This window comes from Malus sylvestris, chromosome 10 (genome assembly GCF_916048215.2).
Source record: "Malus sylvestris chromosome 10, drMalSylv7.2, whole genome shotgun sequence".
NCBI lineage: Eukaryota > Viridiplantae > Streptophyta > Magnoliopsida > Rosales > Rosaceae > Malus > Malus sylvestris.
Window position 1 is genome coordinate 37,670,337 of NC_062269.1, and position 274,601 is coordinate 37,944,937.

Sequence of the window (274,601 nt, forward strand, 5' to 3'; positions counted from 1 at the left end):
AGGGCAACCTATATCATAAAACCCTACTCATACATATCCATCCACGCATGGTAAATCTCGGGTGTGATTTCGGCTTTCTTTATCGGTACGTTGGATGCGATCCTAGTGTGAACAGTACAGTCGAAAACAAATGGAAAAATTAAACCCTAAGAGACTTTGGTAAAAAACTGGTACGATATATAGCCTTTTCTTGACATTGCGAAAAGGAACACTAGCTGAACATCTTGTAATTCAATTCCCCAATTCAGTTGATAGGACTCCAGGGAATTTTCTAACGGTTCACACATATTCTTACTATTCGTTGTATATATACTTGTAATGTTTCACGAAAACATGATCAACCCTTTGTAAATCCAGAAACAAGGCAGCTTTGAACTGTTTAGCTAAGAAGGGAAAAGAAAGTAGTTTAGTTCACAGATGATAATTAACCTCTGTAAAATACCACTTAAATATATATGTTTATTAACGTACTAATTAAGTTAATTTGCCGTATACATATCTAAACACATTTGAAATATTGATAAGTAAATCCAAGTCCAAGTCCAAGTCTAATGAAACTAATTATATTCTCTCCAAAGGCAAAGGGACCACAAAAGCAACAATACATTTGTTCCAAATGATGTTGAGAGGTTCATGTCTTCAATGCAAGACCTAATACCATAAATGCAGTTCACCATCGTTTTCACTGCTTTGAAGGGTTCTATTTTTTCGTAGTTTTTATTATTATTTTTCCGTAGTTTTTATTAATTTGTGAACTAATTATCATGATTCTAAAAGGTACTAGCCTCTAGTGGGCCGGTGGGCAGGGCTTTAGCGTCTAGTAGCTCGTTTGAATGTGCTTTTAAAATGATTAAAAGCGATTTTGGTGAAATTGATTTTGAGTTCCAAAAGCACTTTAAGTGCTTTTTGGAAGAAGCACCAGATATATGTTTATTGCAAGAAGCACTTAAAGTGCTTTTTCATGGTACACTTGGATTTTTACTAAGGATTTTTTTGAAAAATATGTTCACCAAAAGTGCTTTCAGTCATTTTGAAAACACATCCAAACGAGCCCTAGGTGCTTTTTTTTTTTATTTTAGTTAAATTTATCATATAACATATGAATAAATGTCTACTTACACTTAAAAGATACATAATTAATTGTATTGAGAAGTATAAATTGCAAATTGAGTGAAGTATTGGAACATATTAAAAACATGGGGAACAAACATATAATAAGTGTTTATCAAGGTATTCAACAAGTCACTTACAATGTAATGAAAAAAATAAATACAAAATGAAATTAAGTTATCTATTTTTTATCTAAGTGAGAGTCGCGACCTAAGCGAGTGCCTAGGTGGGCTAGATGAGCGACTAGGCAGATTTGGGCACTCTTTCTTAATGTCAACGTTTATGTATTAATTGGGACGGCGGCGCTAGAATGAGATTTTTAGAACATTGCCAAGGGTCTTGTACAAGATGGTTATAACTTAAGTGATTCACCCGCCCCCCCCCCCCTCAAAAAAAAACATTTTGAATTTTGTTATTATTATTTTTTAAAATGTTAGTGGTATTTTTCTTTACTTGCAAATAAAATGGCTTAATTCCAATCTCGTGAATGGTTAGTTCAAAACAAATTTTCCCTCACCCTTTAGTGTGTATATAAACAAAATAAACATAAACATATAAAAAAAATTAATATTTGTCCAATGAATATCCACCTAATACAGTTGCCATGGCCCAACTTTAAGTGATGCATTCAGTAACCAATGGGTCACTCTTTCAATAGCTTACCAAGTTTAGCTAAAGGATCTGCCGACGTTTAAGCCTTGCGACAAGGTTTAAGCGTTGCTACAAGGCAGCTAGCAATGATATATGTACAATGTATTATGAACTATAGACTTATCATTAGGGATGGGCAACGGTTATGGCGGGCGGGTAACCGCGGTTAATACCCATAACCGTCCATTTAAATTTCATGGGTAAACGGTTATACCCATAACCGTTTATTTATCTAAGCGGTTACCCATAACCGTAACCGTTTAATTTAAATGGGCAGATAACCGCGGTTGCCCATAACAATGGGTATTTGCCCATCCCTACTTATCATTAATCTTTTTATGCTTCTTTTCTTAGTTTAGTGTCGCAAGCCTTGTAGAATGATTTTAAAATTATTATCCACCATATTCTTGATAAATTGTATATACACTTGGCTTTATTCACATCCTTGTGAATCGTGACACATTAAGTTATTAAATTTAATTATTGATGTTCTACAAAACTACCTTATTAGAGGTTAGCTCTCATGTTAGGGATTTGATTTTAGCTTGGCTGCTATGTGATCGTGGTGCCCTGCTTGCGGTGGTGATCTCTGCCTCCATGGCCGGCGGTGTTTAATTACCCCGTAATCGACAACGGTGGCATGCAGCTCCTCATGACAGCGAGTGAGCTCTTGATCTTATGCCCAGGGATTTTGTTTCAGCGAGATTAGTAGGTTGTAAATGGGTTTTTAAGATCAAGAAGAATGCTGATGGTTCAATTGGGAGGTATAAGGCAAGATTGGTGGCTAACAAGAAGAAGGTATTGACTATGGAGAGACTTTTAGCCCAGTTGCTACAACAATGAGATTAGTTCTAACTTTATTTGTACATTTTGACTGGACATTGAGACAATTGGATGTGAAAAATACCTTTCTACATGGCATCTTGCAAGAAGAGGTGTACATGACACAACCACCTGGATTTGTTGATACCAAACATGGAGACTATGTTTGTAGATTATATAAATCCTTATATGGATTGAAACAGGCACCAAGGGCCTGGAATGAGAAATTCACTAGTTTTCTGCCATCTTAGTGTTCAAATCCACATATACGAATTCATAATTGTTTGTGAAAATTGTCAGCAGTTATGTGACATATATGCATGCCCAAGTAGAAATAGCCATGCAGAAGATGAAGCTTTCACATTAAAAATTTTCCAGATTGGGTAATTAAAATTTAATTTTAAAAACCTTGGCCAGCAGGATTATATTGTAATCCTCTCAGTGAGATTGCAAACATGACAGTAACCCTGTTCTAACGAAGGAGACGTGTAATCAGTATTTGATATTTTTGCTTTATGAATCCAGAGTCCAAAGGACAATCATGATTGCATTTTCTTTCTTTTTTTTCTTTTGGGTGGTTTGGTAATCTTTCAATTTCCAACCGTGGAAGTTTCTAGTACCCACGATGCACACTAAAGAAAGTCAAAAATTACAAACAAGTTTTTTCTTGTCAAATTTTAAGACGTTCCGTTTGATGTTGCCACGTTGTTTAATTTCTTTTAAAATAGGGGTGTGCTATCCACACATCCCTTTTTACTTCTCACACACCCCTTGTTAATTTTTGTCCTTTAATATTCTTTAATTCATCTGATCCAACGGCCGAAAATTAAAAAAGTGTGAGAGAAGTAAAAAATGATGTGTGGATATCACATCCCTTAAAATAAAATCCAATTTTACCTTAAAAGAAAATTTGCAGCTAGAATTGTTAGCTTGATATAAATCGTTGCTATATTTTTGAAAAGAAACTTCAGTTTTTAGGGTCATGTACTGTCTAATTGTATGATAATGTTCAACGTGTGTGTGTGTGTAAGGTATATAAGGTAATTTAACCAAAAGTCAATAAAAACTTTACTATTAAGTCATATATCAATGATATATTTTTATTAATTAGGCATATGTCAATGATGAATGCCACATAGGCTTTAAGTCATTATAACTAGTTAGAATTTAACTATTCTATCATTCTCTTTCTTTCTCTCTCTATAAATGTCATATAAGTTTAAGCTATTATAAATACGGATTTAGATTCTCTCCGGATCAATGTTGTGGAGATCCTCTGGGCCGATGTGTCTCATTCATTGATACAAATCCAACGGCCAAAATCTCTTATCTTTCCTATTTTCCCCTCAACTCTTCTCTTTCTACCTCATTTTGAAGCTCTCAACCTAGAACCACCAACTCCCCAAATTCCAAATTAAATTCAACCTCACCTCAAAATCAACCGCAACACTGCCACAACCCACCCAACCCACAACCACCATTTGCTCCCTCACCTTAACCTCTAAAAAATCAGCCCCAACATTGCCACATCCTTCAATTGCAAATCCCTTAACCTTACAACCTCATAACAACAAAAAGAGGGGTTGTGCAAACCAATGTCTTTTCATTGCAGATATCTTTTTCATAACTATGGAAGAATTTGGGGTTTGTTAACAACAAAAAGCTAAAAAACAAATCAGACTTAGAACAGATGACCTGCAATTGAATTTGGGGTTTGTTAACAACAGTGGGGTGTGGGGGTGCGAGGGAGAAAGAGGAGTTGAGGGGAAGAGAGGTGGAGGAAGAGGCTTTGGCCGTTGAATTTCTATTCTTATGGAACTGATCTTGAGGATAAATAGTTACAACATGTATATTTTATCATTCTCTTTCTCTCTTGCCCTTCGTTTACATGAAGGAGTCTACTCAACTCAAAAAAAAAAAAAAAGGAACCAGGAAATGGACACAACATTGCTGTGTCCAAATCTAAGTATAAAAAAAAACAGAACCAGGAAACAGACACTACATTATAGTGTCTGATTCTAAATGTAAAAGACAGAGTTAGGAAATGGACACTACATAATAATGTCTGAATCTAAATGTAAAAATCAAGAATCGCGTAAGGTATGAAGTGTAGGAGACGTGTGAGTGATGGAAAAAATAGAACAAAAAAACGGACACTGCAACGCAACATCTACATCTAAAAGTGAAAAACAAAATAGGAAACGAACAATGAATTGCAGTGTCTGAATCCAAATGTACAAAGGAACATGTAGGAGGCGTGTGAGTGATGGAAAAAACGAAACCAATAAATAGACACTGCAACGCAATGTCTGAATCCAAATGTAAAAACAAAATTAGGAAACAGACACTGCATTGCAATGTTTGATCCATATTGACTTATTCCAAATATGAAACTATGAGAAAGGTGTAAACAAAATCAGGAAACAGACACTACATTGCAATGTTTGATCCGTATTGACTTATTCCAAATATGAAACTATGAGAAAGGTGTGTTAGTTGAAGTGGATGCTAGTTGTAGTTGTAAATTTTGTAATTTTTATTTATTTTAGATGCATTTAAGTATCACAATACATGATTGACCTATTATAATTAACAAAAATATTATTGATCTATTGTTAATATTGTAAATTGATTTTTCAGAAAATCACCCATATATATATTTGTGTGTGTGTGTGTGTGTGCACGCGCGCGTGTGTGCATTTGTAGACTAAGTTTTTCCATGATTTACCACTTGTTTGGTTGCATGGTCGCGGATGCATGCGGCCAGCCAGCACCAAAACTATCGGGAGAATTCAGCAGAGGTCTGCACAATTCAACAGGCAGACATCGAAAAATAAACGGAATTAGTTGGTCTGCTGCCTTCACTTCTGTTTTTAGAATTTAATGGTTTCCAACAAGAACATGGTGTTAGGAATCTAGGTTGCTTGAAAACGAGGTCAAATAAGAAAAGAAAAAAAGCAATTGGACAATTTAGGGCCTCAATTTTTCTTCCAAAAGAGCATGTGGTCTAATATCTTAGTGTTGAGTTTTTATCCTCGCATCCCGGGTTTGAAGTTTCATTTCTCCTAAATTATCGTTAAAAAGAGAAAAAAAAAAAAAAAAAAAAAAAACCCTTCCAAAAGATCTTGTATAAGTAATTTGGTTGGTCCAACTAGTGAGTTATTTGGAAATACAAATAGGGAATATTTTTGCTCACTACTCTCAAGTGATGGTGATGATTATTATCCTACATATCATTGTTGGACGAGTTTAAATTTTGAAATTTGTCTATCCACTACACACATCTCAAAATTTAAATTCATTCAATGATAATAAATGGAATAGTGAGCATCACAATCACTTGAGAGTAGTGAGCAAAAATACACCCTATACAAAATATGAGCTCATTTCATTATGTTGGTCAATTGGTCCAACTATCTCTTTTTGCCTAATTGAGCCATGAAATAATCAGGTGCAATGGCTAGTTTGACCCATGATGTGAGAATAAGCTCTTCTCAATGGATTTCGCTTACACAAAGTTACATTACCAAACCACGAAATTAAGAGATTTTGTTGTATAAGCTAACCAATTTGTGACCACAATACATGCAAATCCAAAAGAGGCACCAAACTTATGTTGGGGTATCGGGGGAACAAAGCTCCAATCTGCAAGTGGCTCTTGTCCCTCAAACGTCTCTCTCACACTATGCAAAATTAGTTATTTAGTCTAGATACTTTTAGTAGAGTTGACCAAGATAATATGCCCGCTTCGTCACTGACCAGGATAATATGCCCGCTTCGTCGCATCAAAATTTGATTTTCCTTCCTTGTAGATTAGAGTAATTTAGAACCAGACGTTGTAAGAATATAAAAACATTCTAGAAAAAATTCCCATCGGTGAAAAGAAATAAGGATGGTAACAACCATTAGTTGATTCGTTGATTCATGTTCACAATGTCTTGAATATAAACAGAGTAAAACTTGGACAAAATCAAATTCAAAACAATACCATTCATCATCCAAAGTTTACTTACAAAGTTACAAGCAACCTTTATCTATCTTACAAATTCAAAAGCTCGGCATGAGCACAAAGTTGACCGTATTACCGGTGTCGCAACTCAAGAACAAATTGTAGTTTCATGCGAAACAAGTTTCAGTCTCAGCCCAGAATATATATCAGGATATCAAGGGGAGAGTGAAAAAAATTAGGAAGCAATGTCACAAAAAAATAAATTTTGTCACTGAGCGGGGAATGAGTAACTTCGGTTGGCTGGCTGTTAAGACAAATGAAGAAACAATTCCCATTTTATATGCTGCTGGTAGAACGTGATGAACGACTTCTGCCGCTTCGACGAGAATTATCCTTCCTTAACATGGCTTCAAGGTTTTGAAAGCATTTCAACGGTCTAACCTGTACATGTTATGTGGTGTTGGGGTGGGGAAGAGAGAAGGAAATATTCAGCTATGCAAGTAACTAGTCATGCAGGGACGTGTAAGTTAACAAAGCAATAGCAAACCACCAGAGAGAGAGGTCACCTTCCAACGCCTTTTATAACCAAGAGTGTTATACATAGATTCCAGCCTCAATATTATTTGCCTAAATGCTGGTCTTCTAGCTGGATTCTCGTTCCAGCACTGCTCAATCAACCTGTGAGCAGGCATCACATTAACAAGATTAGCTAAGTTTTTATGACCCTAATATACACAGGTTAAAATATAAGTTTTTCTGAAGAAAAGTGAATTCTGATTTGCATCCCAAAATCACTGGCTAAGAATTTGACAAATAAGCGGCAGTTGGTTACATTCCCAAGAGAAAGCACCAAAAGTCATGACAAAATCCCACAAGCATTCAACGTTTCCCAGGAAAGAAACTCAGAAATTGAAATTAATATACGATAAGTTGAAGAAGGTTGTTCTTAGAACCATATAGCACTTACTCTCTCAGACCATGTCTATAAAGCTTTTCTGGAGCTCTAAAAGGTGGGCGCTCTTTTGCAACATATGCTTCCGGAACCTCATTATCTTGCTTGGCAGCAAATGGTGGGCAGCCTTCTATCATCTACAATACAGCTCTTACAAAGTCACTAATAAACCAAATCAGGTGGTAATAACTTAGTATATCCATGATGCATTTGATATTATGCTCTTCCACAATAACTTACTACTAAAGACAAACATTTACTTAGACGAGGGGGTATGCACTATGATGGCATACAAACAACTTTATAAACACTGTTGGTCCAGATTTAAAAATGAATCATATTTACCTCTTGTAGAATTAGCGCAAAAGAGAATACATCCACTTTGGTATCATATTCTTCATTCTTGAAAACCTCAGGAGCTATGTATCGACCTTTCAATGACAATTAACACATTCCACTCAAAAACTATGTAAGCAAAGGAAACCCATGTATGAACTCAAAAATATAAAATCTTTTTTCAAGGAAACTACACGAACTATGAACATTTTTTGGCTAGGATCTATGCAACATATTAACCACAATGGTGTATTCCCAGAAAAACAATACTCACATGAAGCATCTTGACAAATCAAAGGCCTATCCTCTTTAACTGTCAGCAACTTGCTAACTCCAAAATCCGCAACTTTCAGGTGCCCGGAATCATCCCGCAATATATTCCTGTAATCTTACTCGTGAGCAACATAAAGTTAAAACGCCAAATTTTCCATGCTATTATGGGTAACAATGATTCATCTCTTTGGAATTTCAATGATAATATGAGCATATGCTTCAAGCAAAATGAGGACATGGGGGAGAGGAAGAGCACTTGGCATTTAAATTTAAATCACTTAAGTGCTCAGTGGAATGGGATTATTAGATTGTCATAGGTTTAATTCTTGCCAAGAAAAAGAGAAGGCCATTGAAGAAGAACAAGAAACATACGAAGGCTCAAGATCACGATGAATTATTGGTTCTGGCTTATTCTCATGCAAATAACTCATTCCTCTGCAAGATATCAAAAGATAAGTAGTGAGGAAATATCGAAGTACAATACATGATTTTGCTTTCACAACACGAATCAAGCAACCAACTTTTCAACATCGTAGCTTCTAATAATCGAGCATTCATTTAGTATATAGTCTCTCTTCATTTGTTAGCAAAGGAAATACAGAACGAGATAATAAAGCCAATTCAAACTAGTACCACACCTTGCAATATCAAGTGCAAATTTTACAGCTATGGTTGGTTTTAGTGCTCCTCTTCTTTTCAAAAATGCACGAAGGTCTCCCTGCAATAAAAAGACAGAAATAAAGATCTAAAGAAAACTCTAAATTTGCATTTGTTTTAATCTATAATTTGACTGTTCCCCTCTCCAATTTTTCTCTCCTCGCACCTCGGAGGAGGAATGCGAACTGAACAGAGTAAAAAGTTCTATGAGTACTATTATTTCACACAACTATGCCACTAACACTGTCATGCCTATTTGATTCTGCAATTTTCAATGGAAGCCTAAAACCAAATTTGAGGACTAACATATGCAAAAGAGGATAGCATTCTAACAGTAACAAATTCAACTTCACACTATAAGATTGGAACCTTAACTCTTACTAGTAAAGATTCTGAAATATACTCTTCGTACTATTTCGAAATACAGAAAAATAAGAACTCAGGAAATAACCGAAACTTATATAAACCATGGCATTAATATTCCACGTTAAAAAGACCAATGGAATGGGGAAATACCTTAGGCAAATATTCTGTTACAATCATCATTGGACTGCTTTGTGTCACTGCACCCAGAAATTGGACTACATTTGGATGTCGTATCCTTTGAAGCAATTCAAGCTCGTCCCTGAATGCCTTCCTGAAGAAAGACCAAATTGATTTATAATTTAAAAGACCATAAAGCTAGAAAGAATGAAGTGGAAAAACCATGAATAGTTTACGATCAACCCACACTTTATGCTCGTCAACAAGCACTTCCTCCGCAAGCATTTTCACAGCAACCTGTATTCCCCGCCAGGATGCGATACAGTATGTTCCCTGTGAAACAACGTACGAATGAACAGAACCAAATAAGGCGAGTAACAATACTGAGTAACAGCACTAAAAGAGGCACAACATCCAATTATACAACTAATCGAAAAATGCTTATGAAACACCCAAATTCATACAAAGATAAGGTGGTTCCAACTCCAAGAGGGGTAATTGATAACAGGGGAAACAAGAAATGGCAAATCCGTATACCGAAGTTATCGAAAAATGAAAATTTTACCTTGGTAATGTCAACACTGTTGGTAAAGTCCAGTTCTTTGGGATCAATTTCATACTCTGGGACTTCCCTGGCATGGTTAACGCGCATGGGAGCCATCTGAATGTTACATTCATACAAATTAGAATATAAAACAAGCATAATATGCAAAATTAAAACAAACCCAAATCATAAAACACATTGAGCTGAATTGGGTTTGTTTAATTTTCCAATATTAAAAGTTCAAATCAGCTAAATTAATCAAAAAAGTACCAGAGGCTTTGCCCCACGCTTCTCCAGAAGCCTGATCACATCATGGTTCTTATAGTAAATAGCATCTGCAAGAGGCTGTTTAATCAACGTTAGATTATTACTAATCCCTAATTAACACACACTAATTCTCCATTTTTCAATTTCACATTGGTAATCGGGGTTTTTTTTTTAATTATATAAAATTTTCACTTACGGTGCTCCCCCATCGGTCTTTTGGGTCAACGTCAGCTCCGCGGTCGAGCAGCAGCGAAACGACGTCGGTGAGCCCCTGACACGCGGCGACATGGAGAGCCGTCCGATCGTCGATGTCCCTGAAATTCACATCCACTCCGGAATCCAGAAGCTCCTTAATCCCATCCAAGTCAGCTTCATTGGCCAAATACATGAGCTTCACTCTGGGATCGATCCCCTCCGGATCATCCTCCTGCCCCTCCCCCACGCGCTCCTCCCGCTCAAGCTCCGGCGCCAGCGACGACTGCCTCCCCAGTGTGAATCTCAACGGCGTCGCCTTCAAGTCCATTGCCAGCTTCTCAGACAAGCTGGAATTTTGCTTTTGCTGTAGTAGCAGCAGAAGTGCTTTTCTGTACCGCAATTTGCTATATACGCGACGGATTTGTAGGAAAAGTGCTTTTGGTTCTAACGCTCGCGATTTTCTTTCATGCTTACATTTTCTGGTGGTGGGTTTCACGTGGGGCGAGCGCGTGGAGGGAAACTTCGACGTCACGACGAAGACGGTGCATGTTAAGAAGGGTTATTTAAAGTGAGCTGGGGTGTTAGATGCGCCTCACCAACGAACTAGTCCATGGGACCGTTGGGGTTGGGGTTGGGATTGGCGATGCAGTGTGAACTGTCGAGTGTGCCGCACGGGAATACGAGGGTTTTTTGCCCTTTTTCTGGGGGAGATCGTGAGGGAATATTAGGTTATTGAGGAGAGAGATTATTCAGCATGTCTATAACACCATTTGATATATTAAAATTTTTAACATATTATATTATTATATTTGATGTACCAAACCGTCTTTCTAGTTCCTCGCATGTTTAAAAAAATTTCGTTATTACTTATCCACCCATAACACGGTTCTGAAGATTCGTTTAATAAATGTAAAACCACCACCCAAGCCCCTGTCTTGTGACCCCGACTAGTATAAATTTGTCTTTGGACCTGTTGTATAACGCAACCATTCAATTTGATAGGGATCTAAGCTGAAAGTCTCATAAAAAAACACATAAAAAGGAACATATTAAAACCATAGTGGATTAGTGATCACCAAACCAAGCGTTTACTTAAAAAGCCCCATCCTCTGTGACAGCTTTAAGCCTTTGACAATTGACATTACAACAAAACCTCCAACTTGTTAATGTTTTTGATCAAGAGATGACAGGAACACTGAAACAGAACCTGATTACAAGCTTGATCATAAGCACGCAGTAAGAGAACTAATTCGATTCGAGGGTGCACTCAGCAATCTTCTCCCAGGACTTGAGAGTTATATCTTTGGGGTCGGTTTTGAACAACGCAAGGCGAGTAACGGGGAAGCTCAGGCCGGCAATGCTCTCGTCGAGAGTGTTAGCTTTTTCTTGCGCCTTCTTCTTCTCTTCGTCGGTCAGATCACCGTAGAGGATGCTCAAATGTGGCATATAAGCTGCAGGACAAATATAATACCAACCAGGAATCATCAATCCTAAACCAAGAACAGTACTTTCAGTTGATAAAAATAAGGCTTTTTAGCCTAGTCCTCGAGATTGACTCGTCACCATGGTTTTGAGATTTTAAATCGATAGAACTTTGTCCATCATCAATCATTTTGGTCATTCCGTAAAAAATCTCCGTTAAATAAGGAGTTATGACAACTTCAGTGACAAAGTGAAGAGTTATGCTAATAACAGAGACCATTTTGGACTAATACAATATCGGAGACCATTTTGGGCTTTTTTGAAAGATGCAAACTATCTTCTTTTAACAACCTGAAAGTTTGATAACTATTCTGTTTTTAGTTTTCACAGATAATACTGAGTAGCCACATTTATGCATCAATCGTTGTCTCGCCAATTGAAGGAGAACACCTACTATTGATCAAAAGCATAAAGATATCAAACTTAATCTTTAGAAACTTTAATTAACAGAAAAATAAAAATTAGCAGGAACCCACATCTACTTTCTCCTCCTCTCTCACTTGCTCCCAATCCAAATGAACAAATATAAAAATAAATCTTTTTCACAAGAAAAATAAATTAGTGCATTAGAACTTACGGGTTGAGCGTTTGAAACCGAAATGGCCAGAGCAGTGAGCACTAGCTTCCACCACCTGAGAAAATCAAACCCCAGAAACTAATTTTATTAATAACTCGTATTAAATTCCAATCAAATCCCACAAAAAAAGGAAGAAATTGGAAAAAAATAAATAAATAATAATTACCTGAGGGGTCGGATTTATAAGGAGGGAAACACACTGGTAAAAGAAGGTGCCGGTGCCGGTGGCCACGCGATCAACCTTGGCGTCGTAGGCCTTGAGGCCCTCAGAAGCCGATCGGAACTTCGCGAGGGCGTCGTCCAGGGTCAGGCTGATAGCCCCCACCACAGTGATGTGGGGCTCGAACTGTGGACCACCGAACTCGGCACGGAGGCCCTGCATCAGCTTCTTCAGCCTGGGGGCCACGTCATCCGGCGGGAGGGCCCACACCGAGTAGACGTTCTTTACTTCCGCCGCAGTAGATGTGGTTTGTGGGTTTGCCATGGAAACTGAGGGGTGGATGAAGAGGAAGAGAGAAAAGCCAAGGAGTACCAACACTTGTTAGGATTTTGGGGATGAATTTTATTCAATTTTTCATTTAATTTTTGTTTTTGGGTATTGATTGATCTTATTAACAAAATAAATAGGGTAAATTACATAGTAGCCCTTCAGGTTTGAGGTCTATTACAACCCCATACAACATCTTTAAAACATTTCACTTTCATACCTCAAGTATTATTTTATTTCAAAATAATACCTCCGTTACATTTTCCATCCATTGATCTGTTAAGTGCTGACGTGGCTGCTAAATGTGTGTCACGTGGCTGCCAAATGTATGCCACGTGGCATAATAATAATTTTTTAATTTTTTTTTTGAAAAATCTGAATCTTCTTAAAAAAAAAAACAAAAGCAAAATCAAAAGCTGAAACCCAGAGAAAAAACCCAGAAACTTACACACCCCTTCTCCCAGACGACCCACCTCACCCCACCTCGCAGAGGCCCTTCCCGTCGCCCCCTCCACCCCCCTCTCATCTCCCCCATCTTCATCTTCTTCCCCCGACCCCCGTACCTGCAACCCAGAGAAAAAAAAAACCTCAATCCCGTCTAAACTTCGATTCTTCTCGCTCCTTTGACCTCTCGCGCTTCGCTTCCCGATGCTTGGACCTCTCTCTGCTCCATTCCCTCTCGTCCCTCGGCTCGTAGGATAGTTCACGGTGGTCGCGTGAGACTTCCCGACCGTCGTCGCTCGGCTCGCTTGACTGTTCGCGGCGAGATTTGTGGTCGCAGGGGTCGAGAGAGATCTCGCGCTTGGAATCGCGGTCCAATCGATGGTGGTGGCAGTGGTAATCGGAGTCTTTTGACGATTGCTTTTCGTCGGCATCACGACTGTGATGTTTGTCGTAGTCTCTGTCGTCCTCACTCCAGAGCTTTAAGGAATGGTGGTTGCTGTCCCTAAGGTCAAACTCTTGGATATCTGTGTATGAATTGAGAAAATTGTTGTTTAATTTCATGATTTGAATATATTGGAATGTTGTGGGTGAGGTTACAGATGAGAGAAGGGAGAAAAGGGGTGGGGGTGGGGTGGGTTTTTGGATGGGAAGGGAGGTGAAGAGAGTGGAGGAGAGGGAGGTGGTTGGGAGGGAGAAGAGGGGTAGGGAGAGGTTGCGGGGGTGGTTCTGCATTTTCTAAGTTTTGGTTTTTTTTTTTTTTTTTTTTTTTTTTTAAAGAAGATTCAGATTTTTCAGAAAAAAAAATTAAAAAATTATTATTATGCCATGTGGCATACATTTGGCAGCCACGTGGCACACATTTAGCAGCCACGTCAGCACTTAACGGATCAATGGATGGAAAATGTAACGGAGGTATTATTTTGAAATAAAATAGTACTTGAGGTATGAAAGTGAAATGTTTTAAAGATGTTATATGAGGTTGTAATAGACCTCAAACTTGAGGGGCTACTATGTAATTTACCCAAATAAATAGAATATTCTGGGCACATATTCGATGTATAAATAATGGTTTAGAATAAAGTTTTTATGATAGACATTGGATTCGGTTCAAAAAAATAAATAAAAAAGACTTAAACTTTTGGATCAGCTGCTTAATCTAGGGATTTTTTTTTACTTGTAAATATAATATTTTAAATTTAAATTTCTTAAATAACGAATTCGTAATCAATTTATTTTTTACACAATGTATCGTTGAACCAAAAACTTACACGAGGTAAGTCAATAGACAAAATATATTATCAAGATTCAAAATCTTCTAATGTAATAAAAGAGAAAACTTATAAAATTGCATTTTTAGTTTATACTAGCAGGAATAATGTTGTAGTATCTTTATGCAGAGTGATTTTTAAATTGGTACATTATAGTTGAGGTTTTAAAACAATATCAATTTGTGCATTTCATCTAACGAATATTTGCATCTTTATTAAACTTATGACATGATAAAATTCGTATTGGATTGACATTTAAGCCATAATTGTACCAAATTAACTAAAAAAAATTAATAATTTAATGAGATTTTATTTTGTTGAAAAAAAGTACGATATTTCAATTAATTTTTTTTAAAATGTTATCCCTTCAATGAAAATTGTCATTAAAAATAAGAAAACACTCCAAAAATCTTATTCTACACTTCTCACAAGTGTATTTTACTTTCTAATTAAAAGTTTGAAGTGTAAAATGAGATTATTAGAATATCAATAATGCACAAAAACTCTAATATACAGATAAGAACAGTACATGAGGCTACACGCAACCCAAAAGAGCCAGCCAAAACACCGATGCCACAGTTTGTACACACAAAACCATAGCCAGCGTACTAGAGATTTTTTAGTATGACCGGAACACGGGTTGGTACATCACGTGTCCCTATACAAATAGTGGAAAATATTAAAACCATAGTGGATTAGTGATCACCAAACCAAGCGTTTACTTAAAAAGCCCCATCCTCTGTGACAGCTTTAAGCCTTTGACAATTGACATTACAACAAAACCTCCAACTTGTTAATGTTCTTGATCAAGAGATGACAGGGACACTGAAACAGAACCTGATTACAAGCTTGATCATAAGCACGCTGTAAGAGAACTAATTCGATTCGAGGGTGCACTCAGCAATCTTCTCCCAGGACTTGAGAGTTATATCTTTGGGGTCGGTTTTGTACAACGCAAGGCGAGTAACGGGGAAGCTCAGGCCGGCAATGCTCCCGTCGAGAGTGTTAGCTTTTTCTTGCGCCTTCTTCTTCTCTTCGTCGGTCAGATCACCGTAGAGGATGCTCAAATGTGGCATATAAGCTGCAGGACAAATATAATACCAACCAGGAATCATCAATCCTAAACCAAGAACAATACTTTCGGTTGATAAAAATAAGGTTTTTTAGCCTGGTTCTCGAGATTGACTCGTCACCTTGGTTTTGAGATTTAAAATCGATAGAACTTTGTCCATCTTCAATCATTTTGGTCATTCCGTAAAAAATCTCTGTTAAATAAGGAGTTATGACAACTTCAATGACAAAGTGAAGAGTTATGCTAATATCAGAGACCATTTTGGACTAATACAATATCGGAGACCATTTTGGGCTTTTTTGAAAGATGCAAACTATCTTCTTTTAACAACCTGAAAGTTTGATAACTATTCCGATTTTAGTTTTCACAGATAATACTGAGTAGCCACATTTATGCATCAATCGTTGTCTCGCCAATTGAAGGAGAACACCTACTATTGATCAAAAGCATAAAGATATCAAACTTAATCTTTAGCAACTTTAATTAACAGAAAAATAAAAATTAGCAGGAACCCACATCTACTTTCTCCTCCTCTCTCACTTGCTCCCAATCCAAATGAACAAATATAAAAATAAATCTTTTTCACAAGAAAAATAAATTAGTGCATTAGAACTTACGGGTTGAGCGTTTGAAACCGAAATGGCCAGAGCAGTGAGCACTAGCTTCCACCACCTGAGAAAATCAAACCCCAGAAACTAATTTTATTAATAACTCGTATTAAATTCCAATCAAATCCCACAAAAAAGGAAGAAATTGGAAAAAAATAAATAAATAATAATTACCTGAGGGGTCAGATTTATAAGGAGGGAAACACACTGGTAAAAGAAGGTGCCGGTGCCGGTGGCCACGCGATCAACCTTGGCGTCGTAGGCCTTGAGGCCCTCAGAAGCCGATCGGAACTTCGCGAGGGCGTCGTCCAGGGTCAGGCTGATAGCCCCCACCACAGTGATGTGGGGCTCGAACTGTGGACCACCGAACTCGGCACGGAGGCCCTGCATCAGCTTCTTCAGCCTGGGGGCCACGTCATCCGGCGGGAGGGCCCACACCGAGTAGACGTTCTTTACTTCCGCCGCAGTTGATGTGGTTTGTGGGTTTGCCATGGAAACTGAGGGGTGGATGAAGAGGAAGAGAGAAAAGCCAAGGAGTACCAACACTTGTTAGGATTTTGGGGATGAATTTTATTCAATTTTTCATTTAATTTTTGTTTTTGGGTATTGATTGATCTTATTAACAAAATAAATAGGATAAATTACATAGTAGCCCTTCAGGTTTGAGGTCTATTACAACCCCATACAACATCTTTAAAACATTTCACTTTCATACCTCAAGTATTATTTTATTTCAAAATAATACCTCCGTTACATTTTCCATCCATTGATCCGTTAAGTGCTGACGTGGCTGCTAAATGTGTGTCACGTGGCTGCCAAATGTATGCCACGTGGCATAATAATAATTTTTTATTTTTTTTTTGAAAAATCTGAATCTTCTTAAAAAAAAAACAAAAGCAAAATCAAAAGCTGAAACCCAGAGAAAAAACCCAGAAACTTACACACCCCTTCTCCCAGACGACCCACCTCACCCCACCTCGCAGAGGCCCTTCCCGTCGCCCCCTCCACCCCCCTCTCATCTCCCCCATCTTCATCTTCTTCCCCCGACCCCCGTACCTGCAACCCAGAGAAAAAAAAAACCTCAATCCCGTCTAAACTTCGATTCTTCTCGCTCCTTTGACCTCTCACGCTTCGCTTCCCGATGCTTGGACCTCTCTCTGCTCCATTCCCTCTCGTCCCTCGGCTCGTAGGACAGTTCACGGTGGTCGCGTGAGACTTCCCGACCGTCGTCGCTCGGCTCGCTTGACTGTTCGCGGCGAGATTTGTGGTCACAGGGGTCGAGAGAGATCTCGCGCTTGGAATCGCGGTCCAATCGATGGTGGTGGCAGTGGTAATCGGAGTCTTTTGACGATTGCTTTTCGTCGGCATCACGACTGTGATGTTTGTCGTAGTCTCTGTCGTCCTCACTCCAGAGCTTTAAGGAATGGTGGTTGCTGTCCCTAAGGTCAAACTCTTGGATATCTGTGTATGAATTGAGACAATTGTTGTTTAATTTCATGATTTGAATATATTGGAATGTTGTGGGTGAGGTTACAGATGAGAGAAGGGAGAAAAGGGGTGGGGGTGGGGTGGGTTTTTGGATGGGAAGGGAGGTGAAGAGAGTGGAGGAGAGGGAGGTGGTTGGGAGGGAGAAGAGGGGTAGGGAGAGGTTGCAGGGGTGGTTCTGCATTTTCTAAGTTTTGGTTTTTTTTTTTTTTTTTTTTTTTTAAAGAAGATTCAGATTTTTCAGAAAAAAAAATTAAAAAATTATTATTATGCCATGTGGCATACATTTGGCAGCCACGTGGCACACATTTAGCAGCCACGTCAGCACTTAACGGATCAATGGATGGAAAATGTAACGGAGGTATTATTTTGAAATAAAATAATACTTGAGGTATGAAAGTGAAATGTTTTAAAGATGTTATATGAGGTTGTAATAGACCTCAAACTTGAGGGGCTACTATGTAATTTACCCAAATAAATAGAATATTCTGGGCACATATTCGATGTATAAATAATGGTTTAGAATAAAGTTTTTATGATAGACATTGGATTCGGTTCAAAAAAATAAATAAAAAAGACTTAAACTTTTGGATCAGCTGCTTAATCTAGGGATTTTTTTTTACTTGTAGATATAATATTTTAAATTTAAATTTCTTAAATAACGAATTCGTAATCAATTTATTTTTTACACAATGTATCGTTGAACCAAAAACTTACACGAGGTAAGCCAATAGACAAAATATATTATCAAGATTCAAAATCTTCTAATGTAATAAAAGAGAAAACTTATAAAATTGCATTTTTAGTTTATACTAGCAGGAATAATGTTGTAGTATCTTTATGCAGAGTGACTTTTAAATTGGTACATTATAGTTGAGGTTTTAAAACAATATCAATTTGTGCATTTCATCTTACGAATATTTGCATCTTTATTAAACTTATGACATGATAAAATTCGTATTGGATTGACATTTAAGCCATAATTGTACCAAATTAACTAAAAAATAATAATAATTTAATGAGATTTTATTTTGTTGAAAAAAAGTACGATATTTCAATTCATTTTTTTTAAATGTTATCCCTTCAATGAAAATTGTCATTAAAAATAAAAGAACACTCCAAAAATCTTATTCTACACTTCTCATAAGTGTATTTTACTTTCTAATTGAAAGTTTGAAGTGTAAAATGAGATTATTAGAATACCAATAATGCACAAAAACTCTAATATATAGATAAGAACAGTACATGAGGCTACACACAACCCAAAAGAGCCAGCCAAAACACCGATGCCACAGTTTGTACACACAAAACCATAGCCAGCATACTAGAGATTTTTTTAGTATGACCAGAACACGGGTTGGTACATCACGTGTCCCTATACAAATAGTGGAACATATTAAAACCATAGTGGATTAGTGATCACCAAACCAAGCGTTTACTTAAAAACCCCATCCTCTGTGACAGCTTTAAGCCTTTGACAATTGACATTACAACAAAACCTCCAACTTGTTAATGTTTTTGATCAAGAGATGACAGGGACACTGAAACAGAACCTGATTACAAGCTTGATCATAAGCACGCAGTAAGAGAACTAATTCGATTCGAGGGTGCACTCAGCAATCTTCTCCCAGGACTTGAGAGTTATATCTTCGGTGTCGGTTTTGTACAACGCAAGGCGAGTAACGGGGAAGCTCAGGCTGGCAATGCTGTCGTCGAGAGTGCTAGCTTTTTCTTGCGCCTTCTTCTTCTCTTCGTCGGTCAGATCACCGTAAAGGATGCTCAAATGTGGCATATAAGCTGCAGGACAAATAAAATGCCATCCAGGAATCATCAATCCTAAACCAAGAACAATACTTTTGGTTGATAAAAATAAGGCATTTTAGCCTGGTCCTCGAGATTGACTCGTCACTTTGGTCCTGAGATTTAAAATCGATAGAACTAGCCTTTGAGGTTGTCCATCGTCAATCATTTTGGTCATTCCATGAAAAATCTCCGTTAAATAAGAAATTATGACAACTTCAGTGACCAAAGTGAAGACTAATGCCAATATCAGGGCCCATTTTGGACTAATACAATATCGGAGACCATTTTGGGCTATTACTTGCAAACATATAGCTTTTGAAAGATGCAAACTATCTTCTTTTAACAACCTGAAAGTTTGATAACTATTCCGTTTTTAGTTTTCACAGATAATATTGAGTAGCCACATTTATGCATCAATCGTTGTCTCGCCAATTGAAGGAGAACACCAACTATTGATCAAAAGCATGAAGATATCAAACTTAATCTTAAGCAACTTTAATTAACAGAAAAATAAAAATTAGCAGCAACCCACTTCTACTTTCTCCTCTCTCGCTTGCTCCCAATCCAAATGAACAAATATAAAAATAAATCTGTGTAACTTTTTTTTCACAAGAAAAATAAATTAGTGCATTAGAACTTACGGTTTGAGCTTTTGAAACCGAAATGGCCAGAGCAGTGAGCACTAGCTTCCACCACCTGAGAAAATCAAACCCCAGAAACTAATTTTATTAATAACTCGTATTAGATTCCAATCAAATCCCACAAAAAAGGAAGAAATTGGAAAAAAATAAATAAATAATAATTACCTGAGGGGTCGGATTTATGAGGAGGAAAACACACTGGTAAAAGAAGGTGCCGGTGGCCACGCGATCAACCTTGGCGTCGTAGGCCTTGAGGCCCTCAGAAGCCGATCGGAACTTCGCGAGGGCGTCGTCCAGGGTCAGGCTGATGGCCCCCACCACGGTGATGTGGGGCTCGAACTGTGGACCACCGAACTCGGCACGGAGGCCCTGCATCAGCTTCTTCAGCCTGGGGGCCACGTCATCCGGCGGGAGGGCCCACACCGAGTAGACGTTCTTTACTTCCGCCGCAGTAGATGTGGTTTGTGGGTTTGCCATGGAAACTGAGGAGCGGATGGAGAGGAAGAGAGAAAAGCCCAAGAGTCCAACACTTGTTAGGATTTTGGGGATGAATTTTATTCAATTTTTCATTTAATTTTTGTTTTTGGGCATTGATTGATCTTATTAACCAAATAAATAGAATATTCTGGGCACATATTCGATGTATAAATAATGGTTTAGAATAAAGTTTTTATGATAGACATTGGATTCGGTTCAAAAATTAAAAATAAGACTTAGACTTTTGGATCAGCGGTTTTGTTTTGTTTTGTTTTTTTTATTTATTTATTTAACAAATTGGATCACCGGTTTTAGTTTATCTAAACTTTGATGAGGTAGTTATTTATTACTTAATCTAGGGATATTTTTTAGAGAGTTTTAACGAAAAATCGGCGATATTGTTCACTTTAACAAAAAATCACATTTTTACACTAAAAAGTCAAGCATGGTACTATTCGTTTTACACTTTATTTTGTCCTTATCGTTAAAATTCAAAGTTTTCAAGCCATTTTCATTAGTTTTCCTTATTTTTTTTACTTGTAAATATAATATTTTAAATTTAAATCTCTTAAATAGCAAATTCGTAATCAATTTATTTTTTACACAATATATCGTTGAACCAAAAACTTACATGAGGTAAGCCAATAGACAAAATATATTATCAAGGTTCAAAATCTTCTAATGTAATATGTCACATCCCGGCCCGGGCCCCCACCACATTTCGGGCTCGATTTCTCCGTAGCACGATATTGTCTGCTTTGGACCCCAACCATGCCCTCACGGTTTTGTTTCTGGGAACTCACGCAAGCAGAACTTCCCAGTTGGTCACCCATCATGTGAATGCTCTGGCCCATTCTCGCTTAACTTCGGAGTTCCTACGAAACCCGAAGCCAGTGAGCTCCCAAAAAACCTCATGCTAGGTAGAGATGAGAATATACATATAAGGTTTACAGAATCTACTCTCTTAGGCCATGTGGGATCTTACATAATAAAAGAGAAAACTTATAAAATTGCATTTTTAGTTTATACTAGCAGGAATAATGTTGTAGTATCATTATGCAGAGTGATTTTTAAATTGGTACATTATACTTGAGGTTTTAAAACAATATCAATTTGTGCATTTCATCTAACGAATATTTGCATCTTTATTAAACTTATGACATGATAAAATTCGTATTGGATTGACATTTAAGCCATATTTGTACCAAATTAACTAAAAAAATTAATAATTTAATGAGATTTTATTTTGTTGAAAAAAAGTACGATATTTCAATTTTTTTTTTAAATGTTATCCCTTCAATGAAAATTGTCATTAAAAATAAGAGAACACTCCAAAAATATTATTCTACACTTCTCACAAGTGCATTTTACTTTCTAATTGAAAGCTTGAAGTGCAAAATGAGATTATTAGAATATCAATAATGCACAAAAACTCTAATATATAGATAAGAACAGTACATGAGGCTACACACAACCCAAAAGAGCCAGCCAAAACATCGATGCCACAATTTGTACACACAAAACCATAGCCAGCATACTAGAGATTTTTTAGTATGACCAGAACACGGGTTGGTACATCACGTGTCCCTATACAAATAGTAGAATATGTGTGTTAAAAAGTTAATAACCTAAAAAGTAAATCCCACCACTTATATAAAAATACGTAATATACCACCCATGTTTGGGTCACAACAAGGACGAAGCCAGAGATTTGTATGAGCGGGGCATTCTCAAACAATAAAGTCACAAATAATTCATTGAACAAAACACTAATATATTAATTCATAAAGTTTTTCATACAACATATTACATTATTCTTCGAATCGTTTTCATGTTTTGAAAACGTTGCATAACAATATCATTACCAATACCATTAATGTCACATCTCGGCCCGGGCCCCCACCACATCCCGGGCTCAACTCCGTCGTAGCACGATATTGTCCGCTTTGGGCCCCGACCACGCTCTCATGGTTTTGTTTCTGGGAACTCACACGAGAACTTTTCAGTGGGTCACCTATCATGGGATCGCTCTCGCACGAACTTGCTTAACTTCAGAGTTCTGATGGAACCCGAAGCAGTGAGCTCCCAAAATGCCTCGTGCTAGGTAGAGATGAGAATATACATATGGAGGTAGATTGTCTGCCCTCCTGTTTGGGTGCCATTCCCATCCCTTTCTATTTGTGTGGTCATGGTTAAGCCACGTCAACTTTTTATATTTTTATTGTTTTTTGTCTTATTATCTCTATAAAAAAAAATATAAAATGTTGATGTGGCTTAACCGTGACCGCACAAAATAGGAGGGGATGAGAATGACACCCAAACAGGAGGGCAGACAATCTGCCTCCTATACATATAAGGCATAGAGGATCCACTATCCTGGACGATGTGGCGTGTTACAAAGTAGCCACATTTATGCTTCAATCGTTGTCTTGCCAATTGAAAGAGAATACCAACTATTGATCAAAAGCATAAAGATTTCAAACTTAATCTTTGACAACTTTAATTAACAGAAAAAGAAAAATTAGCAGGAACCCACATCTATTTTCTCCTCCTTTCACATTTGCTCTCAAATCTCAATCCAAATTAACAAATAATAAAATAAATTTGTGTATTTTATTTTTACAAGAAAAATAAATTAGTGCATTAGAACTTACGAGTTGAGCTTTTGAAACCGAAATGGCCAGAGCACCCAGAAACAAATTTTATTAACACGTATTAAATTTCAATTAATCCCAGAAAAAAGGGCAGAAATTGGAAAAGTAAAATAAATAAATAAACAAATACCTGAGGGGTCGGATTTATGAGGAGGAACATACACTGGTAAAAGAAAGTGCCGGTGGCCACGTGATCAACTTTGGTTTCGTAGGCCTTGAGATCCTCAGAAGCCGATCGGAACTTCGTGAGGGCGTCTTCCAGGGTCAGGCTGATGGGCCCCACCACGGTGATGTGGGGCTCGAACTGGGGACCACCGAACTCGGCACTGAGGCCCTGCATCAGCTTCTTCATGGTCTGGGGGTCACGTCATCCGGCGGGAGGGCCACCATCGCGTAGACGTTCTTTACTTCCACTGCAGTAGATGTGGTTTGTGGGTTTGCCATGGAAAGGAGTGGATGAAGAGGAAGAGAGAAAACACTTGTTATGATTTTTATTTATTTTTCATTTCATTTTTTTTCGGTGTTGATTGCTTGGATCAAGGTTCTAAAAGGCGCTAGGCGCTAGTCGGACAGCAGGCTAGGGCCTAGCGCCTAGACGGTTAGGCGGGGCCTAGCGAATCTAAGTAAATCTATTATATTTCGTATAAATAAGTGTCTTTTTATACTTAAAATATATATAATTACATTATAAACTACAAAATAAAATGACATATAAATTATGAAATATTGGAAAAAATGAAAACATGGGGAACAAGCATATAATGTCTGTTTGTTTAAGTATTCAACAAGTCTTTTACAATTTATTGAAAAAAATAAAATGCAAAATGAAAGTTATTTATTTTCTGTCTAAGTGAGTCGCAACCTAGGCGGGTCTAGGCGGTCTAGGCGAACGCCTCAGCAGGTCTAAGTGTCATTTCTTAATTTTCAAACGTCCAAACATTAATAATGGTTTAGAGTAAAGCGTTTTGGTAGACATTAGATTTAAAAATATAAAGAAAGACTTTGAGGTGTATCCACTTAGTATTGTTAATACTAATGATATTTTTCTTTTACCTGTACGAGAGATTTTAATTTCAAATGGCGAGTTCGTAGTCGATTTATTTTTCTTATTCTTTAGTGCAAGTGTAATGTCACATCCCAGTTTCGACTCTGCCGTAGCACAATATTGTCCACTTTGGGTCCCGGCCACATACTCACGATTTTGTTTCTAGGAACTCAGACGAGAACTTCCCAGTGGGTCACCCATCCTAGGAATGCTCTCACCCAAACTCGCTTAACTTCGGAGTTCCGATGGAATCCGAAGCCAGTGAGTTCTCAAAAAGCCTCGTGCTATAGGAGGTGAGCATGTACATATAAGGCACATCACCCCATTTCCATTGGTCAATGTGGGATGTTACAATCCACCCTCTTAGAGGCCCGACGTCCTCGTCGACACACTCGCACCACACGGTAGAGTGGCTGACACGCCCCGACCCTAATATTCCCCGAATACCAGGATAGACACGTGCTGACCGACACTCGAGGGTGACGAAAGCCATTAATTGATACAAAAGCTAAGAATAAGAAATAAATACGGGTTATGAATTTAAATACAATGAATTAACAATTTAGGAACGAGTTCAGAGCATACAACTAAACATAATCACTAAAAAGAATTAAGATAAAATTGAATGAATAAAGAAGTGAGTCCTACATCGAGAGGATCCGAAGATGCTGCTGCGGAAGTGTCTTGACGCCGGGACTATGTGCCTTGATTCTAAGTCCTGAATGGGGGCGCAAAACAAAGGTGAGTGGACCAATTTCAATACATAAATAATACTAAAACAATTATGAACATACTAACCCCCACAGTTTATATATATAATGAAAACTACTAACATAATAAGTGATAGCTTTTAAGAAACTCTAGCATGCCATAGAACATCTCAAGAGGTATAACGTGGAAAACACCATATAAATCATCGCATGTATCGTCTCGTAGATCGTCTCGTAAACGCGGTGTGCTACTAGTAAGATCACTAAATAATAATACTCCCGGCCCAATGCCTGCACCTAAGTCTTTGTGCCCGTAGCCAGAGATAACTCCCTCCCAGCCCAATGCATGTCTCCGTGTCCCTCAGACTTTCGCTGGGGATTATTTTTTCCCGGCCTAACTGCCAACACCAGATCCTCGCCCCAGGCGGCATAGTGTCCACTAGTTACGCCTCTCAAAATAACCACTTTATAGTATAAAGTCATCCATCGTCTATACTATAAAGAGGGGTTTCGAAAACATGTTCTAGCATCCTATCATCATCCATCAGATAGTCTACCAGTTCATGGTTTTTATAGAAAATACGATATATCAAAATATAGCTCAATATAGGCTAATAATTAATTCCTCACCAAAAACACGAGACGAAAATCAACATATTCAATAAACATGCTTCTCATAAATCAAATCATAAACTCGTAAGGCATGCTATTCATTTATGCAATTAAACCATAAAATCATGTAATTTTAGAAGGGGTCCACTCACAGATACTTCGTAGCAGTAGAGTTGTGCGGATAAGGATTACCAATTCCCTCACTAGCAATTTCACCTAAGCACAAAAAGGTAATAAATGAATAAAAGGGTTTCCAAAGGATTTGGGCTTGAATAAAATAAAATAAAAGGATTTGGGTTGGATGGGTTAGGCCCTAATAGGTTTTTGGGTTAAAAACGTGATTTGGGCCACACAACCAACACACACATACACTACACAAACACACACACATGCACGGCATGCACATGCATGCACGACATGCATACACACACACACACACACACCACACGTATGCACTCATGCAATTACACACACTAAATATACATACACACACACAACACATGCATACAACACACATACTACACGGACACACACACACACACACTTCCAAAGCACGGCCCGCAGGCCTAATAACCAAAAGGGCTGGGCTTGGTCTACAGCCCAAGGCCCGTGGGTGTCCTAAACGGCCTGAAAGGCCTGGGTGCTAATCGGGGAAGAACACCGGAGCTGCTATAGCTCCGGCCGACAATAAACAGGGGTTTTAGACCTCGATCTAACTACCAAAATGAAGAGCAAGATGAGGGGAAGAGATTGCTACCCTCGAATAGTCGTGACACGGCCGGAGGTGACCGGAAATTCCCTCGAAACTCACGGGTTCGTCGGAAAAATGGGTGAGCTTCCCCCGCGCTGTTCCCGTCTTCAAAACCTTGGGAAAACAATGTAAATCTCATCACACAACGTCCAACATCATCAATGGCGATTTAAAAAAAAAAAGGATCCAACCTTACCTAACCGGAAAAATTAGAAAAACTCGTCGGAGGTCATTTTCTCTGCTTTCACCAATCTCGCTGCTACGGAAGAGAGACCAGAGCAATGCTTGATGATGATGATGATGTTCTCGAGTAGAGTAGTTGCAGGTGTGGGTGCTCTCGGGTGTGGGTCAAAAGGTGAGAGATCGGGTAGTGAGGAAGAGAAGACTTCGAGAGAGAGAAGGGGGAGAACACAAGGAAGGGCAGAGAGGAGAGAGACCGAGGGACAAAATAAAAGGGGTGGGCCCCTTGGCTCACCAATTTAGGTCCAAACAATTATTTTAAAATAAATGGGGTTGAGGTGTTTCAGTGGCTCTGGTACCATTATGTCACATTCCAATCTCAGCTTCGTCATAGTACGATATTGTTCGCTTTGGGCCCCGGCCACGCCCTCACGGTTTTGTTTTTGGGAACTCAGACGAGAACTTCCCAGTGGGTTACCCATCCTAGGAATGATCTCGCCCAAACTCGCTTAACTTCGGAGTTCCGATAGAATCTGAAGCCAGTGAGTTCCCAAAAGGCCTCGTGCTATAGGAGATGGGCATGTACATATAAGGCACATCACCCTCCCTCCGTTGGTCGATGTGAGATGTTACATGTAATGCTAGAGAGACCAACTTTTAAATTAAATTTTGTAACTATCTAACGTGGTTATTGATAATTAGATGATTACTTAAGTATTAATTAACGTATTTATTTTTTATTTATGAGACATTATATGCTTAATTTGTAAATTTAGTCTAAACAGTTGGTTTATCTATCATTACATATTAGTGACACATAAGATGAGAGCACTTCCAGCCCAACAAAGAAACGGTGAAGAAGAGTGAGTAGGAGAGATATAGAAGTGTACCAAAAAAAAAAAACAACACATGAAAAAGAAATGTTTCACTTGCACCACGATGTAAATTCGAATCTTGTTGGTTCCTAATTTAACATCTAATATAACAAATCTATTGTTTGACAAAAAATAAAAAATAAAAAAATAAATCAAGCAGTAAAAACTGAAAATATAAAATCCCACTACTCACCTTCCTCCTCCATTCCCTTTCATATTTCCCATATTTCAACAAAAGAAAAACTACATATAAAAAATCAAATAGTTAGCAAAAGGGCCTAAAGCCCGTTTGGCTTTTGTTTCTACTTTCTTGTTTTCATTTTGTTTGCTAGAAATAAAGAGGAAGTGTACATGGTGGTAGGATGATCGTTGAAGATATATAACATGATCGAACAGTGTAGAGGCCGAAAATATTAATGCACAGGAACTTCAATGTATAGATAAGAACAGCAAGCCAGACACAACCCAAAAGAGCCAAACCACAGATCCACAGTTTGTACATACAAAAGCCAGGCAGCACACACACTTTTTGTTCTTTTATTTATGGCGGTACTCTTTTAACTATCTATACTAAAACCAAAGGAAGCATGTACACATTTTGTTCTTTATTCATGGTGGTACTCTTCTAGTTATCCATACTAAAACCATGCATGCTCGTCTAAGGAAAGGTTATGATTTTCTTCATTTCAGTTTGCTTAATGTCCACCGCAAAACCCTTGCCATGCAGCTTCCAGTAGTCCGCCTGCGGATTGATCCACTCTGGCTCCGCAATCTCCACCCTCGATGTCTTCAAGGCATCCGTTGATATGTTGTATTTGGCATCCCTCGTTTCCAACAGCTCCGGCTTCACCATACCCAAATTCACCGGCTGAGGTGACATCATAAGGGCCGGTGCTCCCAGTGGAAGTCGGTCACCTAATTGTAACAACCCACAATGTCATTAGTAACAAATCAAAGTAACTAATTTAATTTTTAGAAGAAAAAAACCCTCTACCGATTCTTTCTATACATAAAGTTATTCTACCTCAAACGCTTATGAACACAAGTGCCCTAAGTTTTGCACATGTGCCAACCGGCGTTATCTTATGACTTACCTCGGTCAACTTGCCATGTACACCAGAATTTGCCGTAAGTTTTGGCCAAATTCTGGAGCTCAGGTTGGCCAATCATCTCGGGGATCCGAGGATTGACCCAGAGGCCGGCTTTGATCTCGTAAGCATGCGAATGCCAAAGCTTTTGCTCATCCGGAGGCAGCGACTCAAATATCTTATCAGACACAATATATTCTACACCTGCACAAATATGACAAAATTGCAAATTAAGCCTTAGTTAACCCTAATCGACCAAAAGAAAACAAAAGAAGAAATCCGAAAACGAATTGGCTTGGTTTTAATTGGATTGTTACTTGTCAATTATCTTACCGATTAGGCGGCCGTGGGAGTCGTCGGAGTCGTAGACGGCGCACTGGAGGAAGTCCTGGTTGAGGCGAGTGACGTAGTGGTGGGTCTCGATCTGACGAGTCATGTCGTGGCTGTAGAGCGCAAAAGTGCACACGTGCTGGCTCATCTGGTTCACCGGCTTGAGGGACTGCATCATCTCGGCGCCCTTGTCCAGGACGTGCTGTCCCATCGTCATCGGCTTCCCCGGAGGCGTTGGCTGATCTCCCAGCCTGGAGGCGGGGTTAGGAGTCGGTGTCTTGTCACTTGAAGCCATCTCAAAACGACGTTGTGTCTTGCTTCGGATCTCAAATGTACAGTCTAGTCTGTGTGTATGACTGCTAAATAACCAGAGTTCAGAGGTAGGAGGAATAAATAAGTGGATGGGAACATACGTGGGTGTTTTGGGAGGCTTCCACGTGGAACTGCACGTTGCATGGGGAGGAGCGAGGTGGCTGAGGCTTGTGAGTTAAGGCTGCCAAATGTGGAAGATTGAGTACTAGGTTGCTTTGGTGGCTTCTAAGTATATTGAGGTGAGCTTATAGAGTGGAGCAACACTGACATCTGTACAGTTCGTTTGGTACTTGTGTTGGGTCAGAATCTTTGATTCGGTTTGTCCGGTCCGGTCTGGTCTGATGCAATCCAAAAAGATAGGTTGTCTTCGGGTTGAGTCGTGCTAGGCTGACCTTAAACAAGCGTGGGTCGTATTAAAAACGGCCCTACAAGAGCAATTCTACCTCTAAAAAATGAATTTGGCCTAAAGTTCATTTAATTCACTCAAATAAGTTGTAATAACTCCAATGAACAGTAATTGATCAAGTGTATTTCCATTTTTAAAAAATAAGCTGGGCAAGGAGTCTAGTCAATTCGTATTTATATATATATATAATTATTTTAATTTTTTTTGTATTTTTAAACAATTTTTATAATTTTTTATTAAGTTAATTAATCTGGACCATTGGATTTCAAAAAGGATTAAATCCAACAGCCTAAAAGTGAACACATGGCCCACGGTAAGATTCTAACATTTTTTTAATACTGGAATGCGCGCTCACACACGCGTGTATCCCACATGCCAACAACAAAAAAAAGAAATTCACATGGTTGATGTTAGCCTGGTGTCATGTAGGCCGGTCTCTTGCTCAGTTAATTATGTGCTGGGCTCAAAGCTGGCCTCTACTCTGGGCCAACCTATTGGGTGGGGTGGAATGGGTTTTTAGGGAGGGGGAGCTGACCTGAAAAATAGACTTTGAGCTAGCACATTTGTTAGAAGTGAAAGTGCTCTAAGATACCCGTGGAAAGTCACAAACATTATATGTGCTCTTTGATCTAAAAGGGCACGAATGTTCATGCCCCTAACAAATGGCCACGATCCAGGTACATTTAATGGGTCCGTTACCTCTATCGGCCTGGCCTGCGATCCAAGAGCAATTCCATAAGTTTTAGGAGGACAGATGCAAGCAAGGGCACGTAAAATGTCTTTATCATTCACTCGAAATAATATTTGTCTTTGTGCAACTCTGAATAGGCAAGGATTTTTTAATCTTTTGCATCGTCGAATTGTGCATGAATTATCGACAAAGTGTGCATGAATATTCTCCACATTTTTTTTTCCTACATCTCATTTCCCATGACCGGGTCATGAGAAACACACACCCAACACTCAATTTGCCTTTTCACTCTTTTTTTTTTTTTTTTTTTTGTTAAAAAATATGAAGAGTGAAAAATAAAAATAGGAGATTGTAGTAAAAATAGATGTTGAGTTGTGGTATGGTGTGGTGTTGGGAATGAACAAGATGGTTGAGTATTAATGGAATAATAAAAGAATTCCTTTTTTTTTGGGAACTTTAACGAAAAACTCCCGGTACTGTTCACTTTAACGAAAAACCACATTTTTACACTAAAAAGTCAATCTTGGTACTATTCACTTTACCTTTTATTTTGTCCTTATCATTAAAACTCAAAGTTTTCAAGCCATTTTCATTATTTTTTTTTTTTTTTTTTTTTCAATTTTTACCGTAGATTAATTATGACCATTGATTTCCCTCCCATTCAAATCAGATGCAACAGAATGTACCTTGTGTAATTTTTTTCAATCTTAAGAGTCTCCTTAGCATTTCTGATTGAAGATGTATTATCCAATTTTCACACGTTACAATAAACCACATGTATATAATAGCTGCTATTCTTTTTTTTTTCCTTCTTTTTTTGAATCCTCTCAGAACTCGTTAACCTCAATTTCCTTCTTGTTCTTCTTTGAAACTAGCATGGGGCTCCCAGGCCTATACTTGTACCTCTTTGTAACAAACACATAGATGAAGAAGTTGATCAAGCTCATCAATGAAAGCAACCAATAGAAAAGATTCAAATGGTTCAAGTTAATGTTGTTCCCAGCCAACCAGCCCCCACTTTTTGTGTTACCTTTTGTTGCATTGTTCACAATCTTAACCAAAATGGTGCTGAAGAAATACCCTAGTGCCATGGAGCTCCACAAAAAGCAAGTTGAAATTGATTTCAACCCTTTGGGAGCCTCCGAGTAGAAAAACTCAAGAAGCCCCACGTAAGTAAACATGTCGGCGATTCCAAAAATGAAGTACTGGAAAGACAGCCAGAATGTGCTGATTGGCAATGGCTGCAGGACCGGCCTTGCCAACAGCATGTTGTGCTCTCTTGCCACATCTTTTCTTTTCACTTCCATGATTCCAGCCACACCCATGGAAACACATGAGAGAACTAACCCTACTCCTATGCGCTGCAAGTGCGTTATGCCAGAAGGTATACCGGTGAACTTACTTGCAATGGGGACGAAGACACGGTCGTAGACAGGAATTATGATGATGAGAAAGACCAGGGGGATGATGGGGAGTGAGGCTGGTGGGATTTTGAAATGCTTGGTGATGCTCGTGTCCATGGTGAGAGCTTGTTGGATTGAGAAGGTTTGGAGCTGTGCCACGCATAGAGTCATTATAATTGTGCAGCAAAATATTGGGACCAAGCCTAGGAGGATTTTTGCATTTTCCACTTGTGTGACTCTGCAAAGTTTCCATGGGTTTGGAGGCTGCTGTTCATCAACTTCCCCTCTTTGGATGGATGCTTTGTCCAAAAACCTGAATAGAAATTTAATTACGTGTTAGGCAAGGAACAAATAACAAGAAGTTTTCTTATGACGGGAATATAAATTCAATTATGTGTTACCAAACAAGTTGGCATGTAACATGTTTTATTGTGAGACTGAATGAGAATTGTAGATTAGGTTTAAATTTGACTGAATGCTTGGTCCTAATCCAGTTCAACCGATAACATAACATATCAGATATCTGGAAGTTAGTAGTGAAGGTGAAGCTTCACAATTGGTGTCCTTTCAAGGGTGAAGATCTTATATTTTAGTAAAAATTTAAAAGGTACCTGAAAATGGGTCTGTGAGGTAGGAATTCTTGTTCAAGAGAAGCTTCCTTGTCTTTGCTAATCTCATACAATTCTGTGGCGTCTTCTGGAAGGCTAAGATTTCTGTTACGGATGGCTGCAACATACACCTGAAACGGACATGAGCAACAAGTCAGCTAGTTGTGATTAACGTTTGATCTTAACAAACTGAGTATGTTTGGAAGCAGTCGTTAAGAATCTTCCTTTTACCGGCCTCTTACTAATTATAAACACCAATCGGAAAGAGAAGTATATACGTAGTGACTTAGTAAGGTTTTTACACCAAATTTTGTTTTTGATTTCCCCCACCTTAGTATTCGCTTGTATGAAGCCAAAAAAAAAAAACAAAAAAAAAAATTTGAGAAAAGAAAGACAGGCCTGGAACTAGTGTTTAAAGGGTTGACAAAAGAAACAAACCTGTATAATTTCAACTATGGCACTAGTTCCTCTGATAACTTGTATCCGATACACCGGCAATCCTGCAAGAAAGATAACCACGCCCAAGAACATGGCGATGGTACAGAGCCCAAATCCCCAATCCCATCCTTTATTGTCTTGAACCCACACAATTAGGGTTAAACTGACTACACCACCCAAGCACACAGATAGCAACAGAAAGTTGAAGAAGCTAGACATCTGCCCTGTCTCTCTCGGGTCCGATTCGTCAAATTGATCGGCACCGTGTGATGGCAACGTGGCCTTCAGCCCGGCAGCGGCGGCCGCCATCGTGTAGAGAGCAATAAAAAGAAGGGCAGCATTTCCACCTTCAACTTTCTCACATTTAGCAGTTGGATCAAAGACATTGCAGACTGGTGGCCTGAGTTTAGGGTAGTGAGCTTGTACAGTCATTAGTGCTAGTCCCTGAAATGAAAATTTACAACACGTGTATGCATAAAAAAACTATTGAATTGCAAATTATACACAAATAGAACTGTTTACAAATTTTGAATTGAAAAATAAAACCAAGGGTCATTGAACAGACAATAAGTTGTATCCAACACAATTTAGAGCCATTTTATTGTCTATTTAGCATCCATCTGGTTCTATTTCATTAAAGGTTCATAACTCGTTATATTTGTGCATTTTTTGCGATTTATGTGAGTAATTTGAGTATTTTGTGCATACCACAAACTCGAAGCACCCAGAAATAAGAAGAATTTTGAATCTGCCAAAGAAGGTGTCTGCAAGGATGGCCATGAGAATGGACAGAATAAAGCCAGTTCCCATGTAGTTGGTGAGTTCGTTAGCTGCATCTGCTAGCTCAAAGTGCATGACCTCATTGAAGTAGGTAACCAAGTTCACAGCCAGGGCAAGACTTGCCATGCTCTCAAAAGCCAATGTACCTGCAACATGTAAAAACAACACTCAAAATGGTAAATTAGTCAAGGATTAGATATTATGCATTTATGGTGATCATGTAAGCATATGTAGATTATGCTAGTTAGTTAGGACAGGGTGTCCCCCCTCTCACGCCAGAATTCTTCTTATCGTACATTAGACCAGTTTGGAATATGGTTTTCTTAGAAGAAAAAGAAAGTTATTATGTATAGGATATGTGTACTAAAGAGTACCTAGTATGAGCACAGCAGTTTTCATTCCTCCATGTTTATATTTCACAGCTGACCTTCCCTTCCAATCAACCTTCCCTTCAACAAGCTCAAATTTGTCCTGCAGGTTAATAAATCAAAGAGAATATAAATAACAAGATCGAATTCGAAAGAAATATAATTAAGATCATATGTACTCATTAATTTGTTAAATTTACCATAGCTAGCTACGAGGATGCAGTGATTCCCTCTCTGGTACTAAAGAGAAGAGATGATGATATGAATTTTAGAAAATGGATGAGTAGCGCCTAATGGAAACTGAGGTTTGTATATATAAGAACTTGACACAGGTGGACTTGGGGACTTAATGGAAGTTGTGTACGTAACAAACATTTGTGATGCCCATAATGCCCTTTAAAATTAGGGATAAAATTACCTTTTATAATTATAAAATTAAAATTCAAACGAAAATTTGCCAATTATAAAATTCAACGAATAATTGATAAAACTAAAATTCATGATAAAATTTGACCGCTCCTTATAAATTTGAGGAAAATCGACAAATATCTCCTTGCTATAAGCCGACCTTCATGAGTAAGATTCCCAAGACATGTCCAGATTGTCCAAGAGGAAACATATATGAATAAGGTAGCATTTACTGCTAAAAAATAAAATAAGCTAATTTTTGTTTTTTCTTGGTATCATGAAGTGGACAATGAAATTTTTAGCTCAAATGATGACGTATTTATTCACAATAAAGAACATTTAATCCTCGTCCTCTTTTATAAAAGAATAATGATAGAAACATCAAAAATTTAAAACCAAATCATGTGGTTGTAGATAATTAAATTATTAATTAATGTCGATTAACATATTTGTTTCTTATTAGAGACACATCATTTGATTTACAAAATTTAATCTTCCTAATATTATCCTTTATAAAATATTGAGTTTTCAATTTTTGCGTGGATTAAAACATGATAGCCCTAACGGGCATGCAACACTCCAAAAGCCTAAGCAACTTTTGTGCCAGAGTTTTCATTGTTTAAACTAGCATATGGGCATATACAAAGTGTGTGAGAAAATTTATTAATTTTGTTTTTGAAATAGAAGGAGAGAGGAACAGAGTGATAGAGAATGTCGGGGTGGGAAGTTCTTTTTTTTTTTTTTTGTTTAATTAGATATATGTTAGGAGTACATGTATGTGAGACTTTGAAAAAAAACAACAAAATTTGGTTGTGTGAAATTACATTTCTGCCTCATATTTTTTATTAATGTTCTGTTTTAATTAGAGGGTTAAACTTGTAATTTTATAGGGTTTTGGTTGACAATGAGTGTTTTATTAATTAGTAGAGATACTGGTAGTGTCATGGAAAAAGAGTCCGGATCGTCTTTATGAGGATCCCGGAGATCTGTAAATCATGCACGTTCATTGTATATCGTGCAGTCAGAAATTATTTTTAATATTTTTATTTAAAAATAAACATAAACAGTACTTGACAAAAACTGACCGCACGATGTACGATGAACGAACACGATTTACGGATCCCTAGAATTCTCCGGAGAGGATCCTGTTGGATGGAAACAAGAATTATGGCAGTGATTTTCAGACTCTGTTTTCGCCTTTTTCACTTTATTTCTTTTTTGTTTCTAGACTCTCCTCTAATTTGTTCGATTTAAAGACAAGAAAAACATGAAGAGTTGCATAGGAAGAAAATAAGAATGTATAAATCACTACACCCTAAATTTCTATATTGCCGGGTTCGTAATTCCTTGTCAACGAAGAAAGAAAGGTAAAACAAATGAGTAGATGCATATGGAGAAAGTATCCAACAAGGGATTGAGTGCAACCAAAATATTAGGGGTACGTTCAAGTTCTAATTCTAGAAAAAAATTCACAAAAGAAACATTACAGGAAGAAGTATCTTGCATTTCACCCAAGTCCAAAAGCATCTAGACACTTGCTGTTGGAGAATCCTTGTTTTTGGACACTACTATCTGCCTCTTTCTTGCAGCAAATTAATCATCCACATCAAGAGCATCATAGTTTCCACGTAAACATGATTAGTGAAATCTAATTAGAAACCCTTTAATCAGTGCAAATTGTCAGACTATACAAGTGTGGGGCTTAGCATTAAAAAGGACTTGCATGTTCTTATTGGAGAAGGAAAGGGATCCTCTACGGATCCTTCCCCCTAATCCACAAAATCAAGAAATCTGTATCGTTGAAATTTGATCCAACATCTACAAATAAGGGCCCATTTTAAAAATTATAATAACTTCAACCGTTAAATCAAATTTTAACAGTACATATCTTCTGATTTGATGAACTATGAGGAAGAGATCCGGACATGATCCCTTTTCATTGAATAATGGTTAAAACAGACATCTGACAGATAGAACAAACATATCTCAATGGTTCACGTATTATAATAAAAGAGTAGACGTTAAACACTGTTTAATACTTTGATTAACGTATGATGGTGAGGATGATTAAGTCATATGTGGGGCTGCATAATCTCATATAATCTCACGCATAGCAACTTTGCGTGCTCGTCTCCCCAGAGCTAGAATATTTAATGGCTCTGCTCCATTGATTCCTGTGGCGTAGGTCATATGTCAATTTACGTACGTTGTATGAAAAAAACTCTCGATAACATCGCCTGCGGTTAAACCCGCTATCAATTTCGACCACCGCGGTTAAACCAGTTTCATGTCCTAAAAGGACCCTTTCACCCATGCATATGACATACATGGAAAAAAACCTGGACATATTTTAGACGGAAAGATCTATTTGGACTGAGATGAGATTAATAACTCGTTTAATCACGAAGACATTATAAAGTAGTTTTTTCGCCACTGGAGTAACATTGAGGCTTGGTCCACACCACACCAGATAATTTCTGCAATTTCGTTCATTTGGTAAGAAATTTCTGATGCAATTTCTCATACAACTGTTAGATTCATGTCAAAGTCATATGTTGGAGCAGACAATAATTTTCCCATACGGCATAAAAACTGTTATTGAGATTACAAACTAACATCCAATTGTGTTAATAAAATTGTGTTGAAGGACTACTGTTAAGTACAGGTTAGTATAAGTGACTGATTTATTTCTTTTCTCTTTAAGGTGGATTAATTCTGGTTTAGCATCTTTGATGCTTGTACGGTACTGTAAAAGCAGACAAATTTAAAAGTGAAATAAGTAAATGCATGACAGTTTTGTTCACTAAGGCTGAGTCAACTATTGTCTCATGAAGTGCAACAACTTGCATATTTCACAAGTAAAGAAGTTTTCTTAAGTACATAGTTTCAATCACTAGGCTGTGGTTAATGGTTACTATATATTGTCCCATTGCACACAAGCAATCAAAGAACTTCCCTTTCAAGTTTTCTAAAGAGTTATATGAATAGTATTTTTTCCAACATGACGGTCACACTACAATATTATACCTTCAATTCATGAAATATAAACTTTCTCGTCCGACGATATCACAGTAATTGAATTAGTAACACCTGTTAGACTAAAAAAATATTTCCGAGTGGAGATGCTTTATACTAAGAAAGTCAAATGTGTAATATGTATGATAGTGAAACTGTTCATGATGGGATTGAAAAACATATAAATACATGCATGCAAACTTTATAGGCCAAATTGGATTATTCATCCCTGTGGTCATAGGAAACTTGCATGATGACCCCCGTTGTGAAAAAACTAGGAATTAAACCTCTGTGGTCAAGAATGTTAGCAAATTTAGTCCAAAAGTATGATTTTTGTTAAATGACTGTTAAAAGTATAGGTAAAACTATATTTTCAGTTCCAATTGACATTTAAAATAAATATTTTTTTTATAACAATTAACAAAAAAAATAATGCTTAATTTTTTAAATAAAAAAAAAGCGCCAATTCAATGTCAATTGGAACTGAAAATACAATTTTACCCCAACTTTTAACAGTCATTTAACAGAAATCTTACTTTTGGACTAAATTTGCTAACATTCTAGACCACGTAGGTTTAATTCCTAGTTTTTCACCACAGGGGTCATCATGCAAGTGTCCTATGACCACAGGGATGAACAATCCAATTTAGCCAACTTTATAAGCAATCAAAGAACTTAAGTTTTCTAAAGAGATACGAATATTAATTTCGCTATGACGGTTACAATGCAATATTATACTCTCAATTTCTAAAATATTAACTCTCTCGTCCAACGATACATACATGCAAGCTCTCTAGTCAACAATCATATGCAAGGGTTGATGTCACTGAAAATAGTACTTCATATATTACGTAAAAATAGTATATAATTATTCAGAAACATACGTTGTCTTCTCAACCGATTCTAGAAGAAAACCCCCTCAGACAAATAAGGATGTCACTAGAAGATAGCTAAGAAACAAAAAGAAGAAAATGTACAGAACAGGGGTTGCCTGTGCAAAGAATGCTGGACTATCATATTTTAGTGGAAAAGCCTACAATTACTGGGGGGGGGAAGGGCCGAAGATCAGTAGTTCAGCAAGGAATATTTTACGCGCAATACAATCTTTCCCTTGTCGACTCCAAGCTTAGCCCCAGTGACTAACCAATGACCTGGTATATCTTGCGGTCCCTTTGACATTTCCGTCAAGTCCACTAGTTTTGCTAGTTTTTCCTTTTTATCGTCAGAGCTTCTGTTGTTCAAATGCGATGAAGAAGAACCATCCGTCCTCTGTGCAGAAGACGGGGTGGCTGGGCTGTGATCCCAAACAGACCGCCTGATAGTGCAGCCTGGTACTTTGGAGAAGAGAAGTTTGAGGTGCAATACATTTTTGGCACCAAAATCCCAAACACCAAGCTGAGCCCCTGTGACAATGTGAACACCGGAGAGGTCACCAATAGAAGCCTCCACGTGCTCTATCGGTGCGGTGCTTACATGGGAGAAGTTTTTCCACTTGATTGGCTCAAACCAACGGCTGTCTTGCTCCTCCGGACCTTGCCACTTGGGTGCACCTATTGCCATGTGCGCATCCCAATGGGGTTGAAGAATTTTTGGAAGGGACACTAGATGTTGCAAATGTATAGCCAGTCGGTTCTGTTTGATGCCTTCTAGATTTAGTCTAAGCCCTGTGACAGGCTTACGGCCTACTGTTACCTGCAGTGTCAAGAAACTTTTAAGTTAAGGTGAGGTGGAAGTGGAAAACTACGAATACAAGGAAATGAAAGCATCATTTTTTTCCCACACAATAATTTAATAATAATAGTCATCAAAGAACTAATGAGAACCAACAAAAGTACCTGATCCGGACTGATGTAAAGCTTCGGTCCCATCAAGCTGAACTGAAGCGATGAACACACAGGTTCTTTTCTTTGAAGATTATTATGCTCCGGGGCCCAAACTTGAGCAATTTGAAAATCCAAGAAATACTGCAGATCTTCAATTGGTGGCTTGTCTGGTATAAACAATGACAAACATATAATAAATGTTAAAAACACCTCCGAGACCTGAATAGATAGAGAAGCATGCTTCTAACTATATAACAAAGTTTCGGGTTCTAGACACACAATTCAAACCAACCATAATTGCAATGATTTATCTGTCATCAGATTGAAATAAAAGTCACATTTTTAACGAAATGCTTTTTGTATTAGTTCTTACACTCTAAATATAACTCAATCGCGCGACTCAAGTGCTTTATTCCAGGCACTCCTTCAAGCAAAGAGACAATGGGTGTAAATGTCATGTTAATCACATCTGGTGCTAGTTGTACAGTTTCGGCCCACTTGGGATGACTCTGCTCAAGATCATCACCCCCTCTTCTCCTGAATATGACTGTAACATCCTGAAGGAGGACACAAAATTAAGAATATTCACACACAAATCCATTTCCTCAAGAATTATTTCAAGAATGAGCGAAAAGTTTCGTGAGACTTTTAGATGAAACAGTGATAGCCAGATTGAATTCCTTGGCAAAACCACATGCAACAAAAAAGAAAAAATATGCCTATGACACAAACCTTATCCTTGTATTTTAATGGGCCTGGATTTGACTGGCTTTTTGAGTCCACAAACCTATGATCACCAATGTCTTTCACATAATCCTCAATGTCCCCTGCTGACAAAGGAGATGACTGGTGCTGCCTGATATAAACTACATCTCTTCCGCCAATAGTTGCAGATGTGACGATATGGGTACCATAACTCTCAATAAAACTAAAAAATGAACAAGAGGAGAAAGAAGAAGAAGAAAATTCTGTATAAAAAATTCTGGTGTTTTACAGACCAACAGATCTAGTAACCTTAACAAAGAAACACAATGCGGTATGCATCATCAAACAATGCAGTTTGGAGCATTTTGAATTTAAATTTCGATATGAATTGATGGGGTGCCATGTAACTATAAGCACTGCCCAACTTAAGGAAATTTGATTGATTATCCTTCTTGTTAGTGCATATCAAGTTTAGTTTCAATAACAGTTACTAGCATCTTTAAGCACATATCTAGACCATTTTGAATCAAGTATCTCGCCATTAGTTTGTCTTTGAGCATACAAAGGTCTAATAGTTAATCATTCAATTTTTCACCGAGCTCTTTAGTTGTATTTTATAACCCACTGATCAAAGTAGGAAACAGAATATGACAGAAAGTAGCATTAGACTGAGTAATCAGGTACTGCCAAGTTGCCTCCAGAAGATCTATTAGTTTAAGGTATAGACAGGAAATGAGTTGTAGGTATTAGCCTATCAACTTTGTTGATAATTGATTTTTTACTGAGAGGATTATAACTGAAAAACACAAAGATTCATGTTTATAGTATCATATTTAGTTGCTTACCTTGCTAAGGCTGCAGGATCCCATGAGTACGGAACAGCACGCTTAATTTCCTCATGCAAAACTAAATTATCCTTTTCTAGTTTAACTTTGTATAGGGGAATGAAGTATCCAATCATGGCAAGGGATTTGGTTGCTGCTGCATCAACTTGCCAAGAACCAGTGAAATTGAACATGGCATTGAAGCTTCCAAGGGGAACACGCCCTGAAATACCCGATTTCTTGTTGAAGTATTCTGCCATCTGAAATTTCAAGCATCAAAGCCATAGGGTCACAAAAGATGTCGTATAACAACAAGCTAAAATGTTTTTCTGTAATTAGGTGAAGAAAGTGGAAATCCAAATGCTTGCACCAAATCCTGACCAAGTAGCAGGAGATTCCATAACTGGGACGATATATTCCAAAGAGAAAATGTAATTTAAGAAACTGTGGATCTAAAGTTAGCTAGTGTTAGAATATATATTAACAGCTTGCTCACATCCTAACTGCTCAAGCTTTTTGGGGATTATAGTAATCAAATAAACTTTATGTGTAAGCATGTTCTCAGTAAAATTTTATTCTCTAATGCACCGAATAGTTTAGCAAACTCTGCGAACAGTTGAACTCAAACAATTACCTAATGCCAGATTTCTTTATTTAGCCATCTATCTGTTGTCTGATATGCTATATTTTCCCAGTTTTCTTCATGTTTTGCGTGGTAAATTGACTAATTACACTGGCTAGTAACCCACTGTACAATCCAGAACCAAAATATAAAACCAACACTGAAATATCCCATACGATTAATTTGCTGCTTGTGAAGGAAAATAAACATTCACTAGAACGTTAGCGTAACGAGCTCATAGTGCATTGTTCCGTAAGAGATGAGTAATCTATTCTCTGCATATCACAAAACAATTCAAGACAACCTAACCTATAATGCTTACAGAAAATAAGGGTTTATCTTACCTACGAGAATATATCATATATGGAGAAAAACAACTCAAAAGCCCGGAAGAAGAGAAAGACATTATCATTTCGAACTTTCAAACCACGCAACACAAGAGCAATTGAATGACAAACAAAATTGAATAACTTTAAGCAACCAATGTACGGTCATGCAATTTAACCAACTCCCAGAAATCCAACAGAGCACAAAAACATGAATTACGATATCGGAACCAACGATTTCGCAAACAAATCAATCCCAGAACCATAAAAAACCCAGCAAAGCAACATTATCCAACTTAAAATAAACCAAGATTATAACTTTCTGTACTCAGCCAAAACAAACCAAGAAAATTCAAACCCAGCAGGTCCAATACTGAACTGAAGCTTCTGAAAACATTAATACAACAAAATAATCACAGAATCCAAATCCAAACTCACAAAATACAAAAACCCATCAACCAAAATTGGATGAAAAATCACCTCATGGAAGCTGCAGACATGAATTTTGTCAATGGTCCTCTTCCCCGGCGCGAACTCGACGTCGACAGGCACATTTGGCACAACAACCCCATCAGAAAAAACAAGATCTTTCCCCTGATCCTCCTCCAGAATCACGAGCCTCGATCCGGGTGCCCCTTTGCAGTAGAGAAGCCTGATATCGGAAGTGACGTCAAAGCCGCGACCCAAAGCTTGGATTGAGTTGGAGAGAGTGGTGGTCAGAGCGGTGGAGCTGGAGATTCTTTCCTCCGCCGCAGAGGATTCCATAGAGAGAGAAGCGGCTTTGTCCTTCAGTGGCGATGAGAAAGAAGAGAAGAAGAAATCGATGGCGTTGTTGGTGTTTTCTAGCTTGTTGGGGGAATCATTTGCAATACAAAAGTGCTTTTTGTTTTGGGGTTTTTCTCTGGCTGGCTGGCCGGCTAGCTTTTTAGGCTAAAGAGTTGGTGGGGATTGGCCTTCTTCTTCTTCCTCTTTGTACCAAAGAGCCGAAGGAAGGAGGGCAGCTCTTGCTGTTGACTGTAATAATGGGCTCAAAACGCGTATGATGTGGTTAAGTACAAAAACAAATTGGTATATCGTATGGAACTGGACAAACTAAAGAGGATTCTCAGTTGACTGGTCCTCCTTGCAAAAGGATTTTAAGTCAAACCTCCACCCAAATGCCAGATCAAACTAAGGACTGGTTTGGTATTACTCTGCTATGAGATTAAGCTTATTTTTGTTGCTTAACGTTTTCAGTTTTTTTTTCATCTAAAACTGTAAAAATAAGCTGTTTTAAGTGTTTAACTTGTAAATCTTTAAGATTTAATGGTGCGATAAGTAAACTTTGGGTCAGTACACTCTAATGTTTTTCGAGATGAAAGTTTTCTTTACCCTTAAAATTGTAACTTTGAATTCCCTCAAAAAGAAAAATTGTAACTTTGAACAAATGTTAGTTTATAAGTCATACTTGGGTACTTATGTAGTTATATCATTGACAAAAAAAATTTACCGATCTCACATTTCGCAACTATTAAAAATGCTTTAAGATAATCATAAGCATTTTGCAACTATTAAAAATGCTTCAAATAATCATAAGCATTTCAGTGTGTAAAAAATTAGAAACAAAATAAAAGGATACATCTTCCAAATGAATTTAGGAATACAACTATTTAACCATACCAAAAGGTATTTAAAACAAACAAAGAGTTGTCTCCTTTATTTTTCCTTTATTTGGTGGATTGAGCATAGAATTTGAAACAGAGAATTTAGGGAAGGGCCATCAAGTTGGACCTAAGTATTATTGTGTTCATTTTTAGAGTTGTTGGGTGGCCGGCCCTCGAGCCATGTGGTCGAAAGTACTGATCTTTGGCTAAACTCTAGCAGTAGACTCGGATCACAGCCATATTAGCTCAAGATTTGAGTCAGCGTAAAAGTTTTGAAGTCGTTTTTGAGAAGAGATTCTTACAATATCTTAGTCATATCTTATCTTTCTATCTCATGAATAATATGTTTGACAAAAAATTGTTCGGTATTATATCTTATCTCTTATCTCACTCTCATTGTATAACTGTTACATTAATAAAATTATATTTTTTATCTCTCATTCTCATCCATCACATTACCTATATGACCGAAATTTCTTATTACTCTATCTTATTCTTTACGTGACTCATATGATGTACAGTAATTAAAAAAAAACGTAAACGTAATTTTTTACCCAACCAAAAAAAAAAAAAAAAAGAACGAATGAAAGATGAGACCTAGTCATTGTCTGTCAATCATTTAGCCATCAGATACAATTTAGGTAAAAGTTTCTAACAACTCATTGTTGGAAATGTGCCCTAAAGCCAATCATATGATGATACTTTACGGACATTTCACATGTTAAACTAATCTAGTTTAATATAAAGGGCAAAGATTATTGTTTGAGCCGTCTCATATAAATGTTATATGCTTAAACGATAAAGTCCAAGGAATATGTGATTGGGAGAATGCAATCTAATGAAGTTAGATTCATGAGACCATTCTTTCGTAGACACATCCTAAATGTTCCTGATCATAGGATTGTCAATTGGGCATTGACAGTCCGTCAAGATCGGTACGTGCTATGTCTTCTTTCAGGGAGAGTGACTAGTCTCGAGTCATTGGTGTGTGTGACATCAAGACAAGTACGTAGGTGCTCAGTAGAGAATGAGTTCACTGAACGCGATCAACGAAGAGTTCTCATATTCATGTCACATGAGAACTTATGGTTGGGATAATGCAAAGTAGTCCTTTGACCTGAGGCATCACAGTTGTCTTGTGGTTAAGTCCTTGATCTTTGATTATGTCAAACGTCATTCCATTGGAGTGTCCATGGCATCGTTGGGGTTAAGCCACTTAGCCATGGAGGCAAGTGAATGCGCAACAAGGGATCTCTAACCTTCAAACCGTTTGAGGGAGAATACTCTATGATATGATTTAGAACCTCTGGCCAGAGTATGAATGAGATTTAGGAATGCGTTCCAAATCACATTCAAGGTAATCATATAAGCACACGAATCACATTGGATAGTAGACATGAATAAATAAACTATCAAACCAAACAATGTGGTCAAGAGTATTGTATTAGAGAAAGACCGTATTGCATTTGTAATCCCAAACTGAATAGGTTTTCTCTACCTCTTCTGATTAGCTTGGGTAACCATGATATGCTGCAAGGTGTCACTCATGGTTTGTGGAAGCCCTAAACGTGTGTAATCACTAAAGGGAGAATTGAAAGTAAGTTTCAATTCACAATCGATGTAAAATGGTTTTAATCGCCCACTGCCTCGCTAAAAGGAACCTAATGGATCGCACACCGTGTAAGGTGGAGATTGAAGAAACAATGGAGATGAGTAAGAATGATTAAATGGTTTAATCATTTATTTATGGCAATGATTAATTAATATGTTAATTAATCAAACGAATAAGTTCGTTAAAGACCTCGGGATAGTTTTGGACCTTAAGGCCCAATGGGCTTCGAACGTCAAGCCCATTAACTTAAGTTGTATGACAACTTAAAGAATAATGATTCACAAAGCCCCAATTAGTCCAAAATATCCTAATGGCCGGCCATATTGTTTAGGGTAGTGAACTTGAACTTATTTACAAGTTTGCCACTCAAATGAATAAAGGTATAAATATGACTTTATAGCCAAAATTCATTAAGGGTTTGTTTTGGAGAAAATTGGTGAGAACTTGTCTCTCCATTTCTCTCTAAAGAGGTCGGCCACCTTGGGGGTGCATCTTGCAATCCCACTACTCCAAGGTCACTCATTTCTTCTCCAATCTCTCCTTGGTGAAGAGACTTAGAGGTTCTCAATTTTGGGAACTTGGAGAAACCTATTCTTCCATCCAAATCCATAGATTTAATATGCAAGGAATGAAGGCCCTCTCTTTAGGTGATTAGCCTTTGCTTATGCAAAGAGGAATCTACAAAGGTACAATTTCAACTCACTTTGTTTTGAGTTGAGTTTTGGTTCACCAATCTACTAGGCTTTGAATTTCATGGTTAATGTTTTGTTTTTAAGTGCATGCAAGCATGATTCCGCCTTTAATTGTTAATTGCATGCTTATAGATGTTGCTTAAATGAACATGTTTTCACAAAATAATCCTTCACTCATCATGTCCATTACCAAACAGAAACCCTAATTTTAGACATCATTCCAAAAAACATCAGCAAATTGCTGGAACAAACCAAACATGCAGAGAAATTTTTGCACAGCCTCTCATAGAAACCTAACCAAAGTGGCCTCCATCTCAATATAACACTGCCTCCTCCCACTCTCTCCCCCATCTCCTAATAAGTAGCCTTGGGCAAAACCAAGGAGGCAGTGGAAAAATCATGCAGGCCTATGGCTGCTTTCTAGTTAGCTTTTTCCTTTTCTCTTATTTGTCCTCTTTTTCCTCCGCCCTAACCGATGCCGAAGTGTCCTTTATTGCACATCGCCAACTCGTCAGTCTCTTAGAGGGGGTGACATTCCTGACAACTATGAATTTGAGGTTGAGCTTGATTTGAAGTTTCCAAACACCAGGCTTCGACGCGCATACATTGGGCTTCAGGCTTTGAAAAAGGCCGTGTACTCGGACCCTCTGAAAACAACCCAAAACTGGGTTGGCGAGAATGTATGTGCTTACACTGGAGTTTTCTGCGCCCAGGCTCTTGATGATCAGGAAATTGAGGTTGTGGCAGGCATTGATCTCAACCACGCAGACATCGCCGGACACCTTCCTACGGAATTAGGATTGTTGACGGACATGGCTTTGTTCCACATCAACTCCAACAGGTTTTGTGGAATCATCCCTAAGAGCTTTAGAAGGCTAACTCTTCTCCACGAGTTTGATGTTAGCAACAACCGCTTCGTGGGATCATTCCCCGACGTTGTCTTGGAAATTCCCAACCTCAAGTACCTCGACCTCAGGTTCAACGATTTCGAGGGGAAGTTGCCTCCTGAGCTTTTCAACAAGGAACTGGACGCTTTGTTCTTGAATGACAACAGGTTCACATCCACCCTTCCTGAAAATCTCGGCAACTCCCCCATCTCGGTTTTTGTCGTTGCTAACAACCATCTTGAAGGCTGCATCCCCAATAGCATTGGAAAAATGGTGAACACTTTAAATGAGGTAGTATTATCCAACAACAAGTTTACCGGATGTCTGCCTCTTGAAATCGGACAACTTGCAAACATGACGGTTTTCGATATTAGTTCAAACACATTCAGTGGGATTATATTGAAAACTTTCATGGGCTTGGAAAAGGTGGAGGAGTTGGATATCTCACACAACATGCTAACTGGGTTTGTTCCTGAGAGTATATGTATGTTGCCAAACTTAGGGAACTTCACGTTCTCGTACAACTACTTCAATGGAAATACCCAAAAATGCGTGCCAGGTTCTTTGAAAGATGTTGTGTTTAGTGACGCAAACAATTGTTTACTGGACAGGCCAAAACAAAAGTCAACTAAAGAATGTTATGCGGTGGTGAGCAAGCCAGTGGATTGCAATAAGGCAAAGTGTGGCGGTGGACATGGGCCTTCGAAACCTTCTCAGCCTCTGATTGAGAAGCCAAAGACACCAAAGCTTGAACAACCTAAACAAAAACCACCAAAGCCTTCACCTGAACTGGTTCCAACAACTCCTACACCAAATCCGCAACCATCCAAAGAAGAGACCCCCAAGGAACAACCTTCAAAGGATGAGCCACCAAAAGTGTAAGAGCCCAAAGAGGAGCCACCGAAAGTGAAACCTCCCAAAGAGGAGCCACCAAAGGTGCAACCTCCCAAAGAGGAGTTACCAAAGGAGCAACCTTCAAAAGATGAGCCACCCAAAGAACAACCTTCAAAGGAGGAGCCACCAAAGGTGCAAGAGCCCAAAGAGGAGCCACCGAAAGTGAAACCTCCCAAAGAGGAGCCACCAAAGGTGCAACCTCCCAAAGAGGAGTTACCAAATAAGCAACCTTCAAAAGATGAGCCACCCAAAGAACAACCTTCAAAAGAGGAACCACCCAAGGCACAACCGCCTAAAGAAGAAGCACCGGCTCCAGAGTCCGAGGTTCCAATTTTTCCTTCACCAATTGTTGAAGCCCCTCCACCAGAACCCTTTGGGCAAAGTCCCGTCGTTCAAATCCACCTTTAACCACCACTAGTTCATTCCCCTCTACCAGTTGTAGTCTCGCCACCACCTATAGTTCACTTTCCACCACCACCACCACCAATCCATTCACCCCCACTACCAGTTCATTCTCCCCCACCACCAGTTCACTCTCCTCCACCACCACCAGTGCACTCACCTCCACCGCCAGTGCACTCACCTCTACCACCAGTTCACTCATCCCCACCACCGATCCATTCACCACCACCACCAGTCCACTCACTCACACCATCACTAGTCCACTCACATTCACCGCCAGTGCACTCACCTCTACCACCAATTCACTCACCCCCACCACCGGTTCATTCACCTCCACCACCAGTGCATTCGCTCCACCACTAGTCCATTCTCCTTCACCACCAGCGCACTCGCCTCCACCACCCGTTCATTCCCCTCCACCACTAGTGCACTCACCCCTACCACCAGTCCATTTTCCTCCACCACCGCCAGTGCACTCACCTCCACCACCAGTTCACTCACCCTCACCACCGGTCCATTCACCTCCACCACCGGTGCGCTCGCCTCCACTACCAATCCATTCTCTTCCACCGCCAGCGTACTCACCTCCACCACCTGTTCACTCCCCTCCACCACCAGTGCACTCACCCCAACCACCAGTTCATTCTCCTCCACCACCTGTCCATTCTCCTCCACCACCAATGCATTCACCCCCACCACCCGTCCACTCCCCCCCACCACCCGTCCACTCCCCTCCACCACCAGTGCACTCACCTCCACCACCAGTGCACTTACCCCCACCACCAGTCCACTCCCCTCCACCACCAGTGCACTCACCTCCACCACCAGTGCACTTACCCCCACCACCAGTCCATTTTCCTCCACCACCAGTGCACTCACCCCCACCACCAATCTACTCACCTCCACCACCTGTCCATTCTCCTCCGCTACCAGTGCACTCACCCCCACCACCAGCACCAGTTCACTCACCGCCACCTCTAGTCCAATCACCACCACCAGCTTCTCCATCTTTATCACCTCCTGTTCCCATTTTCTCACCACCCCTCCAGACTTCGTCTTGCCATCGACCTTCGGGTTCCAATACTCATCTCCACCTCCGCCAATGTTCCCAGGCTACTAAGCGCACTACGATATCAAACTCATTGCTCGCCCCTGCATGAAACTTTGTTTATAAATATTTACAATCTCACAAAAATACACCCACTTTTGTTAGTTGACCATAGCTTTTAATTCATGACATCAAAGTGTAAATCTTTTCATATGCTATTCAATGCAATAAAAGGACGTTATCGGCAAATTGTATATCCATTTTTTTTTCTTTTGTTTAATTTGAAGAATCTGACGTGTGTGAATGCATACTACTACAAAAGATCAAGCATCACTACATCTAATTCTAGGGTAATTCTAGAGAGATCATAGTCTTCCTTGCAGTTTCCATAATTCTATTATATTACCTTATAACGTTGATTAGTTTTCTAGACCGTCGTAAAATGAGTGTTAGCTCACATTTAAAAAAAAATGTGAGTTTCTTCAAGATCTTTTGTGTTCGTTTTAAAAGAAAAATTTATAAGCTACCATTTAACTCTTAATTAGGGGGTTTTAAGTTTGGAAACAAAATACAATAAAATACTAGCTATCGGGGCCTATATTGATTTTTGACAGCTACAATGGATTTTTGGCGGCCAAAACATCTCTGTAATATCTTACATGAATTTAAAGAAGTTTTATAGTGAAGTGTTAATGCCAGAAAATAGGTTTTATGATGGTGTTTGTGAAACTTTTGCAAAAACAATTGAAACATGATGAGTTACACCTCACAATTCTTGTAAGGCATAATTTGATATATGTCCATTTTTGTAAAGTTCTTATTAGGAGTAGTTCAATTTTGTGTAGGGTGGTGCTCTTCACACATCATTTTTTTTTTATCTTCCACTCACATTCTATAATTTTTGCCTTTTGATCATTTTTAATTCATTTGATCCGACGGTATTGAGACGAGCATGTAGAAGGTAAAAGGGTGTGTGGATAACATTAGGGCCGTCTTTGAGATTCCCTATGCGAAATTTATAAAAGGACTCCTCGTTAAGATAGTTACAAAAAAGTAAGACAATATATTGATGCTAAAAAACAATCACTTAAATCAAAACAAAATTTATCACTCACGGATTGCAAGTTTACAAATGTCATTAATTATAAGTAAAAAAGCTACAAACATAACCTTCATTAAATAATAATAAAAATTCAATCTTAAACAACCAAACATGAAAAAAATGAAAAATAAAAAATAAAAAAATTCAAAACTCTAACTTTAAAGTTTCACTTGAATATTCTCTATAATAAAATTGAAAAAAAAATATCGTTTTCAGGATGTTATTATTAACACTCAAAATATCTCATTGTACTCCAAATTTTTATATTTAAAAAGGAAAAAAATTATTCTTATAAGGGTTCAAATATAGAACATTATTACATAATATTAGATGGCAAAATTTTAGGAGCCCTTCAAATTTGGGGCCTTGTGCCCCCTCTAGACAAGACCACCCTGTTGTCTTATTGTTGAATTATGTCTAATGACAGAGACTCCATGTAAGCATTTTTTTTTGTAACAAATTTATCCCTTAAGTAATTAGTATTATTCTATAATGTTAGTACCAAATTCACGCATCACTATGTGTGGAGAAGATGCACAAACTTGACTGCTTGTAAAAGAGTAAACGCAAGTAAGACAACATTGGCACCATTGGGGTACACCGACCAAAAATTAAGTATCATTTGAGTTTTTGTTACGTTTCATACCTCAGTCATAAATGAAATATATTCATCTACTTATACCACATTTGTTTTTAATCTACCTCTATCACAGGTTCTTTTTGCTAGGTTTTTGTGTTTGCCCTATAACGTTTATAAGTATGTCATACTTTAACCCTAAAATGAAGGTATCATATATGCTTCCATCGTTTTCTCAACCTCTGTGATATTATTATGGTTTTATAGGTATACACAACATATGATTTTTTTTAAAACTATTTTATTTTATTTTATTTAATAAAAAAGTACTTTCGTAGATAATTGTAAGTTTGAATATATATAAATATTTAAAAACTTATGTTACTGGTGCGTTAGTTAAGGATTTTTTTTTTTTGCAGATTAGTTAAGGAATTTAAATATATTCTTTGTTACCTCAAAGAGTGAAATAGGCACAAAAACAAGAAAATATAATTGAACTCACTTAAAATTTAGCATATGATTTTGGACCTCAATCTAAAAACCCATTTTCATAAAATATGTGACAGTTATATTTTTGCAAGATCTTCCCAGTAAGAAAATTAATATAAATTATGTGGAAGCGGTCTTGCAATTTACTGAATCTCATAAGTGTTGTAATTTAAGTTGGAAAACACAAAAAATAAATAAACTAGCAAGGCCTAAAATACATTTCGGAAGCCAGAACGGTTTTTTGGTCGCTAAAATATCTTTGGAATGCCCTGTAAGAATTATAACGGAGCTTATAGTGCAACAAAAATGGCACGGAAATAGATTATATTGTAGAACTTTGCAAAATCATTAAAACTTAGGATTATAACTCACAATATTGTTAAAAATACGATTGTTGAGTACTTGAGTTTTAGCATCGTTTTTGCACGCACATCACAAAAAATGTTAGGTAACGGGCCTACCATTTGGTGACTCTTATAAGTGATTTTTATAGCATTTTATGATGGAGAAATGGAAAAATCTATAATAAAATAGGAATGAGGATCCTCTTTGGATCCTCTTTGTGAGGATCCCGGGGATCTTCCAATTACGTCCATTCATCGTATATTGTATAATTATTTTTCGTCAGGTACTATTTATATTCAATTTTAAATAAAAAAATTTACAATGATTTCTAACTGCACGATGTAAAGAAATGATTGGAGGATCCTCATTCATAAAATAGTGGGATTTAGAGCACATAAATATCCGACATCAATTAAAAAATTTCAACGGCAAATGTGTAATGTTCTGCATACGTTTTATGAAGTTTTGTGCGGCGAAAATGACACAAAAATAGAATTTTCTAGAATTTAGGAAAACCGAGTAAAATGATGGGAGCATTTTTGCTCACCACCATAAACTATGGTGTATACTCACCATACATCCAATTAATTGACACATGTTATTTCACTTAATCTTGGTTAATTTTTTTTCAAAATTGAAAAATTAACATTTAATGTGAAAGTTAACTAGAGTTAAGTGAAATGACACGTGTCAATTGATTAGATGTATGGTAAGCATACACCGTAGTTTTATGGTGGTGAGCAAAAATGCTCCCGTAAAATGATAGCCTACAATCTTTGTGAGCAATGCGTTATTGAGTTTTCATAAGATCTTTTGCCAAATATGCAAAAAAAAAAAAAAAAAAAAAAAAGTTATAGGCCACTTGGAAACAGATCTCCTATATAAATGTGGAATAAATAATGATGTTAAAAAAATAAACTAAGTGAATTTTTATTGACATGTAAGTATTCCTCCATCATTTATTGATTAACACATATAATGACGTTTAGCTCAAAGTGAAGAGCAAAAATATGCACTGAATCATTTTGTAAAGAAAAAGAAAACCAAGAATATGAATGCCTTCGAAGCTGTTTTTGGTATTTGTTGTTCTTGACAGGTACGAATTGCAATGCATTTTTTGCTGCCTTGCTTATGTTCTCTGCATGGTAATAAGTTAATAACCAGTTCATGATATTCTGTTGACTTACATAAAAAGCACGGCCAAAAGTTCAGTGATATATTTGGATGAAAATATTTTGTTTTAAAAAAATGTCTGTCCGGGGCTTGTAACTCCAGCTACTAAGAGTATTTACCTTAAAAATCGAAACAAAGTCGACTTTGAGGGCGTGCAATATGTGCGACTGCATAGGACCCCGACTTTTTAGGGCCCTGAATTTTAATAACCTTTTGTGAAAGTAGTACATGTTTATAAGACGCGGGAATATTAAATACAATAGTGCTTAGCTGAGTTGTCAAGCTTCCATTATTTTCGAATCCCTGCCTTCATGTTTGTTATTTTTGTTTTTATTTTCCAATTGTGGTATTATAGTGTGTTTACATAAGAAGAGTGGAATGAGAGAAATGAGAATTGCACTCATTCCAAGTTATTCAAGTGTTTATTAACACTTGGGGTTTAGGGTTGTTTCTCTGTCTCTATGGGCAACGATCAATATGAAAGAAGAAAATGGAGAAAAGAGATGGGAAAGCTGAAAAGAGTTGGGGGATGGGGTGCAGCGCGGACTTCACGAGAAAGTAAAAAGAATTGGGGGATGGGGAAGAAAAATCAGAAGGGAAGAAGAAGAAGAATCAAGAGTGAAGAATCAGAAGAAGATGGGAAAAAGAGATGGGAAATCTGAAAAGAGTTGGGGGATGGGGTGGGGGCTTTACCAGAAAGAAAAAGGAATTGGGGGATGGGGAAGAAGGCATTACAGGTGAGGATTAGTTTAGGTCTAGTTGTGGTAGATGGATTAGTTAATTCAGTCCAACAAAAACACTAAATATACAGTGCCTAATTTTAAAAAGCCAGAAAGGCAATTACTCAAGTTTGCGAATCCAACAGAGAAATTATTGCACAGCCTCTCAAACAAACCAAACCAAACTGACCCTCCCTCTCAATATAATCTCCCTCGTTCACCAATTTCTCCTCATCAGCCAAAATATGAAGGCTGTCTACTTTCTACTTTCCTTTCTTCTCTTCTCTTCCTTCTCATCATTCTCTTCCGCTCTAACTGATGCCGAAGTGTCCTCCATTACTCGCCGCCAGCTCTTACATTTTCACGAAGGCGATGACCAACGCGATGAAAAAGAATATGAGGTTGAGTTGAACGTAACTTTCCCTCACACCAGGCTTAGACGTGCATACATTGCACTCCAAACTTGGAAAAAGGCAATTTACTCAGACCCTCTTAAAACAACTGAGAATTGGGTTGGTGGTGATGTTTGTGCTTACACCGGAGTGTTTTGTGCCCCTGCACTTGATGACCCGAAAATAGAGGTTGTGGCCGGCATTGATATCAACCATGCAGACATTGCAGGATACCTTCCGGTTGAATTAGGCCTGTTGAGTGACATTGCATTGTTCCACATTAACACTAACAGGTTTTGTGGTGTCATTCCCAAGAGCTTTGCTAGGTTAACTCTTCTCCACGAGCTTGATGTTAGCAACAACCAATTCGTGGGGTCGTTCCCTGAAGTTGTTCTCAAAATTCCCAACCTCAAGTATCTTGACCTCAGGTTTAATGACTTCGAGGGAAAATTGCCTCATGAGCTTTTCAACAAGGAATTGGATGCTTTGTTCTTGAACAACAACAAGTTCACATCCACCATTCCTGACACACTTGGAAACTCCCCCGTCTCGGTTCTTGTGGTCTCCAACAATCGTCTAGAAGGTTGCATTCCTCACACCATAGGAAAGATGGTGAACACCTTGAATGAGGTCATCTTCTCTGAAAACAAGTTTGGTGGGTGTTTGCCTAATGAAATCGGATACCTCTCAAATGTGACGGTGTTTGATGTTAGCTCAAACACATTCAGCGGGATCATGTCGAAAAAATTCGAAGGCCTTCAAAAGGTGGAGGAGTTGAACATTGCACATAACATGTTAACCGGGTTTGTTCCTGAGTGTTTATGCAACTTGCCTAGCTTGGGAAATTTCACATTTTCCTACAACTACTTCAATGGTGAGGCCAAAGAATGTGTGCCGGTTTCTCAGAAGGGCGTTGTGTTTGAAGACACAAACAATTGCTTGCCGGATAGGCCTAAACAGAAGTCAGCAAAACAATGTCAAGTTGCAGTGAGCAAGCCAGTGGATTGTAGTAAGGCAAAGTGTGGAGGTGGATCAGGACCTTCAAAACCTTCCCATCCTACACCAAAACTGCAACCACCTATTCACTATCCACCACCACATGTACAAATGCCGTCATTCCCTGCACCTTCAAGTCAAAGTCCAATTGTTCCAATTCACCCTAAGTCACCACCGGTTCATTCACCACCACCACCACCATTCCATTCTCCTCCACCACCTGTAGCAACACCACCATCACCCGCATCTATAGGGCAAAGTCCCGTTGTTCCAATTCAACCTAAATCACCCATACCACTAAGGCAAACTCCTCCACCACCATTAGTCAACTCACCCCCACCACCAATTTACTCTCCCCCACCACCAGTGCACTCACCCCCACCACCGGTCCACTCACCCCTACCACCAGTCCATTCTCCACCACCACCAGTTCACTCACCCCCACCACTGGTCCAGTTACCTCCACCATCAGTGCACTCGCCTCCACCACCAATCCATTCTCCTCCACCACCAGTCCATTCTCCTCCACCCCTAGTTTACTCTCCTCCACCACCAGTCCACTCTCCACCTCCCCCTGTACAGTCACCTTCACCACAAGTCCACTCTCTTCCACCACCTGTGCACTCACCCTCACCACCAGTCCACTCATTGTCGTCGCCAATCCATTCTCCACCCCCACCAATCCACTATCCACCTCCCCATGTACAGTCACCTTCACCACCAGTCCACTCTCTTCCACCACCTATGCACTCACCCCCACCACTAGTCCACTCACCACCGCCACCAATCCACTCTCCACCACCTGTGCACTCTCCGCCACCGCCAGTCCACTCTCCACCACCACCTGTGCACTCTCCGCCACCGCCATTCCACTATCCACCACCACCTGTGCATTTTCTTCCTCCACCTATGCACTCACCCCCACCACCAGTCCACTCACCACCGCCACCAATCCACTTTCCACCACCTGTGCACTCTCCGCCACCGCCATTCCACTCTCCACCACCACCTGTGCAATCACCGCCACCACCAGTCCACTCTCCTCCCCCACGTGTGCACTCACCCCCACTACCAGTCCACTCACCTCCACCACCTGTGAACTCACCACCACCACCTTCTCCTTCTCCTTCACCTCCTCCCCCGGTTTTCTCACCACCTCCTCCAGAGCTCGGTTTTGTCCTGCCACCTACCTTCGGCTTCCAATACTCCTCTCCACCTCCACCAATGTTCCCAGGATACTAAGCACTCTACATTGTAACTCTTATTTTTATAAATTTTACAATCTCAGAGAAATACACTTTCCACTTTTAGTTAATTATAGCCTGTACTTCATGACATCAAAGTGTATGTAAATCTTCTGCATATGCTTGCTTGTTTCAATAAAAAACATTATTGGCAAACTTTACATTTATTTTTAGTTTGCCTTTTTTATTTCATTTAATTCTTTTCGACGTGGATGAATGAAATTGTCAATCAGATCCAATCACAAATTTAAATATAATTAAAGTTACAAATATTATAATGTAAACGCTATGAACTGTAACTCGCCAATGTTTGGGATTTGTTATAATTTTCATAGTTGCACATAAACATAATGGATTAGAAGAACTTAACACTCGTTAAAAAATGACCTTATGTCTGACGCACTTATGAGTATGAATATGATGATTTGACTATCAAGAATCAAAATTTACCGGATACAAATCTTGGACAGACGAGTGGGAAGAGGGAATTGCTATTGGATCAGATAAATAAATTAAGCTTTCTGTCTCGCATGCACTCCGACTGTTAGATTCGTCTCTAAGGGACTCAAACCTCATTTCATCACCGTAAATACTTGGATTCATGTTCAGTTCATGAACTATAGCTCGACCTTCAAGCATGCTCACTACTGCAGACATTGTAGGTCTTAATGCCGGTGCTGGGTTGGTGCATAGTATAGCGACCTTAATCATTCTCATTGCCTGTTCCTTGTTAAAGTCGGAGCCCAACTTTGGATCGACCAGCTCCATCAGATTTCCAGTCTGTTGTAAAACAAAAGCCTGCAATATACAAAAGACCCTGGAGATGAACAAAAAAATGAAAAAGAACTTCCACAAGAAATGTCTTGATTGTTGTTTTATATGAATTTCAGAACTTTTTCATTTCAGAAATATTTTCCGTATGTCTCCGTCTCCCCCTGCACTCCTTTCATTTTTTTTCCTTCTAGCCGTTGGATTGAAACAATGAAAGGAGAACCAAGGGAAAAACAAGGGGAGATTGCACAAGGGAAAAACGTGAGGGTCGAAATTTTGCCTTTCATGACACCAAATAATAAGTTTCCTACACAATTAAGTTCATTTTCCTGATCAAGTGTAGGATAACACAAAGTTGGATGACAAGTATGTCAAACGGAAAATGACTCCTACCAATTTCATCTGCCAAATGAATGCGATGAATATCTTACCCAATCTAGAAGGCATACATAATTCTCATAGGGCCGAAATTTGATGTTGTTTTTGCCAGATATGAGCTCTAGTGCAACCACCCCAAAACTGTAAACATCGACTTTATCAGTTAAATGTCCCCATAATGCATATTCGGGCGCCATGTATCCTCTGCAACACAAAGGGGAAGTTGTTTTATCATATCCTAATTTAACTGCAGGAGACCAACACTCACTAAAATAACTTTAGACACATATTCTGATCAGCAAATGAAGAAAATCAGTGTGAAAGAGAAGAGTCAAGTACAATTCCCAATGAAATGAATAGATGCTCACATAGTTCCAGCTACTCGGGTGCTAATATGCGTCTTCTCCTCTTCGTCCAGCTTGGCCAGACCAAAGTCGGAGATTTTAGGGTTCAAGTCCTTGTCAAGCAGTATATTGGTAGTTTTGATGTCCCTATGAACAATTTTCAGGGTTGACTCCTCATGCATGAAAGCCAAACCTTTTGCAATGCCAACACATATTTTCTGCCTTGTATTCCAGTCCAATTTCTTTAGGCTTTCCTCTGGACCTGAATTTAACGAAGATAATAACTTAATGACATTCATGAAACGAGTTATAACATACGTATCTATTTTCACTTCTAGATTGTCCAGCTTACCAAATAAACTATGTGCGAGGCTGTTGTTCTCCATATATTCATATACCAACAATAACTCATTTCTCTCAATGCAACATCCATACAATCTAACAAGATTTGGGTGTCGTAAAGCAGAAATCATGCCTACTTCATTCACAAATTCTCGATTTCCTTGCTTTGATTTTGAAGAAAGTTGCTTAACTGCAATAATAGTACCATCTGATAATTCGCCCTGCAAATTGAAATACAACACAATCTGAGGAATTCAGGTCATCCGGAAAACTTTATGTGTCATAGGCAAAAAGAATATAATAAGGAAAAGGAAAGTGCCTACGGGCTTTTTAAGAAAAGAGAGTTATAGAATACCTTGTAAACAGCTCCAAAGCCACCTTCCCCAAGCTTGTTCGCAGCATCGAAGTTGTTAGTGGCAGCTTTGATTTGTTTGAACCCAAAGAAACCAGTTTGCAGATCTAATCCTTTCAGATCTGTCGTTGTGACAAGATTAGCTATTTAGCTCAGTGAACTGATTTTTTTACGGAGAATTTGGGGGACTTTTGGCTTGTAGACAATGTTGGAAAGAATAACCATTGAAAACAAGAAACTACAAGAAGCATATACTCTAGCAAATTTAAATATGGATGTAACTCAAGTTGCTACCTCTTGTTTCCTTTTCTGAACGGTATTTACATTACCTTGTTCCCTAGTAGATGTCCTGCGTTCCTTACAGCATCGTAACCAAAGAATGGCAGCAGTCACAAAAAAAAAGGCACAACGCTGAAACAACTACAACCACAATGTATATCTTCGTTTTGCTATCAGCAGGAGGTTTGAAATCTAGAAGTGAAAGCAGAGAATAGAACAGTGATCAACAAGATTGTAGTCAAAATAATGAGAAAACTTTTAACTTAAATTCTTACCGGACTCCACTGAGATAGCAGATATAAGAGAACCATATATTCCCCTTTCCGGAGCATTACTTGTTCCTTTCCCGGCCCAATAAAAGCGGATCTCTAAAGTCGCAACATTGACAACTGCATTAAATACCTTAATCACTTCCTTATCAACCCCTTGTGCTTCCTTTTCTATATCGAAATCCTTCAATACCAGTTTTTCCTGTAACAATATTACTACAGTAAATCATTCGACTTAAAAGCTAAGAAATAAGGGGAGTGATACATACAAATATTGGGAACATTTGAGGAAGTATATACAGAAATGATTACCTGGATATAGACATCAAAAATTCGTCGTCCAACACTGTAATAAGACCTGTTGTTTCTCATAACTATTTCTGCAAAGTGTAGTTTCACAGTGTAATTTCCGTTTGCTAAGCAACGGGCATAATATGTGAGAGAAAGAGGAGAAATTCGGGCAGTTCTGTACAATTCCGAGTTGTTCATTTTGAGTACAGAGATATTTTTTGCTATATAGTCTTGGTCATAATTTATAAGTCCAAAATCCCCAGTGCTACTAAATCCCCAATTCTCTGTGTCATGAACAAACTTTGCTCCGCCTCCTGAAGCTTCATCGCCATCATACTTGATGTTTCCAACAGTCAATTGTTTTCCACCGCAATTTATATGCACTGAATAATATTCTATACCGGGAAAAACAAAATACAACAGGTAGAATATAGATGGATTTAGAACAATATTTTATATGAAAACAGAACATACACTTCAGATTCTATGACAGGTTTAGTTACCTTTCGAACATGGACTAAGGCAATTGCTAAGAATTCTAAATTGATACATACAAAATAAAGAATCATTAGCTTATAAAGAATGAATGCTGAAAAATGAGTAATCCTGTAAGCCGCATTGAGTTTGAAGCTTACGAGTTGCTCTGTCTGTAAAAACCTTTGAACACGTTACTGATGAAATAAGAAACCAGTCAGTAACGTGTATCAAACAGCAGAATTCATGTCTATCTCAAGCAGGTTAACGAAAAGATGAAGAAATAGAAAAGGCATTTACTCTTACAAGGTTTCTCGACATGTTGTTGGGATAGAGTTCTCCGAAAAATTATTGTACGAAAGATCTACTATGCTGCACATAAACATGAAGTTCGTTCAGCATAATAATCTGTATACCAAGTTTCTAAATTCTTTTAATCATACGCATTCTACTTGTCGAAGCCTTGCAAGCACAGAAACTAAAGTTGCTATGTACGTGATACATATGAACAGAACTTAACCATAATATAAGAAAGATTAAGGATGAAGAAACATACTAGCGACTATCTCTATTTTTTATCCAGTCCGGAAGCCCAGTAAGCAGGTTACTTGTCAGATATCTGATCATTAACAAAAATTATAACATCAAAAGGAAAACTTAAAAAGTTGGATCTTCATGCAATTTGATAGCGAATTTGCACTACTTACATTGTGGCCAATCCCAATAAATTTACAAGATTGGGAATATTGCCTGTCAATCTGTTGAAGCTAAGATCCCTGCAAAACAAAAGGAAGGAGTAAGCAATGAGAACACAGAAGCCATGTACTCATGATATTGATAACACGTAAAAAAAGTTTATCAAATGACAATTCACTAAATCCAAAAAGGAACTGAAAATACTGAGGTCGAATCTTGATTTTCTATCCGTATAGTAATTGAATCTGTTAAAAATAGGTAACATTTTCCCCCTATTTTAACACTATGATGGTTAAACTAGAGAGCAGAAGAAGAACAGAAGTAATACAAAACTTGCAGACTTGTCATATTAGAGATATATTGAGGGATTTCTCCTCTTATATTGCAGCTCCTTAACATCCTGCAATGTGAAGCAACACATATAAGAAAAATTATTCACGCGCACACACACACATACGTGGATTATTCCAATCGAAAACAATACTAAAGCCGTAAAGATAGCTCACAATGTCTGCATGTTTGTCATATTTGATAAGTTCGGAAAATCTGCACTCACACCGCTTAAGTCACTAATGCATCTGCAAAAGATGATCTCAAGTTAGTGATTTGGTGTACAAGTCTCCCCAGCCATGATATTTTAAAAGAAATATGAAAAGAATCCGAAAGTATAATTGGGAACATAGAAGACGGGACTCACAGGTATGTCATATGCTTCAATGCACTAAGGCTAGAAGGGATAGGCCCTTCAAGACCACTCCCTTGCATCTCTCTGTAAACAACACATTCGGAATGGATTAGATTAGCGAAGATAGAGACTTACAATGTGTGCTAGAAAAATCTCTTACAGCATCTGAAGTTCTTTCCAACTGAGAAAATAGTCAGGTATCCTTCCAGTAAAGTTGTTACTGCCAATCCAACTGCAAAAAAAGTGACATGAACCTGATATGTTCCCGAAAATATCTTAGTTATGTACAATACAATAAGGCCACTTACAGTACTTTCAGTTTAGTCAGATTAGTGAGAGCCACAGGCAACTCTCCTGTTAGATTGTTAGCGCGGAGATAGCTGCAGTTAAACCCGTGCCAAGTCAAACCATTGTCAGTTTAATGTTTTACTTGGTTGTGCAAATAAAAAAAAAATCAAATATGAAGTTTCAAAAAAAAAAAAAAAAAAAAAAAAAAAAGAGGATGAAAGAAGAATGCCAGACAGAATCTCCATGTTAACCAATTTCCCCAGCTCCGGAGGAATAATTCCGGAAAATAAGTTGCTTTCCAAAGCCCTGAAAGCATGGTCTCTTCACAGTCACGACTCACAACCAAATGGTACATCAAATTAAATGTAAATGAGATAACATTGGGTATGAAGATTCAAAGCATACAAAGCTTGGAGAGTAATCATGTTTCCCAAATAAGCTGGGATTGGTCCTGATAAGTTGTTCACGCTGAGAACCCTACACCGCGTACATTCAATTCGTTCAATCATTGGCAGGAAAACTTAAAATAAAAGATCTCATTCATGAGTGAAGAAGACACTTACAGAAATTCCAACTTCGTAGAAGTCCATTCGCGCGGTATTGGACCACTAAGGTAATTTTGGCCCAGATTACTGTGAGCAAAGAAGAAATAGGTTTGAGGTTTAAAATCTAAAACCGAAAACAAATAGGGTTAAGCTATTCATACACTTTCTTAAGGTAAGGTAGCTTGGCTAGCGATGGTGGAAGCACACCGTCAAGTTCCTGTGCTGTAAGAAAACTGCAGGACGAGGAAAAACAATTCACAAGTTATAATTTCGTGCTGAGAAGCTAAAATCTGGTGCTAAAAGCTTTTAACAAACCGGATTGAAGGAGAAGTTCTTATACGCTCTTGTATACAATGCAAGAATTGATTACTATCCAAATCGATGCAGAAGTTCAGTTTTATGGTTAAACCCAAATTTTGGTAACCCAAACATTCAGTTTCTCAAATCCACGAATGCCAAAAGGCAATTGAAATTACTGCAGAGTTTCTCCAAGTGAAGGTTACACAAAAAAAAAAATGTTTTTGAGTTTCTATTTATTTTTAACTAGCACTATATTTTAGCAGCATATCAGTGTGCAAGCAGCTGCATGCGGGTTATACTAATCGGCTTCTCTCAACCGAGAGTCAGATAGAAAAGTAAAATTAGGGAGACCGGGTTGATACAGCTGAAAATGTATTTCCTTTTCAGTAGGGATTGGCCGAAGTTTTTCGTTTCTTGTTTACAAATTTTTTTGTTTGGCTGGGTTTTAAGTTGCTTTGATATGTATCATAGATTCATAACCTAATTGCTTTACTTGCTATTGAAGCCTCTGACCCAATTACGAGCAAACATTGTAATCTATATCAGGAAAATGATTTATAGTTCAACAAGATTAAAGGGGCATAGTATATACACGTACATGCTTTCGACGTGGCAGACGTCGACAGAGATGGAGCAGTTGCAGAAGAGAGTATTGTTGTACTGATCCGTATGTGGGGTTGAGAAAGTTGGAATATTGCTGCATGGGTCGCTGAAATTCCAGTCCTTTTTATTCAGTTGCGCAGCTATTTCTCGAAGTGCTTCCACTGCCATTACAAACACCAAATTTGCCATACACCAAAACAAAAATAAAAACTTATGAAAAGGTTAAAAGTTTTTTGACAATCAAAAATGCTTTTGACTTGCAGAAGCACTAACAAAATTTTTGACGTGTTTCTAATAAGAGAAATATATACAATCTCAAAAGCGCTTATGAGTAAAAGCGTTACATACAAAAGCAATCCTAACAAGTTTTAAAGTAGTAGAAAACGGCCTACCCTCATCATCTGGAAGAGTCATGCTCTGCGCCTGTCCTTTTGAGCTGACTGTTCCCATATTGCTCGTTAGCAATGCGAGCACAATAACATGGCTGAGAAAGATCACGTCCATTTTTCTTCACCACCAACTTCACAAGCAAGCTCTATATCAACTGTGTAATCCCTTTTTATAATATTGTCATCCATGGAATCATGAACTATCAAACTTCCGAAACTTCTCTCACTTTTCAAGCGACCCTTCGTTTTTAATTTGTTTGTGATTAGACTTTGATTCATTCTCCTTTGAATTGATTATCCAAATTTCGAGGCCCCAACACGTGCACATAAGAAAGTGCAATTTGCGCATGGTTAGTATTTTTTAAACGTATTGATGACTTGTAACTCAACTCAAGCAGTTGAAAATTAGCGTTTATTCATATGTGCCAAAGGATCCTCTCCGGATCCACTTTGTGGAGATCCTAGGATTCCTACATCTTAGTTGTTCATCATACATCGTACAGTCAATTTTCATCAGGTACTATTTATGTTTAATTTTGAATATAAAAAATCAAATGATTTCTGACCGCACGATACTCAATAAATGAGTAAAATGTGAAAATTTCTAAGATCTCTACAATTTAAATCCGAATAAGATCCAAATCCATTTATGTTCTATTCATTTCGGGTAGGTTCTATTCCCCTCTCCTCAGTGTACGTGTTTAGAAACGCGAGGCTGTACTTGATTGTTTTTACAGGCTGGTTGTGCTTTGGAATGTGTAAGAGACAACAACTGCTAGGCGCATACTACGACTTCTTAATAAACAAAAAATATGAAAGGCCTCAGGTTCGATATTCTGAATTAATGAGTCTGCTTAACTATAATCACAAACAAAGTGAAATTTCTCATAATCCTTTCGGATCCGAAAGAGGTGGATAACCATAAATCAGTTGTCTCCCTTTTAATTAAAAAGGAAGAGACAACGACTGCTGGATTAGTGCTTAGGTTTACTAAGGTCAACCAAATCGTATACAAATCAAGTTGACCTTGATTCTCTCAACATTGCTGAGAAGACTAAAGTCAATATGTTTAATCTCTCCCTCTTATTTTCCTAATAATGACTTATTTATTTCAATTCACATATTATTCAAACTGTGCATTTCCTTTGTAACAGATATACTATTAATGAATTTCTATATATACTAAAATTCCTCAGGAGGAATTTGTAAAACGTGGTGGTGGATGAAGTGGCAGCGGCTGCTGTCTGGGTTTTGGGTGAGCAACAGCGATTTGGATTTTGGGTTTAGAAGGATGTGGAATAAACATGGGTGGTGAAATGGGCATTTTAGTCTTTTTACTGTTCCACCGTAAAATAAAGAAAGGAAAAGAACATTTGAAGAGGGCAAATCCATCCTTTCACCGTGCTTAAGAACAGTAAATCTGTTGAACTGAATTTTAGTATATACTAGATAATAAGCCCGCGCGTTGCAGCGGGAACCAACTGTCATGTATGAACATAGGGACACGTGAATGAATGACGTAGATAAGATAAGCAGCTTGGTTTTTATATACATTTAACTTAGTATGGCTTATTCAGGTACACCAAGAATCGCCACTATATTTAAAATGAATTTGGTGGATTAGAAACACAATAATCTCACGCAACTAAGATCATCTAATACTTTCAACACTATTTGCAACTCAACTACAATACCTATTATTGATTAAGAATTAATTCCTAACCCACTACTCAAAAACCTAAATTCATAAGAAAATGAAGAAAAAAAACATGAGCAAAATTTTTGGTAAAACTCAATAATTGTTTCTAAATATACCTTCTCAGAATTTCAGCACTGCTTTGATGATCTATAAAGAAGGCAGCTTTGGAGAGTTTGGAATCGAAGTAAGGCATCAATTTTGGTCGCGGTGAACTCGTCCCGGAACTTCAGAAACCCAAATAAAAAATGTGATGATTAAGTAGAGCAGCAAATGATTACACATATGTATATATATAGAGATAAACACACAAACACAAATTAATGTTTCAATTTGTATATTTATCAAAAGCTTAAACCTCCAACTAATCATTCTCTCCCAGAGGTCATCAGAAATGTGATTCGTCTGAGAATCGACGTTTAAGGAGAGGATTTGTTCGTCCCCAGGAAACCACAAATACAATCAAATAAGCTGCCAAAAGAACATTAATAAATGAAAATTACAAAACAAAGAAATAATGAGAAACCAAAATATGCATCTCAAAATCTAATCACTTTTTAGCCTGCTGGCCATTTTTAGTTCTTGAATTTAGACAGTTAAACCATGACTCAGCACATGAATGAAGTGAGAGCGTGAAAGATAAGTGGGGCAAACTAAAAGTCATCATCGAGTCATGCATTAACTTTCAAACTGTTCCAAAATAACTAACATCTTTAACAAATGAATAACTTAAATGCTTAAGTTAGCCATAGGAAGCCTGCAGAACAAAGTTAAACATGAAGAATGAATAAAATGACAGACAGATTTAAACAGCATACCAAAAAAGGCGTGCAACGCTGAATTCTTCTCGACTTGCCTATTTAGTGAGTTATTGGACCTATTTAGAGAGTTACTGGACTGAAATGAAGCCAACTCTGTAACAGAGAAACAAATGGAAAAGTCAAAATCCAGAAATCCAACTTTAACTCAATCAAATATAATAACCAATGAAAGTTGCAAGCTCCAAATACTGAGCAACATAGACAAAGAAATTTGTTTTTCAAAGACTTAATTGGTGTTCTATTTTATTAATTATCATTTGGGAAAGGAAATTTGAGACAACACCTTATCAAAGAGATCCATGTATGCATTTAAGTCATGGTACAATGGGCGGCATTCGCTGCTGCAGTGATCTAATGCTTTGGCAATGTTCAGAGCAACTGTTAGTCGTATAGCCCACTCAATGGTCTGATTCTCCCCTGTCAAGGAAGTGTGAGGTGAATTTATACCTGAAGCGCTTTGAAAAGATATAGGCAATAAATTTCAGAGGTCACTTGTTAGGAATATGAGAATGGGAAAAGCAAAATAGCAGTCACAATTTGAAATGAAAATAGCACACGTGTAGATAATAAATCAGCTTTGTGAAAGTGGTTTGAGATCAGAATATTATGCTCAAGCAGATCAAATGCATTCTTCAAAGCGATGAATGACAAAAAAAATCAATATCTTACGTAAAAGAAGAGAAAATTATATATTTGCAGGACTGTGGCCTCATCCAAAAGTCTAGCCAAAACATCTTAAAAGTAGTAGTCGAAAGTAAGAATTGAAACTGAAGAAGTAGGAAAAACAAAATGGTTAAACAGAAAACATGCAACTTTGAAATATCCAACTTTATATGTCAGGTTTATCTTTGACAACACCATGGCATCTTTAATCGGTATGGCCTGTGCAAAATGAAATTGTCAATCCTGATTCACAGAGAAGAAAAGATAAACTCCCATATAAATTAAGATGCTATCCAACATCCCTAGTCCTTGTTAGCTCCCAATCCCAATCGAAAATCCCAACAGCACAAACATTATTAGCCCTAACAACGTATAAATCTATATGCACACATATATTCACACAAAAATATATTTACGCACGTATATTTATATACACGGACAACATTGAGTTCAATCCAAATCTTTAGTCCAAACAATGTACTAAACACATAATAAACATAAATCCAATGTACCTCCAACAGAGACTTGAACCATCTTCCGAGAGTCACCGTAGCCTTCCTTTGCCCTTTTTCTCTTTCTAATCTCTGTAGATTTTATCTGGAAACATAAATAAACTGCAAAATCACAACTCACTTATACTGGATCAATGTTTTGCTCTGAAATCTCTATTTTAGACTTAGTATCGAGAAACGAAGATTCTTATATGCAAAAGATAACTCATTCATCACAAAGCAACAATACATTTGCAGTAACTGTTTAAATCAGAACATATGATTATCATGAACTGCAGCATTAGCATTCTAATTAGAAACTTGTAGCCATAAAATTGAACATTTCACTACCGTGTTTGATCGCATCAAAACAATCCGATTATCGATAATTACCTTAGCATAAGCTTGAATTTCTCTGGCAGTCATATCCAAAGCAAGTGCATAACCTTACACCATCCGATTTTCGCTAATCAGATTTAAACTTAAAACCAAATCATTAACAGCATCATTATATTAAAACTAAATCATTAGCAGCAGCATTATTAACTGATTAATAAAACTAAATCATTAACAGCAACACTATTAACCGATTAATTAACTGACCTTCAAAAAATAAAATAAAAAGTGATTAATTAACAAATAACAGTAACAAAAATTACAAATTTACCCGCAACGTAATCCATGGCGGTGGATTGCGGAACATTGCGAACTTTCTGAGAGATGATCACCGCCACCTCATGGTCCAACGATAACAGAGGGTGAGGGACTTCGATCATGCCGCCGTTTATCAAGTAAGACAACGTCGGTTTGAGGAAAAGCACGGGCTCCTTCACAAATCAGAATTAAGAGAGGAACTGGTTGCTTTGCATTCTTCGCAACCCACAGTTTTCCCTCATATCTGAAAGTTCCCAAGAGAGTTAAAAGAGCGGAAGGAAATAATAACTGAACATTCTCCATGTTCTACATAAAGCTCATAATTAATTTTAGAAAATAACTTACTTGGCACGAATAAATTCCTCTGTCCCACTTCTGTCAAAATTTGGTGGCAATTCTTTTTCCCAATAACTGTTTCCCTTTTCATTACCCATGGCTGCACAAAAGTACATAGAGTTAACTAACATGATAATGAATCAGAACATAGTAGTCAGAAAAGATTAAAAATACACAAAGCAAGAACGTGCACACTGAACTTATGTTTTCTAACAATCAAAGCACCCTAATAACAAAACAATGGAAAATCACAAACCTGGAAGGTCCTCTTGCACTCATCAACCAAGACTCTGAGCTGATTGAGCAGCTGCCAGACCATCTCTCGCCGATTCAAGAGCAAGCACACCATTAAAAATCTCAAAAAAAACCGGAGCTGCTTGTTGGCCAAGCTCAGGTCCTCAAACATGCCCTCCTTGAGTACTCTCTGCTCAGAATAACCTCGTGGAATTACCTCGTGTGCATAAGGAAGAAACTGCAACTCAATGAGACAGACCACTGTAAAGTAACTCATAGTTCACACTCCAAATTATAAAAAAACAAATGCTAATCAATACAATGCAGATAACACACATTTCACCAGAGTTAATCCAATAAAATCACAAATCAATATAGGCATCTATAAAGAATTTAAATAACCAAGAGATGGGTGAACGAATCAAAGAAGTTTGATTTTCACTTATATTCAATTCATCTGACATCAAGAGCCGCTTTACAATCAAAAGGATGAACTTAAAAGTTTTTATTCACAAAAGTTGTAATCTCAAAAAAATAGTCTGTTTGCATGTAAGAAACATAAGCGGCATGCAGTTCACATATGGTCTGTCAAAGCACCAAAAATTACAAAAGAAGACTAAGAGAATCCACACTAAACAAAAAAGAAAAGAAATCCAACGAATCCCGCATTGTTTCATAAATATAATATTTACTCAGTATCACTATTGTGGCAGATTTTTATGACACTACGACACATACTATATGACCAACTTCATTTCTCACTCTTTTTAGACTAAAGTGATTTTAAAATGAAGGCTTACAATTTATTGAACTAACAAATCTAAAGCCACATACATATATGCCGTTGAAACTCATATGGAACGTACCCAAGAGAGTATCTGAGTTTCATGGTAGAAGCCGCTGAAAATAGTTGGATACAAAGGCCTACCAATCGATCTACAAATGAGAACCTCCACAGAACCAGACAGATCAATTCCATCAACTATAGTACACAACAATGATCTCTCAAATAAAGCTAAAGAAAATATTTATAAAAAAAATTAAAAAAGGGAGAATGTTGAGTTATGTTCGACGAATACGTAACAATACATTCGCGTGGGATTTGTAGAGAGACGATCTTCCCAATACGGGAACTCAAAAAGAGGAGAAGCTTAGAAAGTTTAGGACAATAATTTCAGACTCAGGAAAAACTGAAATTGAAGGCACATGAAAAATTGAGCGCGCTAGATTACCTGTAGTTGGACATAATAAAAATCCATCACAAACTTAAGAAAAAAAAAAAAAAAAAATATGGCCCTGAAAATCCCAGAAGAAGTAGATGACTCCTTCGACCCGAAAAATTCAGAAGTGGAGAAAGAAGACAACAACCCAATTAGAGGACGACGTGCCTCTTATTTGCTTCCAACCAATCTGACTCCTCAACTTCAAATTGGGAAACAACAAATCAATTTGGTCTAATTGAGTGAAATCACATTATTCTGGAAATGATAAGTCATAGGTCTTATAAATTTAGTACATGACATCATATTGAATCTATAATTGTGTAATCAAAAGGAAAAAGAATATGAATAGTTAAACAGACTGAAAGAATTGTACATGATCCATTGAATCGGTGACATAGTCTTACTCTAATGAGAACTAATTGTCTCTACTCTTCTCTCTGAAGCACTATACAATAAGTAAAATAATACAGTAGTCCTTGCTTGACAGAGATATGACCTTACTACCAGAATGGAAAGAAGCCGGTAAAACAGCATTGGTACTTACATTGGATATATGCAACCTGCTCTGGGAACCATGTATCCAAAGTGGCAGATCTCATCTACAAAAGCATCCAAATCATCAGAATAATGCAGGGAAAAATAGAACTGAAACTCATTAGCATAATGCATAAAATATGGAATTGAGTACCATACAAATAAAAAAACGAATTTGAAGTTTTTGCATAACCGAAAATTATACCTTTGATATATGTACCCCAAGACTACTGTGGATCCCTGAACATTGCATGCATATGAAGATACCAAGATTCACGTTAGCCAATCGTGGAGCTCTGCACCAAAAAATGGAAACACTACAACAAATTAGAAAAAAAATGTTTGACATATCTGTTTGAGGTTACCCAGATGACATGCAGTATGAAAATATATAGGATGTTGTTTAAATTGAAAATATATGTACTATTGCTGCAATGACATATCTGCAAATCAAAGTAATATTACAATATATATATATATATATATATATATATATATATATTTCACTCATCTACATAAAAATAAAACTCTGTAAAAAAATTTAATTTATAAAAAAAAAAATGAAAGCTAAAATTATATTTAAGACCTAATATCAATTGGCAACTGTTAATTGACTACTCTCTTTGATGACATGCTTCAACTGAAACAAAGGTTCTAGGTAATTACATCTTTTATATGCATGCCTCTGTTTCTCCAAAGATCAATGACGAAAAGCTTTCATCATCCTCTATAGATCTGTAATAGAAACAAACTGTTAAAATGCATGAAATAAACATGTTGGAATAATGGTGTTGGATGACTAGTGAAATTAGGCTAGTCAACTTTCTTGTTCAAAGTTAGGCAAGTTAGGTTAGTCAAGCAAGATAGGTAAGTTAGGCAAAATTAGGTTTTTGATCTTTTTCTTCCCTATATATATGTTTCATCTTGTAATTATTTCATCAAGCAAATATACATCAAAATTCAATATGGTATCAGAGCTGTGATCTGGGAAAAACCACAAAACACAGCTCTAAAGCAGCCACGAGGTCAACCATTCTAGGCATGGCCTCTCATTCAAAATGGGAAAATCCCAACCACCCGCTCTATCTCCACCACTCGGATCAACCTGGTGCAATCCTCGTACCACAACCATTGGTGGAAGACAACTACAACACATGGGTTCAATCCATGAGTATGGCCTTAACGGTCAAGAACAAACTTGGTTTTGTTGATGGAACGATCAACAAACCAAGTGAGGATAATTTTGAGGAGCTGCAGCAATGGAATCGCTGTAACAACTTGGTCAAGACATGGCTACTAGGCTCCATGTCAAAGGAGATTTCAGGGAGTGTCATCAACTACAAGGATGCTCGACAAATGTGGACCGATCTGCAGGAGAGGTTCTCACATGTGAATATAGTTCAGCTGTTCCATGTTGAGAACGAGATCCATGATTGCGTCCAAAGCAATATGAGTGTAAGTTCTTACTTCACTAAACTTAAAAGTTTATGGGATGAACGTGATACTTTGTGTTCCATTCCAGCATGCAGTTGTGGAACAAAGAATGAGATGAACTCATATGTTGAAACTCAGAAAACCATGAAGTTCCTTATGGGACTGAACGAATCGTATGCTACGGTTCGAAGCAATACTCTTCTTCTCGAACCACTGCCTACGGTGAACAAGGCATATGCGTTGGTCCTTCGACATGAACGCCAGGTAGAGGTTTCCAATGGGAAAAGCACACAACTAGAAACTGTTGTCTTTGCAGTGAAGAATCTGTCGCGAGAACCTACACCTGAAGACAAGGAGATGCGATGTGGAAAGTGCAATAAAACCAATCACATCACCAAAAATTGTCGTGCACATCTCAAGTGCACTTTTTGCGGATGGAAAGGCCACACCTTCGATTTCTGTCGAAAACGGAAAGCAGCCACATAGACCGAATCCAATCGTCTCTTTTCTTCAAAGGGGAATCAAGTTTCACAAAGTAACAAGCAAGAGACAGTGCCTAATTTCCCGTTCTCTCAGGAGGACTGCAAGCAAATCCTTCAGATGTTGAACAAGAACAAATCATCATTTGCTAATCAAGTCAGTAATCTTCCTAGTCATGAAGAACTTTCAGGTAAAGCCTTCTCTTTTTCATGTAAAGGAACCAAAAGTATTTGGATCCTGGACAGTGGTGCCACGGATCACATAGTTTGCAGTCCTAGTCTCCTTACACACTCACGAGCTGTTGAAAATCATACAGTTGAACTGCCAAATGGTTCCGTTGCCAAAGTCACTCACATTGGACAAGTTGTTTTCTCTCATAATCTTATCCTTGAAAATGTCCTATGTGTGCCGTTCTTTAGGTTGAATTTAATATCTATCAGTAAACTGGCCTATGATTCCTTATATGTCACCATTTTCTTCACCCAATTTTGTGTCATTCAGGACCTTCGCTCGGGGAAGATGATTGGGACAGGAACTGAAAAGGATGGACTTTACTACCTCGACCCATCAAAGAAAGGAACATGCAACAATATTCAAACCGTCTCACCAAAGCTTTGGCACCAACGCCTAGGACACCCATCTCATAAAGTCACTTCGTTATTACCTTTATTTAACAATAAGGCTTGTGATTTGGAAAAATGTTTAATTTGCCCATTGGCCAAACAAACAAGATCACCTTTTCCTTTGAGCTCTATTTCTACCAAATCATGTTTTGAATTATTGCATATTGATATTTGGGGTGGTTATCAAGTTGCTTCTATTTCAGGTGCCAAGTATTTCCTTACCATCGTAGATGACTACACTAGAAGCACTTGGGTTTATTTGATGAAACATAAATCTGACACAAAAGACATTTTAGTCGGATTCATTCAAATGATTGAGACTCAATTCAATACCAGAGTTCAAATCATACGAAGTGACAATGGCCCTGAGTTTAAGCTTGAGCAATTTTATGCTCTCAAAGGCATCATACATCAATCTAGTTGTGTCAACACACCACAACAAAATGGTGTTGCCGAACATAAACACCGGCATTTGCTCAATGTTGCTCGGGCTTTGCTCTTTCAAGCTTGTTTGCCAAAACGTTTTTGGGGGGATGCAATCTTAACCTCAGCCTACCTCATCAATAGAACACCCACTCCACTTCTCCAAGGTAAAACACCTTACGAAAAACTGTTTCACAAAGCACCTAACTATTCCCATTTAAAGGTTTTCGGTAGTTTATGTTTTGCTTCTACACACGCCCAAAGGCCCTCTAAATTCGACCCCCGTGCAATCCAATGCATTTTTCTTGGGTATCCTTATGGTCAAAAGGGTTATAAATTGTTTGATATAAAACACAATAAGACTTTTGTTTCTAGGGATGTTGTTTTTTTTTAAGATCATTTTCCATTCCAAAATCATACCACTTCCGCTGCCCCGTCTCCATCAAACATTACACCCTCACCCATCACGTTTGACTTGACCTCTCCCATTGAGTCACACTCAAGCCTTGCACCCGAAGAAATAAACATCACCTCTCCCACATTTGCCGACTTCACACCACTCTCATCTCCTTTACCTACTACAACTCCACCACCAGATACCTTATCAACACCTTCACATACCCTACACTCTTCACCACCTCCAACCACTCCATCACCAGACCAACCACCTCCACTCCGTCGTAGCACTCGACCGACCAAAACTTCCACATTTTTGCAGGACTTTCATGTTGAGGTGGCCCTCCCTTCCCGTGTTGCTCCCACATCTTCCACAAGCATGGTCCAGTCATCAGGTACATCTCACCCCATATCTCGTTATTTATCTTATGACCATGTATCCCCCACTCACAAAACCTTTCTCACCACCCTCACCATTATAAAAAAAACCCACCAGTTTTTCGCAAGCTGTTCAGGATCCAAAATGGCGTGATGCCATGCAAAAAGAGATTGTTGCCCTTCATGACAATCGCACTTGGACTCTTGTGCCCTTACCACCTCACAAACATCCCATCGGTTGCAAATGGATCTACAAGGTGAAGCTTAAACCTGACGGCAGTGTTGAACGCTACAAAGCTCGTCTCGTTGCTAAAGGCTACAGTCAAATTGAAGGGCTTGATTATCGGGAAACTTTTGCTCCAGTTGCCAAGCTCACCACCGTCCGCGTCCTCCTGAGTATTGCCTCTATACGAGGCTGGCATCTTCATCAACTTGATGTGAACAAAGCATTTTTGCATGGTGACTTATACGAGGAGGTTTATATGTCCCTGCCTCCTGGGTTCGGACAAAAGGGGGAGACACGAGTATGCAAATTACACAAATCCATTTATGGTTTAAAACAGGCCTCGAGACAATGGTTTATCAAGCTGTCTAGTGCTCTCAAGACTGCTGGTTTTCATCAATCATGGTCAGATTACTCATTGTTCGTCCGAAACCGTCAAGGCAGTTTTATGGCATTACTTGTGTATGTTGATGACGTGATACTTGCAGGTAACAATTTGAGAGAAATTGAAGAGACTAAACTCTTCCTTTCCCAACATTTTAAACTAAAGGATTTGGGAAAACTCAAATACTTTTTGGGGATAGAAGTTGCAAGATCTAAACAAGGGATTGCCTTGTGCCAACGCAAATATGCGTTGGAGATACTAGAAGATGCTGGGTTCCTTGGTGCGAAGCCTTCACGATTACCAATGGAACCAAACCTGTCCCTTACACAAACTGATGGGACGCTCCTACATGATCCTTCTTCATACAGGCGACTCGTAGGGAGGCTGATTTACTTAACCATCACGCGGCCTGACCTGACTTATGTGGTTAATATGTTGAGCCAATTCATGGACAAGCCACGACAACCACACCTTGAAGCGGTGCATAAGGTTCTCAGGTACATCAAACAATCTCCTGGACAGGGAATTCTTTTGCCTTCTACAGGTTCACTACAATTACAAGCCTTTTGTGATGCTGATTGGGCTCGGTGTAAAGACACTAGAAGGTCAATAACCGGTTATTGTATCTTCCTTGGACAAGCACCGATATCTTGGAAAACGAAGAAACAAAGCACAATATCTCGTTCTAGTGCAGAGGCAGAATACCGTTCTATGGCTACTACTTGTTGTGAAGTTATATGGCTAAGAAACATTTTGAAGGACTTGCAAGTAAATCATGCACAACCAGTCACAATGTTTTGTGATAATCAAGCTGCCATGCACATTGCTTCGAACCCAGTGTTTCATGAACGAACGAAGCATATAGAGATAGACTGTCACCTAGTACGTGAGAAGATTCAAATGGGAATGGTGCAAACAGCTTACATACGGACCTCGAATCAACCTGCAGACTTGTTCACCAAACCACTAAGCTCGGCACAATTTGAGGTCTTAATTAGCAAGTTGGGTGTCATCGACATTCACACTCCAACTTGAGGGGGAGTGTTAAAATGCATGAAATAAACATGTTGGAATAATGGTGTTGGATGACTAGTGAAATTAGGCTAGTCAACTTTCTTGTTCAAAGTTAGGCAAGTTAGGTTAGTCAAGCAAGATAGGTAAGTTAGGCAAAATTAGGTTTTTGATCTTTTTCTTCCCTATATATATGTTTCATCTTGTAATTATTTCATCAAGCAAATATACATCAAAATTCAATACAAACAATGAGAAACATGTCATTCAATTCTTGATTGTTACCAAGACACTTAATGAGGATGGAATTAGAAGTATGTCATTGTATTTCTCGATTGTCATTCCAATATGGATGTTAATTGGACTCTATTAATATTGAACCTATCAGATGAGAAATTAAACAGAAGAAAAATCAAAAGTTTCTTAACTGAACGTGCTCATGAAGGGGTAATAGGTTGCTAATACAAAGAAAAAAAAAGACAAATTGTATCTACACATCACCATAAAACGATCACAAAGTACTTTTTTTCTTGGCAACTTCGTGGAACAGAAAGAAGCAGGATACATAAGGGGCAAAACAATCTTCTTACTCGTACATCAAAGCAAAAGAACAACCATTACATTAGTATGCCATTATCATCCGGGGAACAAATCCAATTGGCAGCTTTTGCATACCTACAATTATAAGCAAAGTTTGGAATTCACAAAAAATACTGGGCAAATACTAAGGCTGCCATTTGAAAAAGCTAAACAACAACAAACTTTGACAAATTAACTACAACTAAATTCAGATGACATTCTGAGAAATCAAAGGTTCTGAAATCAATACCATATTTCATGTGCCGTTTACTAATAGTGAACCCAGCAGCAGAACCAGGATAAAAATTTGATTTAGAACCTTGCTATCTTCGTCCTTGTAAATATGATATTTTGGCATCGGCAATATATCACAAAAAAAAAAAAAAAAACACAAATATATCTGAACTCAGAGAAAATATAGAATGAACATAAAAAAGGCAAATTATGAACGTTTAGAAGCTAATTTCATTAGCAATTAAAGCAACCAAGCTCTCTCAACATCACGGTTCAGAACCCCCCAGGAACCCAGAAATTTAATGAAATTTTTTCTAATCATTCAATTGGATTAGACAAAATCATAATTTTTTTTCTAAAGCCCAGTTATATTAAATCACAAATTTGAAGCAGATTTTGACATGCAATAAGCCAATAAGATAGGAATCGCTTCAGACTAACCTCGATGGCAGGTCCTCCGGAATCGCCCGATCGAAACCAAGCTCCTAGGTTATAGGGAGATGTCGTTGATGTGAAATTCAACACGCAAACCTTTGACACAGCTGTGGCGCCTGGTGGTGGCGGGGGTTCCACACTGGGAGGGACTCGAGAAGAGGAATCTAGGTTTCTGGTTCAGAGAAAAGGGAATGAAGGAAAATAGTGGAGAAGAGGGAAAACACTGTTGAAATCTTGCAGGAACAACCCTAGGTAGAGCTTTCGAAACCAACCCCTTTCTCTCCCTCCAATCGTACACCCCCTGTGACTCTGTCTACCTGCAAGCCGCATGCCTTCCTCTCACCAAATCTCTATCTCTCTCCCTCCCTGTCTCTATTCTCTCTCTGCTCGCTCGCTCTCTCTCCCAACGGCATGCTCTCACCGAGTCCCACTGCAGCTCACAAAGAAAGGAAATGAAAGTCTCTTAACCCACCCAACCCGTTCGAAACCCTACAGACTACAATTACCATCGCACCCATGCCTTTCCACGATCATCAACACGCGGCATGAAAATGAGCGGCAGAGAAACTCAGTGGCAGCCTCGTAAATAAAGTGAAATTCGATTCCAAAGACTATTCATTTGTACAGTGCAATTGAAAAGCCTTCTTTAGACTAAAGTAATAGAAATTCAATAATAGTGTATCACTGACTTGTATTGGTGGACCACGTTTTACAAATTCCTCTTGACTGAAGGTAGGCAAAAATTACCCTCTTAATCTCCTCAAGTAAATTTGATTATCTATTAATTTCCCCTTATTTTTTTATTTTTTTTGTTTCAAATTTACATCGATTGCTAGGATTTTGGAAGGGTGTATGTGTTTGGGTAATTTTCGTATTATTTTGGTAGTTTGCCCACTTGAGGTGGAGCTTTTGTAGACAAATATTGGCTCTCTGGGCAAAGTTCTTGTCTTTCCAAAGTGTTGAGAAGGTCATTGAAACTAAACTAATTGATTAAGTTAAAAAAATTATAATAATTTAAAATTTATTTGATAATTTTGTCATTTGAATTTGAATTGGTATTGATTTTTTTTTCACAGATTTTGGAACAACAAGATGGGCCGTGGGTTGGCATATTTTTGTGGTCTTGAATAACTTTTGTTTGGCATATTTACTGTGATTGGAACCTGGTTGCTTTTCATCTAAATATTATTGTATTTTCGATCTATGGGCAAAGTTCTTGTCTTTCCAAAATGTTGAGGAGGTCATTGAAACTAAACTAATTGATTAAGTTAAAAAAAAATTATAATCTTTTAAAACATTATTTGATAATTTTGGCATTTGAATTTGAATTGGTATTGATTTTTTTTTTCCACAGATTTTGGAACGGCGATATGGGCTGTAGGCATATTGCTGTGGTGTTGAATGATATTTTGTAGTGAACCAAAAAGAGGAATGTAATGTGTAAATATGCTTGGTTATTCAAATACGAAGTTTTTTACTTGATGCCCGAATTGGACTTACAATTACAATTAACCAAATGTTGATTGGTCGGTCTGTCCAGATTCAGTTGAAATGAACTCTAACTGTGCTGAACTTGCAGAAAATGGAATTCACATACAACATGCGGGGGCAGATGGAGAAACTCCACCGTGAGATGTCGAATCTACGAAAAGTAATTAAGAGCTGTGTAGACACTAGACGTGCAAATGGTAATGCAGCATTTCATGAAAAAAAAAAAAAAAAAAAAAAAGGTTCGAACTCTCATTCATGTTTTATGGTTCTCCATCAGATGTTTTTTGTCAATTCTAGAGTCTCTCTTTAACACAATGGCACCTCAATACAGTAAGCATGGGTATCAAAATATAATTGTGAGAAGACGTTGTATTTGAAGCTTTCTTTGTCATTCTAATTTCTTTAGTTTAATATAAAGTTATAAATCTATAGCCTTCAAATTCTGAAATAAGTGGAAAATGAATTTAAGGGTGGCAGCAGACATTTCAGTACATTAGATACATATTATATCCATTGTTTATGTTGTTGAATCCAAGATAACTGCAGAAGTGGAACCATATTATGGTCGCATCTTTCTAACTTAGGCCATCTCCAACCGATGGCTGGCCAGATGGCTTGTTTTAGTTCTCTGGCCCTCCAAGAAATTAATATTTTAATGAACAGTACATAGTCGTATTTTCCTTGGTCTCCAACCAAGGGCCAAAGGGCCATAGGGCTCGTTTTAGCCCTGTCACGAAAAACCGTCTCCAACCGAGGGCCATGGGGCCAAACATAATTTTTATGTTCGTTAATGTTATTTAATGTTGTTACATATTGTTTAATGTTGTTTCATGTAACTTAATTTAATTTAATGTTGTATAATGACTTAGGAAGTTATAGGAAAAAAAATAGAATTTCGAAAAAATATGAAACAAATTTTGTAAAATAGAAGTTATAGGAAAAAAATGGAATTTCAAAAAAATATGAAACAAATTTTGTAAAATAGAAGTTATAGGAAAAAAAAAATAGAATGAAGTGAGATTGTATGGAATGGTGAAAATTATGTGAGAAATGGTGTAGCAATGAATTAGGTATTTATAGGAAAAAAAAAGTTTCAATTCATTAAAAAAAAATTGAATACAACGGCTAGTTATTTAGCCGTTGGATTCAAATTTTTGTTTAAGCATTCCTGTCGGTTATAACCGACGGGAATGTATTTATATTATAAATACATTCCTGTCGTTTATAACCTACATGATTGCTCTAATTTTCTGGCTAACCGGGTAGACGCGGTCCATTATAAATACATTCCCGTCGTTTATAACCTACATGATTGCTCTAATTTTCTGGCCAGCCGGATAGACGCGGTCCATTTTGGATTGGATGAATAAGGTAAACTTCGCGTGCTCTGTTCAGTAGAAGTATCAGAGTCCTCCGAGAAGGCCAACCTCAACTCATCACCATAAATACTCGGGTTTATCTTCACCTCCTGAACAAGAGTTTGGCCTTCAAGCATGCTCACTACTGCGGACATAGAAGGTCTTAGTGCTGGTGATGGATTGGCGCATAGTAGAGCTACCTTTATCATTCTCATTGCCTCTTCCTTATTGAACTCAGACCCCAACTTTCGATCCACCAGCTCCATCAGATTTCCATTTTGTTGCAAGACAAGGGCCTGCGGCATTGAGAAGAAATGCAGAAGGAATGATGAAAAATTGTAAATATTTCAAGAACAAAATGAAAAGCCACGTTTCTTAATTCTTCATTCTATTTGACAAATCAGGTGGAGCCAAACAATTTGCTTATGTTGGAAAATCAGTTCTACGGAAAGCACCCTGGTTTCCTATATACTTCATGTACTAACGAATGCAACAAAGATCTTACCCAATCAAGAAGGCATACAAAATTCTCATTTGGACGATATTTGATGTTGTTTTTTCCAGATACGAGTTCCAATGCGACGACCCCAAAACTGTAAACATCTGCTTTGTCACTCAAATAGCCCCATAATGCATACTCTGGAGCCATGTATCCTCTGCACATTAACAACTTCTGTTAGCATCCATGAAGATACCATTTAATGAATTTTATGTACATTCATTATATTAAGTTCAGTGATGTTTTGTAATGCACTTTTGCAATTAATACATCTATTACAAATAAAAGTTTTTCTTTAAAAAGAAGATTGAATAATAATAAAAAGCTGTCTAAACTAAGAGAGTAAAAAAAAGCAAAATAGAAACCACAATGATTGATAGAGCAAAACGAAGGTTACTCACATAGTTCCAGCAACTCTGGTGCTAATATGGGTCTTCTCCTCTTCGTCCAGCTTAGCTAAACCAAAGTCGGATATCTTAGGGTTAAGGTTCCGGTCAAGTAGTATATTGGTTGTTTTGATGTCTCTATGAACAATTTTTAGAGTCGACTCCTCATGCAGGAAAGTCAGACCTCTTGCAATGCCAAGACATATTTTCTGCCTTTTATTCCAGTCCAATTTCTTTAGGCCTTCGTCCGGGCCTGAAATTAACAGAGAACTTAAGAATTTTTATGAAACTAATTATAAGATACGGAAGTATTGCACTTCCAGATTGTCCAACTTACCAAACAAAACATGGGCAAGGCTATTGTTCTCCATATATTCGTATACCAAAAATAACTGATTTCCTTCAATGCAGCATCCATACAATTTCACAAGATTTGGGTGTTGTAAGGCCGAAATCATGCCTATTTCATTCACAAACTCACGATTTCCCTGCTTTGATTTTGAAGAAAGTTGCTTAACTGCAATAAAAGTGCCATCTAGTAATTCTCCCTGCAGTTTGAAATACAGCACATTTGAGGAATATAGGTCAACCATAATAGTCTCTAAGTGTGATACACCATAGCATTCAAAACAAAAGAAAAGTTCTTACAAACATAGGGAAACAAAAGGAGTCATGGAATACCTTGTAAACAGCTCCAAAGCCACCTTCCCCAAGCTTGTTGGCAGTATCGAAGTTGTTAGTTGCAACTTTAAGTTGTGTTTGTACTATACTTGACCAATCCCCGAAACTACCGAGCACCGATCAACGTTATATCGTCAAGGACCCAGAAGAGTTTCCCTCCAACCAGAAGGCCAATCACAGCGCGATACGTGTCGACATCAGAAGCCAATCATAGCGCGACACGTGTCAACATCAAAAGCCAATCACAACACGACACGTGTCAATGTCAGAACAAAGCTAGAAACTCTCTTCTATAAAAGGAGATCATTCTCCCACAATATTTCCTAACGTCATTTGTACTAAATCATTCACTAGTACTCACTAAAGGAGAGCTTGAACCTATGTACTTGTGTAAACCCTTCACAATTAATGAGAACTCCTCTACTCCGTGGACGTAGCCAATTTGGGTGAACCATGTACATCTTGTGTTTGCTTCCCTGTCCTTATCTATTTACATACTTATCCACACTAGTGACCGGAGCAATCTAGCGAAGGTCACAAACTTAACACCTTCTATTGTACCAAAGTCCTCACTGATTTTGTGCATCAACATTTGGCGTCGTCTGTGGGAACGACATTTATTCCCACTTTCTTCAGCTTTGTTAAGCTGGTTTTCACCATTCGTACACTCTCTTTTGACCAGACATCCATCTCCAACATAGGGAGCGAAGGAAGCCACAACACACATAATGACACCCCTCTTGCACCTAGTGCGAAGCAACGAAAGAATGAAGGAAAGAAGGTTGCTCTTCAAGCTAAAGTCAATGAGCTAGAAGCTCAGAACAACAAGATAGCAATGAAGAATGAGGTCCTCTAGGAGCAATATGAGAAGCTCTTCGAGACGCTCCACGAAGCTAGGAATACTCAAACACACGAGCTCGTTGCCCCCGTGGAAGTTAACCATCAACTGGGTACCCCTCAACACGGAGGGTCACCTACCTTCGACATAGATATCCCTGATAGGGAGCGAGCTACCCATCGATGTGATAATCAACATGAGACTTCTCTCAACCTAATTGCTTCAACCCGAAGCAAGAGAAGTGAAGGAAGACACCTCATTGCGGAAGGGGCAGAAGGATAAAAAACTGTTTATCGCGACTGTCGGGACTTCCTGAAACAACGTCGAGAGAACTCCATCCACATAAGCTCAAAGATCAATGACCCAAGGGTTTCTGAGAGACTCGGTCCCTTACCACGGCCCAGGCCGGCTACCAATTTGAGGAAGGGGCAACAAGTCCTAGAGAAATACGAAGGTATAGGGGCCTCAGAGATGTTCAGACAGACATACCTTGGAAGTCAGTACAACGAGTCCAGGGAAAAATCACATGCTCTTGATCAAACCTTCCTACTTCCAAGAAGAGATCGAGATTTATGAAAGAAATCTCTAGTGGTACATGACTTCACTCAGGACCCTCTTGTCCTACAACTCCTTAAGTAAGTAAACAAGTTGAAGGTCGAACGACAAGCTGAGATACCTGATTGGAACCAACCTAGGCCTGGCCCTCTTACAAGGAGGATCCTCGACACCCCCTCCAAGCAAAGACAAAGCAGAAGCTTGACTTGCAACTCTATACTGGAATGGATGACCCGATTGAATCCCTTAACTTCTTTGAGTCCACCATGGCATATCGAATGCACACCGACGAAGAGCGATGTCTTCTCTTCCCTTCTACCCTCTCTGGCGGAGCTCTAAACTGGTATTGTCGTCTTCCACCCAAGACAGTAAACTCATTTGAGGAACCAAGAAAACTGTTTGTTTCTCAACATATCTTCCAGATCAATCGCTTACATTCTGCAGATGACTTGTACATTATTCGCTAGAAGCCGGATGAGTCATTACAAGAGTATGTCGGTTGCTTCAGCCATGAGTATTCTCGCTGCGCTGAGGCAGATGACAAAACCGCCCTCAAAGCCTTCACGGCAGGCATACGTGATTGTTTCTTCAAGTACATGATCAATGCCAACACTTAGAAGACTTACTCTGAGGTGATGACACAAACTTACAACCATGCCTCCGCCGAAGCAAGAACATACCAAGGGAATCCTCATATGGTTAACCCCTATCAACAAGTCGGAAGTGGAAGTCAAGTTCTACCAAGTGAGGAGATCTTGGCCATTCAGACACCCATTGCATCATCTACTGCCTCATTTAGCTACTCGCTAAGTCACCAAACGTATTTGTCTCTTGGTAAGAGGAATGATTTTTACTTTCAACAAGCCCATTACAACAAGAGGGATAAAAGTTTGTATCAAGACAACCAGGGGTGAACGTACCGTAGACTATTATGACCATGGGGTCAAGCCTCACTCTTTCAAAGTGGAGGACTAAGTACAGAAGGAAATGCTATTATAAGAAGGCATACACATTACAAATGTTTTGACCTTCAACCGCTTGAGATCTTTTGCCACACAAGCCATTCGGTAAATATTTAAAGAAGAGGGAATTCAGATAACTTCTTCTAAGTCTTTTGCATTCCTATCACTGGAACACTTGGTCTACGCTGACCTACCCCTATACTCCAACTCAGAGCTTCAACATGCGTACTTTGACACAAAGTATATGATACTAAGTTTTACAACCAACATGGTTCACATATCGAAAGCATGAATCCCTTCATGCATAGCAAAACATTCATAAGCATTACTCATGTCAATCAACATAAACATCATACATTCCAACACATTCATACATAAACATCATACATTTCAACACATCCATACATAAGCCAATTGTGTTTCGAAAGGGTTCAACATACTTTGTGTCATTCGACACTTACTACAATATGCCTCGACACATTGCCTTTATTCTCACCAACTAGGTGATGAAGGAACTCACATTCGTACCACCAACCAGGCGATGAAATGTACAACTCGTACTCTAATATTATTTAGCAACTTGCCACTCTTATCACCAACTAGGTGAAGAAGAAACTCACCTTCGTGCCACCAACCACGTGATGAAATGTACAACCCGTACTCTAATATTATTTGGTAACTTGCCACTCTTATCACCAACCAGGTGAAGAATGAACTCACCTTCGGGCCACAAACCAGGTGATGAAATGTGAAGAAGGAACTCATCTTCATGCCACCAACCAGGTGATGAAATGTACAACTCGTACTCTCCTTCATGCCACCAACCAAGTGATGTAATGTACAACCCGTACTCTAATATCATTTGGCAACTTACCACTCATGCCACCAACTAGGTGAAGAAGGAACTCATCTTCGTGCCACCAACCAGGGGATGAAATGTGATGAAAGGTGATGAAGGAACTCACCTTCGTACCACCAACCAAGTGATGAAAGCAACTCACCATTCATTCCACCAACCAGAAGACGAGAACTTGTACATGTGAACTCCTAGCATTCACAAATAATCAAAAACCCTCAAGCCTTACAACTCAACTAGAGGAGCACTCATGCCTAACAAGAGTTATAGTCACCAACAAAGTCTTATTGCAAGCCAACAACAATTTCAGTGCATGGTATACGAAGATCAAGTTATTCAGCCCTCTTGCATCTGCTTCAGACATTTCTCCTCTGTAACAATGCAAACACTACAACTCGTAGAAAGCTTCACACACTCTCCATCAAGACTGTTCGAAGCAAATTCAATTTATATGGTTCATCCAAACCTTCGACTACTACAAGGTGTGGTTTGTATATGTTGTCTCTCCTACATTTTCAAATTTCCAGTTTTCCCAAAAAAAAAAAATCGAAAAAGGGAAATTGGGAAATTCAACAAAGCTTCATCAATGGAGGACAACTACAAACTCTCAAAAGCTTCACACACTCTTGATCAAGATAGTGTGAAACAAAACCAATTTATGGTGGAAATCAAAAGCTTCATCAATGGATGACAACCACAAATCTCAAAAGCTTCACACACTCTTGATCAAGACAGTGTGAAGCAAAACCAATTTATGGTGTCAACAAGAGCTTCATCAATAGAGGGTAACCACAATTCGCAAAAGCTTCACACACTCTTGATCAAGACAGTATGAAGCAAAACCAATTTATGGTGCCAACAAGAGCTTCATCAATGGAGGGTAACCACAATTTTCAAAAGCTTCACACACTCTTGATTAAGACAGTGTGAAGCAAAACCAATTTATGGTGCCAACAAGAGCTTCATCAAAGGAGTTCAACCACAATTCTCAAAAGCTTCACACACTCTTGATCAAGACAGTATGAAGTAAAACCAATTTATGGTGCCAACAAAAGCTTCATCAATGGAGGGCAACTACAATTCTCAAAAGCTTCACACACTCTTGATCAAGACAATGTGAAGCAAAACCAATTTATGGTGACAACAAAAGCTTCATCAATGGAGGGCAACTACAATTCTCAAAAACTTCACACACTCTTGATCAAGACAGTGTGAAGTAAAACCAATTTATGGTGACAACAAAAGCTTCATTAATGGAGGACAACTACAATTCTCAAAAGCTTCACACTCTTGATCACAAAACCAATTTATGGTGCCAACAAAAGCTTCATCAATGTAGGGCAACTACAATTCTCAAAAGCTTCACACACTCTTGATCAAGACAGTGTGAAGCAAAACCAATTTATGGTGACAACAAAAGGATCATTAATAGAGGGCAACTACAATTCTCAAAAGCTTCACACACTCTTGATCACAAAACCAATTTATGGTGCCAACAAAAGCTTCAACACCAAAGCTTCAACTCCAAAGCTTCACCAACAAAAACTTTGACTCCAAAGCTTCACCTACAAAAGCTTCAACTCCAAAGCTTCACCCAGAAAGCTTCAACATAAAAGCTTCACCTACAAAGCTTCAACTCCAAAGCTTCACCTACAAAAGCTTCAACTCCAAAGATTCACCTACAAAGCTTCAACATAAAAGCTTCACCTACAAAGCTTCAACACAAAAGCTTCACCTACAAAGCTTCAACTACAAATGTCAAAAGTTTCACACACTCTTGATCAAGATAGTGTGAAGCAAAATCAATTCATGGTACCCAACAAAACTTCAACACCAAAGTTTCACCTACAAAGCTTCTCCTATAAAGCTTAATATATATATATATATATATATATATATATATATATATATGTATGTATGTATGTATGTATATATATATATTTGTAAATTCGGAAATTCAGAAATTAGAAAAAAAAAGAAAACAAAGAAAAAGAAAAAATGGTGAAGTTTTGTTACTTAGAAAACTTGGCTACTAGCAAGACACCTCTTTCGTCAACTCCCTCGATCGGAGACTTGGGGGACTCCTACCAGATGCTATTGCACCTTGATACTCGGAAGTCTCACGACCATTCAGTGACTTGGATTTTTCAAGTCTCCAATTGAGAAGTTTTCCTCACTCGGGAAATTAAGGAAGCATTACCTCAACCTACATGCTTCACTCATAAAGCTTCAACATACAAGCTTCAACAAAAGAAAAAAATTCAAAGAACTTTGTGAATGAGGCCTTGGTGTATTTAACACAATACGTTGAAATGAAGCAAAGCTTATTTATTGATATCTCCGATAAGTTACAAATATGTACATATACATGAATCAAAATAAACAAACAAGATGAAGCTTTCACAAAGGTTGTTCAGGATAAGTCTCAGCAGTCGGCAGAGCCTCAGGAAGAGGAGACACCAAAAGGTGATTATTTGGAGCCTCAGTACTGGGCAGAACCCCAGAAGAATGAGGCACCGAAGGTTGCTCATTTGGAGCTTCATTACATGGTACAGCCTTAGAAGACGAAGGCAATAAATGCCTTTGGAACAAACCCGCAAACCTCTGATGATCAAGTAAAATCTGACCATCAGATTCCTGCAGCTGGTCAAGCTTCATCTTCATGTTTGTAGCATAGTCATGTGCGAGCTTGTGCAACTGTTTATTCTCATGCTTGAGCCCTCTGATCTCCTATTTAAGACTTATCACTTCAGCCGCAAATGATTCAACTTGGTGGGTTCGAGAAAATAGGCGTTGGGCCATATTAGACACATAACCTACACATTGAACACTGAGAGCCAGAGAATCCTTAACAGCCAACTCATCAGACCGTTTGGAAAGTAGTCTGTTATCTTTGGAAGTGAGAAGGTTTCTGGCCATCACCGCATCGGTCATATCATTCTTCATCACAGAGTCCCCAACGGTAAGAGGACCAGTAGGGGATAAGAAGGATAGTCGCCATATGTTGTCTTGAGGAGACATAGTTGCCTCTTTACCAAAGTTCAAGTCAAAACGACGGTCAGATGGACCAGACATTTTCAGAAATGATGAAGGAGAAATGAGGTCTAATAAATCTCTGAAGTACAAAAATAAGGGAAAAATTCCTACAAGCAATAACTCTCTGAATGTACTTCTTGCACACAATTGGTGCCCCTATAAAAGAAAGGGCAGCATGGCCGTTTGTTCAAAAATCGAAGATGCGCCACTCTTCGGATTTCGAGAAGCAGATTTTCTTGAGTAAAATATGTCGACAATCTCCACACGCAACATCAGCTCATCAGGTACCACAAATAACTTTGCCGAAGATCTCTGACAAAGTTTAGACACATAAATTTTGAAGGTCCAGCTACCCTACCATTACCCATAAGGGTAAAGAAACAACATCACTGCTTGATAACTAAAAAGTCCCTATGTGTGTCAACCTCCGTGCTCCGTGGCAAGGCAGACTGGCAAAAATGCTCAAGCTTTACTCACATCGAGAAAACACTCCCAACATGATTGCTTTCTCAAAAATCGAAGAGGCACCGCTCTCCGAATCTCGAGAGCCATACTCCTAACATGATTAATTTCTCAAAAATCGAAGAGCCACCGCTCTCCGAATCTTGAAAGCCAGACTCCCAACAGGATTGCTTTCTCAAAAATAAAAAAGGCACCGTTCTCCGAATCTCGAGAGCCAGATCCCCGACATGATTGCTTGTTCGAAAACTGAAGAGGCACCGCTCTTCGAACTTCGAGAGCCAGATTTCCTTGGATAAAAATTGTCTATAATCTTCACATGCAACATCAGTTTTCCAGATACCACAGACCATTTTTTCAAAGCGCTCTGACAAAGTTAAAGCATGTGAATCTTGCAGCTCCCACTACATTGATATGACCGAGAAGGGTAAAGGAACAACGTTACTACTCGCTGTTGAGACAATTTCAATATATGTCGACCTTCATCCTCCACAGCCAGGCATACCTGCAAATAAAAAAAAATGCTCAACTTTTCTTCACATCCGAGAGGGCACTCTCAGCAGAGTCTCTCGAATTACTCAGCTTATTTTCCCCCCGATAATGCCTTTGCAAACAAGCCACACCAGAGCAAGAGTATCTCATATCATCAGGGTTAAAAGCAAGAGTATCCCATATCATGTTTTTCCCCTGTCTTTTCCTTTGCCCTTGCTCTTACTTGCAGGACAAGGAGGAAGAACGCAATCAGTCTGAACCTGAAATCAAACTTCCGATCCGGAACTGATTACCCAGAATCTTTGCATGGTTGCATGCCTAACATTGCTATCGAGTACTCATCCTCAACTGTTGTCAAGGTCACGAATCCCTTCGGCAAATACCTCAGAACAGTTGATACGATACTGGCTCTTACAGAAGGTTCAACGATACTGGCTCTAAAGGACCATTCAAATGCTCAGGTTGCGCACCACTTCTGCGATGCAAAAGATTCAAGCAGAAGGTTCAACGATGAGTTGGAACAAATCATTATAGCACAACGCCCCCTGCAGAACCGCATAATCCAAATTGAGGAGTCTAAGTCAAATCTAAGCTTGACATCGTTGCACTATCCAAATAGCTTGAGAAGCTTCAACAACCTTTCGCTGACATCGTCACCAAAAAGCAAAGCCTCGCCATGCCACATCCACTACTTTGTCAACAGAAAGGTATCCTATATCATCAGGGTCAAACGTACTCTATATTTGATGGACTTTTTTTGACCTTCAAATTCTTAAGTCAGCCTTATATTTTGGAGAAAACCAGAAAACCCTCCAGCCCAGTTCAAGAATAAGCTTGTGGAAAGTTACTTATTCAAAAGAAAAAGTATCTCATATCATCTCTTCTCCCTTTTCTTCTCTTTATCCTTCTTGCTACCTGCAAGTAGGGAGAATGAGAACAATCAGCCGAAACTCGAAATCAAACTTCTGATCTGGGACTGATTGCTTAGAGTTCTAATTGCTTACCTTGTCTGTCATCTCTTTCGGCAGATCTCCTAGCTCGGCGACTTGGGGGACTCCTACTACATGGTTTGTATCGTGCTTGAGCAAGCCTGAAACTACAAGTAAGCTTCAAGTGAAATTGATACATTACCTTGTGCATCTCCACCGGTTAAAGATACCACCCCTGGATGGAGGAAAAGTACTTCCAGAGAAGATGCCACATCTACCTATGAGACAGATAAGGCAAGTGAAAATGATACCACACTTCGGTACTTAGAAGTTTCGTGATTACTCAGCGGCTTGGATCTTGCAAGTCCTCAACCGAGGAGCTTCCCTTACTCGGGAACTTAGGGGAGCATTATTTGTACCATACTTGACCAATCTCGAAACTACCGAGCACCGGTCAACGTTATACCGTCAAGGACCCAGAAGAGTTTCCCCTCCAACCAGGAGACCAATCACAACGCGACACGTGTCGACATCAGAAGCCAATCATAGCACGACACGTGTCAACATCAAAAGCCAATCACAACACGACACGTGTCAATGTCAGAACAAAGCTAGAAACTCTCTTCTATAAAAGGAGATCATTCTCCCACAATATTTCCTAATGTTATTTGTACTAAATCATTCACTAGTACTCACTAAAGGAGAGCTTAAACCTATGTACTTGTGTAAACCCTTCACAATTAATGAGAACTCTTCTACTCCGTGGACGTAGCCAATCTGGGTGAACCACGTACATCTTGTGTTTGCTTTCCTGTCCCTATCCATTTACATACTTATCCACACTAGTGACCAGAGCAATATAGCGAAGGTCACAAACTTAACACCTTCTATTGTACCAAAGTCCTCACTGATTTTGTGCATCAACAAGTTGCTTGAATTTAAAGAAACCAGTTTGCAGATCTAATCCCATGATATCTGTTCATGTTGAAAGGTTAACATATTGAACTATTTATTCACTGAGAATCGAGGGGGCAAATGAACAACTAGAGGTAGGACAAAAGTTGAATTTGCATTTAACAGGTTTACAACAAGGGCCGGCCTTAAACCCCTTTTGAGTTTTAGCATATTGATGAACTGTCAAATTCCATCAGATTCGTGCATGCATGATTTGATGATGAAATTATTTTAGAACTGGGATTAAATTTAAGTTAGAATTGTAAATGGAAACATTAGAGGCTAAGGATTTGAGTGAACTAAATGTAAATTTAGTAATTCTAAGAATATGATTTCCGATCCTCTGCAGTGTTCAACCATGCAGCTGACTTTCGTTGATAAGTTAAATCGTTAATGATTCAGCATACTGATAGGTGCGACCAGTGTACAATCCCTTTTGAAAATTCTTATTGTAGCAAGTAGAAATATGAATAACTTTCGACTTTTCTAAATAAAAAAATGACGTATACGGTATTGTCTGTACCTTGTTCCCTGGTTGTCCTGCTTCCGAAACAGCCTTTCCACCAAAGAATGCCCAAAATCAAGAAAATGAGGAATAATGCTGAAACAACTCCAATCACAATGAATTTCTTCCTTTTGCTGTCATCAGGCGGCTCGAAATCTAGAATAAATGACAAGGACGATGACAATAAGAGAACAATAAATTTCTACAGGATTGTATGTAGAGAAACTTATACGTTACTACTTACCAGACTGCACTGAGATAGCTGATATCAGAGAACCATAGATTCCTCTTTTTGGAACATTTGTTGTCCCTTTCCCCGCCCACTGAAATCGAATTTCTAAAGTCTTAACACTAACAACTGCTTTAAATACCTTAATCACTTCCTTATCAACCCCTTGTGCTTCCTTTTCAATATCAAAATCCTCCAAAACCAGTTGTTCCTTCATTAAATAATTTACTCAGTCAAGTAGAAAAATAATAAAGAGGGGGAGCGGTTAAGAAAAATTGTACAAAAGGTATGAGGAGTTGTGGATCGCTGGTTAAGCTTTGTGTGTGAAAACTGAAAAGACAAGGAAGAGTCAAAACTATCCAAATGGTTATAACCAAAGAGATAAAAAAATGTTTAACTATTTTTCCAGAGCCAAAAAAGCACAGCAAATGACTACCTGGATATAAACGTTAAAAACACGTCTTCCGACACCATATAAGACCTGTTGTCTCTGAGAACTATTTCTGCAAAGTGTAGTTTCACAGTGTAATTTCCATTTGCTAAGCAACGAGCATAGTATGTGAGAGAAAGAGGAGACAGTCGTGCAGTTTTGTACAATTCAGAGTTGTTCATTCTGAGTATTGAAATATTATTTGCTATATAGTCACTGTCAGAGCTCCAAACATCTGCAAAACCACAAGTACTACTAAATCCCCAATTTGCTGAGTTCTGAAAAAACTTTGCCGCACCTCCTGAGGCATTATCTTCCTCATACTTGATGTTTCCAATGGTGGTTTTGTTTCCACCACAATTTATATGCAACGAGTACGGATCTGTACAGAGAAGAGCACAAAGAAAGTATAAGCTTTAAGAACTTAAAACAATGCTTTGTAACGTTTTCACTTCATATGATTACTAGCATATGGGCACACACAAAGTGTGTGAGAAAAAAATTTTATTTTTGTTTTTGAAATAGAAGGAGAGAGGAAGAGAGTGATAGAGAACGTGGGAGTTGGATTTTTTTTTTAATTAGAGATGTTATGATTACATGTAAGTGAGGTTTTGAAAAAAAACAGTAAAATTTGGTTGTGTGAAATTACATTTCTACCTTATATTTCTTATTCATATTTTGTTTTAATTAGATGGTTAAATTGGTAATTTCATAGAATTTTAATTGACAATGAATGTTTTATTAATTAATAAAGATGATGCGCACATGGTTTAACATGGGGAATGTCTTGCTTAGATCGGTTATCGGAGTAGGAAATGTTTTTGTAAGAAATGCTTTTGTAAACAAGCGCTTATGTGTATAAACTTATAAATACACTAATATTTTTACTGAAAATTTATGTACTTTCTGGAAAATTACTTGAAAGTGCATTTAGAAAAGTCATTTAACATATGTTTCTATGTAAAAACAGCTTGACGGCTTGAAAATATTTATTTTCTGTTAAACGTAGTTAGAGCATTTAGCAAGAGATCTTTTGACAAATACGCATAAAAGAACTATTTACAAATATTAAACCACAATTTAGTGCACTTTAATTGTCTGTTTAATTAAGATCCGTAACCAAATTTAAATGTTCATATCTTCCTATACTTCTTGTATGAATCTTCCATATATACAAAAGCAAGAGTTGGCCTCATTTAATAAGAACCAGGACTAACTTTGTAGAGATCAGAAGACACAGTGGTAGCAGAAGAACCAATCCATGTTGTGATGCGACTCTAAGCTATTGGGCTTCCATTAAATCAATTGAACCAGCTATTGTTGTTATTAGGTATTAGGCCCATTACATATGTGATACCATTAGGCACATTTATATCTCAAACCCTAGCTATCTTTGGATGTATTTAAAACCCCCCTTGATGATGTAAAGAGACTATGAATGAAGATATGAATTTCCTTTGATTTCCTTTCCATTTCTGCATTTACTTTCTTGCAGTTTCCCTTTTATCATGTCTGATCCTATTATGTTGAATCAGAAGAACAAAGGAGGCTCTGAGTTCCACTTGAGCTCTCTTGTGCAATCTGATCAAACTGGTTTCTCATGGCCGAACTCATTTCGTCGCCGTATATACTCGGATCCATGATCAATTTATGCACAGCAGTCTCCCCTTCAAGCATTCTCACAACTGCAGACATTGTAGGCCTCAACGCGGGTGCCGGATTGGTGCATAGCAGCGCCACTTTCACCATTCGAATCGCCTCTTCCTTGCTGAATTGGGACCCCAACCTAGGATCCACCAGGTCCATTAAATTTCCTTTTTGTTGCGAGACAAGGGCCTAAAAAAACCAGATGTAGGTTTAGCTAGTTGAGCAAGGTAATGTGCCTATCCACTTATCTGAAAACGTTCTAATTGTATATGCAGAAGCAATTCAAATGAAGATCGATCTTACGGTGTAGCTCACTAAACGTCTCTTTGATTTGTTTCAGTTTTCATGAAAAATAAAATAATAAATGAGGATCCATCTTACCCAATCCACAAGGGATATAAAATTCTGATTTGGTCTATACTTCACGTTGTTCTTTCCTGCAACAATCTCCAACGCAACAACGCCGGAGCTGTAGACATCTGCTTTGTCGGTTAGGTAACCCCATAGTGCATATTCTGGCGCCATGTATCCTCTGCATAACAAATGTTGTTTTTCTCATACTAATGGTTCCTCTAGTACAAGGCATTTCATCTCAAACATACCCAATAGAAAACCGTAAAGATAAAATCTGTTCATGGATCATTACTTCACGTTCACGTTTGGGGTAAAATAAGTTTGGAGGAAAAGTGAGAAGAAATAAATTTAGATCTGAAATGAAGCTAAGTTATGAAAGAAAAAATCCATGGACACAACAGCTTACATAGTTCCGGCCACTCTAGTGCTAATGTGGGTGTTCTCCTCTTCATCGAGCTTGGCCAAACCAAAGTCGGAGATCTTAGGGTTAAGGTCTCGGTCTAGTAAGATATTTGTCGCTTTGATGTCTCTATGCACAATCTTTAGCGTTGATTCCTCGTGCAAAAAGGACAAACCTCTTGCTATGCCTATGCATATTTTCTGCCTTGTAGGCCAATCCATTTTTAATGGACCATCCTCTGGACCTGCAACAAACATGGATTCCCAGCTCATTTTAGTACTTCTTGATACACCATTCCTTTGTTCTATTGATAGATTCAATAAGCTTACCGAACAACGTATGTGCGAGGCTATTGTTTTCCATGTATTCATACACTAACAGTAACTGATTTGATTCGATACAACATCCATACAATCTGACAAGATTTGGATGCTGTAAACCAGAGATCATTCCTATTTCGTTGACAAACTCACGATTTCCTTGCTTTGATTTTGAAGATAGTTGCTTAACCGCAATTATAGTTCCATCCAACAATGTACCCTGCATTAAAAATTAACATAATCTAGGCAAGTAGCAAAAATAGTTAATTGAAGACTTCTATAAAAAGTGGAAATGTATATGGGATTGAATTGTACAGTACCTTGTAGACAGACCCAAAACCGCCTTCCCCAATCTTGGTTTTAGGATCGAAGTTGTTAGTGGCAGCTTTGATTTGTCTAAAGGTGAAAAAACCAGTTTGCAGATCCAGTCCTCTCAAAGCTGTTCAAAGAACGAAGGTTAGGATATCAGTAATATCTTGCGGATTTACAATAGTTCTTCTGAAAGAATGAGAAAAATGTACTACTCGAAACTTTTACAGTAGCTTAGTAGTACCTTTTTCCCTTGACGTCCTGCTATCGAAACAGTATTTCCACCAAAGAAAGCCTAAAATCAAGAAAATGAGGCCCAAAACTGAACCTCCGACTGATGCTCCAACAATAATACCTACTTTGCTTTTGCTTTTGCTTTCTTGAGGAGGCTTGAATTCTACAAAATTTAAAAGTAAGGGAAAAACAAGTCATGAACGATATAAGCATTCATCTATGATATACAACTATATATACAGATTACAGAGAGTATTATCAAATCCAGAACAATATCATTTAGGATCTATATTAAAAGACCAAAATTAGCTAGAAGCCTAGAAAAATTGATAAGGAAAGGATAAATTGGTATCAGCATGTGATTAAGCAAACAAACTTTAGCATGTTTCTGTGCACGTATAAGAGAGAGCTAAAGTTTGCAATTTAGAAGATACCAGAGTCTATGGAGATAGCAGATATAAGAGGACCATAAGTTCCTCTCTTTGGGGAACCTGTTGTCCCTTTCCCAGACCACTTAAACCGGATCAATAAAGTTTTATCCTTAACCTGAACTGCTTTAAGTTCCTTAATGACTACCCTATCAACCCCTTGTGCTTCCTCTTCGATGTTAAAATCCTTCCACACTAGTTTCTCCTGTAACAAACTTAATCGATCAGCAAATTCAAATTCAGAGCATATAGAGTGCAGAAAATAAGGTGTGATTAACTACCTGAATATAGACATCAAATATCCGTCTTCCAAGACTATAAAAAGATCTGTTGTTTCTGATTATTATCTCCGAAAAGTGAAGTCTCACAGTATAATTTCCATTTCCGAAGCAGCGTGCATAATAAGTGAGAGAAAGAGGCGATAGGCGTGCATTTGTGTACAACTCAGAGTTGTCCATTCCAAGTATCGACATGTTATTTGCAATGTAGTCATTAGAGGTGCGGTCAGTATCCCAGAAATGTCCGGTGGTACTGATTCCCCACATAGGTCTCACTGGAACGAACTTTGCTGGACCTCCCAAGTCTGTATCCGCTTCAAAGTCAATTCCTCCAACAGTGGTTGCCTTTCCGCCACAATTTATGTGTAATGAATATTGATCTATTCATTAATAACCGAGTATCAAAATCATATGAATTCGATATTAAAGCAAATGTTTGAGTAGATAAATGAAAATATAACATTGGGTAACAAAAGTACATATCTTATAATCATATTTTGAATCTAAGAGATATATTGTTACCTTTCGGACATGGATAGCTATTCAGACACTCTCCAAATAATCTGGAATGTAGTGAAAATCAATTTATGTAAAACAATTAGGTTTCACAGAATGAAAAAGGAAAGGTAATTTATTCATCATTGAAGACTAAATAAGTTAAAAGCTTACGAGTTGTCTCGTGCTGTAAAGCTTTTGAACAAGTTCCTGATACATGAGAAATCAATTTGGTTCAAACAAAAATTAGAGGTGAGTGAAGAGCACTAACTGTACTGAGTATATCAACTTAAAAGAAAATTTTCCTCTTACAGGGTCTCTCTACACGAAGCAGGCTCAGAATTCTCTGAAAAATTATTGTAAGAAACATCTATATGGCTGCACACAAGTACAATAAAATAAGTAAGCCCGTATAACTCTACTAGAAAAGTAAGTTTTAACGTATCATAAAATTGTTACACGCTTACTGGATGAATTAACGACAGAAATCCTAAACAAGAGGATCAAAAACATACGTACGACTATCTCTGCTCTTGATCCAGTCTGAAATAGACCCGTTGAGCAAGTTACTTGTGAGATACCTATTCAGAAAGAAATTACATAGTCATACTCAAAGTATATCATTACTGTTTCAAAAGGCCGGTTGCATGGACGAAAACATTGACTACATACACAAATAACTAAGAAATTCATGTCGTTCCACATCAAAATCTCTGCTTCCATTAGAGATGTCATTTGATATAGGTAGTTATAAAAAATAAAAAATAAAAATTCAGGGGATTTCCCTGTGAATAATGATGTATGCTCACGACCTGGATGAAGTTTACGTTTCTTACAAGTACTGCAACTTTGTCAGAGTTCCAATATTATCAGGAATGTTCCCTTCCAGCCTGTTGAAGCTCAGATCTCTACAAGAAAATAACTAAAATTATGTTTTACGAATCATATGATAATTACTTAGATGAACAAAAATGAACTCATAAACGAGCAAGAAAATTATCAATTAATTTTGTTGTACACTTGAGCAAGAAAAATCGAAATTATAAATGAAGAATGGTAGATTACAATATTTTCAGTGTTGTCATGGCTGATATATAATCAGGGATACTTCCGGATAAGTTGCAGCTCCTCAACATTCTGCAACACGACTATTTATTAGTACAAGCTAAGCGTGGATTAGTCTAAAAGTATTAGCAACATAAAATTATAATTACAACACCTTCAAGACTTACAAACTACTCATGTTTGTCATACTACTCAAGGGCGGAAATTCTGAACCCCCTCCATCTATATCACTGATCTTTCTGCATTAAAAAGAGGTATGTTCGATAGGGAGTTCTGATAAAATTGTAAAGCCAGATTTAAGTTTTTTTAGCATTTATACAACTTAGGATCGAATGCAGAACTCACAGCTCTGATAAATTACTCAAGACAGAAATGCTAGAAGGAATGGGCCCTTGGAGACCACTAGCTTGGATCTCTCTGTCAACAACACAAGTCGAAGGGGATGGATGTTACACCAGAAAATATATATCCTAACAATTTAGAAAATCGAATGGGAAAATATTGCTCACAGTTTCTGAAGTTGCTTCCAGCTTTGAAAAAAATTCGGTATTCTTCCAGTGAAGTTATTCATGCTAATCCTACTGCATAAACAGAATCATTGAATAGAATAAATCGGAATATTTCTTAACAGAAAAAGGTTATAAAGTAATTATAAGAAACAAACGGTAAGGGTACAAACGCTTACAGTTTTGTTAACTTAGTGAGATTAGTTAGAGCCACCGGCAGCTCTCCTGTGAGATTGTTTGCACTCAGAGCGCTGCAGATACCAATTGTAATTTATCGACTGGTACTTGCTTATTCAAGTTATATAAAAATTAAAAATTAAGCAAGAGCAAACTGAGGGTGAAAGAAAGAAGAATTTGCTTACAGATAATTCAAGTTAACCAATTTCCCAAGCTCAGGGGGAACAGTTCCAGAAAACTGGTTATTCTCTAAGCTCCTGAAAACATATTCTCCTTCATCAGCCATTACAATACACTAAACTGAGCGCCAACTTAAAATTGATGTTTACAAATAACATAAGGTCATAAAGGGTGATCAAGCCAGAGCATACAAATATGTTAGGGTGGTAATGTTTCCCAAGTAGCCAGGGATTGGTCCCGTTAAGTTGTTTACAGTAACGCCCCTGCATTGTACTCATTTTGTTAGCTCTATTAGTATAAGCTATAAACCATTAACCTTGAACATAAAGTTGAGAAATCATTTACAGAAATTCCAACTTTGTAGAAACCCATTCACGTGGTATAGAACCGCTGAGGTAGTTCCGGGTGAAATCACTGTACACAAGAGAAAAGATATTAGTAACTACACCAATATTTGAGGAAATTATGTAAAACACCTTTTCAGCGAATATACAACTGAAAATATTTCCTTACACATTTTTTATGTAGGGTAATTTTGCAACAGATGGTGGAACTACACCAGCAAGATCTTGTCCTGTGAGAAAACTGTATCACGAAAATGTAAAAGGGAAAATTATGTTTTTTTTTTTTTTTTTTTTGAGTAAAGGTAAAATATAGGGTAAATTACATTTTACCCCCTCAGATTTGGGGTCAATTTCAATTCCTTACAACATCTTTAAAACATTTCAGTTTCATACTTATCATTTTATTTCAGTTTTATACATCTGTTAGAAAATCTGTTAAGTAAACTGTTAAGTGATGACATGGCAAATAAGGGATCCTTATTTGTGCTGACGTGGCTGCCACATTTGTGCCACGTGGCTAAACACTTAATAAAAATTTTAAAATTTTAAAATAATTAATTCAAAAAAAAAAGCGCCAAAATTCATCTTCCCAACCCGAGCACAGCCCCAACCCAGAATCTCAATCCCCCACCCTCCTCCACTTTCCTCACTCTCTCTCTCGAACCCCAAACCCCCAAAATCCCGAGATCCTAATCCTCAATCTCACTATATTCCCTAAACACGCCAGTTAGGGTTTCAGCGTTGGTGTCCCATCCGAGACCTTGGACGAAGATCTTGCGATGGATTGGGTCCTCATCCGCAACCTTCCGAATCTGATCTGCCACATCACCGTGATTATCAGCAGCTTCGCGGAGCAGGGCGATAAGCTATTCCTTGGTGAACGGTTCTAGAAGATTCTGGATCGGCTCGTCCTCGTCGTCACCGACACCGGCCTGATCCGAAGCCGCTTAGATGGAGGTCGTGGTTACGTTATAGGTTTCCTTATACTCAGTGCCCGGCTCCTCTTCGTCCTCCTCTTCTTCCTCTTCCTCTTCGTCGGCTCCTTCATCTTCCTTCTCTTATTCCGGCTCTTCCTCCTCCTCATCCTCCTCTTCTTCGGCTTCTTCTTCTTCTTCCTCTTCGACTACTTCCTGTGCTGGTTCGATTTAGGGTTTGGGTTCCTCAACGACCTGTTGTTGCTTTTTGGAGGGTTCGAAGGGCTCAGTGGAGCTAAGCTTTCTCGTTGAAGATTCAAATGGGGTTTCGGCTGGGGGTGACGAGATCTGGGTTTCCTAGGTTTTTTTTTTTTTTTGGTTGAAGATTCAGGTTTTTTTTAAAAAAAAATTAATATTTTTTTGCGCACACATTTGGCAGCCACGTGGCACAAATGTGGCAGCCATGTCAACGCTTAACGGATCCATGGATGGAAAATGTAACGGATGTATTATTTTGAAATAAAATAGTACTTAAGGTATGAAAGTGAAATGTTTTGAAGATATTGTAAGGAATTGAAATATGCTCCAAACCTAAGGTATGAAAGTGTAATTTACCCTAAAATATATTACCAACAAAACATAATTACAAGAAAGGGGCCCAAAATACAATATACAAACAAAAGATAAATGGAGCCCAAAACAAACTGGCAACCAAAAAAACCCTAATAATAGCCTGCAGCCACCGCCGGACGTCGTCGGAAGGATCCCGACCGCTTAGCTCAAACCATTCACCAGAAACGTTGCCAAACAGAGTCCCAGAAGTGGATAAAAAGAAGACGCCAACATCCTTCAAGGAGCACCATGCAGATCTGCAATAGAAACTGAAAGAAGCTCGCAGGAAACAACCTATGAGCAACAGTGCCAACGAGGGCACACAGCGGGAAGGAGGTGGTGGGAACACCCGAACAACGAGAAAACTCAAGGCTCTACGCACCTTCCCAGTAAATTGCGAAAAATGGCGGTGTTGATTAGTTGATGTGGACACAGATGGTATGATCAATGACGGACTGAGGCAAATGGAAAGGATTGCGAACAGAGGATGGGTAATCATGTAGGTGGAGGAAAGGGTAAAGCAGAGTTGGGGCATCTGGGCAGCGAAATCAAAAGGTGGTGAAAATGGTCGAACCAGCAAAAGGGCAGCGGAGAACGCAAGCAGGTTGAGACGGAAAGGAAAGGGAAAAAGGAAGAGGAGAAGTAAGAGTCTGCCACCGATCCTAGCTAGATCTAGGATCGGCGGCTGCGTGATAGACGACGGAGAAAGATGTACACTCACACCCCGGTGAGAAAGCTCTCAAGAAGAGAGAAAGTCTCAAGGGGAAATTATGTTTAGCAACTGAAAATGCAGTCTTAGAATCCGTCGACGAAGAAAAAGATTAAAAAACTACAGTTAGGCGTACATAATGTTACAAAACAAAATCAAATTTTATGCCTGCATTATTATACTGGACTATCCTAAAAAGTAAACGCTACGGAAGATAATTAAATCGATTAAAAACGAACAAAGAATATATACAAATAAGGTTCTGAGTTGACATACATGCTGACAACATGGCAATAACCATCAGGGTAGGAGCAGTTGCAGATGACAGTGTTATTGTAGAGAGGCAAGTTATCAGATTTTGGGGTTGCCCAATTTGTGTCGTTGCTGCACGGGTCTATGCTGAAGTTCCAGTCTTGTTTTCCAAGTTGTGTAGCTATTTCTTTTAGTGCTTCCACTGTGCCCACAAATCAAAGGTAATTAATAATTCTATTCTTCTCTTGTTTGTGTTTTTTTATTCAAGAATCCCTGTACTTTCAGAGGAAAAAGAAACCAAGGGAATTCATATTAAGTTTTTACAGAAAACATGTTTGAGAAAGATTAAAATTTTCTTCTAAAATTCTCAATAAAAAAGGCCAACTTTGAAACTGAGCACTCTGATTTTTACTATTTAACAAAGTGAAAAATCCAGACTTTCATAACATAAAAAATATATTTTTTTTAAGGAAAAAATGAGGATAAGATTTATATCCCTTTAACTTTTTTTTTTTTTTTTCACATGAAAACAATTTCTTAGAGGTCGCACTTGGTGCAATGGCAAGTGTCTTCGTCCATGAGCGGTAGGTCTCGGGTTCGAGACTTGGGAGCAGCCTCTTCATAAATGGGGGTAAGGCTAGCCGACATTCACCTCTCTCAGACCCTGCGTAAAGCGGGAGCCTTGTGCACTGGGTACGACATGAAAACAATTTCTTCATAGACCGAGATTCTCCAAAAAAAAAAAAAAAAAAAGGAAATTTAATTCCATCTTTTAAGCGACACCAATATGAGTAGTCGTGGGATGGGGTCCAATTGAGGCGGCGTTGGTGATGGAACAGTGGCTGCAACGTTGGTAGTGATGGCAAGGGGGTTTAAACTTGTGAGGTAGTACTGGTACATGATTAATTGTTTGTTTCTTCTTTGAAATTCTCACTCTTGAATTTTATGACCTCTGTTGATGCACAAAACCGGGGCGGTCTTGGAACAACGTAAATCCGACCGTGAATCTGCACAAACGCTCAAGAACACGAAGAACACAAAGAACACAAAGAAATCAAAGAACACAAGGATTTTATCGTGGTTCACCCCAATGTTTGGGCTACGTCCACACTGTAGTTGATTCTGTTTCTCTGTAAGTGTATGGATACAAGTGTTTGGGGGAAGTCCCCCAGAGAAAGAAGAGAAGGGAGAGGAGAGCCTCGGTGGTGTGAGGTCTCTCCTGAATGTAATGAGAGCTTCTCTTAGCCTTCTTAGGCTTGGCTCTTTTGCCTTCTTTAGAATGAGGGTAGGAGTCCCCTTTTATAGAATAAGGGGCTCCTCCTCTTTTACAAAGTATGGGCTTTAGTGTGAGGCCTAAATACAAGGCCCAAGGCCCAAATATACGAGGCCCTAAATATGGTATAAACAGTAGTCCCCCAAGTCTTCAGTCAAGAGAGTCTTTTGGCTGGAGACTTGAAATTCAGTCCATGTGTGGGCCGAAGTAACTAAATGTCATCTAGAACTGATGCTCGATATGAGGCGGTGCCCAATCTGAAATGATGTTCAACTAGAAGTAGCACATGTTGTGAGACCGCTTTGCTTGTAGCTTATGTTGCCTTGGTTGGCTTGGCTTGTGGCGTTTGAAGGTGAGGGAGTCCCTTTTATAGAATAAGGGCTCGCTCATCAATACATGAATGATGGGCTAGAGTTGATGCTCTCTAATGATGGTGAGGGAGTCCCTTTTATAGAATAAGGGCTCGCTCATCAATACATGAATAATGGGCTAGAGTTGATGCTCTCTAATGATGGTGAGGGAGTCCCTTTTATAAAATAAGGGCTTGCTCTTCAATACATAAATAATAGGCTAAGTCTCCCAAGTATTTTTCATGAGGCCCAGTTGAGGCCCAATAAATGGTACATAATGTAGTCCCTCAAGTCTTCGGTTAATAGAGTCTGTTGGCCGGAGACTTCAAATTGAATCCATGTATAGGCCGAAGTGACGGTTGTTCAGATGTGGTATTTGTATACCTTGCACTGAAGTTTTGTAGGTGAAGCTTTGCAAGTGAAGCTTTGAAGCTAATTGACATGAGTGATGCTCAAGAATGTTTATGTTGATGGACGATGTTATCATGAGTGATGCTCATGAATGTTAACATGAGTGATGCTCATGAATGTTGACATGAATGATGGTCATGAATGTTTATGTATGATTGTCATGAGTGATGCTCATGAATGTTTATGTATGAATGACATGAGTAGTGCTCATGTATGATTTGAAGTACTAGGCGTACTTTTGATCACCTGGTTGATGTTATTTTGGGCTTATGGGCCTTCGCCCTCCACAACATTCCAGTCCAACCCATTTATTTTGGGCTTGTCGTTGTTTTTTTTTTTTTTTTTTTTTTTTTTTTTTTTTTTTTTTTTACCCTCTGATGGGGTTTATACATATTACCCTCGGATGGGGTTTATACAGATGTGTCAGAAAGATAAGGAAAATAAATTACATCATTCTGGTGGGGTGTTTATTCCATGCTTTTGCAGTGTTTTTCTGCTGCACTCTCTGTCTCTTCATCTGACAGACATAAGAAATCATAATAATAGGAAGATTTTTTGCTTTTCTCTTTTCCTTTTCTACTTTTCCTTTTGCTTTTGTTTCTGTTTCCCACTGCTTTTCTCTTTGCCTTCTTCTTTTCTGCTTTTGATATGTCGCTTGACGACATGATTAAGGGCACAGCTATTTGGACAACCTCTTCGACCCCACCCACCTTCTTTTCTTGGTACCTCCACTGCGTATTGCAGGAAGATTGTTTCTGAAATTAGACGGAATAAGGACTTTGCCACGTTGGTCTGTCGGTGATCAGGAGCCGTCTGCCACCATGACTGCTATGCTCAAAGACCGGAGTGTTGACCAGAGCTTGGACCGGCAAGTGTCTCTGCCGAGAGTGTTGACCAAAGTCGTGAATTAGAAAGCAGACGCATTGTTACCTTTGATCTTGAACCAAGCCTCAGCACACTGCTTGTGGGCAGCAGCCAAATCAGCCTTACAAGAACACCCCAGCTCAATAGGAATCCCAGATTCATGATTCGTTGCATCCAAGCTCAGGTGACAAATCCTGCAGTCCCTCCCCACTTTCGCCATTAACGACGAACTCAGAAACCTCCTTCCTAGTTCGAACCTTGTTAACAGACGCCTCCAGTTGGTGTTCAAGCTCCACCAGATCTTCAAATCAAATGCAACTTAGATCCTCGCTCGTGTAGCGTTGCAAACTTAATTCCAGATGGTGAGTTTCTCTCCTCATTTTTTCCAATTTCAAGAAGCATACTGCGCTGTTTAAATGACAAATAGAACGTAATTCGATAGACGATGGCATGTCAGGTGCAAGGTGTAAAGCAAGCTCGTACTGGGATAATCGTTTGGAGGAAAAGCATTTTCAGATCGGACAAACTCACAGCCGTGAATTTCTCCGTCCAGAAACGGTCCAGATCCTCCATCACGATCAGCGACTTCAGCGTCGTTTGGAGGAGAAGCATTTTCAGATCGGAGTCGTCGGTGACTTTGGACATGTCGACGTCGTACCCGTCGTAGCTCAGGAACCTCGCCATGGCGGCGACGAAGCTGGTTTTTCCGGTGCCAGAGGGGTCGTAGAGCAAAAAGCTCCACTTCCATACGCGGAAATTTTCGAGATCGGACCGAATTTTATTCTTCAGCTCAGCGTTCATCACCACGGTGTCGAAGGTGGCGGGGTGCGTGAACGGAACCAATCGCCACCTTTCATTTTCGCTGGAGAGGTTTATGTAGAGCTTGATCTCTCTGTTCCGCTGCTCGATTTCGTCGGCGACGGTGAGGATGTGCTGGAAGTACTGGCGGAACACACGGCGCTTGTCGGACCGGTTGATTTTCAAGACGAATGAGCGGATTCCGTCTGACTGGGATTTCTGGAGGGAGCGAGGTCGGGATCCCGAGCTTCTCGAAGATGATTTGGGTTTTGATGTTGTTGCCTTTTCTTTTTTGGTGTGCTTTTGCTTTTGGCTTTTGGGATGAGGGTTTTCTGGAAAAGCCCAAGGAGGTTCTGGGTTTCTGCAGATTTTGCAGTATTGATTTTGTAGATTTTGCAGATTCACAGTGGTGAGATTTGATGAAAAAATGAAAGAGAACCGACATAGTTTTTTGTGTCGTTTCCCACAGACGGCGCCAAATGTTGATGCACAAAACCGGGGCGGTCTTGGAACAACGTAAATCCGACCGTGAATCTGCACAAACGCTCAAGAACACGAAGAACACAAAGAACACAAGGATTTTATCGTGGTTCACCCCAATGTTTGGGCTACGTCCACACTGTAGTTGATTCTGTTTCTCTGTAAGTGTATGGATACAAGTGTTTGGGGGAAGTCCCCCAGAGAAAGAAGAGAAGGGAGAGGAGAGCCTCGGTGGTGTGAGGTCTCTCCTGAATGTAATGAGAGCTTCTCTTAGCCTTCTTAGGCTTGGCTCTTTTGCCTCCTTTAGAATGAGGGTAGGAGTCCCCTTTTATAGAATAAGGGGCTCCTCCTCTTTTACAAAGTATGGGCTTTAGTGTGAGGCCTAAATACAAGGCACAAGGCCCAAATATACGAGGCCCTAAATATGGTATAAACAACCTCAAAATTATTTTTTTTCATGCAAAATTTCTAGAACCTTTTGTTTGGGAATCCAAACTAGGATTTGGTGCATGTTGATCTAAATTTTGCTCCAAATTTATTTCAACATAAATTATTTTTAGAGATTTTAAAATTTAGCTTGATTTTGAAATCAATTGCATATTTTGAAAACTGTAAAAATTGAAATTAATTACTAAACAAGTTCTTAAAAAAAAAACTTAGGAGCGTTTTGATATAAACGCTTTGTTTTTTTTATTTCGTTAATTAAACATTTGTTCTTTTTAAGAATTTGATTCAACACTTTTCCCACAATTTTATTAAAGGTACGATTGACTATCTATAATATTGGTACATTTGATGTTATGGTAATTTGAATTTCTGGTACATTTTGTTTCTTGGTATTATTTAGAATCTAAATGTACAAAAAGTTTGCATTTATTTTCAAATGTATCACAAGTTTTAAATACATTTTTATATAACAATACTAAAATTTTAATAAATTAATGAAGTTTCTTATGAAAGTAGTAATGACGTTTTTTTAATGAAGGAAGAGACTAATTAAATATAATAACAGAATAAAAATTTACTCTTTTTTTAGTGATAATGAGAAATTAGTTAAATTAATATTTTTAATAAAGTCACAAATTTAAAATTCAATAAATTGCCGGAAATTAGTTGTTAGCTAGCTTAAGTGGATATATATTAAATAAATTTAAAAAAAAACTGAGTTGGCAATTGATCAGAGATCTTAATCAAATTTTGTAAAGAAATGTTTAGTCTAAATAAGTTAAAAATGTAGGGGATTCTAATTACTCCAAAAAAATATTCGCTTTGCAAAAAAAAAGATGAAAATAAAAACAAGAAAAATAAAGACTTTGACAAAAAAAAAATGAAGACTAAATGATTATCAAACATCTCGTAAAATTAGCTACTTAAGAAAAATTGCTTACCTTCATCATCTGCAAGAGTCCCCACCTGTGCTTGGGATTTGATTGGTTCAGTGCACATAAGCACTGTGAGTACAACAACATGGCTGAAGAGGATGATGGGCTGCTTTGAAATAATATTACGACTTTCCGTCATGTTTCCTCACCACGCACTTTACAGTTTACATTCCATGAGCTCTGCTGGCTGTATATGTCGGCAGACCCCTTATAATATCAACCCTGAACTCGACTTTTATGGTCTTCTTTTATTAATTAAGTAATCTTTAGTTAATCGTACGTCCGTATTAGAAAAATACAAGTTCAGCAGAGCCCTTATAATATCAACCTTGACCTCGATTTTTATGGTCTTCTTTTATTAATTAAGTAATCTTTAGTTAATCGTACGTGCTTATTAGAAAAATACAAGTTGTTGGCTGTAAACTAATTGCCAAGCAGATGAAGATACAGGAATATCTATGTTACTATCTTACATTATTATCAGCTGTTGGTTGTGATTCTTGTGAACTAATTGACAAGCAGAACTGGATTAGTCCAAGTTTGAATAAGACCATTATTATTCAATGTATTCACGCACGCGTCATTCAAACTTCAAAATTAGACGTCTTCTATGTATGTCCAATTAGAATTGATATATACAGGGAATGAGGACAATTTTCTCTTACTACGGGAAAGAGGAAGGTTCCTCTAAAACTGCCTATTATAATTATCTCGTACCAAGTAAAGTCAAGTTATATCGAATGTTTGATGGCCTGGCAATTCCTGACACGACCCGATAACCCGACACGATACGACACGAAATTAACAGGTGTTCGGGTCGACACGATAACGAAACGGGTCGTTATCGGGTAACCCGATAAGCACCTGTTAAGATAACGGGTTTGTTCGGGTATACACGTGGGTAACACGATACACGATAAGCAGAATATTAATTTAATAATTTATAACCCTAAAAAAATACTATAATAATTATATATATATATATATTAATTTAACAATTTTATACCCCTAAAAACTATAATAATTATATATATATATATATATATTAAATTAACTATAATAATTATAATAATTATATATACTATAATAATTATAACCAAAATATTAACTATAATAATTATATATATATATATATTAAATTTTATACCCCTAAAAACTATAATAATTATACATACAAAATAAATAGATTTAAATCTACTTAATAAATAAATATATATATATACACACACACACCATTGAACTTCATGTGATACGAATTATATGAAACTAATTTCAACGATCCAACCATCAAACATGTTTGTATATACTTCGAGATCGCATACGCCAAAAATTGTACAAAAAAAACATTCAGAGAGCAAGTAACGGGACAAAACTTTTTGACGGTTATAAACAAAAAATCACGATTTAACGGTCATTTTAACTCCGATTTTGATGATTTTTTACAACCACACTCCTTGACCCTATATGAATACAATGATTGAATTCGATCTTCAATTTAAAATATTTACACTAGTGGATACCACAAAATCTTATGTTATACTTAATAAAAGTATGAATAAACTCTTAAGTATTAGTGAATCTATTGTTTTGATGGGATACTCATTCTACAAAACTAGTTTCAATGATCCAACCGTCAAACATGTTTGTATATACTTCGAGATCGCATACGCCAAAAATTGCAAAAAACAAACATTCAGAGATCAAGTAATGGGACAAAAGTTTTCGACGGTTATAAATGAAAAATCACGATTTAACGGTTATTTTAACTCCGATTTTGATGATTTTTTACAACTACACTCCTTGACCCTATATGAATACAAGTAATGAATTCGATCTTCAATTTAAAATATTTACACTAGTGGATACCACAAAATCTTATGTTATACTTAATAAAAGTATGAATAAACTATTAAGTATTAGTGAATCTATTGTTTTGATGGGATACTCATTCTACGAAACTAGTTTCAAAGATCCAACCGTCAAACATGTTTTTATATACTTCGAGATCGCATACGTCAAAAATTACAAAAAACAAACATTCAGAGATCAATTAACGGGACAAAACTTTTCGACGGTTATAAAAAGAAAAATCACGATTTAACGGTCATTTTAACTCTGATTTTGATGATTTTTTGCAGCTACACTCGTTGACCTTATATGAATACAATGATTGAATTCGATCTTCAATTTAAAATATTTACACTAGTGGATACCACAAAATCTTATATTATACTTAATAAAAGTATGAATAAACTATTAAGTATTAGTGAATCTATTGTTTTGATGGGATACTCATTCTACGAAACTAATTTCAATGATCCAACCGTCAAACATGTTTATATATACTTCGAGATCGCATACGCCAAAAATTGCAAAAAACAAACATTCAGAGATCAAGTAACGGGACAAAACTTTTCGACGGTTATAAACGAAAAATCACGATTTAACGGTCATTTTAACTCCGATTTTGATGATTTTTTACAACTATACTCCTTGACCCTATATGAATACAATGATTGAATTCGATCTTCAATTTAAAATATTTACACTAGTGGAAACCACAAAATCTTATGTTATACTTAATAAAAGTATGAATAAACTCTTAAGTATTAGTGAATCTATTGTTTTGATGGGATACTCATTCTACGAAACTAGTTTCAATGATCCAACCATCAAACATGTTTGTATATATTTCGAGATCGCATACGCCAAAAATTGCAAAAAACAAACATTCAGAGATCACGTAACGGGACAAAACTTTTCGACGGTTATAAACGAAAAATCACGATTTAACGGTTAATTTAACTCCGATTTTGATGATTTTTTACAACTACACTCCTTGACCTTATATGAATACGATGATTGAATTCGATCTTCAATTTAAAATATTTACACTAGTGGATATCACAAAATCTTATGTTTATACTTAATAAAAGTATGGTATAGTACTATTGTTTTATTTTTTTTCATAATTATTTTGGTAAACTTCTCATAATTTGAATGATTTTTAATGTTTGGTTTTTCTATGCTTAGTTTATGCAGAAGATAGTTATGACGTGGAAAACCTTACTGAAAACATCATCAACATAACTTTCGAAGGCAATAGATCAAGCCAAAGTTCCAATGCAATTTCATGATGATCGATGTAAATCGAGGATTTTGTAAATTGAGGTTTAAACTTTTGAGAAAGATTTCACAACCTTGAAAACAAAAACTGTTTCATTTTGCATATCCTTGCACATTTAAAATTTGTAATAGATTAGTAGTGTATGTATTATTTTTTTATTAGGCTCTTATTTTCGAGTATAGATGTAGTACTTAAACGACAAATGTGTTTTAATGTTTTGAAGTAATATTTATGTGGCAATGTGTGGTATGTGCAAATTTAAGAAAAAAAATATATTTTTCTTAACGGGTCATTACGGGTCATAACGGGTCGGGTCACTTTACCCGTTGGGTAAAGTGACACGACCTGTTAAGGACCCGTTAAGATAACGGGTGTGACACGACACGACCCGTTAAGATAACAGGTGTTACACGAAAACGACACGAACACGACTGACACGACCCGTTTGCCAGGCCTAGATGTACTGCCAATGCGGCGGCTCATCGCCGGGCTATGTTTGCTTTATATATTTAAGGGTTCTTTAGATATAGGGATGTGATATCCATACATCCATTTTTACTTCTCTCATACCTTTTTAATTTTCGGCCGTCGGATCGGATGAATTGAAGAAGATCAAATGATAGAAATTAACAAGGGGTGTGGGAGAAGTTGAAACACCCCAACCCCATTTTATTTAAAAATTGTTTTAAAGCCTTAATTGGTGAGCCCGTGGGGCCCACTTTGTTTTATTTTTATGTTTTCTTATCTCTCTCTCTTCTTCTTCTTCGTCTCCATCCCGTAGCTCTCTCAACTCTCCCGAACCTCTCTCCCTCAACCTCTCGCATCTCTCTCTCTCCCCCTGGACTCACTTGGACCTTAGCACCATCAGGAGAGACTCGCCACGAACCAGGGACCCCTGCTCGCGAGTTCGACGACACGGAGCAAAGCTCCGGCGAGCATTTTCTTTCTTTTCGTTGAGGTAAATCACAAATCTCTCATTCTCGCAGTTACCTTGATGTTTGGTTGTGATTTAGAAGCTTGAACCTTCCATTTTTACGTAGATTTTGCTTCAGAAATCATTGTGGGTGAGCACACCCATTTTCCAGCGAACCGTGGACTTTGGGAGCTTTTTCCGGTCACCTCCGACCGAGTCATGGTTTTTGGAAGGTAGAAACCTCTTTCTCTCTCTTTGTTCTTCATGTTTATACCTAGATCGGGGTCTAGAACCCATGTTTTCCGATGACCGGAGCTGTAGCAGCTCCGGCCTTCTCTCTCTCGGCAAAACCAGGCCAGCCGGTCTTCCCTTTCCTTTCCCCTTGGGCTTTAAGCCCGTTAAACCCCCCAGACCCTTTAGTTTTTTTTTTAAATTTTGTCCTTGTTTTTAAAACCCCCCAAAGGCCTTGGGCCGATTTAATTCAAATGGCTTAAAGCCCTGTTGTTTTTGTGAGGCCTTAAGGCCCTGTCCCGTGTGTGTGTTGTGTGAAGTGTGTGTGTGTGCGTGTGTTTAATTATGGTGGGTGTGTGCGTGTGTATATGTGCATGCACATGCATGCCGTGTGTGTGTGTGTGTGTGTTTAGGCTAAAGCCCAAACCCCAATTCTCACCCTAATACCCTTTTAACCCAAAACCCTAAGTTCCTAAAATCCTTTAAAACCCTAAACCCATCCAATCCCAAATCCCCTATTTTATTTAAACTCTAAACCCTAATCCGGATTCAAGCCTAAAACCCGTTAGACCTAATTTGACCGTTGACCCCCGGTCAACGTTGACTTTAGGGTTGACTTTTCGGGTTTTCGTCCGGGACCCTTCTTAGGGTAATTCGACGTTCTAAATCCGTTTCCAATGTCCGTTTTCCCAAATTCAATTGCTATTATATAATTTTATTTATTGGGCTCTTTATGTGCTTAGGGGCAATTATTGTGACGTTTCCGTCTTCGCTAGTGGCGCAGCTTTTGGCAACTAAGTACTGTGAGTTGACCCCTTCTAAAATTACATGATTTTATAGTAAATGCATAAATGATTAGCATGCCTACAAATTTATGAATTGATTTATGAAATATATTGATTATCGTCTCGTGTTTTGGTGAGGAATTAATTGCTAGCCTATATTGAGCTATATTTTAATATATCGTATTTTCTATAAAAACCATGAACTGGTAGACTATCTGATAGATGACGATAGGATGCTAGAACATGTTTTTGAACCCCTCTTTATAGTGTAGACGATGATCGGTAATCTATGCTATGAAGTGGTTATTTATGAGATGCGTAAATATTTGTGCGTACCTAGTAGACATTATGCCGCCTGGGGCGAGGAACTGGTGTTGGCATTTAGGCCGGGAGAAATAATCCCTAGCTACGGGCTGAGGGACATGGAACAGGTATTGGGCCGGGAGTTGGTAATCTCTGTCTACGGGCGCAGAGACCACGAAGCAGGCATTGGGCCGGGAGTTATATTTATTCGGTGATCTTACTAGCAGCACACCGCGCTTACGAGACGATTTATGATGCGTTTACCGTTTTGATTTCCGCGATGCGTTTTCGCGATGTGACTTTTGATATACTTTGGCATGCTAGGGTTTTTATTAAATCCATCACTTACTATGCTAGTAGTTTTCACTATTAAACTTTGGGGGTTAGTATGTTGATAATTGTTTTATTATTATTATATATACGAACTTGGTCCACTCACCTTTGTTTTGCGCCCCCATTCAGGACTTAGAATCAAGGTACCTAATCCCGGCGTGAAGACACTTCTGCAGCAGCATCTTCGGATCCTCTCGATGTAGGATCCACTTCTTTATTCATTCGATTTTATCTCAATTCTTCTTAGTGATTAGGTTTAGTTGTATGCTCTGATCACGTTCCTAAAACTTTTAACTCATTGTATTTCAAATTTCTAACCCTTATTTATTTCTTATTCTTAGCTTTTGTATCAATTAATGGCTTTCGTCACCCCCGGGTGTCGGCCAGCACGTGTCGGTTCTGGTATTCGGGGAATATTAGGGTCGGGGCGTGTCAGAAGTAAAAAGAGGTATGTGGATAGCACACCCCTAGATATAAGCCCATGTAACACTTATTTCCTTGACAAAAATCCATCTCATTTTAAACATTTAAATAAAACCCAGATTTGAAGTAGACTGTCATGTAAACAAATAAATACCTATTTTTTTCAAACTATTTACAATTGAGCTACAACACTCTAATTATGTTAATGAATTTAATTATCCACTATAATTGTGGGAAATAAGTGCCTTATTATTAAAAAATTATCTACCTTATACTTCTCTTACCATCATGTGTTTCATTTCTTTTATTTGTTTGAGAATCATTGTAGGTAAATTATTTTGTATGTATGTATTGGGCATATTTTGTTAAAATTATATATAAGCATTCAAATAATTTATCTATATTTTTATGTAAAATAATATGTGGTTAATTAATTTTGAATCAATTGGCTAAAAACATTTATTTATTTTGTAGGTAAATTATTTTTCATGTGATATTACATATATACTAGCCACATTTTGTTATTATTATATAGAGTGTGCAATCAATCGACATTCTTTTATTTTGTAGTTAAATTATTTTGCATGTAGGTAATTTACCTATGTTATATTTAAAATATTGATAATTTTGAATAAAATAATTTTTTTTTTATATTTGTAGGATATACCAATTTACTTGTTAGCCTGACACGCCCCGACCTTAATATTCTCCGAATACTAGGATAGACACATGTTGGCCGACACCCGAGGGTGACGAAAGCCATTAATTGATACAAAAGCTTAGAATAAGAAATAAATAAGGGTTATAATTTAAAATACAATGAATTAATAATTTAGGAACGTGTTCAGAGCATACAACTAACTAGAGTTCTAAAAGGATTAATATAAAATTGAATAAATAAGAGGATGTAGGTCCTACACCGAGAGGACTCGAATATGCCAATCCAAAAGCGTTAACGTCGGGATCGTATGTCTCGATTCTAAATCCTGAAAGGGGGCGCAAAACAAGGGTGAGTAGACCAAGTTTATATACATACATAATACAAAAACAGTTATAAATATACTAACCCCTAAAGTTTTAATAATGAAAACTACTAGCATAATAAATGATAGGTTTTTCTAAAACTCTAGCATGCCATAAAACATTTCAACATGTATAGTGCGGAAAAACATCATATAAATCATCGCATGTATCGTCTCGTAAATTGTCTCATAAGCGTGGTGTGCTGTTAGTAAGATCACTGAATAAATATACTCCTGGTCCAATGCCTGCACCTAAGTCTCTGTGCCCGTAGCCAGAGATAACTCCCTCCCGGCCCAATGCCTGTCTCCGTGTCCCTCAGCCTTTCGCTAGGGATTATTTCTCCCGGCCTAACTGCCAACACCAGATCCTCGCCCCAGACGGCATAGTGTCCACTAGGTACGCACAAATAGTTACGCCTCTAAAAAATAATCACTTCATAGTATAAAGTCATCAATTGTCTATACTATAAAGAGGGGTTTCTAAAACATGTTCTAGCATCCTATCGTCATCCATCAGATAGTCTACCAGTTCATGATTTTTATAGAAAATACGATATATTAAAATATAGCTCAATATAGGCCAACAATTAATTCCTCATAAAAAACATGAGACTAAAATCAACATATTCAATAAACATGCTTAACATAAATCAAATCATAAACTCGTAAGGCATGCTATTTGTTGATGCACAAAACCGGAGGTCATGGTACAACGTAAATCCGACCGTGAATCTGCAAGTAATGTAAATGACATAAGATATATCGTGGTTCACCTCAAGGTTTGGGCTACGTCCACACTGATTGTATTTCTCTGACTGTATGTATGGATTACAAGGGTGAGGGGAAGTCCTTCAGAGAAAGAGAGTGTTCTTGTATTTGTGAGGGTATTGCCCTCTGTTGGGTTCACTGAGTCCGATTTGTGAGGGGGGAAGAGTCATCTTTTATAGAATAAGGGGCTCCTCCTTTTACATAATCATATGGGTTAGGTAATCGAGGCCCAATGTATCAAAGTCTAAGGCCCATTATATGTGGTACCAACAGTAGTCCCCCAAGTCTTTAGTCAAGATAGTCTTTTGGCTGGAGACTTCAAATCCAATCCATGTATGGGCTGAAGTGGCTAGATGTCTTGAACCAGTACTCAACCCAAGGCAATGCTCAACATAAAGCAATACTCGGCTAGAGGTATCACACGTTATGAGACTGCTCGGCTGGAGGCGATGCTCGTTGCGAGGCTACTCGGCTAGAGGCTATGCTTGCGGTGAGGCGTTTGCTCGGCTGGAGGCGATGCTCGTTGCGAGGCGGCTCGGCTAAAGGCTATGCTCGCTGCGAGGTGGCTCGGCTCGTGGTATTCCTCATTGAAAGTATGTACTTTATGTCGACATGCACTCGGTATGAGTTGATTCTCGACATGACTCGGGTCTGCTTGTCAGGTTCGCATATTGGGTCTATGTGTCGGATCCGCAGATCAGGTATTTGAGTCGGGGCCATACAGGGTCATCGAGTTAGGACTATCTGTAGGGTCATCGAGTTGGGTCCAGGCACATAGGTGTCCCAATAAGCGAATGTCCCAGCAAGTGGGTGTCCGGTCAGACAAGAGATCACCACGAGCACGTGGCTCATCAGTCTATAAGTTGGTAGACCTCGTTAATCAGCAACAATGTTGATCAGTGGACCTAGTTGCTCAATAATTCCTGACAATAAATGACAGTATAATCATGAGCGTATAATGAATAAATATAGTAAATACGTAAAAGAAATATGGTAACAACAATTATTTAATATGTATATTTCTTATAAGTGTAAAACCTTGCCATGCGTATTATAGCATAGTTTTAGGTTATAAAAGTGGATTAGTTCTTTTGGATTTGAGTTGATAATTTCAACATAATTTAAAATGCATGGGTGTGGCAACCCACATCCACTTTCAGCATCTGTTGTAAACCCACCATCAGTTAGTGGAAAACATTCAAAAAATAAAATAAAGATATCATCATTGTTCCACCATCACACAATAACCAGTACCATTTGATAAATATTAAATAATAAAAACAATTGAATTAGGTGAAGACTTATCTCTTTTTCACGTGTGGATCTGGTGGATCTGACCGACAAGGGCTCTTCCCTTATCTTTTCTTTTTCAAAATTATCATGAGTGTGGAAAAAGACAGATGGGTATGGAAATGATGTTGTTGGAGACTTTCTTCCCCACTGAGTCAAAAGATAAACAGCATGCAAGGTCTGGCTCTTTCGGCCATTTTCTTCAATATCGAAAACATATCCCGTTTTGGGTAAGATTTCGACATGAAATTGAACCAGAAATGCAGCGACGGACCCAAAACCAGCATCCCATATCCAGCCATGCGCACAGTCCTTACAAGATCATAAGATTTTGAAAAGGATGATTCTGCTAATGTCTGGGAGGACAAATCGGCGGCGGTGTAAATAAGCGCCGCGGTGACACTCTTGGTCAAAACGAGGCGGGACTGGATCATACCCAGGTACCATTCCACGAACCCAAGCTTGGAGACCGACGACATTTTGACGGAGGACTTGGCGGAGGAGAAGACAGAGGGGGACAGGTCGTCGTCTCTGGCTTTACGGAAGACTTGAGGGAAACGGAGGTAGGCTTTGGAGTGGGTTTGTGTTTTGGTTTGGAGCAGCTTCGGGTCTCCGATTGGGTTGGTGATGGAGTTCTTCTAACCCATCAGGCGGCGTTCTTGATGATTTTGTCGAAAACATATCCCAGCGGCGCACTATCCATTAACCCATTAAAGACAATACCGAGAACCCATCAAGGAATTTGAATGATCCGACCCGGATCAGATCAGACAGGGCTGAGCAGCTGGGAAAGTTGCGGCTTGGGATCCGAGTTCATGCAGATGATGATGACTAGAGGAATGAAGCCGTAGTGGGTGACGACTTTGGCTTTCTTCATGGTCCACGTGCTCCGCTCCTTCAAGGACTAAGCCACCGAGTACTCCTCCGAGCCCTTGGAGCCCTTCGCCGGAGTCTTGCCCTTGGTTTTCAGAGATATCTTCGACGCCATTGAAAATTTTTTTCTAGAGCTTGTGTGAATCTGCTTTTTGCGAGTCGGTTGTTTTGTTCGTATGAGGATGGATCTGCAGCTTTCCTTCATTTTTTGCTGCTTCTGATTTCAGAAGCTTAGAAATTGAGAGAAATGTTTATGAGTTTTTGGGATTTTGCATATTCATAGTGGATGTGAACAAAATGAAAGAGAACCGACACAACTTTTTGTATCGATTCCCACAGACGGCGCCAAATGTTGATGCACAAAACCGGAGGTCATGGTACAACGTAAATCCGACCGTGAATATGCAAGTAATGTAAATGACACAAGATATATCGTGGTTCACCCCAAGGTTTGGGCTACGTCCACACTGATTGTATTTCTCTGACTGTATGTATGGATTACAAGGGTGAGGGGAAGTCCTTCAGAGAAAGAGAGTGTTCTTGTATTTGTGAGGGTATTGCCCTCTGTTGGGTTCACTGAGTCCGATTTGTGAGGGGGGAAGAGTCCCCTTTTATAGAATAAGGGGCTCCTCTTTTTACATAATCATATGGGTTAGGTAATCGAGGCCCAATGTATCAAAGTCTAAGGCCCATTATATGTGGTACCAACACTATTCATTTATGCAATTAAACTATGAAATCAAGTAAATTTTAGAAGAGGTCAACTCACAGATACTTAGCCGCCGAAGAGCAACGCAAGCTAGCAAAGACGGAATGCCACTAACAATTGCCCTTAAGCACATAAAGGGTCCAATTAATAAAACTCTATTATAACAATTGAATCTAGGAAAACGGACATCGAAAACGGATTCAGGACGTCGAATTACCTTAAGAAGGGTCCCAATTAAATTTTATAAACGTCGATAGAATATTCCTAGAATATTTCCGAACAGAATATTCCCTAATAGAATATTTCCCATAAAGGGTTTGGACCGGTTAGGGTTAAGGGTTTAGGGTAATGGGGTTTAAAAGGTTGGCTTAGGATGCACGGGCCTAAGACCCTTATGTAAAATGGCCTAAAGGCCTTTAGTTTAGTAAATAAAAATAAAAACAACTTAGAGTAAAGAGTTTTTGGGTTTTACGGAGGACGAGCCTAAGGCTCTGATTTAAAATGGCCCAAGGACCTTTTACATTAAAACAATATTTAAAATAAATAATAAAAACTGAAATGGGTTTTGGGTTGGGCTCGGCAGGAAAGCCCCAAGGGGCTTGGGTTTTCTGGGTTGCCGGATTCAAAGGAAGGAGAAGGCCGGATTTCGGCCGGGAAGCTACACCAACTTTAAATGGCCATAACTTTGTCAAAACTCAATCAAATCGAGTGATTCAAAAATGGAAATTGTAGCCCTCAAAGAGACGAAGAGAATGGTACCTCGCACGACGTCTAAATCGCCGTGTTTTTGCCGGAAAACGTCTCGAAAGCCACTGAGGTCGCCGGAAACTGGGTAAGATTCAAATAGATATAACTTCTTCAATACTTAACGAAATTGGGTGAAACAAAAAGGAAAGTTGTAGTACGCAGCGAGACAAAGAGATTGATACCTTACACAGGCCAAATCGCCGTAATTTGGCTGGAAAATTCTTCGAAAGTGGCGGTGCTCGCCGGAAAATTTGGAAAAGCTACTCCAAGCTATTTTCTGCGATTCAAACGTATATACAACTTAAAAAAAGCTTCAATATAACCCTAAAACACAACCCAAGGGCTTCTAGAAGCTTACCAACGTCGGAACGATACGAAACTCGACGGAGAAGATGATGAACAGTACCGGCCGAAAGGAAGAGAAGGGTTTGGGGGTGTTCTTTCTTCGATTCTAAGCTCACTAGGGTGCTAATGGAGATGTTGATGTTGTTGTGGTGATGTTTGTTGGTAAGAAAAGCTCTCGAACGGGCTGAGATAGAGAGAGCCGAGAGAGAGAGATGAGGGAGAGTGAGGGAGAAGAGAGAATGAGGAAGATTTTCAGAAAAATAAAAGAAAAAGGAAAGGGAACGGGGACAAAACAGGGGGTGGGCTCTTTGGACACATCATTTAAGACCTAAAAATCATTTTAAAAGCAAGATAAACTCAAACTTAGTGAAAATATAATTTAAATTAGGGGTGTGTGTAACATAGCATCATGTGAAAACAACTATATAAGGAACATTGGTATCATGTAAATTTTTGTTATTAAATGCATAGGAATCATGACATTTAAATTTTTTTCCAAATCCCCATAAGGTATTTGAAGACATTTAATTGAATGAAATAATGTAAGATAAATGTAGATAATAAGTGAGAGACCCAAAGTAGTGTTATTAGGGGTAATTTAGACATCCAAAAATACAAATTTTGCCAAGTCAAACTTGATTATGAATATTGCTCAGTTGGAGCCTAGTCATCGGGTTTTTGTTAGAGAAATTTATCATGATAGGTTTTAGTTAAAGAAAATTGAATTTCAAGGGGTGTACACCAGCCTCAGATTATCATGTTTCACTTGCTGGTTGTATTCTACCTTAATTTAGCATGAATTTCTATTGTTTTCCATAAATAAATAAAAAATGATGTTCGGGCACCTTCATGCGACCTACTACCACCATTATGTTATACACGTTATATGTAGAAGCTATGATCAATAAAAACCATAATGTAGTTGATGTTACACTCTTCATATTGTACAAGCTTGTATAGCAGTAGTCTCTAGTGAATTTGCGCTTTTATTTTGGTACGAGTACCTGCCTTCAGTGGCAGATTACCCGGCTATACTGAGAATCAGTATCAACTGCATATATATCCTAGACAAACGATGAGGTAGAGGCGGTCCATTTTGCATCGGATGAATAAAGTAAACTTCGCGTGGTCTGTACAGTAGAAGTATCAGAGTCCTCCGAGAAGGCCAACCTCAACTCATCACCATAAATACTCGGGTTTATCTTCACCTCCTGAACAAGAGTTTGGCCTTCAAGCATGCTCACTACTGCGGACATAGAAGGTCTTAGTGCTGGTGATGGATTGGCGCATAGTAGAGCTACCTTTATCATTCTCATTGCCTCTTCCTTATTGAACCCAGACCCCAACTTTCGATCCACCAGCTCCATCAGATTTCCATTTTGTTGCAAGACAAGGGCCTGCGGCATTGAGAAGAAATGCAGAAGGAATGGTGAAAAATTGTAAACATTTCAAAAACAAAATGAAAAGCCACGTTTCTTAGTTCTTCATTCTATTTTACAAATCAGGTGGAGCCAAACAATTTGCTTATGTTGGAAAATCAGTTCTACGGAAAGCACCCTGGTTTCCTACATACTTCATGTACTAAACGAATGCAACAAAGATCTTACCCAATCAAGAAGGCATACAAAATTCTCATTTGGACGATATTTGATGTTGTTTTTTCCAGATACGAGTTCCAATGTGACAACCCCAAAACTGTAAACATCTGCTTTGTCACTCAAATAGCCCCATAACGCGTACTCTGGAGCCATGTATCCTCTGCACATTAACTTCTGTTAGCATACATGAAGATGCCATTTAACAAATTTTATGTACATTCATTATATTAAATTCAGTGATGTTTTGAAATGCACATTTGCAATTAAAACATCTATTACAAATAAAAGTTTTTCTTTAAAATGAAGATTGAATAATAAAAAAAAGGCTGTCAAAACTAAGAGAGTAAAAATAGAAACCAGAATGATTGATAGAGCAAAACGAAGGTCACTCACATAGTTCCAGCAACTCTGGTGCTAATATGGGTCTTCTCCTCTTCGTCCAGCTTAGCTAAACCAAAGTCAGATATCTTAGGGTTAAGGTCCCGGTCAAGTAGTATATTGGTTGTTTTGATGTCTCTATGAACAATTTTTAGAGTCGACTCCTCATGCAGGAAAGCCAGACCTCTTGCAATGCCAAGACATATTTTCTGCCTTTTATTCCAGTCCAATTTCTTTAGGCCTTCGTCCGGGCCTGAAATTAACAGAGAACTTAAGAATATTTATGAAACTAATTATAAGATACGGAAGTATTGCACTTCCAGATTGTCCAACTTACCAAACAAAACATGGGCAAGGCTATTGTTCTCCATATATTCATATACCAAAAATAACTGATTTCCTTCAATGCAGCATCCATACAATTTCACAAGATTTGGGTGTTGTAAGGCAGAAATCATGCCTATTTCATTCACAAACTCATGATTTCCCTGCTTTGATTTTGAAGAAAGTTGCTTAACTGCAATAAAAGTGCCATCTAGTAATTCGCCCTGCAGTTTGAAATATAACACATTTGAGGAATATAGGTCAACCATAATAGTCTCTTAAGTGTGATACACCATAGCATTCAAAACAAAAGAAAAGTTCTTACAAACATAGGGAAACAAAAGGAGTCATGGAATACCTTGTAAACAGCTCCAAAGCCACCTTCCCCAAGCTTGTTGGCAGTATCAAAGTTGTTAGTTGCAGCCTTAAGTTGCTTGAATTTAAAGAAACCAGTATGCAGATCTAATCCCATGAGATCTGTTCATGTTGAAAGGTTAACATATTGAACTATTTATTCACTGAGAATCGAGAGGGCAAGTGAACAACTAGAGGTAGGACAAAAGTTGAGTTTGCATTTATAACAGGTTTACAACAACGGCCGGCCTTAAACCCCTTTTGAGTTTTAGCATATTGATGAACTGTCAAATTCCATCAGATTCGTGCATGCATGATTTGATGATGAAATTATTTTAGAACTGGGATTAAATTTAAGTTAGAATTGTAAATGGAAACATTAGAGGCTAAGGATTTGAGTGAATTAAATGTAAATTTAGTAATTCTAAGAATAAGATTTCCGATCCTCTGCAGTGTTCAACCATGCAGCTGACTTTCGTTGATAAGTTAAATCGTTAATGATTCAGCATACTGATAGGTGCGACCAGTGTACAATCCCTTTTGAAAATTCTTATTGTAGCAAGTAGAAATATGAATAACTTTCGACTTTTCTAAATCAAAAAAATGACCTATACGGTATTGTCTGTACCTTGTTCCCTGGTTGTCCTGCTTCCAAAACAGCCTTTCCACCAAAGAATGCCCAAAATCAAGAAAATGAGGAATAATGCTGAAACAACTCCAATCACAATGAATTTCTTCCTTTTGCTATCATCAGGTGGCTCGAAATCTAGAATAAATGACAAGGACAGTGACAATAAGAGAACAATAAATTTCTACAGGATTGTCTAAAGAGAAACTTATACATTACTACTTACCAGACTGCACTGAGATAGCTGATATCAGAGAACCATAGATTCCTCTTTTTGGAACATTTGTTGTCCCTTTCCCCGCCCACTGAAATCGGATTTCTAAAGTCTTAACACTAACAACTGCTTTAAATACCTTAATCACTTCCTTATCAACCCCTTGTGCTTCCTTTTCAATATCAAAATCCTCCAAAACCAGTTGTTCCTGCATTAAATAATTTACTCAGTCAAGTAGAAAAATAATAAAGAGGGGGAGCGGTTAAGAAAAATTGTAAAAAAGGTATGAGGAGTTGTGGATCGCTGGTTAAGCTTTGTGTGTGAAAACTGAATAGACAAGGAAGAGTCAAAACTATCCAAATGGTTAAAACCAAAATGATAAAAGAAAAGTTTTATTTTTCCAGAGCCATAAAAGCACTGCAAATGACTACCTGGATATAAACGTTAAAAACACGTCTTCCGACACCATAATAAGACCTGTTGTCTCTGAGAACTATTTCTGCAAAGTGTAGTTTCACCGTGTAATTTCCATTTGCTAAGCAACGAGCATAATATGTGAGAGAAAGAGGAGACAGTCGTGCAGTTTTGTACAATTCAGAGTTGTTCATTCTGAGTATTGAAATATTATTTGCTATATAGTCACTGTCAGAGCTCCAAACATCTGCAAAATCACCAGTACTACTAAATCCCCAATTTGCTGAGTTTTGAAAAAACTTTGCTGCACCTCCTGAGGCATCATCTTCCTCATACTTGATGTTTCCAATGGTGGTTTGATTTCCACCACAATTTACATGCAACGAGTACTGATCTGTACAGAGAAGATCACAAAGAAAGTATAAGCTTTAAGAACTTAAAACAATGCTTTGTAACATTTTCACTTCATATGAACACAAATTTACTCCTCGATCTGGATTTAATTCTACAACAAACTTAACTACCTTTTGAACATGGAAGGAGGCAATTGCTAAGTATCCTACAATATGAAAAATAAACATTAGCTTCTTAACTTAATTAGAAGAAATGAAAAGTCTTCGCATGAAGCTCAAGAAGTTAGAAGCGTACGCATTGTTCCGACTGTAAAAACTTCTGAACAAATTGCTGATGCAAAACAGATTATAAAATGTTAGATTCATCTATTTAGAAAGTCAAAAAAAGTAATGCAAGTTTATCTCAAGGACATTAACATAAAGAAGAAATGGAAAAACAGTTATGCTTACAAGGTCTCTCGACAAGAATTTGGGACAGAATTCTGAGAAAAATTATTGTAAGAAAGATCTATATTGCTGCACAAAACACAAAGTTCTCTGTTAACTTGGAATTTCAGTAAAATCAATATCAGAATATTTTGGTGAAACTTGCAAATAATATAATTACTTGTTATAATTCAATAGTCTGCATATCATCGGAGTAATGAAAAAGATAAAGCAGAAGCAGAACATATAAGATTCAGGATGACAAAGTAGAAAAATATGTAAGATTCTGGTATGAAGATACATACTAGCGACTGTCTCTGTTTTTTATCCACTCTGGAAGACCAGTAAGCAAGTTACTTGTCAGATATCTGATAAGTGAGCAATATAGAACAGATGTCAATGAATGTTTATGTGTAAAAATACTGTTTCAAAATACAAAGAAAGACGGGAAACTTAAGTGTTTATTAGGCCTTTCCCTTGGTACAACTATGATTCCTAGCGAGAGTTTGGTTAAAGATAACTTTAAAAGTGCACTCGTTCTCATCTTTCGTTATCTTTTTTCTGGTAAATGAGAAACAGAACTGTACTCGTTCTCATTTGATCAGGATGTGCATTATCCGAAATTAAGCTCCATGATAACATCAAAACGACAACTTTATAAGTTAAATCATGACATATGTAGGAGCCAAGGGAAAGGCCTCCATGCATCATTATGTGTGCTAGCTACCCTTATGAATTACAGTCCTTACATTGTGGCCAATTGCATAATATTTGCAAGATTTGGAATGCTCCCTTCCAATCTGTTGAAGCTAAGATCTCTGCAAATAAATATGTAAACAAATAATGAGAAGACATGGAATGGAGGTGATACTGTGAACACGGAAGCAAGTTTTTGAAATGGAAATTAAGTAAATCTTAAAAAGATAAATTAATCAACCAGCATGAAGACTGTCAGTGTGAAAAATAAACAGATCACTGTCCGTACACCACATTCCAAGTTGGGTTAAGAACAGATTTAGAATGTGATGCTTAGTTAAGAACAGATTTAGAATGTGATGCTTAACTGAAACTTACATGTTTTAAAGCTTGTTACGTGCAAGGCCAAGCAAAAGTTTTAAGTCCATAAATCTGAAATATGACCTAATTTTCGTATGAAATATGTTCAGAATGTTATCGGTTTGTTATACAACATTAGTAATAATCCACAGCTATTGTATAAAACTAATTATTAAGAGCTGCATGTCGTGAAAAAAAATGAAGAATGAATACAGATAGAAGAATTACAAAACAGTCAGACTTGTCATGGTAGAGATATATTCAGGGATTTCTCCTGTTATATTGCAGCTCCTCAACATCCTGCAATTTGAGCAACCGGTATTAGGAAAGTAGTTTTCACCTGCATGTGTTATGCTAATAGAAAAATATATAAAACGTAAAATATGGCTCACAATTTATTCAAGCCCATCATGTTTGATAAGTTTGGAAAAGCTGAACTCTCACCACTTAAGTCGCTAATCCTTCTGCAAAAGGTTAAGCATGACAACGTGTTGGAATACAAGTATATTCATAAATCCAATTCTCTCTCTAAATTAGAAAAGTGACTCAAGGAGATCATGCAAATTAAGATAACTGAGAGCTTAAAAGGGGACTCACAGGTCTGTCATATTATTCAATGCAGAGAGACTAGATGGAAGGGGCCCTTCAAGACCACTCGCTTGCATCTCTCTGTAAACAACGTAGTTGATGGATTTTGGATTACACATGAAAATATTTCAGTTGAGAATTTAAAGTGCACTAGAAAAGATCTCTTACAAGGCCTGTAGGTCTTTCCAACTTTGAAAGTAGTCAGGTATTCTTCCAGTGAAGTTGTTACTGCCAATATCACTGTAAATAATGCCACAAAAAGCAGAAAGATTAAATGACATAAATCTTAAGTATTTCATGGAATGAACCTAAATTATTTAAGGTAGTCATATCACTTACAGTACTCTTAATTTGGTCATATTTTTTAGGGCCAAGGGCAGCTCACCAGTGAGATTGTTAGCACGAAGATAGCTGTAGTTACCCATGGCAAAGCAAGACCAATCCGTTGTCAATTGACATATATACTAGCTTATGAAAATCCAAGAAAATTAAAATATAAACATATAGAGTTACAAAGGAAGATAAAATAGCAAACTGACAGAATCTCCATGTTAACCAAATTGCCCAACTCCGGGGGAACAGTTCCAGAAAATAAGTTGCTCTCCAGGCCCCTGAAAGAAAAGCCTTGTTAAGTTCGTATTCAAAACAAACAAATTGGTGCACCAAACTAACTATTCTGAATGAGGTGATAGAAGTGGAAGAAACATTCGATGCATACAAAGCTCGGAGAGTAGTCATGCTTCCCAAATAGCTAGGAATAGGTCCTGATAAGTTGTTCACACTGAGAACCCTGCACTGGGCATGACATTAGTTCAATAAATGGCATGCGAGTTTATCATCAACCTCAAACAAAAGTCTAGAAGTCACTTACAGAAATTCCAACTTCGTAGAATTCCATTCGTGTGGTATTGAACCGCTAAGGTAATTCTGGCCCAAATTACTAGGATCAAGAAAAAAAGTGCTATTAGGATCTTGGACAGAAGCTTAATAGATTTGTGATTGGAGAAACTAAAAAAAAATAGTGGAAATATCTTCATACACTTGCTTAATGTAAGGTAGCTTCGACAGTGCTGGCGGAAGCACACCATCAAGGTCTTGTCCCATCAGAAAACTGCGTGATAAGGATCCACAACTTATAGGTTATGATTGATGTGATAAAAATCAGAATCTCTTACAACTTGATAGACAAAAACCTTTATACACTAGCAGTTGTAGCATTGGCCAACAACCATCACAAGCAATTTAGAGCAAAAATTATAAACTACGGCTTGTAAAAAGTGCATACATGCTTTGGATGTGGCATACATTGCCAGAGAAAGAGCAGTTGCAGACGAGAGTGTTGTTGTACTGATCCGTATGCGGGATTGAAATAGTCGGAATATTGCTACAAGGATCACTAAAATTCCAATCCTTTTTATTCAATTGCACAGCTATTTCACGAAGTGCTTCCACTGCCACACCCAAATAAACAGAAACACAATCTCAAAATCACTTTTCACAAAAGCAAGTAATGGATAAGATAATGTTTCTTCCTTTCTAGTAAGTCTAATAAAATTGGCCACAGAAAACTGAACTTCATAAAAATTTCAAGCATGAGCTCCGTTCTTTGTCAATTTGCTGTCAAAATTTGTCTAAAAAGCTTATAAATTTAAGTTATTTCCACCATAAATATACACTTTTCAACATTTTTCAGATGAACAATCCAATTCTAGCAACTAAAATTTCAATCACTTCACACATATTAAACATCAAAACTAAAGATTCCAATAGTGAGAGCCTATACCTTCATCATCTGCAAGAGTGCCCACCTGTTCCTGGGATTTGATTGGCTCAAAGCAGATAAGCACTGTGAGTAGAACAACATAGCAGAAGAACAACTTTGAAAGCTTTTGACTTGCTGCCATTTTTATTCACATTCCATGGAGCTCTGCTGCCTCAGCCTACAGGCTCTTATATACGTTATAATTATTGATGCTGAAATGGAATAAATAATAATAGTGGATTATTAAGGGCTATTTTGTATTCTATTTGAAAATTTTTATCATTTCTTAAAATATTAAAACATTTTTTTAAAACAATTTTTTTTAAGACTCAAAAACTTGATTGGTTTGCGATTTAAAATTTTTAAATACTTAGACTAGATAAAAAGATCTAAAATGAAGGGGTCGCATGAGAGGGAGAAAGAGGAGAGATGAGGGAAAGAAAGTAAGAGATAATTAAAAGAAAGAGAAATAAAAGTGATAATCAAACGAGATAGAGAGGAAGAATAGCGAGAGAAAGAACCGAGAAAATGAAGAGAGCAGATTGGAAGAGATACGAAAAAGGTAAAAAATAAAAGGAGAGAAAAAAAAAGAAAAGAAATGAGTGAGTTTAAGTTTAAAAACTCTAAAAACTCTAAAAACTCAATTTTTATGTTTTTAGATAATATACTATATTTTTTTAGTTAGTCTTGAGTTCAGTTTTTGAAAAATATCTTATCAAATAAGTTTTTAAGACCTAAAACTTGAAAATTATTTTTAATTTTAAAAAGTTGAATTCAAATGGATTACCAAACATGTCCTAAACTTCAAGGCCAAACTACCTTTAACTTTTGTAGATTCAAAAACTCCTGCTTAACATGGACCCATCATGTAATATCATTTGTCCAAAAAATAAAAAATAGATTCATGTGTTTATTCCCCGCCCTTTGTGAACTGTTTACTCAAATTAAGGTCACTTTTATTTTAATAGAAACAAGATATCATTAGACGAAAAAGTTGAAGTACAAATAAAGTTGCGAAAAAAAGACATCTGAATTAAATTTAGAGAAATGCTAAGAGAATTTATATAAAGTTGGAATCTTCGTGTATTTTTTATTATCTCATAATTTAATATAAATTTTATGTTAATATTTTTAAATTGTGTAAAAAATATAAGATGATAGAGAGTTTATAAAGAATTTCATTGAGAAATTTTTTTTAACATTTCTCTTGAAATTATTATTTTATGTCTTTTCTTCTTATTAACTTGGGTAGGTTCATGAATAATTAGAACTACTTTGCTCATTATTAGTCTTTTGTATAGATTACTTTACTCATTTATTAGTCTTTTTCTTTGTTAACATCTTTAATTTGTATTAAAATATAAAGTTGTTATTGTAACAGCTGTTGTGTTGAAATATGTAGAACGACTTTTAACTTTTGGACTTTCTGGACACAGATGTCAAACTGGGGCGTACACAAGTGAACACAGTTGACGGATCGCAGACAACTCATATGTGTCAGATAAAGACGTGTTGAATGGGGCTCTAGAAAGACTAGAATATAAAAATGGAATTAGCGATTACATTTTAATAATATTTTTTTTTATTCTAATAATATTTCTCTTTATTGATAAATAAGAAATTTTAAATTCGATTTTAGCGAATTTGAATCATATTATTATCATTATATAGTGAGGCTTAACTCACATCATTTTTCTTTAGTGTAGATAATATCGTTTCTTAAAAAATTATACATATTATGTTTTAAAATCACTGTTCTAAAAATCCCCGCCTAGCGCCGCCTAGGCCCCGTCTAGGCGCTAGGCCCCGCCTAGGCGCTAGGCCCCAGCCCACCGCTTAGACCGCCTAGGCACCCGCCTAGACCGACTAGGCATCCGCCTAGCCCGCCTAGGCACCCGCCTAGCCCGCCTAGACCCGCCTAGGTTGCAACTCACTTAGATGGAAAATACATAACTTTCATTTTGCATTTTGTTTTTTTCCAATAAATTGTAAAAGACTTGTTGCATACTTGAATAAACAAACATTATATCCTTATTTCACATGTTTTCATTATGTTTCAATACTTCATGATATATATATATATGCATTCTATTTTGTAGTTTATGATAGAATTATATATATTTCAAGTAGAAGCAGACATTTATTTACCTGAAATATGATAGATTTACTTAAATCCGCCTAGTCCGCCTAGTCCGCCTAGGCCCCGCCTAGCCGCCTAGGCGCTAGGCCCCAGCCCGCCGCCCGACTAGCGCCTAGCGACTTTTAGAACCTTGTTTAAAATATATATATATATATATAATAGAATTAAAAAGGCAAAAATCATGTCCAAGCACACGTGATGGGGTCATACATGCATACTTTTTTATTGGATAATATATTAAAGTAGTCAAAGAACATGGATGGTTTTTGATCGGATAATATATTAAAGTAGTCAAAGAACTGGTTTTATGAGTAGTATGCGCGCATGGTTTTATGATTACGATGCGCGCATGGTTTAAATGGGGAATGTCTTGCTTACATCGGTTATCAGAGTAGGAAATGTTTTCGTAAGATAATCTTCAACTGAAGGGTTCAGAGGGTCGAGGGCCGAAAATAGCTTGAAAATCGTCTCCAATCGAGAACCAGGCTAAATGGCTTGTTGGCCCCATTAGACGAAAAATGGCCAAAGGGCCAGTCGGCTGGCCCAAGGGAAGCAGCCAGGCCGGATTTTGAAGTCTAACGGTAACTAGCTTATGTTAGCTAGCCGTTATATATATATATATATATATATATATATATATATATATATATATATATATTTTTTTTTTTTTTTTTTACAAATTTTTTTTTCTTCCTATAACTTTCTAAACCATTAAATAACATTAAGTAACATGAAACAACATTAAATAAAATTAAACAACATAAAAAAAAAACATTTAACATGAAACTTAAACAACATTTTTAAAAACATTTAATAACATAAAACTTACATGCCTACCCCATGCTTCTTTTGTCCCAAAGATGTGCAACAAGATCCTGTTGTAGGTACTTGTTTGTGGCACGGGAACGTATCATCCTATAACATCTTATGTACTTATTTAAAGAGATACTATCAGTTCTTGGATTCAAATGCAAATTAAGCTCATCATATATTTTTGCACGAGCCCTTCTTGACCTATATGGATCCTCTTGGTCGTCATCAGACTCTCCATCAATATACCCATCTTTCTCATCATCCATAATCATGTTGTGTAATATGATGCAAGACATCATGATGGAGTCCAAATTTTCTCAACTCAACCCTCTTGCCAGTTCCTTGATGATCTTCCACTGTGCTTGTAGAATACTGATGCGAAAAATTATCTTAACACACAAATTTAACCCTCTTTTGACAACTGTAGTAAAGAATGTAAGTAGCGATCGTTCTGGACGGGGGATTATAAGGGTTTGCTAATAACCTCTAAACTAACTCAAAAACATAAAACTAAATTTAAAAACACTTAACAAGACTCACAAGACTCAAAGCAAACTTAAAATAATCAAAACAGCTTAAAACAATTAAATAAACTTAAACTAGATACTGGGAATGACTTTGGACGAAAATTGACTTTTACTTGAATCAAAACACTTAAAAATACAAACTAAAACATATTTGAAACACTTTGAAACAAGAAACTAAAAGGGAGGTTTTGATTTGGATGAAGTTGAAACAAACAAACAAGTATGAAAAATTAGACAGATTGTAAAATAAATTTGAGAAATAAGATGATGGATGAGATAGCTAGAGGCTTTTTCTCCACACATGACATGTATGCAAATAACTCGATTTCCAATTACTACTTCATTGAATTATGAACAACAATGCTCCAAATTAACCGTGATATCACTGGTTAACTCTCAAATTTTCCTTGTTTTATTGGATTGGATGACATCATTCGATAACCCAAAACATTCTTCTAAAGTTCCCTACATGACATCATAATAGAGATACAATCAAAGATCATTACGTGTAATGAAAATCATAAGCATTGACAAAGCACTTGCAACTATGACATCATGTTACTCATGCTAGAATTAAACTTAACGCGATCATTTATAAGCGACATTCACTACATGTGAATATAAGTTTGTAACGATTATGTGAAACTTCCTTATATTCTAGCAACGGATTTATGCATGCCAATTAAGTGTCGACCCTTAATTAACAAATACAAATAAGTTATCAATCAAATAGTTAAACCAATTGCATTTACGATTCAAGAGTTCATAACTGGAATTTATCAAATCATAGTACACACATAATCATGGCTTTGAAATCACCCCTAGCCAAGAGGGGTTTAGCCACTCATATTTACAACAAAACGAAAGGAAATGAATTTAAACATTAGAAACAAAAGAAAGAAAACACCTAAACGCTCCAACGATCCAAGTTGGACAGCAAGCACGTCCAAGCACTTTCCTTCCCTTCCTTTGCTACGGCACAAGGTGTTGGTGAGTGTTTGAAGGTTTGTTTGTATGGAGGAATGGCTGAATGTGTTTAGATTGGATGGAGGTCACGGCAAGGAAAGGGAAATGAAGGTGCATAGAATTGTGTTTTTGTTGTGGGAATGTGTTGAATGATTAAGAAGAAAAGACTCTGCCTTGCGGCAGAATGTGTTTTCCTCCCTTCTCCCTCAACTGTCCCCTTGAATGTGTCTTTGGATGGATATATTTAAAGGCTAGGGAGAGGATGTAGTGGGTGGTGGTAATGAGTGGATGTAGTGGTAGGTGAATGTGTTGGGTGGTTGAAATGAGTGGATGTGTTGGGTGAAATGAGTGGATGTAGTGGTAGGTGAATGGATGTGTTGGGTGAAATGAGTGTGCTAAAATGGTTATTTATAGGGAGAGGATGATGCACAAACTTCAAATCCATTCCTTTTGCTCCAAGCCTATGTTATCCATTTCATGCCCAAAAATGCTTCAAAATGCTCCAAAATGCACTTCTTTGCCACATTAACCCTTTGGACCTACAAACACACGAAAATAGCTTAAAATACTAAAATAACTACGAATTAACAACATAAATGCCAAGAAACAAGCTAACTAAGTCGCATAAATATGCTCCTATCAAATACCGAAAGCTCTCTCAACGTCTTTTCGGTATGCCTCTTGTTGTAAGGTAAACCACTTTTCGGCGTCATTTGTAGGGTTTGAAATTGCTTGGACAAGTGTCGCCCACTTTGGGTAAATGTCATCTACCAAGTAATACCTCATATTGTACTAACGTCTGTTGATGTAGTAGTCAAGTTGAGGTGATTTACCTTTCATCAGGTTATTGAAGAGAGGTGAACGTGACACGTCCCGACCCCGATATACCCTGAATACCTGGATATGCACGTGATGACCGACACCGAAAGGTGACAAAAGCCATTTATTGAATACAAGAGTAATGATTAGGAAGAAATATTCATGCATAAACATTAGGATCTAGAAGTAATAAACAAAGATTAATGAAATGTCTAGAGTGCCCAACACACGTTCTAAAACAAGATCATAAAAGGAAAGGTCATTACAAGATATCTCGAGTGAGTGATAGACTGTTACTGATAGGGGAATGCCTCGTATGTCGTGTCGTAGTCCTCGTTTCTAAGACCTGGATGGGGGTGCAAGATAAATGTGAGTGGACCAAGTTCATATATATAAAAATAATAAAACAGTTATCAAGATACTAACCTCCACAGTTTATATAAAGAAAACTACTAGCATAATAAATGATGGATTTCATAAAAATCCTAGCATGCCAAAAATATCTCAAAAGTCATATCGCGGAATAACATTGCCGAAATCAAAACAGTAAATGTCTTATAGATCGTCTCGTAAGCACGATGTGCTGCTAGAAAGATCACTGAATGAATATAACTTCCGGCCCTATGCTAGCACCATGGTCTCTGCGCCCGTAGCCAGAGATTACCAACTCCCGACCTAGTGCCTGCTCCGTGTCCCTCAGCCCGTAACTAGGGATTATTTCTCCCGGCCTAACTACCAACACCAAATCCTCACAGCAGGCAGCATAGTGTCCACTAGGTACGCACAAATAGTTACACCTCTCATAAATAACCACTTCATAGTATAAAGTTATCCATCGTCTATACTATAAAGAAGGGTTTCTAAAACATGTGCTAGCATCCTATCGTCATCCATCAAATAGTCTACCAGTTCATGGTTTTTATAGAAAATACGATATTTTAAAATATAACTTGGTATAAGCTAATAGTAAATTCTTCACCAAAACGAGACGATAAACCACATATTTCATAATCATGCTTAACATAAAGATTAGTTAATAACTCGTAAGGCACACATTTCATTTATGCAACTAAACTATGAAATTATGCAAATTTTAGAAATGGTCCACTCACAGATACTCCTTAGCAGTAAAGTTGTGTGGATAAAGATTACGAATTCCTTCACTAGCAACTTCACCTAAGCACAAAAATGTAATAAATAAATAAAAGGGTTTTCTAAAGGATTTGGCCTTGAATTAAATAAAATAAAGGATTTGGGTTGGATGGTTAGAGCCCAATGGATTTAGGGTAAAGGGTTTTTGTGTTAAAAAAAGATTTGGGTGCAAAGGTGGTTTAGGCCACACAACCAACACACACACACACTCACACGGACACACACACACACACACAGAGCACATGCACACACATAGGGCATAACACACATACACTGCGAGCAGAGATCAGCTAGCAGGAAATCAAAAGCAAAAAAATCGAAGAGCACAAAGAGAGAAAGTGAGAGAAAGAAAGAGGGACCTTTGATCTGGGGCAGCTAGACTCTTCGAAGCCGTTGGCTGTGGCGAATGGAGAGCCGGTGCCACCGCTCTATAAAAGAGGCGTCGTTGGGCTGCATCTAGTGGTGGAATTGACGTCGTTCTTGCCACTTCTCCTCTGATGCGAAACGCCGCTGTCGAATCTGAAACCGGACAACGCCGTTTTGGAGTGTGGTATCCTAACACCCCACATGAGTGTCAAAAGAGACAACGACATCGGAGACGAAGGCCCCGCCGCCTGCGCCTGTTTGAGCTGCATCAGTAGCTCAACGACAAGCACGTCGTCGGTCATCGCCGCTCTCGTCCACTCGTCTTTAACCACCATCTCCGAAAGTACAAACCCAGAGTCCTAGAAAGAGAAATAAGGTTTTTAGAGAGAGAAATGAAGGTGGCGGATGAGAGAGAGAGAGAGAGAGAGAGAGAGAGAGAGAGAGAGAGAGAGAGAGAGAGAGAGATAGATAGATAGATAGATAGGGAGTGAGAGAAGGAAAATGGCTAAGAGATATGGAAGAGTGATGGGAATGAGGGACACAAAGACAGAAGGTGAGCCCTTTGGGCACACCAATAAAGAAATAAAAAAACTATTTTTAAATAAAAAATGGGGGTGGGGTGCTACAGAACGCTCAATAACTGTAATGTCACTTTGGGATCCAAGGACTCCAAAGAAAGCATGTCAGATCCATGTGTCACAACAGTTGGCTTTCTTGACCATCTCCTAAAGCCTCATTACCATCCGGTCGGACAATTATTCCAATTCCAATGCATGCTGTCTAATGACCCTATCATGCCCAGAAACCCACGGTCTTCATCTTTACGGAGGAGCCGATCCAGATCTTTTTTATTTTGCTCGCGGAGGTACTCCTCTTTGTAAAGTTGAACAATTGTGCCACATAATTCAGTAAGAGTATCAAGGCATGTAGACTCAGACATACCATGTATAGATTTCACTATTATAATCTACGTATTTGTATTATTGAGATTTTATATTATTTTTCGGGAAATTTTATTAATTTATTTGGATTTAGATTTTAATTAAATTAGTTATGAAGTTTGAAGTTTGGAAAGTAATTATCTAAAATTTGTTGAACTTTCGAGGTCATAAGTAATGTATTCGAATAGATCTTGAAACTACGAGCGTATAGACGAAAGCCGTTTGCAAGTCCGAATTATAACAATATAGATACAGACATTTGAAGTTGTGTTACTAAACTATAGATTCTAAATTTATTTTAAACTCCCATCTTGCGGGAAAGAGGCCAATCATATTTATGTGAGTTAAGGGAACCAATCAGAAGGGGGAAGAGAAAAAGAAGTGCCCAATTAGAAATGGAGAAAAGAAGGGAATGAGGGAATGTGAGAAGGATGGGAAAAATGGGTATCCTCCTTGACCCGCACAACCCAACCCGTTTTTCCATATTTTTCGATGGTTTTCCATTCGATTTCTATCGAATTGGACCGACTTAACATGCCCAAGCATCATCTCACCATTCCCTCTTCCATTTTCACCCAAAATTTGAAGGAATTTGGGGGTAATTTCGTGAAGAACTGACGGTGGGTGTTCCGAAGCCACAGCGGCTATCCGCCCATTTTTGAAGAGATTTCCATCAACCATCACCACCCTTAGGTGTCTTTGGAGTCTAGGAACAAAGCCCAATCAACATTGGAGGCGGTGGAGTTGAGCTTGACGTTGAATTGAACCGCACCCAATTTCTATGGTTCGGGCGGATCGAGGGGTTTTCAGGCCACTTCCCGGCCGAATTAGACTTCGGCCCAGGTATGAAAAATATTCCTCTCATTGAGAACTATTTGTCTGTAAAATTTGGTAATTTTTTAAAATAATTGAATTTTCTGACGAGTCGGGGCGGTTGACCGCCACCCACGGTGGCGCGGGGCCAGTGGGCCGATGATGTCTTCCTAAGTTCAATTAGATACCTTGATTCCATAATTGATATCCGTATGACGTAATTTGATTGTTTGAAGTTAATTCCATTACGATACTTTACTTGATCAAAATATGAATCGCCAATCTGACCGTTGGATCGTCACCAAAATTTAATGCATTATAGAACGTAATATTTGAGGATAGTTGGAACTAACGAATCAGGAATCCGACGAACGGATCTTCCTGAATCGGATTTCTAAGTTAGTAAAATTAATTGTTGACCTCCTCTTATTTTGGTAATTAATGGAGATCCGACCGTTGGATCATTATGAAATTTTAATATGTTGTTTTAGAATCATAATGTGGACTTTGGATGTTACGGATCTGAAATCTGATGTGCGTATCTTATGGATCAAATTATGTAGGATGTGGGCACCACCGTTGATCGAGAATTGACTATTGGTCAACATGTTTTGAATCGTTTATAAAACTAAAATTCGTATTAATAGAAGTATAGTGAGGATAGGCGGGTTTGTCTCAATGACTACATTAACATATGTGATATGGTGATTACCCGATTCTTTCTATTAATATCCTTTGTGGATAGACTTGGTTTTATAAATGTGTTTTCTATGAAAATGTGGTTTTATAAATGTGTTTTCTATTAAAATGAGATTCTTTTATAATTGGCCATCGATCTATTTTTATTAAATGTGAATTGATTCATGGATTGGTAATATTGGTGAAAAAGTGATTTGAATTGCTTATTGAATTGTTTGTTAATTTGAGGGCTAATAGGAGACCATGACCCTGCTTGGTTAATCCGCGATAGGTGGTCATTATTGGTCATGCTTGGTTAATCCGCGATAGGGGACCATATTATTTGTGGATCGTGCTTGGTTAATCCGCGATAGGGTATCCTTATGGCCATAAATACTTAGGGGTGATCATGCTTGATTAATCTGCGATACCTGATCACTGCCTAACAGTTCCGTAGGTGTGACTCTGCTTGGTTAATCCGCGATAGGGGGTCACTACCTACTTGGTTATCCTGGTCCTGCTTGATTAATCCGTGATAGGGGACCATGGTCCTGCTTGATTAATCCGTGATAGGAGACCATGGTCCTGCTTAATTAATCCGCGATAGGGGACCATACTATTTATGGATCGTGCTTGGTTAATCTGCGATAGGTGATCATTGCCTAACATATGCGTAAGAGTAACTCTGATTGGTTAATCCGCAATAGGGGTTCACTGCCTACTTGGTTACTACATGGGTGGTTCTGCTTGGTTAATCTGCGATAGCAGGCCACTTCCTGTTTGGTTACTTATGTAGGTTTCGGCCGAATTGGCGTCCCTCTAGCCCTAGTTTTTAATATATTTATGAATGATGGTTTTGAGAATCTTGTGGTTAAATTAGAAAAATTGTTGGATGTCTGGGTGACTCCTTCAGAGATTTCAGAGACTCGATTATGATTTCATAAAAATATGATTTTATATCTGAGGCTTATAAACGGTGATCAGTGGTCTTTCTTTTAATGAATATCACATATTTGTATTAATGTCACTCACCCAAGCTTCACAGCTTATCCAAGTTCTGATTTGCCCAGTGCACAATTTCCATGATGTAGGCATTGATTTTACATGCGACAGGTCTGGGTAGATTACGAGAAACCGATTGATATTTTGGTTCCATTAAGTGGTCTGGAACCCGATGTGGTTGAATTCCGTTAAGTGGTTCGGAATCCTTACTCTTGCACATTTCCAAAAGGTTAGTCTAGAACCCTAGATTCAAGTGAATGGGAATTATCCACATTAGACCTGGTGAATATAAATTAGATTTGCCATGTTGTTACTCATAATCCAAGTAGAGAATTATATGAAGTTCTTTAATTAAATACGTGAAATGATATGTTATCGTATTGATTGATTAATGTAGTTAAATACTATTGACACGCCCCGACCCTGATATTCCCCGAATACCAGGATAGACACGTGTTGGCCGACACCCGAGGGTGACGAAAGCCATTAATTGATACAAAAACTAAGAATAAGAAATAAATAAGAGTTAGAAATTTAAAATATAAGGAATTAATAATTTAGGAACGTGTTCAGAGCATACAACTAAACCTAATCATTAAAAAGAATTAAGATAAAATTTAATGAATAAAGGAGTGGGTCCTACATCAAGAGAATCCGAAGACGCCGCTGCGGAAGTGCCTTGACGCCGGGATTAGGTGCCTTGAATCTAAGTCCTGAATGGGGGCGCAAAACAAAGGTGAGTGGACCAAGTTTATATATATAATAATAATAAAACAGTTATCAAGATACTAACCCCCACAGTTTATATAATGAAAACTATTAGCATAATAAATGATGGATTTAATAAAAATCCTAGCATGCCAAAAATATTTCAAAAGTCATGTATCGCGAAAAAGCATCGCGAAAATCGAAATATCAAACGTCTCATAAATCGTCTCGTAAACGCGGTGTTCTGCTAGTAAGATCACCGAATAAATATAACTCCTTGCCCAATGCCTGCACCTAAGTCTCTGCGCCCGTAGCCAGAGATAACTACCACCCTGTAACGTCCCGTATTTTTAGTTGTATTGGTGGATATTATTATTATTTCTAATTAGAATGAACCTAAAAATAAGCTTTGTTCACGTGTTAAACCTAATAGTGAGAGGTGTCATTACTATTTTTTTTGGACGTGGCATAATTTGGAGCAATTAAGGTTAGCAGTTGTCAAACCCATGGCATGGTGGTATGAAGATTAGCATGAGGTGGCATATTGATTTCATGCAATTAGCTTGAGGTGGAGCTTTTCAGCCAAACACATATGTTAGAGCTTCTTGGTGTCACCTCAGTAGATAGTATTCATACGAGGCCAACAGACAGCAGCTTAGGTGCTTTAAGTGTCAACTTGCGAATTAGCTGACTCATCACCTTTATACATTATCATATTAACCTTTGATGTTATCTCATGTAGTTTTGCCGCCATCCTTTGACTATATATATAGGACTTTAGTTCTTTGTTTTGAGATAGGTTGGTGATGCATGCGCTGCATGCAGAGCGCATATATATAGACAGAGATAGCGAGCTAGGGTTAGAGAGGTTGAGGTGTGTGGAGATGTTAGTTGGGTTGTCTTGCCAAAGCTTGAATTATCGAGGTGAGTGGTTTATGTAATGTGTTTCAAAGTATTCTTATTTTCTGATAAATGAAACCCACGAACTATTGTGGGTTTTATCTATTTATAAATCTCTATCTATTTCAAGTCAAGCATGTTGGATTTGTTGAAATGCTTTTGGAGTTATTATATATCGTGATATGTGGATTATTTGGAAATGTTCATGGAGCATGAGAACTTTGGTGTTGCATTAATCCGAGGGATAAATGTAAACTGCACACGGGAACATTAGGGCAGATGGCCATTAGGAGTTACATGGTGAGTTACAATTTATGAAGGATATAATGGACACGTAAAGGGATGATGTGATATGGAATTATGTGGCTAAAGCTTTGATATTATTATCCTATTTTATAGTGTGATTAAAATGGCAAGCTTGACTGACATATTATATATTCTACTCACTGAGCGACGGTGGTTGTTGCTCACCCCTCACCTATTATTTTACAGATGAGTTATTTGGCAAGATAGGTGTTGGACGAGCTGAGGTTGTGATTGATGAGAAGTTTAAGGATTTTAATTTATTACTTTTGTACACCCTGTAAGGTTTTGGAGTTATTTTAAATAAGAGGAATTTTATTTTCCAACCCGTTTCAGTTTTACTTTAATTATTTAGTTTTTAGTTCGCGTTTCGGATTCGGGTTCAAGTTTTTTTACCGACCCCGGGTCCGGGGCGTGACACACCCGGCCCAATGCCTCTTCATGTCCCTCAGCCCGTAGCTAGGGATTATTTCTCCCGGCCTAAATGCCAACACCAGATCCTCGCCCCAGGCGGCATAGTGTCCACTAGGTACGCACAAATAGTTACGCCTCTCATAAATAACCACTTCATAGCATAGGTTACCGATCATCGTCTACACTATAAAGAGGGGTTCAAAAACATGTTCTAGCATCCTATCGTCATCTGTCAGATAGTCTACCAGTTCATGGTTTTTATAGAAAATATGATATATTAAAATACAGCTCAATATAGGCCAACAATTAATTCCTCACCAAAAACACGAGACAATAGTCAATATATTAAATCATCAGGCTTCACATAAATTAAAACATAAACTTGTAGGCATGCTAATCATTTATGCAATTAAACTATAAAATCATGTAATTTTAGAAGGGGTCCACTCACAGTACTTAGTTGCCAAAAGTTGCGCCACTAGCGAAGACGGAAACGTCACAATAATTGCCCCTAAGCACATTAAAGAGTCCAATAAATAAAACTATATAATAGCAATTGAATTTGAGAAAACGGATGTCGGAAACGGATTCAGAACGTCGAAATTAGCCTAGAAGAGGTCCTAGACGAAACCCTGAAAAGTCAACCCTAAAGTCAACGTTGACCGGAGGTCAACGGTCAAATTAGGTCGAACGGATTTTAGGCTTGAAATCCGGATTAGGGTTTAGATTAAATAGGATTAGGATCTATTGGGTTTTCTAAGGTTTTTGGGTTAAAAGGGTTTTAGGGTGAGAATTGAGGTTTGGGCTTAAGCCCAAACATATACACTCCACCAACACACACACACACACGGGCTGCACAATGCATGCCCACCCAAAACACACACACACAAAGCACAAGGCCTTAAGGCCTCACAAAAATAAACAGGGCTTTAAGCCCTTTAAGTCCAAACCGGCCCAGGGCCAATTTAAACTAGGGCCCGAGCCCTTATGGGTTTTAAAACCAAATAACAAAACATAAAAAAAACTAAAGGGGCTAGGATTTTGGGCTTAAGACAACACTGGCCTAAGGCCCGAGGGAGAGGGAAAGGCCGGGTGGCTTGTTGCCAAGGAAGAAGAAGGCCGGAAATTCGGCCGGAAAACCATCCCACTTTAAACGGCCATAACTTTGTCACTACTCAACGAAATTAAGCAAGACAAAAACGAAAGTTGTATCCCTTGAAGAGAAGAAGAGAATGATACCTCACACGACATCTAACTCACTGTGGTTTGGCCGGCAAATGCCTTGAAAGCCTCAGAGGTCGCCGGAAACTGGGTAAAATTCAAATGAGTATAACGTCTTTCATACTCAACGAAATTGAGTGAAACAAAAAGGAAAGTTATAGTACTCGATGAGACGAAGAGATTGATACCTTATACGCCGGCCAAATAGTCGTGGTTTGGCCGGAAATGGCCTCGAAAGTCGCCGTAGTCGTTGGAGCTCGTATACGGGGCTTCCAGGTTCGACTTCCAAGATGCCAAGACTATGGTTGAGTTCGTAGCGATGAGATAAAGATGATGGTGATGTCTGTTGGTAAGAAAAACTCACAGAGGGGTTGAGATAAAGAGGGTTGAGAGAGTGAGGCAGAGAGTAAGGGAGAGGGAAAAAGAAAATGAAGGAGAGAAGAGAGATAGACCGGGAAACACCAAAAAAAAATCATAAGGTGGGCCCCACGTGGCCCACCATTTAAGAACTAAAACAATTTTAAAAGGAAGATAAATTCCCAAACTTGATGAAAATACAAAAATACCATTTATGTACAGTAAATCCCGGGACGGGTTGTTACAACTATGATCATGCATCCTTGATTTATGAATGGATTAATTGACGGGATTGTGGAATGACGTTGGATATGATTGCTATTATTATGATTATTTTAGTTGATCAATGTGGCTTGAGAATTAATGTGATTCGTTGGTTATTGGATATGTTACATGTTGTGTATAGAGGTATCATGTTGAAAACATAGTGATTTATACGATGGATGGAATGGAAGCCTTGAATGTCATGTGGGTTTGTTATGTAGCCATGAATCTAGTAATTCATGCTTGTTAAGTTCTACTAATTGATTGAGGAATACTATGCTTTTCGATGTGAACGTATTGTGATAAACGTCGAAGTGTAATGAATGGTGAGCTACGAATTATTAAACTAAACATGGTAAATACCAATATTAAACTAAACATGGTAAATACCAAAAATATATATGACAATATTTGGAAATTTCTTATATATTCATTAATCTCCAAAGTGGAGTATATATAGGAGTTACAATTGGTATTACATATGTACTTCACCAATGTGGGACAATAAACTACTATTTACACTTTAACTAATATATAACTTGCAACACTCCCCCTCAAGTTGGTGCAAAGATGTCACGCATGCCCAACTTGTCAAGCGAGTTGGAAAACACACTATTAGACACAGCCTTAGTAAGAGCAACAACAAGTTAATCTTCAGATCCCACAAACGGAAACATAATAATTCCAGCATCCAATTTTTCTTTAATAAAATGTAGATCAATGTCCACATGTTTTGTTCGATCATGTTGCACTGGATTATGAGCAATCTCAATAGCAGCCTTGTTATCACAATGAAGTTTCATAGCACATTTGGGTTTAAACCCAAGATCTCTCAACAATTTTTTTAACCACAACAACTCACATACACTAAAGTGGAGTATATATAGGAGTTATAATTGGTATTACATGTGTACTTCACTAATGTAGGATAATAAACTACTATTTACACTTTAACTAATATATAACTCGTAACACGAATGGCTTGATCCCTATTGAGGGTACGTAGGCAGTCTAACGATGAGGTTAGATGCAACCATGAAGTATACGAAAAAATCACTTCTCCATTTGAAGCTTAAGCGTGCTTGGTACGTATTTTGGAGGCGGGGTATGCTAGATACGAATACTTGGTGACGTCATGAGTTGATCCTAGACATATGTCGGGATCGGGGTGTGACACCATGGGTTTCATTAATCGAATCAGCTGGGAAGCCATAGGCCATCATTTGTAGTGCAACAGTAACCTTCCGATGAGGTAAGAAACCAGGGCGGCCTACTCTGTCCAGCTTCTATTGAAAGTATGGATTAACCTGCTGGACATCATGAAGTAAATGCTCAAAGATACGACACCTCATCCGGAAGCGAAGTCTGAAATCCTCTACTGTGTACACCGAGTTGGGGTTGAAATAGTTGTTCATCAGATTGGAATGTGTCATCGCTCTGGTTTGTGCTTTGTAAGAGCGACCAGCAACAAAGCCACCCCCATTGAGGTTGTTCCTCAGTTAGCTGACACACCTTGGCCGCAGCCATGGCTGCCACATATTGTGTGTTGCGTCATGCTTCATCTTCTTCATTAGACTCCTCATCTTCTCGTCTCATCTGCCCCCATTTTTCTTCCAATTCGGAATTGGATGAGGACCCCCAGTTGGAATCCAAAGAGGATCCAAAGTTGGAATTCATTACAAACTTGAATTGAAGATATTGAATTCAAAGGTGTGTGAATTATAGTCCAATATCCACCTTATTTATAGACCAAAAAATTTCAAATCCAACGGCTAATAGACGTCATGCTGATGGTGATGTCAGCTAGTCGTTGGATTTGAATTTTTTTTGCCAAAATTTAAAAAATAAACAATTCTAATTTTTTCCTATAAATTTAAGTTGTTGTAGTTTTAAATTTAATTTGTAGTTTTTAAATATAAGTTGTAGTTTTTTAATATAAGTTGTTGTAGTTTTTAAATTTAAATAATAAATTATGTTTGGCCTTTGATTGGAGATGGTAAAAAATATGGTCATGTACTGTTCATTAAAATATTATGATTCCTTGGCCCTCGGTTGAAGATGGTAAGAAATATGGCCATCTGGTTCTACTTCGGTTGGAGATGACCTAAAAAGCGCTTTTGTTAACAAGCGCTTATGTGTATAAACTTATAAATACACTAATATTTTTACTGAAAATATATGTACTTTGTGAAAAATTACTTGAAAGTGCATTTAGAAAAGTCATTTAACATATGTTTCTATGTAAAAACGGCTTGACGGCTTGAAAATATTTATTTTCTGTTAAACGAAGTTAGAGCATTTAGCAAGAGATCTTTCGACAAATACGCATAAAAGAACTATTTACAAATATTAAACCACAATTTAGTGCACTTTAATTGTCTGTTTAATTAAAATCCGTAACCAAATTTAGATGTTCATATCTTCCTATATTTCTTGTATGAATCTTCCGTATACACAAAAGCAAGAGTTGGCCTCATTTAATAAGAACCGGAACTAACTTTGTAGAGATCAGAAGACATAGCGGTAGCAGAAGAACCAATCCATGTTGAATCAGAAGAACGAAGGCGGCTCTGAGTTCCACTTGAGCTCTCTTGTGCAATCTGATCAAACTGGTTTCTCACGGCCGTTAGCCTCATTTCGTCGCCGTATATACTCGGATCCATGATCAATTCATGCACAGCAGTCTCCCCTTCAAGCATTCTCACAACTGCAGACATTGTAGGCCTCAAAGCGGGCGCCGGATTGGTGCATAGCAGCGCCACCTTCACCATTCGAATCGCCTCTTCCTTGCTGAATTGGGACCCCAACCTAGGATCCACCAGGTCCATTAAATTTCCTTTTTGTTGCAAGACAAGGGCCTGAAAGAAACAGATGCAGGTTTAGCTAGCTGAGCAAGGTAATGTGCCTGTCCACTTATCTAAAAGCGTTCTAATAGTATATACAGAAGCAATTCAAATGAAGATCGATCTTACGGTGTAGCTCACTAAACATCTCTTTGATTTGTTTCAGTTTTCATGAAAAATAAAATAAAAAATGAAGATCCATCTTACCCAATCCACAAGGCATACAAAATTCTGATTTGGTCTATACTTCATGTTGTTCTTTCCAGCAACAATCTCCAACGCAACAACGCCGAAGCTGTACACATCTGCTTTGTCGGTTAAGTAACCCCATAGTGCATATTCCGGCGCCATGTATCCTCTGCATAACAAATGTTGTTTTTCTCATACTGATGGTTCCTCTAGTACAAGGCATTTCATCTCAAACATACCCAATAGAAAACCGTAAAGATAAAATTTGTTCATGGATCATTACTTCACGTTCAAGTTTTCGACAGAATCACGATGTTCAACATTTTGGGGCAAAATAAGTTTGGAGGAAAAGTGAGAAAAAATAAATTTAGATCTGAAATGAAGCTAAGTTATGAAAGAAAAAATCCATGGACACAACAGCTTACACAGTTCCGGCCACTCTAGTGCTAATGTGGGTGTTCTCCTCTTCATCGAGCTTGGCCAAACCAAAGTCGGAGATCTTAGGGTTAAGGTCTCGGTCTAGTAAGATATTTGTCGCTTTGATGTCTCTATGCACAATCTTTAGCGTTGATTCCTCATGCAAAAAGGACAAACCTCTTGCTATGCCTATGCATATTTTCTGCCTTGTAGGCCAATCCATATTTAATGGACCATCCTCTGGACCTGCAACAAACATGGATTCCCAGGTCATTTTAGTACTTCTTGATACACCATTCGTTTGTTCTATTGATATATTCAATAAGCTTACCGAACAACGTATGTGCAAGGCTATTGTTTTCCATGTATTCATACACTAACAGTAACTGATTTGATTCGATACAACATCCATACAATCTGACAAGATTTGGATGATGTAAACCAGATATCATGCCTATTTCATTGACAAACTCACGATTTCCTTGCTTTGATTTTGAAGATAGTTGCTTAACCGCGATTATAGTTCCATCCAACAATGTACCCTGCATTAAAAATTAACATAATCTAGGCAAGTAACAAAAATAATTAACTGAAGACTTCTATAAAAAGTGGAACTGTATATGGGATGGAATTGTACAGTACCTTGTAGACAGACCCAAAACCGCCTTCCCCAATTTTGTTTTTAGGATTGAAGTTGTTAGTGGCAGCTTTGATTTGTCTAAAGGTGAAAAAACCAGTTTGCAGATCCAGTCCTCTCAAAGCTGTGCAAAGAACGAAGGTTAGGATATCGGTAATATCTTGCGGATTTACAATAGTTCTTCTGAAAGAATGAGACCAATGTACTACTCAAAACTTTTACAGGAGCTAGTAGTACCTTTTTCCCTTGACGTCCTGCTATCGAAACAGTCATTCCACCAAAGAATGCCTAAAACCAAGAAAATGAGGCCCAAAACTGAACCTCCAACTGATGCTCCAACAATAATACTTACTTTGTTTTTGCTTTCTTGAGGAGGCTTGAATTCTACAAAATTTAAAAGTAAATGAAAAACAAGTCATGAACGATATAAGCTTTCGTCTATGATATACAGCTATATATACAGATTACAGAGAGTATTATCAAATCAGGAACAATATCTTTTAGGATCTATATTAAAAGACCAAAATTAGCTAGAAGCCTGGAAAAATTGATAAGGAAAGGATAAATTGGTATCAGCATGTGATTAAGCAAACAAACTATAGCATGTTTCTGTGCACGTATAAGAGAGAGCTAAAGTTTGCAATTTAGAAGATACCAGAGTCCATGGAGATAGCTGATATAAGAGGACCATAAGTTCCTCTCTTTGGGGAAGCTGTTGTCCCTTTCCCAGACCACTTAAGCCGGATCAATAAAGTTTTATCCTTAACCTGAACTGCTTTAAGTTCCTTAATGACTACCCTATCAACCCCTTGTGCTTCCTCTTCGATGTCAAAATCCTTCCATACTAGTTTCTCCTGTAATAAACTTGATCGATCAGCAAACTCAAATTCAGAGCATATAGAGTGCAGAAAATAAGGCGTGATTAACTACCTGAATATACACATCAAATATCCGTCTTCCAAGACTATAGAAAGATCTGTTGTCTCTGATTATTATCTCCGAAAAGTGAAGTCTCACAGTATAATTTCCATTTCCGAGGCAGCGTGCATAATAAGTGAGAGAAAGAGGCGATAGGCGTGCATTTGTGTACAACTCAGAGTTGTCCATTCCAAGTATCGATATGTTATTTGCAATGTAGTCATTAGAGGTGGGGTTAGCATCCCAGAAATGTCCGGTGGTACTGATTCCCCACATAGGTCTCACTGGAACGAACTTTGCTGGACCTCCCAAGTCTGTATCCGCTTCAAAGTCAACTCCTCCAACAGTGGTTGCCGTTCCACCACAATTTATGTGTAGTGAATATCGATCTATCCATTAACAACCGAGAATCAAGATCATATGAATTCGATACTAAAGCAAATATCTGAATAGATAAATGAAAATAAAATATTCGGGTAACGAAAGTTCATATCTTGTAATCATATTTTGAATCTAAGAGATATATTGTTACCTTTAGGACATGGATAGCTATTCAGACACTCTCCAAATAATCTGGAATGTAGTGAAAATCAATTTATGTAAAACAATTAGGTTTCACAGAACGAAAAGGAAAGGAAATTTATTCATCATTGAAGACTAAATAAGTTAAAAGCTTACGAGTTGTCTTGTGCTGTAAAGCTTTTGAACAAGTTCCTGATACATGCGAAATCAATTTGGTTCAAACGAAAATTAGAGGTGAGTGAAGAGCACGAACTGTATTGAGTATATCAACTAAAAAGAAAATTGTCCTCTTACAGGGTCTCTCTACACGAAGCAGGCTCAGAATTCACAGAAAAATTATTGTAAGAAACATCTATCTGGCTGCACACAAGTACAATAAAATAAGAAGGCGCTTATAACTCTACTAGAAAAATAAGTTTTAACGTATCATAAAATTGTTAGACGCTTAAAGGATGAATTAACGACAGAAAATCCTAAACAAAAGGATGGAAAACATACTAATGACTATCTCTGCTCTTGATCCAGTCCGGAATAGACCCGTGGAGCAAGTTACTTGTGAGATACCTATTCAGAAAGAAATTGCATAGTCATACTAACTTAAAGTATATCATTACTGTTTCAAAAGGCCGGTTGCATGGACGAAAGCATTGACAACATACACACAGATAACTAAGAAATTTGTGTCATTCTACATCAAAATCTCTGCTTCCATTAGAGATGTCATTTGATATAGGTAATTATAAAAAAAATTCAGGGGAGTCCTCTATGAATAATGATGTATGCTCACGCCTTGGACGAAGTTTACGTTTCTTACAAGTACTGCAGGTTTGTCAGAGTTCCAATATTATCAGGAATGTTCCCCTCCAGCCTGTTGAAGCTCAGATCTCTACAAGAAAATAACTAAAATTATGTTTTACGAATCATATGTTAATTATTTGGATGCTTAACTGAACAAAATGAACTCATAAATGAGCAAGAAAATTATCAATTAATTTTGGTGTACACTTGAGCAAGAAAAATCGAAATTATAAATGAAGAATGGTAGTATTACAATATTTTCAGTGTTGTCATGGCTGATATATAATCAGGGATACTTCCGGATAAGTTGCAGCTCCTCAACATTCTGCAACACGACTATTTATTAGCACAAGTTAAGTGTGGGTTAGTCTAAAAGTATAAGCAACATAAAATTATAATTACAACACTTTCAAGACTTACAAACTATTCATGTTTGTCATACTACTCAAGGGCGGAAATTCTGAACCCCCTCCATCGATATCGCTGATCCTTCTGCTTTAAAAAGATGTATGTTCGATAGGGAGTTATGATAAACTTGTAAAGCAAGATTAAGCTTTTAAGCATTAATGCAACTTAGGATCGAATGCAGGACTCACAGCTCTGCTAAATTACTCAAGCCAGAAATGCTAGAAGGAATGGGCCCTTGGAGACCACTAGCTTGGATCTCTCTGTCAACAACACAAGTCGAAACAGAAGGATGTTACACCAGAAAATATATATTCGAACAATTTAGAATATCAAATAGGAAAATATTGCTCACAGTTTCTTAAGTTGCTTCCAGCTTTGAATAAAATTTGGTATTCTTCCAGTGAAGTTATTCATGCTAATCCTACTGCATAAACAGAATCATTGAATAGAATAAATCGGAATATTTCTTACAGAAAAAGGTTATAAGAAAAAAATGGTAAGGGTACAAACGCTTACAGTTCTGTTAACTTAGTCAGATTAGTTAGAGCCACCGGCAGCTCTCCTGTGAGATTGTTTGCATTCAGAATGCTGCAGATACCAATGCTAATTTATCGACTGGTACTTGCTTATTCAAGTTACATAAAATTTAAAAATTAAGTAAGAGCAAACTGAGGGTGAAAGAAAGAAGAATGTGCTTACAGATTATTCAAGTTAACCAATTTCCCAAGCTCAGGAGGAACAGTTCCAGAAAACTGGTTATTCTCTAAGCTCCTGAAAACATATTCTCCTTCATCAGCCATTACAATACTCTAAACTGAGCGCAAACTTAAAATTGATGTTTACAAATAACATACGGTCATAACGAGAGATCAAGCCAGAGCATACATGTATATTAGGGTGGTAATGTTTCCCAAGTAGCCAGGGATTGGTCCCGTTAAGTTGTTCACGGTAATGGATCTGCATTGTACTCATTTTATTAGCTCTATTAGTATAAGCTATAAACCACTAACCTTGAACATAAAGTTGAGAAATCATTTACACATATTCCAACTTTGTAGAAGCCCATTCACTCGGTATAGTACCACTGAGGTAGTTCCGGGTGAAATCACTGTACACAAGAGAGAAGATATTAGTAACAATACCAATATTTGAGGAAATGATGTAAAACACCTTTTTCAGCGAATATACAGCTGAAAATGTTTCCTTACACAATTTTTAGATAGGGTAATTTTGCAACAGATGGTGGAACTACACCCGCAAGATCTTGTCCTTTGAGAAAACTGTATCACGAAAATGTCAAAGGGAAATTATGTTTAGCAACTGAAAATGCAGTCTTAGAATCCGTCAACGAAAAAAAAAAGATTAGAAAACTACAGGCCGGCGTACATAATGTTACAAAACAAAATCAAATTTTATACTGTTATGATCCCACATCAACTACACTTATGGGGGTGTAGGGGTTCTTAAGTCCTTAGGGTCCTCCCACCTATTGGACTAGTCTTTTGGGTTGGGCTCTTCCCTTGGGCTTGAGTACCTAACATTGGTATCAGAGCTTAGGTTCCTGACGCTGCGGAGGGGGCGACCTGGAAAGGGCTACCTTAACGGGATGACCTAAGGGTGCACCGCCGTTAAGAGTGAAAGCCACCAGAGTAAGGGCCGCCATGGGCGTCGGCTTCCGAAGGGTGGTGTAATGTTATGATCCCACATCAACTACACTTATGGGGGTGTAGGGGTTCTTAAGTCCTTGGGGTCCTCCCACCTATTGGACTAGTCTTTTGGGTTGGACTCTTCCCTTGGGCTTGAGTACCTAACATATGCCTGCATTATTATACTGAACTATCCTAAAAAGTAAACGCTACAGAAGATAATTAAATTGATAAAAAAAACGAACAAAGAATATACACAAATAAGGTTCTGAGTTGACATACATGCTGACAACGTGGCAATAACCATCAGGGTAGGAGCAGTTGCAGATGACAGTGTTATTGTAGAGAGGCAAGTTATCAGATTTTGGGGTAGCCCAATTTGTGTCATTGCTGCATGGGTCTATGCTGAAGTTCCAGTCTTGTTTTCCAATTTGTGTAGCTATTTCTTTTAGAGCTTCCACTGTACCCACAAATCAAAGGTAATTAATAATTCTATTTTTCTCTTGTTTATGTTTTTCATTCAAGAATCCCAGTACTTTCAGAGGAAAAAGAAACCAAGGGAATTCATATAAATTTTTTACAGAAAACATGTTTAAGAAAGATTAAAATTTTCTTCTAAAATTCTCAACAAAAGAGACCAACTTTGGGACTGAGCACTGTAATCTCTATTACTTGACAAAGTGAAAAATCCAGACTTTCATAACATAAAAAATATAAGAAAAAAGTGAGGTTTCAGATGATAGGTTTTTGGTATAACCAACTTGAACATTTGAAAAAAAAAAAAAAGAAAAAAAAAGCCAACTTGAACAAGAACAAAAAGGAAAAATGATTTCCAAACTTTCGTTTTCTCCTTCTGCACTCCTTTTTTTTACTATCCCATGATTTTCTTTTGTTTGTCCAATCTAACGGGAGTGCATGAGCAGAAAAATGAGTGCAGAAATCATACCCCTACCAAAATATACCAACTTGAACAAGATTCTGAGAAAGAACAAGAAAAAGAAGAAGAGTGGCAAATTACCTTCAGTGGGAGCAAGACGTACAGATTGCGATTGAGCTTCAACTTTGAGTGTTAATATGCAGCAAAAGCAGATGACCAATATGATCCCAATATCAAATTCTGCCATCTTTTTCTTCGCCTTCAGCATAGCATGATTTGTGCAGTTATATCTCAAATCTGCATCATCCAGCTATCACAACCTCTGTAATTAATGAATGCGAGGGAGCTCTACTAATAGTTACCCTTTAAATGATTGTCGAGGTGTTTTGCTTTTCTTTGACTAAATATTAAAAATCAGCAGCTGACCACACAATCTTTCGCTTTCAATCTTAGATCGATCTAGGTATATAAAATTTTAAGAATATGGACCACAATTTGATTACTAGCCACTTTATTTGACATGTGTATTTAATGTGTGTTTTACTGTTTTTACTACTCTTCAACATTGGTATTACCTTGAGGCCTGGTTTTGAGAGAGCAATTCACTTAACACGGTTATATCGCAATTATGGCATTTCCTGTCAAGAAATAAAAATCCTTCTCCCCGTTTGATTCTTAGGAAGAAATGAAGGTGTTGTTGATATCCAATCATTTATTATGCTAAATTTATTTTCCTTTTGGGACAAATTTACATGTCAACTTCAGTTGGTCTGTCGTTGAATTTCTGTGGGAACTGCAGCAGCTCTATTCAGGCTAGGCTGTGCTCTGAGAAATACATACTAGTCGCTGATGACTGCTGGTCTGTTTCATATATATGGAAATAAGATGTGAGAGCCACCAAGTTCACACGAGGGACGCAAACAATTTGTGAGATCCATCGCCAAGAAAAGTAAACCTAATTAAAGCCATCAACTTCAACATGGGGAGGCAAACAATTTGCTAACAAATTTAATTTTACATATTCAAGAGGTTTCAGTTATACGAAAAGAACTTACATACAAGTGCGACGTTAAAGATATCTCAAACTAATCACTCGATGTCTTATGAGTAAGTTAATTATGTCATCAATCTAGATATTTCAAAAGGGAGAAATACCTAAGTAAATTAGTGTTTCCTAATAAAACAACTAGAAATAATATATATAGGAAGTTGGAACTAGAAGAGTATCAATCTGGGATAGGTGATACATATATTATATATGATTGAATGAGTACTACGAGTATTTGACCCAAAAAAATGAGTACTGAGTATTAATCTCGAATGGAAATGTTTAGAAGGACAAAATATATAAAAAATGGATTAAAAACAACAAATACAGGAAAGAAACATATGAGGGCTACGCACTATGCAGCTTGACACCTAATATAATAAGTTTGAGATACGTTCATTTTAACGATTTAAATACATGTATAAGTTTCTCTTGTTCGTTTTATATATGCATGTGGAGATATTTATTATATTTCGGCTCTTACATTAATATCGATTCCCATCACATGTATACGTACTAATAAAGTTAGTATTTCTGATTAATATATTGACTTAAAATAATCATGGACTAGCTAGAGAGGTCTATTGTGCATCCCAAAATACCTTATCTCATTAAAGATTAAGATAATGTCTAATTCATTGGGCGCACATGGTAACTGGTGCAATTAAATATGCACATCTAATTTCCAATACGCAACTTTGACCAAAAAAAAAAATCCAATATACTGCAACGTTTTCAATAATATGAAAAGAGTTCAAAGTTTTCAATATCATAAATGTTCAGGAGACTTTCTAAAAATCAGACTTTCTATAAACTTTCAACATCTCATATTTTTAGCATAAAATTTTATAATAATAGCATGAAAATTATGTTAAAAATATAAGATAATGGAAAGACCGTTGAGAGTTATATTATTGAAAAAATTTCCTTAATATTTCTCAATTTGGAATAGCAAATTGCTAACAAGACTTGCTAGCAAAGCAAGTCTAGCAAGAAGAGTCGGAAGGCACCTGGCATTCTCATTCCATCATCAATTTCTTATTGAGACCCACTTAAAAAAAAAAAAAAAAAAGGGAACTTCTTTAAAAGTCTAAAAGAGAAGTCTTAAAAAAGGAACTTCTTTAAAAAAAGGAACTAAAAAAAAAAAAGGTCGTACCCAGTGCACAAGGCTCCCGCTTTACGCAGGGTCTGATGGGTATTAAAGTTTAAAAGGGTAAAATGAAAAAGAGAAGTCTGACGGGGAAAGTGATCTTCTCTAGATCCCATCCACCAAATCTTGTCAATCAACTAATTTGATCTATTAAAATTTGATTCAACGGTTAAAAATATAAAGTTTATTTAAAAGTTATAATAACTTTAACCGTTGAATTAAATTCTAAAAATCCGAATTTATTGATTGACAAGATTTGATGGAAGAGATCTGAAAAGAATCCATTTCCGTGATGGCATAATGGAGAAGAAACCCTTTACTGTTTGTGAGCTCTCCGTGTTAGTTTAATGTGCAATTTCTATATTTTTATTTTCGAAGGAGTGGACCCCAACTAGAATTGATGATGGGAAGTGCCATAACTATATGCTCATCGTTTACTTAATCATCTATTATATATCTGTTTATTTAATCTTAGTTAATTTTCATATTAAATGTTACTTTTTTAATTTTGAAATAAATGAAATAACATGTGGTAAATAATCAGATGTATGATAAACATACACTATAATTATGGTAGTGCGTAAAAATGCTCCTGTTGTTTGGGATGAGAATACCAGGTGCTGCTTTGCTAGCAGTCTTGCTAGACGTGCTTTGCTAGCTAGTACTCTCTTGGGAAAAAAGTATGAAGTTGCATAGCTAGTTTGGTATTGCTGTACTTTGAAATAAAAAACTATTTCTGCTGTGCTGTGAAAATAAACTTATTTTTGCTGCTTCACATTTGCGGCTTTTTTTTACCCAAAACTGTGAAAATAAGTTATTTTTAAGTGTTTACCAAACACCTTTTTGAACTCAGCTTTTTTATACCCAATTTTTATAAAAGCACCTCAGTACCAAACCAGTACAAAGTCTCTGTTGAAAGTTTCCAAACACTCTAAAGTAATGATCTGTGTATGGTATTGATTATCAGTTATCATATACTCTATGGTAATGTGTTTTTATTATTTTATGAGAAATGGTAAGGGGATTCTCTTAAAAGTAGAATTCTCTATGAACTCTCATATATCTCACAATTTAACATTAATTCTCGTGTCAACATTATAAAACATTGGACAAAAAACATGAGGTGATAGGTGATAGAAAGTTCATGAAAAGTCCCACTAAGAGAGTCTCTTTAATTTTTTCTTATTTTTTATGTTTATCTAATATGAATATTGTGTGTGTTTTTATGCATACAATTACCAACCGGGATTTAAATTTGAAATCAAGTTGACATTAGAAGAGAAATATTTATAAATTCAGAGCTAGTTGACTTGTTACAAATTCGAGACATTACACAAGCGACCGTGATAAACAATTGAGCCAGAATGACCAACTTTCAATATTCAACCTTTCCTCCCTGCTGTAATTCCTTAGAATTAAAACCATGTGAAGTGGAAACATTGACAGCTTGATCTTGACAATTATATACGTAAAGATTGAAGGACTGACTTTGAATCACTTAAAAATTACAGTCTTTTTTTCTTTCTCCACTTGCTCAGCTTTGTCACTTAAAGCTTCTACTTCGCGAATATATCAAACCCTTAGGAGGTAGCTGAAGCTTTGATATTGCAAAGTGATAGTACTACTTATCATTACACAATAGCACTTGCATAGTTGAGAGCATAACAGGTTTACATTTCTAAGAAAATGTGCTACTACTAGGACCAATTTTATAGAGATCTGAGGACGTAGTTGCAGAAGAATGAATCAATGTTGCATCTGATGAACCAACAAGGCTCTGAGTTTCACTTGTACTCTGCTGTGCAATCGGATCAAACGGGTTTCTCAAGGATGCTAACCTCAGTTCATCGCCGTAGATACTTGGGTTCATGACCGATTCACAAACAGGGGCTCGTCCTTCGAGCATGCTCACTACTTCAGACATTGTAGGCCTGAGTGCTGGTGCTGGATTGATGCATAAGAGAGCTACCTTAACCATTGTAATCGCCTCTTCCACGTCGAAATCGGACCCCAACCTTGGATCCACTAGCTCTATTAAGTTCCCCTTTTGTTGTAATACAAGAGCCTGAAATAAGCAGATATAAGAGGACTAGGCGAGATTAGATCCTCAACCTTGACATATACTCACGGTCTTAGAATGAAGATCTTACCCAATCCAGAAGGCATACGAAGTTCTCATTTGGTCGATATTTCATGTTGTTCTTTCCAGCAACAATTTCCAATGCAACCACACCAAAACTGTAAACATCTGCTTTATATGTCAAATAACCCCATAGTGCATATTCCGGAGCCATGTATCCTCTGCACAATAAATTCAGTTTCAATTAAGGACTTAGACGCGACAGAAGTTTGAGGCGACATTTCAATAAATAAGAATATAGAATATAGTAGCAGCACGCTTACATGGTTCCAGCAACTCTGGTGCTAATGTGGGTGTTCTCCTCTTCATCAAGTTTGGCCAAACCGAAGTCGGAGATCTTTGCATTGAGGTCTTGGTCTAGCAGTATATTTGTAGTTTTAATGTCTCTGTGTACAACCTTCAGTGCCGACTCTTCATGCAAAAAAGCCAGACCTCTCGCTATACCTATGCATATTTTCTCCCTCGTAGGCCAATCCAGCTTTAAAGGACCTTCCTCTGGGCCTGAAGCAAACATGAATTTCCAGGTCATTTTAATTCACCATTCCTGTGAAGTTTTGTTACTAAACTTGATAATTAAACTTACCGAACAAAGTATGTGCCAGGCTATTATTTTCCATATATTCATATACCAACAATAATTGGTTTGATTCAATACAACATCCATACAATCTAACAAGATTTGGATGATGCAAGGCGGATATCATGCCTATTTCATTCACAAACTCCCGGTTTCCTTGCTTTGATTTTGATGATAGTTGTTTAACCGCGATTATAGTACCATCCACCAATACACCCTGCATTTTACGTAAAAGCCAAATAGTCAACTGACGACATGCAAAAATAGAGGAAAATACGCGGGTTGGAATTGTACGGCACCTTGTAGACAGACCCAAAACCGCCTTCTCCAATTTTGTTTTTTGGATCGAAGTTATTAGTGGCAGCTTTAATTTGCCTGAAGGTGAAAAAACCAGTTTGCAGATCCAGCCCTCTTAGAGCTGTCCAAAGAACAACGTCAAAATATTGGTAATATCTTATGCACTTACAATACTTCTTTTGAACTTAGAGCCTGAGAGTGTATTCCCTAGCAACATGGAATTTGAAACACTGAGACCAAGGTACTGCATGAAGCTTTCACAGTAGCTTAGTAGTACCTTTTTCCCTTGATGTCTTGCTATTAGGACAACATCTCCACCAAAGAATGCCTAAAGTCAAGAAAATGAGGCACACAACCGAAGCTCCAACTGCAGTTCCAACCACAATAGGCATCTTGCTTTTGCTACTGCTGAGAGGAGGCTTGAAGTCTACATAATTTGAAAAAAGAAATGAAAAACAAAGTCACGAGGGATATATAAAGGCTTCTTCTATCTATGATCTACAGCCATATATACATAGGGCATATCAATCCACCAAAGTAAACAAACTTCACATTTGATTACTTTTTCCACTCTAATTTAAACAAAGCTTTGGGTTGAGAGAGAGAGAGAGAGAGAGAGAGAGAGAGAGAGGGTGTGTGTGTGTGTTAAAAGTTCCAACTTTAGAAGATACCAGAGTCTACAGAGATAGCTGATATAAGAGGACCATATGTTCCTCTCTTTGGGGAGGTTGTTGTCCCTTTCCCTGACCAATGAAACCGGATCAGTAAAGTTTTATCCTTAACATGAACTGCTTTAAGTTCCTTAATGACTACCCTGTCAACCCCATGTGCTTCCCTTTCTATGTCAAAATCCTTCCACACTAGTTTCTCCTGTGAAAAACTTTATCAATCAGAGAATTCATCTTCAGTAGCATATAGAGCGCACAAAATAAGGTGTGATTAACTACCTGAATGTAGACATCAAATATCCGTCTTCCAAAACTGTAAAATGATTTATTGCCTCTGATTATTATCTCTGAAAAATGGAGTTTCACGGTATAATTTCCATTTCCCAGGCAGCGTGCATAATATGTGAGAGAAAGAGGCGATAGGCGTGCGCTCATGTACAACTCCGAGTTGTTCATTTCAAGTATGGATATATTGTTTGCTATGTAGTCATAAGCCGTGGTGTTAACATCCCAAAACAATCCAGTGAAACTGATTCCCCAGTTAGGTATCACCGGAACAAATTTTGCATCACCCCCCAGGTCTTGATCCTCTTCAAATATAATTCCTCCAATGGTGGTTTTACTTCCTCCACAGTTAATATGTAATGAGTACTCCTCTTCAAAGATAATCAATATATATCAGTTATAATCAGATTATAGAAAAATACCCTTTCCTATCATTTCTTTGATGAAAACTGTAATTATCCCAGTTGGGTAACTAAAAAGTAAACTTACAATCATATTTAAAATCTAATAGATATGTTGTTTACCTTTTGGACACGAAAAAGTTTCGAGGCACCCTCCAGATAATCTACATTAGTGCAGTAAAAATTAGCTTATGTAAATCTGAAGTCCACATAATGAAAAGGAAAAGAAAATCTCTTCACTGTTGAAGACTAATCAAGTTAGAAGTCTTACGAGTTGTCTCGTCCAGAAAAGCTTTTGAACAAGTTCCTGATATATACATGAGAAATCATCAGTTAGGTCCAAAAGAAAATTAGAGGTGACTCAGGTGAGTGAAAACAGTGAAATGTGCTGAGCATGTTAACTAAAAGAAAACTGTTCTCACAGCTGTTCTCTACAAGTAGTTGGCTCGGAGGTCTGAGAAAAATTATTGTAAGAAAGATCTATCTGGCTGCACATACATACAGTAACTTTGTAAGCCATTTTACCGGCCTCTACTAGAAAAGTAAATGTTAAAGTGTCTATAAAGTTGAGTGCTAAAAAGATTATTTAATGACAGAAAATCTTAGTCATTGGTCAGCCAAATGTTTCAAGAGGCACAAATTATGCTTCTGTTAATCTTGCTAGATATTAATCAGCATACGCAAACAGTACGCCCAAAGCATGTGTTCCCGTTATGTGTAAAACATTATAATGAATTTGAAGAATATATTGCTGCCGGATTCAATGGAAAACAAACTCAAGCAATCCGATAATATGATAGGGAACATACGTTCTAGTATTTTTGATCTTGATCCAGTCTGGAATAGACCCAGTGAGCAAGTTGCTTGTGAGATATCTATTCCAAAAACAATTACATGGTCACATTTAGTTGAACTATATAGTTACTGTTCCAGACGGGTGGTTACATAGACGAAATATTGACTATCTAAACAAATAACTACGAAATTTTGTTGTTTCTTACATCCACTGCAAGTTTGACAGAGCTGCCATATCAGGAATATTTCCTTCCAATCTATTGAAACTGAGATCTCTGCAAGAAAATAACTAAAACTATGTTACATGAACCCAAAGCTGATCACTAATTGGATGCTTAACTGAAGAGAATGAACTCATTAGCCAACTCGTGAACAAGAAGATATCAATTAAACAAGTAAAAAATATGAAAAATGAAGAACAGTAGTATCACAATATTTTCAAGTTTGTCAATGCTGCCATATAAGCGGGGATAGGTCCATATAAGTTACACCTCCTCAGCATTCTGCAACATAACTATATATTAGCAAAAGTGCACTAAGTATTGATTAGTCTAAAATTACAAGAAAATACAGTACTTTCACAACTTACAAACGTTGCATGTTTGTCATACGACTCAAGGGTGGAAATTTTGAACCACCACTTTTTATGTCACTGATCCTTCTGCATTACATCACACCGTGAATCATTTTTAAGAAAAGGAAAAGAAAAAGAATCACCAGTGAGAGAGTTATGATAATTTTTTAAAGGCAGATCAAGGTTCTTTAGTGATAATGGAACTTAGAATTACATTCAGAACTCACAGTTCTTTTAAATTACTTAAGACGGAAATGCTCGATGGAATTGGACCTTGGAAGCCACTAGCTTGGATCTCTCTGTCAACAACGGAATTCAAAACGAATAAGATGTTACACTAGAAAAGATATATGTCTTAAAAATTTTGAAGATGGAAAAGGAAAATCACTTAACAATTGTGAACAACAGAAGTCGAAACGGATAGATGTTACAACAGAAATTATATACCCTAACAATTTCGAATATGTCATAGGAAAATATTGTTTTTTGCTCACAGTTTCTGAAGATGCTTCCAGCTTTGAAAATAATCAGGTATTTTTCCAGTGAAGCTGTTACTGCTAATTCTACTGCATAAATGCAATTAGGGAATTACAATAAATCCCGAAGATTTCTAACAGATTTACAATAAGAAAGAAAAAGGGTACAAATACGTACAGTTCTGTTAACTCAGTCAGCTTAGTAAGAGACCCAGGCAGCTCTCCCGTCAGATAGTTTTCATTCAGAATGCTATATATAGACACCAATTTCAATTTATCAGTACTGGTATTTCTTATTCAAGTTATCTAGAAATTGCACAAAAGCTTACAGATTGTTCAAGTTAACCAATTTCCCAAGCTCATGAGGAACAGTTCCAGACAACATGTTATTCTGTAAGTTCCTGAAAACATAATTCTCCTTCATCAGTCATCACAGTACACTAAACAGAGTGACGTAAAATTCATTTTTACAATTAATATGAGCTCGTAATGAGAGATCAAACCAGAGCATACATATATTTTAGGCTGGTAATGTATCCCAAGTAGCCAGGGATCGGTCCCGATAAGTTGTTCACATTAATGGACCTGCATTAATGTACTCATTTTGTTAATCATAATTCAATTGATGTACTCTTTTTATGTCACTGATCCTTCTGCATTAATGTACCCATATATGAAGTTGGCAAGTCACTTACAGAACTTCCAACTTCGTAGAAGCCCATTCACGCGGTATAGTACCGCTGAGGTAGTTCTGGGAGAAATCACTGTAAACAATAGCAAAGATATTAGTAATCTTACGCCAACATTTGAGAAAATGATGTAAAAACACCTTTTCAGATAATAGATTTCAAAATATAAGGCTGAAAATGTTTCCTTACACTTTCTTTAGGTAGGGTAACTTTGCAATTGATGGTGGAACTACACCAGCAAGATCTTGCCCCATGAGAAAACTGTATCACAAAAATGTCAAGAGCTCACAACCTTTAAACACTGAAGCAAAGGGAATCCTAATATTTTATATCTATCCTAATGAACAATGAAGGGAATTATATATAGCAACCGAAAATTCAGTCTTCGAATCCGTAATGTTATTACAAACACCTGCAGGCGTACATAATGTTATCACAAAACAAAATCAAATTTTATGCCTGCATTATAGTGGTGCGATGGCAAGTGCCTTCGCCCATGAGCGGTAGGTCTCGGGTTCGAGACTTGGGAGCAGCCTCTCCATAAATGGGGGTAAGGTTAGCCGACATTCACCTCTCCCAGACCCTGCGTAAAGCGGGAGCCTTGTGCACTGGGTACGACCTTTTTTATTATAGTGGCGCGCTGGTTCTGATCCGGTGGCATTGCAGATGTGGTTGTGGAGACAAGCCGACAGTGATTTCCTTCTCGGTTTAGTTATGTTTTGTGTATATTTGTGCCGCCTACCAGTTTGTGTGGCCTCACTTCTTAGTGATAGCTTTTGTGTTCCTTTTTGGATCTGCCATCACTGATCTATTGTGGAAAATCTATACCGATAGTTTTTGTGTGTTTATTTGTTCACTGTGTTGCCATATAAGGGATTAATTAAGCGTGCTTGTGCGCTTATTCTCTCCAAATTAAAGATTTGGGTCACTGATAAAGTTATACTTGGTTATAGCACCCTTGTAATTATGTTGTAATATTTTTTTCAATGAATTAGCACTATGGCTTCTGTTCAAAAGAAAAGTTGGCATACATGCTGACAACATGGCAAAAACCATCAGGCGTGGAGCAGTTGCAGATGACAGTGTTGTTGTAGTGAGGCAAGTTAGCAGATTTTGGGGTAGCCCAATTTGTGTCATTGATGCATGGGTCTATGCTGAAGTTCCAGTCTTTTTTCCCAATTTGTTTAGCTATTTCCTTTAGTGTTTCCACTGCGCCCACAAATAAAATCCATTAGAAATTCTATTTTACTAAAATGAAACAGAGTTTATTCAAGAATCAAAGGAATTCATATAATTTTTTTTTTTGTGGAAAAGTACACAAAGGGAAATCATATAAATTTTTTTTTATAGAAAAAGTACACGTTTAAGAAAAGATCATTTTTCTTAAATAGTATGTAGTTGAGCAATAGGAAAATTCGAAATCAATGAGACCAACTTTGGCACTGAGCATTATGATCTCTTCTATTCAACAACATAAAATATCCAGACTTCCATATAAAAAAAATTATAATTATAATTCAAGAAAAAGTGAAGCTCCAAATGATAGATTTTTGGTATTACCAACTTAAATATTAAAAAAAATGCCAACTTGAACAATTAATAAAATTACCAACTTGAACAATAACAAAAAGGGAAATGGTTTTCAAGCTCTTATTGTCTGTCCTTAATTCTATTTTGATTTATTTAATCTAACAACTTATAGAAACAAGAGAATTGACCTAGGATTGCTCTTACACTGGTGTAGTCTTTACCCAAACAAGTTTGAGAAAGACTAAAATCTTCTACAAATTCTCTAATCAAAGAGGAAAACTATTGCACTGAGCTTCATCAATGATACAGTATTTTCAGTTTTTCTAATACAATAAACAAAATAGTAAAGTAGAAAGAAAAACACACTCACCACTACATATAAAATATAAAATAAAATAATTCAAGATCTCAACTAAAGATTAAGCCCGCTCATGAAAATCAACTGGCAATATGAGAAAGTAACTCAACTCTTCATAAACACGTGCAAACTTCTTAATTCCCCAACGTGGGATTTCACATGGTCAATAGAATGACTTGAACATAAAATGCCCTTGAATAAATTAAGAAGTAAAAAGAAAAGAAGAATAAGAGTGACTTGCTACCTTCTTTAGGATCAGATTGAGACTGTGCTTCAATTTTGACTGTTGATGATGAGGAGAAGCAAAAGATCAATGTGAGCATGATGAGAAATCTTGCCATTTTCTTCTAGCTAGCATTACATTTGATATGAGCCCCCAACCCAACCCACCTGACTTTATAGCAAATATCATCCAGATTATTCCTCTGATCAATTTCAATCTTGTTAACTAATAAAGGGTCCCTCCTCCCGGCCCTTTGATTAGAAGTTAGAACGTACAAATACAATTCACGTCATTGACTTGCAAGTCTATATAGGCTAGTCCCCCAGTTCTTCACATTATTGTCCAAGGTGTTTTCTTTGGGACTTGGATTGTCTGCCCTCCTAGTTGTGGTGCCCTTCCATGCCCTCCTATTTTGTGCGGTCACGGTTAAGCCACGTCAATATTTTATGTTTTTATTATTTTTTGTCTTATTATCTTATTAAAAAATTAATATAAAATATTGACGTGGCTTAACCGTGACCGCACAAAATAGGAGGGCATGGAAGGGCACCATAACTAAGAGGGCAGACAATCCAAGTCATTTTCTTTGTCCTTTTTTAAAAGTCTTTGTCCTTTTTTAAAAGGCTTATTTTTAGCTATGTTCCCGGAACTTTATTTTGATCTCAGTTTGCCCTCTATAACTCAAAAAGCACTACTTTACTTTCTGAAACTCAAAATTTGTTTTACTTGGACTTGTGGACTCTCTTTTTTTGTCTAAAACTTATAAGTCGCCTCTTAAAGCATATGTGGGACCAAACACCCAACACGACTATACTACATGTACCATAGATTTGATTATAAATCTCCATTATAAACAATCAGAGAATATTAAGTTTAAAAGAAATTGAAGAGATAAAAAAAATTAAAAATAAATTGATTAGTCTGCCGCACCCAAATCAAACTTACATGAGAAATTAACACATTTAAGGCAACGTGGAATGAATTTTGAGTTTTATAGAGATGACTTTCAAGTTTCAGAAGGCACAATGGGATCAAAATAGAGTTTCAGGGGGTAAAGTGGAACGAACTATGAGTTTCAGGAAGTAAATTGGTGACTTTTGAGTTATAGAGAGTAAAACGAGATTAAAATCGATTTCCAAAAAGTGTAACTAAAAATAAGCCTTTTCAAAATAATGAACCCCTTGAATTAGGGGTGGTTCGGTATGGGATCCCATACCGAAACCCTTGTCCCGATTCCCAAACCGAAATTTTCGGGAATCCCAATTTCAATACCGATCCCAAACCAAATTTTCGGGAATCCCGAAATTGTTTCGGGATTTTGGGACAAATCGGGAATCCCGAAATGGTTTTGGGCTTTTGGGCTTTTGGACTAAAATTTGACATATTATGCTTTTGGGCTCAATTTGTTAATTTGTTTCTACTAATATGCCAATCAAATGGCAAGGCATGTTTGTACTAATTTGTGCACAAATTTGAGTCCGTGTACACCAGTAAATAAAAATGGATTTAATAATGGATGGAAGGAAAAAGAACCAGTAAGTACAATTGTAGCGTAAAAAATAATACGCCAGCTTAAATTTCTATATAGCACATGAATCTTTCATCTCAATGTATATGTGAACCATCCACATGAAGAATTATTAAGGAGGGGCAAGGTATCAAATAATCAAATAATCAAATTTATATTCAATGGTTGAGATTAAATCTCAACAGAATCCGACGGCTATTAAAATTCTAAATATATATTTAAAAATTAAACAATATATATATATATATTATTTTTTTTGGTTCGGTTTGGGAATACCGAAATCCCAAAAACTTGAGACCGATTCTCGTACCGAAATTTCGGGATCGGTTCGGTATTGGGTACCGAAATTTTCGGGAATTTCGGTTTGGGATTTTTTCGGTTTGGTTTCGGGAATTTTTTGGTTCGGTTTGAGATTTTTGGGATTTTTTTCCAGCCCTACCTTGAATGTTGGTGCCTAAGTAAAGTAATGACCCTTGGATTAGTAACCACTTTGTTTAACTTGTGTCCTTAATATGGATCAACATTTTTATAACAATGAGCCTTTTCTTTCTTTTCATCATTTTTTTGTAAGTTATATTGATTGAATGATTTTCCATCCAACTATAGTGAATGAAGTTTTTATCTTACTGATCCGAAGACTTGAGGCGTGCTTACCAAAAAATATCACTGAACAAATCTTAGCCGCATCGTCCAAACGGAGGCAGATTCTCTGCCCTCCCATTTCCTATGTCCTCTTATTTTGTGTGATCATGGTTAAGTCATATCAATATTTTATATTATTTTTTTATAGAGATAATAAGACAAAAAGAAATAGTAATATAAAATGTTGACGTGACTTAACCGTGACCACACAAACAGGAGGGCAGAGAATCGATAGACCCATAGGATGACCTACATGACGTAGGCTAACGTCAGCCACTTTTTTTTTTTTTGGCACCAGAGAGGGAGTTGTTATGGAGGATTTAAAGGACAGGATGGCAACGGCGTCGGAGGATGGGAGGAGGAGGTTTGGAGGCGGCGGTGGGAATGGAAGGCAAGTGCAGGGGTGGACAGCGGTGGGGACGAGGAGGAGATGTGGAAGATGAGAAAATAAAAATATTTTAATAATATTATTATTATTATATTTTTTTATAAAGTCAGAAATTAAAAATAAAATTATTATTTTATAATAAAAATAATAATATTTTAATAAAATTGACTAGACTACTTTTTGTTAGGAGTGGAGATGCATTTGATTTATTATTGTTTATTAGAATCTATCATTGTTCATTGAGTGGATTAAATAGGCGGGATGCTGATGCAATTTTTTAGGAGCGGAGTTGCTCTAAGCGGGCCTTGTAGAGCTCAATAGTATCATCGACATGCCACTTAATTTTGAGAACTCACTTGCAACCAACAGGATTTTTGAGAGGGATGAAGAGGCACGAAAGATCAAATAAGTGTCAATTCATCAGTCATCGCGGCCCGCCGCTCCGAAGAACGAACAGCTCGAGCGTAGACGCCGCTACGCAGGTTCAGTAGAAGATGAGGAAACCATGGCAGTGAGAGCCAAGAAAAGCGCGTCGCTAACAGTACCAGAAACAGTATTATCGGACTGTTGTTTGGGGCACTGAATTCCACACGAGTAACCATAGGATGGTGATTAGTAGCATTGACTGACTGTGATGTAACATGAGGAAAAGCACTGGTGGAATCAGGATGTAACAGGACAGTGTCTGGGCAGCAGATGAGGAGCACGTGGGCCCATAGCAGCTGGCAGGTGACCCCCGGTACACTTAATCAAGTACTTTTCATGGCACTTGGTGAGGTTATTTTTTCCTTTTCGTTGGTGAAAATTATTTAGGTGTTTTGCTTCCTTTCCTCCCAATATTAACCATCTTTCTGGTTTATTAACTTTTATGTGTCGGCAACTAGATTAGATTGATCTTCTTTGACTGGAAAGGTCAAAACCGTGAAGAAAATAAGTAGACTTTGAGTTAGAAGTGTCGGCAAGTAGATTAACTTCTTTGACTGGAAAGCTCAAAACCATGAAGAAAATAAGTACTCCGCGTAACAAACCTTGTCTTCTGAAAATTCATCAAAAGGAATGTAAAATCAATGTTGGGTCTATATATATTCAAGTATTCATATACACTTGCATGGTCGCTTTGGTCAAATTCATGCATACATGCATAGCAACTTAGGAGGCGTTTGGTTCTAGAAAAATGAGTTTCAGGACGAAAAATTTGGACTTCGGAAACAGTTGTCTAGCTCGTAAGAAAATAATTAAAGAGAAAAATGAAACCCTTTATCCACTTCAAGTTTCATTTTCCCTCTTTAGACCTAAACCCTAAGCTCAAAGAATTTTCCCCAATGAAACCCTTCAGGCTTCATCCACTTTCACGTTGTGCGTGGATTATTTTATTTTATTTTTTTCCTTAAAAATCAGTAAGTGATCATGATTTGTACGCTATAACTTGCAACTGTGACAAAATGTCAGTTGGTAAATTGTTGAGTCCGTGTGAGCATTCAGGTACATAATATGAAAACTTAGTTGTAATAAAATAATTAGTTACTAGCATTACGGTTTAGCATTGTTCACTTGCAAGTCATTTGTACGTGAAAGATTTTGTGACACATAAATAGCGAAACCAATATTTAATTTGTCTGGCTTAACTAAAACCCTCATCATGAATAATGGTAGACACTAAACTTTATAAGAAGACTATTTGTAGAGAGAGAACATATGTACGAGAATATAAATACATGTTTACCCCTTGAAATATTATTATAAATGGTAATTTGCCCAGTCGTCTTGTTTATCCACATTTCATCCAAATTTCTACCAAAAAAGTCACATGCTGGTCAGTTAATGTTTTTTTTTTATTTTAAATATTTGTGATTCTTCTTTTCACAATGCTATTTGCTATTTTTTCTTTTTTGAAATGTGACATTTTGATGAAATTTTAGATGAAAGTTGGAAAAACATGACCAAAAGAGAAACTGGTCATTTTTGTTCATAACCATGTAGAAATTCTCTAATGCAGGATAAGTACAAATAGGATTACATTTTCTATACAAATAAATAGTAAATAAACTTATTAACGTAATTATATAGGGTGGTGATAGCACTACTCAATTTCCGGCCGTGAGATGAATTGAAGAAGATTAGCACACAAAAATTAACAAGGGTGTGTGGAAGATAAAAAAATATGTGGATAGCACTACCCATTATATCAACAAGTCTATTGAGATTTCATGAACTAAACTTGAATCTCAATTGATATACTGATTTTTGCAGATACAAAAATGAAACCCAAAAGTTGCCAACATTGTTCCAAAACTCGGTATGTATACGTACAAGAAAAAAATATGGACAGCACATCTGCATATGCGTTTACAAAGACTACCAATACAACATGGTTGCTACAAGAGGAATAGAACTTCCACTAGTTCTCAAGAGGATCTTGATTCCGAGTTGATTTCTGAGAAGTCGAGGCCAGTTGTAGAGGTAGATTCGAACGTGTGGACAGTAGTTGAATTTTGTGTATGGGCAGTACTCGAGCTATGATCACCCCGCTGGCGGTGGAGGTCTCTCATGGCCTTAAATCTCAAATCCTCCGTATAGGTGCTCGGTTTTGGTATCACGTCAGGGACGGGGATTTGTCCTTCAAGAATGCTCACCACCTCGGACATGCTAGGCCTAAGTGATGCAGAGGCATTTGTGCACAGGAGAGCTACTTTAACCATGATCTCTGCTTCTTTTTGGTCAACCTCGGAACCTAACCTTTCATCAATCAGCTCCAACAAGTTTCCTGTCTGTTGTAAATGACAAGCCTGCAAATGTTCATCGTAGTTTCGCGCTGAATCAATATTAAGGATAACAACCAGATGAATGGATGAGAAAATGGATCAAACAGCAAAGGGTGTGGTAAGAGTACCCAATCTAAAAGGCAAACCCAATTATCATTCGGAATATAATTGTTGTTGTTCTTCCCACTGATGATTTCCAAGGCCACTACTCCAAAACTGTAAACATCCGCTTTGTAGGTCAGGTGACCCCATAGTGCGTATTCTGGTGCCATATATCCTCTGCAAATTAAGATCCCAATATGTTGTTACTCAAAAAATATATTCACCAAATTAACTAGATTCCGCTGCAAGTATAACAAGAAGTCAATGTAAACAAGGATATGGCAAGTGGCAACTAACATGGTCCCAGCTACTCGGGTGCTTATGTGCGTCTTCTCCTCTTCATCCAGCTTTGCCAATCCAAAGTCAGATATTTTAGGGTTCAAGTCCTCATCAAGCAGCACATTAGTAGCTTTGATGTCCCGGTGAACAATTTTAAGTACAGATTCTTCATGCAGAAAAGCTAGTCCTCTTGCTATCCCAATGCAGATCTTAAGCCTTGTTGGCCAGTCCAATTTAAGATGATTTTCTCGGCCTACAAAATTATATCAAAGAAAATATTGCTCACTCAAACTTTCTGTTCATCTATAAATAAAAAGAAAACTAATGAAAAGGGCTTGAAAACTTTGAGTTTTAATGATAAGGACAAAATAAAGGGTAAAGTGAATAGTACCAGGATTGACTTTTTAGTGTAAAAATGTGGTTTTTCGTTAAAGTGAACAGTACCGGGTGCTTTTCGTTAAAGTTCCCATAAATAAATTATGTAAACAGATAGTTCTGAAAAGAATGAAACTCAAGTACTCAGGGAGTATAGAAGAAGAAGTCTAGAAATCAGTCTAGTGAATCAAAATGCAAATTAAAAGGATTAAACCATACTTATACAGTTGAATAATTGACTTCATACTCACCAAACAAAGCTCGTGCAAGGTTATTGTTCTCCATGTACTCATATACCAGCAATAACTGACCCCCTTCAATACAACATCCATGAAGTTTCACAAGATTCGGATGTTGCAAACAGGAAATCATGCCCATCTCATTTAAGAACTCACGATTTCCTTGCCTTGACTTGGATGAAAGCTGCTTAACAGCTATCACTCTACCATCAGGCAATTGACCCTGCACCCAACCCATGTTCAGAATTACGTATCTCATGTAAATGGAAATAATTCAATGTACAGGTTCCTAAAGTACCTTGTAGACAGGACCAAAGCCACCTTCTCCAATTTTGTTATCATAATCGAAGTCATTAGTGGCAGCCTTTAGTTGTTTTAAAGTAAAACCCCCTGTCTGCCCATCAAGTCCGTCTCTATCTGTCCAAGGAGGTTAGAAGAAGAGCATGCAAAGTGTTATTCATCACTATATTTCTGTGCTTGAGCAATCAAAACGTCTAATTGTTAGTTTTCACTTCATTTCATTTTCTACTGGAAATTATCAATACGAATCACTGAATCTGAGAATGGCACATTTGAAAGATCAAGCACCTTTCTTTCTTCCCCTTTTGCACGCCAAGTACCCTTTCCACCAAAGGATTCCTAATATGACGAATACTAGGAGAAATGCTCCTACTACAACTCCTGCGACAATGTGAGTGGTTCCCTTTTTTCCACCACTTGAGCAATCTCTGGAATCTGCTTAAAGGAAAAAATCAATTAGTTAACTGGAATAACATATAAGGAGAAGGGGCACGATATGTCCAGGTAGGCAAACATAAAACTTTCAAAATTGAACAAAAGAAACCGTCAACAAAGTTGAAAAGCTGAACAAATCAGTTGGTTTCCATGTTCTAAACTCTGAATATTTTGTGATCCAAGCTTTTTCTCAAGCATACTTTATCATGAATGCTTTACAATACGGAAAAGAAGAAGAACTCATCAAAATGTCTCACCAGATTCCACGGATATAGCAGAGATAAGGGGACCATATACTCCTCTTTCAGGAATCCTTGTTGTGCCTTTACCAGCGAAATAGAATCGGATCTCTAAGATGTTATTTGTCACACTGACATTGTGCTCTTGTAATACTACGGGCTTTTGAGCCATCTTCGCCTCATCTTCAATATTGAAATCCTTCTGCAATACTTTATCCTGAGACAAAGTGCTTCACGTTAAACCTCTCTGTGACTTCAAAAAATATACCTTCGTAACAATATGACCAATTACCTGAACATAGATATCAAAAATGCGCCTGCCAAGACTAGTATACGTTTGGTCATTTGTGAACTGTATCTCCGCAAAGTGAAGACTTACAGTATAGTTACCATTTTCTAAGCAATAATGGAAGTAAGTGATTGAAATTGGAGATATGCGTGCTGTTGTGTATAATCCAGAGAGATTCGACGACGACAGAGATACAGAGTAACGTGTATTCTGGAAATCATTGTCATCCATGAAGTCTCCAGTGCTACTAAATCCCCAATAAGAATTATCATTTAAGAAATACTCTGCACTGCCACCTTCAACTCCTCCGTCTCCTTCATACACAATGTCTCCTTTGTCTCCTTTGACAGTAATGTCATTTCCACCACAATTAACATGCAAACAAGTTGAATCTGGCATCACACATTAAAATAAAAATATAAGTGAAAGGATATGAAAGAATGCTGGATAATAACGTACTGCGGACACTTGAGAAGAATTTACTTTATTGCTTGTACAATCTTAAATATATCCTTACATCGTGGACAATTGAGATCCTTCAAGCATGGAAGACCTCTCCTTCTGCCATAATTGAGTGGAAAAATATATATTAACATGGAATGTACACCATGCACATATGGACATCTTTGGATCGAATAATGCAACAAAAGAAAGCAAGACAGAGAAAGACAATCTTACAAGTTGTTCTCTCTTGACGAGCTCCGAAACAAGTTCAGGTTTAGATTCCTAACAAAAGGGAAATGGGTGAAACAACAATCAGTTTACATCCATTTAAAGCCAGTACAAAACATAAATATTTACTAGAGAAGTATTCTGACAGGTTCTCTTGACAAGCAGGTTCCTCAGGGCCTTGCCATGTGAAGTTATTGTATGAAAGATCACTGCACGCAAGAAACAAATCGTAAAGGTCACTCTCTGTCTAGGAAAAAGTATATAAGGCTAGAAACGATGTTGCTCCAAGAGATGCCATATACTTTATTGTAATGGATTTTACAACAATACTTTTTTCAATTTGAAATCAAAGAGTGCCATATGTCAAAAGAGAAGAAGAAATAAGATGAAACATAAAAAATAAGTATCGGACATACATATTACTTCCATCCTTGAAGACTGAGTCTGGTACACTTCCACTCATAGAGTTGCCAGTTAAAAATCTACAGAAAGCATCAAATATTCAGTACTAGGTTATATAATGAAAGAAAAAATAAGTAAACACACGCCAACTTAAAAATCTAAGTTTCATTTGGTTGCATTTCTTAAAATATAGTTTATAGCTAGATGTATCAGAAAAGGTTATACTTACAGGAATCTCAAACGCTCTAAGTTCAATGAGGCTGGAATTTCCCCTGCTAACTTGTTAAAACTAACATCGCTGTCACAATCAGAATACACAAAATATAATTAAAATGCACCCCCAGTCATAAGACAACAACTTAATCGGTCCCCCACTTCACATGCTTTACTTACAACATTTCCAGGTTTTGCATAGTCCAGACGTATGGAGGAATCTCTCCAGAAATGTTACAGTTTCGGAGAACCCTACAATGCATAACTAAATAGCATTAGAAAAACCACCAACTAAGGTAAATATAACTAACGCCTTCATGGTATTTGATGATATAAATACTCAACGTACAATCTTACTAGGCCTGTTGTGTTTTTGAATGTGGGAAAACCCTGCTCTGTCCCATTTATATCGCTAATCCTCCTATGTAGGCACCACAAGAAACAAAAACAAGTAATTCAATAAAAATAAAAATAAAAAGAACTACTTAAAGCTACAAGGAAAACTCGAAAAGGCGTTTACTCACAACTCTATTAAGTTACTCAAAAGAGATATGTTGGAAGGGATGGGTCCTTGAAGCCCACTTGCATGCATTTCTCTACAATGATCCAAATATACATGTGACATACACAAACATGAAACGATAGAAACAAAAAAGTCTGAAGTAATTTGGATCATCTATGATGTCTTGAACAGCAGGTCTGAAATTATTCAAAAGAGAAAGATCTTACAATCTCTCGAGTTGTTTCCAATTCTGTATAAAATCAGGTATTGTTCCATTGAAGTTGTTATCATTTATTCTACTGCATCGGACAATAAAATGGTATCAGTTGACACGTAAGCAGGTTATTAGACATTATAAACAAATACACTAAAAAACTTACAAGTCTGTCAAATTTCTTAGCCCAGAAAATGTAGTCGGTAAGTTTCCAGTCAAATGATTGGAGGACAACATCCTGCAATTCCAATGCCAAAGCAATGAACCATCAATTTTTACCTATCATCCATCCTTCAAAGAAGTGTTAACAGTGTATTAAAAAAACATCAAGAACCAATTTTTTCCAAGGAAAATTGCATTACATAGTTCCCAAGTTGATTAAACTTCCAAGCTCAGGGGGAACAACTCCAGAGAATTGATTTGCTTCAAGATGCCTGATTGTCAAAAAAGAAAGAATATTGAGATTAGAAAGAGCAAGCCAGAATGACTCTCATTGACCGTGCAAAAACGATTTCCCAATCGATGCAAATATAAAAGCTTCTGCAGCTTTTGAAGTAATAGCAGAACGTGATCCAGAGAGAAGGGATGGAGAGCCTGCCAATCTTATTTACCATAAGTCCATGCCTAAAAAATTATTAACTTAGAAAACAGAAAATATATAACTTACAGGTATGTAAGAGTAGTAATATTTCCCAACTCCTTCGGAATCTCCCCTGATAAGCGATTCACAAGAAGAGAGCTGCATAGAATTTCTATTTAATTTACAACGAGAAGTACGTAATCAAAATAAAATAAAATAAGTTGACAAGAGCTCACATCGAAGTCAACTGCGTTACACCCCATTCTTTTGGTATTGTACCATTAAGATAATTGAGAGCAAAATCACTGCACAAAGGGGAAGAAGAAGAACGTGAAGTGGATTTCAAAAGAAATAAGGTCACAGAACAAAGTAATCAGACATTAGTCATATTATTCTTGAACTTTACAAAATGCTCTTACATTTTTTTAAGGTAAGGAAGTTTGACAAGTTGAGGTGGAAGGATGCCGGGTAGACTATAACCCTTGAGTTCTCTGTCAGATTCAAAATTATAAATTCGAGTGTTAAGCAGAGTACAATGTAACTAAGGAAGCAGAACAATCATAAAGGGGGTTGCGTTCAAATGAATGATTAGTGATCGTCATTCAGAATTATTCTCTTCTGTGAAAAAGCCCTTCCTTTAGTCGGAATACCAATATGGGCAAACTACACTAACCTCCAAAAGGTCAAGAACATCAAGCTTATTACCGTCGCCAAGTTTAACATTAGCAACAGAACTTCTTCTAGCACCTATTAGACAAGGACGGCCAAAGTAAGTTCTAGCACTGCAAGGAGGATTCTTGTAGTTCACGGTTCCGATCTACCCCCATCAGAGGTCAGTATAGTTTACCCGAAAAATAGAGAAAACAAGCATAAAAACTTTCTTGATTGATTTTCTTTTCTTGTTTCCGGGGAAGTAATTACAAAATATACCAACCTATATCATTCAAAGATATATAATCATGTAAATGAAATCAAGAAATATAATCATGTAAAAACTATTCAGTAATAAGATGAGGGAACTGTACATTTCTGTGACATGGCAGACACTGTTGTTGCATTCACAAACAATACTACTCTCAGCTCCTTTTGGTGCCTCTTCTGTTACCCCAACCGATTCAATTTCGCAAGAATCGCCATTAAACTTCCAATAATTTGCACCCATCGTTTCAGTTATTTCTTGGAGAGCATCAACTATCCACAATTAAAAGGAACCATCACGTACAGATATACATATTCAAGAAAATAATGACTTTCTTGTATTCACAGATGGCAAATAATTTAGTGTTGAACTAGCTTAATCCTTAGCATTTGAACGTCACATAAAAGAAAAACAAACTATGCCCACAACAATTTAAGTTACAAGTATCCATTTGGTCACTGAGAAAATCGAAGAACAAAATATCAGAAAAAAATGGCTGATTCTTGTTGCAAAAAGAACAAAACCCAAGTTCCAAAATTTCAGAGCGCAACATCCAAAGATTCAAACTTTTCATCTCCCCACACATTTTGGCACCAACCGAATTGAATTTTTAAGCAAAAGAGTAAGAAATTAGCTCTTACTTTCATCCTGGGGCACCACAGACTCAGAAAATCTCAGCAAGCTGAAGCTGCAGCTGAAAACAATAACCAGAACAGCAGAGAAGCTGCTGCACTTGGGCAACATAACGAAGAAGATTGAAGATGTGGGAATATAGTCCTGGGATGGTGAAAGTGGGGGACAAGAGTCCTGGCCTCTGAAAGATTTGGGCAGTATAGTACTGTACCAATGAGGGCGGTGGTATTGCAAAGCTGGTAACTTTGAACAAGCCAGGAGTCACTCAGCCAATGCATGTAGTAGACAATTGAGAAAAATCCCAGATCCGGACAGGGAAACATCAATTCCGTTTTAACGTTAATTCTCTTCCTAATATAAATCTCTATTAATTTCTATTAATTAATGAAATATTTTTTATTAACCAAAAGATGATGAAAAGACAAATTAGTCTTCTATCACAAAAAAAAAAAAAAATGATATGCAATATTGTAATTTCAAAGGTTTAAATTTTATTGTTTTTTATTGAAACCTCAGATGATGTTAAAATACCTCTAAAATTTAAAAAAAAAAAAACAAACAAACAAAAACAAAAACAAAAACATCTCACTCCCCCATGTTCTCTCTCTCTCTCCCTCTCCCCATCTCATTTTCTAAAAAAAAATGTGTTCACACACACAGAGTGGAAGTGGGTAGGCAAATGCTAGTTATTAATTAATGAAACTCTCTTGGTCAACTAAAAGATAATGAAAAGACTACTTAATCTTCTATCACAAAAAAAATGATGGGCAATAATGTAATTTCACAGGTTCAAATTTTACTATTTTTTATTGAAACTTCGTCAACAGATAATGTTAAAATACATTCAATATGATATATAAAATAAAATAAAATAAAATAACAAAAAAAAAAAACCTTTCACCCCCCCCCGCCGCCCGACGTTCTCTCTCTCCCCCTCTCTCCTTCTCATTTTCTAAAAAAAATATGTTTATATACACAAAATATATAGTCAAATGTTAGTAAATTATAAGAAGTATAAAATAACAAGAAGTTCATAAAAAATCTCACATATTAAAAAATCTGCGTAACATTTTCTGAAATACAACATATGACCCTGCAAAGAAAAAGCAAATGTAGGGACTGCTTTGGAAACCCCAAGGGGTGAGGTTGTGTGCGTATGTGGACCTCCTAAAGGTTGAAATTTCTTTTTGTCGTTTTCTCCCCATAATTCAATTTTGATTGCACTAATCTTTTAATAAAATAATTTTAAAATCACATGATATGAATATTGATGATTAAATTATAAGTACGTTGATTAATGAGTTTATTTTATATTAGTGACAGATGTTATGAGCTATATATGTAATTCAAATAGATGATCTTCTTAACATTTCATTTCTGAAAAATCCTACGAACCTTCCTAATTTAGTCTCTCATTTTAGCCGTCATACTTTTCCTCAGGGGGCAGTCAGCCAATTCATGTAGCTGACAATTGAGAAAAATCCCAGATCCGGATAGGGAAACATTAATTTCGTGATGTAGATCGGATTGACAATTTTGATAGAATGGAACAGAATACTTGAGACAGTGTACGGAGACCCTCTTAAAAATATGATGTAATCACCATTATAATTTAACGTTAACTTTTTTATTAATATTATAAATTATTATGAAAAGTATAAAATGACAAAAACAATTATAAAAAGTCTCACGTGTAAAACAATCTCCTTAACATTTTCCGAAATACAACATATGACCCTGCAAAGAAAAAGCAAATGTAGGGACTTCTTTGGAAACCCCAGGGGGTGAGGTTGTGTTGTGTGTGTAAGTGGACCTCCTAAAGGTTGAACTTTCTTTTTGACGTTTTCTCCCCATAATTCAATTTTGATTGCTCTAATCTTTTAATAAAATAATTTTGAAATCATATAATATGAATGTTTAATGATTGAATTATAAGTACTTGATTAATAAGTTTATTTTATATTAGTGACATATGTTATGAGCTATATATGTAGTCCAAATAGATGATCTTCTTAGCATTTTCATTTCGAAAAATGCTAGGAACATTTCTAACTTAATCTCTCATTTCAGCTTTCTCATTTTGCCTCATGCCATACTTCACTAACATTCAAAAACTGAAAATTTTATTATATTAAAATTCCACTATTTTTAGTATAATGAGTATTTTAGATTGTCAATCAATATGTCACATCCCAACACGGGCTCCACCACATCTCGGGCTCGGCTCCATCGTAACACGATATTGTCCGTTTTGGGCCTCGACCACGTCCTCACAATTTTGTTTTTAGGAACTCGCACGAGAACTTCTCAGTTGGTCATCCATCCTAGGACCACTCTAGCCCAATCTCGCTTAACTTCGGAGTTCCTACGGAATCCGAAGCCAGTGAGTTCCCAAAAAGCATTGTGCTATAGAGAGGTGGGCATGTACATATAAGGCATAGAGAATTCACTCACCTGAACGATGTGGGATCTCACACAATAAGTAATTAAACGTTTTAGTTTTGCGTGCTAGTAAATAAAACGTCGCATGTGCAAAAATGAGAAGGTAAATGAGAAAGTTGTTAGCACTCCACGGTAATTTTATCTCATCATGCTTGCAATTTCTAGTAAGAGAAATGTTAAGGGGTCTCTCTCTCAAAAGTGAGACTCCATAGACTCTCTCCCATCTCACAATTTAATATCAATTCTCGTGTCAAAATTGCATTACATAGTCATACACGTGAAAATTTATCGAACTCTTTTAACATTGTTTTTCTTTGTATGCAAATATAATTGATTAAACACTTCTTGTTTTATTTCATACTATAACAAATGTTTTTTTTTTCTTTCTAAAATAATGAAACTCACGGTAAATGATGAATTGTGTTAGTGGTTATGATATTATTTTTTTTCGAACAAACGATATTATCTACACTAAGAGGATGGGAGATGGGCAAAACCTCACAACATGCTAGCAATAATATGGTTCGGATTCACCTTTGGCGAGAATTGAACCTAAAACATCTCACTTATAAATGAAATGAAATAACATTAGACTATAGTACTAAGTGGCATAATCTTCTTTTTTTACCTATTACGATATGAGTTCAAAATATTACTTTTTTTTGTGCAAATTAGTGAAAAATATAAAATAATAATAAAATCAAAGAAATACCACTTGAATTAATTTGAACATAAACAAATATGAATCTCATGACAAGATCTCAGCCAATTTATAATTCATGACGTGATCCAAAATTATAAGTAATATGTGGTCCATAAGGATATAGGCTGTCGGTTTTGGAATAAACATATTTAAGACTTTATTCCAGCCATATTTTTTATTTAAGACTTTATTTCAGCCGCCGGATTTATTTATATTTTTTAATAAACAATATTATCTAAAGGATTGAAGAGTAGATTAAATCTAACAATAAGTTTAGTGAAAATCAAACTTAATACTTTTCAGTTATAAGTAATAAGGAATACCACAAACCGCAATAATAAGTGGCAACCGTCACATTTATTTAAGGGGTGTGATATTCACACACCCCTTTTTAGTTCTCCCACACCTCTTTTATTTTCGACTGTCGGATCAGATGAATTGAAGAAGATCAACGGACAAAAAGTAAAAAAGGATGTGTGAGAAGTAAAAAAAGAGTGTGTGGATAGCACACCCCTTATTTAAAAGAGTATAGTTTAAAAGAAAGGGATGTGAGGTTACAAAAGTAAAATAGGAGAGAATCCAAGACCATATTAACACCAGAATGTGTAAGGCACCGTACAACTTGTTCAACGCGAGTCATGGCACGGAATTTCACCGTTTGACAATTCCAAAAATTGATTTTTTCGAAATTAAATTTATATTATGTTAATATTAGAGGGATTAATTTTTTAAATTAAATTTTATAAATGATATGAGTAGTTGGTGATAATTTGATTATTACTAAACATTGATTAACGTGTTTATTTCTTATTTATGACATATTATATGGTATAAAAATTTGGTTTAATTAACATTACTCATTTATATTTTTGAAGAGTAATGTTACACTTATCATTTATTTGTACCATTATTTGTACGATCCCTCTAATAGACGTAGGATCCACCAACACACATGTGGGTCCCATCTCTATAAAAGCGTTTTTGTTGAAAATATTTTTGGAACAAATCCTTAGTAAAAAAAAACTAAAAATGAAGTGAATCTTGAAAAATCACTTTAAGTGCTTTTGAAACTTTAAAACATTTTCTTTAAAAAAGTTTTCAATCATTTAAAATCACCTCAAAAGAGAACATTGCTGACCAGAAAAAAAATAAAAAATAAAAAAAGGGCAGAAATTAGCAAATGTTTTTGTTGGATATTACATTTGTAGATGTATGCTCAATTTATCTAATCATATATGTGCTAATTTCAATTAATTACGATCGTTGTTGAGAAAATTATAGTATCTGCATGCTGCAAGACAGTGCAACTTGGTGATATAATCATGGATTAAATCACTATCTAATAATTATAGATTAATTGATGAGCTTTCTTGTACAAGTAGGAAACCACAACTGTATAAGCCTCGTGTCCTCATGACACACTTTGTCAACAATTTAAGCAATAAGCATAAGCATTTTTCATACTTTGGTTAATTGTTCGTGTTTTTCTAAGTTCATACTTTGGTTAATTGTTCGTGTTTTTCTAAGTGATTTAATAACATTTTTAAACCAATATTTTCTCACTTTTCATGTGCATGTCGAATTGTCGATCGACTAAACGTCGTTCAAACAACGTTTTAATTAGTTAGATTAATAAAAGCTAACTAAATTCAATGACGGCTAACGTTGGTCAAAAGTACGTGAAACTAAAACCTAACTGTTATTTTATACAAAACAAATATTTATTAAATCGGATTCAAACACGCACAATGTCAAAAGATATGGATCGACCTTATATTTTACTTGTTTAATAATTAGCAACTGCTTCCATTTGGTTACTGAGTTAATTTAATAGTTACGTGTTTGATTATTAAGCATGATTCTGTGCATTTTATGTTTTTAGCTATGATTTGTTACAGTGTAATGTTGATAAACAAATACACATGTTATAATATTGGTATATATGAATTGATAATTTGATAGCACTACAAGTCTACAACGAAATAATTATCATGAATAAGATGATTCTATTCAATTATTGTGTTGTTTATACTCTGAAATAATCTAACTTAATTTAATTGTGTATATCTATTGTTTTTGCTTAATTTCTTGTTTTCCTGCATGTTCTGCTGACTTTTTGAAGGGAAGATGAACACCGTTAACGTCTATTCTGTGTGTCGCAATCGCATGCAGTATGAAAATGTCAGCAACATCTCAAATCACAAATGTGGTTAAAATGTTCAATTTAAGTTCGACCATCCAATCCAAGTTGCCAAATCACTGTTTCTTCCAGCCTGACAAGTCCTATACATACGTAAAGAATTCCTCAAAAATTCCGTGTACGATAAATATCATGATTTATATTTCTGTCACACTCTCCAACCTAATAAATTAGCTCAGAGGAACTTGAAAGGATGATTTCAGTGACCTCGCTCTGTATAAATAGTTGATCAAGGCCCAAAGGAAGGAGGGCAGGAGATGCTTCATCATGTCATTTTTAGAGCAGTCACTATCACACGTATAAATATAAGACCTCTCATATTAACCTTTCTTTAGTTCCGAGTCGATTCCATTCAGAATATACTTACTTATTTGAAGTAGGAGAAGTCATTAATGAAAAGAAAATATACTTCCTTGTACGAATATGAGATAAATCCACAGTATTAATCTCATATTTGGCTACTCGAGCATGTATGGCAAATCTCTTAAATATCTCTTAAGGGAACTTCTTGTTTTATGAAAGTATAAGGATCTTACAAATCTCTTAGAATCCTTAGCTCAGAAAATGTCTCTGGCAAGTATCCAGTCAGCTGATTGGAGGAAGGCATCCTACATTTGCAACATGCAGCAAGGAACTATCAAATATCTGTAAGACTTTTTAGGAATGTAAAAGAGAGGTTTGACGACTTACAAAGTCTGAAAATTGACCAAATTCCCAAGCTCAGCAGGAAGAAGACCAGAAAATTGGTTCCCTTCAAGGTTCCTGATGATTTACGAAAGAAAAGAAAGGAAAGTTGATGTATCATTTCTTATGAGTATATTTTCACAACAACCACCAGAACTTGAATCAAAATGCAGTGTCGAGGTCCTGAAAATAAACCAAGTTTCAATACGTACAGGTGTGTCAGAGTGATAACATTCCCCAACTCCTTTGGGATCATGGTATAAAATATCGATGATATCGGAAATATCGGTAATCCAAAAACATGGAAATTTCGATGGAAATATCGGGATCTTATCGATATCGATAAAAATTGAATAAAAACCACGGAAATTGTAAAAAAAACTTGGAAATTTTTATTGAAACTTTGGAGAATGTTTATTTAGTCAATTATCTATTAGTTTATCAAAAAAAATTAGAAGGAAATGCATTACATGATGGATTTAACTGATTTAAGTTGATTATACAGCGAGCTGGCAAACACTGTGAGTGTAGAAAATATGTAGTAATTAATGAAAAAAAGATTAAACACACCATAATCATTTATATATAATGATTTACTACAATATATTACACTTTATACATTGCATGGTAAGATACATGAGTGATTTAGTACCACATAAAGTTCCTATGATGTTCAAATTTTTCACTATCTTCATCATCTCTATGTGTAGAGTAAGTTTATTGTGAAGAGTATTCATCAAATGATAAATCCCCAAAATAGTTTTGCATGTAATCGTTAATATGCCACTCATATAAATATAAATATTTTAGCATATTATCACTAAAACATAAGTGATATATCGTGGTTAAGGTGTTGGAGGAGTAAAATGGGAGGGGTTCAAATCCCTTTTGTGTTTTTTTTTTCCTCCCTTGTTTCCCTTTTTTCTTCTTTTTCCTTTTTTTTTTCCTTCCTTTACATCGATATTTTCGATATTTTAGCGATATTACACCGATATTTTGACAAAATATTGCTGAAGTGTGAGCGAAATTATCGACATTGATATTTTTTGATATTATCGTCGATATTGTTGATATTTGTACGATATGTACATGGATATGTTCCGAAATATCTGTGATTCGAAAAAACTGAAATATCCTCGATATTATCGATATTTCAGACTATGTTTAGGATTTCCCCCGATAACTGATTGACAATATTTTTTTTTTTTCGAGAACCTCGCGGGTACGAAGGAGTTTTATTGATAGAAAAATAAGAAATTACACGTAATTAAAAAGGACATAAACTTTACCCTTCATAAAGAAAAAAAAATCAAAATACAAAAAAAGAAAAGAGACATAAACCTTACCCTTCTTAAAAAAAATACAAAAAAAGAAAAAAAAAAGAAAAAAAAAAGAAAGATAAACCTTACCCGGTTGACAATAACAGATTTGCAGGAAATTCACTATTGGATGTACGTACATAGCCACTAGATTAAAACCTTAACATATAAATTAAAATGGCTCACATATAAGTTAGTTTCATTGAAGCCCATTCCTGTGGTATTGTACCATTGAGATAGTTGTAAGAGCAACTTCACCCTTGGAGCCCTCCCCCCTGGCAATCCACTATTCAATCCACCTAGTGAATAGTAACTGCCCTTAATAAATAGTAATTGTCATTTGCATCTCCACCCTTAAAACCCTTTCCCCTGGCAATTAGTAATAAAATATTATTATTTTTTTTCTCACCCAATCCATAAAATATTATTATTTTTTCCTAATTTTGACCGGTACTCTCTCTCTTCTCTCACAGCAACAACCATGGAACACCGAGGAGGAAGGAGGACGAGGAGCAGAAGGAGGAAGGAGGACCGGTCCTTTTTCTCTCTCTCTCTCTCTCTCTCAGCAACAGCCATGGAACACCGAGGAGGAAGGAGGGCGAGGAGGGGAAGGAGGACGAGGAGGAAGGAGGAAGGAGGACGCAGAGAACACCGAGCGCATGCACCGATGCCGCACATCAGCCATACGTCACACAACCCTCAGGCTCTCGGGCTGGCAATCCTCGCCGGGCCTGTCGCTCAGGCCCTTTCTCCTTGCCTGTCCCCCGAGCAACCAGCAACGCTGGATCCCCATCCCCCGGCCGTCGGGCCCTTTCTCCTTGCCTGTCCCCCGAGCAACCAGCAACGCTGGAGTTGCTCTAAGCAAATCACTACAAGAGAGAAATGTTACTTTGAATAATTAATTAAAAAATAAATAAAGATATGTAGTATCCAATTCCGAATCTCAAATGTATATCATGCAAGTCCAAAATGAAAGCTCTTTCACTTTTCGAAGGTAAGGAAGCTTGACGAGTTGAGATGGAAGCAACCCAGGTAAACTATAAAATACATATCATCGTTATATGATTTTAAAACTTATCCAAAAATGAATAGGCAATACGGTGGAACTCAACTTTCTTTACGGTATTAGAGCATGTTATCCTATTTGTGAAGCGCAACGGCAACACGTGCTCTACATCATCTAGTTTTGTATTGTTCACGTGCTAGGCTTGAAAATTCGCCACACGTAAATGACGTGTTGAGAGTGAATCCCAAAGATAGGAAATGAGAGCTCTTACATGTGCTTATAAGAGATTGAACTACTCTACATATTGCCCATTAATTTTATGGTTGAAGCTCAATTTCAACACCCCAATTCATGACTCTCCCCTCTTTGTTTTTCATTGATTTCCTCTATAAATTGGTTGGTTTAGGTTTGAGATTGTGGATCATAAAATTTTGGACTTAAATTTATTAATAGGTTTCGAGATTGGGTTGGGTATGAATCTATTTCTTGGATGGATTATGGAACGTTCGGAATTGAGAGAAAGTCGAAAATTTCGAGTTTAAACCAAATTTCCAGATCAGTTCGCGAACACCATTCAGACCTGGCAAACTGGGTAGATAGCAAACGAATTCCTCAGGTTAATACGGCTTTTGTTCTAAGTTCGATTGCCGAATGGCTTATACCGTCCAGCTCCAGTCCACTAACAGCCTATATTAAATTTTTTTTTTTTTTTGTGGCTTCTTGTATCTTCGACCAATGATCTAATAGTTAAAATCACCAGAGTATACTAAAATTTCTCGTAAAATTGAGTTGATGATTATAGATGAGCTGTCAAAAGCCGAAAGTCAGAAAATTTTCATTGAGCAATGGTGTTTAGGCCCAAAATAATAGTTTGGGCCGAGTATAGAATCATTCTCGGCCCGGAAGGCCTTGCGACAAGGGTGTTATGGATCGTTCAGTACGTGGGCCTCCAAACCTAGGTCGGCTAGGTCATGACGTAAGACAAGTCGAGTCCTGGTGCAATAAGGAGTCTCGGCAGGATTAATAACCCGAAAGCGAATCCGGTTCAATAAGGGACTAGGTTCACAGTCATAATGAAAGTAGGATTGGTCGAGTCAGTGTTTGATCAGGAGAAGAAGTCCTAGTCCGAATAGGGTTTTAACTCGACCTTGGGGGATCCGTTGCTATAAATAGAAGAGGCTGTGCATCATTCAAAGTTCTCCAATTCAATACACAACTGCCCTGCGCAAATTCTCTCAACAACTTTGAGATTTTTATTTTCTCTTTTCGCTGACACATCTTCCGTTGGCATCAACAACACTGTGAAAGCAACCGGTGATATCTTAAGTCGGCATAGATAGCTCATAGCTCTGTCATCGTAGAATCAGCCGGTCTCGCAGTATCTTCCGTTGGCATCAACAGCACTGCGGCGAGGACGGTTGGTTATCTATCCAAGTCTCGGTCGAGAAGGATTTCCATATCCTTATTGATTGAGGTCATCTTCTTAGCCTTCTCGGCGAAGTGAGGTGTTACAGTTTATCGAGCTCGGCGCATTGCACGCCGAGTTATTTTATGATTGGATACTCCTAAGTGGGATTTAGAGTTCGGCATTCAGACGGCCGAACCACGTTCACTATTAAGACTTATATTCGCTTTGAGTATTTGTGTCCTTATACTTTAGTGTCGATTCGGCGAGAGTTTACTCTGACGAATAACATCACTGTGACTGAATCTGACGACGGCGATTTGTGAACTTCGTAAGAATAGTAACCTTGTCTTCAGGTTCGAGAGCCCAAGAGGCCGAGACGCATTCCTTTCTCGGCCGCAGTCGCAAGACGCAGAAGTCAGCCGCACGCCCAACGCAACATCAACAAATTTACTCCTCGGCCGAGCTCGGCCGACGAGTTGGCACGCCCCGCATTCACCAAAGGACGTAGTTAGCTTATAGATTACTCGGCCTACGCGCCACGTAGGCTTGGTAGTTTTTAGGGTCAACAAATGGTCATTCGAAAAATAGAGGGTCAACAAATGGTCATTCGAAAAATAGAGACAGAGCAATGGTAGAGGTCAGATTTTCGTATGGTACATACACTTTTAAACTTAGAAACTACAGCCATTTTAAGAAGTCGGATTTAATTCAAGTCATGGCCTGATGTGATGAAGAGGACGAGCAAAATGTACTAACAGTTGCCGAATTCTGAGATTGCCTTCCACTCGAACTGTGTGTTTGGCTTTGATGATGTACGTCTCTCATGGATTTGAACCTCAAATCTTCAGCATAAGTACTCGCGTCTGGGATAATGTCCGGGACTTGTGTTTGTCCTTCGAGCATGCTCACCACCTCGGACATGGTAGGCCTAAGCGATGGAGACACATTTGTGCACAGCAGAATGACATTAACCATAACTTCTGCTTCTTTGTCATTGACTTCATTCCCTAAGCTCTCATCAATCAGCTCCTTCAAGTTTCCAGTTTGTTGCAACTCATAGGCCTGCACGCAACAGGAGAAAATTCACTTTATCCAAAGGTTTCTTACTGATTAAAATAAAGTTGTCGAAAAACCAAAATTTTATGCAATGGCTCGAGAGATTGAAAGCCGTATAGTACCCAGTCTAGGAGAGAGAAGCAAATGTTATTTGGCACATGGTTGTTTTTCTTCCCACTAGCAATTTCCAAGGCAACAACTCCGAAACTGTAAACATCTGCCTTGTTGGTCAAGTGACCCCATAGTGCATATTCCGGTGCCATATATCCTCTGCGTCGGAACATTTTGTTTATTCCAATTAAAAGGAAAAAAAATGCATAAAATGTAAACGTGCATCGAAGAAAATTTAATTGCAACTGACATGGTTCCTGCAACTTTGGTGCTAATGTGTGTTTTCTCCTCTTCATAAAGTTTAGCCAATCCAAAGTCGGATATTTTCGGGTTCAAATCCGCATCCAGCAGTACATTGGTTGCTTTTATGTCTCTGTGAACAATCTTGATTCTTGATTCTTCATGGAGAAAAGCTAAACCTCTTGCTATCCCAATGCAGATCTTAAACCTTGTAGGCCAGTCCAATTTAATCTGATGGTTCTCCTGATCTACATATCATCCAACAAAAATTGCTTCTTTCTCATCCCAGTACAAATATTTTTTTTGTTCTTTCAAAAAATCATAGAAGTGATCAAATGTTAAGTACTCAGATCTTCAGTTGATCAAACTGAAGTCATAAAAGTTCAGGGTGAGAGAAAATGACAGAAAACCTACTGAATAAGGCATGTGCAAGACTATTGTTTTCCATGTATTCATACACCAGCAATAAGTGATCCTCTTCAATGCAGTATCCATGCAGTTTCACTATATTCGGGTGCTGTAAACAAGATATCAGGCCCATCTCATTTACAAATTCGCGATTTCCTTGCCTTGAATTGGATGAGAGCTGCTTAATTGCTATCAGTGAACCATCAGGTAGCTGACCCTGCATCCCAACCCTAAATTTTAGAATCTACTTTTCAAAGCGTGAGAATTCCATATGACGGTAAGAAAAAAAGCGCTACCTTGTAGACAGGGCCAAAACCGCCTTCTCCAATCTTGTTTGCAGAATCAAAGTTGTTGCTGTCAGCTTTGATTTGCTCCAAAGTAAAAGTTCGCGTCTGCATATCTCGTCCTACAATATCTGTTCCAAAAAGGAAATAAAGTATGTCGATGAGTTCCTAGTGTTATTAAACGTATTTTCTTGGCAATGACATGGCTGGTTTAATGTAATATGCACCTTGTTGTCTCCTCCTTTTTCCTCCCAAACATCCTTTCCACCGAAGGATTGCCAGCATGAAGATTGTTAGGCATAATCCCCCAACAGTGCCAACACCAACACGGGCAATGATATAATTAGTTCGCACAGTTCCACCATTTTTACAAGGTTTAATATCTGGCCAATGAGTAAACTAAACAAGTTAACTACTCAGAAGTCAGAAGTGCTTTGAAGCAAATATTTAAAATTTGCTAATACGTAGAATTGCCTTTCATCTGCAAAAGTTGTCACATAAACTTCAGACCGAAAAAAAAAACCTTTGCACAATCTCAGATTGAACTATATGACAGGCAACCTTCATTCAACCAGTCAACCTTCAGTTTATATGATGGTACTAAAATGACACTGTAGGAAATGTGGACATCTCTGACTCACCAGAAACCACAGAGATGGCTGATATAAGGGGACCATAATTTCCTTTCTCTGGAATCACCATTGTCCCTTTTCCAGCCCAATAGAATCGGATCTCTAAGACGTTACTTGTCACGTTGACATTAGATACTTTCTTAACTAATCTCTTGTGAGCCATACCTGCCTCATATTCGATATTGAAATCCTTCCACACCAACCTTTCCTGAAAAACAATGGTCTCTTGTCAAAACCTCAAGTTGCAGGCTTGCAGCCATATTGAGACAGACAGTTTGAGTAGTGTAGTGAATTACCTGAACATAGACATCGAAAATACGCCTCCCAAGACTACTGTATCTTTCTTCATTTGTGAACATGATTTCCGCAAAGTGGAGAGTTATAGTGTAAATTCCATTTTCTAAACAATAGTGGAAATAAGTAAGTGAAAGCGGAGATAGGCGTGCTGTTGTATATAGTTCAGAAAGATTGGAAGACACCAGAGATATAGAGTAGCGTGTATTTTGCGGCTCTGAGTCATCCATGAAGTCACCAGTGCTACTAAATCCCCACATACTTTTCTCATTCCTAAAATATTTAGCACTGCCACCTTCAGCTCCTCCATCTCCTTCAAACGTGACGTTCCTGTGATTCTTGTCCTTGACAATTACGTCACTTCCACCGCAATTAATATGCATACACTTTGAAACTGCTGAAAAAAATTTGTAACAACTGACGATAAATATGAATTAGCCATTAAGAATGACGCAATAGCTAATCATTCTTACAACTTTGAATTCAAAGGGCAAAAGCGAGGATATATATGCTCGAACTCTGGTACGTAGACTTACATCGTGGGCACTTAAAATTCTTCAGGCATGGAACAACTCCCCTTCTGTCACAGAATGAGCAGAAAGATTTGAGCAAAATTTGGCTCGTTGTCTTGTAGTTAACTTAAAAAATTGGAATGAAAAAAAGAAAAGAAAAAGGGAGCTTCGACACAAAAAGAAGCATCTTACAAGTTGTCCTCCTTTGAAGAGCTCCGATACAAGTTCAGATTTAGATTCCTGAAACATGACAGTTTTTGAAAAAAACTCAGTTTTCCTAAACTACCTCAATGTAGAAAGTAATACAACAACAACAACAACAACAACAACAACAAAGCCTTTTCCCACTAAGTGGGGTCGGCTATATGAATCCTAGAACGCCATTGCGCTCGGTTTTGTGTCATGTCCTCCGTTAGATCCAAGTACTCTAAGTCTTTTCTTAGAGTCTCTTCCAAAGTTTTCCTAGGTCTTCCTCTACCCCTTCGGCCCTGAACCTCTGTCCCGTAGTCACATCTTCGAACCGGAGCGTCAGTCGGCCTTCTTTGCACATGTCCAAATCACCAGAGCCGATTTTCTCTCATCTTTCCTACAATTTCGGCTACTCCTACTGTACCTCGGATATCCTCATTCCCAATCTTATCCTTTCTCGTGTGCCCACACATCCCACGAAGCATCCTCATCTCCGCTACACCCATTTTGTGTACGTGTTGATGCTTCACCACCCAACATTCTCTGCCATACAACATCGCTGGCCTTATTGCCGTCCTATAAAATTTTCTCTTGAGCTTCAGTGGCCTACGACGGTCACACAACACGCCGGATGCACTCTTTCCATCCAGCTCGTATTCTATGGTTGAGATCTCCATCTAATTCTCCGTTCTCTTGCAAGATAGATCATAGGTAACGAAAACGGTCGCTTTTTGTGATCTTCGCTAGATTGCTCCGGTCATTAGTGTGGATAAGTATATAAATGGATAGAGATAGGAAAGCAAACACAAGATGTACGTGGTTCACCCAGATTGGCTACGTCCACGGAATGGAAGAGTTCTCATTAATTGTGAAGGGTTTACACAAGTACATAGGTTCAAGCTCTCCTTTAGTGAGTACGAGTGAATGATTTAGTACAAATGACATTAGGAAATATTATGGGAGAATGATCTCGTAATCACGAAACTTCTAAGTATCGGAGTGTGGTGTCGTCTTGACTTGCCTTATCTGTCTCATAGGTAGATGTGGCATCTTCTCTGGAAGTACTCTTCCTCCATCCAAGGGTGGTATCTTTAACTGGTGGAGATGCACAAGGTAATGTATCAATTTCACTTGAAGCTTACTTGTAGTTTCAGGCTTGGTCAAGCGCGATACAAACCATGTAGTAGGAGTCCCCCAAGTCGCCGAGCTAGGGGGTCTGCTGAAAGAGGTGACAGACAAGGTAAGCAATCAGAGCTCCGACTGATTGTTCACCTTCTCCCCATCTTGCAGCAGCATGAAGGATAAAGAGAAGAAAAATGAGAAGAGATGATATGAGATACTTTTGCTTTTGAAGAAGTAACTTTCCACAGGCTTATTCTTGAACTGAGCTGGAGGGTTTTCTGGTTTCCTCCAGAGTATAAGGCCGACTGAAGAATTTGAGGGTCAAAACAAGTCCATCAAATCTAGAGTACGTTCCACCCTGCTGATATGGGATACTTTTGCTTTTGACAGAGTAATGGATGTATCGGCACGTGTGCTGTTACGCTTGTCTCCACATGCTTCCTTGTATCCTTCGCACTTGCCCTATCTGTTCCTCAAGCAGATGCGGAATCTTCCCTGGAAACATAAGATGTTGAAGATGAGTACTCGAGAGCAATGCCAGGTAAGTAATCAGGTAAGGGGTTCCAGGCAGTCAGTTCCTGGCTGGAAGCTTGATTCCAAGTGCTGACTGATTGCTCTCTTTCTCCTTGTCTTGCAGGTAAAAACAAGGCCAAAAGAAAAAACAGGGAAAAAGCATGATATGGGATACTCTTGCTTTTAACCCTGATGATATGAGATATTCTTGCTCTAGTATAGCTTGTTTGCAGAGGTATTATCGGGGGGAAAGAAAGCTGAATATTTCGAAAGGCTTTGTTGGGAGTGCCCTCTCAGATATGATGAAGGGTTGAGCATTTTTGCAGGTCTGCCTGTCCGTTGGGGATGGAGGTCGACATATATAGGAGTCTCCCTAACAACAAGTAGTAATGCTATTCCTTTACCCTGCTTGGTCATAGCACGGTAGTGGGAGCTGCCAGTTTCACATGTTTTAACTCTGTCAGAGCACTTTGAAAAAGTGATCTGTGGTATCTGGCTCTCGAGATTCGGAGAACGATGCCTCTTCGATTTTTGAGAAAGCAATCATGTTGGGGGTCTGACTCTCGAGATTCGGATAGCAGTGTCTCTTCGATTTTTGAGGAAGTAATCATGTTGGGAGTCTGGCTCTCGAGATTCGGAGGGCGGTGCCTCTTCGATTTTGGAGCAAGCAATCTTGTTGGGAGTGTTGTCTCGAATGTGAGTAAAGGTTGGACATGTTTGCTAGTCTACCTTGCCACGAAGCACAAAGGTTGACACATAGGGACTTTCCAATTATCCAGCAATGGTACTGTTCCTTTACCCTCTCTTCGATTTTGAGAAAGTAGTCATGTTGGGAGTCTGGCTCTCGAGATTCGGAGGACGGTGCCTCTTCGATTTTGGAGCAAGCAATCTTGTTGGGACTGTTTTCTCGAATGTGAGTAAAGGTTGGGCATGTTTGCTAGTCTACCTTGCCACGAAGCACAGAGGTTGACACACAGGGACTTTCCAATTATCCAGCAGTGGTACTGTTCCTTTACCCTTGTGGGTAATAATACGGTAGCTAGACCTTCAAAATTTATGTGTCTAAACTTTGTTAGTGTTGTTTCTTTGCTATTCTTTTACCTTTCTTGGTCAGAGCGATGTAGTGGGAGCTGCAAGCTTCACGTGCTCAACTTTGGCAGAGAACTTTGGCAAAGTGATATGTGGTACCCATGAGTTATTGTTGCGTGTGGGAAGTGGGTGATTGAACAGTAAGATTCATGTGCTTTCTACTTCACCAGAAGTCTTCGACAGAATGCCCATAATTTCTGCAAAGCTGAGTGTGCGTGTGACAGGTGCTGACAAGGCTAGAAAAGTAGGTGCCTCTTTGATTTCTGAGATCGGCCCTCGTGGTCTCTGAGCAGCCCAGCTTTTGAGAAAGCGAGCGCCTCTTCGATTGATTCGGAGAACGGTGCCTCACCGATTTTTGAGAAAGCAATCATGCTGGGGGTCTGGCTCTCGAGATTCGGGGAGCAGTGTCTCTTCGATTTTTGAGAAAGTAATCATGTTGGGAGAGTGGCTCTCGAGATTCGGAGGGCGGTGCCTCTTCGATTTTGGAGCAAGCAATCTTGTTGGGAGTGTTTTCTCGAATGTGAGTAAAGGTTGGGCATGTTTGCTAGTCTACCTTGCCACGAAGCACAGAGGTTGACACACAGGGACTTTCCAATTATCCAGCAATGGTACTGTTCCTTTACCCTCTCTTCGATTTTTAAGAAAGTAGTCATGTTGGGAGTCTGGGTCTTTAGATTCGGAGGACGGTGCCTCTTCGATTTTGGAGCAAGCAATCTTATTAGGAGTGTTTTCTCGAATGTGAGTTAAGGTTGGGCATGTTTGCTAGTCTACCTTGCCACGAAGCACAGAGGTTGACATACATGGACTTTCCAATTATCCAGCAGTGGTACTGTTCCTTTACCCTTGTGGGTAATAATATGGTAGCTAGACCTTCAAAATTTATGGGTCTAAACTTTGTTAGTGCTGTTTCTTTGCTATTCTTTTACCCTTCTTGGTCAGAGCGATGTAGTGGGAGGTGCAAGCTTCACGTGCTCAACTTTGGCAGAGAACTTTGGCAAAGTTATCTGTGGTACCCATGAGCTATTGTTGCGTGTGGGAAGTGGGTGATTGAACAGTAAGATTCATGTGTTTTCTACTTCCCCAGAAGTCTTTGACAGAATGCCCATAATTTCCGCAAAGCTGAGTGTGCGTGTGACAGGTGCTGACAAGGCTGGAAAAGTAGGTGCCTCTTCGATTTCTGAGATCGGCCCTCGTGGTCTCTAGGGAGCCCAGCTTTTGAGAAAGCGAGCGCCTCTTCGATTTCTGAGATCGGCCTTCGTGGTCTTTGAGCAGCCCAACTTTTGAGAAAGCAAACGGCTCTTCGATTTCTGAGATCAACCCTCGTGATCTCTAAGCAGCCCAACTTTTGAGAAAGCAAACGCCTCTTCGATTTCTGAGCAGGCGCCTCTTTGATTTCTGAAGCTCCGTCGAGTGCAGATTTTTATAGGGGCTGGCATTAAGTTCCAAAGCACACTTGAATCTCCACCAGTAGAAGCTTCATTCTTGCACTTCTAAGATCTTGATTTGTCCGACCTCTTCTCTCTTCAACACCTTTGAAAATGTCTGGCCCCTCCGACCGTCGTTTTGACTTGAACCTTGTTGAAGAGGCAGCCCCGCCTTCTCCAGACAACATATGGCGCCCATCCTTCGTCTCCCCAACTGGTCCTCTTACCGTTGGGGATTCCGTGATGAAGAATGATATGACCGCTGCGGTGGTGGCCAGGAACCTTCTCACTCCCAAAGATAACAGACTACTTTCCAAACGGTTTGATGAATTAGCTGTTAAGGATTCGCTGGCTCTCAGTGTTCAGTGTGCAGGTTCTGTGTCTAATATGGCACAACGCCTATTTGCTCGAACCCGCCAAGTTGAATCATTGGCGGCTGAAGTGATGAGTCTCAAACAGGAGATTAGAGGGCTCAAGCATGAGAATAAACAGTTGCACCGGCTCGCACATGACTATGCTACAAACATGAAGAGGAAGCTTGACCAGATGAAGGAAACTGATGGTCAGGTTTTACTTGATCATCAGAGATTTGTGGGTTTGTTCCAAAGGCATTTATTGCCTTCGTCTTCTGGGGCTGTACCGCGTAATGAAGCTCCAAATGATCAACCTCTGATGCCTCCTCCTTCTAGGGTTCTGTCCAGTACTGAGGCTCCAAATGATCCCCCTCCGGTGCCTTCTCTTTCTGGGGCTCTACCGACTGCTGAGACTTCTCCTAAGCAACCTTTGTGAAGGCTCCCTCTTGTGTGTTTATTTTGACTCATGTATATGTACATATTTGTAGCTTATCGGGGATATCAATAAATAAGCTTTCCTTCATTTCAACGTATTGTGTTAAATACACCAAAGCCTTCTTCGCTAAGTTCTTTGAATTTTCTTTTGTTGAAGCTTGTATGTTGAAGCTTTCTGAGTGGAGCATGTAGGTTGGGGTAGTGTTCCCTTAATTTCCCGAGTGAGGAAAACTTCTTGGTTGGAGACTTGGAAAATCCAAGTCACTGAGTGGGATCGGCTATATGAATCTTAGAACGCCATTGTGCTCGATCCTGTGTCATGTCCTTCGTTAGATCCAAGTACTCTAAGTCTTTTCTTAGAGTCTCTTCCAAAGTTTTCCTAGGTCTTCCTCTACCCCTTCGGCCCTGAACCTCTGTCCCATAGTCGCATCTTCTAATCGGAGCGTCAGTAGGCCTTCTTTGCACATGTCCAAACCACCGTAACCGATTTTCTCTCATCTTTCCTTCAATTTCGGCTACTCCTGCTTTACCCCGGATATCCTCATTCCTAATCTTATCCTTTCTCGTGTGCCCACACATCCAACGAAGCATCCTCATCTCCGCTACACCCATTTTGTGTACGTGTTGATGTTTCACCGCCCAACATTCTGTGCCATACAGCATTGCCGGCCTTATTGCCGTCCTATAAAATTTTCCCTTGAGCTTCAGTGGCATACGGCGGTCACACAACACGCCGGATGCACTCTTCCACTTCATCCATCCAGCTTGTATTCTATGGTTGAGATCTCCATCTAATTCTCCGTTCTTTTGCAAGATAGATCCTAGGTAACGAAAACGGTCGCTCTTTGGTATTTCTTGATCTCCGATCCTCACCCCTAACTCGTTTTGGCCTCCATTTGCACTGAACTTGCACTCCATATATTCTGTCTTTGATCGGCTTAGGCGAAGACCTTTAGATTCCAATACTTCTCTCCAAAGGTTAAGCTTTGCATTTACCCCTTCCTGAGTTTCATCTATCAACACTATATCGTCTGCGAAAAGCATACACCAAGGAATATCATCTTGAATATGTCCTGTTAACTCATCCATTACCAACGCAAAAAGGTAAGGACTTAAGGATGAGCCTTGATGTAATCCTACAGTTATGGGAAAACTTTCGGTTTGTCCTTCATGAGTTCTTACGGCAGTCTTTGCTCCTTCATACATATCCTTTATAGCTTGGATATATGCTACTCGTACTCCTTTCTTCTCTAAAATCCTCCAAAGAATGTCTCTTGGGACCCTATCATACGCTTTTTCCAAATCTATAAAGACCATGTGTAAATCCTTTTTCCCATCTCTATATCTTTCCATCAATCTTCGTAAGAGATAGATTGCCTCCATGGTTGAGCGCCCTGGCATGAACCCGAATTGGTTGTCCGAAACCCGTGTCTCTTGCCTCAATCTATGCTCAATGACTCTCTCCCAGAGCTTCATTGTATGACTCATTAGCTTAATACCCCTATAGTTCATGCAATTTTGTACGTCGCCCTTATTCTTGTAGATAGGCACCAAAGTGCTCGTTCGCCACTCATTTGGCATCTTCTTCGTTTTCAAAATCCTATTGAAAAGGTCAGTGAGCCATGTTATACCTGTCTCTCCCAAAACTTTCCACACTTCGATTGGTATATCGTCTGGGCCTATTGCTTTTCTATGCTTCATCTTATTCAAAGCTACAACCACTTCTTCCTTCCGGATTCGACGATAAAAGGAGTAGTTTCTACACTCTTCTGAGTTACTCAACTCCCCTAAAGAAGCACTCCTTTCATGTCCTTCATTGAAAAGATTATGAAAATAACCTCTCCATCTGTCTTTAACCGCGTTCTCTGTAGCAAGAACCTTTCCATCCTCATCCTTGATGCACCTCACTTGGTTTAGGTCCCTTGTCTTCTTTTCCCTTGCTCTAGCTAGTTTATAGATATCCAACTCTCCTTCTTTGGTATCTAGTCGTTTATACATATCGTCGTAAGCCGCTAACTTAGCTTCTCTGACAGCTTTCTTCGCCTCTTGCTTCGCTTTTCTATACCTTTCACCATTTTCATCGGTCCTCTCCTTGTATAAGGCTTTACAACATTCCTTCTTAGCCTTCACCTTTGTTTGTACCTCCTCATTCCACCACCAAGATTCCTTTTGGTGTGGGGCAAAGCCCTTGGACTCTCCTAATACCTCTTTTGCTACTTTTCGGATACAACTAGCCATGGAATCCCACATTTGGCTAGCTTCCCCCTCTCTATCCCACACACATTGGGTGATTACCTTCTCTTTGAAAATGGTTTGTTTTTCTTCTTTTAGATTCCACCATCTAGTTCTTGGGCACTTCCAAGTCTTGTTCTTTTGTCTTACTCTTTTGATATGTACATCCATCACCAACAAGCGATGTTGATTAGCCACGCTCTCTCCTGGTATAACTTTGCAATCCTTACAAGTTATACGATCCCCTTTCCTCATTAGAAGAAAATCTATTTGTGTTTTTGACGACCCACTCTTGTAGGTTTATATGTTTCTGACAAGTGTTCTTGACATTCCAGTTGCTTAGGGCCTTGCAACGTGAAGTTGTTGTATGACAAATCGCTGCAAAAACAGTACATACACAGAAGTTAGAACTTGGTAGACTGCAAATATAAAAATAAATGGGGGTAGTAATAGAAAGCATTTCAGGAATCAAACGTACACATTACTTCCCTCTCGCAACATTGATTTTGGCACATTTCCACTTAGCAGGTTTCCAGTCAAAAAGCTAACCAAAGAAACACAAAGTATTAGTAATGTACATCAGTACTTTCAAGAAAGATGCTGAGTTCTCAATTTGGTTACTGCATTTCTCACTTACACAAATTTCAGATGCTCAACTCCTATCGTGGATGGGAGTTTACCCACTAGCTTGTTGAAACTGAGATCCCTAGCAATCAAATAATCACAATCAATTAATCTCAATCGTGAGACAGATTCATTAACCAGATATATGACAGAATAAAGTAAAGGGTTGATTTCATCTAAGAAACATTGTTTGAAAAAATGAACTATATGTTTGCAGTCGACAAACATTCCTCCCCCACAGAAGGGTGCTGATTCTAGTTGGATAATTTTGTTTACTGTACAAAAGTTAATTGGCAAGATATCTCATTTCATCAGCAGAGTGGGAGACTTCTGTATTTCACCTCTTCATTGCAGACATTCATTCATAGACACGTACTCGTGTATGTGTCTGTGTGTTTGTTGATTCAATTTCAAGCATCAGAAGTAAAGTTTTTACAACTTTAATTACTTACAACATCTCCAGGTTCTTCATGGACCAGATATATGCAGGGATCTCTCCAGAAATGTTACAGTTCCTCAAAATCCTTCAATTAGTTAACTAATCAGCCTCAAACAGCTCATAGTTATAGCTACTGGATAGAAATATGTGTGTGTGTGTGCGCTTGGGCGTATGCATGTCAAAGTATTGAATGGCAAAGATCTCTTTCAAACGTACAATGTTACTAGGCCTGTCATATATCTCAGCGTAGGAAATTCCTGACTTGGTGCATTTGTGTCACTAATCCTCCTGTACAAAGACACGCCACAATGCATAGAACAATTAATCAAATCAGCAAGAAAGATCATGCAAAAAAGCAACTTAGCAGAATGAGGATCGAAATTACTCACAGCTCTGTCAAATTGTTCAAAAGAGAAATATTTGATGGGATCGGTCCCTCCAGTCCACTTGAATGCATTTCTCTTCAACAAGTTTTTGGAAAGAGAAAGATCAATACATGCTATAAAAATTTTAAAAATTCGAAAGGCAACGAGAACAGCTTGTTTTACTAAAATAATATAAGGATTTTACAATCTTTTGAGTTGCTTCCAATTCTGCACCCAATCCGGGAGTGGTCCATTGAAGTTGTTATCATTCATTCGGCTGCATTGAAGTAGAAGTTTGCTTATCAGACACGAGAATCACTATAATGCTATAAAAGAGAAACAAATCTAATTAAACCTTACAAACATCTTATATTTCTTAGCCCGGAAAACGTCTGTGGCAAGCTTCCAGTCAGCTGATTGGAGGATATAGACCTACATATGCAACAAGCAGCAAGGAACTATCAATTAACTCAGCATAAAAGACACTGTAATCTGTTTTAAAATTTGTGGTGACTTACAAAGTCTGCAAATTGACCAAATGCCCGAGCTCAGCTGGAAGAATACCCGAAAACTGGTTTGCTTCAAGGTTCCTAATGATTTATAAAAGAAGCGAAAAAGAACGTTGATATAACAAATATGATATCCTATGGAACTTTAGTTCATCTATAGGTCAAGTAGCAATTATCAAGGTATGTAGTATAGTTTCACGACAATCACAAGAACTCAAATAAAAAAGGCAGTATTCAAGTTAAATTGAGATAAACCAAAATTTGAAACGTACAGGAATGTCAGAGTGGTAATGTTTCCCAACTCCTTTGGCACTTTGCCTGATAAGCGATTGGCAAGAACAGAACTGCAAAATTCACTAATAAATATAAAGAGCTACCAAATTAAATTCTTATCAGACCTTCAAAAAGGCTCACATGTAGGTTAACTTCATCGAAGCCCATTCCCTTGGTATTGTACCATTGAGATAGTTGTAAGAAAAATCGCTACAAGGAAAGAAATGTTAGTTTTAATTAAGATATAAAGATATGTATCGTCCGAATCTTGAATATCAAGTAATTCGAATATGATAGCTCATACATTTCTTGGAGGTAAGGAAGTCTGACGAGTTGAGGTGGAAGCATACCCGGTAAACTATAACCCTTGATCATTCTGTAAAGTGTTGAACAAATAATTAAAGTATTAAGCAGAAACTACTGAAATTCAGAGCTTTGTGACATGGAGGGCATAGCCTTTTTCTTAAGTCATGGTAAGATCAAGGTGAAACTTAAAGTTCAGAATCATACAGTTTTACGACATGACAAACAGTGTTGTTCTCAAAGTTGCATACGCAATCGACATTTTTCTGGGATCCCTTTGGTTGCTTCTCTGTTACACCCACCATGTCAATTCGGCAAGCGCCAGCAGCAGCTTCGAAACTCCAATATTTGGCCCCCATCGTGGTAGCAATTTGTAGGAGAGCATCAACTGAAAGGTATCCATATTCAAAGAGCAACAGAAAACAAATCAATGTAAAATGAAAGGGCAAGGCGGACCCTACGTTTCTGTGTGTAATATAAGTTTTATTTCGTAATGAAATGAGCATAACCTTTGAGCTATATATGAAGTTCTACACCGTGCTCTAGAAGAGCAACAAATGATCTTAGATTCTCAACTGATAATCTAATAAATCTAATCTACGCTATAAGGAGCGGGATTCGAACTACGTGTGGAGGGAGGGAGCACACTGATCTACTGCTAGATCTGCAAACTTTAGCCCATTAAATGACTGAAATAAAGGAGCCTACACATTCAGTCATGGATGAGTCCTTGTACGTCCCAACTAGGGATATATATATATATATATATATATATATATATATATAGGGTAAATTACATAGTAACCCCTCAGGTTTGAGGTCTATTACTGTTAAAGGTGATCTACTCTGGTGCTAGACAGAAGGAATATGGACAGAAGGAATATGATCATTCCTTCACAGCTAGGTTAGCATGTGTGGATGCACTATTAACGTGGACAGCAAGGCCACTGCATGTGGTTACTGACTGCTTCAACAAGGACAGCATGGATGCCACTTTCTGTCCTTTGTTTATTGCATGCGTCTGTAATAATCTTGTATATAAGTTCTGCTGCAATTGTAGCAGAACATTCATTCAAATATATTGGATCCAAACTTTAATATGGTATCAGAGCACCGATCTTGGTGACTCTGGAAGGCTCATTTTTGCTTCCGCCACAAACACAACCATTTTCTCTTCATCAAACCCAGCCACCATGGGCGACCAGATGATACCTCATGTATCTGATCCTCTTACTCTACATCATTCAGACTCACCAAGTCTTGTTTTAGTCTCACAACTTCTCGATGGACACAACTATGGACAATGGAGCCGCTCCATGCGAATTGCTCTCAGCGCCAAGAATAAACTAGGGTTTGTTGATGGTTCAATCAAGAACCCTGCAACCACTGATGCTAAATATTCAATTTGGCAGAGATGCAACGACATGGTCTTATCTTGGATTTGGCAATCTGTACAAGGCAACATTGCTCACAGTATACTCTACTGCAAAACTGCGACAGCAGCATGGAGGGATCTTGAGGATCGATTCTCGCAAGGCAACGATTCCAGGATCTATCAAATCCGACAAGAGATTGTCGAACACCGACAAGGACAGCTATCTGTTTCAGATTATTACACAAAATTAAAGGCTCTTTGGGATGAATTAGCATCATACCATGAGCCCATTGCTTGTGGATGCGAAGGATCCAAGGCGCATGCAGACAGGGAAGAAAAAGAGAGAGTCATGCAGTTCTTAATGGGACTGAACGAGAACTACTCCATCATCCGAGGCTCTATATTGATGATGAGCCCACTCCCGGATACACGACGAGTCCATGGATTGGTTCTCCAACACGAACGCCAATTGGATGTGGTGAATCGTCGTGAACCCACTGCCCATGCAATGCAATCCAGTCGTTCAACAGCACCAAAAGGAGGCTATGGCACCCACAACCCTAGTTCACGAAAGCTTTTCAAATGCAGCTACTGTGACGGAGGACATCCAGTTGAACGTTGTTTTTTTCTCATTGGCTTCCCTGAATGACACAAATGGCACGGGAAGAATGTGCAGCCCAGAAATAGGCGAACACCTCCAGCCTCCAACAATGTTGAAACACTCCCTTTGACAACTGCTCAGATTGACGCAACCAAAGTACCCATCTCCAGCAATCAACCAACGTTCACAACCGAGGAATATCATCAACTCATGGCCCTCCTTCGCAATAAGAATGGTACCAATCTGCCACTTGCACATGCAACAGGTACACAACATTCTCCGCATTCAACAACCTGTTGGATCGTAGATAGTGGAGCCACAGATCATATTTCTCACTCATCACCCATCCATAATCACACTAGACCCCAACATGATTTTGTTGGGTTACCAAATGGTGGACAGGCTGCGATTGAATCCATTGGGTCTATTAAACTGTCACCCAAGCTCACCCTTCATAGAGTTTTGCACGTACCACAATTTCGTGTGAACCTATTGTCTGTGAGTAAATTAACTTGGGCATTGAAATGTATTGTGATTTTCTACCCGGGTTTTTGTGTTGTGCAGGACATGGCTACGAAGAAGATGATTGGCCTGGGCAAGCAGTTTAATGGCCTCTACTACCTCACTCCAACACAAAATCCTCATCTCGCCAACCATGTCAACCATACCTCGACACTGTGGCACCAACGTCTTGGGCACCCATCCTCGGCACCTCTTCACTCTTTATCCCAAACCATTCCAGAAATTATTTTTCATTCTACAGATGTTTGTGATATTTGTCCCTTAGCAAAGCAAACTCGTTCATCATTTGTTTCCAGTTCAATAAAATCAATTGCACCTTTTGATTTGATCCGCTGTGATATTTGGGGGCCGCACCAAACACATACATCCTCTGGAGCACGTTACTTCCTCACCATTGTAGACGACTTCACTCGATTCACATGGGTTCATCTCATGCGATTTAAATCTGACACACAAACCATAATCCACTCGTTCTTTTCTTGGGTGAAAACACAGTTTAACCGTGACATTAAAATTCTTCGTGCCGACAATGGGGGGGAATTCATTTCTCTACGATCCTTCTTAGATACTCATGGCACTCTTTTTCAACACACCTGTGCTCACACCCCTCAACAGAACGGAGTCGTTGAACGCAAACATCGTCACCTTTTAAATGTTGCCCGAGCCTTACGATTACAAGCTAACCTACCTTTAAAATTCTGGGGAGAGAGTGTACAAACTGCCTGTTACCTTATCAACCGCCTCCCAACACCTCTGCTTTCCCATCAATCTCCCTATAAACTTTTGCATGGGACACTACCTGTCTACACTCATCTCCGAGTTTTTGGGTGTTTATGCTATGCTACCAACCTCACTCCCTCACACAAATTTGATGCTCGTGCTCGTCGCTGCATTTTCCTGGGATATCCCATTGGTCAGAAGGGCTATCGCGTTTACGACCTTGATAGCAAGCGCATCTTTACCTCTCGAGATATCATCTTCCATGAACATCTTTTCCCTCTTGCTAACTTACCACCAGAACCTGCCCACCCTACCCCGGTCTTACCTGTTCCCCATGACGACCCTACTCCTGCACCTTCAGACCCCATTCCCACTATTGATCTACCTACCTTATCACCCGAGTCATCCCCTCCCTCCCTTCCTGACGACCCTACTCCTAACATACTTCCTCCAACCCCAGACACTCCTACCTCGCCATCACCAGCACCATCGTCTCCTTCGCTGCCCCTAATTCCCCTTCGTCGATCCGCCCGCATTACACAACCCCCTGCCCACCTTCGTGACTATCAGACCCATCATGCTGCTTTGCTTCAGTCCAGCGCCATCTCTTCCACCATGTCCGGCACACGATATCCTCTTCACATGTATGTTTCTTATGCCCGACTCTCTCATGCTCATCGTTCATTTGTTCACAATGTCTCTCACTTAGTTGAACCAGCCTCCTATGAGCAGGCACGCCATGACCCTCACTGGCTTGCAGCTATGCATTCTGAGCTTGACGCACTTGAAGCCAATCACACCTGGACTTTGGTTCCTTTACCCCTCCACCAACGCCCCATTGGATGTAAATGGGTCTTCAAAATCAAGTATCATTCCGACGGTACCATCGAACGCTACAAGGCTCGCCTTGTCGCCAAAGGGTTCACGCAGCGCGAAGGTATTGATTACAAAGAGACGTTCGCCCCCGTTGCTAAGCTCATTACTGTCCGCTGTCTCTTGACCATTGCTGCTGTTCGCAGCTGGTCTCTTCACCAAATGGATGTCCAAAACGCTTTCCTTCACGGTGCACTCCATGAGGAAGTATATATGTTACCCCCTCCTGGTTATTGTCGACAGGGGGAGACTATGGTTTGTCGACTTCACAAGTCATTATACAGATTCAAGCAGGCATCTCGCAGCTGGTTCCAACGTTTTTCATCAACCATTCAAGAAGTTGGTTTTCAACAGTCTCATGCAGACTACTCATTATTCACTAAAGTTTGTGGATACTCCATTACTGTAGTATTGCTCTACGTTGACGACATGATCATTGCAGGAAATAATGAGGAAGCTATCAGTCAACTCAAGCAATTTCTTAGTGGATGTTTTCGAATTAAAGACCTCGGACCATTAAAATATTTTCTGGGTGTCGAAGTTGCACGGTCCAAAGCTGGGATCTCCATTTGCCAACGAAAGTATACTCTGGACATATTGGAGGAAGCTGGCTTGCTTGGCGTAAAACCTGCCAAGGTACCTATGGAACCCGATTTAGTGTTGACAACAACAGGTGGTGATGTCCTCAAGGATCCGACTCGATATCGACGTTTGGTTGGAAAATTAATATACCTTACCATCACTAGGCCAGATATTACGTATACAGTGAATAATCTCAGTCAGTTCATGCAAGAACCAACACTCCATCACCTTAAAGCAGCACATCGTCTCCTCCAATATCTGAAAGAAGCACCAGGACAAGGGTTACTATTCCCTACGGAGAACCAACTTAATTTGATTGGCTACTGTGATGCGGATTGGGCTAGATGTCCGATCACACGACGATCAGTGACAGGTTTTTGCATCTTCCTTGGTAAATCACTTGTATCGTGGAAAAGTAAAAAGCAAGTCATGGTGGCAAGATCTTCAGCAGAAGCCGAGTATCGCTCCATGGCTGCAACCACTTGTGAGCTTACTTGGCTGAGGAATTTGTTGAATGATTTGCGTGTAAATCATCCTGAGCCGGCAAGGTTGTTTTGTGACAATCAAGCTGCTCTACATATTGCAGCGAACCCTGTGTATCATGAACGAACCAAACACATAGAGCTGGATTGTCATACTGTCCGTGAAAGGATTCAGAGGGGAGAGATCGAGACGTCTCATGTGCAGACGGGACGTCAAATAGCAGACATATTTACAAAGCCACTGAGAGCACCTACCTTCCATTCACATCTTGGCAAGTTGGGTGTTATTGATATCCACACTCCAACTTGAGGGGGAGTGTTAAAGGTGATCTACTCTGATGCTAGACATAAGGAATATGGACAGAAGGAATATGATCATTCCTTCACAGCTAGGTTAGCATGTGTGGATGCACTATTAACGTGGACAGCAAGGCCACTGCATGTGGTTACTGACTGCTTCAACAAGGACAGCATGGATGCCACTTTCTGTCCTTTGTTTATTGCATGCGTCTGTAATAATCTTGTATATAAGTTCTGCTGCAATTGTAGCAGAACATTCATTCAAATATATTGGATCCAAACTTTAATAATTACAACTCCATACAACAATTTTAAAACATTTCACTTTCATACATCTAGTATCATTTTATTTCAAAATAACACATCCGTTAGATTTTTCATCAATTTGTCTGTTAAATGCTGACGTGGCTACCACATTTGTGCTGATGTGGCTGCCACGTGGAAAAAATTAATTTTTTTTAAAAGAAAAAAACCTAAATCTTCTAAATATTAAAAAAAAAAAAACTAGAAAATCCCGAAACCCAGATCCCTTCTCCCCCCCTCCCCACACCCTTCTGCAATCCCAAATCCTCTATTCTCCCTGCAACCCCCAAACTCATATCCCCCATCTTCATCTTCTTCCCTGCAACCCAGAAATGATAACCCCCCCCAACCTGCGACCCTCCCTGTGCACCCCCCAACCCGCGACCCTCCCTCCCTCCGCACCCACCCTCTTTCCTTCTCTACACACCCCCCACTCTCCTCTACACACCCCCCATTCCACGAACCCGGTGATGGCGAGACGGGATCTGGGTTTTTTTTTTTTTTTTTTTTGTGGGTTGCAGGTAGGGGGTTGGGGGAAGAAGATGAAGATGGGGGAGAAGAGAGAGGAATAGAGAGGAAGAGAGGGGAAGCTGGGGGAAAATACGAACTGAAGGGAGCTTTTTTTTTTTTTTTTTTCTTTTTTTTTTCTTTTCTTTCTGGGTTGCAGGGAAGAAGATGAAGATGGGGGATATGGGTTTGGGGGTTGCGGAGAGAAGAGAGGAGGATGAGGGAAGGTTTTAGTATTTTTTTTTTATTATATATATTTTATATTTTTATATTTTTAATATTTAGAAGATTTAGGTTTTTTTAAAAAAAAATTTAAAAAAAATAAATAAATTTGCCACGTGGCAGCCACATCAGCACAAATGTGGCAACCACGTCAGCATTTAACAGACTAATGGATGGAAAATCTAATGGATGTGTTATTTTGAAATAAAATGGTACTGAAAGTATGAAAGTGAACTGTTTTAAAGTTGTTGTATGAGGTTGTAATAGACCTCAAACCTAAGGGGCTACTATGTAATTTACCCATATACATATATATGCATGCATGCACGCATAGATATACGCATATATATGAGCAACTGAACTCACCTTCCTCTTGGGGCAACTCAGGAGGCTGAGCAAGTCCCGGCAGCGGGAAGCAACTCAGTGCAACAAGGAAGCATACAAAGAGCTTACCAGCCAGCTGCTGCTGCTGCATCATCAGCATTTATGTATGAAATTGTACTAATTGATCCTTAATAAAAGTTTATTGTGAGAATAATACAGTGTGTATGGATTTCTCATTTATAAGGTCGATGAGCACTCTTCTACTGTTCCCAGATGCGATTGAACATGGATTAAATAAGCTTGACGTGCGGTAACAAAAGGGATGACGACGTACCCTCGTGAACGTTACTGTAGGCCTGTAGTGGCGGCCTTCAAACAAATTACGCATTATTTTGTGACAAAATTTATACACATGCATGTCACTGCATTATAGATTTGGTGGCCACGCGCCAGTGTATCAAAGGAGGATCGTGGTGAACCACCAAAGGCGGGGCATCTCCACATTTAATTCCTTGTCGAAATTAAAGTTCTTTAACTCCTTTTCGAAATTAAAGTTGGATTGATCCAATCACAAATTATATGCACAGTTAGCAAGTTGGAATAAGCAATTACATGCATGAACCAATTACTAACAAAAGACTTTGCCCATTAAATAAACATGGGACATGTTTAATTTATGATTATGGTGATATTAAATCGGTAATCCTTTCATTTGTTACAGACAATGATATCTACAAATTATTAGTAGTTTATGGTCATTCTATAGTCTATAGTGAAAAATAATTTTTACACACTCTTTCTAATCCTTATACAATAAGAAATATTTTTTACTAGTTTATCCAAAAGTAAAAAATATTTTTAGATACTCTTTGCTAAGGTCATTTTCACCTGAAACGGCTAAATATAGCCCCATCCAGATTTATAGAGGAAATAGTGACAAGTATTGACTTTGTAGTAGGGTACGGAGGCACTCAAACACAAATATTAGATGCAGCCATAAAATAAAAGTAAGCGATACCGCGTTGTTGAACTAGATTTATAGAGGAAATTAATTTTTAATGAATAGTGACAAGTATTGACTTTGTATTAGGGTACGGAGGCACTCGAACACAAATATTAGATGCAGCCATAAAATAAAAGTAAGCGATACCGCGTTGTTGAACTATTGGATCGCTTTTTAGTCCTGCCTTGGGAGAGAGGTGTGTTATAGTACGATTACATACTAACATCACTATCTTGGTGGTATATCGGGCATAGAGCATGAAAGAGGAGAGGTTTTATGGTGTTTTGTTTGAAAGAGGTGAAAGGGATAAGAAGCAACAAACACAGAGAGTTTTGGTTTTAATGGCTCAAGTATTTCCTCAATCCAAAGCTTATCTTAAAAGAAGTAAAACAATGAGAAGGAAAAAACGCACCGTTTTTCCGGTACGTAACTAATGGTTAGCTGAGACTCATAAGATAGCAAACTCCAACCCCAGGCAGCGCGGCAGCAGCGATGGAAGTTACAGAAACTCCCGCCCAAAACAACGAAGACGAAAACGACGTCTTCTTCGACGCACTCGACGGCTTCCCTTCCACCGACGAATCAGATCAATCCACGTCACCCCCAACTGCCTCTCCGGCGACCCACCTCCGTCGCCGGCCATCTCTCGGAGCAATAGCCGGCGACGACTCAAAGGCTTCATCTTCAGAAGAATCCTCTCTTAGCACCTCCCTACTTGCCCCCACCAACGACGCCAGGCTCAGTTTCCGAGCCAGAAGATTTAAGCTTCCCCGGAAATTGAGGGATTCCGAGTCGACGAGGGACCGAGGCAGCTCGGCGCAAGCTCCGAGTGATCAGAATGAGGAGGATTCGACTGTAACTACCGGGCCAACGACGGCCCATCCGCCGACTCCGCTGCGCAAATCGGTGACCCACGTGCTGACCGATATCCGAGGGTGACGAAAGCCATTAATTGATACAAAAGCTAAGAATAAGAATTAAATAAGGGTTATGAATTTAAAAACAATGAGATAATAATTTAGGAATGTGTTCAGAACATACAACTAAACCTAATCACTAAAAAGAATTGAGATAAAATTGAATGAATAAAGAAGTGAGTCCTTCCTACTGGACTGCACCTAGACTTTTATGCTCTAAATAGGAGTGTTTACTGTTGTAACTAACTCCTATCACTCTCTGTTTAGTAGTGCACTCTAGTAATTTGGTTTTTGATTATTCGTATATTTCTTATCTTTTTCGCTTCCGCATTGTGCACATGACTACGTCACTCTCACGTGACAGCCATCATGCCTTGATCTCGGTCAGGGTGTGTCACAATGTCACGTGATGGTATATAGATGGGTACAAACACAAATAAAACTTTAAAAAATATGGGCACAAAAAGAAACTAATACATGGGTACAAATTAAAAATGAAAAAAAAAATTGGTACAAACTAAAAATAAAAATATATGATAAAAAATTTAGCCATAAATATAAATATACTAATTGTAACTTTTAACACTAAAGGAATATATTTAAAAATAAAAATATTTTATTATTCAAATAATTAATGATATTATTAATACCCAATGACCTTGATCAAAAATTGAAAATGAATAGGATTTTAATCAATGAGGTAGTAAAAAGAATGATGTTCTTCAATAAAAATCTTAATCACTCAAGTTGCTAGTCGGTTATAGAGGCATATGATTGGATGAGGCTTCCCGATAAGAGCAATGACGCTTGTATCATGAAGGACGACAAGTCGATCTTGTGTTGCTTTGAATTTTTTCAAGTTTTTCAACTTTGGTACGTAGCAGAAATTTGAATTGTAGTGCAAACGCAAAGTTTGAAGATATACTTTTCGATTCATAATGAATCACGAGAGAGGGGACAACTAGTATTTGTCAAGATTGACTCATGCATTCCGTGAGATTGGTAGATTTTGCATGCAATTAAAACAAGTAATCAGCATAAAAAATGTGCATTATTATTCACTTTTGCACTTTTGATGTGTTGCATTTGCATTGCATGCCATCGCCCATTTTATGAACAGGATTCATGTGATAAAATGCCCAAAAACTTTAACCTTATCCTTAACAACTAACGTCATTCCTTAAGTCTTTTCTCTTTCTCTTCCTCTTCCTTTCTACCCCTCCACGTGTTTCCAACCTCTTCTTTATTTTTTCAACATTGGAATTTTCTATAGTTAATTCTTGGTTAAAGATTCAATAACTAAGGTCTAACGACTAACAAGTCAGCTTTAATGCATGTTGTAAGTAAATTGCAATTTCTTGACGTAGATAATAATTAACATTAGCAAAAAACACATCACTCGTTAGTTTAACGCCACATGATTTTCATTTGATTAGAAGAGGTCAAGTTTGACTTATACGTATGAGAAATGATATACATTTTAATGAGTTTAACTCTTGTGGGTGGATCAACGACATATTATTAAAATATCTTTATAAATATTTCAATCTCTTGTTGGGAAAAAAAATTAACAGTAACAAAAACTTATACTTCGATTTGATTTACCAATCCGAGTACGGATCAGAAGATAACATATATCATATACTGTACAATCCAAACATGGAAATTCACATTTCCAATTAATTTCAAGTAACCTATTACAACACATCTGCCCCCTTGCTTTCTGGGAAAACCAAAAAAAAGTGCATAAACTAGAAGAAAAAAAAATGAAAAAAAAGAAGGGTCTTAATTGCCTCTCTTTCTCTGACCACAAACTGTTTAATCTCTGCATAATTAACTACTTAATATACCCTTCATCAATCGGATAAGTTACTTGCGCCCCACTCCTCTTAAGAAAGAGCCACTCTTCGTGATCTCACGCAGCGGCTTGTCCGTAAACCTGATTAGATTGTAGACCAATGCACCACTCACAGCTCCAAGAGTTGGTCCAAAAATGTATACCCACAGGTCCTTAAAGTGACCTGATACAATTGCAGGTCCTATGCTTCTTGCCGGGTTCATCGATGCTCCTGAAATCGGTCTGCAGGGTATAATTAACGTGAAACCCAAATCATTAGGACACAAATATTAATTTGTAATTAAGAGACATATGTCACGGCTTATTAAATAAACATATCTTTGAAGGATGTTTAGGACGATATTAATAAGTTAATACCCTGTACACATCACGTTAAGAAGAACCGTAGCGCCAACCGCAAGCCCCGCAAGCTCTCCAATCTGAACAAGCAAACAAAAGAAGAAAAATAAAATCGCCATAAGATTTCTGGAGTCCCTTTGTGGACATGATTCAATGACCAAGTCACTGTCTCTGTAATAGTTTAGTGGAAAAATATTTGATGCAGACATTTAGGAATATATTAGGCTAATTAAGTAGTATAATAATATAAAACTATTCCCAAATCCAATCATGTCAGTCTAAGAAGTTAAGAAGTTTGACACCAACCCTTGTTAGCCAATCAACCATATTGGTTATGGTTACTTATAAAAATTAGGAAATTTGGACCAATATGTTGACAAAGTTGAGGTTAATTAATGGGAAATAACTTCTCTCAACTGCTCTTAGGAGAAAAATGAAAACAAAAAAGAACTTTCTTGCACTTGGGATGCAGCGGTGATAGAATCCTAAGTTGATCACAAATTTCTTCGTGAGGAATCAAAACACATAGGGGTGTGTAATTGACATGAGAAATCATCAATGTTGGATCCCAGACAAAAGTAAATTTTCTAGAGGTTAAAGAGGTAGAAAGTAGTAGTTACCGCTCGGTTGTCAGTGGCAACTCCAGAAACAACAAACATGAGGTAAAATGTGATGATGAATTCAATCACAAATGACTGGAAGGGAGTTCCAGAAGGCATTGTTCCTGCAAAGTGGTTTTGGGGCCCATTGAAGATCAGTCTAAGAGTACCAGCTGCAAGAGTTGATCCAAGAATTTGAGCTCCTACATAAGCAGGTACCTATAAACAAAATATAAGAATAAATTGAGAAAAATGTGGCAACATAAAAAGGAATTGGCAAGAGAACATTGTGCAGCAAAGTTTGTTTTGTTAGCAACATGGGTTTTAAGTTGCAAATAACGATTTCGTCTGGTGGCAAGAAACACATTTTTATTTATTTATAAAGACACATAACATTAGGAAATTTGATCTCTGCGGTTTACAACTTTCAAAGGAAGAAATAAAAATTTATGGGTTGGTTTGATTAGGTCACCTGCTTCAATGGAAACCTCTTGGTCACTGCAAAGGCAATGGTGACAGCAGGATTGAAATGGGCACCGGAGATGTGACCAACAGAGTAAATCATGACCATCACAACAAGCCCCCAAATAATTGAAATCCCAGGAAACGTCACCTTGTTGTCTGAGACCAAATTCACCACCACAGACCCACAACCTGCAAATATCACAAAGTAGGTTCCCAGCACCTCAGCAAATACCTGTCCCACAAAAAGGTTTCAACTTTATCACTCATCATTCACTTTTGAGCTCTGCTTCCTTGAAACAAAAAACTTCTTTTTAACAAAAATGATCTTGCCGATATGAGTTAGGTCATTAAGCAGTTTGTTTACGAAATATCGATTTATCAGTGAAAACAAAACTGAAAATTTGATAGATAGAAGATAATTAAGTCACACCTTTTGCATGAAAGGGACAGAGACGCAAAAGCTGCTGGATTCTTGGTTGGTTTTGTGATTGGCTTCACCATCTTCAACATTCAAGACATGGATTCCATTAGTTGCTGTAGTCTCAGCCATGGCTGAAGCTATAGAGAGAGAGAGAGAGATTTCTTCTGCTTTCTTGTCAAATCTTGGAGTGAACAGAAACGCTGCAGGACAGCCCAATTTATGGGATCCACAAAGGTCCCTGAAAGAGATAGAGATGTTGACTAATGGGGCTTTTTGTTTATTATTTTTGTTTATATAAAAGGTATATTCAGATGGGAGTTTCCATAGGAGATATCGTTGAAAAATGTGGCAAGCTTGTGAAATAGGAGAAAGGGCATTCAAGACTGCTTCAACTACCCACCGGAAATGCAGAGTGGGCATGAGTAAGCCTTATTAATTCACATCCTCAAGTCCTTGCAATTTGGAGCTGGCTTTGCAAAACTGAAAACTATGTTTGGCCGCAAGTGGCCCTCTACCACGAGAAGATTTTTATTGGGGAGACTTAGGATTTGCTCATTAGCCACTAACATTTTTTAACTAAAACCTTAATGGTATTCAATTTTTTTATCAAAGTCCCTAGACTTTGTACACCTCATTATTGCTATTACTATGTATTTTCATATGTTTGATATTAATTACTTGACATATTAATGAAATTTAAAATCCATATTATATGACATCTAAATTAAATAAGATTACAATAAAAAAAGTCAAAATTTTTTATTAAATAAATAAAAAACAGGTAAAAATATAATTTTGAAATAATAAATGTCAAACAAATTTACCCATAGTGTTCAAAAATTTTGAAAAAGAGGTACATTTTATATAAAATATGTATACATTATAAATAAAAAATAAATAGATTTTACATTAAAAAATGGGTACATTTTACATTAAAAATGGTACATTCACAAAAAAAAGGGTACATTCTACACATAACAAAGTGGTACATTTATAAAGAAAAATGGGTACATTATAAATAAATTATGAGTATAAATAAAAAAAATTAAAAATATAGGCACAAAATGAAATTAATATATGGGTACAAATTAAAACTAAGAAAAAAAATTGGTACAGATTAAAAAGGCTTGCAAATTAAAAAAGGTATAAACTAAAAATAGAAATATATAATATAAAGTTTAACCATAAATATAAATATACCATATGTAGCGTTTCTAATACTAAATGAATATATTTTAGAAATAAAATTTAATTATGTTGGTATGTAAATATAATTGAAATAATGACATTCATTAAAAGCTAGGGACCTTGATAAAAAATTAGAAGATTTTTTTTTAATCAATGCAATGAAAGAAAAAGGGATGTGAACCTAATTTCTCTTTTTTATTGTGACCGAAACACGGGTGGTACACCACGTGTTTTTATATAAGCAGTAAGAGATTGTATTTTTTAAGTTATTAATTTTTTAACACACATATCTCACCATTTGTATAGTGACACATGGTGTACCACCCCGTGATCCGGTCACATTGAAAAATCTCTTTTTTACTACGGTGATGAAAATGAGTGTTGCCTTTGTACCACGACGTGGATTCAAACCCCGTTCACTAATCTAACATCTAATATAACAAATTTATTGTTTGACAAAAAAAAAAACATGTTTGGCCATTTTTTGGGTACGCATAAATGCAAAAATTGAAAGAAGTCTTGTTTGTATTAATTTCGGATAAGAATCAGATAAACTGTAGTTTCTCAAAGTAAGCTAATTATTAATGCATATAAAGAACGAAGATAAATGACTTATTAAAAATGTATGATTTATCTATATATATGGTGTATATATATATATATATATATATATATATATATATATATTAAGTATTCGCCTTTTAATTCAAAATTAGAATGTTGATGTAAATCCAATTTTGTTAGCATATTTTAAGAATAAGCCAACTATTTTAATATTCAATTCAAACGCATTCATCTTTCCTTGCATGGTTTAATGCTATTATAATGTAAGTTAACGAATTTTTTTTTATACATGACATACTTGAAATCGTTCATCTGCTAAATCATTATTTCAAGATCATCTCTATACGCAATTAATCAAATTTGAAATTGTTTAGTAATTTATCACATCCCGGCCAGGGCCCCCACTACATCCCGGGCTCAACTCCGCTGTAACACGATATTGTCCACTTTGGGCCTCGACCACGCCCTCACAGTTTTGTTTATAGGAACTCACACGAAAACTTGCCAGTGGATCACCCATTCTGGGATTGCTCTTGTGCGAACTCGCTTAACTTCGGAGTTCCGATGGAACCCGAAGCTAGTGAACTCCCAAAATGTCTCATGCTAGATAGAGATGTGAATATACAAATAAGTAGGGGTGGATTTTTTTGCCAAATTGCCAACCGTGCTATACCGATTTTGTGCCAAATTTTTTGTACCAATCGGTAATGGTATGGTATTGTACCGTACCGAAATTTCATGGTACGGTATTGGTAATGGATACCATTACCACGGTATTACCGTACCATACCGAAAATACAATATAATTTATAATTTATATAATACATAATTATATAACACATATTTATAATATTCCAATAATTTGAAAATAAAACCCTACTTATATTAGCATTGTTGTTGGTGACTTTGATCTCTTAAAATTGTGGAAATCAAACACAAAAGAGTTCCTAATTCTTTCACAAATAGCCAAAATATCTTTGTCACCCCCACTTCTACTGTTGCTAGTGAAAATGCATTTAGTCTATGGAGGAGGGTTGTGAACCCTTTTAGGGTATCCTTGACTCCTAAAATAATGGAGGCACTAGTGTGTACTAGTGGTTGGCTTATGGCAGGTGAAGTAAACTTCTACAAAAACCAACGGAAGATATGCTTCAATTTTACAAGGAAATAGAAGAAGAGAAAATAAGAAAGATATGCTTTAATTTTTTTAGTAAATTTGTTATTAAATGGTTTTCAACTTTAATTCTTCTTGCTACTAATTAATATGTTTTCTTTGTTTGTAATGTAGGTTTGACACAAACTCAATCTTCTACAAGTTCAATGCCTCCTCCAAAAGCTTCGACATCTCAAGCTTGAATAACTGATCAATGAATTCTCTTTTTTGAAGTTTACTTCCAATTTTTATTTTGTTTGAAACTTTAATTTCTATTTGGATTGTTAACTTCTATTTGTTTTGGTTCGTAACTTCTATTTGGATTGTAAGCTTAATTTTCATGATGAATCTTGATGCTTCATTTGAATTATTATGTGTGTGAATTGTGAATGATGAATAATAGATGAATTTAATCTATAATGTATGAGATAAAGGTACAAAAAAAAAAGTTTTGCCCTTGAATTGGGTTAAAAAAACAAAAACATATTTTGTCCCAAAACAAAATGGCAATTACTATTGCCATACCATGCCAACCAAACTTTTGGCAATACCGAACTTTGGTATACCGAAAGTTTGGTACGGTAATGGTAATAGATTTTACCAAACCGAAAGTTTGGTACGGTAATTGGTACAAGGGTTTTGGTACGGTAACCGTACCAAACCCACCCCTACAAATAAGGCTTACAAGATCCACTTCCTTGGACGATGTGGGATGTTACAAATTTATATGTATATACAATTATTTGTTTGCTTTGACATTCTTAATTGTTACCAAAATATGAATTGTTTGCTTTGACATTCTTAATTGTTACCAAAACCGTATATTTACTTGTATGAATATTAATGACAAAACTATCACCAATTTATTTGGTTTTTCGCTGAGATGATCTTCCAATGACGATTTAGCAAATGAACGGTTCTAATTATACCAAGTTGGCTACTTTTTCACTCTTGACTTTATTTGGTTTAAGAATAGAATGGCCAAGTTGGTCTTTTATTTAGAACTTGATTTTATTTGGTTTATGCACCCTTAGTATCTTGAATAAAACTTAAAGAAAGTTGAGGTTCTACCATAAAACCAATTGACAATATGAGGAGTATCCCAACTTAATTATAAGCTCATGCAAGGTCATTCATCCCATCTCGCTTAACTTCGAAGTTCCTAAGGAATCCGAAGTCAATGAGCTCCCAAAAGGCATCTTGTTATATGGAGGTGGGCATGTACATATAAGGCATAAAGGATCCACTCCTCTGGGCGATGTGTGATCTAACAATTCATCCCCCTTAGGGGCCCGACGTCCTCATCAGCACACTTCCGGCCAGTGATTGGCTCTAATACCAAATTGTCACATCCCGACCCGAACTCCACCACACCCCGGACTCGACTCTGCCGTAGAACGATATTGTCCGCTTTAGGCCCCGACCATGCCCTCACGGTTTTATTTCTGGGAACTCACGCGAGCAAAACTTCTCAGGGGGTCACCCACCCTGGGAATGCTCTGGCCCTTTTCTAGCTTAACTTCGGAGTTCCTACAGAACCTGAAGCCAATGAGCTTCCAAAATGCCTCGTGCTAATTGGAGATTGGTATGTACATTTAAGGCATAAAGGATCCACTCCCCTGGGCGATGAGGGATCTAACAATCCACCCCCTTTAAGGGCCCGACGTCTTCGTCAGCACACTTCTGGCCAGGGATTTTCTTTGATACCAAATTATCACATCCCGAACTTGGGTCCACCACATCCCGGGCTCGACTCCGCCGTAGCACAATATTGTCCGCTTTGGGCCCCGACCACGCCCTCACGGTTTTGTTTCCGGAAACTCACACGAGAACTTCCCAGTGGGTCATCCATCTTATGATTGCTCTCGCTGCGATCTTGCTTAACTTCAAAGTTCTTGAGGAATCCGAAGCCAGTGAGCTCCAAAAATGCCTCGTGCTATATGGAGGTAGACATGTACATATAAGGCATAGAGGATCCACTCCCCTGGGCGATGTGAGATCTAACATAAGGAAACCTTGATTCAAGTCAAATTAGGATATCTTAGTGATTAGGCAAGTAATCATAATCTTAGAAAGATTGGATATCTTATTCTAGATCCATCCTCGATAGTTTCCCGAATTAATTGGAATTACTCTCTACAAGGACTCCCAACATCTCTATAAATTCTATAGCCTTGGTATTTACTAGGGATCTCTATCCAATCATCTCATATTCTCTATGAGGATGGACATTCTCTACCATGCATATAATCTTTACACGTCGTCGTCTGTGTGTAGACATGGAAAAGCATCTCCTACAATCTCATAGGCTATTTGTCAATGATCTATTACGACGTATTGCACATCATACATAATCTTTTTTATAAAACTACACCAGTAATTCGATTCTCTTTCTCTAAAGATATATATGTCGTTTGATCTAGATTTAATCATGCTGCCCAATCAACTCCATTCTCCCCTCGCCGGAGATCTGAGCAATTTTGATTGAATCACACATCCACCTGTGGATGTGCGGGATTTTGGTTTCAACAACCATAAGGGAAATTGAGATTCCACTATAAATCTAATTGACAATATAAAAATTACCCTCACTTGCTTATAAACTCATGCAAAATCTGTTGGAGAACAATTTAGAAATAAACAATATAACAGAAATAAACAGAACTTGAAATTCACAATTTTATTTCACAAAAAGTACTTGCTATACAGAATGAAAAGTATACAATAAATACAGAAATTAATATAAGAATATCAACAGTACTAACTTGATTACATAAGGTAGAGGCTAGCGTAAAAGCTATGTCCTTCGAACAGTAATTCCGTCCCACTCTTGTGCTTGTGGTTCTATAACGTCTGCTTGACCAAGATACAACTACCTAATCCTACAACCCGCACTGAATTATAGAATTCTAGCGAATTGCTTTGTGTGTTTACTCTCTCTGGAAAGTTTGTACGGAAGAAAAGGAAGAAGAAAAAATGAAAGATAATGAACTGAAGACTCCAGTTATATAGACTCTTTCATACCTCTTCAAATACCTTTTGGATGTATCTGAAGCTTTACAACTCTCAATCAAGGCCCTTGTCTTGATTAATTAATATTAATTTATATTAATATTATGGTATAATCATCAAGCCCAATCCACAGAAATGGTGGCCCAAGCGTCAATTCCCATTCCAAGTGGTCCAACACATAACTAATATTGTAGAAGACAAAACATATATAAAGGTACTTTGGAATCTTGTTTTCACCAATGTGGGACAAGAGTCTCAAAACTTCCAACAAAATCTTTTCTCTTATCAATATAATACTCATTCTCAACAAAATCTCTATTGTTTCCTAAAAAATCTATGAGTTCACCATCCAAAAAATGAATGCATTTTTGCTCACCACCATTTAGTGTGGTGTATGTTCACCACCTTATTTATCACCGCTAGATGAGTTTGAATTTTGATATTTGTGCCTATCTACTACATAAATCTCTAAATTCAAACTCATCTAACGGTGATAAATAAGGTGGTGAGTATACATCACACTAAATGATGGTGATAAAAAATACCCCTCCCCCCCCCCCCCCCCCCCCACCACAAACAAAAAAAAGGCTATAGGCATTAATGACAAACCAATGTCCTTCCTACGTAAAAACCGACACTTTGGCAGGTGATGCCTATAACAAGTCGAAAAGGCATCGGATTAAATATTGGATTTGTCTTTATTTTTTTTTATTCGATATAAGATTTTGTTTCTTAAGTTTTTTAGCCTTTTAACTTTAAGCTATCTACCAAGAGGTATTATCGATTCTGCCATTTGTAGGGGTGTTTCTATCATGTGCAGTTGCATGTCAATTTTCCCTTTCTAATATAAACCACCCAACTCAATAAATTTTAGTGTTGGATCTTAAGGTACTCGTGTTTCTTTCATTTCAACTTAACATCCACCACTTCCGTTTAATAGTTTGGCCACTACTTTAACAAAATCCTCAAATAGCTATGGCCATGGAATTAGAGACCATCCGATAGTTTACTCATTCTTCCTGGTGCTAGCTAAATTTACTTTGTCCTTGGTTCGAGAAAATTACTCAATACTTTTAACTGGATCGTTAATATTTTAAAATATTGTATAATTTACAAGTGATAGATTGTCCAACTAAGAGTAATAAGATATTCATCTTTAACTCATTGTGTTTAAAATTCAAGTTCCTCGCTCTCTTTCCTTTTATAATCTAACTTAAAGTAGTAACATTGCTTACAATTAAAACTTTTTTCTATATAAAAAATGTATATATAATTTACATGACCTTGATGAATAATAAATGCAAATATATTTATTGTAGAAAGGACACGGTGGTGATTCAGTACTAGTCAACAACTACCTTGCATGAAGTGCCTTTTAATTACCCAATTATGAAGTAACAGAAAGTTAATTGTGGTTGCATTGACCTCATTAGTTAGGACATCTTGACGAACGCAAATTGAGATGCTAAAGGGATAATTTTTTTTCGCTACTTTGAACCTCTATGTCTGTTCATTATACACCTATTTATCTGTCATGTGTCTTTTTACTTAGTTTTAGTTAAAAAAAATTTCAGAATTGAAAAAGACATTTAATGTGAAAATTAATTAGAGTTAAGTGAAATGACACATGACAAATAATTACGTATATGCAATAATTAGGTGTCTGGTGAGCAAAAATGTTCCCAATGCTAAAACCATATTTACATCCCATTTTACATTTCCAACAAATGTAAATAAAAGTTTTACTTCAATGGGAGGAGGGATGTAAAATTGAGATATAATTTAATTTTCTCTCTTTAATTAGTGGGACTTATCATGAAAACATGTAAAAAAGAATAAAAATTTAGATTTTTCTTTACATCTTTTGTTGAAGATGGATAATTTGCATTCCGCCTTTGAAGAATTTCCGACAAAGAAAAAATGCATAATACTCATTTCAAGACCTTTTGCATCTTCCATCGAAGATACCCATGATGATGAAATCTAATTATCAATATACAATTCTTAGTGCATGCAAACATCAACTTGTCTTCAATCTTCCACTCGATTCAAAAGAACAACCAAATGATGAACAAGAGAAAGTTGATACAACCCAATCCATTGTTCAATGCGCATGCACAATCTAACCTCCCACTATTCACCATTTCAACATCCATGTGGTTCCTTACCACCCCATTTGTTATACCAATTTTTTAGGTGTTGGACTAAGATTCTGGTAATTTGATGCTTTCACACAAGATTATATTCACACTTTTTTCTTTCGTTTTGGAATGGAAATTAAATTCATTTGACAAATGAAAGAGAGAATAATAATAAAGGCTTTTGAACCAAAATAGTTTTTGAGATTTACATAATTCCTCACTTCGGTCTCTGAGATTTAAAATTGATAAAAGTGGTCCTTTAGTTTGTCCACAATCAATCAGTTTGATCATTCCATGAAAAATCTCTATTAAGTAAGGACCACAATGACAAAAACACATTCAAATTTTGTCAAATCATTTTGCCCATTGTTTGTTAAATTAAGGGTATTTTTGTCTTTTTAGTGCTTATTTAACAAATGTTTTTCTTGAAATGACCAAAATGATTGATGGTGGGCAAACTCAAGGGCCACTTCGATTTCAAATTTCAGGAATTAAAGTGATAAATTATGTCATTCTCAGATACCGCTTCAATTAAAATGCCAAGTAATGATTGATGGAGACATGAAGTTACTAGAAAGCCTTTTGTTGGTTTCAGTGGGAGGCAAAGACTCTCTCTTAAGTAACACTTTCCTGCGTTCATTCGTTAATTTGTGAAGAAATTTGCCTATACTTTTTGGTTGGTTGTTTGTTTATCTCCATTTTTTCAACTAGCAAGATACTATACACACTCTTTTTAGTAAAGCTTGGTCAAGTCTTTTTTCTGCGTACTTATCATGGTTGTCGGATTATGCTACTGATTTTTTGGGTTCGCAATGTACTTTGAGAAAAATGAGTAATGTTAGGTAAATTTTTTTTTCTGTTATATTTGTAAATTATGTGATGTATCACTAACAAAAAATAAACACGTTAATTTATATTTAATTAATAATTAAATCATTAATAATCACGTCATATAATTTACAAAAGTTATTTAAATTGAAAGTCTCTCTCACATTACCTAAAAAAATTAAAAAATATGCAAAAGTGTGGTCAAGTCAACTTTGCATGCTTTTCCAATGATGTCATTCTTATGCTTTGCTTTCCTCATTTATTGATATCTTTATGTTTATTTGGGTAGGAATTGGATCATCTCCGAGGCAAAGCCTCGAGATCCTCTTGACTCACTAACAGGGGCTATTGGATTTTGATCCAATAACTATAATTATTGTAACTTTTACATGAAGTCCATGTTTGTAGCCGTTGGATCAAAATCCAATGGTCCTTGTTGCTGGGTCATGAGGATCCCGAGGCTTTGCCTTAGAGAGGATCCAATTCCATTTGGGTAGGGGTAGATCCGAAGGTGAAGGTTAGTTGTACTTGTGTTTATGTATTCATCTAACAAATAGTTGTATATAATCTATGACACTTACAAGATTTCTCAACCTGAAGGCAAATAATCGCCTATTGTGTTGATATTGTTGGAATCAAATGGTAAAGTTAGAATTTTCAAATAATGAGGTCATAATATCAATCAAAAAAGTTTTATTGGCAATTTCGTCAAGGGCCTAGTAAGCATCTGTCAATTCCTGCCAACATATGATGAAAGCTTATGTCAATATATGTCAACAATTACTATTATTTGTAGAGGCTTGTCAAGGGTGGATTCAGGATATGGTGGAGTAAGTTGAAGACTACCAATGCTTGTCAACTAAGGTATTTCATCCAGCACATGATGCATACAATAGAGTCACACACAAAAAGAGAGAAAAAGAAAACCAATATGGTAGAAGAAAATAGAAGAAGTAGGAGAAGGAGGTTGTAATTTAATTTGCCTTAATTAGTTGTTTATAGGGGTCAAATACAATACACAAACAAATATACATGACGTTTTTAAAGTTATTGGAATCAAGGATAACCAATAACCTCATGTTGGCTCTGCCATTAATTGGAATTAAGGCCTAAACTGATTTAACTATTGTAAAATTGATGTGGATTGAAATTATTTACAAATTAACGGCTGAGATTACTTTTAGTTGTTATAGGTTCAGATGTGAGCAAGTGGCAATGTTTTATAGGACAAGGCCTTTAAATGGCTGAGATGAGCTTATAGGCTCTCCCTTATCTAGCCTAAATAGCTATTTTTGTACAAGAGATTATATTCACACATCTTAAATTACTTCCCCACGCCCTTTTAGTTTTTTAATATTTTTTTATCAAGTGTTAGTGATGTGTAGAATATCAAAAAAATATTAAAAAAAATAAAAGAATGTGAATGAAGTAATTTGGGATGTGTGAATATAATCTATGTTTTTGTATTCTTGCGGGAATGAGAATGTAAACACATATGGCATGACTTGTGCTCTGTGACATATGGGTTCTCTCTGATATCATCTTCTTCATTTTCTTCTTTCCATTGTGAAATCCTTACCAAAATCTCAGGCCAAATTACAGAAAGCTAACAGATATATTGCTAGAAAGAAAAAGTGACTTGTTATCGATACTCTGAAAAGTGGTTGTTCACTTTCTCTTCATGAATATGAAAATAAAAGGAAAAATTCTAGCCACTCTTCTTTTTCTTACCGAACCCTAAATTTACGAATTTATAGCTGCCTGCTTCTTGTTCCGGCTTGTGGAAGAAACTAAGCAATCAAACAAATTTATCGTACAAATTTCACTTCTTTCGAATAACTTATATTTACAGTATAAATTTCAGAATCAGAACCGTTTATCTTCTTAATCTTCATTTGAAGATCATCTCTAAAGCATTTGAATTGTAGATTGTTTAGTCATCCAAATGTATGAAACAAATAGACGGGTGAGTAACGAGTAACATATTCATGATGAACCGTCCATTTATTTATACAGAAAAGATGCATTACTCGCAAAATGTGGAGTAACATATTCAATACAAATAATTTTTTATAATGATGATCTTCAAATGAAGATTAAGAAATAAAACGGTTCTGATTATGATGTTATACATAAAAGATACATTACTCGCAAAATGTGAAATATCTCCATTCCTCAATGGAAGAACACAAATATTATTCATATTCTCCAATCGGTGTGCCTCAAAAATGAAAAGGAAGATCAAATTGAGGAATAAAATGGCTATTAATATCATCATGTAAGTGCTAATTCGTTTTCATTCTTGGGACCTTTGGGTATAAAGTTTGATTCATAGAAATGTTATGTCGGGGGAGTCCAAATGATGGCCTTGTTTACAAGGCATGCAAAGCCCAGAACACTTGTGGCCGAAGCTCGGTTCTTTTTGCTGTCCAGCTGCCCACAAATGAAATAAATAAAACTAAGGTAAAATTGAGAGAGTAAATACATAAATACAATCATGGAGAATATGAATGAAATAATTATGGTTATTTGATTTAACAATTTTCTACCTAGATAAAAGTTGACTTGTAATATTTCTCTTTAAAAAGGTATTTTTAGCTTAAGAAATAAATAATATAATAGCAAATGTTGTATTTTTTACTTGATTCTTTCTTTCTGTTTTACACAAATAAGAGAGTAAGACTATTATTATAGTTCGACGATCAAGTTTTATGTGTAGTTTTTAACTCGCCTAATCCTTTAATTTTCATAAACACTGTTTTTGTGGTTTACTCCCTTTGATCCATTATCGTCAAGCAACTTTGTTGATACACAAAATCAGTGAGGACTTTGGTACAACAGAAAGTGTTAAGTTTGCGACCTTCGCTAGATTGCTCCGGTCACTGGTGTGGATAAGTATGTAAATGGATAGAGACAGGGAAGCAAACACAAGATGTACGTGGTTCACCCAGATTGGCTACGTCCACAGAGTAGAGGCGTTCTCATTAATTGTGAAGGGTTTACACAAGTACATAGGTTCAAGCTCTCCTTTAGTGAGTACTAGTGAATGATTTAGTACAAATGACATTAGGACATATTGTGAGAGAATGATCTATATTTATAGAAAAGAGTTTCTAGTTTCATTCTGACATTGACACGTGTCGTGTTGTGATTGGCTTCTGATGTTGACACATGTCGTGCTATGATTAGCTTCTGATGTCGACACATGTCGCGCTGTGATTGGCCTCCTGGTTGGAGGGAAACTCTTCTGGGTCCTTGACGGTATAACGTTGACCGATGCTCAGTAATTTCGGGATTGGTCAAGTATGATACAAACAAACTTCATTTTCATCTCCTTACTCACTTAGGGAATACTTGTACCAGATTGATTCCATTATGAAATAAAAAAGTATATATTATGACATGTATATCTAGGGAATAAAAAAGTATACATTATGAAATAAAACTCTTCTAGCTACTTTTCTAACACATGTCACAAAACTTAACACTATTTAATTTTCACCAATTAAATGGTGTTACATTATGGAACAAGTGTCAAAAAGTTAGAGAAGCCACAAAGATGTCACATACAAAATGGGTGTAGAAGATTTGAACTCGATGTTGAGGGGTGTTAATTGCCTTCAATTATATTCTGATGGGATAGTTCTCAGTTTTGATTTTGGTTACTCACGAAAACAAATGTTGTTAAGAGCAAGTCTACCCCTTAAAAAATGCGCCAACACTCAGCCCATTTAATTCACTCAGTGAACAGTGATAGACCCTAATACACAGTAATAGGCCAAATGCATCTCCACCCCTAAAAAATAGCCTAGTCAAATTTATTAAAATATTATTATTTTTAATTTCTGACTTTATAAAAAATTATTATTAATTTCTGACATTTTAATTTTTTTTTAAATTGGTTGAAAAATCTAGACCGTTGATCTGAAAATCGAACTGTCCTCATTGTGCCACGTCAGTAGCCATTAATTTTAAATTTCAAATTTTTTTTACCGTTGGAAATCCAACGGACAAAGAGGAGCCACATGCCCCCATGCCGGAACCTTATAGTGTGCTTGCACAGTGGGCCCCGCCTCTGTGACGTTGTTGGCCACTTGCGACCACGCATGGGTGTTTTCCACGTGCCTAGTGCAAAAAAAAAATTTAAAACGGCATGTAACGTCACATAGGCCGGGCCTTGGCTCAGCACATTTTGGGCCGACCTATGGGATGACTTGGACTGTTAGCTAGCCGATTGGACTGGGCTAGAGGGAATTGGCTGGGTGCCGGGCTATCCACTCCCGGTGGACTTGCTCTAAAGGAATTCAAAAAAAGAATAAAAAGAAACCAAAAAGTATGGAAGGCGAATTGGGATGATTACTAGGTACTTAATTTGTTAGACTTGGTAGTGATATATAGCTTCACTACGAAACTAAAACCCTAGACGGTTAACTGTAATAACCAAACCATGCATGCAAAATCTCGTAACTTAAAACAAACCAATTATCTCCGAACAAAATAACCGCAGCTAAAACAAACTCAAACCTCACATAGGCTACGGTTCTAACCTTCACTATCGATTGTTACATCGAACCAAACATTTTAAAAATCTCTCCACTCCATTTCTTACTAAATCCAACTTCTCCAACATTTCATTTCAAATTCTCTCACCTTGAATTCAGAAGACTCGAGCGATCAATTCCGGGGAAAAAAAAGTAGCGTTTAACCCTTGCTTCCGAGGTCTAGAAACCAAAAGAAAATGGTGTGTAAGATCTTGAAGAAAGCCGCAATCGACATAAATCCAATGTCCATCAACCGCTGTCGCGGCATAAGGCGGCGCCACCGCCACAACTGCTCAGTTATAAAGGCTGCAGCTGCTGCTGCCTCCTCTATCGTGCTGACCCGCATTGGCTTCAATAAAGGATTTAAGTTCATTCAAAAAAGACAAACCCGAGAGGGCCAACCCGAATCCGAATTAACCAAAGAACGCCGTCCGCTCCCACCGCTGACTTCGCCGGAGAAGCGGACCGTGTTCCTTGATCTCGACGAGACACTGGTCCATTCCGTGACGGGCCCGCCGCCCAAGAAATTTGACTTCGTCGTACGGCCGAAGATTCGCGGCAAAATCATGACTTTCTACGTCGTGAAGCGTCCCGGCGTGGACGAGTTTTTGGAGAAATTAGGGAACAAGTACGAGGTGGTTGTGTTCACGGCCGGGTTGCGCGAGTACGCAACGCTGGTGCTAGACCGGCTGGACCGGAAGCGGGTGATATCACACCGTCTCTACAGGGACACGTGTACGGAGATAAATGGTAGGTTCGTGAAGGACTTATCCGGATTGGGGAGGGACCTGAGCCGACTGGTGATCGTCGACGACAATCCCAACGCGTACTGCTTCCAGCCGGAGAACGCGGTCCCAATCCGGCCTTTTGTGGACGACGTGGCGGACCGGGAGTTGAGGAGGGTGCTGGAGTTCTTCGAGGACGAGGAGACTCGCAGTTGTGACGACATTAGGGACGCCGTGAGGCGGTTTGTTGGATATCACGAGTCGATAACTTCATCATCTGATGACGACGACGGTGCCGACGATGGTGATGGGTTGGAGTTGGAGTTGGAGTTGATGGACGCCACGTGTAAGCTTCCGGTGCTGATCGTTTCATCAAAAGCGCGGGAAATCACGAGTCGACGTAAATTTCAGCCTTTTGGAATTCCCATTTTGGAGTTTCGGACGAGGATGGTGGTGATGTTCTGTTTGTTTCTGTTACTTCTTCATGTAATGTGCTTTCGCAGAGCATCAGTCCACACTTTTTTCTAATAATATTGAAATTTAATTAGCAAGAGTGTTTTTTTTAGTTTTGTTTCTAATTACTCACGATATTTAATCGATGTTGCAAAGTTAAAAAAACAAAAAAAGTAAGGTTAGGAAGACTTAATTTAGAGACTAAATTTTGGAAACTAAAGAACATAAAAGTTGATGATTGATTTATTACTTAAGCGTTGATAGATATGCTCATTTCTATTAGTGACACATCATTTAGTTTGCAATTTTAGTCTCTAAATTTAGTCTCCCTAGCATTACTCTTAAAAAAAAACTCTCATAAAACCTATTATATTGGTAATTTCTCCATACTATATAAACTTCCTAAAATTTTGGGTAGGACGTTCAAAGAATTTTGAGAACTCTGTTCTCACTACGTTTTTCTAGCTTAAAATGCGTTTTAAAAACAATACTTATGTGACTCAATATATAATACACAAATTTACAACATTTTCCATAACCATCCTGTCAACATCTTATGAAAACTCAACAATCCCCTCTTTCAAGAAATCAACAACAAAATAAAAAATCCTATTTTCTTGGTATTTTTATCGAACCATACGATTCTTCATGTTAGACCGACAAAAAAGGGATCTCCAAATATTTTGTTGCAAGAAACTCGAATTAGTTGTGGAGTCTGCTCCACATTGAATATGAATGATCTCAAGTATATTAAGGTCTCCATTCATAGTTTATCGTTACAAAAAAAATAAAAAAATAAAAATCAATATGAAACCATTTACCGATTTGTTAATGTTGAAATTTCAATGTTACCAGGCTAAAACGTTTTGTGCCTCAATTTTTATGGTACAATGCCTCAATAATTTTTTATATGACTAATAGTTTAAGAGAATAATATTTGAAAGGATAAAATTTTAAAAATTCAATATAATCTATGAATTAAAATTTAAAAATCATAATATGAAGGGATGAAATTCAATATGAAGTTGGCACCCCAACTAGTATTTTTAAAAAAAAAATTTTAATAGTAAAAATTGAGAACCCTTTCCTTAAGGTATATATTTGGAAAATAATTTTCCATATCTTATTCCCATGTACTGATTTCATACCTCGTACAATTGATTTTCTTTTGAGTTATTGGTTAATTAAAAATTAATAATTGCAATACATTATCACCCAACAAATACAGCTTATGTAGATGGTTTTTTATTACATTGACGAAAAATAATCATGCTTATGCACTCTAGTACTGGTTCGATCTCACCAATATTGCCTTTCTTCTAACAAATACAGAAGCTTCCTCATCCAAGGAAAGAACAAATATAGAAGGTTCTCTCAAAATGAAAAGAAGAAAAACAGATTTGGCAGCCAGCCAAGCCCCCGAATCAAACCAACGACCACCGCTCCCCCTTCAAAATAAACCCACTTAGCCTCTGCTTCGGACCCGAACCTACACTGACGACCGTTACACCGAACCTAAAGTTTAAAAACTCCCCCAAACTCCCCACACACCATTTCATTTCAAAACCCCACCTCTCTCTCTCTCTATTTCTGCTTCTCTCTCTTGATTTCTCTTATAAAGTCTCTTGCTTTCTCTCATCAAGATTTCGCAGAAGTAATTGGGAAAGCAAGAAATTGAATTTTGAGGAAATGGTGTCCAAGATTGTGAAGAAGAATGCCAACAGGCGACGCAATCGCGGAAAGTCCTCGGCCAAGAAGGAGGCAGTCGCGGCCTCCTCCGCAATGTTAGCCTCCCTCTTCGATTGCCCCCGCCGCCTCGTCAAGCTCTTCGCGAAACTTGCGAGAATCGGCACGCCGAACCGCCACAGGGGCTTCAAGATCCTCAAGAAAGCCCAAGTCCACGAGGCGGAGACGGAATCTGAACCCGGATCGGGAAACCCGCTCTGTCGCAAGCTCTTGTTCGAGCCACCGCTTACGCCGCTGCTCTCTCCGGAGAAGATGACGGTGTTTCTCGACCTGGATGAGACCTTGGTGCACGCACAGGCCGACCCGCCGCCGGAGAAGTTCGATTTCATAGTGCGCCCGAGGATCGACGGAATCGAGATGAACTTTTATGTTCGTAAGCGTCCCGGAGTGGACGAGTTGTTGGGGAAGTTAGGGGCGAAGTACGAGGTGGTGGTATTCACGGCGGGGTTGAGAGAGTACGCGTCGCTGGTGCTGGACCGGTTGGACCAGAAACGGGTGATTTCACACCGGCTATATCGGGACGCCTGTAAAGAAGTGGACGGGAAGTTCGTGAAGGACTTGTCCGGGTTGGGGAGGGACTTGAGCCGGGTCGTGATTGTGGACGACAATCCCAATTCGTACGTCTTTCAACCGGACAATGCCGTTCCGGTCCGTCCGTTTGTGGACGACATGGAGGACCGGGAGCTGGGGAGGTTGGTGGAGTTCTTCGAAGGGTTGGACTGTGAAGATATGAGGGACGCTGTGAAGAAATTTCTTGGCAGCACTGGCGGCAGAGACGGCGGTGGATCGAAAGACGGCGAAGCAGTGTGAATGTCGTTTGACTCAACGGGATTCATTTTCCGTCGAGTTTGTTTTGTTGAAGTTGAACAAGCATTGTTCAACGGGACTCTTCTTTTTTCACCAGATTTGGCTTGAATTGTACACTCAGCTCTCAGCTCACAGCTCAGTTGCTCAGTCATTTATAATTGTGCATTGCTTAAAGATTGAATCTTGATCATCATTTCTTGCTGCAATGTTTGAGAGATTCTTAGGTGGATGTGTACGTCACTCGTCCGCTCAAGACACGCAATCGAAATCTTCAACATTTGTGTGTGTTTGGGCTAACTTGTGACATGGTACACACTTCCAATCATTTTCTTGCAGTGTTTCGGTACCAAAATCCTTCACTCATTTCTTGTTGCAGTGTTATGGCTTAGGCACCGAAATTCGACCTTAAGGGGGTGTATTTAATTGAGAATTTGAGAGATTTTAATGGATTTTTATAAAGTTTAATTGATTTGTAGAGATTTCATATAAAATCTTCAATTCCTTTGAAATCTCATGGGAAAATGTGAGATATATGCTTAAAATACACTATGAAATCTCTCAAATTCCTTAACTTTCTCAAATTCTTTAGAATCAATTTCTAATTGAATAAACCTAGAATGTTATAAATTTCTTTAAAATCCTAATTGAATACATCCGGATTTCTAAGGATTTTAATAAATTATCTTAAAATTCTAATTGAATACACCTTGAATTTCAGAGAATCACTTAAAATTTTGATTGAATACACCCCCTAAAATTTTGATTAAAAGAATTAAAATCTCTCAAAATCCCAATTGAATACACTCCCTAAATATCGCTCCAATAAAATAAGAACACGAAATAGAGATGAATGTAATAAATCTTGCTACTGAGTACTATGTGGGACTGCAATCATGCAATTTTTGTCTCCATTTCGCATTTTTAGGGCCTATATTTTAGGAAGCAAAGATTTTTGTTACAAAATCCACTCTTGACCTGCAATTTAGCTCTATGGAATCCCGGGATTTAATGCCAAACCCCACATTTCCTGTGCTGTTATTTAGGTCTATCATCACTACGTCTTTGAGGGTAAGGGCCAAAGCAGAGGATCTAAGCTTCGTTCGAGCAAACGAATCTCTATTCGTTTTTGTTTTCCTTGTTCTTAGCATTCAGCTCTACAACAAACCGAATAAGTTTTCGAAGTGGTACAACAAACCAATAATAAGATGAATCGAAACACGCCAATACTACCACCATATCCAAGATTTCTCAGTGAAGATATATACCACCATTCCTCATTTCCGACCTCATTTATAATTCACCTTAAAATACAAATACACCGGGATCTATTGGAACTGTTTTTCAGCTTCTTGCCCCTCAAGTCGCCGAGTACATACAGAACTACAAAACAATCGTATCGCCCACACAAGACTTGTAGGACAACCTATGGCATGCCTTATTAGGGCAAACATACACCAACTCCTATTCAGAGTGGTGCTACTACAGGCTGAGGTTGCAGGGTTCAAATTTTGGTTGGCTTCACAGAAAATTTTGTCAACTAAATAAATAACCCTCAAACATGTCCGGGCGGGGAGCTGTGACAACCAAAGATTCCAAAACCCGATTGCCCTACACTTGAAGGGATCTTTTCTATAGCAAAGTCCTTACGTAATTTATCTTCCTAGTTCACTTATAGAATCCTCCGTATGAAAACATTCACAAAACTCTACAAAATGTGTCTCGATCTCTTTCCAAGTATAACATTACCTTACAACTCAAACTTCCTTATTATCCGAAGAGTAGCGACTTTCGCACTCTCATTTTCTCCGTTTGTCTTTACGCTTTGATTCTCCTTCCGTTTGCTCATTTACCAAAGCACAAAACCACGTTGGACGAGAGTGCAAATCGAGAAAATGAGAGTGCGAAAATCGCCACCAATCCCAATTCTTCAATGAGCAAAACCACAATCTTCTAATCCACAACAATCACAATTTCAATCACATCCCATCAAGACTCAGATCTTCAATCGAAGAACAGAAGCAATTTCATTTCACAAAACATCATTTACAGATCACAAGACGCAGTATGCAGTTGCAGAATTCAGTACTCAACTCAACAAATTAAACAATTAGATCAAAGCCGAAAAGATTTGAAAAGCAAATGACTTCAATCAATCAACTCAAAGCTTACTGATGATTTCTGCTGAGTCGGGAGTAGTCAATTTTGCAAGTGAAGACCTGAAGTGGCAACCGCAAAGCCTCGAGCTTCGGGAAGCACATGTCGTTGAGGACGTCGCTGCGGCACCACCGGCACTTGGGGTTGCGGGAGCACTGCGATTCCGACAACATGTCGTTGCAGTTCTGGATCTGACTCTGATCGCCGCCGTTGTTCCTCCTTTGGCTGCCCGACAGCTCGCGACCCGGACGGATCCGAGACTCGGCACCGTGGCACGAGCTGTACAGAGTAGCTAAGAGGACCAGGACCAGGATAAAGCTCGCGGCTTTAGAACTCGGACCGCGAGACTCGGTTGCCATAGATGGTGAGTCGCTGCCTCGGACTCTCTGCTGCCGGTTCGCTCGCGGGGATGTAAGAAGCAAGAACACTACCTTGTAAATAATAATTATTTATTATTTATTATTTATTTTCCATAAAAATAATTATTAATTAAATAGAAGTATATTAACAGAAATAAAACCCGGAATTAATAGAGAGGAGGAAACGTTTAAGAGAGGAACACTGACCTACACGACAATACAGCTTCTTCCTCCTTCTTCTACTCTTTAACCATTTTCAATCCTATTGTTTTTCTATGCTTTCCCAATCAAATTTAATTTATTAATTTTCGATTTCTCTCCCTCCTAATTTCTTCATCCTGGCAACAGAATCCGTTGCGATTTTCCTTGATGATCAGTATATGCCCACGAATAACATAGAGATTAAAGATCGAAGCTTGATTTGATTAAACTAATGGACGGTCCCCGCAAACTGAATTCTGAGGTTGAGGCCGACGATTTGGCTTCTGGGGTTTCGGATTTTTCACTTCAGGGAGGCACCCTCCGCTCGAATTTCCATTCTCCGCCGGTAATTTCAATTCTCTATTGGTTTAAATTGAATTGGGTTTTTTTTTAATGTTGTTTGATAGTGTGTGTTTAAGTTTTCTATTCAATTTTGGGATTTGATCCTACGCTCTGTGTATATCTTGATATTCGTTGATATGAAGTCCCAAAATTTAGTTGGTATTGCCTCAGCTGTGAAAACAGTTAGGATTTAGGGTTCCTTTTCGTGGTTCGGAAGTAAAATTCAATTCGGAGAGATGGGAAAGTTACAGTCTTTCGGTGGTTTTTCGTGGTTCTAATTTTAGGGTTTCTATGAAAATAATATAGTGACTGGGTCTTTCTGATAATTTTAGGTTTTGATTTTGCTGCCTGTAAATATTGCTATGTGCTTGTGGTGCGCTACTTATTGAATTGAAAGTTTGAATCTATTCGAAATTGGATACATGAAACGCTAACTGGTGCTGTTTTGTGGATCACAGAATGATGGAGTTGATAATCACGGAGAGCAGAAGCATAATGATGATCGAATAGTGACAGAATCTGGAGAATGTGACTCTGAGGTTCATGGGAAGGAGAATGGGGAGCAAAGAAAATACTTCTATTATGAAGCTCCACTTTCTGAAGAAACGGGGGTTTGGATACCTGTTTCTGTTCCGCCTATGTGGGAAGCTGAGCATGATGAGTGGGGCAAAGGTTTCTACTCTAATGGGGGATACCTTCCCGAGAGTGACATGGGTTGGTTCCAGTGCATTGGGGAAGAGAAGGAGCTGACTATGTGGGATGTGATGGTAGAAATGTTGCTTGCAGCCCGTGGGAAAGTAGGTTCATTAGCTTCAGCTGATACGTACGGATGTAAACTTTCGTGGATGTCAGGTAATCTCCTTGATCAAGCGTGGAAAGAAATGGCCCAAACACTCACAGATGCAAATTTTGCTAATGTAAGAGAACTCATTGAAGCCGACCCACCAAAATGGTTGGCCGATAGTTCTGCATCTTCTTGTATGCTTTGTGGTGTGCACTTTCATCCAATCATGTGTTCTAGGCATCACTGTCGGTTTTGTGGAGGAATATTTTGTGGTGACTGTTCTAAGGGAAGGAGTTTGATGCCGGCAAAGTTCCGTGTTGCAGATCCCCAACGAGTCTGTGATGTATGCTGTGTACGACTAGAGTCTGTCCAACCATACTTAATGGACCAAGTAAGCCATGCTGCCCAGGTTCCAACCCAAGATCTTACAGACCTTAGTACTTTGAGGTCATGGATTAATATTCCTTGGGGACACTCCATGGAGTATGAGATATATAAGGCAGCAAATGCAATTCGTGTTTATAAGAAGGTAAGAGTCTTTAGTGTCATTACTGTTGAACAAATAATATTTTGATGCTTGCTGTTTTAATAGCCAGTTAGCTACGGTTTTGCCTCAAAAGGCTTTTGCCTTATTGTTCTAATTGCATTAAGAAAGCCCAATATCTTAGTGACTATGTTTGCTTAGGCCTTATATTTTTCTTGTCTGACTTAAATAAATGTGGGCTACAATTTTGCCCAGCATGGATGATAAACGACGGTTGGAGAATTCATGAATATCGTTATTTGTAGGATATTAACATGTATTCATAAATTTTGAATGACATTGTCTTCCTAACGTTCTTGAGTTTTCTATAAATGCTGCTCATGGAATTAATTGCCTCAGGTATGTTCACTAAAGCCTGAGAAGTCGATTCCAGATTCCATTCTGAGACAAGCAAAAGGCCTTGCAATAATCACTACTGTGAAAGTTGGAGCTATGGTTACCTACAATATCGGTACAGGAGTTGTGATTGCTCGTAGAGAAGATGGCTCTTGGTCTCCACCATCTGCTGTTTCTACATTCGGTATAGGTTGGGGTGCGCAGGTACGATTATTTCACTGTATCTCTGGTCTTACAATTAGCAACCACTATGACAGAGATAGCCGGTTCATACCTGCATTCAGTATACACTTAAGGTTTAGTAAAATGGAGGAACATCATTAAGATTAAGCAGTTTTCAGAAAATAATTACTTACCATTTTAGAAATTTTTTTGTGTTGTCTATGTCTATTTTAAATTGGGTCCTTATTCCCGAATTCCAATTCAAAATCAGCATGTGTTTTGCATTTTTCTAAGGATTTAAAAACTCCATCCTCATGCCTCCTTTTTGGTTGCAGGCTGGAGGGGAGTTGACAGACTTTATCATTATTTTGAGAACAAGTGAAGCTGTAAAGACATTCAGTGGCAATGTGCATGTATCAGTAGGAGCCGGTTTGAGTGCTGCAGTCGGTGTTGTTGGAAGGGCAGCTGAAGCTGATGTTCGAGCTGGAGATGGCGGTTACTCTGCTTGTTATACATACAGCTGTAGTAAAGGTGCTTTTCATATGCATTGTTTATGTCTCACCTTATACCATTTCAATTATCTACGTAGCATACATCAGCATCACGATGTTTTATCTGTAGTTTCTTGCATTATTCTTTTTCTTCATCTTCCATTTTGAGTGGTTTCCTTATGATCGTACCAATCATTTCGATTTGCAGGTGCGTTTGTTGGATGCTCACTGGAAGGTAGTATTGTAACCACCCGCACGAAAGTGAATTCTCGATTTTATGGCAGCCAGTCAATAACTGCATCAAATGTTCTTCTTGGCTCGTTGCCCCAACCCCCTGCCGCTTCTACTCTCTATCGTGCTCTTGCAGACCTATATCAGAAGATCGAGCAGTGACCCCAAATCATTCGCTGAAGATTGCCGGGTGATCATGGGGAAACAAATCGTTGAAGTTTGTACATTATGTGCATATATGCCCTGAAGCTTTCCAATGATGAAGGTTCGTTGCTGCCATTCTTTGCCCGTGAAAAACATTTTCTGGGACTTACCGTGTACGCGGGGGCCATTGCAAGGGAGGGGCGAAAAATGTTCCTTATTTGGAGCCACTGTATATAAACCATGCCTTGTCATTTTCTCTCTGTAAATGTAACATTTATTTTGGAGAAAGCCAAAACTTACAGAAACAGTATTTCTTTACAAAAGAAATCAGCAAAAGTAGTATTTTGTGGGTGTTTGTGTTAATATTTAACTTTGGGCTTAGATGAGAGAAAGCCCAAAAGAGTTCAATAAGAAGAGTTTCGCTCAAAGCCCAGCACCAAGCCCAGGCTGTCCATCTCAAGACCAATTGGCGCTCCCCCATTAATGCAAAGGTTAGGTGCTTACAAGAGAAGTGACAACTGATGAAAATCAACCTACTATCAGCCCAAAAGTACTTTTCAGTGGCAATACAAGTAAAATAATGATGAGTCACTACCCTTCAATTGCTTTCGGACAAGAACAAAGCTGCAGACAGCCGGACTAATTCTTTTATAAAATGAGGAAGGTGGCCCAAAGACAAGGACATTCAATCAATCAAACAAATAAACAAACAACTTGTCTCTCATCCAAGCAAATACCCATAAAGACGTGCTTTGTCCAGACTCTACATCCTTTTAGCCTTAGATTTCCTTAGAAAGACATTTTTGTCTATGTAAAAGCTCTGCTACCTTTTCCTAAATGATGTAGTATCGATCCCTCGTGTATAAACTCGTTTCCAGTCATCTCCTTTACTACTCAATCCTTTTGTAAACTGCAAAGAGAACATACCTCAAGACGTTTAACCTTACCCGACAAGGTGAAATATTGCCTGACTTTCTTTGTTTTTGTCTTTCAATTAACATATATGGTGTTATAATGTATTCCCTAATTTATATTCAAGTTATTTCCAGTCCTTTGATGACCCAAAGCCCCATCAGTTTTCAGATCTGGTTCACTTAGTGGTTTTCTCAAGAATTGGAATGAATTAAACTGATGACTTGATTATATATGAACCTTCACCCCTCGAGCATACAAGATAACTAAAAGTCCTTGATCTCAAGGCATAGAAAAGAACTTAATGTAGACTTAACCTATCTACAACAATCCTTTAATAAACAAGAAGTCAGAAATAATTTGGGGCGCAAGTAATCAGCTTAAAACACACTTGTTCTACATTTGCCATACAGAGATGGCAATGGCACGCCTAAGCACCTAGTTGGTTTTGATTGCGAGCATCAAGGCCTACACCTAAGGCCCCACAAATGCACCCTTCAGAACTAACTTTGTTCTCCTCTTGCAGTATTGTGACAAGCAGGAGCCTGACAATCAACCAAAGTGCTAACTCCTCAGGGAGCTGTGTGCTTGAGCCAAGAACGCCCACCAACCAGATTTCCTACCCGAACAGTTGGGAAACTTGTTTTGTCACTCGTTGAGATCAGAGATTAGTGTTTAAAATATCTATGAAATTGTCGATATTTTTTGTTGAGATATGCAAAAAATCAAGGATCAATATGGAAATATGGAAAGGGTTGAAATGCAAACTTTACTTTATATCGTCGAGATATAGGAAAACAATGAATGATGATACTTACCGATTCAAAACAGAAATGTGTCAGAACTCATTGCAGATTTTTTTCGAGTTTTTTTTTTTGAGATATTTTTCTTTAATTTCGACTAAATCTAAATGAGTTAATATACCCACTTACATTGTAAAATCTTCATAATTTTTTACGAACGCAACTGATATCGATACATGATGAACATTTCACATCTGAAATCCGATTCAATGATAAATCGAAAATCCGAAACCAAACAAACATGGAAATGTATCAATCCTTCCAAATGATAAGAAAATTTTGACGAGGAATGAAATTAAAAGAAGGGGCAAAAAAACACCACCATGAACTATTTATAATTTAACTTTTAGTCCTCTTTTGTTAACAGAAGGAAGGCTCCTACTCTCTGTACTACTAACTCATCAACTGAAACACCCAGCAGAAATGAAGTCGAAACTTCGCAAGAATCTCAATCAAGAGACTCGCACACAATTATCTTCTAACCCTATTCGCTCAAACCGCTCTATCTTCAACGCCAACGTAAGTCCTTAACAAACAAAGCCGGTAAAGTCGAGGAATTCTCCAAATGCTGGATCCATTTCGCCTCTAATCGGTTCCTCCAACTTACCTGGTCCGAGTGCTCCCCAGCGTAAGTTCGAGATCATCTGATACGCATTCCTCAATCCTCTCACCTTCCCATGGCTTCACTAATCCTGTTGTGTTACTGCCAAATGCAAACTCCGCTGCCATCCCATCCGACATTGGGATGTCACCAGTGTGATCAATACTTGCAGCAACGGCCGGGGAACATGTTCCACTTTGCCCAGGAGTCCACATCCGAGACCCTGCACCTGACAAAGCCTCCTTCAAGTTAAAAGGGTTTTTCGAGACGAGGCTGAATGTTGGGGATGATGGGCCACTCTGAGGAATTTGCAGTCCAGCAAGCCATCCTGAATCAGGCAGACCCTGGCGACCGGGGCTTGGTGGGGTGGACGAAGGCAGGAAAGGGTAATGCTGCCCTGCCCAGCTTGAGCCAGCCACTGCTTCATCCCAGTCGCTCTTGGTTCGAGGAGTTCGACAAGTTGGGGAGCTCAGTGGTGGGGTGACTGGAGCACTTATGGAACCCCCTTGAACAAAGAATTGGGGGAGCTTGGACGTGGCAGAGGATGAGCCTGATGAGAGCGTTTTAAGCCATGGGATCAGAGAATTCGCATCAGCATTACCGTTTTCATTTGCATGGTAGCGGGCAGGACTTGGGAAGGAAGATGAGGCAGGACTTGGATTGTAGGATGCGCCGGGACTTGGATTGTAGGATGCACAGGGACTTGGCTGGTACGATGAACATGGACTTGCTGAGGTAGAACCCCCCATTATGTCCATGCGATCCACGGGTTTGCATCCCTACAACAAAGAACACATAAAGTAGGGTGAGACAAAGAACATAATATGGTGCTGAAAAGATGCTACATTAACTGTGTTTCATGCATTGTTTTCCTAAATTTGAACAGACAAAATAGTTGATCGAAGCAGAAAGATTTGTCCTTTATCGATTACGCTTTACAGCTATGTTTTCTGTACCAAAGGATAACACAAACGAGCATAGTTCTACAATCATCACTTCCATAGTCATTGCCAGTTCGAAAAAGCATCGAACTAATGATGAAGTCTTATGAAACTACAATCTGGCTAGTAGCCGGGGAAAAAAACCTGCATACACTCGAGATTCACATCCTATGTTCCAATAGCAATCATCGCGTGAGGTGACCTAGTCCAACAAGCATAGGAAACTTAGGCCATGCTTGTAATTTGACTAATCGCACCAAGATTCAGAAGTAAGACACAATTAAAAGAGGCAGCAATAATGTCAAACAGCGGATGCATATTGGTGACACGGCCCCTCCACGACACGCCATCTCCCAACATGTTCCCTCTCCATCACCATCTCAAAAAACCCACCGCACACGCTTTCCTGCCACAGTCGCGTTCACATTTATAGCTAAAACCCATGTTTTTTTTTTTTGTCAAATAAAGATATTTACAAAGTCGCATACAATGCACTCGCAGTGCCACAATGAAGGTAATCCATCACAACATTGCTAAGTACAATTAGGTATCGAACCCATCAGAACAAGTATCAACTCTAACGCTTACGTGAGTTAATTTCTAACTAAATAAAGATAAATACCACTAAATCATATGTAATAAGTTTCATATTTTAATCGCTAAGCGAAATTCCACTTTCTGAATAAAAAACTAATTATTAAAATAAACACCGAGATTAAAAAAAGGGCGAGAGCACCGGCCCACAGACCATGATATGCCATGTTCTCAATCTAACGGAAAAGTACTGCTGGCGATTGCCCCGCAAATCTCGGAAAACAGGCCGTATAACTCCAAAAATATAAAATAAAATAAAAGTCATTGGTCGTCGCACCCATTTGGGTGTATAAAGACCGAACTGCCCTCACAGTCTAACGGAGAGTGTAGGCGCGTGAAGAGGCACTTTCGTGCATGATGAACGGTAAGTTTACCGCAGTAAAAGGTCTTTTCACTTTCACTCGAATCTGCAGATTCTCAGAAGAAGTTTATAAAAAAAATAAAAAATGAAAAATAAAAAAAAGTCGAAAGAACATTCAGTTGCATTAAAGCCATGTGAAAGTTGACGGTGGGTAAAAAAGCCAAATGACGAAACTACCCTTGGAGAAACCCGAACGGCCGACATGGTCGAGTACGCGGGGGAGGTCGTTTCCCCGGTCTCGCAGGGTAGTTTGGGAACACAAAAAGGTCTGCAGGTCTCTGAGTCTTTGAGTTCATCGTGTTCCGGAAAAGAAATCGAAAGCAGCTGCAGAAGCGAATCTCGAAGAACCTCGTGCTCCGTGCGCGCAACCCCTCTCGGCGTTCACGAGCTAACGTGCGCCGGTAGCTAAGAGAATTGACTAAGAAATCAAGCAACCGAATCAATCTCAACCGTCGATCACGACGATCGGCACCGGACTAATCACGAGCTCCGCCGCTTATGCTACCTTAATCGAGAGTTTTCAAAAGCACAAAAGAAAAACCGGATCGGTAACAATCTACTAACGCCGCCGGCGCAATTTAACTGCGCCGGAGCAGATTTGCTAGCGTGCGCATTCGAGCTGAAAATGCTTTGAAAATTTAGAGAGAAAGAGAGAGAGAGGGAGGGATGAATTGTGTGTGCACCTTTCGGTAAGTGGTACCGTCTTCTTCGACGGTCCAGCCGGCTTCGTTGCAGAGAGCTTTGAGGACCTCGTTGTTGTCGCAGTGCTTCGGGAGCTTGTAGTTTCCGTACATCCGAAGCCCGGAGTAGATCTTCGCGGCGATTGCCCGGCGCCGCCGCTCCCGCTTCTTGTTGTTCTCTCTCTCCTTCCACGTCGGCATTCTCGTTCCCGACGTCATCATTCGGTCGCTCAGCGTTTCTGATTAATTTTCTCGGGGAACCAAACGGATCGACCGGCAAGTGGGGAGGACCGGTGGCGCGAACTGGCCGGCGAACCGGGATTGGCCCTTTTTGGTGGAGACCGAGCGGTTTTATTACACAAAGAAGAGAAGAGCAGGGGGCTTTGGAGGAGGGCGAGCTAAATACAGTGGGTGAATGTAATAGCCCCTGGATAAGGACAATAATTACGAAGAGTGCCACTGCTTTTCTTTTGATTTTTCTTTTCGTTCTGACTCCGGAATCAAGGGGCTGAACACGTGTTTAGGTTTTTTAAGGTCGCGGGTGACGGCCTCGGACTTTCGCGGCAGCTACGAGTGAATACGGGGTCGTTTTGAATCATGAGCAGCATTTTACATGGTCGCTTTGCTTCTAGAGTTATATTTTGATGTTCCAATAAAGCCAGGCAGGAGTGATTACATGATAAAGACAGGGATGGGCAAAATGGGAAATTTGAGAGAGAGGGTGGGGGTGGATTGGGGATAAGGTTATGATTAGGCTTGTCATGATAATTGTATTTGTGGTCCATATAAACAAAAAAGAAATTTGCACAAATGTCTCCTGAATTTTTTTGGGATGTGTTTATTTACCACCCAAACTAAATTTTTTGTTCAATTTTCAATTAGACTTTCATTTTGTGCTAATTGACATCTCTGTTATGTTCTGCTAGCTATGTCGTTAAGTTTAAGGGTGATTTTGTCGATTTTCATCGAAAAAAAACCTTAATCAAAATCTTTAAATTTATTTAAACAATTAAAGAAGGCAAAGGGGATGAAAATTAGAAAATACATTGCAAAAGGTCGAGATAGAGAGAATGAGTCAGGAAAGGAGAGAAAGATGAAGTGGAGGAGGGATATAGACAAGTGGAGCTGGGGAGGAAAATACAGGAAACACATAGGAGGAGAAAAGACTAACTTAGGTTGTGTTGTGTGGGGGTCATAGAAATGAGATTATGAGCCGCGAGGTTTGAGATCGGGTTGGGGTCTGAAGGCTCCGAATTGTGAGATCAGGTTGGTATTTAATACGAGCGTTGTGGAATTTGAATAGTGGTAGTGGCGATTGTGCTGTTGAGAACATGGATGGTTAATATCCAGCAAGTGGAGGCGTGGGGGTGGAGGAAGGTCACTAAGTTTCATTATCTTTCTTCTTCTCTTTTCAATATTTTATTTTGTTATTTTAGAAATTTTCATTTAGTTTGAGATTTCATTAAATTAAAAGATTAAATTAGATCTGACCTACATGAAGAAGATGTTTTAACGAAAAATTTCAATAGAAATCATCAAAGGTGGTACATTGGCACCAAAATTGAAGCCTAGGTGGTGTTGGACAAAAGATTTAGTTTAGGTGGCAAATGCAGACACTTCAAATAATTAGATGGTGTTTGTGCAAATTCCCCAAAACAAAATATCAAACGGTCACATTCACTTGACCAAATTGCCTACTTTGACCAATCTTACAATTGACTGGCCCTGATCTTTTCTAGGTCACACTAATTGGAGTATTGGACTAGGCTTCAATTTCAACCAATACCGACATATTAAGGGCCAAACTATGAGTGAGTTAAGGGTTTGAACACCTTCAAATATATTTGAGCATGCACAAACCTACGGGTGGGAAAAGTATGAGTACGTAATCGATGTGTTATAATATATATTACACGACAATCTTTGCATAGTATGAGTACATGGTGTAATAGTAAGAACACGCAGTGTTCATACTACAAACGAATTGTTAACACTATCCAAAATAGTGACTGTTTGTACCATACTTAGGGCATCCGTATTTAGACTTCGTATAAATACTCGGGGGATTCAAGTGTAATTATGTAATAAATGAATGGGCAAATATGTAATAAGTGATGAGCCCTTATTCTATAAAAGGACTCCTCACTCTCCTCATTAGAGGAGGTCAAGGTTTAGGCCATGGGAAGAGAGCACACATAAAATAGGCTAGAGAGCACACTGCCTCTAGCCTTCTTGTATATTCATCATTCAAAGTGAAACAATATCAACATTAATGTGGACGTAGCCCAAACATTGGGGTGAACCACGATACATCTTGTGTTCTTGACCAATCTTACAATTGACTGGCCCTGATCTTTTCTAGGTCACACTAATTGGAGTGTTGGACTAGGCTTCAATTTCAACCAGTACCGACATATTAAAGGCCAAACTATGAGTGAGTTAAGGGTTTGAACACCTTCAAATAAATTTGAGCATGCACAAACCTACGGGTGGGAAAAGTATGAGTACGTAATCGATGTGTTATAATATATATTACACGACAATCTTTGCATAGTATGAGTACATGGTGTAATAGTAAGAACACGCAGTGTTTAGACTACAAACGAATTGTTAACACTATCCAAAATAGTGACTGTTTGAAATGTTAACAACAACGAGCGATTGTCTTTAATTGGTAGCTCAAGTGGGCAACAATCCACCCGATATTAAGCATATTAATTTTCTCACTCTCCTCATTTTGGCTCGTGTCGCTCATTTCACCATATCTTCTCTCCTTTTACTCACTACATTTTGGATCGTGAGTTAAGATGTTTTGTAGTTAGTTGTTTATCTGCACATGCTAATGTTAATTCATACAACTTTTGCAATACATTAACGATTATAAATTAGTGACCGGTAAACGGGTTATGAACAACGCTTTAATTAGACTAGGAGTAGAAGTAATAGTGTAATGAGAAATGTGAATGAGACTTTCTTAACGTGAAATCTTTATGAACTCTCTATCACCTCACTTTACAGTTTAACGTCAATTTTAAAACCAACATTATAAAATATTATGTCATCAATATAAAATAACAGATAATCTATAAAGAATTACACTTTGAAGAATCTTTTTACCCGTTATCGTGTAATTAGCCACTAAACCGTAGCCTAGGTTACCTAGGTTGGAAGCGTGGCGCATAAAAAGTCGAAGATGAGAAGGTAAATGATTTGATTATGGATGGGGGGGGCAGTTTAAAGCGGCGGGGCCGGGGTTGCATGCCGGCGTGCGGTGGCTATGGGAAGTCTCTCTCTCTCTCTCTCTCTCTCTCTCTCTCTTTCTTTGAGTTTGCAGCCAGTACTTTTGTCTTTTGTCAGTACTCTGTGTGTGTGTGTGTGTGTCAGTGTGTGTGATGTGTGACGTGTGAGTTGAGTTTGTTAGGGTGTTGGTAGGTACTTTGGATTGGGGGTGCACTGTATGAAGCGTGATCCGCCATGCACTGACTGGACTAGTGTCCAGTGTTCTGTTTGGGAGGTTCACGTGACAAATGCTGGGGGGGGACCGGGTGGTGATCCAAATATGTATGACTGACAGCTGACTGACATGATTCACATCCAAGCAGAGGAGGTGGTGAGCTTTTTGTGGGGCCCCTAAATATCTGCTGTGCACCACCTTCCAAATTAGCTAGTCTTTCGGCTTCTCACTGATGGGGGCGGGCCAGGCTCGCCATCCCTCTGGCCCTCTGCCTCGTGCTCGCTTTCTCAACACTGGTTTTTTTCGTATCGCATCCGGTGGTTTCTGCCACTTTGTAAGCTGGGTGGTGTTTAGGGTATGTATGGATAGAGGGGCGATTTCTGCAATCTCCTATTAGCGTCTTGCACTATGTGTAAGTAGAGTCAAGAGACATTGTGAAAATCACTTTTTTGTGTTGATATTGTTACGTTGTGAATACAAAACTATAATGTTAGATAATAATTAACTCAAGTATTGATCTGCATTTACACTTTGGTAAGAAGATTATCTTTCATACAGAACATTGTTTTTGTAGATGAAGTTGCCTCTACTTTAGTATGTACATATATATAATCACGTAGTTATTCATAATTGTTTGATTAGATAGAATCGTATCCACATGTATGGTATTCGTAATTTGTTAATCTTGATATGATTTTTGCTACACTGAAACAAATTGAACATTCGACGTATTCATAATTTTAATTTATTACTCAACTCTCCAACAGCACTTGCAATCTCTAAAAAATGGTTAATTATCGATGATATGATTTCGATAGTATTGTTTTGTTGAGTTTATAAAGTTTTGATGTGATTTATATGATGTAATCCTAAATTGGAGTATAGCTTAAAATTATAACGTAGAAGTTTGTAAAGATATATAAACGAGAAACCTGCAATTTGTCAATTGTCAGCTTGCTATTTGGACAATAATAATCTCACTTTACAAACTTCTACGTTATGTCCAAGCCGATGCCTTATGGGTCAATATGTTTTCTCATTTGAGAAAGATAAATGATAAGAAGATTATTTAAAGTAGGACTTTTCAAGGACTCTCTACTACTACTATTTTGTCGTAGTTATTCATAATTGTTTGATTAGATAGATGAAGTTGCCTCTACTTTAGTATGTACATACGTATAATCACATAGTTATTCATAATTGTTTGATTAGATAGAATCGCATCCACATGTATGATATTCATAATTTGTTAATCTTGATATGATTTTTGTTACACTGAAACAAATTGAACATTCAACTTATTCATAATTTTAATTTATTATTCAACTCTCCAACAACACTTGCAATCTCTAAAAAATGGTTAATTATCGATGATATGATTTTGATAGTATTGTTTTGTTGAGTTTATAAAGTTTTGATGTGATTTATATGATGTAATCCTAAATTGGCTATAGCTTAAAACTATAATTTAGAAGTTTGTAAAAATATATAAATGAGAAACCTGCAATTTGTCAATTGTCAACTTGCTATTTGGACAATAATAATCTCTTACTTTACAAACTTCTACGTTATGTTTAAGCCGATGCCTCATGGGCCAATATGTTTTCTCATTCGAGAAAGAGAAATGATAAGAAGACTATTCAAAGTAGGACTTTTCACGGACTCTCCACTACTTTTTTTTTCACAATTATTGTCTTAACATTATAAAAGATTGTACCAAAAATATGAGGTGACGGAAAGTCTATGGAGAGTCCCACTTTTGAGATAGTCTCCTTAGCATTTCTCTTTCCTTTTTTCAAAGAATGACTGGCATAAAAGGATATACCAACATCATAAAAGTGAGACTCTTTATAGACTCTCTGCTACCTTATGTTTTTTACAAATTCTCATGCTAATATTATAAAATAGTGTGCCACAAAACATGAGGTAGTAGAGAGTCTCACTTTTAAAAGAGTCTCTTAGCATTTCTCTTTAATAAAATACGTCACAACTTTTAAGAAAATTCGTCATAATTTTAAATATATTTTTCGAGAAGCTAGCATGATGATTGAGTTTGCTAACTAATGACAAGAGAAACGTTAAGGAAACTCTCTCAAAGTTGAAACTCTCCATAGACTTTCTGCCACCTCATTTTTTTTTATACAATGTTTTATAATATTGACACATAACTCAATGTTAAACAGTGAGATTAAATAAATACACATGTTTGTACTTATCTAACCAACGTGTGGTAGTGGCGTATCGTCAAACCACATGTACGGTAGAGGTTAGAAGATAATCGCCTTTTCTTTGAAAAACCGTCTTCTTTATTTATTTTAGAGTGCATTTTTGCTCATCACCCTCAAGTGGTGGTAATGCTTATCACCCTATTTATCACCGTTAGATGAGTTTGAATTTTGAGATTTATGCATGTTCACTATACGAATCTCGAAATTCAAACTCATCTAACGGTGATAAATAGGATGGTGAGTATACACCATATTAAATGGTGGTGAGCAAAAATACTCCCTTTATTTTATTAAACAAACAGTGTCTTGCGTAGCTCCAATTGGTGGCAAATACGCCACTAAAGCATGTGTGTCAGCACTCTTTGTTGAGACAAAATGACACAGTAGCAAGATCGTCTCCAAACATCTGTCTGAAAGCTAACTTAATCCGAATACTCAAATAAGTAATGTGAAACCACTCAGTACTACGGTATGATGATATTCATCTTCATTTGTAAGTGAGAGATCTTAGGTTCGAATCTTGTAGATGTCAAATTGGATACTAAATTAGGTTGTCCATTGTGTGGCTTAATCGAACTCTCCGTCCTTGTAGTATAAAATATATCGTTGTACTAAAAAAAAAAGTAATGTGAAAAAATTGAATGTGTGTAGTGACTTCAAAATCCAATCAACTTTTCCCACTTTTTAATGATGAAGATTTGTAACAATTCGAAAAAGTCTAGATTTAATACAACGTGAAATGTACGAGTGAGATTCAAAAACTTACATTTAATACAGAGCAAAATATACTACTGAGATTAAAAAACCAAATCTTATACATTCATTACTTTCACGATTATATAAATGCACTTAAAATGTAGAGAAATGCTAAGGGGACTCTCTAGAAAGACCCTCTGCCATCTCATAATTTAATTTATTTTTTATGCCAACATTATAAAATACTGTGTAAAAAACATGCGACGTCAAATAGTTTATTTAGACCAACTCCAATAATGGGTTAAAACCTATAATTCCCCTCCCCCCCCCCCCCCCCCCAAAAAAAAATCCACTCCAACCCATGACCTAAAATTAACCTAAAACCTAAAACCCAAATGGAGGTCAAATACCAGCCCAAGTTTAGGCCACAAATTGGAGTGGACCCCAATTTCTGTGACTGAAACATGGGCTGTGAAGCCCAATTGCCCTCTGTCACTTGCTTCACGCACAACACGCAAGGCCTTCAACCTTTATTCAACCGAGGTGGACCCCACCCAAGTGGGTGTGTCCCCCCGGTTTGTCAAGTTTTGTATGTAACCATTGGCTTAGATCGAATATAATCAAATCTAACGATAAAAAAAAAAAAGATCTAACGGTCCAAATTAAAATCCAACGGCTAAAATAATTTAAAAAAATTATCTACCTCAAAATTCAATCAAAAACTCTATAAATACCTATGTATTTGTTCAAACATCCATACAAAACTCACTTTTCTCCTACAATTCTTCTAATTTTTCTTTCTACCATTTCTTCTCATTTCCAAAATTTTCAAGATGGCAAAAGAGCATGTGAGAGGTCGTAATTGGACTATTGACGAAGATATTGCTTTATGTTTGACATGGATTTCTATTAGCGAAGATGGTGCCGTCGACACGAATCAAAATAGAAAGGTTTTGTGGGATAAAATCGTTGATAAGTTCCATGAAAACTCCAACGCCGGTCGAATGGAAGCTGGTGGTGTTTATGATCAGTGGAAAATTATCAACAAAGTGTGCACTTTGTGGAAGGGAGCTTGGAGAAAGCCATGGTTGACATGCCTAGTGGAAGGGGCGCCTCAAAAATTGTGAGTTTCTTTGTTGATATTTTATTTGTCATGTACATAATAGTATTTTGCAACTAATTGTTTTTATGTATTTGTTGCATAGGGTGACAAAGCAATGACAATTTACAAGACAAGAACTACACACAAAAATCAAGCTTTTAAGTTGCATCATGCTTGGAACATCCTCAAGGATTGTCCAAGGTGGGGAACCGATGCGGACCAACAATGGGGAAGATTATTTCATAGTGAAGCCCCACCCCAAATGATGTCAATGAAGGTGTGAATTTTTCCGACAATGAAGGTGTCGAACAAATAACCCCAACTTCTTCTTTTGTAAGGCCTTTGGGTAGAGACAAGCAAAAGGAAGCAAAGAGAAAAGGGAAGTCCCAAGATCCGATACGTGCACAATTTGCTAGCGAAATAGTAAGAATGAATGAAAACCATATCTCTCGGCAAGAAGAATCGGCCCAAATGCGTTTGGCCATGAAGGAACAAGGGGATAGGGAGCAAGAAAGGTTCGAAATTAATTTGATGATGGAGGACCTCGACAAATACACTCTAGAGAGGAAGAAATACTTACGTGGTAAGCAAAATGATATTTTACGAAGGAATGCCATAAGGAGTATATTTCAAGATGACGATTTATCTCAAGACTATCATCCAAGTCCATCACCAAGTCAAGATGGTGGATATCATTATTAAGTTTATGAGTTTTCGATTGTATTAAGTTTATGTGGTTTCTTAACTGTCTTTTTTTGTTGTTAAGTTTATGTGGTTTATTAATTGTCATTTGTATTAAGTTTATGTGGTTTATCATGATTTTCATGTATTAATTTAGTGATTTTTCAAAATTTATCGGAATTTAAATATTTTAAGGTTACAATGTTCTTATAATTAATTTAGGATAGTTTACATAATATTTTTTTAAATTAGCCTTAATTCATTCTTTGATAATCTCGGGCTAAAATTTTAAGCCAAAAGAATTGAAGCAGAAAAACTATTTATGGATTAAATATTTTTAAATTTTAGATCACTATTGAAGGTGGTCTTATAATCCTATTTTTAAAGAGGTCAGTTAGCATTAATCTAAAATGTTTTGTCTCTTTGTCTTAAATTATTTTTCTAGTGAATAAAATAATGAAATCCTTGGGAAAAATAAAATTCTGTACGGGTTTCGAAAACAAGGATCCCCAAATATTCGGCCCATTCGAATCGTTTTTGGGGGCTTCGCAGTCGAATTTGCTCGCCCAAAGCCAATCACCCTCTCTCTCCTCTCTGCAACTTCCTACTACTGACCCCCTCTATTCTTATCAACTTCTCGTTGCTTTCGCTTCAAGCCTTCCGTTCCATTAATTTTTTTAGTTTTTCAAACCTCCCGACTTTTCAAAGAATGCGAATTGAAACTGTAGTTTCGTTTCCGGAAACTGTTCCAACGAGCTGCAAAACGACTCGTCAAAAATGCGATTTTGTTTCGAATTCTCCAACTAAATAAATCAGAGTTGAAAACTTATCTGAGAGATTTGATTTTGGTCAATTGCTGGATTCTTGTTTCCGTTTCTTCGGGGTTGACTGAACTGCGACTTCTGGTAATTAGCCAGAATTTTCAGTCGTCCCCATTTGGGGTATTTTTATTTGGTTGAATTTCGAGTCCCCAGTTGAAAATTCAATGCGATTTTCATTTGGGTTCATCTGATTCAATGTAAAGTTGAGGTCTTGGAAGGTTCTCTTTTGAAGGGTCTTCAGCTGGGTTTTGGGTCCCATTGATATTGGAAAGTTTCGTTATTGGGTTGAGATAATGTAAAATTTGAGGTTTTCGAATCGAGTTTTTGTGAGCTTGAAGGATTTTATTTTTCTTCTGGGATTTTAGAGTTTTGTGGGGGGTTTTCGGGTGCTCTTGATTCATTGGAAAGATTCGTTTTTGGGTTGAAAAATGTAAATTTGAGGATTTCGAATCGATTTTTGGGTCCTGCATATACCAAGTGAGCTTGAAGGATATGATTTTCAAGAATATTAGAGCTTTGAGAAATGAGGAGTGGTTGATCATTTAGCTAACCTTAATTCATTGGAAAGTTTCGTTTTTCGGGTTGAAAGCATGTAAACTCGAGGTTTTCGGATTGGAGTTTTGGTCCTGCATATACAAGGGAGCTTGAAGGATTTGAACTTTCTGGGATTTTAGAGTTTCCGTGATGGGGTTGTTGATTTAGTTCAGGGTTTTGATTTGGGTTGTGGGGAATTGAATCAATTGATTAGGATGGAGGAAGTTCAAGGTGGCACGAGTTCGCTGCCTCCTTTCCTTTCCAAGACATATGAGATGGTAGATGATGCTTCAACAGATTCAATTGTGTCATGGAGTGCCAGTAATAAGAGCTTCATTGTTTGGAATCCGCCGGAGTTCGCTAGAGATTTGCTGCCAAAGTTCTTCAAGCACAACAACTTCTCTAGCTTCATCAGGCAGCTCAATACCTACGTAAGTCAATCGAGTTTTTAACTCGATTCCGCTTCAGTTTCAGTTTCAGCTTGCTTTCTTTTGCTTCTGTTGTTTGACATTGGTGTATACGCATTTATGGTATGTTTGTAGTTTTAGTTGCTTAAAATGATTTGAATTATTACATTAGGGTTTTAGAAAAATTGATCCGGAGCAATGGGAATTCGCCAATGACGATTTTATTAGAGGTCAGCCACACATTATGAAGAAGATCCGTAGGCGAAAGCCGGTGCACAGCCACTCTTTGCAGAATCTTCAAGTCCCAGGGCAAGGGACTTCATTGTCCGAAGCTGAACGGCAGAGTATGAAGGATGAAATCGAGAGGCTTAAACATGAGAAAGAACGCCTTGGTGTGGAGGTACAGAGGCATGAGCAGGAGCGGCATGGATTGGAGTTGCAGATGCAGTTCTTGATGGACCGTTTGCAACACATGGAAAAGCAGCAGCAAAGCATGGCGGCTTTCGTGGCTAGGGTTTTGCAGAAACCGGGGATTGCCTCCAATCCTGTTCCGCAGTTAGAAGTCCGTGAGCGAAAGAGAAGGTTGCCAAGAATCAGTTGGTCCTTCGATGATGCTAACAGTGGATATAATCAGATGGTTACTTCACAAGCTGTAATTAGAGAAAATGGGGGTACGGAAAAGTTGGAGCAGTTGGAGTCTTTCCTAACATTTTGGGAAGATACCATTCATGATGTTGGTCACAATAACGTCCAGGTTGGTTCAAACCGAGAGGCGGATGAATCTACAAGTGGTAACGAAAGCACAGCTCTGTCTTCCATACAACTGAATGCTGACATTCGGTCAAAATCCCCTGGAATTGACATGAATGCTGAACCCCCCGCTTCTGTTGCTCCCAAGCCTGCTGCATCACAATCCTCGAAAGAACAAACAGCTGGAATTGCTGCTTCTGCACCCACCACCGCCTTGACACAACAAACGGCTAAAGAAAAACCAGCTGGAACCACTGCTTCTGCACCCACCGGGGTCAATGACATATTTTGGGAACAGTTCTTAACAGAGAATCCTGGTACATCGGGAGCACAGGAAGTTCTGATTGAAAGAAAGGATTCCGATGGTAAAACGAATGACAGCAAACCTGGTGATCATGGTATGTTGTGGTGGAATATGAGGAATGTAAATAACCTTACAGAACAGATGGGGCATCTTACTCCAGTAGAGAAAACCTGATATTACTAGTTCTTTTATTCCGGTATAAATTTAGGTATGAATACTTTGTTCTGGCTATATATAGATATTCTGTGTTTTGAGTTCATTTTCTTCTTCATTATCTTTATATTCTAATTACTATTCTTATACCTATAAACTTATACAACATCATTTAATTATTTTTATGTCTGAATTTTACGTGCTTTTAATCCCGCTCTCCTTGTGATGGCCATGTACGTTAATCAACAATTCACAGATTTTCATCCACGTTAACTTTTGTTATTAGACAATTTGCTGCGCTTCATATGGCTGTGCACACGAGTCTGTTAACCCAGTTGCTTTGAAGCTCAATGATCTTAATTCCGTTTCATTCCAACTGGGCATCTGGTGTTTGGTTGACTGGATAGTTCAACGAAGGGTCTTCAGCTCGAGTAATTGCTTATTTTTTATAGAATTTATATTCTTTGCTGAGGATATCTTCATGTGACACGACTAGTTGTGGGAAATACATAATTCTGAACTCATGTGAAATGATTGTTTACAGCCTTATTATGCATCTCCTGTTTTGACTAAGTTCCCTGTGGTTGTAGGTTCCTCGCGATAAGTAGCATTTTTACTTTTGATTTGAAGAACCGTATGAATTTTTGCGGGGTTTGAGGATTGAAACTGGGTTTTACCACCTTCATCTTCCCCACATTTGTGCATCTTACACACATTGTAATTCTACATTTGCATTGCTTAGTTAACTTTCACAAATTTTGAAGCAGTAAGAGCAATTAGAATTAGAAAAGTAGTAGTGTTATCTCTTTTACAATTTGGCTACAAGTTTTGCTATCATTAGCTAAAGAGAAATTAGTCGCTGCCATATTGTTCATTCTGTAGTTCAGTACCGAAACAGGTCCGGTTCATGTCAAACCATACCTGCCGGAATACCTTGATGATGAGATCATGGTATTCGTTGGAATTCAAGGTCAGGTAACAAGCCAAGAGCTCTTCCAGATCCTCCGGCTGTGTTATCTTTTTCTCCACAATCATCTCAACCATGGAGTCTCTGAAGTCCTTCTGTGGTTCGAATGAGCACTTCACCACTGCAAAGCTGTTCAACCCTGTTCTTACCTGCTGTACCGCTCTCTCCTTAGCCTCACTTTCAGTCTTCAGTTTGGCTTTCGTCATGTCTTCGAGAGCCTTCACTTTGCAGATTTCGACCCTTGAAGCTGTCCGCGGAGAACAGACTCTGACTTTGCAACTTCTCCTTGTCCTTCTCCTCTGCAATTCCCTGCTTATGTAGAGAGATTTCCGGTGTTTCTCGCCCTTCGACTTCACCTGTTCCAATTTCCTTTCTTTCAATCTCTGCCAATCTGAACTCTGTTTTTCTTCTGCAGTCTCCGGGTTCAAAGCCTCTTCCTCAATTGTTTCCAGACCGGAAGTTCTCGAATTCCGTGAAGATAAATCTTGATTCTTTACTGCTGCTAACATTTCCAGTACATCATTTCTCACAGAACCTGTTGATCTGTATTCTTTCTTAACTGCTTCTCGTTCGAATTCCTCCGTTCCGAAAACTCCTCCGTTCTTCATCCATTTCGAGTCTTTAGCAGTCCCAGGTTTATGCATGCCCATCAACTTCTGAGACCCTTCTCTTCCCTCCACTTTTCTACCACTCTTTTGAAACCCTCCACAAATGGATTTCCGAACATCAAACTCATCGTTCGAATCGTACCGCACCGACCTCAAAACCCCCCTGTCGTTCTTCCCTTCAGCACTATCTTCCCCAAAAGACAGCCTCCAAAACGCATCATCCTCGTCATCATCCACGCCATGAAACCTCCCACCACCATGACTACCACACCTTGGCAAATCCAAAGGCGGAGAATTCTGCTTCCCTTTCCGGTTTCCCTTCCTGGGTTTCGGTTCCGAATTCCCACTCTTGTGCTTGAACTTGGAAAGCCATGAACTTGGAAAGACATGAGAGATCAGAGAAGGCTTTGAAGAAGAAGAAGAAGAAGAAGTAGGTGGATTCTTTTGCTTTTTGGTACCCCACTTCATGATTAAATTCCACTGAAAATCTGAATTCCAAAAGGGAATTTGGACTGTTTGGAGTTGCAGAGAAGGAAGATTGATCAAGTTGTAGGGCTGTAGGAGCTTTAGAGGAAGGAGGGAGGGATGGTTAATAGGAACGTGGGTGGGTGTGGGTAATGGGTAGTGTATTTCCGGATTTGTTTTTCAAAAGAAAGGCCCGCCCTAAATCTTGTGACCACTCACCCACTTTTTCCCTTACTTTTGTGCCTCCTTATTGGGATAAAAAGGAGAAGCAATTATGTGTTGTCTCTGCCCATCACAGCATATTTGCATTAACCCCACCACAAATTGGAGAGATTTTTTCCTGTACCGGAAACACGACCAAGTGTCATAGATATTTTAAAAAAAAATCAATTACTTGTATTATAACATTTGATGTACCGAACGATGTTTCTTGTACATGGAAAATTTTCTCCACAAATTGGAGCAGCTTCACATTCATTAATGCATGAAAACTACATATTCTTGAATTTGATTTGCTATAGAACAATTCATTTATTACAACTTATTACAAAGTTAGATACTAACTCAATTGAAAGCAAGTTGATGAGCAATTATGCGGTTAGAAAGGAGAAAACTTGTGTAGATAGTCCGATCACGTGTACTACTGAATTTTTCTAGTCAAGCAAACATCAATTTTTCTCTTGTGATCAAAGATTATTTAGTGTATACAACGATATATAGCTCACTTTGATGACTAAGTGTAATTGTCTGGAAAAATTCTTAGATGCTTCTGATTCTAAATAACTATGCATTCATTTATATCATCACGTGACTAAAAACACATATAAGATTGTATACGAACGGTGAGATTGCATGCTTAATCAGGTTTTTCCCTTGTCATAGACATTTACTAGGCTTTTTTAATACAACATTATTAGGGGATGGGAAATTGAAATATTCTACCGAACGGGCACATGTGACATAATTAGTTATCAAACTCGTCATACACGTTGTCCATTTATTTATTTTTATGTGGTTTGGGTTTTGTTTGGGGCACATAAATCTGTGTGTCCTTTTTGGTCATACAGATTGCTTAAGGGAAGGGATCCCTATTTTTTGAAAAAATGGGGATTAGGTGTGGGGCCCACTCCACATCGAATTTCAATAATTCGAACCGTCTATTTTGTTAGTCTCGATTCATAGATCATCCTTGCAAAATATTAGCTAAATCGGAAATGTTTAAGACATATAATTGGGTTCAAAGAAATGAACGAATACTTTGTTATATAAGAAAAAATGAAATTTGATCTTGATAATTAAATAGGCAAACGGTTTCGGATTGAATTGAATTTTTGCAAGGATGATCTATGAATTGAGACTAACAAAATAGACGGTTCGGATCGTTGAAATTCGATGTGTAGTGGGCCCCACACCTAATCCCTATTTTTTTCAAAAAATAAGGATCCCTTCCCTTAAGCAATCTGTTTGGTCATATACACTATTCCTACCTTTTGCTTTGTTGCTTTGCCTTTGGTCCTGAATTTTGTATCTTTTATTCAGTTTGGTCAAAAAGATTAGTACAGTGGGCCACTGGGCAGACTAGTTGAATGCAAAAAGGGCTCTGAATTGGTCGAATTGGGCTGGACTGATCTGAAATTTGGGAGGGAACCAAACATGAGAATTGCTAACCCACATCAGGATTGGGCTCCTAAACTTGGTCTTGCTCAAGTTAGAATGCATATGAATAATCTTGTGGCGATCAAGCTTAACAAGCGGATAACATAAATTCGTTGACGTATAGTACATGTGGCTTTTGGCGACACAAATGAGCCAATCTTCTCTGATATCATGAAGAAAATTGAGGTTCTACCATAAAACCAATTAGCAATATGAAGAGTAGTTCAACCTCTTATAAACCTTTGCATAGTTAGGTCCTCTCCAATGTAGGACTTTTGTCCTCGCATTCTCACATAACTAGCTTGTGATGGGACATCTGTTCCTATAACTCTCATAACAGATATCTATCCCTTGATTACATGTAAGTTTTTATCTTAGTAGGACAATGTCAACGAATTTTTTGATACACAAGATCTCGTTTTTTAAGTTGCTTGTATTAAATTCAACGAGAATACTGTTCTCGTCTAGAACTGTTGTTTCCCTACCGTAAAACTCCCGGCCAGGAAAATTTCTCAACCGATTCAAAGTCACTAAGTCATGCCTGCAATTTAAAATTGAATTTCGACCCTTTTGGTTGCATTTCTTAGCATATTCAAAGTCAATAACAATGCTCCTGTTGAGTATTGATATGGTCAAAGACTCTCAAGGCATTATAACCCCTTCTTTCTTTCGTACGGCGGTTATTCAGTCACGTAATGTTACAATTTGTTTATGTATTTTATTAATTACATTGTTCCTAAAACATAAATTCGTCGATCACCCATATTATAACAATTGAATTAATAACACAACGTGTTAATATTCTGTTTGTCTTGTTCAACACTGAGAAATCAACATTCACGTTTCAACCATGTTATATTGTATATAATATGCCGGCTACACAGAAAGACATTAATTCTATCTTATAATAACCTAATTATATATATAAATACACTAATCCAAATACAAGGTTAAAAACTTGTGACTCGACCGAGACTAAAAACTACAATTCTTTCTCCAAAACCCAAGACTTCCTGCCTTGGAGGCAATGTATCAATTAAATTGTACTAAGAATTCAAGACTTTTCTTGCCGTCCAGGCAGTCCAAATCATGAACAAATGGAACAAAACCAGTGGGGTTGCTTTGTTTTGAAGGTGAAGAAGAGAACCACTCCTCCACTGTGCACATTGTCATCCACGTGGGCATTGCCAAATGGATGGAGAAGAAAAACACAAAGTGATATTCCTATGCTATTACCAAATAGAAAATAGTCTACTACATTTTCCCTTATAGACAAATCATAGTTTAACATATGCATAAACATTACTTTAATCTAAATTTACAAGAGGAGAAATCGAACTTGAATATAACGGAGCGAGTACTACCCTGATCAACTAACCTAACCCACATCTATAATGTATATGAATTTCTTTTAAGGTTTTAACCCTTTTTTTATTTATATGTATCATACTGTAATTGGGTTTTAACCAATGAGTTGGGATCTTTGGATCTAGAGGTGGCAAAACAACTCATTGAATTGTTATTAAAACTCATTTAGTTTGATTTTGCCTTACATCATCACCACTACTAATCTCACCTCTATATTATAGTGATATCAAATTAAACTGATTTTAACGAGTACCCATTAATAATCTAAAGAGTTAATTTGCCACTTCTATTTAGATTTTTAATTGGGACCCAATAAAGTTCAAGTTGAGCAACTCCTTTAAAACCTAGCCCGTCATTTTTGTTTTTTATTATCATCTTGTCTATTAGCGGTGATTTTTTTTTTCATTTGTTTAAAACAAGTCAAGAAAGAGGACCAAGAAAATGGGGTATAAGCTGGAAGCAATATGGATGTTGTGCTATTTATCATTAGAAACTATCATTACTAATGCAACTGCTTTGATTTGGCCTCGGCCAGAAAAACTTCGGTAGGATGTCTTATTACGTCACTTGTAAGTACTTTTCACAAAAAATATGAGATTTGCTATATTTTGAATCTTATTCGATTTTACTCAATATAAAAATTGACCTAATCAGACAACCTTGTTAAAGTACGGTCTCCTCTAACCACAAAATAAATGGAGCCTTTTGGTGCATCAACTTTGATTACTTTCCCTTCCTTTCAATCCGACAGTAACAAACAAGTAGGTGGGATTGCCTTAGTGAAAGGCATGCTTCCTCCTCCACTACACACAGTTGCCATACAAAAGCTCTCGATTACAGACAAGATTCTGCTTCCAAGTGGAATTTTCCAACAGACTTTAGTGGTTGCCTAACGCCCATCCAAACTTTATCTCACCCAAGGTGCTCGAAACAACTCAACGAAAACGATAAGATTATAGCGATTTTGGCTTTCTTGGTTCAGCTTCCGACACTCGAATCCAATTGCTATCAGGAAGGATTAAAGAGTGTACCAGAATAGTGATGTGACGCTTGACTGTGTGACTAATGCTTGGCTGATAAGAATCCATGGCATAGATGAAACCTTACCAAACTTGGCATTTGGTCAATCAAACAATTGAATGAAGAGATTATGTCCACTCTTACATCACGGACGAATAACCACTACTTCTAGTCTCCAGATATTTCCCCAATGAGGAAATATCTTCGTCCCTTTCCTCTACACTCTTCCATGCAATTCTTCAGACCTTTCAACAACTAAGCTGCCTACCGCGTGTAAATACGAGAGTAGAATTCTCTCTCGTCCAAATTCTCCTCCTCTTTGGTCTACTCTTATTTAAATGGTCACGATTAAGCCACGTTAACATTTTGTGTTGACTTTATAGAGAGATAGAGGAGAGTAAGAAAGGAGGAGAGGGCAGGGGAAATAATTTGAACGGGAAAAAATCCTACTCGGTAGATATGGATCTTAAAGTAACAGAAACATCAAATGACTTTCACTTTCTGAATATTCAAATGCATGCGACTTGAAAGGCTTCTATTATCCCTTTGCGCTTTTAAGTTTTTGCACCAACCGTAATCAGAAGCATTTTTTATTGTCGGTAAGCGCTTTTAACTATTCTTAAAGGTCTTGAACAGGCCCTCCGCATTTGTACGTGAATTTATCATTTTTTATTCGTTGTATGTAATAGTGGCAGTATCAGTCTCTGCATTCTCAGTCTAGATCAAACTTCAAATTTGAGTACATAAAGATTAGGCAGAAACTTCAAATGTGACCCCTAGCATCAAATTCAGAAGCATTCCTATGGCATTACAACGTACGTCCCTATTCAAAAGACAAAACAGTACTTAGAGCTAACGGGAGACTTAGCCCAAAATAGAGCGCAGTGTATTCGTTCAGACCGTCCAAACAACACCTCAAACTGCAGTTTATCAATGTATTTGTAATGGTCTTGCAATTTTTCTGAACACGTTCTGTTTTCGTTTGCCAAATCATTCGACATTACAATGTATACTAATTTACACTAGAAGCTCGACAACACAAAGTATTCACTAAAATCACAGTAAATACGATACTTTTGTAACTTCTTTATGACCTCCAATTTCAATGAAAGAATGTGTAAATATTTCCAACAAAAATGGGAACACATATAAGCAAGGACGACTATAAATCTAGGGTTGATGTTACCACTACAAAACAGGCACGGAAATGGACAGCGGCACGGAGACCTCACCTACGAAACTCGAATCCCTATTCGCAGCTGAGTTACCTGCAAGTGCATATCCCACGCCGAGACCACCAAAATGCATTGCTGCAGCATTCTCACACCTTTGGAACACCCTAGCAAGAGAAGCTGCCTTTCTTCTTGCCCGCTTTGTACCAGTAAAAAGCAACGTCTGAAGTAACCCTGCCAAAGCTGGTGCCTTAACTACCATCTCAGTTGCAGCAGTTCCACCGCTTCGGCACAGCTCGAGCAAAGCTGCAACTGCATTTTCTTTACCCCTTGGAGTCCCGCCACGCATCATCCCTATCAAACCTGCCACTGCCAGGTCCTCATTCGCCACCGCTTTTGCCCCAATAGGCTGCCTGACAACCAATGCCAATGCACCAGCTGCTTCCTCAGCAACCACTTCGTTTCCTAATGCACTGACAAGCGCTGTAACAGCCCCAGCCTCTATCATTCTCGTGCAATTTTCGGTGTGAGTAGACAGGTTATACAAAGCTGTTACGGCATCCTTCTTTCCTCTTGGGGTACCCTCTCTCAACAATCCTGCCAAAGCTTCGATTCCCCCTTCCTCGTCCGCTATTCTCTTCTTATAGTCATGAACTGCAGATAGACTAAACAAAGTTGCTGCAGCATTCTCCCTCGCCTCAGTCGTGTGCCCAAACCTCAGAACATTAACAATGGACCCCAAACACCCTTCTTCGTCCATAATTCGGCTTTTGTTTTTATCATATATTGATAAGTTGAGCATTGCAGTCACAGAATTCTCTTGGGCCACAGAGTTTGGAGACGAGAGTAACTTACAAAGATGGGGAATTGCCCCAGCTTCCGCAATAAAAGCGCGGTTTTCTCTTCCTGTTTTTGCCAGCAATCGAATTTCACGAGCAGCTATAGTTTGTGCGCATGGTGATCCATCCTCCAGCCGTTGGATGAGAAGCCCCGCGGTCGCTTTGTTGGCTGCAACAGCAGCCTTAGAGGGAGAAGCAGCTGCAAAACTGTCTGCTGATGCATATGCAGACTCTGGAGGGTCGTAAGGAATTCCATAAGCGGTGCACCACTGCATGATCAAATTCCTCAAAGCCCGATTCGGAACCAGGCGAGTGCTGGGCAGCATTTGCCCTGTTTTCGGACAAGTACAATTCCCTTCTTCCAGCCACCTCGAAATTGAACTCCGATCATATGTCTGTCCTGTCGCAATGATCACTGGCTCTCTCATCAAATCCAATGATATGGGGCAGCAAAAGTCCTTCGGAATCGTTATAAAAGTCTCCGCAATCTCCTGAGCAATCAACCCTTTTCGGGGCTTCCTCTGATTGTTCCCAATCCCCAATTCAACCTCGTCTTCTTCGAAACCGAAAAGCAAAAACCTGCAATACCGAGTGAATGCCACAAACCCATTAAGCACCGAAACGGTGGGCTCAACGTCACCTTCGTGGTTCACAATCTGCTCCTCCAAGAACTCGATTTCGTGCCGGCAACTCTTGGCGTCTCGAATCCCCAATCTTTCAACGAAAAACAACCACAAATCGGCCGAGTCAGGAACCCGGCCCTTCTCGAATTCGTCAAGGAACGAAAAGAACTGAACCCTTAATTCTTCATCTCCTTCTTCGATGAACAGCATCGCCCTCCTGGCCTGTCGCTGCAGGAGCTCAATCTGTTCCCTCACGTCCTCCCCCAATTCGACGTCATCCATCGGAAACACGTCCAAAAGGGTCGAAATTTCCTGATTCAAATCGTGAAAATGGCCGGAAATTGGATGGTTCTGAAGCAAAAGCCACAACTTGCTTGACCGGGCGCAGTAATCGAGGAGTATTTTGGATCTGTATAGCAGCAAGTAGAGCTCTTTCAGGCAGATGACCGCCGTCCACGGCATAGCAGCCCCGAAGTCCCTCAGATACTCCAAGAGCACGAGAAAGATTTCGACTTTCCGCACCAGCGACCTCGAATTCCGCCGCTGGAAGGAGAAAGACTTGTCTGAGAAGGAGGAAACTATCTCGGCGGTGACCGAGACAAGGGTCTGTACAAGGGCCACGTCAGAGAGGTCAACCGGAGCTAAAAACGCCTCCAGAGAAGGTGACCTCCGCCGGCGCATCGATGAGAATATCGCCGCCGAAGCCATGAAGATTTTGAAGAAACAAGCAACTGGGCAGAGTCAAATATCCTCGAAGAATCCAAAGCCTCTGGCTTTGATTGGCGGTTTTGTACAATCTTCGAAGGGAATGAAATGGGATTGTTTGGGAAATTGTATAAATGGTGGGGGACGATTCCGCGTTGCAAAAGCGGACCCGGGCGACTCGGATGACTCAGTGGATTTCCGAAAAGTAGGAGGAGGACTTTGGTGTTTGTCTTCTCCTCTCTTTATATTTTGTTCCACCAATTTCTAGGAAAGGAGGGGCTTTGACTGAGAGGAGAGAGAATGAGAGGAGAGAGAGGATTCAATTGAATTTAAAATATGAGTTAATATTTTGGAGAGACTCCTGTGCAGCGTTCGATGCTGTAGCAGCAGGCAGTAATAATATTATAAAGTTTAACGAAAAATTTTCGATATAATTTATTTTAATAAAAATTAATTCTAATATTATTTATCTTGTTTTTATAATTAAAATTCAAAATTTTTAAATAATTTTCTTCAGATTTCTTAATAATATAGATGCCCAAAGTCCACATTTCCTCTTTGTTTTTGTTGTTGTCGGCATTGCTGCTGGTTTCCGTGACCAAAAAGGACACGTATTTCTTCCGGTTTACTTACTTCTTTGGACTTTGGATTCTTATGAAGTCATCCACCGTAACAGGGACTCCAAGGTGGGAGAGGAATCTCCATGTTACACGTATATTCTTATGGTTGTGTTTCGTGTCAATAATATTACTCTCGATCTTTTAGAATTTTACGGTTTAGTAAAATTATAATTCTTTATCGTTCGATCAATCTAATAACCGAGAAAAAAGTAAAATAATAAGGTTGAATTAAACCGTTATTTTCTTTCCGCGTTGTATTGAGATTGAAAGGGAGTTAGTCCACAAGTTTCTTAGACCATAGGATTCAAGAAAACATGATTGCCAATGACTTAATGGTATGAATATCATATGAAAAGAAACTATGTATTGTATTAGTGACACAAGAAGTCACAGTAATAATGCATCGTATCATGAAAATCATTTTTTTTAAATGTAAAACATCAAAGCGGTTCTTCGGTGTTTTTCAAAACTAATCAATGTTAAATAGAAAATTTAAGATTAATGTTGTCGTATTATTGATTTAGATCTTATCCTGAGGTGTAGGTGAGTCATTGTGCATTGTCCCATTATTTATGTGAAGAACATAATTTCTCATTGAATTTGGCTGCCATTTTTGGATTCCTTTCCTTCAATTGAAGCCCACAGTTTTTGCGATCACCCTAAATTTCCCTATCACATAACGTCATCACCCACCTCTTATATCAATTTTATGTGGAGGTTGTTATGAATGTTATCTGCGTATATTTGGAATGGCAGCACGTATACAGTCTAGAATATGGTAGTTGTCTTATAAAAGAAAATACGAATTGATAAATACAAAAAAAGCATACGTTGTTAAATTTCGCATACGTAAGAGGATCATACGGAAGTAAATTCTCTTTACGTTCAGATCTCTCTTTATTCAAGTGGTACTTTGTCTCTACGTGTTTTTCTAAGATTTCTTTTTCAGTTATGACCTATAAAGTCGGGATTCCAAAATTCAAAAACCGAACCCTAAGTTGTAAGTTCTAAATGGTCGTATCTTGACGCAGTTGAACATCTCATTTGAATGACAAAACATCATTGATTTTTCGACGTGAAATGTTGGTCGCATATATTCTCATAATTTTTTTTTCTTTCTCATTTGTCCTACCTTGATTAATGGTGTACACTCTACAAGTGTAGGTACATGTGAGTTGATTCTTTGGTGGCCAAAAAGCACATACTATGGAGGAGGACCAAAGAGACAACAGAATCTACTTCCAATCTAACGGATGGTCATTTTCAATGTGTTCATAAACACCATATGCATTCATAAGCGGAGGACACTCGAAAATAAAAATTCTCAGCTTATATTATAACATTTGACATATTGAACCGTGTTCCTGACACTCCAAAATTTGAATGGAGTAGTATGTTGGGTATGAGGAGTAAACTGTAATTGCAAGAGTATTGCATGATTGCTTTGCTCAAAGTAAAGGTAGGTGTAAAATAAGCAAGCATCGGCATCGGACTTGATTCAAGGGTTGACTACTTAAAGCTGTGGGGGCCACGCATCTTTCAGGCGCGTTGAACTTTGGGGATTATTATTTGGATAATATTAATACTTATATTATTAGTTGGGCATCAAGGAGCCTGCGTTTTATGTCCACGCTGGCAAATTTGACTAAAACGTCCGGACTTGGATTGTCTGCCCTCTTAGTTATGATGTCCTTCCATGCCCTTCTATTTTGTGCGGTCACGGTTAAGCCACGTCAATATTTTATATTAATTTTTTAATAAGATAATAAGACAAAAAATAATAAAAATATAAAATATTGACGTAGCTTAACCGTGACCGCACAAAATAGGAGGGCATGGAAGGGCACCACAACTAGGAGGGCAGACAATCCAAGTCCAAAACGTCCAACACACAAGTTGACGAAACAGAAGCCACGAACAGACTCACCCTACAAAAGTGAAAGTACAACCACGAGCACGTAGTCTAATAGTAAATGACGGATTACGAGATTTTTTTAAAATAAAAAATTAGAGATTTCGGGTTCGAAACCCATTGTTGACGTGGAGCTTTGGATTTTGATTTCTCATTATTAAACTATAATTTTGTGGCATTTTTCAGTAATTTTGACCATTCTATATCCAACACCTAGTACCTCATCCAATAATGTACGTATAAAATTTCAAATCAGTTTTTTTTTTTTTTTTAATATGAGTAATACTCGAGTAGGAGAAATTGAACTCGGAACCCCAAATGCAAGTATGAATAATGTTAACAAACTAACTTACAAGTCTTCAAGTATAAATTAGTTTCAAAATCTAATCATTTCAAGATTATCTTTCAACACAATTTAAATGAAAAGTATATAAACAATAATTTCACAATATGGTCGCACAACATTATCAATTTTCTCATTTTTTAGATGATTATACGTATATAAAGGCTAAAATTTGCTTTTATACCTTACACTGAGTGGTAAGGCCATCTTCATTCGAATGAGGGTCAAAAGGCTCCCCTTAGCCTTATAGCCCTGCAATGAATTATATACTAATGAACAATGTTAGACCATATTTTATACTATCTCCAACCGATGGGGCTAAAGGGTCATAGGCCAAACATAGTCCTTTGACAAAAAAACCATCTCCAAACCGAGAGGGTCAAAGGGCCATAGACCAAACATAATTTATTATTTTAATTAAATTAATATGGTTAATTAAATTAAACTACCATATTAAAATAAGGTTTTCAGACAAATATTGAGTGTCACTTGTCGCCAAATGAATAAACCTCCGAATTTTTAATCTTTATATAATCTCAATAATTTTTTGAATATGATTTCGAGTAACACGTGTCGCTATCGTGAGTAACTCTCTAGATTTCTTATCTTTATGTAATCTCAATAATTTTTCGGATATGATTTCGAGTGACACATGTCGCTAAAGTGAGTAACACTCCAGATTTCTTATCTTTATGTAATCTTAATAATTTTTCGGATAGGATTTCGAGTGCCACATGTCGAGATATAATTGGTTGTGCAAAATTTAGATAGGATTGTTATCTACGTGGCACTTCTTGTCTTCAGTTTTCAATGTTGTAGGTATTTATAGGAAGAAAAACAAAATCTAATTCCAACATTAACCTGACAGCAGTATGACATTAGCTAGCTGGCATCATGCTGACACAAGTAGCTGTTGGCATTCAAATTGGCTGAGCTGGAGGGCTGGCAAAATGTCAAGCTTGACATTCTGGCTCTGGAGGGCTAGTTGGCTAGCTGGATGTCTGGAAATGGCCAGCCCGCTGACATGATTTGGGGGTTTGGACATGGTGGGGCCCACTAGCCCTTTGGCCTATCCCTCGGTTGGAGACGGTTTTCGTGTCATTCCGAGTTATTTTTAGCCTTATGGCCCTTTGACCGGATCGGTTAGAGATGGCCTAAGTTTTTTCTTGTTACTTGAAGAGAATGAAATAGCTGGCTAAAATCGTATGTTATCTCGATAGCACTTATTCGAATTCTCCTCTCTTCTGGTTAGACTATAAGTTAGAATATTGTCATGTCAAAATGAGAAAATACAAGTGGTAGAAAATGAAGCGAATTACAACCATAATTTTCTAGAAAGTAACATAAACGAAAGGAAAACAAAGGGAGAAAAGGCTTCGGCTTTTATTCTAAAAAGAAAAAAATTTGAAAGAATTATATAAGTAATGAGTAATCAAGCATTATACACCGGGCCGTATTTCCGACTCCGAAAAATTTCTCGGTTGTGATTCATCTCTTATACCAAATTCAAACAGACCGAACACGGAGTTTGAAAGTGTGACTGACTGAAAGATAATACTGCCCATTACTTGACCAAACGCCAATTGGGTCAAGAATTTAGCATTAATTTAAGCGAGGGGGAGAGAGAGCGAGATGCCGAACAAAACGACTGCGACTCGAGAGTCCATGGATTCATACCAGAACCGTTGACAAATACTGCAAAAAATAACAGCTCTTCATGCTGCTTTTGGAGTAGAAGTAGGGTTCAATCAAAACAACTATTTACAAACAATTAAAAGTTAACGATAACAGTTAATTTATAATAATCAAGATTCGTGTTCATTTAAATATGTTTATTAGTTGGTTAAAAGCATTTACTTCTGCAGTGACGATTTGGCATCCACTTGCTCCCCTATATCGCTTGTGTAAATAGAAAGAATTTTGCCTTTAATCAAATTTCAAAATTTTCAATTATCTATAGGGCTAACGAGGGCCTAACAAACTGATAGCTCTAAAACAACATGACGTTGTTGTTGATAATTGTATTATTGCTTAGGTATTGATTCACGTGTTTTTTTCTTATTTGATAGCACATCACATGATTTGCAAATTGAGAATGCTAAGAGGACTCAAAAAAGTGAGACTCTCCATACTCTTTGGCACCTCATGTTTTTTATAAGATTGACATGAAAATTGACGTTAAACTGTGAAGTGGAGGAAGGAATAGTAAAAAGTAAATTGAAACTTGCATAAGTTTGAAAAAAAAAAAAAAAAAATCCCTACATCTTTTCATGAAATATCACTTTTATTCAATGTAAAGGAAATAAATTGAGCTAGTAATCTGAATGAAAATGGCTAAATACAAGAAATGCAGATGAGGTTGTATAGACCCTTTAAAGCTATAGCCAAAACTATCTCTCTTATGCTACCCTTGGAGACCTTGAAGACAGACACTTTCCGCAGGACACAAGCTTCAGTAACGAATGCGGTCTTCGTGCCCGTATCTTCAACCGCGAAAGCTGCATGTGAAATACATTCGTAAGTTTCATCTTCAAATCGACCACCATGGCGATTAAAAATGATGCAACGATGGACCCGAGCATTATATAGGTAGTGTTTAGTTAGTATTCATTTTCTCCATCAACGGCGTTTTCGTAGAATTGTATATCTAAGTTGTATGGCATGAGGAGTAAACTTTAGCTCTAAAAATGACGAGTAAGGCCCGGGCGAGGCATGTCAGCCTGCTCAGAAATTTCATTGCAAGAATACTGAGATTTTAGAAAAATTACCCTTCGACGAGTTACTCTAGATGCTTTCCAGCAAAGCAAACTTCTCGAACGAGACTCCAGTCTCCTGTGATTTAGAAAGAATCAGTACGATTTCAAATAAAAAGAACTAATCAAGAGCATAAGATATTGAAGCTTATGAAATAACCTTGTACAACCAACTATATGTCCTAACTTACAAGTTACTTGAAACGAAAAGATGAAGTAAACGGAATTGCGCTACTTACAAATTATCTTGTTCGAGCTTTTCAGCAATAGAAACAGCTTTGCGTTGTGACCATCCACTGCGTTGCGACTCTGACTGCTGAATTACATGTGCAAGGGACACCTTGCTCCTGACAATGCTTTGATTCTGACTTTGTTGTTTTTCTGGAATTATCGCCATGGTTGATTTCTTTTGGTTATGCATTTGACCACCACCCTTGGTTTCCCTAGGAGAAGCAGCTACTTCAACAATTTCACTCGTCCCCATTTCACAGGTATCATGGGCCACGAGCTGGGCATCGGTGGTGACTGCATTTTCATCTCTAATATGGGATGAACCATCCTTTGAAGCTGGTATAATAATAGGCATCTGAGCCCATTCTTTACTATTTCTTTTTGATTCGCATCTAATTTCAATTGTCAGGGGAGACCCTAGAACAATCTCAAATGCCTGCAAAATCTGCGTTCTGAACTTCTCAGCGGTAGATTTAGTCATATGCGAAGAGAACATCAACTGCGCGGTGGGAGCTGCAAAAGAAGGGAAACATGTCAAAGGATTACTAATGTGTTGATATTTGATTAGAATAGCTATGATCAATTCACTTTAAGCATATAAGTATCTCGTTACGGAAAAGTAGTGGCATCGGAGCAAATTGAGAGTTCTTAGCAAGTTTCTGAAAGATAGAATGTCATGTACTTAATTCAACTTTGTGTCCATGTCTAAGGATCCATAACCCAAACCACTGCTACCGGTATTGCATAGGAGACTGACATAAATCACGAAAGGATAAATGTGTGTATGCACTCGTTTATTAAGTAGAGTAAATTGTTGCTATGGTCCCTTAACTTTAGCTCAATTGGAGCAATGGTCCCTCAACTAAAAATTCATTACCATTGGTCCCTCAACTCATCAAAACATGCAGCTATGGTCCCTCAACTAAAAATCCATTACATTGGTCCCTCAACTTTAATTCAACTGGAGAAATGGTCCCTTAACTTTAACCCAATTGTAGCAATGGTCCTTCCAACATAACTCTTTTTGACAAAAAATTTGACGTAATTGACGAAAATGACCATAATTATACACTTTGATGAGTTGAGGGACCCTAATTATATAAATGGTTATTCCAACATAACTTATTTTGACAAAATTTTGACGAAATTGATGAAAATGACTATAGCTACACATTTTGATAAGTTGAGGGACCAATGGTAATGAATTTTTAGTTGAGGGACCATTGCTACAATTTACTCTATTAAGTATTAAATGGGCCATAAAGGTCATTTACAAAAGATAAGTTATTGCATACCTGCACCAAAACTGACTGAGGTCAGCTTCCCTTCTTGGTACAAAAATTCTTTAATTCGATTATACGGAATTTTCTCAAGCACCTCCAACCAAATTTCTTCAATTCCTTTATGGCTTTTGCCATGGATTTGCTTCCCCTTTACCCTGACCATTTCAGCAGAGCCTGTGGCCGTCTGTTGAGAAGCCATACCCGAAGCAGCACGACGTTTTCTATCTGAAATCATACCTTTCCCAGAACTTACAGAATTTCTAACGTTAATTGGCAGACCTTTCTCATAATTTGGCATCCCACCTTGTTCACTATCTTTCCTGACAGCACTCCTTCCGCCCACATTATTTAAGGCCAAGGGACTGTGATGGAAACTTGCGTTTCCAGAAGAACTAGGCAGCATATACTGTTGATCAGGAGCAAGTTGGAGTAGTGCAGCTGTTAGCCATGTTAACTTGTCATTTGACATCCTCAATTGTTTCTCAGCCTCAGATAAAGTTTTCAAAGCTTGACGCAATTTCTCCATGTCTTCCTTCGATACTGCAACCAGTTTATTCGTTTTTCAGTTGACTAAAAAAGAGTGTCACAAAAAAGGCAAGAATCAACAGGAATTAGCCATTTGATTTCAAAGGGCAAGGGTTTTCAATGTCTATTTAAGGCCGTTTCCATAAGGGCATAACACATAACCAAAAGTAGTTCAAGCATGTTAAAATTACGGTGAAGACTGAACGAAGAAAAATGACTTGTATGAAATGCTCAGTTACAGATATTTGGAAACAGAATATGAACATTGTTGACATAATTTATTAATGAAAAAATGGATTACTCAATTAACCTAGTAAATTTTTCAACTCACATGGTTGGTTACGAAAGAACTTCCTTCTACGCCTTTCTTTTCTATAATCATAGCTGCCAGCAAGTATATCTGTAATTACCGTTGCTAGTTGTGACATCAAGCCTACTGGATCAACACCAGTTTCCATTATCATTCTCAAATTCTTCACAGTATTAACTGTGTCTGCCGATAATGCTAAATCTAGAAGATCTATCAATTTCTCATCAGAGATAAGCCCGACCTGCAAAACATAGTCAAAATCTTCAGGTAGTTCATCTAAAGTAACAAGAGCAAACGTAATTGTATTACGATATCATGCTGGTTTCAAAAGCATTCCTCTATCTTTATATGGAAATTGCATATTACATGTAATGCCATACATGAAGCAAAAATAGGAAGGAATACAAAAGGAATTTGTTACGAGAAACTGTGATAAGAAAACATTTAGGCAAAGAGGTGCAGAAAATGCAGCACCTTAATATTTATACCGCAAAGGGATACTTAAGCGGCACCGCTTGCATGCTAATAATCTAAAGGAAGAAAACTTAAAACATCCCATTTCAAGAAATGACAGAAAAATAAAGTGCTGGGAACAGTAATACAGAAAATAGGGATCTTCAACCAAGACGCAATTGCTCGAGCATTTTAATCAGTATTGAGGCATTACATATAAATACAAGTAAACCATAGCAATTCTGGAGGAACAGCGAAGAACTTACCAGTTCCTGAACAAGAGGAACGGAGATTCGCTGGCCAAGCAAACTCAGTTGCTCTAGAGTCATCTCAGCATCCCTCAATGAACCATCCGACCTTGACGAAATAAGTTTCAGTGCATCCTTATCAATTTCTAGATCTTCGTTGGTTGCAATCCATTGCAAACTGTAAATAACATCTGCATCCTTTAGCTTAGGGAAAAAGAACTTTTGACACCTGGATATGATTATGTGAGGCAAAACATCAAGACTTGAACAGACAAGGACAAAAACCACATGTCTGGGTGCTCGATCAATGGCCTTCAATATGGCACTCCAACACTCAGCAGACAACGTATCACAATCATCAAAGATGAACACTCTGTACTGTGATGGCAGCTGGGAAACAATCATATTGTCAAGTAGGTCCACAATGCTCTCGAAGTTGAAGTTACTAACAGGCCCAACTTCCTTTATATTTCTACTCTTGCCCATATCATGTGCGATGCAAGAATTGCAAAAGCCACAAGGCTTGGGATCATCCACAGAATGGCAATTTAGAGCTCTAGCAAATATGCGAGCACATGAGGTTTTCCCTGTGCCATGAGGACCATAGAACACGTATAGCAACCCAACTTTCTTTTTTATGACAGCATTTGAAAGAGCTTGTGCCACCAAATTCTGGCCCACAAGATCTCTAAAGGTTCTCGGCATGTACCTTTGTGTCAGATTTTGGTGCCTACGCCAGCGGTGCCCCCTCAATTTGCGGTGATCACCAGATCTAGCTTCAGAAGCATAGTCAGAACCGACATCATGCTTCAATAAATTATCAGCATAAATACCAAGTTCACCAGAATAGTCATGTACCCAACCAGCGTTGTCAGAGCTTGCCTGTGATCCAGATGCTTCAACTAGTAAAGGCAGTGCCTCAGATTCAGATTTAGTAGAAATGCTCGAGTTATCAGATGTCACGGGCATGTCAGAAATATCTCGACCATGGGCAGCCAGACCACCCTTCTTAAATCTTGAATCAGATAAACCACAAGAAAAGCTCCTTCCAGCATTGTCGAGGAATGTTTTACCCCTATGATGGATTCTCGACCAATTCCATGGAATCCCACACCTATTTCTAGGAGCCCTTGTGACATTTTGCTCACCATACTCATCTGCTCCCTGTTCCATGTGATACTTTCGGTGAGCTGACCCTTGAGCTAATGAATTAGAAGCCACAGATAAACCATTCTGAGCTCCAAAGTCTCTGGAAGCTAGAGAAGCACGACTTCTTCTTGCACCTCGGAATCTCCGCCTTTTTACCCTACTTAGTCCACTGCAATATCCCTGAACGCAGACCTCCGGTTCCTCAGCGATTCTTTCCTGTTGGGACCGTCTTCCAGGTAAGTGGATATTAGAGGACGTTACATCGTCACTATCCATCCTAACATCATTCAACTGCTCAGAGAGAGTCTTCATTCGAGCACCTTGAGTGAGCTTTCCCTTTTGTTTACTTTTTCTACTTTTGGATTCTGAATTTCCAGAAAGAGCGTCATGAGCCAAATCGTTATCATTCTGGTCTAGCGGAGGTTCCTCATTGCCACCCAAAATATTACTCCTATTACTCTTCTGACTAGATTCTTCTCTCCTAATTTTCCTACCATCCTTAACTCCACTCTTGCTGCCGTGTTCACTGATTCCGGCCACACCACCATTGCCATCATTAGCCTCGCGTGGAGCAACTTTTGGTGTCGCTAAACTTGCCAAAGTTGGAGAACCTGCCGATAACCTCCTGGCTTCCCTTCGATACTCACTTCCTACTGACCTCCTCCCCTCACGCACCAAGGCATCATTCTCACCTTTTCTGGAAAGCATGTCAAGAATGGAAGGCGAATGCCATGAGGGAGGACTGGCAGAAGGGTCCCTGAGGGATCGCGACCTCTGAAGGACGACAAGGTCCCTCATAAGTGACCTGTCAGCCAATATGGGGCTTCGCTTGTGCATATGGTTCTTCAAGTGAATGCAATTTGTCAAATGAATGTGGTTGCGCAGATGATCACTAATATCACCGTTCGCATCCTTGAGTATCCTATCTCGAACAGCCCTGGTCATGATCAGACCGTCAATGTGTCCGATGGCAGAATCTCTTTTGAATTAATGAAACAAACAAACACGTTTCGCATGGTTACTTAATACCACCCGAATCTCCGGAACAATGGCAGCATAAAAGCAACAAAAATCCCTCAATGTACACCAATGCTATCCTCCAACTAACTGTTCGGAAAAGCCGCCAAAATTCAATCAATCAAAGATCCTCCAACACGAAAATAACATTCAATTTCAAATTAAACAACACCATTTTGAATGATCACGCCGCCATCCCCTCAAAACACACAATTTCTCACTGAAAGGCAATGAACCCAACAGCAACACCCGGACGAACAACTCAGTAATCCCCTCAGCTCATCAAAACAGCAGCAAAGACATAACCTTTAAAGCATCTCACCCAAATGGAACCCCAGAACAAGCAGAAACAGCCACCAAAAAACACAGCTGAAATTCAATGCATCAATTAAAGAAAACCCAAAACTTCCAACTAAAATAAACCCATTTGGAGAAAGCTCAGAAGCAATCAAAGCACCATGGCTGTTGCCCTAAAACCCTAAAGAGGCCAACTTTTTGGGGAAAATGGGAGAGAATTAACATAAGGCTGAGATAGAAAGAACATGAAGTAACATCCAAAAGGAGGAAAAAAATAATTAAAGGAAGGGGAAAAGCTGAAAGGGAAAGAAGGAAGCACTCCAATCACCTGAAATCAGAAAAGGCAGTGAACCGTTTGCATCATTAAGTCCCCCACCCAGATCTCCCACCGAGCTTCACATGCACTTCACAAGGCCCTTTCCCTTTCAAAGCAACCACCTTTAGAGTGAGAGAGATGGTTAGAGAGAGATAGAGCCAGCAGCAAGAGGGTAGTGAGAAAAATGAGAGACTGAGAGAGAGAGTTGAGAGAGAGAATCTGAGAGGGTGGAGAGAGAGAGAGAGATCGATCTGTCACAGACAGACAGAGAGACACACCTCTGCAAACAGAGAACACTTGCAAAAAAAGCAAAAAAAGCGGTGAGTCCGTTTGTTTGAGCATGCAGACCAAACTCTCTTTTTTGTTTCTTGAATTATTTACCTTTTCTGTATCAAAATTTTGAAATTGGGGGGCCAACAACTCCCCTGCCGTTGAAATATAGCGGATGGGAAAATTGCAGACACCTTAAATTGGCATTTTCCTTAAAAATTTTGAATGATTTAAAGTTGACACCGTGATTTTGACTCAATTTGGCTTCCAGTTCCAATTATTGAACCTAATTTAAAGGGATTCTTCAGTCATATTAATGAAATATATTACCTTTCTTATTTGGGTCACAGAATTTTTAGCAGTAGTTTTTCAATTTTTGAAGTTTACTTCATCAATTACACTACTTAGGGTAAAACTTGCTTTACTTGTTTTCTTATCAAAATTTGGTTGAACGAACTGGATGAAGTTAGTATCGAGACTCACGAGAGTTAAAAACAACTTCCGTCCTTTTAATGATACGCTTGAAGATGGACTACGATTGAATTAAATAATAATTTGTGCATGGTCCAATAAACTCTTTTGTGATATTGTGAGACGTAGCCACAATCCCTACGTACAAAAAGACAAGTAGGTGCAATGTCCTAAGTGAGAGAAATTCTTAAAATTTGAATGATCAGATCACGTGGTAGTATGGTTATAAACACATAGCACATTGTCTTTTATGTTTTTTGTTTCCATGGACTCTCTACTTTGTGTTATCTACTAAACAGTCACATGATCTAGTTATCCAAGACCTAAAAACTTCTCCTTGTAGTCACATAAAACTAGAAGAAAAAAAAGGATAACTCAAGCTATTTTGTTTTTATTTTTATAGAAGAACCCGTTAGAGCAAGTGACCAACTATCTCAATACCATCACTAAGAGTATCTAAAAAACTCGTGAAAACTTTACACGTGTTTTTCGTGAAGTTTAAACATGTTTTCCGTGAAAATTTTCGTTGTTGATGCTCTCACTAAAATTGGTCAAAGATCTTCAAATTTCATGTTTGGATATTCTCTCTTCCTTTTGATGATAAGTAGAAATGATGCATAGAAACTCTTCAGGTAAATATATTTCGTCAATCAATTATTTAATTTGGGTGGTGTTATTCATATATTTTATATTAATTTTTATTATTTAATTTTCTTAAATTTATTTTATTGGATAATTTAAAATTGAGAATAGTGCATCATAAATAAAAAAATATATATGTAAATAACACTAGTTTTTTTTTTTATATTTTTGTAAGGGTAAATTCTATAGGATTCTCTGCCCCTTTTATCATCCAAGGGTGAATCTTTTGACGCAAGACAAACTGTAATTTACTTTCTTTTTTTTTTTTTTGGTCAATAACAAACTGTAATTTACAGTGGACAGACTGTAATACTATTTGGGGGTCCTGATGGACCTTTGACTTCATTAAACATTACAAACAAATATTTAAATAATGTTACTAAACCTATTCCATTATCCTATTTTTCTACTTATTTTATAATTTTACCCACCGTAGAAAGTTAAAAATACTTAATATTTTTTCTCCACCCACTTTTATTACTGAAATATCCTATAAACAATTAACATCATTCGACTCAATTCAACTGCGAGAGATCTGAAAGAGGGAGGGAGAGAGAAGGGTTCTAAATTATTTAGGTATTTACGTCATTTGACATAGGAGGTAAATATGTGATTAAAAATAAATTAATAAAGGGGTGAAATTAACAGCTCTTTATTTTAAATATTATTGTTACAACCAGATAATTAATGTGAGTCGCTTCAAAGACTTATTTCAATTACGTAAACATACGACTAAACTAAAAGTTAGCCAGGACGATTTATATTTACCCGAAGCTTACAGGGTAAAACAGTAAAACTAGGAGGAGAAAGATTGAGAACTACACGAATTATGATTGCTACAAATTGTAAATACATTGAGGAATTAGATCTACATATGTGATGAGATCCTGTCCGTTGAAGACAGATTTTCCTTTGGTGCAAACATGATCCACAGTGTCTTGTCTCAACTTGTCTGTACACTTCCCCCGGTTTTTCAAATGTCTTTCTTTTGTTTTTTATCTTCTTTGTTGGTTTCTAGTTTAATGTATGGAAGCACAGAAAAATAAATAAAAACATTGGTACTTTAATTAAACTTGTGTTTGGCATTTTAATTTGCTTAATTATATACCAACTTAATGTTGAGTAGGAGGATAGGCAAAGAATGTATAATGCAGAGAAGTGTAGATTGCCTCTGTGAAACTTAATGTTGAGCAAGAGGACAGGCAAAGAATGTATAATGCAGTGATGTGTAGATTGCCTCTGTGAGTCTTCTAAACTCCCAAAAAAATAGATCGTCGTGACAAAGTTTTCAGCTGATCCTCTTAAAAAAAATCAAGTGGGGCCATGGCCAGAGCTGCTGAACTTCTTATGAAATCCAAAGTCTCCATTCTCGTAGCCACTGAGATTTTATATAATGGTTGGGGAGGGGACCAATGTGCTTGTTTAATACATTTTATGTTCTTCTAAAATACAAAATTACCTAGATTTTTTTGTGCATGCTAAGAAAAGTTGTATGGGTATTGTTTTTTTGATACAAGCGATAATGAGAAAATTAAATTGAACTTGAACTTTCGGGTGTAAGTATGAATTAGTGAAAGTGAATGCGAATAGAATAATTGAACTCGAAATTTCGAATATAGATAGGGATTAGTAAAGGGATTTTATGGAGATGTTGGTGAAGTTGTTATGACATTAAATGATATAAGGCCCCATTGTGGTGAGTGAGATAGTGGAGGGGACCAAGGTATTTAGTGAAGGATGGTGCAAATGGAACATGTTTTAATACTTGGTGAATATAAACCAAAGACTTTAGATATATTTTCAATATTTGGTATAAATATTGGTGTGAGGTCGGTCCATGTGATATATTTCTTGGATTCTCATATAAATGAAATGAAATAAAAGAGGAAGGCAGGACCACACAATGTGGTGCCTGCAGGCACCCGATTATACATTGTGTGTATTATGACATAAATATATAGGAAACTTTAACGGAAAGCTTCCGATACTATTCACTTTAACGAAAAACCACAATTTAACACTAAAAAGTCAATCCTGGTACTATTCACTTTACCTTTTATTTTGTCCTTATCGTTAAAACTCAAAGTTTTCAAGTCATTTTCATTAGTTTTCTTAAATATTATATATATATAGGTATATTTGTTGATTTGTCCCCTAAACTTGTATTGAGCTGTCAATTTTGCCCCTGAATTTTAATTTTAGCCGATTACCTCTTTTAATTTTTATAATTAGCCAACTTCCTCCTTGAACTTTAATTGTAGCCGATTACCCCCCTGAACTTTTATAAATAGCCAATTTCCATATATATATATATATAGGTATATTTGTTGATTTGTCTCCTAAACTTGTATTGAGCTGTCAATTTTGCCCCTGAATTTTAATTTTAGCCGATTATCCCTTTTAATTTTTATAATTAGCCAACTTCCTTCTTGAACTTTACTTGTAGCCGATTACCCCCCTGAACTTTTATAAATAGCCAATTTCCTCCCATGAATTAGATTTTAAAATTTTACATCTAATTTTCCATCAATCTTGATCACAGAAACGACACATGACAACTATACGAGGGCAAAAAGGATGAAAAATTGGATGAAAGTTTATAAAATCTAATGCCAAGGGTGAATTAGCTATTTATAAAGTTCAGAGGGTAATTGGCTAAAATTAAAGCTCAATGGGAAAATTGGCTAATTTGAAAAGTTCAGGGGGTAATTGGCAAAAATTAAAGTTCAGAGATGAAATTGGCAGCTGCATACAAGTTTAGGAGACAAATAAACAAATACCTATATATATATATATATATATATATATATATATATATATATATCATGATGTAGATTACATGGATATATAGCAAAAATAAAGAAGAACCAGGAAACAAACAGTGGTGGATCTAGGAAATATTATTAGGGGGTCAACAAGAATAGCATGTAACACGCAACAAGTTTTGGAAAGTTGAACATGCAAATTGGTATTTCATCGAACTTAGGTAGTCTTGAGGTTATTTGCCAAGTTATATTACACATATGTCGACAGATGCAAACAGCTTTCGAGCGAACATATCAATTGATGTTAATAGCTTTTGAGCAAGCATGGTGACAGATACCAACATATACTGAGTGTGCATATCGACAGATGCTCATAGCAACACATACAAATGCATGAGGGTAGCAGCTACCATACCCAGTGCCCATAGAGGCAATTCGTCGAACAATTGGAAAACAATTTTCAAGGGCCTCTAAAAAATTTAAAGGACTGCATCCAACTCTTCTATGGAATATTTTTGAACTCGGGCGGGGGTCAGCTGACCCACCTTGCACCAAGTTGGATCGGCCTAAGCAAGTTTTGAAGGCAGAGAGAGGTGAGGTTTTAAGCAGTTGAAAGGCAACATGAAGTCCATGTTCATATGATCTTTTTGTTCGGTGACCTAATTCGTAGCATATATTGTATGTGGGGTGCACATTAATCTGGTTCTTGTTTCAACCACCAGCCCCTTGAAAAAATTTATGGAAATAGAAGGGGGAATTCTTAACTCCTAAATTTTGAGGTGCGACCAACAATACAAATACAAAGATGATATCTTCTTTTCGGATATGTTTTCATCCAATAATTCTACCATAACATTAACATACAAGAAGAAGATGACGAGGAAATCCATAGATTACAAACGGCGTGTCCCCATGGCCTTTCGCCTATGAAAACAAGAAGATATCATTTATAGATCTCTTCTACCAAGGCCACCAGATCAAGTGATTCGGATCTTTAAAATTTTATCAAACAGCAAAAAATTATTATAACTTTTAAGAGGTCAAAACAGGTGGACCATTGGATAAAATTTCAAATGTCCAGATTACTTGATCAGATGACCTTGGTGGAAGAGATTCGGAGAAGATATCTTTATTATGAAAACGTCATTTCTTTATTTCTCAACGAATCTTTGACTGCTGCTTTAAGAACTCAAATGCAAATCATTTTCAAACCTAAATAATTAGACCAACTTAAAATCAATCAGATGACACCAAAGTGAAAGTGCTTGATTACAATTTAAGTAATTAAATAATTAAATTACTTTGTTATCTTCCAAAGCAAATGATTAGGGGAGGCACATAATACACAAAAGTTAAAGAAAGCAGGAGCAAAATTGTCGTTACATGGTTAACATATATAGGGCCCAGTATATAATCTTTGATTAAAGCAGTTTATCAAGTGTGCAGCTGACTTTGCTCAAAGCCTTCCTAGCTTTTTAATTTAGTTTTATTTATTTTTCTTTTAAAAAGGAGGACAATTGAGCCTAGAGAAGACTAGTTGATAATTGCACCACGATTATCATCTCAGCCCAGAGAAGGTTGGTTTGAAATTACACAGCCTATCCGTTGTCACGATCAAGCAGATTCACACTTAACAACGTATCGAATTCAAGACCTCCCGTTATTTTTTTTAGGAAGCTTTTGTTCGCACATTTCCAGATGACCAATTTTTGTGATTTATTTGTTTTCTATTTAATTTTTTTATTACATATGATAGTATCTACACGAATAGTGGGAGAGTGGGTTAAGCCTCACATTGAACTAATCATAATAATTTGGTTCGAATTCACCTTTGACGAGAATCGAATCTAAAACTTCTCACTTATAAGTGAAAAAAAAATCATTAAATCATAATACTAAGTGAAAAAAACGGCTAATTTAACTTTTTATTTTTATTTATTTTGCATTGGGTGGGGGGGGGGGGGGAGAAAAGGGTGGAGAGCATCATTTTTATCTATTGGAAAAGCTCCTTTTATGTCTAGTTCCGGAGGGACAACAACATCGTCATGTGTTCCAAGCATTCATATTTTTTTTGGTTTAGGGAGTGATGCAATCTCTAATCTATACACAAACTAGTTCCTCAAAATTTGTTGAAGTAATGATTACTCAATTGCATGCCAAAGTGAATCTTTGCGACGGCTAACTTGCACTCCCTTTTTTTTTTTTTAAGTTATTAGGGGTGGCTACAGATTAAATGTTACTGATTGGATGTTAAGTTTGATACTAAACATTTTGTTTTAGATAACAAGAATTGTTCTGGAAGTTATTTTCTCGTCCATTGTACGGTCTTGTGATTTGCACGACGTCGTATATGTGCAAGTATCCACACGTTTGGTATGATTCTTAATAGGAGTTTTCTTGATATTAAGTTTACCTCATCAACATATGAATTATGGAGTGAAAAAAGTTTTTCTTTTGGACACCCAAACACCCTTGAATTTTATTTGGACACCCAAAACCAAGATTTTTGTTTTTAAGTTTTAGTTCGGCTATGTCACTTAATACTACGGTTTAATGATATTTCTCTTCACTTATAAGTCAGAGGTTTTAGGTTCCATTCTCACCAAAGGCGAATTTAAACCACATTATTACCTGTCTATTGTGAAGCTTAGCATACTCTCCCACCTCATTAATGTAAATAATATCATTTATTAAAACGAATAAAGTTCTAGTTTTGTTTTGCCCTAATTACTAGTAAAAACAAAATGAAAAAAAAACGAAATGTATGGGTTAACACACCAGGCCCAGCCCAATCTTTATTCCATCGGAAAGTCACATTTATATTGGTGCATTATCCAATACCTTGCGTTGAAAAATTTCTCCCATGAATATTTTTTATGAGTGATCAATTGAGATTTAACTCAATAAAATTTAAGTTAAAGTAGCCATTCTTAAATTAAATTTAAGTTAAGTCGAGACTAATTCACCCCTTATACATGCAAATTTCTTTAATTTCCCGACATGGGTTTCACACTCACAACAACTTGTGAATGTATGTATGTGTTGTGTTAAGTAGGTCAAATC

The 274,601-nt window shown here is 37.9% G+C and overlaps 28 protein-coding genes, 3 long non-coding RNA genes and 4 pseudogenes across 48 annotated transcripts; 7 read left to right on the forward strand and 28 right to left on the reverse strand.

Annotated features, from left to right (window-relative positions):
* Positions 1–6,558: 6,558 nt before the first annotated feature.
* LOC126585379 (integrin-linked protein kinase 1-like) lies at positions 6,559–10,758 on the reverse strand. Of its 2 annotated transcripts, XM_050249788.1 has the most exons (12): positions 10,241–10,754; positions 10,048–10,122; positions 9,799–9,894; positions 9,481–9,566; positions 9,267–9,387; positions 8,732–8,811; positions 8,466–8,528; positions 8,095–8,201; positions 7,830–7,915; positions 7,500–7,621; positions 7,099–7,210; positions 6,559–6,973 (listed from the first exon to the last, which is right to left on the reverse strand). In XM_050249788.1, the coding sequence occupies exons 1-12, from the start codon at positions 10,565–10,567 to the stop codon at positions 6,869–6,871; spliced, it is 1,380 nt and encodes a 459-aa protein (XP_050105745.1). In that variant the 5' UTR covers positions 10,568–10,754; the 3' UTR covers positions 6,559–6,868. The 2 variants fall into 2 exon arrangements, with proteins under 2 accessions (XP_050105745.1, XP_050105746.1); XM_050249789.1 differs by lacking the exon at positions 8,466–8,528 and having other exon boundaries at positions 10,241–10,758.
* A 528-nt stretch (positions 10,759–11,286) lies between these two features.
* Positions 11,287–12,782, reverse strand: LOC126585380 (cyclic phosphodiesterase-like). Its single transcript, XM_050249790.1, has 3 exons — positions 12,465–12,782; positions 12,299–12,353; positions 11,287–11,690 (listed from the first exon to the last, which is right to left on the reverse strand). The coding sequence occupies exons 1-3, from the start codon at positions 12,780–12,782 to the stop codon at positions 11,485–11,487; spliced, it is 579 nt and encodes a 192-aa protein (XP_050105747.1). The 3' UTR covers positions 11,287–11,484.
* On the reverse strand, positions 11,287–16,777 carry LOC126585381 (cyclic phosphodiesterase-like). Of its 2 annotated transcripts, XM_050249792.1 has the most exons (4): positions 16,352–16,777; positions 16,187–16,241; positions 15,335–15,578; positions 11,287–11,446 (listed from the first exon to the last, which is right to left on the reverse strand). In XM_050249792.1, exons 1-3 carry the CDS (start codon positions 16,667–16,669, stop codon positions 15,373–15,375), a joined length of 579 nt encoding a protein of 192 aa, XP_050105749.1. In that variant the 5' UTR covers positions 16,670–16,777; the 3' UTR covers positions 11,287–11,446; positions 15,335–15,372. The 2 variants fall into 2 exon arrangements, with proteins under 2 accessions (XP_050105749.1, XP_050105748.1); XM_050249791.1 differs by lacking the exon at positions 11,287–11,446 and having other exon boundaries at positions 14,982–15,578.
* Positions 14,982–20,764, reverse strand: LOC126585383 (cyclic phosphodiesterase-like). 2 transcript variants are annotated; one of them, XR_007610479.1, is made up of 4 exons: positions 20,272–20,764; positions 20,107–20,161; positions 19,162–19,459; positions 14,982–15,280 (listed from the first exon to the last, which is right to left on the reverse strand). XR_007610479.1 is itself a non-coding variant. In XM_050249793.1 (3 exons), exons 1-3 carry the CDS (start codon positions 20,581–20,583, stop codon positions 19,254–19,256), a joined length of 573 nt encoding a protein of 190 aa, XP_050105750.1. In that variant the 5' UTR covers positions 20,584–20,764; the 3' UTR covers positions 18,872–19,253. The 2 variants fall into 2 exon arrangements, 1 of the variants encoding a protein (XP_050105750.1); XM_050249793.1 differs by lacking the exon at positions 14,982–15,280 and having other exon boundaries at positions 18,872–19,459.
* Positions 20,765–24,814: 4,050 nt separating this feature from the next.
* On the reverse strand, positions 24,815–26,866 carry LOC126587540 (uncharacterized). The gene is made up of 4 exons (XR_007611119.1): positions 26,552–26,866; positions 26,362–26,469; positions 25,757–25,820; positions 24,815–25,000 (listed from the first exon to the last, which is right to left on the reverse strand). It is a non-coding gene; the product is annotated as an uncharacterized LOC126587540 (long non-coding RNA).
* A 942-nt stretch (positions 26,867–27,808) lies between these two features.
* Positions 27,809–29,187, reverse strand: LOC126586951 (oil body-associated protein 2B-like). Its single transcript, XM_050251912.1, has 3 exons — positions 28,832–29,187; positions 28,505–28,702; positions 27,809–28,325 (listed from the first exon to the last, which is right to left on the reverse strand). The coding sequence occupies exons 1-3, from the start codon at positions 29,121–29,123 to the stop codon at positions 28,069–28,071; spliced, it is 747 nt and encodes a 248-aa protein (XP_050107869.1). The 5' UTR covers positions 29,124–29,187; the 3' UTR covers positions 27,809–28,068.
* Positions 29,188–30,942: 1,755 nt separating this feature from the next.
* On the reverse strand, positions 30,943–34,151 carry LOC126587364 (protein NRT1/ PTR FAMILY 4.5-like). The gene is made up of 6 exons (XM_050252399.1): positions 34,035–34,151; positions 33,841–33,937; positions 33,395–33,612; positions 32,687–33,130; positions 32,252–32,379; positions 30,943–31,953 (listed from the first exon to the last, which is right to left on the reverse strand). Exons 1-6 carry the CDS (start codon positions 34,035–34,037, stop codon positions 31,065–31,067), a joined length of 1,779 nt encoding a protein of 592 aa, XP_050108356.1. The 5' UTR covers positions 34,038–34,151; the 3' UTR covers positions 30,943–31,064.
* A 3,929-nt stretch (positions 34,152–38,080) lies between these two features.
* LOC126586691 (MACPF domain-containing protein CAD1-like) lies at positions 38,081–42,578 on the reverse strand. The gene is made up of 6 exons (XM_050251619.1): positions 42,038–42,578; positions 40,631–40,869; positions 39,813–40,008; positions 39,454–39,637; positions 39,093–39,247; positions 38,081–38,949 (listed from the first exon to the last, which is right to left on the reverse strand). The coding sequence occupies exons 1-6, from the start codon at positions 42,320–42,322 to the stop codon at positions 38,323–38,325; spliced, it is 1,686 nt and encodes a 561-aa protein (XP_050107576.1). The 5' UTR covers positions 42,323–42,578; the 3' UTR covers positions 38,081–38,322.
* Positions 42,579–45,848: 3,270 nt separating this feature from the next.
* On the forward strand, positions 45,849–48,807 carry LOC126584821 (pollen-specific leucine-rich repeat extensin-like protein 3; annotated as a pseudogene).
* A 4,578-nt stretch (positions 48,808–53,385) lies between these two features.
* Positions 53,386–55,770, forward strand: LOC126584532 (pollen-specific leucine-rich repeat extensin-like protein 3). Its single transcript, XM_050248886.1, has 2 exons — positions 53,386–54,578; positions 54,741–55,770. Exons 1-2 carry the CDS (start codon positions 53,386–53,388, stop codon positions 55,768–55,770), a joined length of 2,223 nt encoding a protein of 740 aa, XP_050104843.1.
* Positions 55,771–56,204: 434 nt separating this feature from the next.
* Positions 56,205–62,893, reverse strand: LOC126584533 (probable LRR receptor-like serine/threonine-protein kinase At1g07650; annotated as a pseudogene).
* Positions 62,894–65,463: 2,570 nt separating this feature from the next.
* On the reverse strand, positions 65,464–67,950 carry LOC126585308 (uncharacterized). Of its 4 annotated transcripts, none has more exons than XR_007610428.1 (5): positions 67,696–67,719; positions 67,449–67,539; positions 66,843–67,347; positions 66,471–66,555; positions 65,464–65,712 (listed from the first exon to the last, which is right to left on the reverse strand). XR_007610428.1 is itself a non-coding variant. In XM_050249703.1 (2 exons), exons 1-2 carry the CDS (start codon positions 67,948–67,950, stop codon positions 67,342–67,344), a joined length of 453 nt encoding a protein of 150 aa, XP_050105660.1. The 4 variants fall into 4 exon arrangements, 1 of the variants encoding a protein (XP_050105660.1); XR_007610429.1 differs by lacking the exon at positions 65,464–65,712 and having other exon boundaries at positions 66,065–66,555; positions 66,843–66,915; positions 67,117–67,347; positions 67,696–67,720; XR_007610427.1 differs by lacking the exon at positions 65,464–65,712 and having other exon boundaries at positions 66,065–66,555; positions 67,696–67,718.
* Positions 67,951–69,375: 1,425 nt separating this feature from the next.
* Positions 69,376–76,067, reverse strand: LOC126585311 (uncharacterized). The gene is made up of 5 exons (XR_007610430.1): positions 76,038–76,067; positions 75,374–75,458; positions 70,097–70,165; positions 69,636–69,726; positions 69,376–69,495 (listed from the first exon to the last, which is right to left on the reverse strand). It is a non-coding gene; the product is annotated as an uncharacterized LOC126585311 (long non-coding RNA).
* LOC126585307 (uncharacterized) lies at positions 70,337–72,182 on the forward strand. Its single transcript, XM_050249702.1, has 2 exons — positions 70,337–71,534; positions 71,846–72,182. Exon 1 carries the CDS (start codon positions 70,472–70,474, stop codon positions 71,348–71,350), a length of 879 nt encoding a protein of 292 aa, XP_050105659.1. The 5' UTR covers positions 70,337–70,471; the 3' UTR covers positions 71,351–71,534; positions 71,846–72,182.
* Positions 76,068–78,819: 2,752 nt separating the features above from the next.
* On the reverse strand, positions 78,820–79,529 carry LOC126584534 (probable LRR receptor-like serine/threonine-protein kinase At1g29720). Its single transcript, XM_050248887.1, has 2 exons — positions 79,386–79,529; positions 78,820–79,176 (listed from the first exon to the last, which is right to left on the reverse strand). Exons 1-2 carry the CDS (start codon positions 79,527–79,529, stop codon positions 78,820–78,822), a joined length of 501 nt encoding a protein of 166 aa, XP_050104844.1.
* Positions 79,530–91,759: 12,230 nt separating this feature from the next.
* Positions 91,760–105,737, reverse strand: LOC126585305 (probable leucine-rich repeat receptor-like serine/threonine-protein kinase At3g14840). The gene is made up of 24 exons (XM_050249699.1): positions 105,480–105,737; positions 99,940–100,117; positions 97,598–97,669; positions 97,430–97,498; positions 97,276–97,347; positions 97,090–97,161; positions 96,907–96,978; positions 96,731–96,802; positions 96,567–96,638; positions 96,389–96,460; positions 96,222–96,293; positions 95,993–96,064; positions 95,672–95,737; positions 95,469–95,534; positions 95,331–95,366; positions 95,184–95,224; positions 94,665–95,041; positions 94,390–94,588; positions 93,966–94,118; positions 93,733–93,851; positions 93,422–93,632; positions 93,099–93,336; positions 92,720–92,870; positions 91,760–92,527 (listed from the first exon to the last, which is right to left on the reverse strand). Exons 1-24 carry the CDS (start codon positions 105,610–105,612, stop codon positions 92,213–92,215), a joined length of 3,000 nt encoding a protein of 999 aa, XP_050105656.1. The 5' UTR covers positions 105,613–105,737; the 3' UTR covers positions 91,760–92,212.
* LOC126585309 (AAA-ATPase At2g46620-like) lies at positions 102,985–104,150 on the reverse strand. Its single transcript, XM_050249704.1, has 2 exons — positions 103,345–104,150; positions 102,985–103,221 (listed from the first exon to the last, which is right to left on the reverse strand). Exons 1-2 carry the CDS (start codon positions 103,612–103,614, stop codon positions 103,117–103,119), a joined length of 375 nt encoding a protein of 124 aa, XP_050105661.1. The 5' UTR covers positions 103,615–104,150; the 3' UTR covers positions 102,985–103,116.
* Positions 105,738–114,687: 8,950 nt separating the features above from the next.
* Positions 114,688–115,379, reverse strand: LOC126584535 (uncharacterized; annotated as a pseudogene).
* A 55-nt stretch (positions 115,380–115,434) lies between these two features.
* On the reverse strand, positions 115,435–115,662 carry LOC126585310 (mitochondrial import receptor subunit TOM7-1-like; annotated as a pseudogene).
* Positions 115,663–116,825: 1,163 nt separating this feature from the next.
* On the reverse strand, positions 116,826–117,583 carry LOC126585313 (uncharacterized). Its single transcript, XR_007610431.1, has 3 exons — positions 117,356–117,583; positions 117,180–117,274; positions 116,826–117,078 (listed from the first exon to the last, which is right to left on the reverse strand). It is a non-coding gene; the product is annotated as an uncharacterized LOC126585313 (long non-coding RNA).
* A 641-nt stretch (positions 117,584–118,224) lies between these two features.
* LOC126585306 (probable LRR receptor-like serine/threonine-protein kinase At1g07650) lies at positions 118,225–125,624 on the reverse strand. Its single transcript, XM_050249701.1, has 24 exons — positions 125,459–125,624; positions 124,961–125,126; positions 124,715–124,786; positions 124,547–124,615; positions 124,394–124,465; positions 124,215–124,286; positions 124,015–124,086; positions 123,844–123,915; positions 123,685–123,756; positions 123,480–123,551; positions 123,316–123,387; positions 122,781–122,849; positions 122,337–122,399; positions 122,056–122,121; positions 121,901–121,936; positions 121,777–121,811; positions 121,270–121,646; positions 120,851–121,046; positions 120,625–120,762; positions 120,001–120,119; positions 119,656–119,866; positions 119,334–119,571; positions 118,950–119,100; positions 118,225–118,739 (listed from the first exon to the last, which is right to left on the reverse strand). Exons 1-24 carry the CDS (start codon positions 125,577–125,579, stop codon positions 118,407–118,409), a joined length of 2,964 nt encoding a protein of 987 aa, XP_050105658.1. The 5' UTR covers positions 125,580–125,624; the 3' UTR covers positions 118,225–118,406.
* Positions 125,625–142,170: 16,546 nt separating this feature from the next.
* On the reverse strand, positions 142,171–149,452 carry LOC126585303 (probable leucine-rich repeat receptor-like serine/threonine-protein kinase At3g14840). Of its 2 annotated transcripts, XM_050249695.1 has the most exons (24): positions 149,218–149,452; positions 148,482–148,659; positions 147,762–147,833; positions 147,593–147,661; positions 147,439–147,510; positions 147,253–147,324; positions 147,070–147,141; positions 146,906–146,977; positions 146,742–146,813; positions 146,566–146,637; positions 146,399–146,470; positions 146,162–146,233; positions 145,846–145,911; positions 145,642–145,707; positions 145,504–145,539; positions 145,358–145,398; positions 144,838–145,214; positions 144,563–144,761; positions 144,145–144,291; positions 143,913–144,031; positions 143,602–143,812; positions 143,279–143,516; positions 142,872–143,022; positions 142,171–142,679 (listed from the first exon to the last, which is right to left on the reverse strand). In XM_050249695.1, the coding sequence occupies exons 1-24, from the start codon at positions 149,342–149,344 to the stop codon at positions 142,299–142,301; spliced, it is 3,054 nt and encodes a 1,017-aa protein (XP_050105652.1). In that variant the 5' UTR covers positions 149,345–149,452; the 3' UTR covers positions 142,171–142,298. The 2 variants fall into 2 exon arrangements, with proteins under 2 accessions (XP_050105652.1, XP_050105653.1); XM_050249696.1 differs by lacking the exon at positions 146,906–146,977.
* A 3,392-nt stretch (positions 149,453–152,844) lies between these two features.
* On the reverse strand, positions 152,845–160,490 carry LOC126585304 (probable leucine-rich repeat receptor-like serine/threonine-protein kinase At3g14840). 2 transcript variants are annotated; one of them, XM_050249697.1, is made up of 24 exons: positions 160,309–160,490; positions 159,208–159,385; positions 158,366–158,437; positions 158,183–158,251; positions 158,001–158,072; positions 157,817–157,888; positions 157,666–157,737; positions 157,506–157,577; positions 157,239–157,310; positions 157,027–157,098; positions 156,869–156,940; positions 156,644–156,712; positions 156,452–156,517; positions 156,065–156,130; positions 155,914–155,949; positions 155,766–155,806; positions 155,236–155,612; positions 154,960–155,158; positions 154,566–154,715; positions 154,291–154,409; positions 153,998–154,208; positions 153,678–153,915; positions 153,425–153,575; positions 152,845–153,339 (listed from the first exon to the last, which is right to left on the reverse strand). In XM_050249697.1, the coding sequence occupies exons 1-24, from the start codon at positions 160,403–160,405 to the stop codon at positions 152,953–152,955; spliced, it is 3,030 nt and encodes a 1,009-aa protein (XP_050105654.1). In that variant the 5' UTR covers positions 160,406–160,490; the 3' UTR covers positions 152,845–152,952. The 2 variants fall into 2 exon arrangements, with proteins under 2 accessions (XP_050105654.1, XP_050105655.1); XM_050249698.1 differs by lacking the exon at positions 156,065–156,130 and having other exon boundaries at positions 160,309–160,489.
* Positions 160,491–165,048: 4,558 nt separating this feature from the next.
* On the reverse strand, positions 165,049–172,318 carry LOC126587045 (probable LRR receptor-like serine/threonine-protein kinase RFK1). Of its 5 annotated transcripts, XM_050252027.1 has the most exons (25): positions 172,009–172,318; positions 171,474–171,639; positions 171,122–171,195; positions 170,868–170,939; positions 170,685–170,753; positions 170,536–170,607; positions 170,231–170,302; positions 170,035–170,106; positions 169,882–169,953; positions 169,677–169,748; positions 169,502–169,573; positions 169,333–169,404; positions 169,169–169,237; positions 168,954–169,019; positions 168,684–168,746; positions 168,544–168,591; positions 168,383–168,426; positions 167,869–168,257; positions 167,595–167,793; positions 167,191–167,337; positions 166,901–167,019; positions 166,615–166,825; positions 166,007–166,241; positions 165,736–165,886; positions 165,049–165,631 (listed from the first exon to the last, which is right to left on the reverse strand). In XM_050252027.1, exons 2-25 carry the CDS (start codon positions 171,504–171,506, stop codon positions 165,251–165,253), a joined length of 2,874 nt encoding a protein of 957 aa, XP_050107984.1. In that variant the 5' UTR covers positions 171,507–171,639; positions 172,009–172,318; the 3' UTR covers positions 165,049–165,250. The 5 variants fall into 5 exon arrangements, with proteins under 5 accessions (XP_050107984.1, XP_050107981.1, XP_050107980.1 ...); XM_050252024.1 differs by lacking the exon at positions 171,122–171,195 and having other exon boundaries at positions 169,882–169,950; XM_050252023.1 differs by lacking the exon at positions 171,122–171,195.
* A 10,032-nt stretch (positions 172,319–182,350) lies between these two features.
* LOC126587639 (probable LRR receptor-like serine/threonine-protein kinase RFK1) lies at positions 182,351–203,486 on the reverse strand. Of its 5 annotated transcripts, XM_050252727.1 has the most exons (25): positions 203,396–203,486; positions 202,023–202,125; positions 195,377–195,557; positions 195,171–195,242; positions 195,008–195,076; positions 194,866–194,937; positions 194,603–194,674; positions 194,445–194,516; positions 194,290–194,361; positions 194,109–194,180; positions 193,936–194,007; positions 193,733–193,804; positions 193,294–193,362; positions 193,135–193,200; positions 192,972–193,034; positions 185,492–185,539; positions 185,324–185,367; positions 184,790–185,184; positions 184,503–184,701; positions 184,089–184,244; positions 183,874–183,992; positions 183,584–183,794; positions 183,180–183,417; positions 182,941–183,088; positions 182,351–182,824 (listed from the first exon to the last, which is right to left on the reverse strand). In XM_050252727.1, exons 3-25 carry the CDS (start codon positions 195,526–195,528, stop codon positions 182,471–182,473), a joined length of 2,907 nt encoding a protein of 968 aa, XP_050108684.1. In that variant the 5' UTR covers positions 195,529–195,557; positions 202,023–202,125; positions 203,396–203,486; the 3' UTR covers positions 182,351–182,470. The 5 variants fall into 5 exon arrangements, with proteins under 5 accessions (XP_050108684.1, XP_050108683.1, XP_050108681.1 ...); XM_050252726.1 differs by lacking the exon at positions 203,396–203,486 and having other exon boundaries at positions 184,790–185,181; positions 202,023–202,253; XM_050252724.1 differs by lacking the exon at positions 203,396–203,486 and having other exon boundaries at positions 202,023–202,253.
* A 1,981-nt stretch (positions 203,487–205,467) lies between these two features.
* On the reverse strand, positions 205,468–207,815 carry LOC126588030 (aquaporin NIP1-1-like). Its single transcript, XM_050253163.1, has 5 exons — positions 207,592–207,815; positions 207,169–207,393; positions 206,718–206,915; positions 206,116–206,177; positions 205,468–205,980 (listed from the first exon to the last, which is right to left on the reverse strand). The coding sequence occupies exons 1-5, from the start codon at positions 207,709–207,711 to the stop codon at positions 205,770–205,772; spliced, it is 816 nt and encodes a 271-aa protein (XP_050109120.1). The 5' UTR covers positions 207,712–207,815; the 3' UTR covers positions 205,468–205,769.
* Positions 207,816–221,206: 13,391 nt separating this feature from the next.
* On the forward strand, positions 221,207–222,262 carry LOC126584749 (uncharacterized). Its single transcript, XM_050249077.1, has one exon. The coding sequence runs from the start codon at positions 221,207–221,209 to the stop codon at positions 222,260–222,262; it is 1,056 nt and encodes a 351-aa protein (XP_050105034.1).
* A 1,475-nt stretch (positions 222,263–223,737) lies between these two features.
* On the forward strand, positions 223,738–225,103 carry LOC126585690 (uncharacterized). The gene has a single exon (XM_050250167.1). The coding sequence runs from the start codon at positions 223,877–223,879 to the stop codon at positions 224,741–224,743; it is 867 nt and encodes a 288-aa protein (XP_050106124.1). The 5' UTR covers positions 223,738–223,876; the 3' UTR covers positions 224,744–225,103.
* Positions 225,104–226,740: 1,637 nt separating this feature from the next.
* LOC126585691 (uncharacterized) lies at positions 226,741–227,388 on the reverse strand. Its single transcript, XM_050250169.1, has one exon. The coding sequence runs from the start codon at positions 227,251–227,253 to the stop codon at positions 226,906–226,908; it is 348 nt and encodes a 115-aa protein (XP_050106126.1). The 5' UTR covers positions 227,254–227,388; the 3' UTR covers positions 226,741–226,905.
* Positions 227,389–227,454: 66 nt separating this feature from the next.
* Positions 227,455–230,830, forward strand: LOC126585688 (uncharacterized). Its single transcript, XM_050250165.1, has 5 exons — positions 227,455–227,800; positions 228,255–229,109; positions 229,464–229,664; positions 229,958–230,153; positions 230,322–230,830. The coding sequence occupies exons 1-5, from the start codon at positions 227,687–227,689 to the stop codon at positions 230,504–230,506; spliced, it is 1,551 nt and encodes a 516-aa protein (XP_050106122.1). The 5' UTR covers positions 227,455–227,686; the 3' UTR covers positions 230,507–230,830.
* Positions 230,831–232,498: 1,668 nt separating this feature from the next.
* Positions 232,499–235,881, reverse strand: LOC126585689 (BES1/BZR1 homolog protein 4-like). The gene is made up of 2 exons (XM_050250166.1): positions 235,384–235,881; positions 232,499–233,583 (listed from the first exon to the last, which is right to left on the reverse strand). The coding sequence occupies exons 1-2, from the start codon at positions 235,600–235,602 to the stop codon at positions 232,807–232,809; spliced, it is 996 nt and encodes a 331-aa protein (XP_050106123.1). The 5' UTR covers positions 235,603–235,881; the 3' UTR covers positions 232,499–232,806.
* Positions 235,882–244,054: 8,173 nt separating this feature from the next.
* LOC126587432 (heat stress transcription factor A-4c-like) lies at positions 244,055–246,616 on the forward strand. Its single transcript, XM_050252501.1, has 2 exons — positions 244,055–245,327; positions 245,476–246,616. Exons 1-2 carry the CDS (start codon positions 245,112–245,114, stop codon positions 246,529–246,531), a joined length of 1,272 nt encoding a protein of 423 aa, XP_050108458.1. The 5' UTR covers positions 244,055–245,111; the 3' UTR covers positions 246,532–246,616.
* A 609-nt stretch (positions 246,617–247,225) lies between these two features.
* On the reverse strand, positions 247,226–248,818 carry LOC126587433 (transcription repressor OFP5-like). Its single transcript, XM_050252502.1, has one exon. It carries the CDS (start codon positions 248,551–248,553, stop codon positions 247,363–247,365), a length of 1,191 nt encoding a protein of 396 aa, XP_050108459.1. The 5' UTR covers positions 248,554–248,818; the 3' UTR covers positions 247,226–247,362.
* Positions 248,819–253,550: 4,732 nt separating this feature from the next.
* On the reverse strand, positions 253,551–256,175 carry LOC126586316 (U-box domain-containing protein 17-like). Its single transcript, XM_050251125.1, has one exon. The coding sequence runs from the start codon at positions 255,934–255,936 to the stop codon at positions 253,783–253,785; it is 2,154 nt and encodes a 717-aa protein (XP_050107082.1). The 5' UTR covers positions 255,937–256,175; the 3' UTR covers positions 253,551–253,782.
* A 4,898-nt stretch (positions 256,176–261,073) lies between these two features.
* Positions 261,074–267,750, reverse strand: LOC126587568 (protein STICHEL-like 3). 2 transcript variants are annotated; one of them, XM_050252654.1, is made up of 8 exons: positions 267,669–267,687; positions 267,403–267,512; positions 264,630–267,146; positions 263,932–264,151; positions 263,088–263,615; positions 261,801–262,305; positions 261,577–261,640; positions 261,074–261,306 (listed from the first exon to the last, which is right to left on the reverse strand). In XM_050252654.1, the coding sequence occupies exons 3-8, from the start codon at positions 266,703–266,705 to the stop codon at positions 261,208–261,210; spliced, it is 3,492 nt and encodes a 1,163-aa protein (XP_050108611.1). In that variant the 5' UTR covers positions 266,706–267,146; positions 267,403–267,512; positions 267,669–267,687; the 3' UTR covers positions 261,074–261,207. The 2 variants fall into 2 exon arrangements, with proteins under 2 accessions (XP_050108611.1, XP_050108609.1); XM_050252652.1 differs by having other exon boundaries at positions 267,403–267,750.
* Positions 267,751–274,601: the final 6,851 nt, after the last annotated feature.

Coding starts and splice junctions, on each gene's coding strand:
- LOC126585379 (XM_050249788.1), bottom strand. CDS start 10,567: ATGGACTTGAAGGCGACGCCGTTGAGATTCACACTGGGGAGGCAGTCG. Junction 10,123..10,240: donor AAGACCGATGGGGGAGCACC/GTAAGTGAAAAT, acceptor TTGATTAAACAG/CCTCTTGCAGATGCTATTTA. Junction 9,388..9,480: donor CTTGTTGACGAGCATAAAGT/GTGGGTTGATCG, acceptor GTCTTTCTTCAG/GAAGGCATTCAGGGACGAGC.
- LOC126585380 (XM_050249790.1), bottom strand. CDS start 12,782: ATGGCAAACCCACAAACCACATCTACTGCGGCGGAAGTAAAGAACGTC. Junction 12,354..12,464: donor TTATAAATCCGACCCCTCAG/GTAATTATTATT, acceptor TGATTTTCTCAG/GTGGTGGAAGCTAGTGCTCA. Junction 11,691..12,298: donor CGGTTTCAAACGCTCAACCC/GTAAGTTCTAAT, acceptor TTTGTCCTGCAG/CTTATATGCCACATTTGAGC.
- LOC126585381 (XM_050249792.1), bottom strand. CDS start 16,669: ATGGCAAACCCACAAACCACATCAACTGCGGCGGAAGTAAAGAACGTC. Junction 16,242..16,351: donor TTATAAATCTGACCCCTCAG/GTAATTATTATT, acceptor TGATTTTCTCAG/GTGGTGGAAGCTAGTGCTCA. Junction 15,579..16,186: donor CGGTTTCAAACGCTCAACCC/GTAAGTTCTAAT, acceptor TTTGTCCTGCAG/CTTATATGCCACATTTGAGC.
- LOC126585383 (XM_050249793.1), bottom strand. CDS start 20,583: ATGGCAAACCCACAAACCACATCTACTGCGGCGGAAGTAAAGAACGTC. Junction 20,162..20,271: donor TCATAAATCCGACCCCTCAG/GTAATTATTATT, acceptor TGATTTTCTCAG/GTGGTGGAAGCTAGTGCTCA. Junction 19,460..20,106: donor CGGTTTCAAAAGCTCAAACC/GTAAGTTCTAAT, acceptor TTTGTCCTGCAG/CTTATATGCCACATTTGAGC.
- LOC126586951 (XM_050251912.1), bottom strand. CDS start 29,123: ATGGCTTCAAGTGACAAGACACCGACTCCTAACCCCGCCTCCAGGCTG. Junction 28,703..28,831: donor CTCCCACGGCCGCCTAATCG/GTAAGATAATTG, acceptor ATATTTGTGCAG/GTGTAGAATATATTGTGTCT. Junction 28,326..28,504: donor TACATGGCAAGTTGACCGAG/GTAAGTCATAAG, acceptor TGTTACAATTAG/GTGACCGACTTCCACTGGGA.
- LOC126587364 (XM_050252399.1), bottom strand. Junction 33,613..33,840: donor AACTGCTGTGCTCATACTAG/GTACTCTTTAGT, acceptor TACATGTTGCAG/GTACATTGGCTTTTGAGAGC. Junction 31,954..32,251: donor CCTCACAGACCCATTTTCAG/GTACCTTTTAAA, acceptor ATTTCTATTCAG/GTTTTTGGACAAAGCATCCA.
- LOC126586691 (XM_050251619.1), bottom strand. CDS start 42,322: ATGGAATCCTCTGCGGCGGAGGAAAGAATCTCCAGCTCCACCGCTCTG. Junction 40,870..42,037: donor ATGTCTGCAGCTTCCATGAG/GTGATTTTTCAT, acceptor TTGAAATTTCAG/ATGGCAGAATACTTCAACAA. Junction 40,009..40,630: donor GATCCTGCAGCCTTAGCAAG/GTAAGCAACTAA, acceptor TTCATTTTTTAG/TTTTATTGAGAGTTATGGTA.
- LOC126584532 (XM_050248886.1), top strand. CDS start 53,386: ATGAAGGCTGTCTACTTTCTACTTTCCTTTCTTCTCTTCTCTTCCTTC. Junction 54,579..54,740: donor GGTGGATCAGGACCTTCAAA/ACCTTCCCATCC, acceptor ATTCCATTCTCC/TCCACCACCTGTAGCAACAC.
- LOC126585308 (XM_050249703.1), bottom strand. CDS start 67,950: ATGAGTTACTTTACAGTGGTCTGTCTCATTGAGTTGCAGTTTCTTCCT. Junction 67,540..67,695: donor AGTGCAAGAGGACCTTCCAG/GTTTGTGATTTT, acceptor ACTTTTGTGCAG/CCATGGGTAATGAAAAGGGA.
- LOC126585307 (XM_050249702.1), top strand. CDS start 70,472: ATGGCCTCTCATTCAAAATGGGAAAATCCCAACCACCCGCTCTATCTC.
- LOC126584534 (XM_050248887.1), bottom strand. CDS start 79,529: ATGGCTCCAGAGTATGCATTATGGGGCTATTTGAGTGACAAAGCAGAT. Junction 79,177..79,385: donor TTGTATGCCTTCTTGATTGG/GTAAGATCTTTG, acceptor TCAATGCCGCAG/GCCCTTGTCTTGCAACAAAA.
- LOC126585309 (XM_050249704.1), bottom strand. CDS start 103,614: ATGAACGCTGAGCTGAAGAATAAAATTCGGTCCGATCTCGAAAATTTC. Junction 103,222..103,344: donor GGACGGAGAAATTCACGGCT/GTGAGTTTGTCC, acceptor TCATTTAAACAG/CGCAGTATGCTTCTTGAAAT.
- LOC126585305 (XM_050249699.1), bottom strand. CDS start 105,612: ATGACGGAAAGTCGTAATATTATTTCAAAGCAGCCCATCATCCTCTTC. Junction 96,461..96,566: donor TTGAGTAATTTATCAGAGCT/GTGAGTTCTGCA, acceptor TTTTTAATGCAG/AAAGATCAGTGATATAGATG. Junction 95,225..95,330: donor TTTACAGCACGAGACAACTC/GTAAGCTTTTAA, acceptor ACTACATTCCAG/ATTATTTGGAGAGTGTCTGA.
- LOC126585306 (XM_050249701.1), bottom strand. CDS start 125,579: ATGGCAGCAAGTCAAAAGCTTTCAAAGTTGTTCTTCTGCTATGTTGTT. Junction 125,127..125,458: donor CACTCTTGCAGATGATGAAG/GTATAGGCTCTC, acceptor TGGGTGTGGCAG/TGGAAGCACTTCGTGAAATA. Junction 121,937..122,055: donor AATTCTTGTCGAGAGACCTT/GTAAGCATAACT, acceptor GTTTTGCATCAG/CAATTTGTTCAGAAGTTTTT.
- LOC126585303 (XM_050249695.1), bottom strand. CDS start 149,344: ATGCTGAAGGCGAAGAAAAAGATGGCAGAATTTGATATTGGGATCATA. Junction 148,660..149,217: donor ACGTCTTGCTCCCACTGAAG/GTAATTTGCCAC, acceptor TTGTGGGTACAG/TGGAAGCTCTAAAAGAAATA. Junction 147,662..147,761: donor TTACCCTATCTAAAAATTGT/GTAAGGAAACAT, acceptor TCTTGTGTACAG/TGATTTCACCCGGAACTACC.
- LOC126585304 (XM_050249697.1), bottom strand. CDS start 160,405: ATGGCAAGATTTCTCATCATGCTCACATTGATCTTTTGCTTCTCCTCA. Junction 157,738..157,816: donor TTGGTTAACTTGAACAATCT/GTAAGCTTTTGT, acceptor GTCTATATATAG/CATTCTGAATGAAAACTATC. Junction 155,613..155,765: donor AACTTTTTCGTGTCCAAAAG/GTAAACAACATA, acceptor TTATCTTTGAAG/AGGAGTACTCATTACATATT.
- LOC126587045 (XM_050252023.1), bottom strand. CDS start 172,111: ATGTTGCCCAAGTGCAGCAGCTTCTCTGCTGTTCTGGTTATTGTTTTC. Junction 169,749..169,881: donor TGGAAACAACTCGAGAGATT/GTAAGATCTTTC, acceptor GGATCATTGTAG/AGAAATGCATGCAAGTGGGC. Junction 166,826..166,900: donor GCTTTGGTCCTGTCTACAAG/GTACTTTAGGAA, acceptor GGTTGGGTGCAG/GGTCAATTGCCTGATGGTAG.
- LOC126587639 (XM_050252724.1), bottom strand. CDS start 202,140: ATGCTGATGATGCAGCAGCAGCAGCTGGCTGGTAAGCTCTTTGTATGC. Junction 185,540..192,971: donor CTGGAATGTCAAGAACACTT/GTCAGAAACATA, acceptor GTCATGTTTCAG/GAATCTAAATCTGAACTTGT. Junction 183,993..184,088: donor AAAAAGGAGGAGACAACAAG/GTGCATATTACA, acceptor TTTTTGGAACAG/ATATTGTAGGACGAGATATG.
- LOC126588030 (XM_050253163.1), bottom strand. CDS start 207,711: ATGGCTGAGACTACAGCAACTAATGGAATCCATGTCTTGAATGTTGAA. Junction 206,916..207,168: donor AGAGGTTTCCATTGAAGCAG/GTGACCTAATCA, acceptor TTTTGTTTATAG/GTACCTGCTTATGTAGGAGC. Junction 206,178..206,717: donor TTGCCACTGACAACCGAGCG/GTAACTACTACT, acceptor TTGCTTGTTCAG/ATTGGAGAGCTTGCGGGGCT.
- LOC126584749 (XM_050249077.1), top strand. CDS start 221,207: ATGGTGTGTAAGATCTTGAAGAAAGCCGCAATCGACATAAATCCAATG.
- LOC126585690 (XM_050250167.1), top strand. CDS start 223,877: ATGGTGTCCAAGATTGTGAAGAAGAATGCCAACAGGCGACGCAATCGC.
- LOC126585691 (XM_050250169.1), bottom strand. CDS start 227,253: ATGGCAACCGAGTCTCGCGGTCCGAGTTCTAAAGCCGCGAGCTTTATC.
- LOC126585688 (XM_050250165.1), top strand. CDS start 227,687: ATGGACGGTCCCCGCAAACTGAATTCTGAGGTTGAGGCCGACGATTTG. Junction 227,801..228,254: donor CGAATTTCCATTCTCCGCCG/GTAATTTCAATT, acceptor TGTGGATCACAG/AATGATGGAGTTGATAATCA. Junction 229,110..229,463: donor CAATTCGTGTTTATAAGAAG/GTAAGAGTCTTT, acceptor TAATTGCCTCAG/GTATGTTCACTAAAGCCTGA.
- LOC126585689 (XM_050250166.1), bottom strand. CDS start 235,602: ATGATGACGTCGGGAACGAGAATGCCGACGTGGAAGGAGAGAGAGAAC. Junction 233,584..235,383: donor ACGGTACCACTTACCGAAAG/GTGCACACACAA, acceptor TCTTTGTTGTAG/GGATGCAAACCCGTGGATCG.
- LOC126587432 (XM_050252501.1), top strand. CDS start 245,112: ATGGAGGAAGTTCAAGGTGGCACGAGTTCGCTGCCTCCTTTCCTTTCC. Junction 245,328..245,475: donor TCAGGCAGCTCAATACCTAC/GTAAGTCAATCG, acceptor TTATTACATTAG/GGTTTTAGAAAAATTGATCC.
- LOC126587433 (XM_050252502.1), bottom strand. CDS start 248,553: ATGAAGTGGGGTACCAAAAAGCAAAAGAATCCACCTACTTCTTCTTCT.
- LOC126586316 (XM_050251125.1), bottom strand. CDS start 255,936: ATGGCTTCGGCGGCGATATTCTCATCGATGCGCCGGCGGAGGTCACCT.
- LOC126587568 (XM_050252652.1), bottom strand. CDS start 266,705: ATGACCAGGGCTGTTCGAGATAGGATACTCAAGGATGCGAACGGTGAT. Junction 263,616..263,931: donor GTTCTTTCGTAACCAACCAT/GTGAGTTGAAAA, acceptor AACTGGTTGCAG/TATCGAAGGAAGACATGGAG. Junction 261,307..261,576: donor CTAGAGTAACTCGTCGAAGG/GTAATTTTTCTA, acceptor TTTCACATGCAG/CTTTCGCGGTTGAAGATACG.